The 241,002-nt window shown below is 43.2% G+C and overlaps 4 protein-coding genes and 1 long non-coding RNA gene across 16 annotated transcripts; 2 read left to right on the top strand and 3 right to left on the bottom strand.

Moving 5' to 3' along the window:
• Nucleotides 1–5,639: 5,639 nt before the first annotated feature.
• CCIN (calicin) lies at nucleotides 5,640–19,615 on the bottom strand. 5 transcript variants are annotated; one of them, XR_012904564.1, is made up of 3 exons: nucleotides 19,597–19,615; nucleotides 19,112–19,231; nucleotides 8,854–9,823 (listed from the first exon to the last, which is right to left on the bottom strand). XR_012904564.1 is itself a non-coding variant. In XM_014579542.3 (2 exons), exon 2 carries the CDS (start codon nucleotides 7,484–7,486, stop codon nucleotides 5,711–5,713), a length of 1,776 nt encoding a protein of 591 aa, XP_014435028.1. In that variant the 5' UTR covers nucleotides 7,487–8,844; nucleotides 19,112–19,223; the 3' UTR covers nucleotides 5,640–5,710. The 5 variants fall into 5 exon arrangements, 1 of the variants encoding a protein (XP_014435028.1); XR_012904561.1 differs by lacking the exon at nucleotides 8,854–9,823 and adding an exon at nucleotides 9,877–13,121; XR_012904562.1 differs by lacking the exon at nucleotides 8,854–9,823 and adding an exon at nucleotides 9,877–13,116 and having other exon boundaries at nucleotides 19,597–19,613.
• Nucleotides 19,616–19,831: 216 nt separating this feature from the next.
• Nucleotides 19,832–33,953, top strand: NANS (N-acetylneuraminate synthase). The gene is made up of 6 exons (XM_075931275.1): nucleotides 19,832–20,076; nucleotides 22,724–22,939; nucleotides 28,166–28,265; nucleotides 29,495–29,649; nucleotides 30,681–30,947; nucleotides 32,275–33,953. Exons 1-6 carry the CDS (start codon nucleotides 19,945–19,947, stop codon nucleotides 32,482–32,484), a joined length of 1,080 nt encoding a protein of 359 aa, XP_075787390.1. The 5' UTR covers nucleotides 19,832–19,944; the 3' UTR covers nucleotides 32,485–33,953.
• TRIM14 (tripartite motif containing 14) lies at nucleotides 33,896–50,398 on the bottom strand. 2 transcript variants are annotated; one of them, XM_075931274.1, is made up of 6 exons: nucleotides 50,038–50,398; nucleotides 46,168–46,263; nucleotides 44,980–45,213; nucleotides 41,628–41,790; nucleotides 39,944–40,036; nucleotides 33,896–35,835 (listed from the first exon to the last, which is right to left on the bottom strand). In XM_075931274.1, the coding sequence occupies exons 1-6, from the start codon at nucleotides 50,308–50,310 to the stop codon at nucleotides 35,300–35,302; spliced, it is 1,395 nt and encodes a 464-aa protein (XP_075787389.1). In that variant the 5' UTR covers nucleotides 50,311–50,398; the 3' UTR covers nucleotides 33,896–35,299. The 2 variants fall into 2 exon arrangements, with proteins under 2 accessions (XP_075787389.1, XP_025046561.2); XM_025190776.2 differs by lacking the exon at nucleotides 50,038–50,398 and adding an exon at nucleotides 49,637–49,974.
• Nucleotides 50,112–136,447, top strand: LOC102453365 (uncharacterized). Of its 6 annotated transcripts, none has more exons than XR_012904569.1 (12): nucleotides 50,412–50,596; nucleotides 61,574–61,745; nucleotides 69,030–69,152; nucleotides 86,905–86,945; nucleotides 91,049–91,240; nucleotides 102,806–102,888; nucleotides 106,950–107,069; nucleotides 107,546–110,041; nucleotides 115,400–115,603; nucleotides 126,353–126,451; nucleotides 135,405–135,560; nucleotides 136,155–136,447. It is a non-coding gene; the product is annotated as an uncharacterized LOC102453365 (long non-coding RNA). The 6 variants fall into 6 exon arrangements; XR_012904567.1 differs by having other exon boundaries at nucleotides 106,906–107,069; XR_012904568.1 differs by lacking the exon at nucleotides 107,546–110,041 and having other exon boundaries at nucleotides 50,427–50,596; nucleotides 106,906–107,069.
• Nucleotides 73,583–228,621, bottom strand: RNF38 (ring finger protein 38). 2 transcript variants are annotated; one of them, XM_075931272.1, is made up of 12 exons: nucleotides 227,717–228,619; nucleotides 150,785–150,855; nucleotides 115,381–115,574; nucleotides 111,217–111,430; nucleotides 107,659–107,826; nucleotides 100,279–100,449; nucleotides 95,646–95,807; nucleotides 93,185–93,291; nucleotides 91,146–91,230; nucleotides 89,284–89,405; nucleotides 86,899–86,998; nucleotides 73,583–77,096 (listed from the first exon to the last, which is right to left on the bottom strand). In XM_075931272.1, exons 1-12 carry the CDS (start codon nucleotides 228,192–228,194, stop codon nucleotides 77,034–77,036), a joined length of 1,935 nt encoding a protein of 644 aa, XP_075787387.1. In that variant the 5' UTR covers nucleotides 228,195–228,619; the 3' UTR covers nucleotides 73,583–77,033. The 2 variants fall into 2 exon arrangements, with proteins under 2 accessions (XP_075787387.1, XP_075787388.1); XM_075931273.1 differs by lacking the exons at nucleotides 86,899–86,998; nucleotides 89,284–89,405 and having other exon boundaries at nucleotides 227,717–228,621.
• Between the last annotated feature and the right edge of the window lie 12,381 nt (nucleotides 228,622–241,002).

The raw sequence follows: 241,002 nt of genomic DNA, 5'->3' as shown, positions 1-241,002 counted from the left end.
GCTTTCATTTTAAAAAATAGTGCTGTGAAGACAACAAAGTAAAAATCTGATGAAGTGGGTCTTTTCCCACAAAAGCTTATGCTCCAATAAATCTTTTAGTCTATAAGGTGCCATAGGACTCCTCGTCACTTTTACAGTAAAAATAGTAATTATTTTATTGTAGAGCACTTTTCATCCGTAGAACTCCAAGCACTATGCAAAGGAAGTAGCAAAATTCAGTGGGATGTATTGGTCTTCTAACTGTCCCAACAATGCAGTTCTCACTTCACAAGTCCATTCTTTTAAGTCTCAGAGGGGCAGTCATGTCAGTCTATAACTCATTTGCCATTCTTTTAAGGCCTCTCATCCACCGTTTTGTGGATTCCCAATGCCTTCCTTTAATCAGCTACAGTGACACAAGGCCTGTTCAGGGTTTTTCTCTCTTTCTCCTGCTGTGTTGTGTCTCTGAGAAAAGCTGCTAGCCACTTCAGTATATTTCTTTGGAAATGATTGCATTATCACAATATAATTTCAACTGAGAAGTCAAGATCAGCAAAAGAAATATCTTAAGATTCTGATTCTTGCAAATGTCTCTACAAAGACTAGAGAAGATGGGACTATATAACATAAATAGAATTGTCTCTAAATAAGTTTTGCATAGCTTTCATATTTAGAACACAGGATAATTGCTACATCAGAATGCCTAAAATTCATCCCTGGTTTAAAAATTGATGCACTATGAGGGGGTGATGAAGAATTTCCTCCATGAATGATTTGATGTGGCCCAGGTTTGAAGAATGTAAATGGAAACATCTCCAATTCAGGTACACCTTCAAATATTTTTTGCATCATCCTAACAAACAGCTCTGCTTTTTTCTGCCCTGAAGATATCCCAAAGGTAAGTGTTTTGGGAGGTGCACCCAATCTCCACTGCTGAAAGTTGTTTTTACTGTTTGGGGCCTCTTCTTACATCCAAAGTGCTCCATATATAATTTTACACATAGGTAAAGCTTCGTACAGGGAGGTTAAATGAGTAACTCTTAATGATATAAATAGTAATTGAGCAACAATATTGTTCAGGGAGCTCTGAGAATGTGGGATTTGCAAACATGTGCCCACTATCACTAGAAAGACACTGTATCAATGAAGTCTTTATTTAGTGTTTCTGAAGGCTATTTCAGAAATGATTCATTTAATATAGTGTGTCTTTTTGGACTACTGTAGGGATTTTAAAACCAACCCTTGCAAGCGGTCTAAAATTCTTCAGGTAAATGAGACAGGAATCCTATAAGTGGCATTTATCTAGAAAATGAATGGCAGTAGCAGAACTTTAATGTACAAGAGCTGGAGTGGTACAGAAATCATAAACAGATGGAAGTTAACATTAAGTATCTGTACGTGACTGGGGGTCTGATTCAAAGCCCATTTAAGTCAATGGAAAGATTCACATGGACTTCCATGGATTATAGCTCATACTCCTACTCATCTTTCTTAAGATCTTACAACTAATTTGCATATATTCCTCAGCTTGGATGGAACCATTTGATACATACACTAGAAGAGATGAGACTCTTGTCTATAACAGATTTTTATATACTTTTTACTAAAGCAAAGATACAATGCAATATTAACAGACTACAGCATATAGTCTTTATTACTTACTTGGAATCAGGTTAATATTCAATGGTTCTAAAGGAACTAGATTCTCCGAGTATGCTAAAAAGGGTGACTGCATTTCTAAATAGCTGTCCTTTTTTGGCACTTCTCTTATGTCCTTGCTGTGAAAGCTTCTCCATTACACAGACATTCCACATTTTACGTACCATAATTCCTTTATATCCGTTTCTTTCCACTCAGTTCTGCTCCAGCACAAGTGGACTGGATATGATTCACCTTTTCAGATAGATGTGTCATCTTGACAGTTAACTGAATGTAGATGAGCGAAATGGAGAAAAGTGTGGGTCTTAAAACTCTAGCGTTACTCTTCTCTGTTTCTTGAGTCACGGTGCCCTACAGTATGCTAACCACTTTCCAAAGATAAAAAGCACAGTTCCTACTTAAAAGAACTCACATGGATGGAAGGTAGAAAAAGAAGTCTAACATACAAATAAATAAAGGAACTTTATGATCATAAGCAACGTTTTGATTGTAACTAAGTGATCCAGGGTGGAGGTATAATTCTTTTTGTCATAGATATGTAGACTGGTTCTGAATAATTCTGTACCTTTGTTGTTGCTATAAATTGGTTAAATTTTGGTAGTGGTTAGAATAACAGTAGGCTTTCAACATGTATGTGAATGAGGCGAAGGAAGTGGCTCTATAGACCAGCTCAGAAAGAGCCTTTCATGCATGACAGGAGGGCTATTGACAAAGCACAGAGATAAGCAGTTTAAATGGCACCCTTGGCAACAGGGAGGGAAGGGAAGCGATGTGAAAAAAAAGCCAGAGAGAACAAGTAAAGAGAATTTTGAAAGTCAGGACAACAAGCTTGAAGCAATAGGCTGGACACATGGAAGCCAGACGATGCCTCACAGGGGGAATGACATTATGAAACTATCAGGCAAAGAAACAATCTTAACTTTCAGAGAGGTAGCTCTATTAGCCTTTTTAAAAAAAACAACAACAACGAGTCTGGTGGCACTTCAAAGACTAACAAATTTTTTAGGGCATTAAGGCATAAGCTTCCATGAGATACAATTCACTTCCTCAAATGCTGAAAAGAAAAAAGGAAGGGATACAGAGATGGGAGTGTGACATCGGAGCTAATTAACTGAGAGTGGATGTGGGTCATCTCCAATAGTGGTGAGGTGAGATTACCGGAATAGGAAATTACTTATTGTAATGTGAGAACCACTCCATGTGTCTATTTAAACTATTTTCAGGGTGTGAAATTTGCATATGAATTCCTGCTCAGCAGTTTCTCCTTGCAGTCTGATTTTGAAGGGTTTTTTTTGCCTGAGACTGGTAACTTGCAAGTCAGAAACTGTATGCCCAGTGAGGTTAAAGGACTCCCCAATGGTTTTTGTATGTTGCTGTTCTTAATGTCTGATTTGTGTCCATTTATTCTTTTGCATAGAGACAGTCCAGTTTGTCCATTGTACATGGCAGAGGGGCAATGTTGGCACATGATGGCTTAGATCACATTAGTAGGTGTGCACGTGAATGCGTCTATGATGGATAGCTGATGTGGGTAGGTCCTATGACGGTGTCACTAGGGTAAATATGCAGACAGAGTTGGCAACAGAGTTTTTTGCAAGGATAGGTTCCTGGATTAACATTTCTGTTGTGAGGTGTGAAGTTGATGGTGAATATTTGTCTCGGGCTGTGGAGCTGGACGAGGTCAGTGTGAGTGTTTGGGCATGCAGAGTGAGATTACAATAGTAGATGATGAAGGCCTGGTTGAGAGCTTTGGCTGAAGGCATAGAAGGAAATGGATAGATTTTAGAGATTTGTTTGGTCAAAATAATAACAAGATTTGGTTCCATCTCAGCCATGTGGGGCAATTGCACATGATCAAGATCATTTATTTACAGCAGTGCTTATAATGTACTAGGTGCTGTGCAAACATTCAAGAAGGGGCAGCGCATGCATGGAAGAATTCACAGTCTAAGAACAGCCTATGGAGGAGGTAGAGGATAGGGATAAGGAAACAGTTGTGTTAGGCTCAGCTTGTTTCCTCAGAATATCAAAAATGTCACAAAACTGGCCATTTCCTTGGATTTTCCATTTATTCCCTTCAGGGTATTTGCTTCTCAGCAAGAGTCTTGCAGAATCAAGGAAATGAAAAAAGAAAACTGATTGTCACAGCATTTCCTAAGGCTGTAAAGATATCCACCCCCCAATCACCATTTTGGTGCAATCATTGGGGAGAGTGATCAGAGATGGTTAAGCAGCATGATGATGGATGCTTAAGAGGCCAGCAGGCAGTAATTTCAACTCTGTATAAAATATTATCAGCTTGAAAAAAGTATCTACTAAGACACGAGAGCAAGTTACCTGTTTGCAGCCATACCTGAAGCATTTTTTCCAATAACCTAATGATCTCTTCCTCAGAGGAAAGGCTGCATTATAAAAATACTGCAATATGAAGGGACTTCACTGGGAAATGTAACTAACTTCAAATTCCCATCTTAATATACTTATTTTATCGCCAGGCCAACATCAGAATGCACACACCACTGAATCTAAAAATATACAAGGAAATGGAAATGTTTCCTTAATGATGAGTTAGTGAATTAAATCTGAAGAAGAGAACACAGACACCACATTCAATAAAGTACTAGTATACATGCCTAACTTTACACATGTGAGAAGTCCTACTGACAGCAGTGGCTTGAATCTGAAGTTCTGCAGCTAAAGAGTTGGCTTCTAACTTGCTTCAACTTTGACCTGAGTGGGAGAGTAATTCATTTTCCATAGCATTCAATTATTGGGATCTCGGCTCAGGCTGCTAACATCAGTGCTAGTGGTTTCTGATGTACGCACCCATCTACTCATACAGAACTGATACCTCAATTCATTTATGTAATCTAGTGCACAGCTGGCCAAGAGTAAAGTATAAAACTCCATCTACATTGGGAAACTGGCCCATTCCTGCCAATACTTGTCTGCAATGAAACTCTCTGACCTGATGATGAAAAGGGTTTTACTTCTAGTATAGGTAGGATAAGAGCAATTTCAGCATCACTGCAAATAACTAAGTCTTGCTTTACTTGCATCTCTTTTCAGGTATGCCTTCTGAGCAGCTAGCGGAGTAATTTCCAACTCGAGGAAATGTACCAGATAAAAACAGAAGTGTAGCCATAGCAGTGTAATCATCACAGGGGACTAGTCACCTTGCATACTTAGCGTCTCAGGTGGTCAATAGGAATGTTTTGTCTGAAACATGAGAAGGACAGTACAATGGGAAGTAACAACCACGTCAGGAAACATGTAAGGGGATAAGTTGTCTATCCCAGATTGTTTGTCTCAGTCTGTAAATGTCAGACTATTTAATTTTAACTCTTCATCAACTGAGGGGAGAATGGAAAGTCCTGCCAATCACTGAGCCAATTCACTGTCATGAGCATACATGTTTTAGTGTACCTGTAATCATTGAGCCAGGGCATTTGCATTGTGCTTCAATGGCAATAAAGCTAACCAAGTTCCTTCACTGAAAACTGAGTCTGTGGATTTATTGGGCAGTTCGATCAGAGCCTGCAGAAAGGCCTCATGCATGCAGCCAAACACCTGATGACACCCCCAACCTGATCCTACTTCCATGTAAGTCAATGGCAAAGCAACTCCTGACTTCTATTGGAACAGGAGCAGGCCTTGATTTGTAAATGGATATACGTATCCTTTGTTGCACAGCCTTCCTTTGAACCTGGCCAAACCCAAATATGGAATGCAACATATGATCAAGACCCAAAATGAGGGGCACTCAAAAATGTTATGCATGAAATTTAAAAAACTTTTTCTATAATCTCAGGTCCATGATTCTCCATTGCTGAAGTAAAGAATCTTCAAAGTGAAGGGACATTAGATTTGTTTGGTTTTTTTTGGGGGGGGGGGAGTGACTGTCCCTTGGAAGGAGGGATCACTTATGGGCTGTCCCATGTTAAATAGTAATATCCACTGGAATTGGCTGTGACATAAAGAAACAAAGTGAATTAATAATGTTTCATTTGTTTGTATCCATGATTCAATCATTCTTTATTATTAGGTATTGTATTTGTGGTTTTTTTCCAAATTAATTGATTACAATTTTTCGGAGAATCTTACAAGGCAATTTAGCTATACAGCAAGCTGGGCAATCTAGAGCTTCCGGAGGATCGGACAAAACTTTCCATTCCCCTGTCTTTTGGTCTAACAGGTAAGCATTTGGATTGACAGAATAATCTTCAGGACGCTTGTCACCTGAACAAATGATGCCTCCACACACAAACACCTTGTTGTCACCAATAGAGCAAACTGCATGTGACAAATCCAAAGTATAGTTATTTGGCAAGAGAGGCACAGTGTTCATGGACTTGTTGGCTTTAAGCTTCTGCAGGTTTATGTCAAGACTTTGTTTGTGACTCTTCACACTCAGGATGTTGTCCTGTTGAAAAGACAACAGAGGTTTGTGATTGAAATCAATGGGAAAAGTGAGGTACTGTACCACTTCCCCAGTCTGAGTATTAAAGCAATCCACCATCCCTACTCGGGAGAAACGCCCATTGACCAGACATCTCCCTGTCACAATATAAATAAACTTGTCTTCCTTTGTGATCAATGCAGTTGCATCCATAGGAATGCTCATCTTCCCAGCCAGAGTCCACTTCTCTTTCCTCTCTTCATACTTGTAGATGTTAGAGACGTATTTTCTTGGAGCTGTGCTACCTCCTACAGAGTACACCACTCCCCCACACGTTATCATGGTATGGAAGACCAAACCTATAGGCAGATCAGGCAGTTTAGTCCAGGAGTTGTTATCTAGATCATACCGCCAAGCAGTCTTTAAGCCAGATATCTGCTCTGTTGTTCCCCCAGAGACGTAGATGTACCTCCCAACTGAAGTTGCACTGAGAGCAGCTGCTTTATACGGCATCTCTGTTAGTTTTAGCCACATGTTCTCCTCAATAATGTAAGCAAAAACTCCATCATTGAATCTACCATGCTCTTTCTGGCCTCCTAAAACCACCACAGAGTCCATTAAGGCCCCCTTTCTTTGGAAAAGCAGCAGACTTTGAGGATTTTCTTGCTTTCTGTCACTCAAAATGGTCTCCATCTGGGCCAGGGGGCCAGAGTGACTCTCAAACAGCAGCACTTCACGGCTGGCAGCCAGCAGCGTCTTGGTCGAGACACCAGTTAAATGAATGTAGGGGAAGAACTTTCTGAAATACTTATCCCTTTCTCCCCTTTTGTGCTTCACCCACTGGAGCAGGGCAAGGAAGGCTTGGTCCTCGTTCTGCACGTGAAGGTTCTCGTCCCTGAGCAGCTTGCCAAAGATCTGGTGGGGGCAGCGAAGGAGGTCTGAAATTCCCTCTGGGCCCGACCAGTAGTGGAAGTTGTCACGGATACCAGCATAGGCACTGTTGGCTACCTCTTTCAGCTCATAAGTATTGGCTAGGAACAGGTAGCACAGGCAGTTGTTCTTCTTGAGGGACCTGAGGAGGAAGTCAGAGCAGTGGGCTCTTAGGGACTCTGAGTTGAAGTAGTTAGCTCCCTTCAGCAATTCCTCCACATTCTTCTCAGACACCAACACCTTACCAGTGTAAAAATAGTCCAGCAGCTGCTCCACCAACATAGGGTTCAGGAAGCTAGCATCGATGATGATGAAGAGTTCATCACCAATCTTCATGTCATTGCTTGAGATCAGGTTCTTCACATGGGTAGACACAGCTGCCAAGACATTGAGGTGGGCAGAGAAGACCTGCTGGTCCACGCTGAGTACCACATCACAGAACTCCCTGTTCTTTCTCTGCTTGTTGAGGGCCTGTAGGACAAAGCTGTTGTGGTTCTTTTCTGTGAACTGCATCCTCATGTTTTTTATACAGTTGGGCAAAAAACAGGGAGGAGAGTGCAAGCTGTAGGAGGACTACTTGTCAGTTATTATGAAAGCCTCACTTGATGACAGAGGAGTGATGTCATCAGGCATAGCGGCCAGGTCACAATTCAACACTTGTGACACGTAGAAAAAGAGTCTTTTAACAATCTGGTTAGCTGTGGTATAGAGAGAGTATTAATTGTTGTAGTATCCAGGCATGGAGATAGTAAAATAAGAGAGGCATAAGACAAACCAACCTGGGCTCTGCTCTCACCTACCGGGGGTAAGAGCAATATATAACGTATTGACATACATTTTTGCCCCATCGCTAAGGATAGTTTAGGCTTTTGCACTGAGCTTTCCAGTTGGTGAGTGTGGAATGTGTTCTGGACTCCTGTAGATTATTTCACTGTGTAGGGTCCGGCACCCAATCCAGCTGCCAATATTTTTATTCTAGGAACATCCACGTTCCCGAGAAGCACTGTGGTCTTGTCTGCATAGGTGCTGGAACAATTTGTATAGTGGGGGTGCTGAAAGTCATTAATTAAAACTGTAAAGCCTGTTATAATGGGAACCACTTCAAGCAGGAGGTTCTGCCACACACCAGCATTCCTAGTTCCTGCCCCTATCCATGTATGAGGAGGTGACCCGGAATGCAGCTCATGAAAGGCTCTGAGGTTTAGGGCTGGATCTTGAACTGGGCCCATCCCTAGAAGTGGAGTGTGGAACTCTGATGTGTATTCCTTGCTTCTGCCAGGTGAAGAAGCTGGAGTTTTGGGTTGATCCTCACCCAAAGTAGAGCTGGAGTTTTGGGTTTGTCAGCCAAAGTAGAGGGAGTTACAGTCACCCGATCTAGAGGTGACAAACATTGATGTGAGCGCTGTCTGATTAAAGAGGTGAAATCTCTTGGATATACAGAGGTGGAAGAAGACATTCCTGGTATTGCTGTTACCTGGTTCCCAAGATTCAGAGATGTCTCTTGAAGTATTCCAATGCTTCATATTACCTGGGCAATCTTGACAGGCACCTTTGGTGGAGGTTGGGGTTATGGTCTTTTTAAGATCCTCAGACTGTTTACCTCTTCCTGTCAGCTATCACTTTTCTCTCACCTGGATTGAGTGTCAGTCAGGTGCTTGTCTCTTGTAGGCATTGTGATGTCCGTGTCTCATCTGTGGGCTTATCTCACACAGGCTTTGTGACACCAGCACTAGTGAGAATGAGCTGAAAAGCATGTTGGTGACACCAGCACATCGATGGCACTGGACAATGCCTAATCATTTTCCTTAGGGTTGTTGAAAAGGAGAGGGCAGGACTGATCCTTGCATGTGGGCTGTTACTCATCACTACTCTTTGATCTGTTAGTTAGAGAGAAGCAACTGAATCCAGGTTTGAATAATACAGCTCATCCAAACAGGTGATAAAAGCAAGTCAGTAGGATTGTGCAGCTGAAACTGATGAATAGATCAAGAAGTAGAAGTATAGAGGTTTGGGCTCTACTTACAACAGAGCCATCTATACTGGGTCTGCTCTGAACCCTGATCATGAAGGTTCTTGGATACTGGCAAATGTAAATTCTTTTGGAGCAATATCATAGATAATGTTTGTATGATTTTACTTAGGTAGGGGAGGTGATCATCTGTGAGACTGTTGTTGTCCAAAGCTGGTTTCTAAAAAACAGGCTGGACTAGAACATGCTACAGGCATGGGGACACACGGCCTTCCCTGAAAGAGGTGTTTGATCTAGCTAGTTTATGCTGGATTTCACCAGCCATGATTATTAGGGGTATGATTTTTGGAAGCCTTTCAGAGCTTCTAGTATTACCACAGTCCAGAATGCTTGCTATCCCAGCATAGTTCTATTAACTTCAGCAGGATTACACTCCATAGCACTATGCTTTGAAGTAAGTAGTTGCAGGATTGGGCCCTAATTTTGTCCATGAAATCAATGAATCTACTTACACAAGTAAGGCGAGCAGGACTTGGCCCAGTCAATGTCATAATTTACTGGCTTCAAACCTGCTGGAGACACTCACACCATTCATTGCTGTGTGTCTATAAAATACTCTCTCTTTTTAAAATAAGAGACCCAAAGATTTGTTCAATATGTACATTAGCTTGTGTGCTAACCCCTCTCAGAATAGACAAAGCAGTATTGTTCTTTCTTGATCCTTCAACTAGTCTCCCAGCTTCATGTCTCTGCCCCCTTCTGCTACACCATGAAAACCTCATAATTTTGGGAGATTACAAAATCAGCCCATCGTCACAGTCCACTTCTTCTCTCTTCCCAAACTGCTGCCGCCCCTGTGAGATACTGACATCAGACACAAGCCAGCTCTGTAACACATAGAAACCAGGAATTCAAGTTCTCAAGGCATCTTTCTTTTACCTACTTATCTAACTGGCAGGATAGGGCAGGAAACTTGTCTCAAGCACAGGGTTCTGTAGAGGTGGGGAAAAGTGTTTGTGTGGAAGAACTTGGCATGTCTAATACCATAGGAAAAGAAGTATGGCACCTCTAGCCTGCCTATGCCTTCCTATGGTGCAGTAACACTTATGGAATTGACTGCTAAGGAGCCATGCAATCAAGTCAACTTCCTCGAGGACTCATAGCTTGCCCATCTGTCAAGAGTCAAGACACAATGGAGAAGGACTTCACTGGATGTTAAAACTATGAAGGTAAACACATAATAACTATAGTGAGGACCAGGGGATATTTATTATATGATGGAATCTGAATAAGAGACTAACCATGTCAGACAAGTTCTTTAAGAAGAGTTTGGAGCATCGTTCTGCTCCATCTTTAATAAATGATGTTTAATTAAGGTGCTGTGTTAATCAATTAATTTGTGCTGAGCTCCTCACTATCATGATTTTCATTGTTCCAAGCACACTTTGTATTACGTTTACATTTATAAATTGTCTCTATAGAATTAAATGATTAAACAATGTTTCAATAAATGGTTAATCAACTGTTTTAGAGTAGAACACATCAATGGGTTGCTAATAACCATTCATAATCCTTTCAAATAATGGGTTTATAATAATTTATAATACATACTATTCACATCTGTAACATGCTTAGAACATCTATTAATCTTTTAAGAATGCTTTATAGACTATTTATAAATGTAACCTTAATATACCATATAACCATTCTTCCTATATACAAAAGGGCCAGATTTTCAAGCAGAGGTCAATTTGGCTTCTCTTTCTGCCTTATAATTATGCCTCTTTTGTTCCCACACTTTTTTGTAGGCACAGCTAATAGTAGCTTTGATGTCTAACTACATGACTTATCAGCAAAAACAAGTAGTATGTTGTTAATTACCAAGAAATTGTCATGGGCACAAAACAGCAAGCCCAAATCACTAACAAATTAGATCCAGAAAGTGTGTACTACTATAATAGCTGAATGTGCAGAGGTATTCCTTTATTTATACATCTGCAGGCTTCTTTACTTAGTATGTATTGTTCAGTATTGGAGACAGCACCAAACTTATTTTTTTTTTAATTTCCCTTTGTCTTGTGACTGATTATTCACAGTTTCAAGAGATTATAACGAGGGGGCTTTTCACTATTAACATAACCATTAAAACAATACTGTTGAACATCTAATTTAGAAAACTTATGGAAATAACCATGTATTCTGCATAGCTTATACAAATAAATCAAATAATATTACTACTTAGCATCTGTATCATGTTTTCCATTCTCCATAGATCTTGGTGAATTACAAAGTAAGAAAACCATTATTATCTTTCCCCAGCTTCAGGCCCTCGGGCTTCATGCAGCCCAGGGGGCTTTCTGGTAGAGTGACCATCTATCCTGTTTTGGCCAGGACAGTCCCTTTTTTAAGCCCTGTTCCAGCCATCCTGACTTTTTTGGCAAAATTGAGCATTTGTCCTATTTGCGCTTGCCAGACGATCATCAGCTGGCAAAAGCAAATTGGACAAATGCACAGTTTTGTCAAAAACGTTGGGTGCAACTGTAACCCTCGCAGGGTGTGGAGGACAGACACATGGGGAGAAGTGAGCGGCAACACTGGCCCTTCACGGACAGGTGGATGAGCAGCAACGTTGCCCTTGCATGGGTGGGTGGCAGGGGGACTCCAACCAGCACTGCACATGGAAAAGAGAGAGGGTCTCAGGCTGGCCCCAAATGGGCAAGTGGCAAGGAGGCTCAGGAAAGGCCCTAGCATAGAGGGAGGAGGCGGGGTCTTGGACTAGCACTATGGGATGTCCCGTTCTCCCTCTGGGAAAATATAGACACCCTACTTTGTGGGCTGAACAATCTAATGTGATTTCATGTGTATTTTCACGAGAATAACAAAAATGCAAAATTATACCTTTTTACAGGATTATCATGGAAAAGCCAAACACTAAACTATACTGACTCAATTCATGGAGTGTGAAATTCATTTCCTGTAGGAAACCTAGTTCCTTTTTAAATTAGTATATTGCCACCTACTGGAACAAGGAGAAAAGCAATCAAAACCAGGAAATAAGGTGTAAATTTTTAATAGAGTAATTAACCATTGCAAAGGGATGTATCAGAAAGGGCTAAAAGTAATTCACTTATGTAAGGCTCAATCCAACAAACACTGACATAACTGAAAAGACTCCCACTGATTTCCCTGGAAGTCAGATCAGACCCTTAGGGTAGAAATAAGGACAAGCCATAAAGTAAGTGTCTGTTAAAAACTTTAACCTAGTGATGGGCAAACTAGGCTAGTGAATAGGCTGCGTTAGTGGCCCCTCATTTCAGTGGGCCGCAAGATTTTTGTAACTAAGACCATATTCTGAAATAGGGTAGTTTTTTTAACAGTCTTCATGCTTAATGAGATATCAGAAACCTTCACCATTATTTTCCTGGTTACTTCCTTTAGAACAGGGGTCTCCAAACTTTTCTGCCCGAGGGCCGCATTAACTATCAAACAGCAGTTCGGGGGCCGACTACACACTTGAGGTCCAAATAAAAAACAATCAAAACATGGATGTTGTTTTTAATTATTTATTTAATATTATTTTATTCAGTTATTATTTAATAACACATTGATACACTACACATGAACACCTGTATTAGTGTGAATGGTGAAATTGTTTCCTGGATGCCAAAATAGCAGACATTTCTGGCTTTAGATTTGTTGTCCCTAACATCAACAGTGACCTGAGATTATCATCGGACAAGTTTGTTCTCAAATTTCCGTAATTTTTTTTCCGTAGACAAAAAGGTCTCCACGGGCCGGATGAGAGGGCCTCGCGGGCCGCATCCGGCCCACGGGCCGTAGTTTGGAGACCCCTGCTTTAGAAGAACATAGGGCCCGAATTTATCCGCACCTCTTAACACTTTGCCAACCTTTAATGAGGCTAATTGCTTAAGTGGACAAGCATAATCAATCGTTTTAACAGTGCATACTAGCCAGCTCAGTTTCTTGTCCCTGCTACAGCAATTTCCTCCACCCACACACCTGTCAGCCATACATCACTGAATTGTTCACTTCTTTCTAGTCAGCTTTTTAATTTGTTTTAGTCACTTGCCTGCACTGTTTCATCACCCCCTGCTACACTTCACCAGCCGTTTGTGTCAGGCAGCAGTTCTTGTCTGTGGTTCAGCACCCAGATGTTCTCCTTTACTTAACACAGAGGGGAGTAGATTAACTACCTCATTAAAGACAATTAATAACAGACTTACACATTTTCATTAAAAGGAGAGAGCCGCAGTAACTAACTGTATGCAGTGGGTTCCACTGCATGGAATGTGGCTACTATCATACATCTCCCAGGGGTAACAGTATTGCCAACTTCAAGCCTTTGAAAATTATGAGTTAGGTCTCAAAAAATTATGAGACTTTTAAAAAAAGGCATGTTGTTTCTCAAGTGCCTTTCTGTTTTTTTAATCTATGTGGAAGCCTTGTGTAACCTACACACCTACTGGGTGTGGTTCACTGTCCCACAGAGTGGCAGCGAGACCACTTACAGAGCGAAAGAATGAGTTTGCTCTACAGCACTTGCTGAGCGCCTGCTGGCTTTTAGCTCAAGCGGTAGACACTCTTGCACTAAGCTCTAGAGGTCCCAGGTTCAATTCTGCCTGTCCGCATTACACTTGTACGTGACCATCTCAGGTTCAAAATTCAAGTTTAAATAGCTTCTAAAAATGCAGGTGTCCCTATTGCACCCTCAAAGAGAACTGTTCTTTCTTTCTGTATCTTCTGGGTATGTAGGGTTGCCAAGCCTACAACATTTTCCTGGTGTGTTCAGGAATTAATCTTTAGTTAAAGATAGGAATAGGTCCAACCATTACTGTCAAATTTGGTCTGCCATGCCACATTCCCCTGAAATCCCTTTAGACTGCCTGCCCCGCATTACCACATTCCCCTGCAGCCCTCAGCCTGTCTCCTGCTCCCCAACTTCCCCTGTAGTCCTCAGTCTGCTTCCTGCTCCTCACATTTCTCTGCATTTCCCTGGTCTGAAGGGAATATTGCCTAGTTCCTAACACATTCACCTTCCTGGATACAAATCAGACATCAGAAACATACATAAACTTGTTGGGGAAAAATTTAACCCGCCTGGTCACTAATCATGGATTTAAAAGTAGCCATTCTTCTACAAAGGAATTATACCAGCCAATTACAGAGAACGTGGAAATGGTATTCATCTGCAAATTTGACACTGTTACCCTGGGTTTGAACAAAAGACATTAACTGGATGTTCCACTATAAAGCCACTTTCCCCTATCTTTAACAACCTAATTTTTCATAACAAGACAAGAGTGGAATACTTCCAGCCCACTTAATTACCCTCATTAGCACTGGTCCTACAATTGACAGGTACTTTATTTTGCTGTTATATATCTTTTGGTTTCTGTTATTTTCATGCCAGCTCATCTGATGAAGTGGGTTTTACCCACAAAAGCTCATGATACCATATATTTTTGTCAGCCACAGGAATATTTATTGTTTCACTGAAATAAAATTTTTCACATGAACATTTTGGTTTTCACCAAATTATGTTTCAGGAAAATACCCTGGAATAAAGTGTACAAATGATGGCATTTCAACATTATCAGAGTGGACTGTTTTGATTTTTCATTTTGAAATTGTTTTTCTGTCAAATTTTTAATTAGCTATATTTATATTACTTGGAAATCAGAACTAAATTATTTGATTTTATCAAAATGGAACATATTAATGTATCAGGTTTGGAGCCAAAACAGATTTCAAAGCTCAACATTTTTCATGGAAGGGAAATTCCAGTTCCTCTCCACCTTTATGTGTATGCAGGTAAGAGGGGATGTATGAAACAAGGCAATATGTTTAATGGACAAGGGAGAGATTAGTTTGTTGAAGCTCTATCCATCATACAAACTCACTCAAAAATCCATATTCTGTTGGTACAACCAAAGAATTCAAATATTTTCAGGGAACCCAGAGTAAGGACTGGTTCCTTTTGGCATAATCTTGAGGGTTAAAGGGTACACTGAACAACTGCCTGGTATTATTCAAGCTGAACTACCAGGCATAAAGCTCAAATCTCTGCTATTCTAACTGAGGATATCAAATTGCAAATGCTATGCCAGCATTTCGGCAAGAATTTGTTCCTATTCATATGTAAGATTTGTTGGTAAGAACTACATGCTAGGATGCCTTTCCCTGGTGTACAGAATAAATAAACGAGGACAAAATACAGCGCTTCCAAAATGGACCCTGTCTCAAATGCATCTGTGTACATATCAAAGACTGAGTAAGGATCTTTATTTGCACACGGGGGGGCTTGTCAAAATCAAAAGCTTGTTGAAAATCCGGCCTGTGTTAGAACATCTGGAAAAATCTGTTCACCACCCACTGTCAAAAATGCAACTCCATTGGTTGTAACTGTACAGCAGAGAGCACCACAATGCCGACTGCTCTGCCATTCCCATAGTTGCTGCTAGTGGTGGCAATACAATGGCAGGAATTTCTAACAAAATTCTAGTATTGCAGAGAGAGTATTTTATTTTCTCTATCATGGGAGAGATTAACTTCTTGTCTCCTCAAGGCATTTTCTGAAGCTTATCTGTTCTGAGAAAAGCAGAGAGTGGAGTATGCCCAAGAGTCTAGAGTCTGACACAAAACTCCTGAATTTGTTCATTTACATCATGGATGTTGTAATTTGGCAAATTGTTTTGTGGGAGGCACTTAGCAAACTTCATCTTGGTATGGCACCCAACTCAAGAGATTTGTCTTTCTCCACTCAAAATTAATCTCAGATTAATGGGATTTAGGTATAACACGTTGGTATCAGAAACGTCTGAGTCTCTTTTTCTTCAGTCAAGGCTATTTGAATTTTCATTGTTTTCATACAGTAAATATTCCTGGGAAAATGGGTGTTCCCTTCAAGCCGTCACTTTTACATGAACTTAATGTTTTTCCATCCTATTTTGACCTCATGCTGCAATGTGCCAGGAATCTGACTAGTGTAAATAAACATTTAATTTCACTGCCCAGCTCCTATTTCTTAAACATCTAATTCAATTATATAAATCCAGTATGCAAGCTAACAATCATATTGCCATTATTAAAGTGCAGTTCTGCTCTGAAGAGTGATGCCATGGGGGATTAAAAATAGCCCCAAGAGGTTCCATGTTTGTCATATCTTGATGGTTTTTTTCTAATAGCCAGCTCTGCGAACTCAGCCTGGGCTCTGACAGAGAAACTATATACTTTTCAGCTTGTACATCTTCACCAGTAATACTTTGCAGACAAAATGCTGACTTCAGTGATGCATGTGCAAGTTCATCATCTTCAAATTATGCCCTCAGGTACACCTGTGCAACACAACTGCTTTCAGCAAGATTTCACAGGTGTATCTAGAGCAGTCATTCCCAACTTTTTCCCCATGGAGGAACCCCTAAAATAATTGTTCATATCCCGAGGAACCCCTACCTATGAAAACATTTGATCGGCCCGAAAAAGTTGACAGAGCGCAATTCAATTACTGCTAAACTATTGTCAAGAAAATGTATTTGTAAAGAGCTGTTTTTTATATATATGTCAGCTTACATTGTAAGAATTATTTATTTATTTATTCCACGATTTCTCGCGGAACCCCTGACGATGGTCTGCGGAACCCTAGGGTTCCGCGGAACTCTGGTTGGGAAACACTGAACTAGAGCATAGTTTCAAGACCTTAACTATGGAGTGGTGAAATGAACACAGACGCTGTTAGACTGGCTTAGACCCATGGTTCATCTAGCTCAGTATCGTGTCTCGGCTAGCAGCAGACCGCCTCAGTAGAAGTCGAAACAAATGATTTTGTATGCGGATGTGGGACAATTTCTTATGGAACACTCCCACACCAGCATCAATTTCCTGCATTCTACACTGGGAGCTGCAAGCACCCATAACTGTGGACACAAGGGTAAATAAAGCATCTGGTGGTCCGCCAGGGGCTAACCCTGGTAAACTGCGCACAGCCTATGGGCTGCTTATTGCCCTCCCCTATACTAGAGAATATGTTCCAAGGAGAAAGTCCAGGTTATATATCTTAACACACACACAATTTCCTTCACTAAACAAGGACAATTCACCAGAGAAGTAGATTACACCATGGAATGAGCCACCCAAATACCCCCAAAAAACCCTGCTAAGAAACAAAAATAGCACCTCCTCTGTCCGCCCTCATTGTCATCACCCCATATTGGAACCCCTACAAGGAATCAAACAGCTACAAATCATATCTGATGGAGACCCTCCTCCTAAAAGAAATCTTTCCTGAAGCTCTTCTTTTGGCCCTGAAACAAGCCCCAGCAAACTAGGGATGTGAAAGACTAGTCAACGATCCAATAAGCAATCTGATATCAGATAGAGGCAGCAAAGAGGAGAGAAGAGGGGGGTACTTCAAAGCAGCAGCGCCGCATGGAGCCTGGGGTCAGCTGCTCTGTGTGGTGCTGCCACTCTGAATGCCACGGGGAGCTCGGCATCAGGCTCCTCACCGCATTTCAAAGTGGCAGCGCCATGTGGCGCCTGGGATCAGCTGGGGATTCCCTAGCTGACCCTGGGCTCTGTGTGGCGCTGCGCTGTGAAAAGCTGCGTGGAGCCCATGGTCAGCAGGGGAGTCCCCCGGTTAACACCGGACTTCAGCCAAAGCTGTTGCTACACTTAAAAGGCAGAGGCGCCCTATCAACTAATCAAATAGTCAGTGCAAAAATGTGACCGTTCAATTAGTCAATTCACCAATACTTAACACCCTTACTGCAAACTCTCCAAGCCCATTATCTGAAAACAAGTTCCCATAGCCTTGGTGGATATATCAATTCAAAACAGAATGCCATCCTGCCAAAACAACAGATTCCCAACTTGCAGACAGTTCCACTGCTATAATGATCAACACCCCCCACAACAAACTTTTTGGGATCAATGGTCCTACACATACCTATTGCAACATGTGGTGTACCTCATCCACAGAGCCATCATGGGCCCCATGCTGACCCACGCCCTGGGCAAAGAAGTTGGGGGGGGGATCAATAAAGGGCCACCTTGGCACCTGGGGAGCAGGGCATGAGGAAGGGCATGCAAGGGCTCCAACAGACAACAGGCCCCAATGCCTAGGGATTTAGCCGGTATTTGCATATATTTACTTTAATGTGCATATATTTGCATAACAACATAGCAGGAACAGTCCCCCATAATGCGACAGTCCCCCACAATTAGTTTAGCATGGAGCGCCAAGGCAGCGAGGGGAGAGAGGAGTGACTGGCACGGGGCAGCAGGGGTTGGCTCCAGGAAGCGGAGCCATACCCCTCCATCTCCCAGCCAGGTCACGCCACTTCATCATAGTGGTGGGAAGTGGCGTGACCTGGCTGAGAGATGGTGGTAGAGTGGAGCAGACTGCTTGGTCACTGTGGTTCCCACCACCATTTAAATGCAGTGGCCCAATCCCTGCTGCTGCCCTGTGCCAACCCCCTCCCCGCATAACTCCCCTGGGTGGCAAAGCTTTGGGGAACAGGTACAATGGATGTGGGAGAGGGTGGAGCAGGGACAGGGAAGAAACAGGGTGGTGGTGGTGCAGGGGCAGTTTGAGGGAAAGGGTGGAGTAGGGGTAGGAAGCTAGCGCTGGTGCAGGAGAGGGGGAGGACTTCCCAAGGTCCTGTTCTCCCCTAGATATTTCCCCACTCATCCATGCAATAAATGCATCAATAGCTACCAAGGTGGACCCACCCAATCACTATGCTCTTGAATGTCCACACACAAAATAATGATCACTCTGTCTCTGCTCTACCAGTCCTCATGGTCAAAGGACACCTGCATATTTTCAACAGACAAGCGGGGAGTTTAAATTCATTAATCTGCTGAATGCCCAAAACCACAGCCTGATCATAGAATCCCAGGCTGGAAAAGACCTCAGGAATCATTGAGTCCAATCCCCTGCCCAAAGCAGGGCCAATCCCAACTCAATCACCCCGGCCAGGGCTTTGTCAAGCTGGGACTTAAACACCTCTAGGGATGGAGGGATGTTTCCTAATCTCCCACCCTGATCCCCTCCGGGTGGCTTGTGACTGCACGCCACCTTGAATGGTCCCGTACGATATGCGTGAACGCTACACTGTCTGTCCGTCCCCGCGTTTTGCCCTCGTCTCATCTTATACCTGACTCAGGCAGCCGTGGCTCTGAGGAAGAGACCGCGATCGGGGAGAATAAAATCCGCACCGGTGGGCCGCTCCGCGGTGGCACGTGGCCGAGGCCAGGGTGAGCATCGAGGCTGCACTCTGAGGAGACAGAGTTCTGCGTCAGTGTGTGCGTCCAGGCCCCGGGCCCACTCAGGGGGCCTGGCGCACTCAGCCTGCCCCCCGCCTGGGGGCAAGCGTGGGCCTGCTGGATGCTGGGGTGCCACGTTGCCACGGCTACGCTTCATGGCAGCCCCCAGGCACGTTTGGTGCGTTTCCCAGAGCCCCCCACTCGCCCTTGGCACAGGAGCTGGGGGGGGGTCAATAAAGGGCCCCCGGCGCCTGAGCAGCAGGGCACGCGGGGGCCCCAGCAGACACCAGGCCCCACCGCTGGCTGGCGTGTAGGCCCGGGAATCGGCCTGCGTTTGCATATATGTATCTTCATTTGCATATATTTACATGCTGACCTAGCAGGGGCTGGATCCCTGAGGGACATGCATCTGCACGCTGGCTCGCGGAGCGCCTGCCCCGCTTCCCGCCCCGCGTAACGAGCGGCCAGGGACTGGGCGTCACGCGCCAGGCAGCCAACCCCTCCCGCGCCTCGCGCTGCCCGACCTACGCCCGGCAGAGCCGGACCTTCCTTAGCCCCGCCTGAGGCGCTCTGATTGGGTGGGCTGCGGCGGCGCTCCTCCGCGGCGATTGGCGGAGGCCCGCGGTGACGTGTCCCAGGCTCCCTGCCAGCAGCAGCGCGCTAGGGGCGGTTGGCGGCCGTTGTGTTGGGCCCGGGCCTCGCGCACACTCGCCCGCGCGCCGCGATGCCACTGGAGTTCGAGCTGTGCCCGGGCCGGCGGGTCGGGGGCGCCCAGCCCTGCTTCATCATCGCCGAGATCGGCCAGAACCACCAGGGGGACCTCGCCATCGCCAAGCAGATGATCCGCATGGTCAAGGTGCGCGCTCCGCCGGGGGGAAGGAGAAAGGGGCGGGGTCTCTAGCGGGAGGGGCTGCGCTAGGTGTAGGGGGCGGGGCTGTGCTAGGTGTAGGGGGCGGGATCTGAGGGGGCGGGGCTGCGCTAGGTGTAGGGGTGGGATCTGAGGGGGCGGGGCTGTGCTAGGTGTAGGGGTGGGATCTGAGGGGGCGGGGCTGTGCTAGGTGTAGGGGCGGGATCTGAGGGGGAGGGGCTGTGCTAGGTGTAGGGGGCGGGATCTGAGGGGGAGGGGCTGCGCTAGGTGTAGGGGTGGGATCTGAGGGGGCGGGGCTGTGCTAGGTGTAGGGGTGGGATCTGAGGGGGCGGGGCTGTGCTAGGTGTAGGGGCGGGATCTGAGGGGGAGGGGCTGCGCTAGGTGTAGGGGCGGGATCTGAGGGGGAGGGGCTGCGCTAGGTGTAGGGGTGGGATCTGAGGGGGCGGGGCTGTGCTAGGTGTAGGGGCGGGATCTGAGGGGGCGGGGCTGCGCTAGGTGTAGGGGTGGGATCTGAGGGGGCGGGGCTGCGCTAGGTGTAGGGGTGGGATCTGAGGGGGCGGGGCTGCGCTAGGTGTAGGGGTGGGATCTGAGGGGGCGGGGCTGTGCTAGGTGTAGGGGCGGGATCTGAGGGGGCGGGGCTGTGCTAGGTGTAGGGGTGGGATCTGAGGGGGCGGGGCTGTGCTAGGTGTAGGGGCGGGATCTGAGGGGGAGGGGCTGCGCTAGGTGTAGGGGTGGGATCTGAGGGGGCGGGGCTGTGCTAGGTGTAGGGGCGGGATCTGAGGGGGCGGGGCTGTGCTAGGTGTAGGGGCGGGATCTGAGGGGGCGGGGCTGTGCTAGGTGTAGGGGCGGGATCTGAGGGGGCGGGGCTGTGCTAGGTGTAGGGGTGGGATCTGAGGGGGCGGGGCTGTGCTAGGTGTAGGGGCGGGATCTGAGGGGGCGGGGCTGTGCTAGGTGTAGGGGCGGGATCTGAGGGGGCGGGGCTGTGCTAGGTGTAGGGGCGGGATCTGAGGGGTCGGGGCTGTGCTAGGTGTAGGGGTGGGATCTGAGGGGGCGGGGCTGTGCTAGGTGTAGGGGCGGGATCTGAGGGGAGGGGCTGCGCTAGGTGTAGGGGCGGGATCTGAGAGGGAGGGGCTGTGCTAGGTGTAGGGGCGGGATCTGAGGGGGCGGGGCTGCGCTAGGTATAGGGGGCGGGATCTGAGAGGGAGGGGCTGTTCTAGGTGTAGGGGCGGGATCTGAGGGGGAGGGGCTGTGCTAGGTGTAGGGGCGGGATCTGAGGGGGCGGGGCTGTGCTAGGTGTAGGGGCGGGATCTGAGAGGGAGGGGCTGTGCTAGGTGTAGGGGCGGGATCTGAGGGGGCGGGGCTGTGCTAGGTGTAGGGGCGGGATCTGAGGGGTCGGGGCTGCGCTAGGTGTAGGGGCGGGATCTGAGGGGTCGGGGCTGTGCTAGGTGTAGGGGCGGGATCTGAGGGGGCGGGGCTGTGCTAGGTGTAGGGGCGGGATCTGAGAGGGCGGGGCTGTGCTAGGTGTAGGGGCGGGATCCCAGGGAGTGGGGCTGCGCTAGGTGTAGCGGTGGGATCTGAGGGGAGGGGCTGTGCTAGGTGTAGGGGCGGGATCTGAGGGGGCGGGGCTGTGCTAGGTGTAGAGGCGGGATCTGAGGGGGCGGGGCGGTGCTAGGTGTAGGGGCAGGATCTGAGGGGGCGGGGCTGTGCTAGGTGTAGGGGCGGGATCTGAGGGGGCGGGGCGGTGCTAGGTGTAGGGGTGGGATCTGAGGGGAGGGGCTGCGCTAGGTCTAGGGAGCGGGAATTTCTGTAGGGGGTGGGGCTGTGCTAGGTGTAGGGATGGGATCTGAGGGGGAGGGGCGGTGCTAGCTGTTGGGGCGGGATCCCAGGGGGTGGGGCTGTGCTAGTTGTAGGGGCGGGATCTGAGAGGGAGGGGCTTTGCTAGGTGTAGGGGCGGGATCTCAGGGGGCAGGGCGGTGCTAGGTGTAGGGGTGGGATCTGAGGGGAGGGGCTGCGCTAGGTCTAGGGAGCGGGAATTTCTGTAGGGGGTGGGGCTGTGCTAGGTGTAGGGATGGGATTTGAGGGGGAGGCGCTGTGCTAGGTGTACGGGTGGGATCTGAGGGGGAGGCGCTGTGCTAGGTGTAGGGGTGGGATCTCAAGGGAAGGGGCTGTGCTAGGTGTGGGGGAGGGGTGCAGGAGTTGTAGGGCTGGGGTCTGCAGGTGGTAGGGGCACAGGCCTGTAGAGGTGAGGGATCAGGAGAGACTGTAGGGGCAGGGTGCTGGAGGAGGGTAAACCTGAGGGGAGCAGGGGTTCTGTGTTGAAGGTTCAGCAGGGGCATTGGGGAGAGGGTCTATAGGGAAGCTGGGGGGGTGGAGGCATGGACCATGGGGGAAGACAGACAGGATCTGTGTTGAGCAGGGGTGGTGTATTGAGGAGCCAGAAGTGCTGGGGGAAGAGTTCTGGACTGGAAGCTGGGGCACAGGGAGAGAGAGTGGGGAGGATGGAGGGAGCAGGAACACTGTATTGAGGGTTTTATAGGGGAGCAAGGTTGTTGAGAGTGTTACTTTGGTTTGTGTATTTCTTTTTAGATTCAGTGGCACCTGTCTTGTGCAGATTCTAAGATGATGTGTCTTGCAGGAGTGTGGAGCAGACTGTGCCAAGTTCCAGAAGAGTGAGTTAGAGCACAAATTTAACAAGAAAGCACTGGAGAGGCCCTATACGTCCAAACACTCCTGGGGAAAGACTTATGGAGAGCACAAGCGCCACTTGGAGTTCAGTCATGCCCAGTATCGGGAGCTGCAGAAGTATGCAAAAGAGATAGGCATCTACTTCACAGCCTCTGGCATGGATGAGGTATGTGAGCTGTAATGGTACAGGAAAGCAAATGCAATTCTTGCATTAATGCAGTTATTGTCTAGCAGCATTACCAAAACTTCCACTGCTTACTGGGCACTTAGAAGATATTTGATGTAAATTATATTAAACTAATACCAAGGTTTTGTTTGGGCTCTATATGACAAAATATATGAAAGTGAGAGCCAATATACAACTTTGTCCTCAATCATTCCCATTGTGTGTCAAAAGACAGGACTATGCACCACTTTAAATACCAACAAGATGGTTTATTAGGTGAACACCAGACTACAAAGGGAAACCTCAGAACTGTCATTCATGCTTAAATTTGACACTTTACAAATGGGCCTTAAAGATGCTAACTACCTTACCCATTACAAAGATAGCTTCCCCAATTATCACCCCTAATATCATTATCTCATAGATACTAACCTCCCCCCACTCCCCCCCACACACCCTCTGTTCTAAAATCTGATTTGTCAATTTTATGTGTGTTCACTTTTTTTTTATTGTATCCCTATGGTATATATGGTCATGCCAATTTTCTTCCACAATTTGATCTGAGGAAGTGGGTCTGGCCTACAAAAGCTCATCACTTAATAAACCATCTTGTTAGTCTTTAAAGTGCTGCCTAGTCCTGTATTTTGTTTCAGCAAAACCAGACTAATACAGCTACATCTCTATTACTGTTGTGTGTTAGTTACAGTTGCATATGTTTCCTACCAAATGCCCTCCAAACATGTTTTCTCCTATGCTGAAGTGTTTACAAGTAAAAGAAAAGGTCTCAGCCAGAACTCCAAATAACTTGATCTTTATCAGTTTAAACAACAGTTTGGCAACTCTCTCAAATTGCATGTGACCCTGTCAATAGTCAGCTCCTCCTTTCAGATTCCTTCAGCCTTCACTTTGCACTCTGCATCAGATTCCTTTCTTGTCTCAGCTGAGTCCTTGCTGCTATTTTGTAGTTCTCTATTTGCTACTAGCCATATCCCCTTTCTTTGACCCAAACCATAAAACTAATTCCCCTTTTGTCATCTTCTCCTGCTCTTTGATCAGGAATCATTTCATCCAACTCCCTCCTCCTGAAAGCTTATGCCCAAATAAATCTGTTAGATCTGGTCTACACTAAAGGGGAAGGTCAACTTAAGTAATGCAACTCCAGTTAGGTCAACTCCAGCTATATAATTAACGTATCTTAAATAATCATCCACACAGTGGGAGGTTAATGAGAGCAAATGCTTCCATTGGCTTCCCTTACTCCTCATGAGGAGCAGGAGTACCGGCCCTGATGGAAGTGCCCTCTCAATTCGAATTAGCGGATCTTTGCTAGACCTGCTAAATTGAGCCCCAGAAGATGGACCACAGCAGCATAGACATAGCCTGTGTGTTAAGGTGCCACAGTACTCCTTTGTTTTTGCAGATACAGATTAACATGGCTACCCCCTCCGCGTCTGATCCTGGCTGAAGGTCCCTCACCCCTCTGTCTTCAAGTCCTCTTCTATAAGCACACTTTCTCATGAAGCCTATAATCCATACTGCTTCCATCAAAGGTGTGTGTCTATATAATAAAGAAATAAAAAGCCCTCTCTAATCCTCAGCTGTTGTGCATCACTGATGTCAGTAGCTATATAATCGTGATGTAGATAACCCATTGAACATGAGGCATAGCTGCAGTCTAACTAGAAAATTAATAGGTACAGTTTTATTTTGTTTGTTTCAGCTCAAGTGCCTGATAATCAGTGGCGTGGGCTGAAGCAGTAGACTTGAGTCATGATTAAAAAGTTCAAAGATTACTTTGCTTTTCAATTTTGGCCTAGAAACAAATGAGCAAATATACTGTTGTGGGTCACATCATGTCACCTTTAAGTCAGGAAGGCTTGCTAAGTAATGGACATTGCATTTTTTCACTGATGAAACACAACCATCCCTCCTGTGCTTCAACAGCTGCAATCTTAAAGTGGGATTTCCCGAAGCCTAGGCACTTTTGAAAACCCCACCACCCTTCATTCTTTGGTTTTTGATATACAAAGGTGAAATGCTTATCACAAAGTGCCAAGCCCCTTCAACTCCTAGGCTACGTCTAGACTGGCATGATTTTCTGCAAAAGTTTTTCCGTTAAAAGCATTTGCGGAAAAGAGCGTCTAGATTGGCACAGATGCTTTTGCGGAAAAGCGTCCGTGCCAATCTAGACGCGGTTTTGCGCAAGAAAGCCCCGATCGCCATTTTCACCATTGGGGCTTTTTTGCGCAAAACAGTTTTTAGCTGTCTACACTGGCCCTCTTGCGCAAATACATTTGTGCAAGAGGGCTTTTTCCCGAATGGGAGCAGCATAGTATTTGCGGAAGAACACTGACAATCTTCCATTAGATTGTCAGTGTTCTTGCGGAAATTCAAGCGGCCAGTGTAGACAGCTGGCAAGCTTTTGCCGAAAAACTTGCCAGTCTAGACGCAGCCCTAGTGATTAGCTGAAGTTGCTTAGCACTTAAAAAAAACAAACTTATCCTGTACTTTGGACACTGAGGTCTTGTGACTGAGGCAACCTCCTAATTTAATTGATAATATTGACACCCTCCCCCGCAAAAGCCACAGATGCATAATGCTTTTGTCTAAGAAGCTGCCTGCAACTTTCATCATGATTACCATGTTTTGACTGTAAATGCTTCATACAGCAAAATAATAATTAGTAATATAAACTGAACAGAACTAAATGGAATTTTGTGTTGTAGAAGATGTAGAGTTAGGTTTTTAATGGTATGAGAGATTTTGATTGATATGAAGTAAATATAAAGGAAGTAAGTGACTTAACTTATTTACTCTCTGTTCCAATTTGCATTGAAGACATGAGTCCCAGTGAACCACTCTGTGTGCACTGCCAACAGGATTCAGTATTATTGTCTCTCGTATGACTGGCTAACTAAATGATTATAGATTCCAAGGCCAGAAGAGACCATAGTGATGATAGATTGACCTCCTGAGTAACATGCCATAGAATTTCCCCCAAATAATTCCTAGAGTGTATATTTTTAGACAATGAGCACATGGTTAGCAAATAGCTGTTATGCTTAAGAAGGGTTGGGCTTTGTTTCTGTTTTGTATAATCTTCCTCAAGTCCTTTCAATGGCAATAGAGGGCCAGTAATCCGATTTGTTTATTTAGTTCAAAAAATTACAAAGAGCCACAACAGCAGGAGCACAAGAAATTTGATTTTAGCATCATACAGGCAGGGCAAATTGGAAGAGAGCACAGTTGCTTTTGTTTTGCCTCTTCCTGGCAGAAATTCTAGACTCAGATCCTGAAAGATATTTAGGCATCAAACTCTTAACTTCAATGTGAATTAGGTGCTTAAATACCTTCAGGGATCCGGGCCTTAGCCTCTTGAGTCTAAATAAATACCATGACTGAATGAGTTGCAGAAGTTGTGGTCTTTTCTAGCATTGACGAAGTTGTGTAGCTATTGTCTTCTGAAAACAGAGAAAGTGTGGAGGAGTTTTGTAACAGCTCTGCTGATTAGTGGTTTTCATTCCTCCAGATGACTCTTCTATTTAAAGAGGGCAGTAACTGCATGATCTTTGATATGTGAATTATTTTGTCTGCAGCATATAAGTTTTTTAGAAGAGGATTGATTGAGTGTAACATTTTGAAAAGCTATCGATTTTTCATGTGTTCTGGTGCAGCTTTATCTTATTAGTTGCATTTATAAAAGTAGAAGTAGTCTTCTGGTTTCCTATGTAGGATTGTAACTTTTTTCAAGATGCCAATTAACGGTTCTAAAGCATTTTCCCCATAATATTAATGGTTTTTCTCTTGCCAACCTCTAACTATTGAATATATAGCTCTTAAATATATAATTATTTATAACATCTCAATAGTTTTGAGGCTTGTAACCTTTTCTATTCTGATTTTAATTTTTAAAGACGTGGGTGAAATGCCTTCTTTTATAGAATGTAAACATTCTATAAACAAAAGCATCCATCTGGTAATTTACATCTAAGCCTCCAGAAAACAAAGTCCTAAGAGAGGAGCTGATCACTGGGTCAGAGGGTAGGTGATACCTTTCGCCTCTGAGATCACGGATTCAAATTCATCCCAGGCTGATAACTGATTGACAGTTGTTACCGTCTGATGAGTGAAATGAGTTGGTCTCAGTCCATTCCTAGTGGACATAGACTCACATCACAGAAATCATCAAGACACATCAACTACAAAGAGGCACCAAATCCTCTCCATAAATGCAAAACCTGTAGGTATCGCTCTACTGCTTTGATGATTAATACGCTCCCCCCGCCAGCACACCATTCAATATCCTTGGTCATACCCATGCCTATCACAACATGTGGTGTATTTCATCCAGCAGTAAATGCCCCCATAACAACTATATGGGTAAAACCAGACAATCACTATGCTCTAGAATTAGCTTGATAAGCATTAGGTTTACCAGAATGCTTATTGGTTAACTGAATTGCCAGCCATGTGGAGCCAGTAGGTGGGAATCCAGCCAAGTCAGGGTGGCAGATGGGGCTGCATGGTGGGCTGGTGGGGTCCATGCTCCAGCGGCCCCAGCAGGGGCAGGAAGGATCCCAGCTGTGCCACAGCAACCCTGTTCCTGGCTGAGCCCTCCAGCAGGAGCACCAGTCTTGGATCCTGGACCCAGCCGTGCCAGAGTGCCCCCAGATCCGACCACCCTAATGGGGGCAGGCCACTCCACACTGACCCCGAAATGCCTGCACGCAACCTCAGTAAGACCTCTGTCCTGACGCACCAAAAATGAATGGGTTAAATGATATAATTTAAATTGTTGAACCTGTTAACTGTTTTGATCAATAGTTACATCCCTAGTCTATAGCACTATTTATCCAGCACTTTTCCTGATGAATACATTCAGTCACACTGCAGATGCTATACTTAATCTTGCTAGACTAAACTTCTTGAGCCAAATTCAGTGGTGTTTGGGATTTCACAGGGTATTAGTCTGCAGAATTTGGCCCTGTGCATTCAATATGTAGTCCCTGATTCAGGAGCGGAAAGTGGCATTATTGATACTGTAGGGATAAGTTTTTGTTGGGGTATGCATATACATTGTCTTGAACTTAAAATACCTTTGTTACAATTTCCTAGTCTTTCTTCTGGAGAAGGAGGGCTCATTTATCGACTGTGGGTGATTCTTTGTTGGGTATGAAGGGGGTAATTTTTAGGAATGTTTTTTAAAAACATGTTCTCTTTTTATAGATGGCAGTAGAGTTTCTACATGAACTGGATGTTCCATTTTTTAAAGTAGGATCAGGAGATACCAACAATTTTCCATATTTGGAAAAGACAGCAAAGAAAGGTGAATGGTTCTATTTGACTGTTTTATTAACCATCCCTGAGTTTCAGCAGATTAACTCCCAACCATTTCCCTCGTTTGAGACAACCATCTGAAAGTTTCAGTTGACGTCTCAATTTCACAAATGTCATCTCGTTCTCTGAATGGACACCAGTCTGTTTGTATGAATTTGACTGCTGGATCCCACATACTTTTAAAACCCTCTGGTTCCAGCTCTGGGTCTCTCAGGCACACCCCCAAGTGTAGACTGCATGTCTAACATTTTTTGTGCAGTGGGACCCTGCAGTCAAGCCACCTTAGGCCCCAAAATCAGTGATCTAGCCCTCCCAAGCCCCCAGTTACTTGTATGTGTTCCAGCCAAGCTCCATATCTCCATGAGCATTCTGAGCTTCTTGATTAATCTTTTAAGGACAGCATGGCAGGAAAGCAAGGAACATAGGCATACCAATGGGATTTCTTAATCACAAACAATTTACTCTTAAAGCATAGTAGAGTTATAGATCTTTTAAAAAAGTCTGATGTCACCCATCTTGTGAATCCTGGGTGTGACCAGCATCCATAGGCTACTCAACTTTTCCTGCCTCCTTATCTGGGTGTTCTTGTATGTCTCTGTGATCTGGCCCCTTTTCTAGAGAAGCTCCCTTGTTCTAAAACAGTCTCTGTTCCTCTTTTTCCCATGTCTTGTAGGTAGATGAGTTCTGGGTTCCTGTTGACTCCCTGCTCTCTCCTCTTGGCTTAGAGCCCATGAAACAAAATGGGGTTACCAATTTAACTCAGATGTACTTCCAACCTGTCACAGCATCAGTTTAGCAGTCAGGCACACTTAATGTAATGCATCTTTAAATAGAATGCAATTGCTTGTAGTGTATTTTGGAGTTAAGCAAATAACCGACATGGTGTCTGTGTTGCTGGCATAACATTCTTTCTAGTTTAATTTCAGACAGCAAAATTAAATCCTTGACAAATCCTTAGTGCAGTGGTCAGGTATGACACATGTAAAGGCTTGTCTACGCCCCTTGGTTTGGTGGGTGGGTGGGTGTGTGGGTGGGGGTGTGTAAGTGTTAAACTGGTTTAGTTTAACCAGCTTTGTAACTTGAATTGAATTGTTTCAGCTACATCAAACTAAGCTACTCTTGCACTGAAATACAGGTAGTCAGCGACATTTTGCACCATTTTAACCAATCTGTTTAAATTCATACCTTAGGATAAACCAATGCAACTTTCATATACAGGTCGCCCGATGGTCATTTCCAGTGGGATGCAGTCAATGGACACAATGCACAAAGTTTACCAGCTTGTGAAACCGATCAATCCCAACTTCTGCATTCTCCAGTGCACCAGTGCTTATCCTCTTCAACCTGAGGATGTCAACCTCCGTGTGATAACGGTCAGTGAATCATATGTAACGTGTCATGTATTAGGAAAGTCAGATCACAGATGAAACGCACTTTTACTTAAATTCCTAAATCTTGATGAAGCTGGTATTTGCTGCTGAGGGGGCAGAAAATGACATGTTTTTCTAGTTCCCATGAGGATAAAATTAAAAGCTACTGGAGCCCCGATTGGCAGAATTTGGTATCAAGCAACTTGATTTATTTATTACCAGTTGATATATGCATGCTTTAACAGTGCAGAGTATGAGCTATGAAATGGAATATTTTCTTGTGGATGCAAAAATGTGTACGCAATCAGACACTAGCTAGATATAAGAACCTAGATAGTGGGTCAGGTCAAAACTTTAATTAAAAATATTTCCAGCAAAAAGCAAGTATGTGACTAAAGCACATCTGTACCCTGAAGTAGCATCTTCCTGTTGGTAGGAGCTACCTGGAGACTTGTGATTATTGAGGATACTGCAATAAGAAAACAAATGTCTGTAAAACTGGAAATTATTAAAGCATATGCTTAACTATGGGCACGAGTAGTTTCATTGTTTTCAGAGAGACAACTTACCTGTGCATATATAAACGTTTTTAGGATTGGTCTGAAGTATCCGCTTCTGAAATGTTTCATGTGGTTTGGATTTAGACTAAAAAAAGTTAATCTAAATCCAAACCATTTTCTATACATTTTAAAATTGGTTCAGTCCAGTTGACTCTTGGAGGGAACAGACACACATTGTTAGTATAATCCACTATCTTTGGAGTTAGGTGTTGGCGGATACAATTTAACTAGGAAAAACACCAGAGAAGTTTTAGGGTACAATTAGCCTATTCTCCCTTATTCATGGTGGTTGTCCCAGTGACCCCTTGAAACAAAATCAAGCTAGTAGGTAGTACAGTACACCTTGTTCATGTTAACTGAAAGCAGGATTTACTTGTTTTGTGACACTAGTTGTATGTTTGGTTACAATCAATTTGCTCTCTGTGACTGAAATTGAGATCCTTATAATTCAGATCAACTTTGTTGTCATTCAAGGCATATCAATCAGCTTTTCCAGATATCCCCATTGGTTATTCTGGACATGAGACTGGCATAGCCATTTCAGTGGCAGCAGTTGCTATGGGTGCAAAAATACTGGAACGCCATGTAACTTTGGACAAAACATGGAAAGGAAGTGATCACCAGGCATCTCTGGAGCCAAATGAACTGGCAGAATTAGTGAGAACAATTCGTCTTGTGGAAAAGGCAATGGGGTCTCCAGTCAAACAGCTCTTGCCCTGTGAAATGGCATGTAATGAAAAGGTAACTTTCCTTTGAATCACATGTAGCTAAAGGCCAAAAAGACTAACAACTAATTGTTTTCATTTATTGTGTAGAGGCAACTTGCAAACTGTTCATATTTGCAACATCATCAGTTCCCATTAATCTAGCTCCTTTTGTATCCCTATCCCAAACTTGCTTGCTGCGGAGTCTGTTTCTTAGCACAGACTTAATACCATGTCTAATTCATTCATTAGTTTTGTCAGCAGATAAATATTGTTACTGATGGAGTAATCTTTCCAAGGTGGGCAAATGCCATGTAACTGATTAATCAAAGGTTGGTTACAGTGCCCTCTGGTAAAGTCAGGCTTGGGCTATAGACCTTTTCTCTTCTAGCAACCTGAGCAATGTTGGGAAAGGCAGCAGGTTCTGTTCATTGTAACTAGAAAACAGACATTCACATCCCTGAGTCTAGAAAAGATCTGGCTGATACTTGTGCAGGCAGTCATACTGGCCCCCTTGGAGAGAGGTGTGGGGGCTCCACACACCCAGAAGGAATGTGGCCTCAGGTGGAAGGGGTGGGGTTGAGGGCAGCCTGTCTTCAGCGCCTGCCCAGACCCCTCCCCCCCCGTGCTGCTTGGAGCATGTCTTACAGTGCCCCTGCCTCCAGGCAGCTTTAAGAGCCATCCAGGATGCCTTGGTGCCATCTTAAGGAGCTTGGACTCCGGGTGCTACTGCTGCACTATGCTCTGGGGCAATTATCTCCCTCTCCCCCCCCCCCCCCCCCAAGGTCTGCACTTGTGCCCTCAATATAACACAGCATTCAGCTGTATTTAGTGAAGATTTCCATACTAAGATATCTTTGTTAAACTGATTTGAAGTGTGTATTTGAAGGTAGAGTGAGCAGGGGATAGAAAAATAGAACACTAGAACTGGAGGGACCTTGAGGGGACATCAAATCCAGTCTTCTGTCCTCACGACAGGACCAACCACCATCTAGAATGGATCATTCCTGATAGGCATCTATCCAACCTGCTCTTAAATATCTGCAGTAATGGAGAGTCCACAATCTCCCTAGATAATTTATTCCAGTATTTAACTACCCTGACAGGAAGTTTTCCTGATGTTCAACCTAAATCTCCCTTGCTGCAGTTTAAGTCCATTGCTTCTTCCCCTATCATCAGAGGCCAAGGAGAACAATTTTCTCCCTCCTCCTTGTAACATCCTTTTAGATACTTGAAAGTCTGCGTTTTCTTTATAGCTGATAAGACAAATGATCTAATTTTCAATCTTACACTTAGTCCTTGATACTTTATGAATTAGAATGCACTTAGTTCAAACTAACTCTCCTCTGTTGCTATTTCTGTAGCTGGGAAAGTCTGTGGTGGCAAAAGTGACTATCCCTGAAGGTACGCTGCTGACTCTTGACATGCTCTCAGTGAAGGTGGGAGAACCTAAAGGATATCACCCAGAAGAAATTTTTGATCTGGTTGGCAAAAAGGTCAAAACAAACATTGAAGAAGACGAAACTATCACTGAAGATGCTATAGAAAATCATGTTAAAAAAGTGAAATGCTAAATGTAAGCATTCAGTTTTGTATTGTTCATAACATGCCATTCTGCAGCCATACACTTAATTAATAGCATTGTAGATTAGAAATGAGGGGATTCAGATATGAGAATCTGAACAGAATTTCTATTTCACGTTGGCAAAAAGAGATTTGCAGCAAACTTACATAAATTTATCAATCCAGTTTAATTAGCAGTAGTGTAGTACTGAATTTGGAAAGGATGTAATCTTCAGCATTACCAGAACTCCTGTTTAGAAGTGTCTTGTAAGCTACTCAAGGTCAGGATATCATGGTAATCATTATCTGGGAGAGAAGATGAGCGTGTGGGATTCTTACAGTGAACAGGTGCACAGATTCCTTTTGGTGATGATCTGGATGGAGCTAAGATGTCAATAGATGCTTACCAGGCTCAGTAGCACTATCCTAGCAGAAATTTCTCTCATTAGATAGTTATACAGTATTTCCAGTGGCCTTTTTTTTAAAAAAAAAACACCTTTCAGTCATCTTATCTAAGCGACTGGACTACATGCAGCACTTCTGCTCCTCTGTAAGAACTAATTTGTCTCTCCCTGCTGCTTGGTCTGTTGTCTCCCCCTCTTCTTCACAGTAAGAAATTGCCATAGCCCTTGCTCCTTGCTGACTTAACTGCTGTTGCTTCCTTCCTGCATGAAGAAACTGGGTTATAGGCTAGAAGAAATGGCAGCTAGGAGCTGGCAGTCATACACTCTAAGGGTGCGTCTAGACTGGCAGTTGTCTACACTGGCCGCTTGAATTTGCGCAAGAGCACTGACTTTGTAATGTACAAAATCAGTGCTTCTTGCGCAAATACTTTCATGCTCCCGCTCGGGGAAAAAGCCCTCGTGTGCAAGAATACTTGCGCAAGAGGGCCAGTGTAGACAGGGAAGAACTGTTTTGCGCAAAAAAGCCCCGATGGCTAAAATGGCGATCGGGGCTTTCTTGCGCAAAATCGCGTCTAGTCTGGCCACGGATGCTTTTGCGCAAAAGCATTCATGCCAATCTAGATGCGCTTTTGCAGAAATACTTTTAACGGAAAAACTTTTCCGTTAAAGTATTTCCGCAAAATCATGCCAGTCTAGACGCAGCCAAATTGTAATATCTGGAATAGCTTGTTAGTATTCATTTTAATCAATAACAGACGTCTTTTTATCAGTGATGGCTATTGGAACTTTCTACCTCTTTTAACTTTAGGTATCTTGGACATCCTGATGGTATAAGCAGAGCTGTGGCTTGCTTAATGTTACATTTGGAATGTTTATCTTAAATGTACTACTGCAATGCCAGGAGCCTGTGTGCCTAATACATTTAAGCTGGGAAGAGGTGGTTTCATTCAGCTTGCTTAAACTGTATGACTTGTGATTTTGAGCAGTATGCTTGCCTTAACAGAAGGTGATAGTTAAATGATTGTTGAAACATTTTTATTGAAAATACACAAATAAATCGTTTGTCAAACAAGCTACTATTTTGACATTTCATTTTAACAAGGAGACCTATCCTTGTCTGCACTAGCCTTTTCTTATTACTATTGTATGCACTACAACACTTGTGAGAACATTATTGTAGGTGTGCCTCTGGTACTGAAACCAAGGTGTATTCTAGGCTTTTGCTCTCACAGGGCTAGAGGATACAGTAGTTAAAGCACTATAGGCAGATCTACACTAAAAAAAGGAAATCTGTGGATAAAATCTAAGATTCTTTGAATTGTAAGTAGTATGGATTTGAGAAGAACAAACCATCACTCTTATACACACCTAATTTGAATATCTCCCACTTCCACAAGCTACAATGCTGCTATAATCTGTTGTGGAGATGGGCCTTTTCCATATGCCTCTGACTTGAAAAAGGCAGAGGAGGGGGCTGTACAGCATCATAGGGCTTCCTCTCACACTACCCTCTGGTATATGGGTGAAGGGAGGCAGCCTGCAGACCTGCTGCACTGCATTTTGGAGGAGGAGGAGAGCATCTGCAGGAAGTTTGACTGTAAAACAGTAGGACGGGCTTCTCTCCTGTGCCACTTAAATCAGATCCAGTAAGCTCTAGTTACTGGATCCCAAAAAAGACTAGCTATAACCACCCGAGCCAGTTAGTGTAGACAGACAAGCCTCCCACTTCAGGCGAATCTGAAATGAGTTTTAGGCAACAGTGAAAGCCACCCTTGGATCATTCTTGGAAGTGGATGATGTTTTTTACCATGAGCTATTTCAGTTACTGGATCGGTTCTCCAAAGTCAAATGGAAATAATAAAATTAAACTAAAAGGTTATACCGTACATAAGCCAAGCTCAGAGTAATACCGATGGAAGATGGTAATCTCTCCAGCCAGCTGGAGGTAGGGTAGTAGGTAAATAAAAGGGATTGCTAGCTTCTGTTTCAAATATAAGCCATAACAGCCATTGTGTAATTTAAAATAGGACTGTGTTCTAGTTAAGTCACAATCCACTACAAAATTACAGTCTAAAATTATTTTAGTCAGATGCCATGAGGAGGATCCCCATAATTCTATAACCTGAAGTGCCATTCATAAATGGCAAACGAGCACTTTGAAAATACATGTAAAAATCACCCATCTATAATAGTACCTTCCAAAGTATTGATTTGACAAAGACCTGAGTATTTATCTACATTGGGAACCGAGAATCACATTTTAGTGATCAATACTGAATCAGAAATGTACTTGTACATTTAAATTAAAGCCTCACAGTATAGTTGCTATTCTCTGAGAGAATTCATTTAGAGTAATTTAAAGTAATTTTACATACAAATAACTGAAAAGCAGGGTCAGTTAATTTCTTTGTCTCATCTCTTCCTAAGTCAATTTGCAGATTGTTATTGCACCTTCCCACAGCCTAAGTGCAGGGTAGAGAGGCTCTGTGAACTTGCAGCGGAAAGTATGCAAGTGGGCCATGCCACCCATTACATTATAGAACGAGAGGATGCCAGCCTCATAATCCAGGAAAACACCAATTCGTTCTGGATCATCATCTGTCAGGATCAGGGTCCTCTCCCCCTTGTGAAATGCCCAATATTCAAGGTCAAACCTTTTTATACACCAGGATGCTCTGTTCCACCCTAGCCGACAAGTTTCGGAGTCTCCATGTCTTTTGATGGAAGGGTATGCTGCTCCAATCCACCATCCCTGCCCAGCATGAAGCACGTCCACTTCCCAGTAATGGCTTCCAGAGAAGAAAGCATCTTTGCTCAAGACTTGCCATAACTTATCAAATCTCTGGGGACTATAAGTGTAAAATCTCTTCCTCCAGCTGCAGCTTACTGTAAGACGATCTTCAGACAAACACAACCTGGGATGAAGGCTATCGAATTCCAGAGTTGGAGATCTTGCATCTAGAACCAAAACCATAAGTACACATTACATGTAATTATTTGAAACTTGCTGAGTGACCAGTAGGATTGTTAATTATTATTTAAAAAGTTAACCAGTTAAATGCTAGGTTTAACCAGTTAAACCTTGACCAGCCCCCTGCCTGCAGCACAGCCGGCCCTACCAGGCTGGAGTATTCCACTCCCACCTCCAGCGTGGCAAGCCCAGCCAGGTTGGAGCAGACCATGCCCACAACTTGGCTGGGCCACTGGTTAACCAGTTACCCATAAGCATCACTGATAAGGGTGATGTTTACCTGGTAACTGGTTAACCCTTTACATCCCTACTGACTAGTAGAGAGAGAGAGAGAGAACAGTATCTTCTGCAGGCCCACCAATGGGGGGAGGCAAAGGAGGCAGTTACCACAGGGCCCAACAATTCAAAAGAGCCTGGGGCTTCCAGCTACCAGTACTGCAGGAGTGGCAGTGGCTGGAGCTCCAGGCCCTTTACATCTCCATTGGAGCAGTGTGCTCCAGACAACACTGAAGGCTGGCAAGCCTAGCCCCACCTCTTCTCTCCAAGGCCATGCCCCTTTTGGGAGTGTGGAGCTGGGCTCCTTCCACTTTGCCCAAAGGCCTGCCAAGTCTATTGGCCTCTCCTCTGCCCCCCCCCCCCCCCCCCCCGGATCTGCCCACAATGAATGTTAATTGTTGCAGAATGTTTCTCTAAACAGAAAAAGAAGCTGACCTGTACCATTTATGGTTGTTAAACTTATATTTACATGGCAATGATTTGTAAACTTCTTAAAAACATCTTAATAAATAGAGAGTTATAAAAATACATCTATTGCAATTCCTCTTGGCAGTCTCTACCACCACCCAGTGGTGAAACACTAGTAACAAAAAGAGACTGAACTGGCTTTATTAAGTTACCGAGACCCTAATGTGTGATGAAATTTGTGATTAAGATGCCAGAGGAGAGAGACAAAAAATTACTCCTGCAGTAACAAGCCAGTGGAAGCCTTCACTTGGTTGGTGTAAATAACTCTCTCTAGAACAGGGGTGTCCAAACTTTTTTCAAAGAGGGCCAGATTTGAAGAAGTGAACATGCGTGAGGGCCGACCATTTTGCCTGACATTCTTTGAACCATTAAAATTAAATGCAAATTAACTATTTTATGCAAAGTTTATTGCAAACGGCATACTTTTCATTTCGTCACATGGATGACAAATCTAAACAGGTGTTAAATCACTCTGCCTTTCATATCTGAAGGCCAGATGAAAAAAAAATCCAGGAAGCTGAAATATATGTCAGGAACATTGTAAAGTACATTACATATTATCAACTTTTAAGTTCAAAAAATATGAACAGGAACATAACACCAACTATCCATGTTGTGTCCAAATATATTTATAACTGATTTAGACCAACTGACATTAACTGAGATTTTACAATGTATTCATCTCAATTGAAAAAAAAACTTGCCTACACTAATGTGAAGTGTGAAACTGAGATCTGGACTGCAGCACAGGAGAGCGCAGGGCACGCTGGCCTCACGGCGGCACGGGGGCAGGGCGAACCCGCAGCCAAGCGGGGGAGCGGGGCTGCGGACGTGCCCTACATGGCAGGCTTTAGGACCGCAGCGGCCGCCATAGACGGCGGTGGCGCGGCCGAAAGCGGCGCGCTATGCGCGCCAATTCAGAGGAGCGCCAGGGAGCCAGGAGAGGGGGAGGAAGCGGGGGCTGTCCCCGCACTCTCAGCCCCAAAGCGGAGGGCTCGCGGGGTCGGAGAGCGCAGGGCACGCTGGCCTCACGGCGGCCCGGGGGCAGGGCGAACCCGCAGCCAAGCGGGGGAGCAGGGCTGCGGACGTGCCCTACAGGGCAGGGTCTAGGACTGCGGCGGCAGCGCGGCCCAAAGTGGCGCGCTGTGCGCGCCAGTTGAAAGGAACACCAGGGAGCCGGGAGAAGCAGGGGCCGTATTAAATCTGACCGCGGGCCGCAATTGGCTCGCGGGCCGGACTTTGGACATGCCTGCTCTAGAACCACTGCTCAATGAGTCTAAATTGCTGAAGTCAGTAATTTTTGGCAACAACAATGAAGGGATGCCAAATTTGTATAGTCTGTAGGTAACTGGGAATGAAAGGGATGATGGTCCTCAAAAGGAGGAGCAGTTGAGAAGTCTGGATCTAGTTAGTCTTTGTCTAGTTACAGTTTGTGAAGCTGTAAAAATAATTAAAGGGATATAATGTCAGGTCGAACGTGTGTCAAAATTTTAGATTAAAAAATGTAAAACCTAAGGTAAATATTTCCATGGGGAAAAGTGTGTGTGTGTGTGTGTGTGTGTGTGTGTGTGTGTGTGTGTGTGTGTGTGTGTGTGTGTGTGTGTGTGTGTGTGTGTGTGTGTGTGTGTGTGTGTGTGTGTGTGTGTGTGTGTAAAAGAGAAAACAAACCAACATTACAATGCAGGTTAAGCAAAGGTGCTGAAATTGACTAGAAAAAAACAAAATAAGCTTGACTGTTTTCATTCTCCAAATGGAGAAACTTCATTTGCTTCTGCATTACTGATGAAAAAAAGTGTATTACTACTTATACTGGAAGAATTTTACTAATCCACAATATTATTTGTAACTAGGACTTTACAAATCCCACAGCCTGTGGAGCATGGAAACTTCACTAACAACCCATCACTGTCAGCTATGTGTAGACAGGAAATTGTATTACTAGCCCATATGACTGCAAAAGTAACTTCTCAAATGCAAACCAATGCAGTGTTGTCTTCCTGACTCTGCAAACACATCTCTTGAAATAGAAAGATGCAAAATGCCCATCACCCAAATCATAGGTCCAAATCACTGCTTTACAACACCTAATTTGGCTTATCCTTAATATCAAGTGCTCAGAGCAACACCTCCTAGCAGATTCAATTCCTAAGCAAGATCAGTGTGCAGATGAAAAATAGCTAGATGATCCTGACTCCAGGCAAGACAGAAGTGGTTCAAATGGAAAGAGAATTACCCAAGAAGATATTCTCAATAGAGGGGCTTTGACACTGTTACTGGATCCCAAACAGTAACAGCTGCTGGAAACTCACTCTTCCATCTCTGTCTGGGCAGGCCCAAGTAATTTCTTGGATGCTAGGGTAGCCAGAGAGATCCACAGTGTCATGGCTAACAGGCTAGTGCAGTGCAACAGGAGGATTAGGATGACAGCATCAGTTCCAAGACTGCTCCACTAATTCAGCATATGACAGCCCATCCAGTTGCTAAGCAGCACAGACAGCATGAGCATATCATATCCACACTCCCAGCACTATCCTGACCTCCCCGCCCCCATGTGGATTCAAGGTTCTGCTTCTGGGATTCATGGCCCAAAGTGGGTTGGGTCCAGGCTATTCTGTCCTTCTGCCATCAAGGACAATGGAATTTTCAACAGCCAGGGTGAAACTTGGAATAGCAGCAGACAGCTGTTTCTTAGTGGCTGGTTCATAGCCACAAAACCCACCATCTCTCCTAAGGATCCAAGACTCAGAACTTTCCCACAACAACAGTACTGATGATAATGAATTAGAACAATTTACTTCATAGTCTTCCTACCCATTCTGAGAGAGAGGGAACCAGCAAAAAATCAACACCAAATAAAATCTTGTTTCTGTGGGGAGTTACTCCTGATAGCAGTCCCACATGGAGTTTCTTCTTTGAGAATAACAGTGCCTTTTTCTGAATTAGTTAAATCCATTTTGGATTACTTTTAATTCACATGCTACTTTATTCCAGAATAATTTCATGTGCAGACAAGCCTTAAGACAGGAAATTTTCATGGAGATGCACAGAGTATAAATGTCTAAAGAAGCTACATTAGATACAATTCATATTCTTCCAGGTATACATATAAATGCATGGACATGATTTTCAAGAGTGACAGCAATGTTTGTTCCCTGACATGAGACACCATAGAGAGGTCTGATTTTCTGAAAGTACTAAGCATCCCCCTTCTGAAAATCAGCCCCCTTTGAAGATGTTTCAGGTTAGGTACAAAGAAATGGAGGCAGCCAAACTTGTCTACGCACTTCTGAAAATCTTGGCCTTGGTTATTAGTGCTGGAAACACAGGAAAGTTTGATTTCATGTTACTTACGTTTTAAAAATAGTGATCGATCCACCGTGGATATTGTTTTCAGCAACGTACCAGGCTCCTTCTTTGAAGTGGCATTAAGACTACTGAAAATGTCTAAGGCATAAAAAAAGGTCCATTACCATCTGGGACGCAGGCTTTATTGCAATGCACTGAATAAATAACACCACAAATAACAATGCTAAGAGGAGGAGACGACTGGGAGCCCTTTCAGTTAACTCGGTAATGAGGCCCGGCTAATAAACAGTTTGGCAGAAGACAGAGTTGATCCAAAATGAAAGCTAGTGAGGACTCTCACTGTGTATAGCATATCCAGTCATCTGGAACATGGAATACAGACACGGACAACATTACTTAAGCTATGGCAAGTGAAGTTTTGGAGGATGAGTGTCCCATCTAGCATGTCAATACAGATAGCTCGACATTATATAGAAAAAAACAAAGGGAGGAAAGGGCATGTATTCATCACTCCAATAGTACTTACAAGGTCATAATCTCTATACCTCCGTCCCAGAGAGAATGGCAGTGAAATAAAGAAAGGAGAAATGAGCCTGAGCAATTGCTCTAGAGTAGTAAGGCTAGAGGAGATACATTTCTTAAGGTACTCTTGCTTGCCCAAACACAGCTGCATATAAGGCATTCCTAAACGATACAGGAGACAACATGCAGATACAATTTAGTATATCTGTGATGGCTGCCAATGGGGACTGAATTAGAGACTTTCAAAGCTGAAAAGATGGGTTGCTCCATAGCTGCAGCCTGTAACAACTCATATTCGCTATTGATTGGCACAGAGGGAGACCTGCATACACACTCACCAGGGGTTGCAAAGAAATCCTGGGAATAATCTGAACTAATGGAACATTTTATGGGTTCTACATTACTATTCACACGAGCCACTGAAGGGACTGAGTCAAGAGGAATTAAAGGGAGGCCACACAAATACATGGCCAGGCCTAAGGACAGACAGGAAATAGTAAGGGCCCTACAAGAGCAACAGAACAAAATGGAACAGTGAAATTTGAGCTGTCAAGAAAAACTCCTTGACAGTGAGACTGTAGAACAGTCACCCCAAAGAGACTGTAAATTCCATCACTACTGAAGGACCAGATGTTTTCACAGGTCTTTCCCAGCAGTAAATTCTGTGAGCTGGCCCTCTCATTCTGAAGGGCTAAGTAACTCATCACCCTTTCCTCTCACTGAAGAAACAGGCACTTGTGAGTTCCCTGCCCCATGTGCCTTAAGTGCCTATTTTTAGTAGTGTTTGGCTAGGCAGCGGCCCAGGCTAGAACCATTTATCCTGGTGACTTTTGGGAAATTGAACTTTTATCTAATCCACCTGGATTTAAGTTTGGCTAAATAGAGCAACAGAAAACTCAGGACCAATGAGGTTTTGCAGAACTGCCAGCGATAGACAGACACACACATTGCACGTGTCATGTACAATTAGCAACAGTAATACATGTTCAGGCTGTTCTGACTACATGGCAATGGTGTAGAGGTAAGAGGCAAAGTGGATAAGCTAATCTAAACTCCTTATTTGCCAAATGAGAAGTGGGTAAAACTTCACTTGCATTTACCTTTGGCTATTTTGGTGCCTGTCTGCCTGCGAGCACTACTGAATGCCACCAGTGAACAAAGAGTGTGCCAACAGCATGAGGCTGCAAAACAGCACTGTTACAGGTACCTTCTTTAAGTCGAGCTTCCAATGGTTTCTGCACAATAGACTGAATAGCTCTTACAAAACCCTTGGTATGGTTCAGAACATGTTCAAATGACATAGGCACTGGGTGCCACTGTTGTGCTGGAGCCCTCTGCTCCTGGATTTCTTTTTCTGTGGCTGTGTAGTCCTGCGGACAGAAGACCAAATTCTAGAGTCAGGCAATATCTTTTAGATGTTTCTCCCTTCTCTGGCCCCTCGCCTGTGCTCAAAAGCTGAGCTGGAGCCACAAATCTGCACTTTCTCCAGCAAGCAGGACTAAATAAAAGATAATCAGCAAAACTTACTGTCCATAATAACCAAACCCTTTTATTCTCCCCATGTTTGGGCTGCTTAGTGCAATAGCAATGGCCCCACGGCTGATGCAGCCAACCAGCATCCCGGTATAAGGAGTTCTGTGGTGCTGCAGAGCTACTACTTTAATCTTAGGGGAAATGTTGAATTCTGAAGGGAATCTGGCCTATCGCCTCTTTAGAGTTCAGTGGCCTCCATCTTCCCCCTCACCAGCTCCTACTGGTCTCATTTGGGAGAGGGGGAATGACTCTCTCTTATTCTCAGTGGGAGTTGGTGGGGGCCGACCACTTCTGAAAATCTGACCCACGGCTCTTACTGCAGAGTGCAACAATCTGGGTGTCCTACCATGAATACTGGTTGTGAGGTTTCACGACACACAACATTGTCCTTTGGCACAAGGATGGGGCCACTAGGCTCATTTTACCCATGTTAGGCAGAACAGGGTGAATTCTTGAACCTATTGAGTCAGGCTAAGGAGTATATTGAAAATGTAACAACGTAACACAGACCTTCCCAAGCAACTGACATCAAGTGTCCTCTTGCATTTGTGTCAGAATTATTCAGCTCTTTGTGCTGTTGTGTGAAGAGTACCATGCAAGAAATACAGTTAGCATTTGCCATTAGGTGATTGTTTAGGCCTCGCATTCTAGGAAAAGATGCTTATATCACAGGGGTGGCCAACCCGCAACTCATGAGCTGCATGTGACTCTTCCCCCCCTTAAAGTGTGGCACGCAAAGCCTCCTCCATGGCTCACGACGCCACCCCTGCGCTCCAAGAAAAAGTCCCTGGCCTCCTGTGCTCACCGGGGCAGGGGAACCTGATGTGGCCAAAAGGCCTTGTCTTTTCTTTTAAAGGGGCAGCATCTTTTTTTTTTTTTTTTTGCTTGCTCAACAAACATTGCTCCAAAAAAAAAAAAAAAAAAAAAAAATTCTGGTTGCGGCTCTTTGCATTTTTTTCTAATGCTGTTTCGCCTCTCTTCATTTAATGGGTTGGCCACCCCTGTTATATCACCTGGGGAAGTTCTGTGGTGTAAGTGAAGAGAACACCTCAACACACAGCTCTCTCAGGCTTCTCTAGAGGCAGCAAGGGGGGAAAAGAGAAGGATGTTTCAAAGCAGTAGCGCTGCACGGAGCCTGGGGTATAGAGCCCAGGGTCAGCTGGAGTCCGTAGCTGACCCCAGGCTCCGTGCCATGCTGCCACTTTGAAACACTGCCGCAGCATTTTGAAGGGGCAGCACCGCCCTAAACACATCAACTATTTGATTAGTGAATTACATGATACTTAACATCCTTATGCCGAACCAGAGAATTTGCCAGACCACAGGAAGTCAATATTGCCTAGTAACATTACCAAAACTTCCACTGCTCACTGGGCTCTTAGAAGACATTAGGGGTAAATTAGAGCTAAATAACAGCACAGAACACAGAGCCAGAACTGGGGGCTGTAAACAAACTTTATGGGATCGCAGGAAACTTTGCCACACCCATAATAAGTGGACAGTTGACTAACTAAAATCATGTCGGACCACAGATGTTGCCAGACCAGAGAATGCTGGATTAGAGCGGGTCAATTTGTATAGGGATATAGAAAAAAAAATGAGTTAATTAATCCCCTCTCTTTTATTTAATGGCAACGAAGCAGGTGATCTAAACCATTATTTCTCAAATGCTGCTTTTCTTCCAGCCACAGCATCCTGGGTGGTGACTGCAAGAGGAGGGGGGGAACTACCGCAATGGGGCACAGGCTTCCAGTTTCAGCCCTTGGGGGGGCAGGTGGCAGCCCTTCAGTTACAGGGCTTTGGGGTCCAGCCACAGGCTCCCTTTCCCAGTCCTACCCCTCTTCCCATAACCCCCTACCGCCTGGCCCTAGGCTTTGGCTGCACAGTGGCGGCTCCCTCGCCTCCCACTGCAAAACACCAGGATCGGGCTTTGGGCTCACCCCCTCTTCCCACATCACTATGGGGCCTAGGCTTTGGGCATCAGTACAGGCTCAGCCCCCTTCCCGTTGCCACTGCCCCCCACACCTTCCATTGCCTCTCACCCACCCTTCTATGGGCCCTGCTGCCTCCCCACCCACCTGCCCATTCAGGGCTTAATTTGTCCCCCAGCTTGCCAGGGCTGAGTAAGTCTGCTATAAAAGGTGATATTTATATGTTTGTTAATATCGCTTTTCATTGGCTCCCAGCTAGCTAGTCAGCCTTTAAAAATGGAGGGGGAGAGGAGTTAAAGAAACCAAAGACAAGAACACAAATAAGGTGCTTTGCATGTTTCTATTCAGTTTAGGTCCAGTAAAGAATAAAGACAACTAAACATTCTTTTTACTGTTGAGTTTGCAAAAACACCAAAATACCTACATAAATAAATTGCAATTATTTGGACATGTAGCTGTGCATATGTATTTGTTTTTCTAAAGTTAATTGAGTATTTTAGGAAGAATTGTCAGAGGCCATGTCTATACTTACTTCGGTTTGACACTCCAGAGATCATTCTTCTAGCATTCAATTAGCGGGTCTAGTAAGGACCCACTATATTGAACACTGAGGGCACGCCTATCGACGCTGGTACTACTCCTGTTCCTTGCGAGGAGTAAGGGAAGTCAATGGGAGCATTTCTCTTGGTGACTTCCTGCTGAGTGGATGGCATGAAAGTTCAAATCAAGGTACGTTGACTTCCACTATGCAATTAACATAGCTGGAGTTGCATATCTTGATTCAAACCTATCGCCTAGTGTAAACCTGGGCAGAGTGACCGTCTGCAAAAGTTGATGGCTGAACTTTCAGGTCACTGAAAATTTGTTGCAAGAACCCCCCAATTCTAAACTTAGTCTAAAGATGGAACCATGACTGCACAAGTTACTAACTGGAATGGCAGGAGCTAGACTGTTCACCAAAACAGAGAGGCAATAATAGGCAGAAAAAAGAGTATAAGCCATTTTTTCATAATAATATGTACAGAAGCAAATACCATAAACCTCCAAAGTGGTCCACCCAAAAATGTCAGAGGCAGAAAGTGAGTACAGTGCTACCTGTAATAACTGAATGGAATCACTTTGCTGTTGGATTTGCCTGACTTTGTCTGAGAAGCTCTCTACGATTTGAATTCGTTCTTGACATGACTCCATCTGCTGATCATACACCATGAGGGCCCGTTGAGTCTTTTCATCTATGAATTTTTTTGTCAACCTTTCCTCTTCATCAAGTAGTAACCGGAGTTCAGCGAACTTCCCTGCCAGACATGCTTTACTAGCCGAGGCGTGGGCCTACAAAGAAAACAGAATGGCAGACACATCCAGAACATATACATTTCTCCAATGTTTCACCATCAAACTTTAAAAGTTACAATCCCACGAAGTTTTCCTGATGTGTAGTTTTCCTTTACAAAAGTGGTACAGTCGGTTTGGGGTTTTCTTGCTATTGTCCTGGGTGAAAAGGCTTAAGGACAGATTGTGATATCTTTACTTTCACAGATAGCATTTAACTTCAGTGGACTACTCACGCAGTAAAATACTACTCACAGTGAGAAAGGGCATCACAATTTAGCCCTTAACAGCAACATCTGGAGTGACAGCAGGCAGACTCCATAAGTCTGCTCAGTTAACAAAAAAGGCTGTGCATGTTCCTTCCACATTAAGGGAGGGTGGATTGGGTAATAATCTTACACTGGGCAGGCTTTTGACGAGGGAAAGATGATACAGGTCAGAGGTCCTAGGCTGACGGAACTGGCTGAAGCTTCTCTATTGGTTCATGAATGGCTGGCAAAAGCATTCATGTGACTCGGATGGGCGTGTCCCTGCCCATGAAGTGCAGCTTGTCACAATGTGGAAGGGAGTCCAAGCTGGTAAGACAGAGGGCTCAGCAGTACCTCAGTTCCAGCTTACCCTCTGGGACACCCTCCCAAAGTGACATAAACTAATCCGCATATGGGCATTCTTCTATACGTGTCCACATGGATGGTTATACTGACATAACTACAGTTGTTTATAGTCATACCCTATCTTATAGCCATACAACTTTCCCATGCAGACAAGCCCTTTGCTAGGTAGCAAAATACTGGGAACAGAAAAGTTAACCACATTTACAACAAAAATTTTACAGCAAGTTTATTTTTGCTCTGGAAAACCCTGCTTATGGCTTGAGTAGCTGTCTAGGCTGCAGTGTGGGGGGTGTCTGGTCTGAAGGCTACTTCCTGATTAATAAGCAAGTTTCCACTTTACCTTAAGGTCATTAACAGCTTGTTCTATATGTCTTATATTGCCGAATTCCTGTTTCTTTTTCAATTCTAGCTCCTTCAAGCATGTTGTCATGAATTCCTGTTCATGTAAAATAAAATACATACTTGGTCATAAACAATGGTTACAAACACTGTAATTATAAATTTCTCTCTCTACAGCTGAAGAATGCAGTCAAAAACTGCCCAAATCACATGTTTACATGAGAAGGTATATATTGATACTTGTTAAGTAGGTCTCATATCTGAAATTTAAGCAGCCTATCTGCATTATTTCTTGCATTGCAAAGTTCATAAGACACTTACAAGCTGGTATCACTTTGACAAGACATAGAGAAACGCCTTTTTTCCCACCCTTAAATCTCTATTATTGTTCAGACAATAATAATAATACCAGCTGCACACCTTTAGCAGATAAAGGATCACAGCTGAACATTTCATTTGCAAAATAACCCAGGGAACTATTATATCGCCTGGATTCAAAATGCAATGAACGTGTGTGGGACTTTTGCAATAGATATTTTCTGCTCTAGGACGTAGCATAGAGGCTGTACTATAACAGAATTTTATTTAGAGATTACGCAAATTTATTCTGGCATCTTTTCCTTTATATACCAGCCCTGTTGCTCAGTGGGATTGTTTATGGCAGGCAACTATGAGCATGCTGTAAATAAGATGGTCACCGCTGTTTAGAAAGGATGTAAAGAAACTGGAAAGGAGCCAGAGGCAAGTGACAAAGATGATTAAAGTGCTGGAATGAAAGGCATATGAGCAAAGGCTGAAGGAACTGGGTCTGTTTAGTTTAGAAAAGAAGAGATTAAAGGGGGGACATGATAGGAGTCTTCAAATGCCATATAAGAGATGGAGAAAAATTGTTCTCTCTTGCCATGGGGCATGACAAGAAGCAGTGAGTTCAAAATACAGCATAGCACATTTAGATTAAATCTCAGGAAAAACTTCCTTACTATAAGAACAGTCAGACAATGGAACAGACGGCTTAGTGAAGTCATGGAAGCTCCTTCATGGAAGGTTTTCAAAAAGAGGCTAGATAGCTATTTGTCTTGAATGCTTTAGACACAACAAATCCTGAATCTTGGCAGAAGCAAAATGCAGGACAATGTAGCACTTTAAAGACTAACAAGATGGTTTATTAGATGATGAGCTTTCGTGGGCCAGACCCACTTCCTTAAATCAAAACCTTGGCAGGAGGTTAGACTAAATGTCCCTTGCAGTCCTTTCTAATCTCATGATTAATGTTTTGTTACTTTATCTACATGTTTTGTAACATATTAAGATAAGTCAACAGAAGATCCCCCATTGTAACTCAACCTAAGGTACATTGACTTCAGCTGTTATTTACAGAACTGAAGTTGCATACCTTAGGTCAACTTACTACGGTAGTGTAGACATAGCTTAATATCGCCAAAAACTTCAGAGGGGTAGCCAAGTTACTCTGTAATGGGAAAAACTTAAACAACGAATGGTCTAGCAGCACCTTAAAGACTAATAAAACATATATATGGTATCATGAGCTTTTGTGGGTACAACACACTTTCAAAGTGACTCTGTCTTTTCTGTATGGTATTATGAGAAGCAATCCTATTTAAGGCACATCCAAGCCCTGACCTTGCTTTAAATTACTTGGGTTCTAGTCAGTTTAACTGAGTCAGACTGTAACAAGTTGACCCATACTTATTGCCCTCAGATTAGCCTCTTGACGACCAAGGAAACTGATAATGCTTGTGCGTACTTCCTCTGCCACGGTACACAACAAAGCTTGTTGTGAGATTGGCTGTTAGAACAGTTTCTGATATATTGTCATTCCTGTATTGTATGGATGAGTGTAAATGTCTGAGGGCTACACAGATAACATTCTCTGATGCCAAGAGCAAGTCTTTGTCGGCAATCACTAAACATCAGATATCTATAGCTTCTGAGTCTTGAAATCTCCACCAAGAAACCAGCAGATGTCAGCAGAGGCTAGATATTTAGGGCCAAAAGCTCCAAAAAGCTCAGCACTCACATTCAGGACTCAGAAGTTAGATTTTCATAAGAGCTCAAGCTCCTACTTCCGCATCAAAGTAAGCAGATGGACCTTCAGAAGTGCTGAAAGTACACAAGATTAATTCTCCATTGTCAAAGGCCATGTAAGAGCCATTTACATTGGTGCAAAGTACACATCAAACTCGAATCTCTCAGGTTGTTCAGAGGGCCATGTAGTCTGTTTCAGCAAAAGCAACAGGGACTAAAGACTAACAATTTTATTACGGCATAAGCTTTTCTGAGTTGCAACTTCCTTATCAGATTCACAAAAGGAAAGAAAAAGAAACAGATAATAGGGGAACAGACATGGGAGTGTTACATCAGAGTTAAATTATTCAGGGTGGATGTGGATAAGAAGGTGAGAATACCTAAAGAAGTAATTCCCAATCCCTATTTAGATCCATTCTGATGGTGTCAAATTTGCATATGAATTCCAGCTCGTTGCAGCCTGGTTTTGAAGCTATTTTGCTTGAGGATGGCAACTTTCAAATCTGTAAATATGTATCCAGGGAGGTTTAAATGTTCTCTCAATGGTTTTTGTATGTTACCATTCTTGATGTGTGATTTGTGCCCATATATTGTGTTTTGTACAGACAGTCCACCAAAGAAGTCTTTGAAAAAAAACCCTTCAAAACCCAGGCAAGCTTCTCAGAATCATTAGTAGCATTTGACCTCACTTAGCACCATTTTACTTAGGAGTAAATGACTACACAAAGCAGTGGAGAATGAGGATCTAAGTATTTTAACTAGAGAGTGATGAGTTAGTATTTTGAAACACTATGAATATTATAACTATTCTTTCCTTCACCATTTTCACTTCCTCATCTGTTTCTGAAAAATTCTTCTCTGAATCTGAAACATTCCAACCAGTGATTATAATCCAGTAATTCTGGAAAGTGTAAGGTAAACTGTTTCAGATATTGGGAGATGAAGGGCTTTTTCTGCTTAACAGGTATCTGAAGCACGAAGGAAGTACACTTAAAGCTATAGTTTCCTTTCTCTTAAAGATCATGTGAACTCTTTACAGTAACAGAATCAAAACTCTTAAACAGCCTAGTTAAGAAAGGGATTAATTCTGCTTCCCAAATGCAGCCTGCAGGCAGACCACCAACGGAACCCTCTCTGGTCATTACACAGCACCATGGCGGATTTCCAGGGACAGGACTCCTCAGGGTAACCCTTGGGTATGCTCTCCCACCAGTGAGCACTACAGCCTCATAACAGCAAAAACTACCTTGCTCTCTGTCCTCCATCTAGGATTGGGGCAATAAAGAGGGACGGACTTTTCTGCATAGCTAGATACCAGGAAGGAACCGCTCAGGCTTAAGTGCCGCAATTTATGGTCAAGCACTACAACTGGTCCATACAGAATCCCATGCTCTGTGCAGTTCTATAGAGGTTGGATCCCTTACCAGCAAGGATGCAGTGACCATCCAGGGACAGACGCCAGGCAGGGGCCAGGATCTGATTCCATAGAGGGGCAGACCCCAGTCTGGGATCCAATCCATAGAAAGGAAGACACTAGCAGGGGCCAGGATCGAATCCCATTGGGAGGCAGATGCCAGGCAGAGGCCCAACATGGTCCATAGAAGAGCAGATACCAGGGGCCCTGGTCCATAGACGATGCCAGGCAGGGGCCCACACCCAGGCCATAGAGAGACGGACGCTAGGCAAAAGTCCATGCCCAGGCCATAAAGGAACAGATGCCAGGCAGGAGTCCAGCCCAGTCCATACCCTCCCCCGTTACCTTGGTGCTCTGCACCCCGGTCCTTACCCCCTATTATCGTGGCACCCTGCGCCCCCGCCCCGGTACCTTGGCGCCCTGCGCAGCCGGGGCCAGCAGGCTGACGCGGTGGCCGCGGTGGGCGCCCAGCGCCGGGCACAGGGCGCAGACGCAGCGCTTGCAGTCGGCGCAGAAGAGCTCCAGGGGCCGCTCCTGGTGCTCGAGGCAGCAGCGGCCCCGCTCCCGCCACTCGGCCCCCGCCTCCCCGGCCGGGCCCAGGCGGGGCTCCCCCAGGTAGGGCGGCGCGCGGGCCCCGCAGGTGCGGCCGTTGCTCTCCGCCGGGCACAGCTCCGCTCGCGCCATTGCCGGGCTGCGCCTCCCCCGCAGGCACTCGCCCCCGGGCAACGGCCGCCAGGCGGCTCCCGCGCGCGGAGCGGCGTCCCGCCCAACCGCCGCGTCGCGCGCCCCCGCCAGCCCCGCGTTCCCGCCTCAGGGCCCCGGCTGCCCCTGCCTCCGCCATGGCGGGGCCCCTCAGGCCGGCGGGGTGTGAACCGGCCCGGCGACGCCAGCAAGGGCCGCCCTGGCCCCAGCGGGCGTGAATTGGGCCACGCACTCGGCTGGCTGCAGGCAAAGTGCGGGGATTTGCCAGGTAACTACCCCTCCCTCCCTCCGTCGCACGCCTGCAACACTGGCCCTGGAGAAAGCAGGATCTCGGACTAACCGGCCACGAGTCTGAACCAGCCCCGCAATTCCCCCGTTTCTAGTCGGAATGTCACTGCCCCAGCGATAACCGAGGCCCTTCTCAGTCAAGCCTGCCTTCCAGGCACCCCACTAAGTGGCTGGATCACAGATTTTAATCTTGGAACATGTCAAGTAATGCACATGGGAACAAATAATCCCAACTCTCTGGAGACTGTGTGGAGGCAGGAAAAGGGAAGAAGGGCATTTGTGTGCAGCCATCTTGGGCTTCTTCCACAACGGTAGGATGGGGACTGACTTGCCTACAACTTTAAAAAAGGAAAGAAGGACGATCCAGGGAACTACGGACCAGTCAGTTTTACCTCAGCCCCCGAAAAATTATGGAGGGGATCCGCAAGGAATCCATGGTGAGGCACTTGGAAAAGGGGAAAGTGCTCAATAGCATGGATTCACCACGGGCAAGTGGTGCCTGACCAATCTGATTAGTTTCTGTGATGAGGTAACTGGCTCGGTGGACATGGGAAAGTCAGTGGATGTGATACACCTTGACTTTAGCAAAGCTTTTGATATGGTCTCCCACAATATTCTTGCCAGCAAGTTAAGGGAATATCGACTGGATAAATGGACTGTAGGATGGATAGAAAGCTGTCTAGACTGTCAGGCCCAACGGATAGTGATCAACAGCTCAATGGCAGGTTGGCAGTCGGTTTCTAGCAGAGTGCCCCACAGATCTGTTCTAGGACCGGTTTTGTTCAACATCTTTATTAATGATCTAGATGAGGGGATAGATTGCAACCTCAGCAAGTTCGCAGATGACACTAAGCTAGGGGGAGAGGTAGATACACTGGAGGGCAGGGAGAGGGTCCAGAGTTACCTGGACAGATTAGAGGACTGGGCCAAAAGAAATCTGAGGAGGTTCAACAAGGAGGAGGAGGTTCAACAAGGAGGAGGTCCCTGCACTTGGGACGGAAGAATCCCAAGCATTGTTACAGGCTGGGGACAGAATGGCTAAGTAGCAGTTCTGCAGAAAAAGACCTGGGGATTATTACAGTGGATGAGAAGCTAGATATGAGTCAACAGTGTGCCCTTATAGCCAAGAAGGCTAATGGCATATTAGGTTGCATTAGGAGGAGCATTGCCAGCAGATCTAAAGAAGTGATTATTCCCCTTTATTTGGCTCTGGTGAGGCTGCATCTGAAGTATTGTGTCCAGTTCTGGGACCCCCACTATAGAAAGGATGTGGACACATTGGAGAGGGTCCAGCGGAGGGTAACCAAAATTATTAGGGGTCTGGAACACATGACCCATGAGGCAAGACAGGAATTTGTGTTTGTTGAGTCTTCAAAAGAGAAGAGTGAGGGGGGATTTGATAGCAGCCTTCAACTTCCTGAAGGGAGGTTCCAAAGAAAATGGAGAAAGGCTGTTCACAGTAGTGACAGATGGCAGAATGAGGAGCAATGATCTCAAGTTACAGAGGGAGAGGTCTAGGCTGGATATTAGGAAAAAGTTTTTCACTAGGCGGGTGGTAAAGCACTGGAATGGGTTACCTAGGGAGGGGGTGGAATCTCCATCCTTAGAGGTTTTTAAGTCTCGGCTTGACAAAGCCCTGATTGGGTTGATTTAGTTGGGATTCGTCCTGCCTTGGGCAGGGGGCTGGATTTGTTGACCTCCTGAGGTCTCCTCCAGCTCTGTGATTCTTTGAACTACTCAAGAGAAAGATCTTGGAGTCATTGTGGATAGTTCTCTGAAAACATCCACTCAGTGTGAAGTGGCAGTCAAAAAAGCAAATAGAATGTTAGGAATCATTAAAAAAGGGATAGCGAATAGGACAGAGAATATCTTATTGCCTCTGTATAAATCTGTGGCACACCCACAGCTTGAATGCTGCGTACAGATGTAGTCACCTCATCTCAAAAAAAGATATATTGGCATTGAAAAAGGGTCAGAAAAGGGCAACAAGAATTATTAGGGTCCCATATGAAGAGAGATTAAAAAGACTTGGACTTTTTAGCTCAGAAAGAGGAGACTAAGGGAGGATATAATAGAGGTCTATAAAACATGACTGCTGTCAAAAAAGTGAATAAGGAAAAGTTATTAACTTATTCCCACAATATATGAACTAGGGGTCACCAAATGAAATTAATAGGCAGCAGGTTTAAAACGAACAAAAGGAAGTTTATCTTCACGCAGCGCATAGTCAACCTGTGGAACTCCTTGCCAGAGGATGTGGTGAAGACTAGGACTTCAACAGGGTTCAAAAAAGAGCTAAACAGATTCATGGAGGTTATGTTCATCAATGGTTATTAGCCAGGATGGGTAGGAATGGTATCCCTAGCCTTTGTTTCTCTGGAGGTGAGTGACAGGGGAGGACTCACATGAGGATTACCTGTTGTGATCCCTGCCTCTGGGGCATCAGGTATTGCTCACTGTTGGCAGACAGGATACTGGGCTAGATAGACCATTGGTCTGACCCAGTATGGCCATTCTTATGATCCTCACACACACTCCTTCTGCTAGTCTTTTAAATTGACCTATCCCTGTATCCCAACATAGGAGTTAATGCATGCCCAACACCCTTTTTAGTCATCTCTTTGTTTTCTAGTTAGGGAAAGATGTGCACAAGCATTCACAATTGACATGATTCACAATTATATTAAGGGATTTATGCACAACTGCAGGAGCATAAATGAGCCCAGATGTAAACGAGGTTCTGTGCACTGCCTGAGCTATGGTAAAGGGGCCTAAGATTGAATGAGAATCAGGGCCAATGAATCTTCAAGGGCATGTCTTATCTTTTTCAAAAGAGGTTCTTTCGAAAAAGAGTCTAGACGTGGTTCTTTTGAGGAAAAAAACCCTTTTCGAAAGACTTGTTCTTCCCAAAAAAATGAGGTTTACTTGGTTCTTTTGAAAAAGGGTAAGACTAGACTACTTTTTTTCAAAAGAACCTTTTTCGAAAAAGCCATCAGAAGATATGCAAATTTGTGCCGAATCTGCATATGCTTTCGAAAGTGAAAGCAAGTCGAGATGTGCTGTTAGAGGACTTACACATAAAGAAGTAGTCACTGAAATAACAGGAAACCACAAAATTACCAGAGATTATCACCACAGCTGTCTGTTAAATAACAAACACGAACAGATATGTATCATAGAGTTTATGGAGAACCTAGAACAGGGCTGGGCAGGCTGTCATGCGTGGGCTGGATCCAACCCTCCAATCACTTGGATCTAGCCTGTGGACTGTATCTGGCTGCTTTCTGTTTATAGTCTGCTGCCTGTGCCACTAATTTTCAGGCGGTGGCCCAGGCAGCAGGATCCTATGTAAATGGCTCACTGTTCCCAGTCATGGTGATACCCCAACAGAGGACAGAGCTGTAAGCCCTTTAAATAGCTTCAGCAACCCTGGGTAGCTGCCACGACTGTGAGCTCTTTGCTGCGTTTTTAATTCAAAGCCTCAGACAACTCTGGGAGGAAGCTAGTCCTGAGGCCCTGTCCCTTCCAGGGGTGAAGACAGCTCATGACCATGTACCAAAATTCATTAAGTGGTCCCCCTGTAAAAATTATTACCCACCCCCAACCTAGAAAGTAGAAAGACTAGTAATCCTAAATCTACTTCCTAGTAGAGAACTGAAAAAGAATAATAAGGGAAGTGTGATACTACTACATGAATTCATCAAAATCAGAAGCAGGATGAATTAAGTGCTGCAAGTGCCAAACGTAATTATGTAGTAGAAGGGAGTATTAAAATTCATGAGTGTGAAATAGGTGGAAGAATCTGAAAACACCTGATCATTAAGGAAAAGCAGAAATCAGTTCCGCCAAAGTAGCAAAAGGAAGGAACAAGTTTAGTGCCCAAAAAGACTTCACAACAGATTTTCACAGACACCTGAAAACTAAGGCAAATTAAGGTTTCTTGGGGCTCTGGGCCAGAACAAGTGGAGTTGTCCCTCCTGTCTGTGATCCCACTCCCCTTCCACCTGCAGCCACAGCATTATCCTGCTTTACCCCTTCCCTCTGTAACCCTCCGTCCCCATTCCACCTATGGTCTGCCCTACTGAGGCCCTGCATCCCATTTGCCCCTTTCTATTCTCCACAGCCCCAAGACTGGAGAGATTCTATATTCCCTGCCACAGCTCTGGGGCAGCAGCAAGGGAAGTGGGAGATTCCCACTCTAGTCATAAAGCTAATTGGAGATTAGTAAAGTGCCCCCTTTTCTGGAGGCTACAGATGGCTAATCATAAGCTGCTGAACCTGTGAGTATGATGTTCGATAATGTCTGATCACTGACTTGAGATATTAAATAGTTTGTGAGGAATAAGGTAGGCTTGGAGTTTCTTATGTTTTCAGGATTTCATTCCTCAGGCAGTTTGCCAGCCTGAATTTTGAATTTCCTTTTTGAAATAATGATTGGCTTGGGGATGTTAACTTTAACTCAGACTTCCTGGCATTGTAAAGGGTTTAAGATGTGAGGGAGTGGAATTTGCAACAAAACTACAAAATTCTTGTAAGTTTGTCACCTGGATTCTGAATGTTTTTGTATAATTCCAGGGTTTGTTAGGCTTTTAATGCTCCCAACCACAAATACAGGTTGAACCTCTCTGGACCAGCAGGATATTAGTTAGCCATATGTCCACTTACCATGGTTGTGTCCAAGTTTCCTGAAAGTTTATTTCAGCCACCAGTCCTGGCTCTGTGTTCTGTGCTGTTGTTTTGCTCTAATTTACCCATAAATGTCAGAGAGCTCATTAAGCAGTGGAAGTGTTGGTAATACTGCTAGCCACTATTGATCTCCCTTGGTTCAGCAATTTCTCTGGTTTGGCAGCAGTCTGGTCCCAAAGATGCTGTATTAGAGTGGTTGAACCTGTATGTTCTTTCAACCTTAAAGTCCTTTGTCTGGTAATGTGCATATGTCTTCTTTTTGTTAACCAGCTATGATTGTAAGACCTGTATTGGGAAGCTTCTGATCTGTGAGTTTTCATTCCTGCATAGACTAGCCTACAAAGCCTAGCCTACAAAGCCTTCAACATAGGTGTAAATGTTCCATTGCCAGCCTTGTGGTGACTTGGCACTGGCACAGTGGTAATTTTCACGCACAGGGAACAGTTAGGGGAGAGGACAAGGTCAAAGAAAAAGGGAGGTGAAAGCAGCAATGCAGTTCATGCTGAGGAGTGAAGACAGTGGAGCTGTCCTTGCTTCTCTCCATCTGCATACCTTGAGGGCCTGAAGGACAGGAGGAAGTAAAGGCAGTGTAGCAAGCTGCAGTGAGAATGGGGCTAGGAAGCCACCAGCCAGTCATAGTGCTTCTCTCAGTTCTGAGAGTGACTTGTGTTGCCTAGGGCAAGACACCTGTCTGTATTTTAGTATGTTTTAAAAATGGGAATGATAGTCAATGGCAAAGTGAGGAAAGTGGTTTGCAGAAAAGCAGCATTAATGCCATCACTGTCAAACCCTGAAACTTAACACAGAGGACATGTGAAAGACAGTACAAGATTGATAGGAATAGTGGAATTTGTGCACAACCTAACGGCACAAAAAGGACTCCATGTTAAACATTAATAAGGAAGGCTTCTGTGTAAATGCAGCACTCCTCCCCGCAAGGACAAATTTCATCTGCTTTTATAAATCCTGGGTGCGTTGACCTAGCAGGCCAGCCAGATTGTAGGTCTCTGGTTCCTCGTCTACACTAACAATAGGTACTTCAGAGTTTCCCCATCAGACAGTGTGTGTATACCACTAGTATACACATAGGGGGCAGAAATGACTAAGTAAGCAGTCAGGCATGCTACCTATTTCTGAAGGAACCTGAGTCAGGAGGCCACTTTTTATTTCCAACCACAAAGTAAACATAGTATTAAGTACATAGAACATGGCTTTTCCATTAAGATTAGTGGCTTGCAGGTTTTGTTTGGCTAATAGGATTTTAAGCCTGTCTGTTTCTTTGTGTAGTACATTGATGGTATAGTTCTGGTCCGAGCAAGGTGTAGTTTTTAAAGTTAATTATTTGCAGGTGCAAGGGAGGTACCATTTGAATTTTCTAGGTTAACAGCTATCAAAAAGAGCTGGATCAGTGAGCTGATCTTACTTTAATAAATGTTCCAAGAATTTTAAGGATTTCTAATTAATTAGAATGTATTTTAATATTTAAAAATACATAAAACCTATTTTATTTATAATTGCAGTATTAGCGTCCCTTGCTTTACAGCACACCTGTGATGTGGAGAAGTATCTTGATCCATTTTACAGAATGGAGTTTCCTGATTCAGGAAAGTTGCTGAGCCAGGAACTGAACTAAATATTTCTTGCATTGCAGCTCAGTGCTTTAACGCCAAGCCCATCAGCTTCTCTCTCCTATTTTATTTCCAATTATTTACAGAATAGGGTGTTCCTTCAAAATCATGGGCAGCAAAGTTGAATTTGTTTAATGATTTCAAAGTAGAACTAGGGAGAAAGATTTTCCATCTCACTAAAAAATTCAAGATTTTGAAAAAAATTGCCCTCAAGCATGATAGAAAGTCACCATTTCACACTTTGTCACCAAATCAAATGCCGAAAATCAAAAATCATTTTTGGGTCAGCTGAAATGTTTGGTTTTTTATTTCAACACTTTTTAATATCAAATGCATTTCTAAGATTTTTTTTTTAATAAAAACTTTTCATTCCAAAAACATTGAAATAGGACATTGACATTTTAAAATATTTCCCACCCAATTGTTTAGAAAAATAAGTTTTGTCAAAATTGATGCAGCTATATAGTTTTCTCAAGGCAGCATTTTCCAATAGAAAAATGTTTCAGTGAAAAATTTCCAACCAGTTCTATTTAAAACTAACCTCTTCCCTGTTTTTATTGGTGAGCCACCTGAAGCTTGCTCCTACTATCTTTATGCCTAACTTTTATTTATTTGAATAGTAATAGAGAGGAAGCCATGTTAGTCTGATCTTGGTAAAACAAAAGGAAAAAATATATGTAGCACTTTAAAGACTGAAGTGCTACATATTTTTTCCTTTTGTTTTACTCATTTGAGAAGTCACTGGAGTTACTCACAATAGCAAAAGTCAAGCAAGCACATAAGTGTTTGCAGGATTGAGGAGTTGATTTGCAGCCCGGGCGTGCATCACCAGGATTAATACACTTGAGAGACCAGTGTGAACTCAAAGATTAAAATGTCATGGAAACAAAAGCCTGACTCTTACTGGAGGAATAGTTTATTTTCCAAGGTTAACCACTTTGGGAGTAGCTGGGAAGTGGCAGGTGCAAGAGAGGGGGGCACGAAAGGTAGAAAACAGAATGTTTATTTTAATTACCGCATTTTGATTCTGGATCAGGCTAACCTGTTGAGATCTCTTTTGTGGGTCTGTATATTTTAGGTAATTTAATTTTACAAAAGATTAGAAAGCCTTTAAAGTACCTTCAATAGGTGTTACAAAAAGCTTAATTTTCATGTTCAATTTTTATTTTCTTCAAAACAAAAAAAGCTTTGAAGTTTCAATTTTAACTTACATTGATTACTTTTTATTTGTACTTATTTCCCCTAACTTTTTCATTAGGAAAATAAATCAAAGCAACAATTATATTCCTGGGTTAATTACTTCCATTTTTCTTAATTAAAAATGGGAAGTTTTTGAAGGGCAAAAGAGACATTAAAATCATAGCAAGGAGTATATAAACAAAATTTACTAGTCAACACTTTTTCTACAAGATGTGACATTTTCAATGTTTTGTAATTATTTCTGTATATTTGACTTTTTTAAGCATGTTTCTAAACAAGATAGCTTTTGGTTAGCGAAAGAGAATGAGTTCCAGTCTCTCTCTCTCGAGAAAGGGTCTTTGGATGATTATTTATAAAATGCAAAAAATAGGGTGGTTTAAAATACACTTAAACAGTGTGCAGCTCAGAGGTTTTTTCATTCTTACATAATATATTCAATGCTTTATTAAAATAATGCACTTGTTAAAATGGTGGAGTCCACACAAACACCAACTCAACACACAGAAGACTTGAGCACATAATGGACAAGAACAGAACATGTAGTCCGTGACCTCCAAAAGCATAAAGTTAAAAAAATAAGTTCACCACACCAAGTTGTTTGAAAGCCAGAAGAGAGGGTTCAGGAAAGATTTATTTCAGGAAGATGAGATCCACATAAATTATGGGTGGTACAGGTTGAACCTCTCTAGCCTGGCACACTCTGGTCCAGCAACATCCATGGTTCAACATGGTTTTAGTTAGCTGGATGTTCATGTGCCATGTATATGGCAAAGTTTCCCGCAGTCCATAAAGTTTGTTTACAGCCACCAGTCCTGGCTTTCAGTGTTGTGTTATTTAGCTCTAATTTACCTCTACATGTCTTCTAAGAGCCCAGTAAGCAGTGGAAGTGTTGGTAATGCTGATAGACAATATTGACCTCCCGTGGTTTGGCACTGGTCAGGTCCCAACAATGCTGGACTAGAGAGGTTCAACCTGTAGTTAGTTGTTTGATGACGTTCTGTATAAGTTATGGTTTGAGGTGTAAGGAGGGTTTTTTTCTGTGTTGAAGTAGGTTCTCAGCGTATTTGAGTGGCTCGTTTCTTGATAAAATTAAAAACAGTCTAGTACAGTGGTTCCCAAACTTTTTGGCATCACCCCCCCCCCCTTTTTGATTTTTGAAAAACCCTCACCCCCCCCCCCCCCAAATAGCAGCAAAACTTGAGAAAAAAAAAAAAGAACTGAACAGGGCAGCAAAACTTGATGTGGGGGGAGGGTCGCCTCGCACCCCCCTTGGAATTTCTTCATGCCCCCCAGTTTGGGAACCCATGGTCTAGTAGCACTTCAAAGACTAATAAAACATGTAGATGGTATCATGAACTTTCATGGACAAAACCCACTTCTTCAGATGACCGGAGTATAATGAGTCCAGATGCAATGATAAATAAGGGAAGGAGGGGGGAAGTGAGGCAGAAAAAGAGAGACAGTAAGTAGATAAACCTTAAGAAACAACAATCTAGCAGCACTCTTAGGACAAACAAAACATGTAAGATGGTGGGTAGATAGTTCAAGTAGTTACAGGAATCTGTTATCCAACCAACTAAACAATGGAGGTGCTAATGGTTCATAAGTTATTAAAAAGGTGGAAGATAGTTTGAGAGCCATCCAATATCCTTATGTAAACCACTAGCATAAGAATTAAACGTGTGAATGAAGTTAAGTTCCAATCCTGCTCTGTGTATTTAGCTTGTATCTGACCTATTTCACTGGTGAAGCATCCTTGTTTGGGGATGACCATTTTAAGTGCGTTAAAGGTGTATTTTAGAGATGTTAGATATTGGGTAATTGATTATGTAATCACACAAAGTATTGCTGGTTACACAACTATTCAATAGTCCCCAGGGATGGGATGGCAGCCATTGCATTCTGGCCTCATGAGTCACATGCCACCCCATACTCTATCAGAGGCAGCAGTGCGGGGTAGCAGGCGGGAGCTGGTCCGCGAGTGGAGCTAGTTTAAAAACTAGCTCCCTGTGCAGATCGGCTGCCTGCGTGGGGTCCAAACTCCTTTCCGACAGAGGCTGTTGTCAGGGACCAGCCTCTGTCCACAGTGGGCTCAAGCTCACTGCCAACAGAGGCTACTCCGTGGAAGGCAGAGCAGCCTCTGTCCACGAGGAGTTTGGACGCCCCCAGACAGGGGCTCCTACCATGAAGTAGTCTCTGCCCATAGTGGGCCCAGGCTCACAGCAGCCTCCCTTTGGATAGAGGCACAGCATGGTGGGAGGGGGGAGGAGCGGGAGGCAGGCAGCACCATGGAACCAATGCTGCGGGGAACCAGCTTTTAAGCCAGCTCCCCCCAGCACCGGCTCTTGCTTCCCCTCTGATAGAGAGGCAGCAAGCAGGGAGGAAATGCGAATAGTCAATAAGAGTAAGCCTAGGCTTACTGGTTAATTGCATAGTGAACTACTCATTTACATCCCTAGTGTATCTCCCAGACTGTCTCCCTGAAGCATATTCTTAGGTATCGGAGTACCTGGCTGTAGGTAGTTGATTTCTTGGTGTATTGGGATAAACACTGGCTCTGTGAAAGTTACTGTGGTGATCAGTGAGTTTCTTGTATTAGTTGGCTGTAGGTAGCTGATTTCTTGGTGTATTGGGATAAACACTGGCTCTGTGAAAGTTACTGTGGTGATCAGTGAGTTTCTTGTATTAGTTGGCTGTAGGGTTCCATTGCTGAATATCCAGTAAGTTGATGCTGGTATGGGAGTGTGCCAGAGATAGTTACCAGGATGGGAGATGGTTGTTGAAGTTGTGGTGGAAATCCAGTGAGGGAGTTTAAGTTGTTTGTCCAGAGAATGAAAGTATCATTGATGTATCTCAGGAATATCTTCCTTTTTATGGTGTATTTGTTCAGAAATTCTTCTTCCAAGGTAGCCTATAAAGAGATGGGTACTAGGATGGCTCCCCAAAATACCAATGTTAGTTCATGGTTTGGACAAAGAGTTTGATGTTGAACCTTGAATAATGTCTGAGAACACAAGCAGGTAAGACTCTTCCACAGGATTGTGTGGGGCAACTGGAAATTGCCCCATGTGTCTAAAGTCAGAGATAATTCCCTTAACATCCAGAGAGAATACAATGGAGGTCAAGACTGCTGCCTAAGTTTTAACTAGAGGGATCTCAGTATTGAGGTAGTCAGTACAGCTGCTGGTGACATAAGGAAATATTGCATAGTAGACAGGGACTGTTCTGGGACTCAGGAGACCAGGATTCCATTCCTGGCTCTGCCACTTCTTTGCTGGGTGACCATGGCCAAGTCTCTTCCCTCCCTGTGCCTCTATTTATCCATCTGTAAAATGGAGATAACGATACTGACCTCCTTTGGTGCTGTGTGATCTATAGATGAAGACTGATATACAAGAGATGGGGATTATTATTACTGACACTAATTGCTATTGCCTTTTCAGGACAGTAGTATAGTTCTGATGAGCAAGCTAGCTCTCTTGCTATCCCAGAGGCAAGATTGAAGAAAAGGTTTGAAAGAAGCAAAGTACTACCGTGAGTGGCAGAACTGTCTTCGGGTGAAGAGGTAAACCTGCATGGACCCCAGGCTGCAGAGGGCAAACAGGCAGAACTTTGGTGAGTCTCAACATTAACTAAATCTAAGAATGCTCTGTGTGTTCAACTTAAATTCAGCACTGAGTCTGAATTGGTCTCTTGTGTTCATTAGAACTAGGAGAATTACTTGTTACAAGAATTTTTTTCTCAACCAAATTTGTCTGTCGTTGAGATGGTGAGAATTTGGGCAACGTTTTTTCCCCAGAATTTCAAACTCATTCAGTGAAATCTCTTGAAGGATTTCCTGATGTCTGGATATTTTAGAAGATCTCACCTTTCCATCTTGTTTTTTGGCTGAACTTGGTTGCACTGGCATTTCCTTGCCAAATTTTCAGTGCTCAAAATCATGACATGTCCAGCTCCACACGGATTGCACAAGCTGAACTCAGAAAAATGTTTTGGACTCTCAAATTTTTCCAGGAAATAGAAATGGTGGACACTAAAACCTACTGTGAAGTTCTGGGATGCAGTCCAGACCAATGAGGGGCTGTGTCATCACCTGCCCCTCAACCCTAGATGCCTCACAATGATTTACTGTTGTAGCTCCAAACCTAGGCTACTCACAAACAGCCAAATGTTGCATGGTGACCATCTGGGTATAGCTACAGTCAATCCAAGTCCAGCAGCTCTGGCCCAGCAGGCTGCTCTCAACTCTGCTATCACACTCTGGCTCCAACCAGTATTGATTACTAACTGCAGAGCATCCCTAACACATGCCCGGTTGCACATTTCTCCAAAACATGTGTCCAGTTAATATTTGACATGGTTTCTTCTAAGGGCCACCTCTCAAAGCAACATTTATTCAAACAGTAGAAGGTGTCACAGAACTTGGTAGGGAAGGAGGCTCCATGTTCTTTCTTCTTGCTTGTATTTGCTGAAATACAGATTTGCTGTCTTTGTGCTATTTCAAGAATCTGTTTACTTCAATTTACATAGAAGTAGTAATCACACATTTCTTCCCTAAGAATACTTCTGCCTGGGCAGGACTGTGGGGTTTTTTGGGACACGTGCCTAGAACATAATATAGAGGGTTTCCTGGCTTTATAGTTAACGTGGCTACATACATTTCACCATAATAGTATTGATCCGAATGCTTGTTTTCTATGATACTTCAACAAGGCATAGTCTGTGCAAAGATTATATTAATAGTGTGTAAAGTGTGAATACAGAGGTGCTTTGAGTAACACCTACCTTGTGTGATTTTTCAATTGGTGAAAAATGTGTCGATTTTCATGGAAAGTTTTTCACTATCTTGGCATAGCTCCAGAATGTATTCTTGGGAAATTAAGAGCTGCAGTATGTAATACTTAGGGAATTTGACTTCTCAACAGAATATAAAATGTCCTCAACAACTATGCATGCCATAAATTATTATTCTTTTCAGTGATAGAAATGTAGCCATGTTAGTCTGGTGTAGCTGAAACAAAATACAGGACTATGTAGCACTTTAAAGACTAACAAGATGGTTTATTAGATGATGAGCTTTCGTGGGCCAGACCCACTTCCTCAGATCAAATAGTGGAAGAAAATAGTCACAACCATATATACCAAAGGATACAATTAAAAAAATGAACACATATGAAAAGGACAAATCAAATTTCAGAACAGAAGGAGGATGCGGGGGGGGGGGGAGGTAAATGTCTGTGAGCTAATGGTATTAGAGGTGATAATTGGGGAAGCTATCTTTGTAATGGGATCAATGCCCACAATACAGATATTAGACAGGATCACAAAAAAAACAGTTTCTTGCCATTTCAACCAGAAAGGACATTGTCTCAACGACTTAATTACCTGCATCTTGCTTCAGAAGCCTTTTAAATCTGCACTTGAAAGGGAATCCTCTGAACTGTCATTCATGCTAAAATTCGACACTCTACACGTGGGTCTCAACAAAGTCCCCAGCTATCTTACCCATTACAAAGATAGCTTCCCGAATTGTCACCTCTAATACCATTAGCTCACAGACATTTACCTTTCCCCACCTCTAATACCATTAGCTCACAGACATTTACCTTCCCCCCCCCCCCCCCCGCATCCCCCTTCTGTTCTGAAATTTGATTTGTCCTTTTCATATGTGTTCATTTTTTTAATTGTATCCTTTGGTATTTATGGTTGTGACTATTTTCTTCCATTTTTGATCTGAGGAAGTGGGTCTGGCCCACGAAAGCTCATCATCTAATAAACCATCTTGTTAGTCTTTGAAGTGCTACATAATCCTGTATATTCTTTTCAGTGTGTTTGTGCCTGAGCACTTGAAGCAGAACTACTCATGCCTGTAAAGTTACAAATGCAGGTGAGTTTGGGCTTTTAGCTCAGGTTGTAATCCAGCACCAAACAGAATTAGCCAACTGTACAGTTGACAGGATGTTTATAACATGGATACGTCTTTTTCAACAAGATCAAGTGACAAAATTACGCTAGTATTTAGCCATGTAAAGCATGAAGGTGAAAGTCCTGTTGACACAGCCACAAAACACACAACTGCAAAATAATAAACTTTCAGACATGCCAGGCTATTTCCAGAGCCTGGTTTGAACAGGTACAGCTATGTGTGATAGTGCCAAAGTAACATATCTAGGCTGCATTGTCACAGCTTCTTCAAAAATAGGCAGCCTCAAAAGGTATTTCCCTTGCAAACAAGGTAATTCCTGTATTTTCCAAATGATGAGCATGCTCAGTGTACCACACTAGAAACTATTAACGGGGGACAGTTTCACAATTTATTATTGGCATTACTTGAGCACCACGAGGTAGGGTTGCCAGGTGTCTGGTTTTGAACTGGACAGTCCCAGTATTTGAGCTTTCTGTTCAGGAAACAATTTGAGAAAATATCAATGTCCGGTATTTTCTAAATAGGATGTGATGTAATGTCAAGTATGTCCAGTATTTTTGTTGAAACCATCTACCACGAGGCTGCAATCAGCACCCTATTGTCCTAAGTGCTGTACAGGGGATGGCAAAAAATAATTAGAGGCAGGAATCATAGAACACTACAATTGGAAGGGACCTTGAGAGGTCATTGAGTCGAGTCCCCTACACTTGCGACAGAACCAAGCACTGTAGACCATCCCTGATAGATGGTCTATCTAACCTGCTCTTAAATGTCTCCAGAGATGGAGCGCTCTAGGCAATGTATTCCAGTATTTAACCACCCCGAGAGGACGTTTTTCCTAATGTTCAACCTAAACCTCTCTTGCTGCAGTTTGAGCCCATTGCTGCTTCTATCGTCAGAGGCCAAGGAGAATAATTTTTCTCCCTCCTCCTTGTAATGCTCTTTTAGATACTTGAATAAGTCATCCTGAGGATTTACATGGGATTTGTACACGTCGCTCTGATTACCTCACTACAGCATCTGTAACAGATCCCTCCTCTGCCCTTAGACAGGCCCAAGCTCAATCCCAGTGTAAGCAGCAGTTCAGAGCAGCTGGTTTCCTGTAACCAGGGCTCCACAAGCCTTAGCTGGTAGTGCTGCAGATAGCACCTCATCTTTGTTGGGATCCTATAGGAATAGCACGCACACTCGGGGAACTCTTCTCTCAATTTGTGGGGGACCCTGGGAATTCAGTCATGCAACAATAAAACCAGACAAGCATCAGGCCCACATATATTGATGCAAAAAGCCCAAGTCAGTAAGGTCTTATGGGTATCTCAATCTTCCTGGCATCTGTGCATCTCTGGGGAAAGCACTCAGAGGCAGAGTCCTTCCCAGCTGTTGGCTCCTCCAACCTGTTCCTGCAGAGTTCCCCCTCTCTCCAGTGAGCAGCTCCCAACTCAGGCCTTTCCTTCCTCAGGCTAAACTCGGGGAGCTTCTCACACTCCACAAGATGACACAGTCCTCTCCCCACCCCCAAGATGGCTCCTGTCACTAGTAGGGATGTGAACAACTAGGCAAATGTGTGATAAGCAAATGTTTATCCTATAGTCAACACACTGGTCGACTAGTCACTTCCCCCTGCCTGCTGTCTCTATCAAAGAGGCAGGAAGCTGGGGGGAGGAAGGTGCTTCAAAGCAGCAGCGCTACCTGGAGCCTAGAGTCAGCGGGGGAGTCCCCAGCTAACCCCAGGTTCCATGCAGACCTGCTGTTTTGAAATGCTGTGGGAGCACAGGGCCAGTGGGGGACTGCTTGAGTCTCCCACTGGTCCCTTGCTCCCTGCAGCTCTTTCACCTTTGAAGCGTAGCAACAGCCCTGGGGCTGTTGCTATGCTTCAAAGGTGGAAGCACCCTTATTGACTAATTAACATAACATCCCTAGTCACTAGTTCCACACCAAGGTCAGCTAACGAGGAAGGGTTCTCAGCTGTGCATCAGTCTCTGCTCAGCCTAGTGCTGACACAGGAGGGACAGTCATGACCCTTTTGGGGCCCATCCTCCCCTCCTAAAGGGTAGCTTCCCCGCTCTGTGGAGAGAGAACCCTGTTTGGGTTTTACTGTCAGGGAGGGATGCACCTTAAAGCCACTGATAGTTACTACAGTATGCCGGTAATTTACTTTGGAACAAATGTGTAGCCCCCAGCCTTCCCCTCAACCAGAGCAGGAGAGTGACTGACGAGTGGGATCCAAATGCCCTCTGCTCAGGTTAGTTGAGAGGCAGAGGCTGTATCTCACCACTGCTAGGCCAGAAATTGCTCTATAAAAGAGCCCCATGTTTGAGCCAAACGCCAACACTCCCCTTCGCCCTGCCCAGAAAATAAACAGGACCAAGATGTGAATAGTTTAGTCAGCATAATGTTTACTTAGCTGCCTGCCTCCTCCTAAGCAATGGAGTCACTTCACACCTCCATAGCCCAAGACCTGACCCCTGCCAACATTGCCAGCTCACTATCCTGGCAGTGGTTGTTGCCTTCCTTTCCATCAGCCCAGCACTACCTGCCCTGCTCAATCATTAACCAAGGCAGTTGTCTTCTGGTCTTTGCTGCTCCTGTATTGACCCATTTATGAACCCGCTGTGTCATTTACCATGGGCTACTATATTGATTTGGTTGCTATCCAGTGTATGCAGCCTTTCTGGTTTGCCACCAAGTTCACTTTCCTGGACAACTTCCCTCTGAGCCATCTTCCAGCCCCTCCCTTAGCAGCACTATCTAGCTTGTCCCCACCCCTCCACCCTCAGGAATTATCCACAGCTCAACTACTACCCCCTGTGGCTGTAAAATGTATACAGTGCCTCAGATGCTTGTCTTGCTTGAGCACACCTGTGGTGTTTTAAATGCTGCTTGTAATTATTAGAACTGGGAGCACAGGAAGGAGGGGGGAGGAGATGGGCCAGGCCTGAGTGAGAGCTCAGAGGGGAGCAGCAGTAGCTATTTAACAAAGGTGAAACCTCTTTACAAAAAGGTCTGTTGAAGTTTGTTACTACCTTGCTTGCATGATATTACATTTTGGCGACCAGGATGATCTTCTGCCTCTGAACCCACCTGCACCCTTTCTGCAAAGGCCAGGTGAGCCTCCAATTGCTTTTACTGCCTGGATTCATATGTTTGAGACTTACTGCTTGCATTCAGTGCTACAGAGATTTCTGAAGTAAGAAAGCGTGCACTGCTAATCCACTGCCTTGGAGCAGTGTATATTTTACACTTTTTCCTTTGCAGATGATAAATATGAGACTGCGCTCATTGCATTAAAGAACTTTTTTGTGCCAAAAGTGAATGTAGTAGCTAATCGCTATAGATCTCGCCAGTGTGAGCAGAAACCAGGGAAGACTATAATGCAGTATGTTGCTTCTCTGAGGAGTCTAATTGTAACTTGTGACTTTGGGAATATGGCAGATGAGATGATTAAAGACCAGCTCATTTAGAAAACCATGCTTTGTGTAAGTGAACGCTTGCTTCTAGAACCACAACTTACACTGGAAAAAGCAATAACCATTGCTACCCAGATTGTTAGCTATAGCAGAAGCCAAAATAATGAGCATAGATACAGGAGGCCCAGTCAAGGCTGTGACTCCTTTGCAGAAAAGTCCACTATTGCTGCAGACAAACAATCACAAGGGGAAAACTAATGAAAAACCACAGAATCAGCAAATTCAAAGCACAGCAAAAGCACGCTTTTGCTGTGGATCCCCACAACACCTTGCAAGCTACACAAGATGTCCTACAAAAGAAACTCAGTGCAATCACTGCAAAAAGACTGGGCATTTTGTTAAGGTCTGTCAGACAGACTACCACCTGTCTGGACTAGAGATTATGTAGTATTTACAGTGTTTTCAATGTAATATTTCTGCCAACAGTATAGTGGCTTGTTCCATATTTGTTGCTGTGGTTAGAACAATGTTTATTTTATAATTGGGAGAGCTTCTTGAGAGAGGAGGGAATGTGGTATTTTAGATGCTGCTTGTAATTATTAGAACTGGGAGCACTGGCTGTTGGGAATCTGGAAGCACAGAAAACGGGGAAGGAGATGGGCCAGGCCTGAGTGAGCACTACAGGGGGGAGCAGCAGCAGCTTTGTAAAGAGGTTTCACCTTTGTTAAATAAAGGCCTGTTGAAGCTTGTTACTACCTTGCATGCATGATACACCACCCCCCCATGCCACAAGAGAAGGGGTGGACTTATGGGTAGGACACCCAATTGGGAACTCAGGAGAGTTGGGTTCAGTTGCCAGCTCTGGCATAGACACTGTGTGTAACCTTGAGCCAGTCAATTCATCTCTGTGTCTGTTCCCCCTTTGTAAAGCTGGGATAGGATAATGATATACCCCTCTCTTATCTTTTGTCTGTCTTGACTAGTGAAACAGTTCTCTGGGGCAGGGACTGCCCCTTACTAGATGTATAGCTCCTAGCACAATGAGACCCTGATCTGAGTTGGCCTCACTACCATAACAAGAATGATAAAAATCCATGACCCTGGTTATGGGAATCCCTGTGTCAGCATGTGTTTATGGTAATGTTAATGCTGATAGTTTAACAGGTGCATTTATTTTCCCAATCAGTGCGTTAATTTGTTCTGGAAAAATTAAAGGGATACACATACAGGGAGAGTCATACAAAAACAAATTTAGGAAAAGAAATCAAGATACCAGAACTTGGGACATTTCTGGGGAATCAGCTAAGGTTGTCAGGGTAGCTATAAAAGGCATAATTCTATCAACTGCTTCACCTACTCCAGAACATCCCTATACTATGACTCCTTTAATTTAAAAGTTTAATGGATTAGTTTTGAAAGGAAAAGCTCCTTGTATTAAAGGATCAGCATTATCACAGCTGTAAAAGTTTGGTGGCATTGAGATACCCCGGCACTATGACAGTGCTGAGTAAGTATAGCGTATGGCATATGGTATATGTTGCACTTACCACCTTCTTGCTCCCACAGACACAGCTCTGAAAGAGGCGGACAGCGCAACACAATGGGGCATCCCATTATGCGACATCCTGAGGTTTTCACTGAAAACGCTGCTTCTGGTTCTTGCTTCAGGACAGAAAAGGCAGTAACTGGGTAAGTACCTTTAATAGTGTAAACCTGCCTCACCAAACTGCATATTGAAAGTGCATCCTTCTAAGACTGGTAAGAAATGACACTGTTGCAACGTGACTTCCAACCTGAAAAACAATGATTAACTTTGAACCAAGTTCAGTGTAGTGCAACTTAAGCAGCAAGCAAATATACAGAGGAATGCAAATTAAAAACATCCAACATGTGAATAGTAGCATGCAGCACCATTGTCCATCCCAGTGTTCATGCCTGTATGGAGTTATGCCAGCCCGTGAGGAGCAATGGGGGGAATTCTGTCGAGGAAGAGAGAATTGCTCTGAGTTCCTCCGGTATGTATAATAAGACATCAGAATTTCTAATATTATAGATGACAGCTTCCTAACTCAACTTACATCTAATATGGGGAATTCTGGGTTAGATCTCATGTTGACAGATAAAGAGGAACTGATCATGGAACTAAAAATTAATGTTAACATAGGTACAAGTGATCATGGCTTGATCAGGTGTATAATGTGCAACCAGTATAAAGTCCAGACCAATTATAACTACTTGGTGCTTTTAAAAGGGCCAAGTCCTAACCACATACTCATCTAAAAGTATATTGCAGGTACATTGTATCTTTCAGAAATCTGCAAACTGAACCAAGTTATGCACTGGATTCTGGTCATTAGTGATTGAGGTGGAGATTTAGCAGAGTGAGAAGGAGAAAAGGGAAGATTTGAGGGGGGTCATTAAAGTAGAAGTAGTGACTGGATATCAAGGGAGACAGACAAGCATTAAATATGACATCAATATCATGGGCTGAGGAGATAGGAAAGATGGTGAGAACTGGAGTAAAGCAAGGCCAGAAGGACTCTGGACAGAAGAGATGTGTGCAGCAGACGATCTGAAAAACTGCACAGCTTGAGCATGTTGCTGAGCTGGACGGATCATTTCTGACGTGTCGACAGGCACTGGACACTGCCTTGTTGACCATGATCAGAGTCATTGGCTACAGAATCCAGGGCACCCTATGGCACTGAGGTGCAGGTAGGAACAACAGCCTTATGGGTACCTCTTTGCCTTATAAGTTTGACTTGAGTGCCTTTCTGGCTGTACTAGGAGTGCAGGTCCAACAGAGGCTACTCTGGGACAGGTGAGGTTTTTTTGAGAACTACCAGCAAAACCTCCCTCTCTGGAGTTCGTGAGCTTTGAAAACATCACCTTTAAGGTACCATTAGCCATGATAACGGCACAGCAAATTGCCAAGCATTAGTATAGCAAAAGCCAGTGAAGGACTGTCAAAGCTAGCATTGTAATACAGAAGCTAAAAGCCAACCATCTTCAGCTACCTAGGAAGCACACCAGACACCCCCCAACCCAAAACCACACTGGAGCCTGTACTTCACTTTCAGTACGTGTGATCCCAGTTAATGGGCTACCCTTATGCTTAAACACAGATTTAAATGCATCACCCCGTAGTGTCCCAATTTCCTGTTAATGTATGCACATCCTGAGGTGGCTTATTGCTGGGAGAATATTGCTCATTAAATTTTATATTTAAAAAGATAATAAGAGTAGCTTTGAGATCATTTTTGCAACAAGTCCTTCCTGTTGCTGAGACAGTGCTACAGAAATGCACAAAAATACAACCTAAAAGTATTCAGTGCTTTACAAAGAACACAGAGGTTTCGATGACTTTGTTTAGTTCAGCAGACACTAAGTGCAACAAGGATGAAGGTTGATCACTGAGGATCAGCATAAGAAGTCTTTTCCCTATCCTCATTCCCCTTGATCTTTTGTTCTCTTTCCTCTTCCTTCCTGTTGCTCTTCCCCTCCATAGTCATTCACCCTTCCCACTGAATTCTTCCTTCTTCCCTTTTCTGGGGCATGGCTAGTTGAAGAGTGATACCTAAACCACACTGACTACACCAGCTACACTGCAATTGGATTAACTTTTATTGAGCACTGTATGTGTGTGCATGTGCATGATTAATTGGGGCAGTGTTCAGACACAAGGGTGTTGGGACCTATGCAGCTAGGGCACCCAACCAATAGGGGCATACAGACACTGCACGTGGGAGCTAGCCTCCCAGCCCCACTGGACAGACTTGTGCTAGTTCTGCTTGATATTGCAACTTTAGTGTGCTGGCTGGAGTCTGTCTCCCCTGGCTAGGAGGTTCCCAGGAGACCAGACAGGACAGTAACTGCAAAGGCACTGGTGCAGGCTGAGTCAGAGGGCGGGTAGATTTTCCAAACTACTCAATCTCATCACTCTTAGTTGAGCATCTGAACTAGCTCTTTTGCCAACGTTTTTACCCACTGTGGAAGTACCAGAAAATGACAAGTAGTAGTCCTCTGCTTTGATGCAAATAATATGGCATTGTTGTCGTCATTTTCACCCTGTGGTGGATTTTATGACTCTTTACATGAAACAGAAGGTTAGTGAATTATTTTGTCATTTAAGAGTGCTGCATAATTCAGTGCAGCCCTTCTGTGCAACATTTACTGTAGGCCTAGTATTACACAGTGCAAGGAGAGTTGGTTATATTGCACCTGACAAAATGTGTCTGTCGCTACACATTGAGAAGCTTTCCTTCTAAGGCACCCTGTCATCATCCTCATTGAAGCAGATTTGACTAGCCTATTAGGTTCTATAAGTGCAAATATTATTGGCAATGTTATCCAGTTTTTAAAATAGTCAGTAGCTCTAACTCTTGCAACTCTACATGATGCATAAAGGAGTGTTTCCATTTAGTGGTAAACTTTTCTTTATACAGTAAAACTCCGATGGTCCGGCATCTGATGGTCTGGCACTCCTGATGGTCTGGCACCATCAGGAACCCGGAAGTGCTCCGGACAGCCGGACCATTGGAGCTGCTCTGCTCCCAGCTTCCCCGATTCAGCTGCTGCTAAAATTGACCAGAGGCTGAATCGGGGAAGCCGAGGGCAGAGCAGCTGGAGTGCTGCCAGGTAGGTCCCGGAGCACTGCCCCTTGGGGCTGCGGGACCAACCCGGCAGCACCCCAGCACTCCAGCTGTCCCCGATTCATCCGCTGCTGAAACTGACCAGCAGCTGACTCCAGGAAGCCCAAGGCAGAACAGCTCTGCCTCGGGCTTCCTGGAGTTAGCCGCTGATCAGTATCAGCAGCAGCTGACTTGGGGATGCCTGGGGCAGAGCAGCTGGGGTGCTGCCCGGTTGGTCCAGTAGCGCTGCTCCTCAGCTCTGAGACCAACCCCGCATCCCTCCAGCTGCTCTGCCCCAGGTGTCCTGATTCAGCAGCTGCTGAAACTGACCAGTGGTTGACTCCAGGAAGCCTGGGGCAGAGCAGCTCTGCCTCAGGCTTCCTGGAGTCAGCCGCTGATCAGTATCAGCAGTGGCTGACTTGGGGACACCTGGGGCAGAGAAGCTGGGGCGCTGCGGGGTTGGTCCAGTAGTGCCAAGGAGCAGCACTGCGGGACCAACCCAGCAGCACCCCAGCTGCTCTGCCCCAGGCATCCCCAAGTCAGCCGCTGCTGAAACTGACCAGAAGCGGCTGAATCAGGGACGCCTGGGGCAGAGCCGGACTATCGGAAGGGGGGGGGCTATGAGGAGTCTGGGGGGCATCCCCCACCCCACCCCAGACCTCTCATAGCCCCCCTTTCTGATAATCCGGCACTCCCTGGGTCCTAAAGGTGCCGGATTATCGGAAGTTTACTGTAACTAGTGCTGTATAGCCAAATATTTAGTTAGATCCTTTATTAAAGCAACTTTTAGGGCTCCAAACTACACCTTCTTTAGAACCTAGAGGACATTAACTGCTATTTACTTTGAAACTATTTTAAAAGGTTGCATTTTAAGCTTCACCATACATGATCCCATCACAAAAGCCATAGGATTAAGATCCAGGATTTAGTTTTGATCCTTCCATCAGTTTTTTTTGTGAGCATAAGCAAATCAAACCATCTAAACTTCAGTTTCACTTCTAACATGGAGATGAGGTTAACCTCACCAGCGTGTTGCAAAACATACCTAATTTGTAAAAACACGCCAGAAGAGTGCCCAGTATTTTTCAATCACTCCCCATATATTTTCCGTATGATTCACTTACTGTTGAGATCATTTTTCTGAAAATATTGCTTAAATTGAAGCCGAAATCTCGGTCAATTATACATATTTGCACATTTAATATAAGAGTGCTGCTGAAAAATACTTTTAATATTTTTAAAAGGATATACTGCAGCTCTCTGAACTCATCTTGTTGAGACTTCTAAAAGCAGTCAGGTTACCAAATATTGATTTTTTTTTTTTAATCTGGAAGAAAATTACATGTGAATAGCACTGGGCAGATGCAAAATACCCAACCTCCAGTTGCAAAGTGGTACAGCATTAAACCTGTACAATAAAACATATATGGAGACCAAGAAGAGTAAGAAATGTGTCCTAACAGGAGAACAAGAGGCAGGACAAAACTGTAAGTGTACATCATACATTTATTACTGAACAACTCTCTCAACTCCAAAATTGGGCACAGGGATTAAAAATAAAAATTCATTGCACTACTTAGTAAAGCATTACTAGTAACTCTCATAAAAAATGTACAAATTTTGTTAAAAATTTATCAAGCCTTCAAATGATTTGGTTACAGATATTTATAATACATTTAAAACTACATGTTAACTGATACAATAGAGTATGATTTTAAAGAAAACACTTGACAAAATATGATTCCAACAAAATCTATAAACTTTCATAATCATTAGCAAATCTGAAACACATAGCAAAATGAGGTAACTGAATGTACCAATGGGGAGGGGGCGGGGGCGAACAGCTTTTATTAAGGCCTAAAGATAACTCAGTCAAGAATACATTTTCAGGAAGCTTAAAAAAACCATATTGGTAAATCCCACCATTCCAAGTATTACAAAAAGTGTAAATGTTAACAGCTGAGAAATCACATTCAAGAGACTGTACAAAAACAGTATAACAACAACAAAAAAATTACTTTGCACAGAAAACATTCTGTAAAAGAAAACCCACAAAATGAGACCTTGGAGAAATCTGTAGGCCTTGATATCCATTAAAACAGAGCAAAGTCAAATTAAATTGACAAATCATGCAAAAACAAAAACAAAAAAACACAGCAGTGCCAACATGGTAAAGCCAACAGTTGTTTTTAGAAGGGAGGTGGGAAAGGGGGGAGGCAACCAAAATAAGCCTTTTACTGGATTCTGATAGTGCCAGGCACTACTGCAGGCTGTGGAATTAGACACAAATGTGCGTAACACATGGCAGTAAAGGCTGAGCATGAATCCCCTTCCCCTCCTCTTTTGACATGACAGCCACAACATGAAAGGTTGTTGTAGCCAGTCTGAGCTGGTTCAGAACACATGCATGTGTGCTTTTTATACACACTAACCACAGGAAGCAAGTCTGCACACATCTGCAAGAGTCCCATGCAAACAAAAGAAACATTCCAGAAGAGATCAGCCACAAGAGTGCAACAATTAAATTCAGTATTTTACCAAATTAGACCTTTCTGCTGCCTTAAATCTCCAACTGCCTCACAGAACTTTGCTGGGAAAGAGGGCCATTACACATCAAGATTTCTCCAATTCAGGAAAGAGGACTAGTTTACTTCATATTAGTAAAATGTGCCCTGTTAATTATGCATTTCTATCTAACTTAGAAAAGTGACTTATTTCCATGCTTCAATAAAGTGAATACTGAGAGTAGTAGTGTTTGTTATGGTTAGATCTGTACAGGTAGAAATTTTTTTTGCAGCTATATAAAAGACCCTAAGTATTATAAGATGTGTGGCATACACTTCTTTTTAAACACATGATTTCATTCATTTAAAAAAATAAAGTTTACTATATGAGATTTAATTTGTTTTGGTGACCTATGACAGTTCCATTCCTTAGCACATCCAGGGAAAAAACAAACATGTTTAAAGTGGTTGTACATTGTATATTTTGTAATAAATTTGATTTACGTAGTGTTAGGTACTGACATATGGACAGACAAGCATGTTTTTAGTTCTACTTGTGTAACTAAACAGAGGCAATAGCATCTGAAACATGGGCAAAATTGTGCTTTCATTTTGTTTTACTGAACCACAAGCTGTGATTGGTCTGTAGAGCCTTCAAGGAAGGGCAAGCAGCATGGAGAACATATAACACTGTCTGAAAATATAACTGATACTAAAGCATAGCAGCACACAAAAGCATCAGAAATGACACAAACTTAAAGCTGAGACTGGCAGCAGGTTACAGCAATATTGCTAGTTGTGCCACTTGTGCTATTGGAACCAAAGTAATGACATTACATTTAGGAGAAAGCACAGTGATGCAAAAAAGTGCACCTCGAATTTTAAAACCTTTAACAGTCTGAAACATCAAACAAAGCCAATTTTTTAACAATCCAGCTATAACATTTGCAGGGCAGCTGAATGGAGATTAACTCCTATTTCACAGCATTATTTGTTTCTGATTGTGTATTAATACACTCTTCTTTTAAGGTAAATATTCTGGCTACCAATAGAAAAACCAAGGGAGTTTTTTATTCATGCAAAAAACGCATTACCTATCAGGGAAGGGCAGACGAAGCATCCTATGCCATTTGACTCAAGCAGCGAACAACCACAAAAACTTACTGTGGTACACTGATAAAGTTAGTAAGTTCCTCTGCTCTGAGAAAACGCTTAAAATTATATTTTCTACATATAGTTGCAGAAATAAAAAGAAAGCCTCTCTTCCATTTACACAAACTCCCTTATACATGAAAAAGAACATGAACGAGTTAAATCCGAATTTATAAACTAAATGATTATGTACTTAGCAAGTACAATGGCCAACAATGTGAAGAGCTGTTGCACAAGACTCTCAATGTCCTTTCAGCTTCTGTGTATGGGGAGGGATATGTTACTTCAGCATTTTCAGAACTTACATTTGTTCTGAAATCAACTGAACACAATTAAAACGGACTAGAGGAATTACAAAGGAAAACAGAAAAGCATCAACATTCAAATGATCAATTCGTCAATATTAATATTGCTAACTGATTTTGTGCGATATTGCAACTATTGATAAATTAGCAATTTTAAAATCTGGATTTTATGACATACGCTAAAAATAAGACTAATCATGTATTGCGCAATCAATGCACTCTTTAGTGGTACATTTACAACTGCCAGTGAAGGGAGCATTAACAGTTGTCCGAATAAAAGTTAAAAGGTCTTTTTATACCATTAAGTACATTGGGGAGGAAATATTAAATGCCTATAATTGCTGCACCCTTAGCATTCAGTGTGCAACTGCAAACACAAGGAAAGAAACCAGTGTACAGTACTAGTACTGTTTAAATAACACACAGGATTATACATTGCAGCATAATTAATACTACACACATACGTTCTCAGTACATGCTGGTATATAGGTTCTCAAACATACGCACACAGACACTCGCGAACACATCCCACACAAACTCTCGTGTGTGCATACATACCCACCCACACCATTCATTCCCACTCACAGTATCTGAAGGCTCTATATAAAGGTAGATTGCTATATTGTTTGGAGCTACCACTTTTTATAAAAGCACATGCTAAAAGATCACGTCCACTGTAATCTCGCAGCAACACTCGGAATGATCACACAAAAACCAGGGAATGTTAGTGCACACACAAAATTAAGCTAAAGAAAATAAAATCTTTGGAGTTCCAATCACACGGTTAGTATAACAATCCCATAATTGTGAAGACTAATTATAAGCTTTTATAATTGATTAAATCACACAGTGCAAAAAAAGGTCCATTGACCCTTTTGTGTAAAGGGAAGGCTGGCAGCCACACAGGTAAGTTCAATGGATAGTTCGTCTATACATGTGACTAGGAACACCCAAACTAGAATTGTGCTCTTAGATTGGTCATTCTGAATCACGATGCACTTCTGAAGCATCAGCTCTACAAATTGGGCAGGTACGATTTGCCTATAAAACAAAAGTAAAACAGGGCTTCAGTGAATGGACAAGGATACCTGTTTACATAACCGTGTACGCCACAATATACAACAGTACACACTAATCCAAACTGGAGTCACAACAGGAAAATAAGTTGGCTGTGCGCTTTTTTTTGGCTTCTTTATGATGTGAGAAGATGGCCTGAAGTCTGTCAAATCAAAATATTCTCTTACTCTCACTCTCATAAGAATTTTCTAGAAGAATTATGGAGAATGATGAAATTATGCCATCACAAAAGACTGAAAGCTGAACAGCTGGGAAGAGAGAATTTAGTCCGTTCATAATTGCTTTTTAAACACCTATTGAACAACAGTACACAGAATTATATGCGGCTATCCTTCAATGAAGGTGAGGTACTCACAATATATGTTTACTTAGCACAAAACCAGATCAAAATGCTGTGGGGCAATGAGTCTTAAGAGTCTTGTTCTGCAGTGCTAAAAACAGCGGTGTATACATTGAGGCTCAGGCAAGAGCATGGACTCAAAGCCAGAATATGAGGGTGCACTTCAGAGGTCAAAACCCTACACAGCAGTTTTCAGCCCTGTAGAGAGAGCCTGAGTCTGCAAACGAGGAGTCAAACTCATTGCTACATGGGCTCTCTTTTTTTTTTTTAAGCACTGTGCAGACATACTCTAGGTGCCCATTTCCTGTGACACCCACCCCCAGCAAAAATCAGGATCACATTCCTGATACCGCTAAAGAAATTTTTTAACAATGAAAGGATAATACTTTCAGGCTGACTTTACAAAGAAGCAAGCAATATTACAAAAAATACTCTAATAGTTGACAGTAAAAATCTTTCCTAGAAAAGGAAAATTAAACCCCCAGACACTCCTCAACACTTCATAATTGCAATCTGAATGGTTTAGACAGGTGTACTAAGATTTTAATAAAAACAATAGGGTTGGTAATTAGTGAACTAGTGGCTTTCACTAAGCATGAAAATTGCCAAATGGTGAGTATTTTCACAATTAGTAGATAAGTGTTCTTGTTTCTTCGTGCAACCAAAAATGAATGCATTTTTTTCCCCAAATCACATTCGTAAGTAACCACTGTAGTGCTACAGCTTTTTGCATCAACCTGTCATTGATATTTTAGGGGTAATTGAAAAACTCAGCACTCCAAATTGAGGAGACAAAACCCAAAGTGCACTTTTCTGATCATTAGTGGTTTCATAACCATTTGGGGGAGTTCAGTCACTACACAGTCTATGACCACACAGTCCCTAATATAAATGCAGCCTATATCAGAGGAGTTTTTCCTATCAGTCGGGGAACACCACCTCTCCCTTTTAAGTTTTGTGCCGGCATTTATCTTTATACTAGGGGGTTTGGCTGGCATAGTTTGGAGAGGTGTTTTTTACAACCGTGACTGACACAGCTAAGTCAATATAAGTTGAAGCATAGAAGAGCAATATCTTTTCTACACACCTTTCTAGTCTAGACATGATGTAATTAATCCATCTAATACAGAATAAAACTGTCATCTTTTCCAAGAGTATGCTGTTTGAGAGCTGAACTCAGATTTATGTATCAAATAGTATTTGAGAGTTGACTATTTGTAGTATTAAATGTGACATCTAGTGGTAATATCACTATATTGTAGTTTACTGGAAGCATATTACAGTAAACTAGTCCAAATAGTCAGATCAAATAAAACATTTTAAACATGAACACAAAATCAAATTATTCATGTTACTGTAATATTATATTAACAGTTCTATTAATCAGTGTTTTCCCATGTTTTAAGATTCTCTTTCATAATGAATCAATTAAATGCATTGCATTCTTTGAATTTATTCCCTTTTTTACTTGAACATTACTCAACGGTTTTAAGTGAGAATTGGACGTGCATACTGAAGTGCAGGTCATACAGAAAAGTAATATGTAGTTACTTGAAGTAAATTACTTTTCTTAAACATAAGCATGCACACAGCATTACATGCTGTACTGTAACCTTCCTCAAAATTTTTCTAAAGAAACCTTCTAATGATATCTAAATATTTATTTAAAACTGAAGAGTTCTACCTAATGGCTTTTTGTGACAAGCCTTATAGCAAAAATTGAGGTTTTGAGGTCACCAGAACCAAGATGGATTACAATCCTTTAGTTATGGTTTGGGATGTAACACACAGTACAGGCAGTCCCCAACTTACGCGGATCTGACTTACGTCGCATTTGCACTTATGAACGGGGCTCTCTCGCCCCGGAGCTCACAGGCAGCAGTCAGCCACCTCGACCTCTGGGGCGAGAAAAGCTGCTCCTGGTGCCCCTGGTCTGCTGGAGACCGTCTCCAGCAGACCAGGGGCACCACGAGCAAACCCGTAGCAGCGGTGGGGTCCCGCGCTTCTGAGGATTTGCTCTGGCAAAGCCTCAGAAGCGCGGGAACCCCACCGCTGCTGCGGGTTTGCTCGCGGTGCCCCTGGTCTGCTGGGGACCGTCTCCAGCAAACCAGGGGCACCAGGAGCAAAGCGGTCCCGCGCCAGAGCAAAGCCTCAGAGGCGAGGCAACCCCCGCTGCCGCTTTGCTCCCTGTGTCCCTGGTCTGCTGGGGGGGGGGGGGGGGGGGGCTGCAGCTAGTGTGCCCTCCCCAGCAGACCAGGCTTTTGTTGTGGACCCTGGGGCAGAGCAGCTGGGGCGCTGCCGGTTGGTCCTGCAGTGCCGCTCTGGGCACTACTGGACCAACCCGGCAGCACCCCAGCTGCTCTGCCCCAGGCGTCCCCAGTCAGCCGTTGCTGAAACTGACCAGCGCTGACTACAGGAAGCCCAAGGCACAGTTGCTCTGCCCTGGGCTTCCTGGAATCAGCTGCTGATCAGTTTCAGCAGCAGCTGACTTCGGGTTCTTAAGTTGAATCTGTATGTAAGTCAGAACTGGCGGTCAGTTTCAGCAGCGGCTGAATCTGGACGCCAGTTCCGACTTACATACAGATTCAACTTAAGAACAAACCTACAGTCCCTATCTTGTACGTAACCCGGGGACTGCCTGTATTGCTAAACGTAAGTGTTCAGCAATCAGAAATCGCCTAAGAAACAGTGTTAAAATCATGGGATTTGACGCAAATAATTTGGGTTCTTTTTCAATGTTTTCTGATGTCTGAGCATCCAGGTGTATTCAGGTTGGGGTTTCAAGCTTTTCTTTGCAGTGATGAAGACTAGAAACTTACTTAAAAAAAAAAAAAAGCAAAGCTGAGATTCCAACTTGTCTTGACTTCAAGAGCTGGGCCTTTAAAGATAAGACCACAAATATTGCTAAACTTGGCAGAACTGTACAGCAACAAAATAGTCTGATCTCTTCTTACCACTACCCTCGGCTATTCAGCCCCCACTTTCCCTTATTTACCCTGCAGCTAATAGGTTTGTAAAAGACCCTTTCAACAGAGGTGAGAAAAGACAATGTCCATCCACAGGGTGGCAGAAGGCACTGATAGCAGCTCCATGCACCTGGATGAAGTTGAGAGTTTCTGGGTGTCTGGCGGATGAGTCTTGCCCACATGCTCAGGGTTTAGCTGATCGCCATATTTGGGGTCGGGAAGGAATTTTCCTCCAGGGTAGATTGGCAGAGGCCCTGGAGGTTTTTCACCTTCCTCTGTAGCATGGGGTACAGATCACAGCTGGAGGATTCTCTGCATCTTGGGGTCTTCAAAGTATTTGAAGGCTTCAATATCTGAGATATAGGTGACAGGATTATTCTAGGAGGGGTGGGTGAGATTTTGTGGCCTGCATTGTGCAGGGGGTCAGACTAGATGATCATAATGGTCCCTTCTGACCTTAAAGTCTATGAGAGCAATGCCTGATGCCTTCACTGAGAGGAGATTGTCTAAAGAGGAATCTCCAAATTCTCAGGGGCAAGATTCCTCTGGCTGCACAAACAAGGTGAAATGCTTCCATTTGGCACTATAGGAGGGAACTGGGTTTATTTAGTCTGAAGATAAGAGTGAGGGGGACTGGATAAACAGCCTTCAACTACCTCATGAAGGGTTTCCAAAGAGGAGCTAAGCTATTCTCAGTGATGACTGAACAAGGAGCAATCATCTCAAGCTGCAGTGGGGAAGATCTAGGTTAGATGTTATGAAAAACTATTTCACTTGGAGGGTGGTGAAGCACTGGAATGTGTTGCATAGGAAGGTGGAATATCCATTCTTAGAGGTTCTAAAGGCCAGGCTTGACAGAGCCCTGGGAGGGATGATTCAGCTGGGCTTGGGGCTCTGCTTTGAGAAGCAGGTTGGACAAGATGACCCCCTGAGGTCTCTTCCAACTCTAATCTTCTAGGATTCCAGGATGCTGATGTGCATGAAATTCCTGGGCAGTTCAGATTCCCTGAGTCAAATGTATTCACCCATATGTGCACCCCATCCAATGAGCAACACATTTGTGACAATCGTCATGCATGGAAAGGGCAGAAGGAACGCCAATTTAGATCAGGCCTGAGTCCATCCACCATTTGAGGGAAGAGATATCATGGGGAACCAATAGCAGGAAGTCTACAGTGTGGCACATGGGGGAAGTGAATCTCTGAAACCACAACTGCAAGCAGCCAATGCAGGGAGGAGCAAAGGCAGTCACATGTGCAAGCCACCATGTGGCCAAGATCAGAAAGGCAAGTCCTGGCCTGAGCAGGACTGGAGATCATAGGGGGAATAAGCTCTTGTAGGGTCACAAACCTGTCATCTGGCAGGTAGGTATGCACCAAGATCACATCAATGCAGGCCCCAACAAATTCCAAGAATTGTGTGGGATCCGCAGTTGATTAATCAGTGTTTTTCACTCACCCCCAAGGAAAAGAGATGTGTGAGCAGCATGCAAGTCAAGGCTCCAGCTTCTCTTTTAATCTTGCTACAGCCACCAATAATAGAGATAAGAGAACACAAGAATCTCTTAATTCTGGATGTGGGCTACCACCATTGAAAATACCTTAGGGTGTGTCTAGACTACATGCCTCCTTCGACGGAGGCATGTAGATTAGCCAGATCGGAAGAGGGAAATGAAGCCGCGATTAAAATAATCGCGGCTTCATTTAAATTTAAATGGCTGCCCCGATCTGCCGATCAGCTGTTTGTCGGCAGATCGGGGGAGTCTGGACGCGATGCCCCGACAAAGAAGCCTTTCTTCATCGACACAGGTAAGCCTGGTTTCACGAGGCTTACCTGTGTCGATGAAGAAAGGCTTCTTTGTCGGGGCATCGCGTCCAGACTCCTCCAATCTGCCGACAAACAGCTGATCGGCAGATCGGGGCAGCCATTTAAATTTAAATGAAGCCGCGATTATTTTAATCGCGGCTTCATTTCCCTCTTCCGATCTGGCTAATCTACATGCCTCCGTCGAAGGAGGCATGTAGTCTAGACACACCCTTAGTGAAAAACCTGTGGAACAGTGATGAGTCTGAACAGCAGACTACTGCACTGAAACTGACGAAGGCCATCTGAATCTGAGGAATTGTTTGCGGACAGGATGGGTATCATATAAAAGTGTCTTGCATATCCTTCTTAGGAAGGATGAGGGCTCCTAGGGTGACCAAGTGAAACTTTGGCATGCGTAGTAAGTGGTTGAGACCTAAAGTCCACTTATATCCACACTTCTTGGAGACTAGGAAATAGGTGGAATGGAACTCAGCACCCTGATACGTCATAGATGCTATTACATCTCTGCAGCAGGGAGTCCACTTCCTGGGCAAGGATACCGTTTGAGAGAGTTGTTACTAAGCCAATGCTGGGGTGGAGGACATGGATGTGGTAGTATTGTGAGCCCAATATGTCTGCTATCACTTTCCAATATGGTAAAAAGGGTGCTAGATACCCCCTGAAGAGGGTGAGTCAGGTGCACAATGAGACACAGGCTATCTGGTTGCACTCATAGTGCTTCTGAAAAGATGGAATATGAAACACTGAAAGTTATGAGGATGAACCAGGAGGACAGCTCATTGGGTCTGTTAGCAAGGAGACTCACAAGACTGCTGGTGGAAGAATTGGGGAGCTCTAAATCTCTGTATCAGAGTGGCTTGGGTGCTGGTGTGCAGCTATCCAACCATCACCAAGTGGCCCTGGAGTCCCTGAAGGAAGAAGTTTTCCTTTGAAGAGATGAGACTCAACAAGAGAGATCCTCTGTGGTGCTCTGGACTTTCCTCAGGGAATTGGATGAACGTAGCCACAACTCCCTATAAATGACAATCCCAGGAGCCATCATGCATCACATCCACTGAGCCCTTGACTGCTGTCCTTGCAACCCATTTCCTCTCCTTTAGGATAGCTTGGGAAAGAGCCTCATCCTGGGGGGAAGGGGGAGGGTTGTCAATGAAATCTGCCAACTTGCTATCGTAAAGAATTCATAGTTGATGAACACAACCAAGTAATTGGAAATGTGAAACTGGATGCTGACAGGGACGACCATCTTACAACCCAGAAGGTCCAGTGGCTTGCCCTTCTTGTCTGCTGGGGTAGATATTGCTACCAGGCCTGTTTCATTGCTGCCTGAATAACTATAATTGCCAAAAGCGGAAGCGAAGAAAAACCTCAGACAGTACCGCTTCTCCACCCCTTGGGGGTTGGCATGCAGCTCACTAGAGTGTGCCACTCTGACCATGGCGGCTGAAGTATGTCACCACTGAGGTAGAGCCACTCTGGCCAGTACTCAGGTGTGTAAAGATGTTAAGAAACTGGTGATGCTTTTATATACTTCCTCTAGTGGGATGTGGACAGCATCTGCCACTCTACATTGGTGGTAATTATCTGGGGGCAAAGAGAGAGTTTAAGACACTAGGGTGTCAGTGGATGACAAGGGGAATTGCTCCAATTTCCCTAGCACTGCTGGAGTCAGACTAAGTGGTTCTAAACAGCAAGATTGGAAATTCCACATGAGCAGAGCTGGAAGATTCCAAAAGTAGATCCTACAGCCATGACCCCCAGTATGGTCAACAGGTGGATCAGGTAGTTGGTGTGTTTAGCACTTAGGAGGACCCCGGGAATGGGAAATGGGAGAGTACTGACACTGAGTTGGTAGTCATACTGAGGATACCAGAGGGGTGGACCCTGCTTTCCATATGCGTTCTCTTATGCAGGGAAGTAAGAGCCCTGTTCAAATGATGGTGCCATTGGAACACAGTGAGCTATTGGGGGCAGGTGGGAATATGGCCAGAAAGAGACAAGTCTGTGGGGCGCTTACTCTTTTAGGAGGGGATGGCACTTAAAGACACAGGGACCTCACTTCTCCTAAAGAAAGAGTTTATGAGACTCAGGGGCAGACTCAATTCTCTGTGGTATCAGTGACACACTCCACATTCAGAATTAGAGCCAGAATGAGAGCTGAAAAAGAGAACTGCCTCAGAACCAAAGGCTCGCCTGACTTTGGTGGCGCTGACCATGGAGGATTTTGCAAGCTTGGTGGTTGGATTCAATGATCTGTGTGGATTTTTACTATGCCTCTAGGCTTTGGCACATGCCTGTTCTCCATGGCTAGAACTGGTAGAGCAGTTTCTTTCTTAGAAAGATTTGTCATCCTTATGTGTATGCTTCTCTGCCTCATGGCTAGGACCCAGTGCAAGGTCCACAAACATTGGTACCAGTGGAATTACAACAGTACTCCATGGTAGGAGATACACTCCTAGACTGCTCTGGCCCATGTATGTGTGGGTGAAAGGGAGAGGTGTTCCCTGGCCTGGATCTGACTGCAGCCTCATGACAGCCTCTGTGAGGTGCTGAGCTCAGCCTTCCCAAGTACAACTTGGAAGCAGCAACAGATACTGCACCCATATGCAATGTGGACTTCCCCGAAGCAGTAAAGGCAGCACTGGTGCTCATCACAGGTCAAAAACAAGCAAGGGCAGGAGGCCAAAATTTTGAACTCTGGCATCCTTCAGTCTAATTCAATATCCAGGGATGGAGGAGGGGAGAGAGGAGGTCGACTAGTAAAACAGTGTCCCAATGTCCTTAAAATTTCTAAAAACTACTACTACTACTAACACTAAAAGTTACTACAAAAAGTAAAAAAAAAAAAACCAAAAAGCACTAGCTATATACACAAATAAAACAATTGAAAAGTGTGTCAGTGCATGCACATAACCCTAGGGGAATACAATATGGACTACCACAGGAAGAATATAATGAAATTGACAAAAAGCTGTCAAATGCACAAAAGGAAAAATATTTAATTTTTGTTCTCTTCCAGTTATAATGACCTCTACTCTAGAAAGTTTTGCTGCTTTAACTATAGTGGAGTAGTTAAAAGCAGCAATATCCCTTCACTCTGTGTCAGTGCAGTTGTACTGGCATAGCTTATTCCAGTTTGGGAAAAGTGACTAACTACAATGGTATAGACATCTTTATACCAGTATAACTCCATCCATATTAAGATTTATACCAGAAGAACTACTGGTAAAAAAAAATAAAATAAAAATCCACACCCCTAACCAACACTGATTGGTGACATTTTTTTCTAGTGTAGACCAATCTTGAGATGTTACTCATAACAAAAATAGGTACAAAAGTTTCTACTAAAGTGATTTTTAAATTGTTTAAGGGACACTGTCAAATTCCCTTATGTATAATAAATAAGTCACCTTAGATCATTAAGTGAATGTATGGGAAAAACTGTACTGGTCTAAAGCTTTTAAAAAAACCCCCATGTAAAGTCAAGTTTGGACCTACAATTTAATTTAGGACACCTACTCCAGAATCTCAGAGCATCAGTATCTGACCTAGCAGCCTCTTTTCTTTCATCCGTGCACAATTGTTTAGTATTGAACTCAGTACCCAAGAAATGGTACATTCAAATACACTATTCCTGACTACACACAAAAGATTCCATGATAAAGCAATCATTTTCTTGACTGTAGAAAGTCTACCAATATAGTACTGTCTGTTAGGCTATGTACTAGCTATAACAATGCACCTGTCAGCAAAGCAAGACAATTTAGACATTTATGCCATGTTTAAGAAAATGCATCTTAAAACAGATATGAAGACAAAACACTGGCTATATTATTTTCAGTGTATTTATTTCTGTCTCTCTCATTGGGCTGCTGTAACCAGAACTATATCATGGAAAAGATTAAAATAGAAAATAAATCAATCCAAATAGAACAAAATACTAAAAAAATGAGACAATGGAAAATAATAGCTTGCTGGCAGTAGTTCTGGATATAATGTAGCTTGCAGGGATCTCTCTCTGCATACCATCTTTACCTATCTAATTGCACCTGCACTTTTCATTCTTCTGTATGGTGTGGTACTATTTTTAGATTATTCATATTTTTTTTAAAATGAAAGATTTCTTATTTCATCTGTAAAACCTTACTTTTGTGAGAAATCTGACCACTTATGCATTTTTCCCATGTCCCCAGACTTGACATTCATATAAGGAGCTAGAAACATTTTTGGTAGTTTCACGTTCTTTTAATACCAAATTCCTGCTTATGAAAGAGAGACAAGCAGTATTTAGACAACTCTCAAATTTCACACTCTACTTTGAACTTTTCTGCTTTCCCATTAAATTATATTAATACAGACATGTTATGTCCAACTGAAAATGAACTAAATTTGTCAATCAAGATCATACTCAGTGTCAGTCTTTTAATTACGCTACATTTGATGTAGACTTCACATAATCTCCCTTCATCAATTAGAAAATAACGCTACAACAAAAGGAGGTAGCATTTTCAGTTTGTTAGATTTTGTAGCCTTAATACCAGAAAGTAGTAATAAGAGATGAAATGCAACAGAAAATGACAACTACAAACTAGGCTATTGTAAAATCTTACTGATTTTGTTTTTTGTTTTTTACCTTAAGCCATTTATCGACACACTTGGCATGGAACTCGTGGTTACAAGGTAAGACTCTAAGTAGCTGCCTTGACTCAAAATCACACATGCATACTACGCACCTAAAAAAGATTGCAGAGTTTAACGTTATTTACTATTCAACACCACCACATTGGCATTCTATATACAACTTTCAGGTTGTGTTTGTAATGAGCTTTTTTGTACAGTAATTCCTCATTTAACATGGTAGATAGTACGATCATTTTCTGAAACGTAAGTGAAAACATGTTTTGCAGGGTCAATTTTCCCATTGAAAATAATGGAAAAGGTGGGGGTTGCGTTTCAAGCGCACGTGCACTCGCAGCTCCAGCCCGCACTTGTTAGCAGCTGGGACCGGGACATAAGGTTGGGGGAGAAAGGAGACTGGGTTATAGCAAGGAGGGGAGGTGTTTGGTTCCGGAGAAGGGAAGGGAAGGACAGGGGAGGGGGCTTGCAGCCGTGTTTCCCCAGCTGGCCGGTCACTGGCAGCTGTGCGGGACTTCTCCTGCCTCCTTGCAAAGCAGCAGAGGTTCAGTGCTTGCCGCGCCATTCCTTTGGTGAACCGCTCTGGCTGGATGCCTCATCCCTCTCCTCTGCCCCCGCTGTTTGCAGCCGGAGGCTGGGTTTCCTCCTGCCTCCAGAGGTTCGCCACTCACCATGCCATTCCCCGGCGACTCCCTCTGGGGATGCTTCACTCCCTCTCCTCTGCCCTCTATTTACAGCCGGCAGCTGGGTTTCTCCAGCTGGCTGGTTGCCAGCAGCTGCAGGGCTCTCCCTGCCTCCCTGCAAAGCAGCAGAGGTTCACCGTTCGCTGCGCCATTCCCTGGCGACTTCCTCTGGCCGAATGCCTTGCGTCCAGTGAGGAGGGGTCGCGGCAAGTGGCAAGCCTCTGCTACTTTGTAAGGAGGCAGGGGGAAGTGCTGCACAGCTGCCAGCGACCAGCCAGCTGGGGAAACCCAGCCGCGAGCTGTAAACGAGGGGCAGAGGAGAGGGAGCGAAGCATCCAGAGGGGCTCGCCGGGGAATGGCGTGGAGAGCGACAAACCTCCGGAGGCAGAGGGAAGCCCTGCGCAGCTGCCGGCGCCTGGCTAGCTGGGGAAACCCGGCTGCAAGCATGGGGCGGAGGAGAGGGAGCGAAGCATCCAGCCAGAGGGGGTCGCCGGGGAACTGCGCGGTGAGCGGCGAACCTCTGCCGTTTTGCAGGGAGGCAGGGGAAGCCCCAGGCAGCTGCCGGCCAGTAAGGGAAATCGTGTTATTGCGGGGACGGTTCGTGTTGTTCAAAAAAATGTTCCCTAAAAAAAAAAAAAAAATCGTGCTATCGCGAATACGTGTTTAGCGAGGAATTACTGTACTGGTTTAGCTATCCTGACAGAGTGGCATAGGTACAAACCTCTAGGCTACACAGGCTGTGCTAGTGTAAACCAAGCTGCTCTGATGCTGCTTAACTTGGCTTCACACCTCTCAGCACTAGGAAGGGCTAACATTCCCCCCCACACCAGATCTTCAGCATCACTAGCAAGATTGTGTTATAGTAACTCATAAGAACATCAGAAGTTTGCGTTAAGGGGTTGGCAGGACTGGTCTTCGGCAGCTTAAGCACATTTATTTCTGTTTTAACATTAGGATAGGTGGGGTTTTGGCATAAAAAAATTACATATATATAAAATATAAATAAAGGCTAATTATGACTTGCTACTTTCTCTCAAAAATGTAATCTGATCCAAAGTTTACACTTAAAAAACCCTCTTAATTTACGTTCTTATATTCATATTTCTTAAAACAGATTCATCAGTTGAAACATTGCCAACTTAAGCAAAAAACAAAAACAATCACTTCCATCTGAAAAAAATGTATTCCCTACTTCTCGTTACAAGTAATACCTAAGACTGCTGTAACTAGAAGACAGAAAAAAGGTTTTTTTTCTTAGTTCATTTACATTTCTGACAGCACTTTGTGTATGCTCATTTTAAGTGCCTCCCAGGTATAATCATTTTCTCCTTTTGTTTGTGTAGTCTTCCAAAATAGAATAGATAAATGGATCAATCGCAAAATGTGTAAACCACAAAAATTGACAAGAGCTTCCAAAGGTAGGGTATAATATAGCACACTGACTAAATAACTGAACAACTTCTAAAAACTGTTCCAAGTTTACCTCATCAGCATTTTAAACTTTAAAACATCCAAAGTTTCAAGCAGGAATACGTGAGCTTTTTTAATTACTGTATGGACTGGAAAATTTTAACAGACATACCATTTGATATGCATTTTGAGCACTTGTGTCACAATACAGGCTACTGTAGATTCCAACCTAGAAGTATCAAAATTACCTAGAAGCATTTTAAACTGAGAGGCAAAAACAATGCACTTACAAAGTCTGTTCTGACTGGTGGTTGTTTGGATTGAACCTGTAAGATGGAAGTTGTTCAATGTCTGCTTTTGTCAGTCCTCGCGGTTTGGCTTCTCCCAACCGTTCTGCCAAATTCAGCAATGCCTGCAGAATGAGGAGTTTGTGCCTTTTAAACTCATTGTTCAAAGCTGTTCCAGCTCCCCTACAACTGGTCTTAACATTTTATGACCAAAAGTATCTACCTACCATATAGTTTCATCCAAAGTTCTAGCAACAGGGATTGAGAATCTGCATCTCCCTTTCCCATACAATTACAGGCTCTTGAAAAAAAACATTCCTTACAGGCCAACTCCTCTAGCTCCCCCTTCTTGCCTAGCAGAGTTCAGGTATGGAGATTATGTGCTGAGCTTCCAAGGAATGACCAAGTCACATGAGCAGACTTTTTCAGTGGAATATCTGTATTCATGTATAGGATTTGCTATAGAGCACAGTATCAAAACACCTCTCCCCTGTAAATGATTTACTCTCAATACCCCCTGTCAAGGGTAACTGAGGCACAAAGAAATTAGGTTGCTCAAATTCACAAAAGGAGTATGTGGCAGAAGTGAGAGCTGAGCCTTGATCTTTCCTGGGCCAGCCTAATGTCGTAACTACAAGATCATCTTATCTCTTAACTGGCATGGCAACCAATTCACAGGCGCTCACACATATCACACTAGAAGAAAACACTGTGCCACTGCAAGGAGACAGAACCAAGGAGAAGGATCATGGGAAAGGAGAGGCAAGCTATGGGACGAGCGGGAAAGGAGAGGCAAATGAGAACGAAAACAAGCTACCCTCTCACATCTTCCCCTCAGCATAGCTACCCTTTCAACTCTCACGTTCTGTTGGTGGGGAAAAAGCAGCAAACAAAACACCCTGCTAAAGTAGCAGCCCAGTTGTTTCAAGAAATAGCTGAAAACTTTAAGTAGCTGTCTGGCCACTCTGTTAGTAATAAAGGCAGTGAGTTCCAGAGAAACAGAAAAAGGAAGAAGTGGGTTTCTAAACTCAGGGCAATGGGGAGGTGACAAGAGCGAAGAAGGGAAGAGAAAGGAAAAATTTAACACATCATCACTGTCCCATTTGCCTAGCTGGGATATATAACCCAAGTGCCAGGGCTGATAAAGAAGAATGGTTTTAAAAAGAACAAAGCTGAACTTGAAAAGTAATAAACTACTTCAAGTTGTACATTAGGTAGTTACCAATGCACTTCCTGAACCAATAAATCTAAGTGCCCACCCTATGATTGTTTACTGCTTTATTTGTGTCACATCAGTATTTGTATTAGATAATTTATCAACTGAAATGGTATTTGCATATTTAAATACTCTTCCAGATCACAACTTTTGTACCTTATTTCCTTATTTCTCAAAGCCTAGGATTTTTAACTTGTAATTTTCTTGGGTTTTTTCTTCCCTGATACTTGTAACTTATTATAGTACCCTTAAAATTAAGGCAACAAAGTGCTTGAGGGAATTCTATAAGCAGTGTTTCACATGTGGCTGAATTCATCTTATAATAGAGCATTCGTGTGTAAAGCTAACCAATAAGCAAGTCACATGAAATGCTCTTACATGGCATTTGCACAATATTTACTTCTATTAAAATTAGGGTGATTAGTAATCTGGAAGGGTTCCGAAAAGAAATATTCACAAAAGAAAAGTCAACGTCTTAGTTTTTTAGCATCCAACAGGCAGAATATTGTTTATAGATTGCTATCTAAATAAATGTAATTTCTGTGAAAATAGAAAGACACAAGGATTGAGGAAAAGATGGCAGTCAACAGAAATTCATCATGGAAGTTAACTACTGTTCCCCAAACAGATGTGTACTTCATAAACCAACCTCGTAGTTTTCCACCTCTCCATCTTCCACATCCAACTCGAAGCTGAAAGCTGGTCCAACTGCAGGTGGCACTGGAAGCATTGATCTGCAGGAAGGTCAGTCAGGGGTAGGGTTCACTATTTATAAACAACTGGCCAAAGCAATTCACTTATGTTCTCCACCTGCAATCTTGTTCACTTATTAAAATTAATGCGCTTTAGAAATTGATATTATGTTACAATTGAAGATTACAATTCCAAATTCAACAGTTAAGGTACTCACAACAAAGTTAACTCCCAGACATGATATACAAAAATCTTTCAACTGCTATATAAGGTTGTGTCTGAGATACCTAGGAGTCAATATTCCCACAGAAACCTTACCTCCTAATTAGCATCACTGCATTGATAACTAAAATTCAGAACACAACTTCTGGCTTCAATCTGCTTGGCTTTTAAAATAGAACCAAAAAATGCCCAAAGACAAGTAACCCTAAACTTTACGTGGCTCCACTATACAAAAAGCCTCAGCTCTCTAATGCACAAATACTTGTAATTAAGTGTGCAAGTTGGACCAACTGCACATTTTGAGGGTAGATCCCATGGTACATTAGTATACATGTGTACAGTCCTGCAGTGGTATCCACATACAAAAAGATGATCTGCGAATAGCCGTATCTGTGGCTATCCACAGATACAAAGTGGATAACTGCAGATTTGCAGGGGTCTACGTATACATTATAGGAACTTAGCCCAGGGAGAAATTAGTGGTTTCTGCAACCGGGAAATGAGATCAAGCTTGGGGTGCCCATTTTTCTGTTAATTTTTTTAATTAAAATAAGCACTTTATGTTCCACAAGTTAAGAAAATTCATCTCTATAGTTTAAAATGTACAGTAGCAAGTTTGGTCTCATTAGGCTCGCAGTCTCTCGACTTTGCTAAGTACCAGTGTTGGGGAAGCTGGGAGAGCATCTCGGGAAGTTCTCACAAGAATGTGAGATCTAAAGCTTTGCAAATTCATTGGGTCATTTATTCAAATGTAAATTGGCAGAGTCTGGAACCGCACCGTGCACAAATGCACATAATGACCACCACAACTGGAGGCTTGGGAGTCCAACAAAAGACTTGAGACTCAATGAGCTCTTTTTCAGTGCAGTCTTTCAGATAAGGAGGGACACGAATATTCATCTTCTCTTTACAAGCATTTTCTGTTCAGCTCAAAAATAGGTGCAGCATCCACAGAACAAAGCAAATGGAATTTGACTTTTCATCTACCCAATTCAGCAAAAGGACTCCTTCCCAGTCTCATAGGACCATCATAATCCCCAAATTATGCTGCTTCTTCATTCAAAAGGGGGCTGATTGGGTGAAAGACAAATTCAAGGTCTGCAGTAAGTTAGCAGTTCAGGCAACAAGAAAATTAGCAACATACACCGTTCCATTATTTTTCAATAAAACTTTTAAATAGAGTGAAGCAACTTACCCCTGCATTGCTGGGCTTGAATTGAGTATAACACACTAAGTTTTTATCCCATTGTAAGGACATGCAATAATGTAACTTGTACTTTCATAACCAAAGTAGTACAAAATCCTGCATGCAAGTAAGTGTGTTTTAAATACTGTTACAGGGGCCCAACTCTCAATAGCCTTGCACAGGAGTCACTGGGTTATGTCATTGCCAACTTCACATTTATTTTGTTTGCTTGTTGAAGTAGTCCTAACACTGTTCACAAGAAGATGCAAATACTTCAAAAATTGTAACAGCAAGTGTCTGACTTCTGTTCAGCCTTGAAACTGGCTTAACTGTTTTTGCTTGTGGGCAGAGCCCAAATGTGGACAATTTGGAGATGAAAGTTACAAGCAACTGATCAAAGCCCATTACTATAGAAATGCTGAAGCAAATTAATGACAGGTGTTGCTATGTGCAGTGTCTGACACATAACAGGCTTTATATGGTGTTGCACTGAGGACAGGACAAGGCCTATGTTGAAGGGATCATTTTAAAATAAAAATACATTAAAAGCATTATTTAACAAGCTACAAACCCTGCACAGAACTTACAGCACATATGGTAACAGGCTGGGATGATAAGGGGGTGGTGGAATTGGCTGCTGGGATCGGTATCTACTGCGCCCTGTGAGTCTTCGAGGCATAAAGGGTGGATAAGGCTGGGAGGGAGAAGAAAAGCATCAGTATTTTCTTGTATAGTTTATTAATAAATTTAACTGAAATTCAGACTATTAGAATATCAGACTATGATTGTTAAGTACATTACCAAACTACATTTAAAAGTTCATTCAAGCAGTTCTGTTAAACAAGAGTTGCTAATTATGCAGTTTCTACCATTCTGTGTGAAATGCCTGATATACACAACACACAAAGGAAACCAAATCCATCTAAGGCCTGGTCTAAAACCAGGGTTAGTGCTAGTGTAACTATTTTGGTTAAGAGTTATGATCTTATGACCTATTGATATGGTGACCTTGGCACAAGCCTTAGTGTAGACACAGTTATATCAATATGATAGGGCCATACCACATTCATAACTACAAAAAACATCACAGACAGTGAAATCTGGTCAATTCCATCTTGTCTGTATTTTACCCTCTACTAACAGACTTCATGGGGGAGACCAGTGTTTCCCATACTGAACATCCTCACTCAAAAAGGAGTTGCAGGAGTCACAACATTATTTTAGGTGGGATCACAGTATGGCCACCCTTACTTCAGAGTTAGAAGGCTGGAAAGCAGTGGTTGTTGGCCAGGCGCCCAGCTATGAAGGCAGTGCCTCATCAGCAGTAGCACGGAAGTCAGGGTGGCAATACCATACCACGACATCCTTCCCTTCTGTGTTGCTACTTGCAGCATCTGTCTTCAGAGCTGGGCTCCTGGCCAGCAACTGCTGCTTTCTAGCTGCCCAGCTTTGAAGGCAGCAACACCACCTACAGAAGCGCAGAAATAAGGGTAGCGGTATTGCAATCTGCTCCCCCACAATAATCATATAAAACCCTTCCCCACTTCTTTTTGGGACAGCACCCCTACAATTATACCCCATGAAATTTCAGATTTAAATAACTGAAATAATGCATTCTGCAATTTAAAAATTCTATAACTGTGAATTTGACCAAAGGGGACCATGAAATTGATAGGGCCCTACGTATAAAGGCTCCTTATAGTTGGGGCCCTACCAAACTCAGTTAATTTTGGTCATTTTCAAAGTCATATAATTTTAAAAAATTGTAAATTTCAGGGTTTCACATGTTTACATTTGAAATTTTGTAGTGTCAATCATGGATGGCCCCTACTCAAATGGCAGTTGTTAGGGAATGGGGTGTATGTCTTTTGCTAATGTTGTATGTGGGGGTGGGGTGTTTGTAGTATTCCCACTTTTACTTCTGTGCTGCTGTTGGCAGGGGTACTACCTTCAAAGCAGGGCAGCCTGCTGGATCCCAAGCTCTAAAGCCAGTGCCACTTGCTGTGGGAACATGCCTATATCCAACTGGATTGATGAAGGTACGCTTTCACTGCAGCTGGGAGTGCATTTCCCAGCTCAGGCAGCTGGACACAAGCTAGATGTACTTGAGCTAACATGCTGCAACAGCAGTGTAACGAGGGAGCATAGGCAACAGCTTGGCTTAGCCCATCTGAGTACAGATCTACCTGGTGCACTCAGGCAACAAGCTCAAGCAAATTGCTCGAGCTACCCCAGTTAGACGCATGCTTAAAATAAGTATATCTACCTGAGCAGGGAAGCACACTTCCAACTGCAGCGCAGACATACTCTAAGGCTGTATCTACACTCCTGGCTTCTTGCGCAAGTAATATGCAAATGAGGCTAAGTGTGGAATATCGCTGAGCCTCATTTGCATACCTAATGAGCCACCTTTTTTTTTCAGAAGAGGCTCTTGCACAAGAAGGAGCATCTACACTGCCCCTTCTTGCGCAAGAAAAACCCTCTTGCACAACGCTGTTACACCTATTACTTTTCAGGAAGAACGGCGTTGCGCAAGAGGGTTTTTCTTGCACAAGAAGGGGCAGTGTAGACGCTCCTTGCGCAAGAGCCTCTTCTGAAAAAAATGGTGGCTCATTAGGTGTTCAAATGAGGCTCAGCGATATTCCATGCTTAGCCTCATTTGCATATTACTTGCGCAAGAAGCCGTGAGTGTAGACATAGCCTAAGTGTGATAAAAATCTCAGTACAAAACAAGTGCAGCATTGCAAAATGTAGAATTTCCATGCTAGAAGTAGCAGACTCTGCTAGAACAGAAAATCACTGCAAGCAACTAGCATGTACAGGTAATGTTTATCAGAAGTCATTAAATGTTACTAATAAAACACCTTCAACTTGTTTAGCCATGGAAGTTAAACAAATTTCATTACAGTATGACAGCCTCTAACAAAATTCTTCCTAGTAATTTTTTTTTTTTTTAAATACAATGGTTTTGATGTCCACTGTAACCCATGCATGGTACTGATGAGCTGAGAAGCAGAGGAAGAGGGAAGTGCTGAAAGCAATACTTACTACTCCAAAGGACACCTCCTGGTGTAAGGGGTCGTGCGTTAAGAACTGGAGAGGGGCTGAGGGAGTCAATGTTGGTGGATGGGCCGAGGGAGGGTAGGTAAAACCTCCTACAGGAAGATGTTCTCCAAGCAGTTCTACTTCGTTCTCTATCCTCTGAAGTGGCTAAGAATAAATGGTATTTGCTGTATTTAGGACAGTTAATTCTTCCGCACAGATGAGATAAACTTACAACTTTGTGCTCCCCACATTGTCTTTATCCTTTTATAGAATAAATATAACAGATTGGATTCATGGTTTCTGCCACCAACACCAATGGAAAATCCATCATTTCTCTGTCCCACCCAGTTAAATAAGGATCTAGTACAGAGTTCCCAAACTTTTCTTACGATGTACACCCTATCAGATCTACCAAACGACCATGTACCCCTACGCTTCTCACTCATACTTTGGGTGTTCATGTTAACCTTACTTGTCTTGTCTTTAGCCATCTGCACAGATACCGTGTAACACATACAACTGAAAAAACCTTCTAAGTTCTGAGATCAGTTAGATCAGTACCATTGCTGGGTAACTGTATGGCGATTGGAGGTGAAGACTCTGTAGGTCAGCGTCTTTGTATCTGTGTTCTCACAGACACATCCTGAAGTAAATTAACTACCATATTTTATATAATAAATTCCTAAGGGGTTTTACAGCTTTGTCTGACTAGCCCAATCCAAAAATGCAAATACAAAAATTAAAAAGTGCAACTTACCATTACACAATTTCTCCCGTGTACCTCCTCCCCCAAGATGTCCTACGTAACCCCAGCGGTATGCATACCCTGATCTAGTATCTATAACATTTCCCAGGCAGTCACACTCAGGCCAGGCCATTTGCAAACTTGCAATTACTGTAATTCACTAAGAATATGAGCAGCAGCCTACTCTCCTTGTGCACTCGAGTGAAATGACCTATTAGGAGAGACTGAGGGATTTGGGTTTGTTTAGTCTTCAGAAGAGTGAGGGGAGATTTAATAGCAGCCTTCAACTTCCTAAAGGGAGGTTCCAAAGAGGATGGAGAGAGGCTGTTCTCAGTAGTGACGGATGGCAAAAGAAGGAGCAATGGTCTCAAGTTACAGTGGGAGAGGTCTAGGTTGGATATTAGGAAAAACTATTTCCCTATGAGGGTGGGAAGCACTGGGATGCGTTCCCTAGGGAAGGTGGTGGAATCTCCATCCCTAGCGGTTTTATATCTCAGCTTGGCAAAGTCCTGGCTGGGTTGATTTAGTTGGGATTGGTCCTGCCTTGGGCAGGGGGCTGGACTTGATGACGACCTGAGGTCTCTTCCAGCCCTAGGATTCTATGAAACATCAAATGAAAGATTTTTAGCAAGAGGCTGAGTTCTTCTCTCCTTCTGGCTATAGTCAACATGGCTCAATCAGCACACTGCTGTGGCCTATGTGACAGCCTCCAGGTCATACAAGCAGTATGTAGTGTGAATGCAGCCCACCTAACAGAGTACTACATATGCAACCCACAATGGTAAATAGCTTGAGAACCGCAGGTCTACAGTGGAAGTAACCACCTGAAGTCAGCAACCAGAGATAACCAAAATAGGGATGTAAGCAACTCTTGTACATTTCAAAGGGATAGGCGCAGCAGTTAGGACCCTGAACATGCAGGGACTGCTTTGGTCCCCACTTTCACAGGTTCCCTGCTGCGCCTCTTCCTTTGAAATGTGCAAGAGTCACCCGCGGCTCTTGTTCAAAGGCAAAGACGTAATGGCATAGCGAGCACCCCACTTATCGAGTAATCAAGTAGCTGATGGAAATTCCATTGAGTAATTGATTAGCTGATTAATCAAAACTTAACATCCCTAAACAAAATTGACTAGCAAGTTTAAAATCACAAGGGTGTACAGAAAGACAAAGATCTCAGTCAGTGCAAGTTCCCGAATAAAATATTCCATAGCAGTAAGAGGGCTTAGACAGGATAGCTGGTCAGGATCCTAGCCTGGGACTCAGGAGACCCATATTCAATTCTCTGCTCTAATAAAGTCTGTGTGATCTGGGAGCAAGTCACTTTGTCTTCATTTGCCTGGGCTCCCAGTCTATAAAATGGGAATAACTGCACTTCCCTACCACATAGGGATCTTGTGACAATAAATACTCTGAAGAGTGGGAAGCGCTATGGGAGCTAGGTAAGTATCTAAAACAAACAGATTTTAAATCAGTAGCTACATATGGTGAGCAGTATCTTAACTGCCAACTCCTTTAGTAGCAAGAAGTGTCTAATCCACAGATTATCTCAAAAAAGATTCTAGTTCTCTACTCTTTCCTTACAAGATTTGTTACTTACATATTTCCAGGTCCCACTGCTTCTGCTCTGTGCCTGAGCAAGTTAAAAATGTCTCTTTGGGAAAGCTAATGGTTTGCATGTGAAATAAGAACCGTTCTCCTCCTCCTGTGCCTCCTCCACCAAACCCCGTTCCCCTTGAACACTAAATCACAGGCTATGGACACACTGTACTGAGCTTCTGTGTCCTCTTGGTTGCTTTCATAGCAATGGCAGCCTTGCATCGCATTTACACAAGGCATGTAAAATACCCTCTTTACCTAGTGACGAAGCCATCACTTCTAGCTGCTAAATAGGAGGCTTCTATTCCCCTCTCTTGAAGGGCTCAGGTTATTACGCCCAATGAATGTACACAAGCTCTGCCACATGGTCAGCAGGCCTCACAATGATGAGCTTTGTCTGTGACACCATTTCATTAGAAAGACACTTGTATCGGCCCTGCAATGATACTTCGCTACACTTAACCTCCGAAATCAGTCAATTATTTGCCTGTAGAAGGGAAATCTGCTCAGGTGGGTGTCTCTCTGGCAGAACAGCAAAGTAAAGGACTACAAGTGAAACAGCCAAGTAGGAGGCACCCTGCCCATTCCCACAAACACTCTGGTAATCAATTCAACAGATTTTTAGTTCTGTTTTAAATTATTTCTGGGCAGAGAAGCAGCTTCACAAGTTCCAGCCCAAATGACAATGTTAGTAGAAATTCATGAATAGCATACAACAGCAGTTGTGGCTAGATATGCTAAGCTATAGAGTCCCGCAATTCTGTGGATATCCACTTGATATCCACATATCATTTTTGCAGATACAGATGTGGATATCCATTTTGTATCTGCACAGGGCTCCACTAATCTAAAGCACCGCTTGATTATATCTTACTTCATTGTTAAGAAATTTGGTCTAAAAAATTCTAAACCCCCTGCTGTCTCACCAACTGTCCCTTTACATCTGATTGCATGTAGATAGCTCCACCCATTTCACAAAACACACCTGAATAACTACTGGGTGGAAACAAAGGGAAGGGGAAATTCTGCCTCCTTTTCTGCTGAACAAAACTTTAAACAGTTGGCATTTCTATGGCATTCATCATTTTAACTCTGAGGGCCAGGCATAGTCTGTGTTGACACCCAACATAGAGTCATCTGCTGTTAGCATCAACACCACATCTGACTACTTTAGGTTCAACCATAAGGGCCGTGCACAGGACCGAGTACTTCAACTGAAACTGCTCTTTTGTATATTGGCTCCTGCACCCTACTTTCCAGCCAGACTCCAACCCCTGTCCACCACGCTCCGGCACCCATTTTGTCATCATAGGTGGTTGACTGGTAGTCTGCAGAAAGGCCTACATTCAGCAGGGTGAGCCACATAGGCCAAAACGGTTGAGAACCACTTATCTAGGAGGATACAGATACCTGTCCACAGTTTCAAAGAGTTAATAAATGGGGATCGTGACATCTCACTTTTTGTTAGGAGAAATATGTAAAATCTATTTCTGTATGGACCCCCATCACAAAGCTGATACCCTCTCAACTAAGCTTTCCCTGAGTGGAAGAGCTTCATAATCTTCTCCAAAAAATTAATGTAGGCTCTACTGACAGAAGCAGAGGAGGAACAGAGCATGTGGTCTGGAAAATGCCAATAAGGGTACGTCTAGACTACATGCCTCTGTCGCCAGAGGCATGTAGATTAGGCTACCCGACATAGTAAAATGAAGCGGCGATTTAAATAATCGCCGCTTCATTTAAATTTACATGGCTGCCGCGCTGAGCCGACAAACAGCTGATCAGCTGTTTGTCGGCTCAGCGCGATAGTCTGGACGCGCGGGTGTTGACATCAAAGTTATTTGTCAACCACCCAGGTAAACCTCCTGGGATGAGGTTTACCTGGGTGGTCGACAAATACCTTTGATGTCGACACCCGCGTGTCCAGACTATCGCGCTGAGCCGACAAACAGCTAATCAGCTGTTTGTCGGCTCAGCGCGGCAGCCATGTAAATTTAAATGAAGCGGCGATTATTTAAATCGCCGCTTCATTTTATATGTCGGGTAGCCTAATCTACATGCCTCTGGCGACAGAGGCATGTAGTCTAGACGTACCCTTAGACAAAGGTAAATGTAATTTTTTCCTCTCTCAGATTCTTACAGGCCTTGGACTTTTGCTTGGAAGTTCTATCATAGCAGCAAAAACCTGTAACAGCTAATGAGTGGCAGGTGAACCCACTTTTTTCTACCATAAAGGCAGATGACCGATTATAGCAAATATTCTAGGAAAGGTAAATAGTAAAAAATGATACATACCGACCGTGACTGTTGTGTTTGGAAGGGAACAAACTGGCCTGGTGGTGGCAGGTGTGGAGGATGGTGTGGAGAGAGGTGAGGAGGATGCAAAAGAAATGGATCGCTAGAAATAAGAGGTGGGAATGCTGCATATGGTACTGGTAAGTGTTGGACTGAGCATGCCTGAAGCATCTGTAAAAGAAAAAGAAGAGACCACCATTTACTATTTTACAATTCAGCATCTAACCTGAATATTCCTTTGATTTACATGAATTTTGTTGTTGCCTTGGAATGCAATTAATGATATTTTATTTAACCCACTCAAGAACTGAGATTTATTTCAGGGCTTTGATACCACAGGGCAAACCTGCAAGGTGCTGAGTACCCTTCACTTCCATTAAGGTAAGGGGAGTTGAAAATGCTTTACATCTCTCAGGATCAGGCAGGACTTCTGCCTGAAATACAAGAAGGGGCAGGTGTTACTTACCCCAGTAGCTTCTATTCTTCATACGCATTACCTCCTCAGAACCACATGACTAACTACATCGCTACACGACCATTTTAAGCAGTAATTTGGACAGACAAAATGTGTGGTAATACCTTATTAGACCAACTTCTGTTGGTGGAAGAGAAACTTTTGAGCTTACGGAGAGCTTCTCATCAGCTTATCCCAAGAAAAGCTTGAAAGCTTGTCTATGTTACCAACAGAAGCTGGTCCCATAGAAGGTGTTACTCCACTTGAACATCCAGGGATCAACATAGTTACAATTAAATAGCAACTCATCTCTCAAGTCCTAGGTATAAATGTTCTAACCCCATGCCCTGCTCAGCTCTTCTCGACCTTCAGAACCCAAACTTGCGAAGTGCAGGAGAGGAGAGTGTCATTGTGGCACTGTGGCAGTAACACACCCTAGAGCTCTGTATCAGGGATGTTAAATATGGGTTAATTGAATAGTCAATTAACTACATGAATTTTTATCCGTTAGTCGACTATTCTAAAGTCCCCAGGGACGAGGCTCGCAGCCAGTGTGCTCCATCCCCACTCCCGAGGAGACCCCTGCCATTCTGTGCTGCTGCCTTTCTATCAGAGGCAGCATCATGGGGTGCAAGGCAGGAGCTGGTCCACAAGGGAAATCAATTTAAAAACTAGCTCTTCTCTCAGACCAGCTGCCTGTTGCCCCGCATTGCTGCACATCATGGGGTGGCAGCAACCCCCTCCTCCTGTGGGAGGGGCGGGGCTGAGCTCCCAGACTTCACATGAGCCAGAACTGAGCTGGGCTGACTGCCCACCTGGCTCCTAATACACTTTAAATGCAGAGTCACAGTAGGGATAGGTCCTGGACCTAGTGTGAGCCAGAACTGAGTCAGGCTGCTGGCCAGCCTGCTAAAAAATTTACTGGCGGAGAGGGTGTGCGCGAAAGAAAATGCGTCATCTATAGCATTAACGTACACTTTTGCTTATCGGTTAATCGATTACACTATTTCATGTAATGTTTGTTAACTGACATTTCAAAATTTGAAAAAAGTTTAACCAGCCCTATAGTTAATCTTAAAACAGGGAGGAGGGGTGAAGTACCCAGGTTCTCTTTTTTTACCCTGAATTTTGCAAGCAGGAGGTGGGCTAAGGAGCACTACTAACTGAACAACAATCCCAAGCATCTGCTCTTGACACAAGAGAGAAACTCCCCATTTGTGAAGGTGTGGACTGCATTTCAGAGAGGAATCCCACAAAAAGGTTCTGCTAAGGGCATATTGTGGATATTTGCCACTGAAGCTACCATACTCCCTAGTGCACGAGCCCTGGGAAGTCTGGTACAAGATGAAGGTCTGCTTCTAACAAGAGCACATGCAGTCTTATGCATCCAAGATAATCCTTCTGTTGAGGTGGCCTGATTTGTAGCTTTCCAGAGGCCACAGATTGCTAGGCTTCCTACCAGGGTTAGTCCTGCCCAAGGAGGGACAGCAATTTTGATATCCACGAGAAGCAACTTGACTTCCCTCAGTATGGTTATGAGGCTTTGGAAAAAATACAGGCCTTGAGACAGACATGAAGATTGTATAGGTTAGGAGTTCTAATGACTAGAATCCAGCTCTAAGACTCCCAGCTGAGCCAGACGGCCCTAAGACAAGGGAAAAAGGGAGAGAGAGAGAGAAAGATTCTATGGACTCAGAAAAACCCTTCATAATGTTAGTGGAAGCCAAATTCAAGTCACTGGGATAATCTGTTGAAAATGAGTTAAAGTGCAATGCTATGGTCAAAAGAGGTTTATGTGATATCCTGGATGTGCAAACCGTCTCAAGTAAGAGTAAGGAGGCTATATATTATCCCTGTACTTAGTACTGGTGCAACCGCCACAGAGATATGGTGTTCTGTTTCTAGATATATACCTTTGATTTGGCCATATGAAAAGTCATACTGTTTGCTCTCACACAGCTTACCAAGCAAACCAGATTGCTTCCTATCAGTGACCTGTCCTCTTCATTGTTTACCACTTACATTTCCTGTCACCCACGAACGTTCATCAATGGACTTGATGTTTTCTTCTAGGTCAATGACAAAAGTATTAAACAGCTTAAGGCAATGAACCGACCCCTGCAGAATCTCACTAGCAACACCACGCACTCTCTATGGTGAGTCCCTGTTTGCAATGCATTCCAAGATTTTCAATTAATCAGCATTTAATCCAGTTAATGTGTAGTATGTTAATTGTACGTAATTCTTTTTTAATCAAAATGTCACCTGGTACCAAGTCAAATGCCTTGAAGCTGTCAAGCTTTTATTTTAGACTAAAAATTTTCCAGCTCTTGTCTCTGCCCAAAGCTGATTAAAAAAAAAAAGTTATGCAAACATAGTTCAGCCATTTCTTAGATGAAGGCAATGAAAAGCCAACTTAACATTAATAAAAAAACTTTTGGTGAAGAATTAATATTTACAGGTGACTCTAGAACGCTAACATTTGAGACAGAAAATGAATGTTAACCGTCCAATGAAAAATCAAATTTGATTTGTCACAGATCTATGCACTGACCAAGTGAGATCTTGTGGAAATAGCACACTATCATGTGGTTAAAAACTATTGTAATGTAGCACAAGAGGCCAGGGCTGAAGTTGGGCAAGCAACTATTTCCTCACATTCATTTTTCACTGTGAATGTAACATTCTCTTAATAGTGATTTCACTGAACAATATACATAGTAAAACTGACATATTATCCCCTTGCATGAATAGCTTAAACTGTATTTCTATATGTGTCTTATGACTTTTATTAGCAAATTTCTTATGATTTGAAATTATAAAATAACAACAACTATGTGTCACGGATAAGGCAGCAATCTGTTTAAATGAAGATGTTTCCAAACCTATGTAATTATCTTCTACCAGATGTGTACACTAGGACGAGAGCGCTTCTTCTCCAATCAGATTATACCACTTCAAGCATTACTCAAAGATTTTCTTCTCTGTGCTTCCCATGTCAGTTTGTTAAACACTCTTAAAATTAATCCCTCTGAAGCTTTAATTGTAGCGGTCGCTTCATTGGGAAGGCAGATAGGTGTGTGCACCATCATTCAGTTCTTGGGGTTGCTCTGAATTGATACTCTTCCTGATTTCATTTGTTGCTCCCTAGCAATTTTGGAGTCATGTGACACTGCCTCTTCTGCAGAATTTCAGTTTCATTGTCAGTCACTCACAACTGTGAGCTAGATGTGGCTTCACAGAAGGGTACTGAGCATTACAGATCCACAGCTTTTAAAACTATGCCAATCTATACAGACAGGAGAGTTCTCCTCCGGGCTGCTCCAGCACTCTGACCAAGTAACAGATTACCTGAATTTTAACAGCTTCCATTCCCTGCACAGAATTGATGTGCTGCAGCAAAGAAACACCTATGAAAACTCCACTGGTTCGGCATCCAATGCTCTGGCACTCCTGATGGTCCGGTACCATTGGGAACCCAGAAGTGCTCTGGGTAGCCAGACAATTGGAGCTGCTCTGCACCCAGCTTCCCCGATTCAGCCGCTGCTGAAACAGACCAGCAGCTAAATCGGGGATGCCAGGGGCAGAGCAGAGCAGCTGGGGTGCTGCCGGGTTGGTCCCGTAGAGCTGCCCCCTGGGGCTGCGGGACCAACCCAGCAGCATCCCAGCATCTCTGCCACAGGCGTCCCCGATTCAGCCGCTGCTGAAACTGACCAGCAGCGGCTGCATCGGGGATGCCTAGGGCAGAGCCAGGCTATCAGAAGGGGGAGCTATTAAGAGTCTGGGGTGACATCCACCCCCCCCCCCACCCCAGACCCCTCATAGCCCCTCCTTCCGATAGTTCGGCATATCCGATAATTCCGGCATATCCGATAATCTGGCACCCCTGGGTCCTAAAGGTGCCGGATTATCAGAAGTTTACTATACTAGGCATCTTGCACTGCAGGATGCCAGAAAGCTGAAGAAGATAGTCAACGGGGAGCGAATGGGATTCAGACAAATTGTATTATAACTGCTATTTATCCCTGGCCCCTCAATTTGAATGTATTAGGAGCTTCTGAAATAGATTGCGCTGGCAGTGTAAAGGGTCTTGAAATGGCTCTGAATGTCATTTCCAATGTAGAGTGTCTTTAGTGTGAGAACTGTTACAAATAATCACTGCTCAAACAGGCCCTGAAGTCATCCTTAGGATTTACAGTGCCCTACACAAGGCTATTAAACTGGTGCCCATATGTCCAACAGCAGCCCAGAGTGAAGGGGGAGGGGGAAGTTGATTATTTTTTTAGACTGTGATTTTATAATCTTCACCACACTAAACTAATGAAATATTTTTGAAGCAAATTAAGATGCTGCAGACTAACAATGTAAATTCAGAAACTGACAGCATGTACCTGAGGTTGACAAATGCCTGTTAAATGGCTTCATTACCACTTGAATTAGGGATGTAAAATCCCAGTTAATTTGTTAACCGGTTAAACTTAAGGAGCCAGCAGTCCCAAGTCCCAACCCCGCTGTGGGGCTGGAAGAGCTCTCTGTCCATGTCATGTTTCTCCTGGGTACCAGTAACTAGATCCTCTCAGGAGAAAACAGAGCCACAGAACAGGGATCAGAAAAGGCAGATGGGTGAACTTTAAGACTCAGTGCTGTCCCCAAATTTTCAGTTGCATATTCTGCATATGAGTAAGAACATCTCTGCCTAACATACACAGGAGCTGGAGAGGAAAAGAATATTCTGCTTTTAAAAAATTATGCTGCTCTGAAATGGGGCTCTGAGTGTTGGTATGTTAAAAATGTTGCAAAATGGACTGATGTGCTTCTACATAGAAACTTGATAATATTACACGTAAAAAGGCTTATTTATGCATTGTTAAAAGTCAGGAAAGCACTTTACTCAGGAATTAAGGTCCTTAACACAATGTTAGTTCACCCCCTACCCACAATGTGAAGTCACCCATTTTCATAACTCCTAGAATCATAAATCAAGGCAAAGTTAACTGTGTAGAATCAGTACAGAAGTGTGGGCTATAGAAGTGTTCAGTATTGGGGATGGTACACAAGAATTGGTACCAAGAGAAATACGGTCCTTGTAAGTCCTGATTGAACTAGGGATGTTAAATATCGGTTAACTGAATAGTCAAGTAACCTCATGAATTCTTATCGGTTAGTCAACTATTCTATAGTCTCTGGGGGCGGGGCTTGAAGCCAGTGCGCTCCGGCCTCACTCCCAAGACGACTCCTGCCATTCTGTGCTGCTGCCACTGTATCAGAGACAGCAGCACGGAGTGCCAGGGGGATCCGGTCTGTGAGGGGAGCCAGTTTAAAACCCAGCTCCCCTTGTGGATCTGTGTTGTCACCCTGGGTTGCTGCCTCTGATAAAGAGGCAGTGACACAGGGTGGCAGCAGCCCATGTCTAGGGGTGGTCTGAGCTCCTGGACCTGGTGAAAGCCAGAACTGAGCTGAACTGCTGGCAATTTGGGAGGGAAATGTGTGTAGTCTATAGCATTAACCTATAAGTGTTTGCTTATCAGTTAATCAATTAATCGACTACACTTTTACATCCCTAAATTGAACACAAAGATGTTTTTCCAGTCTACATGTTCTAAATGATACTGGGGTGTAAACTAGGGATGTAAGCAACTAGTTGACTATCCAATAAGCATAAGCTTAGTCAAATAGTGACAACTAGTCACTCTCCTCCCTCTCCCTCCCCTCACCTCTATCAGAGACAGCAATGGGGGTGGGGGAGGGAAAAGGGGAGGAGAGCCACTGTCATACATTTAAAAGGCTGGAGTTCAGCAGGGGGGACCAGCAGCGAACCGGGACAGCTGATTCCCTGCTCACACCTGGTCTTCCCAACCCCACCCCCAGCTGTGCTACAGCCTTTTAAACCCTGGTGGCTCTTCATACATTTAAAAGGCTGAAGCACAGAGGGGTTAGCTCCCAGCTACAGCTCGGCAGTTTTCCCCTTATCAAGTAGTCGATGGAAATTCCATTGGCTAGTCAATTAGTTGATTAAACACAATTTAACATTCCTAGTGTAGACATATGGTTACTTCCATATGAATTATCACCTTATTTTAAAACACATATGAAAAGACAGTTTTCTGAATTTCCAGGGTGTTTGAGAAAACTCCTTGGAGTGGCATCCACTTAATTTGTTACTTGTACAATAGGGAGTGAACTGTCAGCACTTAAGGATAACTGTCTCTTGAACAAGGTGGCATGCACATCACGGAGCTGGATGGTATTCTCCACCTCATACCTGAAGACTATTACTGGATGAACTGTTCATAGCATTTTGGGTCTGAGACAGGAAAGAGCTACCTAAGCAAGTCAGGTATTCTGCTCTCAGCAACTTGGGAGAAACGTGATTGCTAGATAAACAAGGATGTTTTGACAGTTGCTTTCTTAATGTGTTTCCAAACAGTTGAAATAGCTTTTGGCCTGTGTTAGTCTTTTTTTTTTTTTTTTTTAAATCTTGCTAGTATTTACACAAATTATTAATTTAGAGATGTAGATGGAAGGATTTATTTTGTCTAGCCACACAATCTCTTGAGGGGAGGGGTCTTTTATTTTAATGGGTTTCCAACTATTTTATTAACTTTAAAAACCCTTTCGTCCAAATTTCTGAACTTGTTTCATGAACCTATTGATGTATGTTCAGATACTGGAGGCCTAAGTTGTTTTTAATTCAAGTCAGAACTATGTTAGCATAAGAAAATGCTGCACCACAAGAAAAAAATACATAACCCACACAACGCTGCATCAAGCTAGAAGGCCTGCTTATACACCCCATTCTTCTCTTTGGCCCAGTGAAGAGTGGATTTCACAGATGACAACTGCAAAACCACATTAAGGGGAAGCTCCAGGCTGCCCACCCCACCCAATGGAGATGGAAAAGCTCTGTCATTTATAAACCTACTAACCGGAGGAGGCACACTGCAAACGGGAAGGTGCTGTCCACTGAAAACCACAGAACATCCTGGGACCTGCTGCGTGTTACAAGCTGGTATGTGCTGGCCTGTGCAAAGCGGAATCCCATGTGGTGCCACTGTTGTTACTGTGTAGGAGACAGGGACTGTGCCCTGGTGGATCTGCATGGAAAGAAAACAATTTTCAGTAATTTTGTTAATTTACTCAATTTGGAGGGGTCTAAAGAGTTATGATTTGATATTTAAAAATGAAGCAGTACCTCCCACATAAAAGCCTATTAAAATCAGAAGGAGAAATGTAAAAGTAGCTAAACAATCTTCCAATCTCTCATAGGAAGAGTGTCTAAATGATTTTCCACAGAGATATCAAAGGAAAAACTTCAGATTTTCTTTTTTGGCAAGATACCCATCTCTGTGTATTCCCACTCTAAGGCTAAAGCTCCAGGAATGTGTCTAAAATAAATGCAATAGCACAGTGGATAAAAATAAAGGCTAACTTAAAAGCTGGAAAGGTTACACACCTATAACTATGGTTCTTTGATCTAACTCCCAATAAGGATCCACACTGCTGGTCTGAGAATGCCAGATCCAGCATTTTCAAAAGATCCTGAGATTTACAGCCTTCCCTTTTCAAAAGAACCACCTCTAGACTGCGGTTTTACTTTCCAAATTGCGCTTTTTTGAAAGAGCGCCATGACGCGATTATGCAAATGAAACGCGGGAAATTCAAATCCCGGCTTCATTTGCAATTTCGAAGTGCCTAATTTACATCCCTCTATCGAAAGAGGGATGTAGTCTAGACGTGCCCAGACAGCCCCAGCTACTGCTTGGTTTCTTACACTATACTAGAAATATCCAGTACAGACTCCAAGGAACTAGAGACAAGGAACATGGCTCCATAAAAGGCAATTATTTTGTAAAACCCTTCTTCCTTCATGAATTGCTTCCTTCTTGAAGAATTAATGAGGGGGAGCAATCCAGTACACAGATGGAAACAAACATAAATTAGGGCCATCAAACAATTAAAAAGAATCACAGTTTTAATCACACTGTTAAACAATAACAGAATTGTATTTAAATATTTTAGGATGTTTTCTACATTTTCAAATACATAGATTTCAATTACGAGTAAGAAGTGCATAGTGATTCCTTTATATTATTTTATTACAAATATTTGAACTGGAAAAAAATTCAGTTCAACTTCATACAAGTACGATAATGTAATCTCTATAGTGAAAGTGCAATTTATAAATGTAGATTTTTAACATAACTGAACTTAAAACTGAAACAGTGTAAAACTTTAGAGCCTACAAGTGCACTCAGTCCTACTTCTTGTTCAGCCAAATGCTAAGACAAACAAATTATTTAGAATTATTGCCTGTAAATGTGTCTACTATTTCTTTACCATGTTACCTGAAAGTGCAAACAGGTGTTCTCATGGCATTGTTGTAGTCGGCACTGCAAGTTATTTACATACCAGACATACTAAACATTTATATGAACTTTACTGCTTCCTTAGAATAATTAAAAATCAATATAATGACAACTAATGTTTAATTGAGTTAATTTGTTTTGCGTTAACTCCAATTGACAGTCCTGATATAAAGACAACTGCTCTCCTGATCCTCTACAGCAGGGGTCTCCAAACTTTTCAGCCCGAGGGCCGCATTAACTATCAAACAGCAGTTCGGGGGCCGACTACACACTTGAGGTCCAAGTAAAAAACAATCAAAACATGGATGTTGTTTTTAATTATTTATTTAATATTATTTTATTCAGTTATTATTTAATAACACATTGATACACTACACATGAACACCTGTATTAGTGTGAATGGTGAAATTGTTTCCTGGATGCCAAAATAGCAGACATTTCTGGCTTTAGATTTGTTGTCCCTAACATCAACAGTGACCTGAGATTATCATCGGACAAGTTTGTTCTCAAATTGTTCTTCACGTATTTCATTCTTGAAAATGTTTGTTCACACAGGTATGTTGTTCCAAAGGTTGAAAGGTACCTTGATGCAAAAGTTTTGACATTAGGAAAGTCTTCCTTGGGCAAAAACTGGTAAAAACCCACCAGTCCTCTTTTAATTCGGTAAAAACATAACGTCCACGTAAGCGGCGGCTGATCTTGGCAGGATACACGTAAATTTCCGTAATTTTTTTTCCGTAGACAAAAAGGTCTCCACGGGCCGGATGAGAGGGCCTCGCGGGCCGCATCCGGCCCGCGGGCCGTAGTTTGGAGACCCCTGCTCTACAGCATCATGAGTATCACTACACAGATGACTGACTAGAACTCCAAGCCTCAGTCTTGCATACCTCTGTCGTGAAAATATTCTGGAGAGACAGTCTAAGAGACCTCTGACTTAGCTTGGGTAAGGTAACACTGCAGACTTTTTGTCCAGGGTTAGCAGGTTTCTAGGCAATGACTGCAAGAGAGGACTACTGCTCATAGAGCAGACCAGCCCATGGTGTACAGGAGGAAGTGATCCTTTCTCTGCAGCAGAGTCCATGTCAAGCACCGGCATGAAGGACCCACAAGTCTCCAAAGCAACACCAACATACTGTTCCAGAGGATGCCAAGAAACAACACTTGCTTTCCCAATACATTTCCTAATATAACCTCACCAGCCAGCTTTAGGGGACAAATTTGGAGTTTATTTTGGGGTGCTCCAGCAAACTAATCACTTATCAGACATGAAGGAAAATTCTGAGAAGGCCAGAAGTACTGTTGGCAAGTGCACAATGTGGATGTCTGCTTATTGAGAACAGCACCCCACAGAGTACATAAACAAGTGATCTACTATCTGCATGGGGCTCATTAGTTTACAGGCCGAATTTTACATTGTTACAGCCAACAAACGCACTTGATCTATAAATCTTTGAATGCGAAGGGTGAGGCTATGCTAGGGGACATTTTCGCCAAAGGTCTTTGATTCTGGAATCTGCTCCACTGTTAGTCTCTCAGTCCAAAGCTTAACTTTTGGGACATACTTCAAAGCGTAACTGTTCCGGGCATTTGGAGACTGAGCAACTCATGGGTTAGAGTAACAGATTTGGGGCTGAAAATGAGTCTATCCTATCCATATGTAGGCCGTCAATTAAATGCACCGTGAATTCTATTTTTATATCATCTATTTTAATCCTGTAAAAGCACCTAGCTAAAGCTAGGACTTCATAAACACTGAGATAAAGTACATACTTCCTTGCTACCACAGCTCCTCTCAAATGGAATTCACCTCAGAAGCAGAACTATTTTTCTCAAGGTCTGATTTGAAGGTTTTTGTAACCATGCTGTTGGCTGCCATGGCCAAATGGTAACTTTCACTGCTGACAGGCTCTCTGATTTATTTATTTTTACAACCAATATTTTCTATTTCATCTGCTGTATGTTACTAGCACACCATTATGACTTTTAGAAGAAACTGCCATGACAGATGCCAGCAGTAGTTACCACAGTGTTCTGTCTTCTGTGCCAGCTACTTGGCGTTTCTGAAAGTCTTAAGAGAAATGCAGTGTCCTTAGCATATTCAGCCCAACACTTTCATACCTGTTCATGAATATCAACCATCACTGCATTCTGCTGTGGCGGATGAGCAGCTGGGTGCAACATACGGGGGGATACATTCGGTGGGTGGAAGGCTCGGGGCTCTTCTATTGCTTGTTGCTGTCCGTAGGAGAGATGGTGATAGTTTTCATCTTGACTAATGGAATTATGTCGAGACAGACGATCCCTTCTCACTCTCTGGCGTCTAACAGGAGGACTGGGAACACATTAGAAGAAGAAAACGTGTCACCCAAATAGCTACAGGCTTCTTTCTGAAACAAAATTGTACATAATCCAACACTGAGGACAAGTCTATACTAGACAGTTCTGTCAACATTATGTCATGTCAGCTAGGGATGTGTTGTTTTTTTTTTTATAAACCGACAGTAGTACACCAATAAAAGCCTTAGCCTAGATGCAATTATTTCAGTATACTGTAATTGTAGCTAACACACCAATCAGGAGAACCAGCATGAGCTATATTAATGTAAGCACTTTTATACAGATACCGTATGGATGCAATACATTAAAAGAACATGAAGTTTGTCAAATCACTCACTCAAAAGTTAGAAAATGCCAGTATTAAGATTGCTTGTGCAACCTTGTACATATTCATGACAACAGATATGATTACATACTGTTTTTCCAAAAGACACCTGACTCACTCAGCATGCAGATCGGATGGTGCTCACCAACTAATCGGCTAGTCAGTATTTTGTTTTCTCCTCCTTATTCAATGTGTGGCCTCAGGCCTTATTTACTGCACAGTACACTATTCAAACCCTGGTCTGAAAACAGAATGTACAACTTCTTCACGGGCTTCTTCTATGGCACTTAATGTAGTAGATGAATGTTTCAAAAACATTCATTTATTTTCACACCACTAGTGAGCAAAAGTGGTGGTATTAATCTCTAAAATGAGGAACCAAGACATTTTTATGTTAATAATCTATCCACTCATTTTGAGTTACCTATGACCTGAATATGGATCACAACATAGCTCTTCTGGTTTGCAAAGTACAGCTCGTATTGACTTTATTTGCAACTGTCAGTGCTCAGGCCTTCAGCAAATCAGTTGCCAAAGAGTGAAGTCAGCACCCAGAAAATGATGAATTAAAGATACCTGGAGCATGCCCGTTGTAAAGGAAATGGTTGGGAAATTTAGCTGCACTCTAGCAAGTTCTACAAAACATGTGCAAACTGCATTTTTCCCCCAAGTTTTATATTTGGGGCAGATTTTCAAAGAACAGGGAAAGGCACATTTGACATAGGTCACCCTTTGAGCCACATAGAAAACCTCTAGCATGGGGCACTTTTTCTTTGAAGTGAAAGTCACCAGAATGTGACATATGTCACCAGAATGTTTTCTATATCACAGTCAGTTAGAATATAAATTAACTTGTCCAAGATATTCAGGTATTCCTTACGTTAGTGACTGCTTTTAAATGATTAAAAATGGCATTACTTCTAATACACAAAACACACTTGTTCCAAGGTTTTACACCGTTAGATAAGAGAGACCTATATAATTGTTATTACTTTATTACCAAATATATTTTATTTAGTAATGCAGGCAGCAGATTTCAGTTTTAATGAATTCAGATTACACCTTTAAACTTGGTATCGGCTACTGTTAATCTGATTTATACAGCTATTCTTCCGCTAATCTCAGTGTAAAAGCTGTAATGTCATATAAAGGAAGGCCTTGAGTTTGGGGAAGTTCTCAGGAGTGGTTAAAGTCACCAATGGGAGTTTCAACATTTTGAAAAAATTTAGCAAGCAGAGATGCCCTAGTTTCCCCTGCCATTTATCTTCAGACAGTAGCTTGTTTGACTTCAGTTCTGACTTTACCTTTCCACAAGTAGTCCCAGTTGTCAAGCTTTACTTCTGTTAATTACCCAGAAGGGGGGAGGGGGGGAACATAGCTACAGCAAAAACTGTCAACACTTTTTGGGCACTTTTCTATTTACTGGTTTATAGGCAGCATAGAACATAGAAATCTGAAAAAACCAGACCTTGATACAAACAGACTTGTTTTAGGTGGTCATATACACAGCAGAATTGAAAGAAATGTCACATTCCTTAGGTGAAACTCTGAAATAGCCTCCAGATGTGTAGTTCCAGCAGATGACTAATTTGGAATTACTAGGAATGCCTCATGCAAAGCAAACCTGCACTTATCTTTTACTTAACATTCTGGGTTCTCACTTTTAAAAAATACTTTATGCTGGAAGTACTGATTCATTTGCTAGCCATTTGGTAACAACTTCAAAAATTTCCAGTCAGCGTATGCACAGGTTTTGTTCGATAAGTAACACTTTTGAATGGACACACTTAGTGACAGAAACTAAACCCGATAAAAACTGAAGCAAATTCATCATGGGAAGAAAGCCAATTAACTTTGCTTTTAAACGGAATTATGTAAAATCCCACCGAGCTTATTTTACTAATATAGTAATCCATTTTTTATTTGTATTACAATGACGATAGTGTCTAGAAATCCCAAGCAATTTCTAGGCCCACTGTGCAGAGAGTTCCAGTCCTGAGAAGGTTACAGTCTCAACGGACAAGATAGAGGACGAGGTGAAACAGATTCATGATGGCAGGAGCTGAGAATAAAAGATAGGTCTCCTGAGTCACAACCCAATTGCCTATCCACTGGATCACATTGCCTCTACGTAATAATCCAAGAAATCAACTCTCTGGCTTGCATTATTAGTTTTGACTACTAGTTATACGAAAACAAATATAATTTGGCAAGCTATGACCTGAAGTTTCCAGGATGTGTGATTCCTGAAGACAGCTTTAACAATATACTACAGCTTCAATAAACTAACAACAAAGCGACAGTTGACAATCTTTAACTTTGGGAATCAAGAGGGTCTGTTTCTGGCCTAGAAAGTCTGTCTTTTGCATTAATAGAAAGGTGCCAGTTTTCCAACTTTAAAAGAAGCCAAAATATCACTTTCTTCTGAAGTGAACATAGGAAAATGTGTTTTGGAACTGTTTGTGTCACCTAACACAAGCTTAAAACACACTGTAAGGGAGCAAACACTTGTGTTTTGGATATTTAACTAGAATAGAGAAGAGGTCTTTATTTTTAAGATTTACAATCCACTGGTGCAGGCACCAGTTCAACACAGCCATCCAAAATTCTACTCTTCCATGACTAATTGAGTTTATTCTAAAATCTCTGCTTCGAAAAGGCTTATGAACAACAGCCCAAAACAAACAAAAATGTAAATGCACCACACAGCTAAGCAATCGCATGGTATTACTTGCACCAATCTTGTCAATTTTATTCATTCTCATTTGAAATTAGATTGTACAGTTAGTAGGAAAGGTAAAATTGTAAATTTTGTCAGTGCCATATACGTTTATTGCACTATACAAAAAAAAAAAAAAAAAAAAAGACAGACAGACAGACAACTATTGCTACTACACCACATACTGAACCTCTCTTGTCCAGTACCCTGGGACCTGACCGGTGCCAAACCAGAGAATTTGCCCGACACAGGATGTCAATATTGTCTAGCAGCATTACCAACATTTCCATTGCTTACTGGGCTCTTAGAAGACATTTAGGAGTAAATTATAGTTAAATAGCAGCACAGAAAACTTAGAGCCAGGACTGGTGGCTGCAAACAAACTTTGGGACTGCAGGAAACATGGCCACATCCATGATAAGCGGACACTGAGCTAACTAAAATCATGCCAGACCATGATTGTCGTCAAGCCAAAGAGTGCTGGACTAAAGAGGTTCAACCTATAGTAGTAGTCTGTGCAGAAATAGGAATCTTTAGCTTTTGTTTTTTTCTGACACATTATCTGCATGCACAAGCACTAATGTAGTGCACAGTATTAAAGCAATAAACTGATTTCTAACAGAGTGCTAAGATTTAGCCACCCATGTCCATTCAAATTACAGTAAGACAATACACAGACTTCATGAATTACTTCCAATGCCAGTTTCCAGCTGTAATACCACCAAATGTTTATCAACAAACCTAGCAACATTTATCACCTTGTACTGTATAACCAGGAGTCTTCTACTAGGTTTACTTTCCTGCTAATGCTAATGAATTACTGCTGCCTTGAAAAAGACTTCACCTGAATCAGCAGAAAGGCTAGCAAGAAACCACTCCACACCCTGACTAACCCATTTACCTCCTCCTGTTGCGTGCAGGTGTGTTGCATCGTTCCCCTGAGAAGTGATGTTGGTTGGGTCGAGCTGAAGGAGGCTGCCTATTTGATGTCATCTCCCATGGTCGCATTGGCGGCGATGGGGCTGGTGATGCTGCTGTGTAGTCAAAGACTGAATGAGAAAGGCGTTGTCTCTTCGGACTTGGACTGTCTTCACTCTGCAAATTCAAAAAATAAACCCACTTGAGTGAGTCACACCCTGCACACACTGTTCTGTACTATTAGTGCAGGTTACATCTCTGGGGGAAAATCCTGAAGTAGACTGTCTACATTCAAAACTAAACAGTGCATAAAGGCAATGGAAACCTCTTTATGGTTTCCCAACAACTACATTTGTATTAAAGAATTTAGTGCAATATTTTTAAAATTCTAATATTGTGCTAAAAACAAAATGATCAAAGATACAAAGGTAAAAAAAAGTTTGCTTTGAAAGAATGAGGATGGGAGGGTCTAATGTATAGGCTCTTCAAAAAAGTGTTGCTGGCTAAGTACAAATATCATGCCAATGGGATCCATATTTGTCAGTCATTAAATATGTAGCCATATGGAGTTTTAGGTCAACACATGCACCCAATATCCACCAAGAGGATGATCATTATCCATCTTACACGTCGGATTTGTACCGCGGTCAATTTTAATTTTATGAACTCAGCTCAGATGTGTCTCCTGCCTTTAACTTGTTACCACAAGACTGACAATTAACAAGCTTACAGAGAATTGGACAAAAGCGTCAGCTAAGTTAATGTAAATTTACTTGAAAAACTTACCTGGCTGCCTACCTTTTTCCTGATCCAAGCACTTATTTTGCTGACAAAGAATTCTAACAGACTATGGGGTGCCAAATTGCTCCAACACCACCTCAATTTTATTATCTGACATAATAGGTATTGGGCAATAATCTCCCAACATCTTCTGGTACAAAGACAACTGATGCAGAGAAAATTCAGCTTCTCTGCTATGGCCTTGTCTACCTCAATTTCTCTTTTTACTCATATAGGTTGAACCTCTCTAGTCTGGCACTGTTGGGACCTAACTGGTGCCAAATGAGAGAATTTGCTGAACTATGGGAAGTCAATATTATAGTGAGTGGGTGTGTCTCTTTTTCTTTCACTAAGGCAAATAAATGGAATAGCGCTTGCAATGCTGCTTAATATAGGACTATATCGGCACAAGGAAATAAGTAGATAAAGGATAAAAACATGCTTACACTTAGCAGCTTTACCAGAACTTCCACTGCTTACTGGGCTCTTACCACACATTTAGGGTTAACGGAGCTAAACAACAGCACTCAAGACAGGGACTATAAAACAAACTTCACAGGACTTCAGGAAACTTGACCATACCCACAAGAAGCGCACAACCGACCAACTAAAATCATTCTGGGCACCAGATGTTGCCAGACCAGTGTGTGCCAGACTAGAGGTTCAACCTATAGTCCCCCATGACCTACTCATTCTTTTGCAAGCTGCTTTGCTTCAGAAATACTTCAAGAACTTGTGTCTCTGTGGCAATCTATTCTTCAAAAATCCCTCAAGTCCTCATAAAACCGTAGAGGGGGAGGGATAGCTCAGCAGTTTGAGTATTGGCCTGCTAAACCCAGGGTTGTGAGTTCAAGCCTTGAGGAGGCCCTTTAGGGATCTAGGACAAAATCTGTCAGGGATGGTACTTGGTCCTGCTGTGAAGACAGGGGACTGGACTCAATGAGCTTTCAAGCAAGGTCCCTTCCAGTTCTAGGAGATAGGCATCTCCATTCATTTAACATACAAGTGCATATATACTTTATTTTACCTGCCATGGTTTACATGATATGTATCGGTTTCACTAATGCTGCATTTCCATTTTTAGAAGAATACATATGTGGTGTGAATATTTCTCTTCATCTTGGACAATTAACCACCTCTCTAATCTTCCTGTTTTCCTTTTCAGTTTAGGAATACACACTCTTTTTGTATCTATTACAAACTAAGGATTTTACTTTCATACATTTTTGCTCTAAGGCACCCTTCTTTTCCCTTTCTAATGCTAAGTGTACAGTGACAGGTTTATTTTTTATATGATATTCTGCCTTAAGGATGTAGTACTTAAATTATAAATCACTAGTAGCTGTTAGGCTAGGATTACTTTTTTGACCAACTTCTGTATCTCAGAAGTAAGTGAAGAAAAACCTTTCCTCATGTGTGCTTTAGGATGAGGTATTCCAAGAAGCACTCCATACATCAAGCAACCTATTTCTCTAAATCTTGCTCCACTGTGATATTTGAAAAGTTTAGATGCTGGTACCTGAAGTTTCCCATTATCATTCCATTGATTTAGCTGCTTCTTTGATCTCCCTCAAAACTACATTCAAAATCCTCTTCCCAATTGTTCCACCAACTGCTTAACTTTACTAGTGGTAAGGAAGGAGAAAAGGGTACAGCATGAAAGCTTAGTAAGCAGTACCTTTGGTATGCTTCAAGTTCCTACTTTGATTTTTAAAAATTATATTTAAAAGTCACAAGGACAGGGTTTCAAGGTTCATAGCCAAAATGAGAATTTCCAAAGACAGTCTTGGAAAAGGGAATTGTATGCTTAAGGTGAGATCCAGAAATATGTGCATATAGGGAAACGGCAAAAAGGCCAGACACTCTGGGAGACTACAGAGAACCACATGAAAACAGTTACAGCTGGGAGGATGAGACCAAAGTGTACAATGAGCTGGCAGAGGGGGTAAAGCCTAGGAAATGGTACACCGTCAACTGTACTCCTGACACACATTGTACCAACCACTGTTGGTGAGAATGCTTTAAAGCTACGGTTTTGCTAACCACCTTTGCATTGGTAATGTCATGTATCTGCACCCTTTGGCACTCAATGTTTAAATATCCCTCACTCCTGCCCCCAGCGCCTCCAAATGTCCAAAAAGCATATTTAGCCTGCAACAGTGGCTCCTAGGTTATTTTCTCTTTGAGGAGATGTAATCCAAACCCAGAACACAGCTCATGAGTTTAGAGATGGCAGAGACATGCCAAACTAACAAGCTGCTAGGCAGTTACCCCTTCACCGTTCCAAATGACTTTAGCACAGCGCTACTCAAAACTCCATAACATGTGCTAATTGCCTTCTATGTTAAACAGTATTTCCATCCCAACTTGCCTTCCATTAGAAAGAAAATAACCATGAAATCATTTCCTGAACTACATTATAAGCATGCTTTTAAAAAAGCAAATTGTTTTTCTTAACTGAAAAAATAACCTAATGCTAAACCCTAACTTCTTCATAAATTAGTGTCATTAAGAAAAAATATTGGTACTTTTTCTTGACTAATTAAGAAATCAATTTTCATGAGATGATTGTAACAGGGTTACAAGAGCATACCGTAAAAAGTAACAGGGAATTAGTGGCAGAAACAAATCCCATACAAATTAAGATCTGTTTACATTTCAGTTTCACTGACACCATGGCAGAGTTGGCCACAAACTATAAATCTGCAGTCTATAATACCCTAAAGTTGGCAAATGTGATGCTATATTTGTACACTATGTCATTTGTAGCAACATTTACATCTATCTCCTCAAACCCTAAACACAAAAAAGGTGAGCTGACCATGCCAGTGTTCAACAGGCCAGCTCAGAGTACCTGGACTCTCTATTTTGCTGATATGTTCTTGTGTTGTCTGTTTTTAATCGCTGTCAAACAAGCAGCAAGAACAGAATAACATTGCCTGATAGCTATAGAAGATCCAGTTTATTTTTATTAATTACATAAATTGATGTGAGAAAAGCCAGGAACTAAAAGATTATACTGATTCAAACATGAATTTCTAGAAGAGCAAGCAACATCTGCACAAAACAGAACATTTCATACATCAAAGCAGCAATGCCAGAAAGACTTCATGATACACGTCCCATGTTACTACTAAAAGATGATGAAGCTTATGCCAAGGCAGAATTAGGGCTGAAATTAAATCCATAAAAGTCAGGAAATTCACAAGTAATGCTCTCAAAGTGTATCTATACTCTTTCCCTTGCACCTGCGCACTCTGACATTATCAAACGGAGATACCAATATGGAGCCATGCCACTATTAAGCAAAGAATTAAACCCATTTGTAAAATAGGTCCTCCTCTTGTACTATTTAGCATGAAATGGAGTGAAATCCAGACAAATTGTTGATGTAACCATTCATTATGCTTTTGAATACTTTTTACAGCCATTCAGTATGATTTATATTAATGCTGCTCATCTTTGTGCTCTTATGAGAAAGCCTGAACAAGCAGCTTATCCTTTTTTAGAAAAGCAAAGTTTTTACCAAAATGGTCTCCTTTCCTCCTAAAGTTCTAAGAATTACATGGAGCTTTTTACATCTCAGCAGTTGTATGTGCCAGGTGACATCGCTTGAAAACATTTCCAAACTTAGACAAGTTCTAAGACCAGCTCTACAAGGGAACAAAGTCAAACTAAGGTACTTAACTCCAGCTATGTGAAAAGCATAGCTAAAGTCAACGTATCTTAGTTTGAATTTCTGCAGCACCCCTGCTACAGGGGAGAAGGGGTTTCAATGGGAGAAAACTCCCCCATTGACTTCCCTTACTCCTTGCAACCTGGTGGTCTCTACTAGACCTGCTAAATCAAGCCACAGGAAATCCATCTCCATAGTGTTGATCTTCCAGTAAGCGGAGATAAGGCCTAAGATGCCTTGCAGTCCCATACCCCCCAGTACCACAACCCTCAGGCCTGGTTTCTGGGTTGCATGCTGCAGCCATCCTCCACAAAATCTTTGATTTCAATTTTAGTGTCAAAGAAATGAAGCTTCAAAGTTATTTGCTAGAAGAGAGAATGGGGATGGTGGTGAAAGTCAGTTTCCCTTCTTTGCAACCCCCACATCTGCACTGCTACTGAGTCAATGAAACCTTCATAATTTAGTCACCCCAGGATGCACATATGCAGCAGATCTCTTAGCTCTATACCTCAATAAAGGAACTGGCAGCTTGAAGAGTCAACAAATGAACCAGTGAAATAAGTGCTCTGCATGCCAGAGCAGGTGAATATCAGAGCTGCAGCTGAGCCTGCCTAAGCCGGTTCTTAAAGCAGTGGTCCCCAGCTGCTGCAAGGAGGCAGAAGGGAGCCACTTCCAAAGGCTCACAGAATAAGATAGCTAAGGGAACCCATTGTACACAGTGAAGCAACATCGGCTCTACTCCATGCCACTTGGCAGATGACAAATTGGGGAGGAGAACAATATCCAACAGAACAGACTAATTACTGCTTATTTAGTTTTAGATTTAAGGATATGATCCTTGATTAGGTTGCGAGACATCATGGGGTAAAAGCTCACCATGTCCTCGGAGTGTACTTCTTTTTAGGTCTGCACTGGCATGCAGACAGACTATTCCGAAACATTCCCTCCATCCCTAGTTTATACAATTCTGCACATAAATACAGAGTCTCATGAGAGTTTTTTAAAGAAATTGATGACATGCAGCAGAATATCAATTCACCTCATAATTAGATTCGGAGTTCAAGATAGCGTACTTTTTCATGTCATGTTTCGGCTCAAGAGAAATCTGTAGCTCTAATGGTCTTTATATTTTAGGGCTGGATGTATCTGTCACATATTTGAATCCTTTTATTTGAAATAGCTTTCTTTAGGAAGAGGCATCACATTTTTAATGTATAAATATTCTTATTTATTTGGATTTGCTACAGTGCTGAAAAACTAAGGTAAATTGGACGTTGTCCTTATAGAAGACTATGTACAGCAATTCGGAGAGGATTTCCTGAACCTTGGATCTTCAATGGGCCAATGTCACCAAAATGAGGAATGCAACCTTCCAAGAAAGCAGGAGGAGAGAAAATGAATCTATGGGCTTGGGGCAGGGGAGAGGGGGACGGAGAATGCATAAGCTGCAACAGCACCAAGTTCAAGTCCCATGGTGGGATGGGATCCTTGATGTATGAGAAGAAATGCTCTAGGCTCTTCAGGAATCTGGCTGTGATATTATAAGAAAAAATCGACCTACCTGCAAACAGCGTATAGAAGGCCAAGATGGCTGCTAATGGACTTTGACTGATAAGGACAATCTCTGGAGCTTGAAGTGCAGGAGGTTATCAAGAATAAGCTACAGAGGAGCCTGTTCTGTACAGACACCCTTCTCTGCAAACCAGAAGTTGAACTTTTTCCCCTTCGCCAGATAAATAGCCATGGCAGAGGGATTCCATGGCAGAGGGATTCCAACTCCCCAGGAGAAAACACTGTACCTCATCCGAATACTGCTGCTCCAGTCCATTCAGTCACAGAGTCACCAGGCCATTAGATCTAGTGCTGCCAGGTTGGACTGCTGCAGGTCTGGGACAACAGGTCAGGCTTGAGGAGACAGGGTTTCTCTGTCCATGCCCACAAATCAAGCGGAAGATCTGGCATTTCCTGTTCTGCCTGGATGCTAACAGGTCCACCTGAGGAGTCCCCTACCTGCCGAAGAGGGAACTGACCACCATTGAATGGAGGGACCACTGATGCAAGACAAGAATGTCCTGCTCAAATGATCCGCCAAAGCACTCTTGATTCTTGGAAGATGAGCAGCTACTAGACGCATGTTGTACTATAGAAAAAAGCCCCAGGCCCAAAGAGACTCCCAGCAGACAACTTGGCTCTGCACTGTCGACTGGACCACCATGTTCTGAATCTAAGGCAGAAAGGCTCAGCAGGCCAGACGAACCATCCTGAGCTCCGCAACACTGATACGTAGGGCACGATCATGACTGGACCAGCAAACTTGAGTACCGAGAGTGCCCAGATGTGCTCCCGATACCAGGCCTCACTGTCAAGGCTGGGGCCGTGAAGGGAACTCCTTCCTTCACCGCTGCAGGACCTTCCACCAGCTATGGGATGAGACGATTCTGTTCAGAATCCTAACCGTATACTGAGTCAGCTGGGCATGTAGGGAGAAACTAGCCACATCTGGAAGATCTGAGGCAGAGATGTGGGTGTTGGACCATGCGAGTACACGCTGCCATGAAGCCCAACGGTCCCAGAAATTATGGGCAGTGGAGAGCAGGTGGGCCCACAGGCTTGAGATGAGATCTGCCATGGCCCAGAACTGTGCTTTGAGGAGAGACTCTGGCTTGGGAGGAGTCAAGGGCTATTGCAATTAATTCTATATACTGTACTGGGGTTAGGGTTGACTTGTTCATCATCATCATCCCTAGGTCACGACAGTTAGAACATACCAGGTTTAGATGCCTCTGCACCTGACTGGGGACCAGCCTTGACCAGCTATTGTGGAGGTATGGGTATAGCTGGATTCCTCGATGTTTCAGGTAAGCGACCTCTGGTGCTATGAACTTTATAAACACTCTCAGGGCCCAACACTGAAGGACATCACCGTAAACTGGAAATGGTACCCACCCAACATGACATGAAGGAATAACCGGTGCTCTGGAAAAACAAACAGAGATATGAAAGTAGGTGTCCTTCAAATCAAGGGCAGTGTACCAGTGTCCTGGATCCAGAGCAGGGATGATGAAGGTCAGAGAGACCGTGCAAAATATAAGTCTCTTGTTGAGGCAACAGTCTAGGATGTGCCTTAGTCCCTCTTTTGCAGTTAGAATTAGGAAGGAGTGGAAGTAGAATCTCCTGCCTTCCATGTGCTGAGGAACCTTTTCCTCTGACCTCTGGTGGAAGAGGTTTTTGACTTTCTGAATGAAGAGTTGCTTGTGACAGGGGTCCCTGCAAAGAGATAGGGAAGAAGGGTGGGATGGGTGGTCAACTGAAAACTTCATGGTGTAGCTGGAAAAAATAGTGTCTAAAACTCAGCAATCTGAAGGGACACGGGTCCAGGGCTGACTGGAAATGGCAATTGAGGAAACGGAGGGCTGGATCCAGCTGTCCTTGAGCACACCCTTCAAATAACTGCTGGTATAAGCTGTTTCAATGATAGAAGTGTTTTCTGGTACAGTCCTGTTAGCCAACCCTTTTAGTGTGGGCAAGAGAAGCCCTTTCCCATGTAATCTACCCTGCCAAAAGGAGAGAGAGTTCCTAACAAGCAGGAGACTTGAGCATATGTGATTTCTTATTAAGGTCAGAAATGTTCTCAATAGGAGATACCCTCCAGAAGCAGTACAGCTGATTTTTTCATCATATACTGTTCTCTAACTCCTGCTCTTTCTGAGGACACCAATATGGCTCACCAAGACAGTGACTGGGCAGTTTTGTGCTTTTTATTCCTAACCAGGAGGAAACTAGTGGGGTATGCTGGCTGAAGGAGATAAAAACCTGAAACTCAAGTGGGTGAGCAGGAGGAAGTGTGACAAAGCTGATATGGTACTACGGCACTTAGGCATACTCAAGACTTAAGGTTTATCTAGTGTTTCCCAACCACTATTAAAGGAACTAACATTTCTCAGCATCTCCCTGAGAAATATTTCTTCATGAAGCAATAAAAAGAAAAAAGTTAAAAGGAAGCTTTCCTTCTCTACTCCACAAACAATTTTGCCATGGCTCAGACTGCTAAGGACTTATCTTTGATCTAATGCAATGAAAGAAACCTCAGGCAAAGTTATTTCTTTTCCTACCAAAACATTGATGGAATAATTGCTTCTATCAGGTCTTTAAATGCTTTTAATTTTTTGCACAACTCTGAGGATCCTGCTTTCCTCATCTTGCATCCTACTCTATCCCCCAGATCCTGACTGGTGCATTCTGATATTACCTCCTCAGATTTTGTATGACTTGGTTCTCATACCTAGGACTCTAATAGACCAAGATGTGAGGAGAGACAGTCAAGTACTTTAGGACAAATTCCCCACTCTGTTCAGAAGGTTCTTCTGTAAATTATTCTTTTCATAAGAGTTTTCTATAAGACCAGCCATACTAGGTCAGACCAATAGTCCATTCAGCTCAGTAATTCCATCTGACAGCGGACAATGCCAGATACCTCAAAGGGAATGAGCAGAAAGGGCAACTTCAAGGCTAGAATTTTCATTTTCTAAAGTAAAATTAGTTACTTTATTTTTACTTCCCCTCCCCCCGTACATTCCTTAGATGGTCCACTTCCTGGCAACAGAACCATGAGATGCAGGCCTGATCCTGCTGTCTGGGAAGCAAAAAAAGAGTAACAAGCTAACTGCTAGCCAAACAGGTAAATAAATAATAAAATTAATCAGTAAAAGAACTAGATTGATTTTAAAGAGCAGAACTACAAAATTAGTGGAAGAAGGGACTGAAACAGATGTCCTACATTTGTATTTTAATACAGCATTTAACAGGGTCTCAAAACCTTAATTAAAATATAAATTGACACTGGTTGGTATCACTTGCGTAGATTGAAAACAGATTACAAGACACAAAATGGTAAAGGCCAGAATCTAGTATCTATTCCAGTACTTGTACGCTCACATCACTTCAGTAACTGAGCCCCTCAATCCTCCTTTCATTTGATCAGAAGTGTGAAAAAAGCCAGGATGCTAGGTAAGGATGTTAAATTGCGATTATCTGGCTAATCGTGTAGTCAATAAAGCTTGTATCGACTACATGATTAGTTGACAAGGGGCTGCCCTGCAGAGCTTCATTGGGGGTAGCTCCTATAGCCAGGACTAAGCAGTCCCAGCTCAGGCTGGCTCTGGGAGCCACCCATGCCACAGCTCTGCGTTTTAAGACAGACCTACAGGGGGACCCTCACAGACAGGGGCTGCGCTGCCCCAACAGCCTAACCTACCCTGCCCCCACTACCTCGGATACAGAAGTGTGTGTTGGGGGGGGAGGGGGAGAGCGCGAATAATTGAGTACTCTACTTCACTAACATCCCTAGTGCTAGGGAGTTCAGTGGGGCACAACAGGGATTGATGTTAGGAGAAAAAGAGTAAACATACCATAAAATTTGCTGATGTTGCTCAATTAAAAAGTTGTGACCTGCATCACAATGGAAATACAAGGGGACAAACCAAAAATGTGGGTGTAAAATAAAATGAGATTTAGTTTGGAAAAAAGAAAAGATCTGTATGAACATAACCCTAAATACAGAGAGATGGGAATAAACCTGGAAAACAGTGCTCATGATCCCGTCTACATGTTTTGTTAGTCTTTTAAGTGCTACCCGACTATTGGTTGGTTTTTAAGTTTAAGTAGATAGATGACATTTTGTGTGGGCGCAAAAGTTTTCATTAGAACCCTAAACATCTTCCCCAGTGCTTATCCCTGTAGAATCAGCCTCGGCAATAAAAAGCTGCATACCATAACGCACAAATTGTAAACACAAGAGAACTCCGAACACTATGAGCAAAGCATTTGCTTTATATTCTATCCTTCAGCCCCCACGCCTGACTGAGGCACCTAATTAGCCTGTTGTTCTTACCTACCTACAATCATATTTCAACCCTGCATTTCTACTAAATGCATGAACAGCAGCCAGGTGTAATTTGATAGCAAACTACAGTACAATGCAGGTCACAAAGGTTGAAGGTGTAATTGCACTACCCTTCCTACCTGCTGCCAAACACGAAGACATGCTAGATTTCTTCAGAGATAAATTAATCTTAGCCCTCATTTTCCCCAGGCCGTCAAGCTGTATCTGCAATTCATTTACAAAAGGCAGTTGTCTAGCCTGCCCATCAAATGCGGGGCAATGCAAATTTCAATGCACTCCCACAGAACTTCACAGATGTGTCATTCCCAGAGCTAGGCTCCTGATACAAGCCCATGAGTTTAAACCTAACAGCCTTTCCCCTCTGCACTTTTAAAGAACATTGGCTTCCCTTGCTGGGACTCAAACGCTTCCTTTCCCACTGGCCAGGAATCCTCCCCCTATTATCTTTATAAAAGGTACGAAATCTAATTTTATCTCCTCTAATTTAACAGCTTATAGGAAGGTATGTGAACTGAGAACAAACGGAAATGGTTACTTTTATTACACTCCTTGGACAGTGCTACAGTTAACACTCACCCTCTCTATTTTGCACTGCAGTGACCAGTACTGCCCCAAGGTATTCCTGGAGCAGGGAAGAGGGCAGGGGATCTTGGACACAAGATGCCAGTATTGGACCACTGGCCAGACAAGGAAAAGGTGAGGGGGAAAAAAAGACAAGAAGGTTTCCTGGACATCTATGGGGGATGACAGAATGCAACCGGTCGGTCAAGGAAGCCAAGACCAGAACTATGTATGTTATGTAAACAGGACAGGTTCAGACAGTGAGATAACATGTGCTGGACTACTTCATACAGAAGAGGGAAACCAGCCTTTAACACTGGATTTCAGAGAGAAATATTTAATGATGTAAAGGCTGAAGAAAGTATGATCGCACCTGTCTCTGCACCTGTTCTTCCACTTGACTAACGCATACCAACTCAGACCACCTCCACATCTTGCACTGCCCCCACTCTGCAGCTCATGCCCATTCCAAAGATATTCCAACCCCATCACTAGATCAAGGTCAAAGAACACTGCAATCTCTAATCCATGCATTATGTCATACTATACAACCTCCGCTGCCTCCTTGGCCAAATCTGCGATCCTAACTGGATACTGAAGCTGGCGTGCATGTTTATTATACAAAATGCAGTATGATTTATGTTCTCTTTATAGGGATGTGATTTATTGCACTGACCTTAAACGTCTTCAACATAATTAATACAAGCTAATAAATCATGAAAAATTAGCACTTAAACAACTGAAGTTCACCACAAAAGCACAGATACTTCATAGCTACAATTACTAATTATTGCCCCATCAATATATGCAGTCACTACACCATACAAATTAGGTCAATGGGATAATTGATAAAACTTACATTTAAGATGACAGAGAAAGCAGCTACAAGGTAACAAGAAATGCCTTCACAAAAACACAGCTAGTAATGATTAGTTTGTAGATCTACATCAGTGATGAGCAACCTGAGGCCAATGGGCCATATGCGACCCATCAGGATTCTACATGTGGCCATGAGACATTGTTTACTGTTGCTCACAAGCAGGGTTGCCAAATTCTGCTCGTGTCCGTGTGTAGTTTTTTCCTGCTGGTGTTACTAAAGTGACATGCACCTAAAGCCAGAGCAGGTGAAGTGAGTTGTGTGCTGATTGCACGTAACACTGACCGTGAGAGCCATGCCCTCCCACTGCATCCAATCAAAGTGCTGCTACAGTTAAATAGGTAATATACCCTGCAAACTGTAGGTACACAAGCAGAGTTAGCAAAACTACCCTGTCCTGGGAGACCATCTTGAATATGACAATCTTGCAGCCCACGGAGATGAAGGCAGGCCACTCGTGCGGCCTACTCACTAGCTTGGGTTGCCCATTGATGATCTACATCAGTGTTTCTCAACCTTTTTTTAAATAAAGTACCCCTTTAAAAAATACACACACACACACACCCCTACCCACCCCCAGGACCTACAGTTTTCAGACAAAAAATTTTTCTACTGTTGTAACACATTTGTTTAAACAACTTAATCATAGCCGGGCCAGCGATTAAATTTTTGGGTGTAAAAAGTACAAAAATAATAAAGCTCTGTAAAACTTAACAAAAATTTAAGTTTTCTCCAAATTTCAGTTGTGTTGACGTACCCTTCCCCCCCTCTCCAACTTCCCTCGAGTACCCCTAAGGGTACTCGAACCACTGGCTGAGAAACTCTGATCTATATGATCCAACCTCGATTTGCCTCTATCAGTTTTAAGTTATGTGCCCAGCATTTTTAATTTATACAGCATATGAACAGAAGCAACAGCCCACATGCAACAGTTTGGCCTACTGTACTTAAGTGGTGACAAGTACTGCTGCCTCTAATACCACTGTGGAACACCATTTTTGCTACGATATATATTATGCAAAAGCTCAACTGGCAAATATTTCAATCACTGCACGTTCACCACTGAACTGCTATCACAAGTCAGGACGTCTCCACAAAGAAAGAAAGGTTCTGCCACAAAAAGATTATTCCAGGAACCTGAAGGGTGTCTGTTTTCTTGCTACCGATTTGAGAGAGGAAAAAAGGGGAGCCATAGTGCATACTGAGCCAAATCAGGAGTGCCCCCTATTTGATTTTAGTACTGCTTCCACTTCAGCACTGAGTACTTCATGGAACCTTGCTTTCCCCCCAAAAAAACGCCTTCACAAAAAGTAGCCTTTTCCCTACTGGTACTGAGGCCAGGCCAAAGGCAGAAAAAAAGTCCCCTCCTTCAGGTGAGCGAAGGAAACTCACAAATGGAACCCTTAACTTCTCCATCCACACAGAAGCAGAGAATGAGAATCTGCCTGTGCACCTCTCTGTGTGCCAGTGGTGAGAGCAGGAAGAAGGGCCTTTGTGACATAGGGGTAAGAGAAAATATCCATGTAATAATCCCTCTGTGTCAAGAATCAAACTGCAGCACCACCCTCACCTGCAGAATGTACGGGTGAACAGACTCCACCTGTGTATTTGGCTTCAGGAGCCACAGCAGAAGTGGTCATGTGGAGTCACCCAAAACCATAGTGGGGAACAAAGTTCTCTTGACACCCAGATATTTTTGAAAATTGCACCTTCATTGCTTGTCATGGTCATTTTATACGAACATCCAGGAACCTGCCAAGATAGCCCAGGGAGGCCTGTGATAGCACTAGATAAATCCACCTTATTTGCCAACACACGCCTGAGTCTGAAGATGGAGGAAGTGGGCAAAGGTGAAGTATAACATGGGTTCAAGCAAGAAACCAAACTGTTTAAATCCCTTTATCACTGCACACTGGCTTCCATGACCACTGCTCAAAAGAGTATTCAGACCCTTCCCAATCAGGACAATTCAGGTGAAGACGACATCTGTGATGCACGCCTGAGTGCATTTTCACCTCTTCACAAGAGTCCTGCTTCAGCAGCTGACTAGTACTGGTCACTGGGCATAATTCTGTAACAATATGAGCCACACTCACATGGCTTAGGGAAAACTAGTCTATGAGCAAAACAAGTTGATATTAATGACCTTGTGATCTCACTATTAGAAAAGAGGGCGAACAGGAGAAGACAGACTGAAAAGGCAGTTCTCTCCCCCAAGAGATAAAATAGACACTCCAGTGAGGCAGTTTTGATACAAACTCACCTTGGAAAACAGTGTGCTAGCAAAACATTTCAAAATTGCACAGAGCTTATTCAGGTCTTGGAAAGATACTCAGTGTCACACTGAAATACAAGCTAAAGAAAGCAGTTAATATCACTGCAACCAACTGCTTGAAAACTTGTCTCACCCCAACAGAATAGTCCAATAAAAGATATTACCTGTCTTGTGTCTCTAATAACCTGACACCAGCACAGAAACAACACCACGGCAAACAGCACCATATTTGTGAAGATGAGCCATTCACTAACAATCAGTAACCATTAATCGATAATGAATAATGTCCTCAGGGATCACACCAGTCCAGAGGTCTATTCTGTGCCTGACAGTGACTAGAAGTTTTCTTTATGAGGAGTTTGTATCTTCAAGCATGAAGGTCGATAGTCCCAATTTATTTATGTGTGTCCTGCATAATGTAACTTTCAATGTTCTTATTTTTCATGTTTTTCTTGAATGATTCCCCATTACTAGATAAGCTTTCAGTCACCTTGGACCCACCACAAAAACAAAGTTGAAGCATTTTCTCTCAATCACACCTCTAACGCAATGGCAGAATATATTGCCAGTGTCTTTATATATACTTTTTCTCCAAACCAAACTAGACAAAGCATTTTTTTTGAATTTTAGAACAACGTACATATTAATATTACTTCTAATTTTTTTCTGTATTGTGGATGTGAAAGGAAAAAAGGGCAATAATATTACATCCCTAATGCTAAGATGTAACAGTGTAGTCGATTAACTGATAAGCAAAAGCTTATCAGTTAATACTACTGACTGGCATTTCCACACCACCAGTAATTTTTTTTAGTCCTAGCTTGCACCAGGTCCGGGACCTACACTTGCTGCGGCTCTGCATTTGAAGTGTATTAGGAGCCAGGTGGACAGGCCACCCAGCTCAGTTCTGGCTCGCATTAGATCCAGGAGCGTGGGTTGACAGGCAGCCGGTCCACAAGGGGAGCTGGTTTTAAAAATGGCTCTCCTACCAAACCAGCTCCTACCTGGCAACCCCACACTGCTGCCACTGATACAGAGCAGCAGCACGGAGCGGCAGAAGAATCCTCAGGAGTGGGGCAAGAACACACTGGCTGCCGGCCCCACCCTGGGGACTATAGAATAGTCATGTAACCAGTAAGAATTTATGAGGTTAATCGGCTATTCAATTAACCGATATTTAACATCCCTACTCAGCATAACAGGTGAAAAGCTCCTGGGATCTATAAATAAATCCAGACATTTCTTTAATATGTCTTCAAAATTCTAGCCCTAAATAGGCCTTAAAAAGAGCTACTAAGACAAATATATGCAATACTCCTAAATGTAAAGCAAGGCTCTTGTAGTAGCGAATAAAATTATAACTTTACGAGTCTGAATAAAGTGTCTATTTCTAGATTTACAACTATTATGCCGTGTGCTTCCTTCAGGACGTTAGTTCAACTAGATTTACGGCTGCTAAGTGAAGCTGAAACACTGCATGCACAACCTACCGTACTGTACTAACAAATTCAGCCACCTCCATCCAAACTGGCAACATGCATACTCACTCCACCACCACACCCTACTGAATCCCAGGAGTAAGACACTTGGAACAAAACATCCAGTCCCCAATAAAAGGGAAGTGGGAAATGACTCCCATTTTCTGAGTGCTGACAATGTCAAATTGCTCAGTTTCCTAAAGAGACCTTGAAGGGAGAAAGTTGAGAGATTTGGGGGAGGATGGGGGCACACTGAAGAAAACAAATTCTTACGTACGCCTCCAAAGCCACCAAGAGAATGCAAATACAAAAAGTAATCCTGTTTCAGCTGAAAGGGACAGGAACTTCTCCCCCAAATCCCGGCAGGACTCTGATTGATGGGGGAATAGCAGCAATATTAGATTCTGATCTACAACAGGAGCTTTGCTGGAATGTTGCCTGGTTGGGCTTATTTCTCATAAAGGATTGTCTGACAAAGGAACAGGCAGAGGACTTGAGTTTGCTCTACTGGAGAGGATGGTGCATGGTGCAGAAACATGCTCTTTTCTCAGAGCCAACACAAACTGCTCAGGGTGCTGATAAGGAAGAAAAAATAGGGAGCTGATCATATTTCTACTCCAACACAGACTGTCAGAATAGACTCATGGAAAGGCCTCTGGAAAGTTGCCCTTGACCTGGTGGGGGACACAGAGCAAATGTTTGTCCCAATTACATCTTTGGAATCACAAAAACAATGGCTTAAAATGCAGAATTTTTTCTGTTTGTTGCATGCACTAACATCACATTTAAAAATTTGAAAAAACCACTGATCACATTTTGACCCGTTATATTATGAAAGCACAACAGTATATACTTATGTGTCTCATTAACAGATATCTTTTTTAGTATATATGTGAGATATACATGTGAGATTTACTGACACTTTGGGTCCTAAGCATAAGGACAGATGTCCTCTGCTGGCTGGTCTTACGACTGCATATTCAAATGTCCATAAAAAAAGACAATTTAGCATTTTAATTTTCTGGAGCAGTTCTTCTTTCAATAATGTTCAACAAAATAAGACACTCAGCACCAAAACTCATTCTCCCACAGCAAATAAACACTCCAAAAAAGGTAAGAGGTGAGTCCCCTCATCTCATCCACTGTCAGAACACATTGGAACCTTGAATACAAATTGTACCACTTATTAAATCTTAAATATGGTCTGGCTTTCTGTTGGTATTGCTGTTGCTTTAATAATGCCAATTCTTTTCATAAATTGCAAGTCATACTGAACTTCATGTTCAGGTTCAACTGAATGCAAAGCCAAATAAACTTTTAAAATACTGGAAAAATTTAAAAAAATAACTAGCCTTTATTGCTTTGGTCTCAGACATTTGTTACTACTGTACAAATCTGAAACTGTTTTCTATAGTTGTCAATTATTTTACATTAAAAACTAGAGTATTTAGTTGCTGCATGTGAAGAAAGAGACAATATAGACACTTAATTTTTTAATCTAAAAATGAAATGTCCATTTCAGCATACTATAATGCATAAATATCCTCAACAAAAAAGAATCAGCAAATTGTAATCACCGAGGTTATGCATATAATAATTTTCCATGTATATACTTATGCAAACAAAAAGGGCCCTACATATGAAGTTGCAACACATGCATTACATCTGAAGCAACTATTTTTGTAATGATAAAGCAACTTATCAGAATTAAAGAAAAGCACAGCAATCTCATCAAAGTTCTCCAAATTGAATTTCAATGGTATTTGCATGTCAAAGACAGAACACTGAATGGATTCCTTTTAAATACAAATTGCTGCATGCAAACAGCAATTCAAATCTTTTGAAATATAAAAACATTTTGCAGTTCTTATTTTTTCAAATAAATGAATCAAACCAATTTCAATACTGCTAGAAAAAACAAAAGGTAAAATGTGTTTATTTTAATGTTACATCAAGGTGGATTTTTCCAGTTAGAGACTGTTACCTAGTATTTTCCATAAATTATTTTTTACCACTATGATTTGGATAATTAACCATACTGCCCTAAAAACATTTGTTAAAAACACTGCTTTTTAATAAAAACAAAGAAGATTAACCTTTTTGTATGAAGACTGGCTAAATTTGCTACTTTAAATCTCAATTTACTGTTTCACTCGAGACATTTAATTCAAATTTTTTCAAATATTATTTAATGAATTCCAACAATTTGTGTGACGTGGATGGTACAAGAATTGCCGCTTCCATGCTATGCTAGAAAGCAAAAGCTTATCGGTTTATGCTGTAGACTACATGCATTCTCCAACAGTACATTTTTTAGCAAGCTAACCAGCAGCCCAGCTCAGTGCCTGGCTTACGCTGGGTCTGGGACCTACCCCTGCTATGGCTCTGCATTTAAAGTGTATTAGGAGCTAGGTGGGCAGGCAGCCAGGCTCAGTTCCAGCTAACACCAGGTTTGGGAGCTCAGACTTCCTCCCCCCACAGACATGGGCTGCTGCCACCCCACGTGGGTGCCTCTATAAGAGGCAAGCAGCGTGGAGTGGCAGGGAGTTCCTTGGGAGGAAGGCTGAAACACACTGGCTGCTGGCCCCACCCCCAGAATAATCAAGTAACCGATAAGAATTCATGCGGTTAATCGACTATTCAATTAACTGATATTTAACATTCCTACCTAGCAATTACTTGCATTCTGAGGCCTGGTCTACACACAAGCTCTGTAATCATTTAAGTATTTCAGTTAGCTTTTTAAATCTAAGTAAGTATATTGGTACAACTCCTTGGCTGGACAAGTTACACCAACATAAAGGTGCTTAGAATCAATATAGTTTATTCTCTTTCCCATGTGGAAGAGAGGTATACTGCTACCATCACAGTTATTTTGGTAGGCAACATTCGCACCTGGACTCACAAAGCAGGCCAGGGAGTGGACCAGCATAGGAGGTCAACATCAGGAGCCAGGTTAGGGGTGTCTCCCTCTTGTTCTTTCCCCTCCTTTCTCTCCCAACCTCCATCACACTCTAGCTTTAAAAATAAACTGCTTTTATGTAAACAAAACTATTGCTCGTGAATCAACAGGCGAACATGATGCTGACACCTCTGCAGTCTGTGTAGATGAACACAAGTAAGCCTCAGAGTGTCTGGAAGGCATGGTTAGACTTTATACTGTGCTGAACATGACTTGTTCTTTCCTACACCAACTGCACACTCACAATCAGCATCATGTTACCCCACTGTACTGTTTAAAGAGGCTGTCTCTCCATGAGGAAACATTAGCATATCTGGAAAGCAGCTCTTCAGGCCAGTACTATAGCACCTATATTAAATGGTTTTACTCCTTTGGGAGATCCTTAGCTGCAGGTAACAGCCTAAATATGAAAGACTTCATAGGACAGCCTGAATATTTTTTTCATCTGTCTTGTTGTTCTGTCAAGATTGCTTTTTGGACACACCCTTTGCCTTCATTAGCTCCTTCCTGGGTTTTCTTCTGTGAATTAGTGATACCATAATAAATATGCTAATTGGGCTGATTTTACTGCTCCCTGCACAACCTGTGCTGAGGGGCAACAACAGTACAGCTTCAACCTAAGCAATGTGATAACTTTAACCAAGACACTACAGCAATGCTTAAGTAAAAAGTGTGACAGGAAGTTGTGAAAAATATCAGAGTCACTTTTGAAAATTAAAGTAAAAAACTGGATCACCAGCCAGTCCTTGGTTTCGGGGGGGGGGGGGGGGGGGACTGATCAGCCTTTTGTGTGTTGGGGGGGCCTCAAACACACGCTGATGAGTATGATCCATTCTCAGGCTAAGGGAAGTCAAATAATGTTAAACGTAAGCTATTTGAGAAGATTAGAAACCTAACAAATGTACATAGTGACATGAATAGATAAAGTCTCTCCCCTCTCTAGCATTAGTGGAAGATGGGGGAAGAAGAGAGTGCAAAACTAGACAGTCTTAGAATCAGCCTCACTCTCCTGAATCCTCTTGACTCCCATTCTTCTGCGGAGACATGTCCTTTTCCCAAAACTGGAAAATGTGTAAAAATGCCAAGTGCACAGGAGATCCCAGTTGAGATCTGTCCTGCTACAGTTAGACTCAACCTGGAGTGGTGGGAAACCAGGGAAAGTTATTCATCTCCAGTAGACAAGAACCCTTTGGTGAAAGCTTCCCATAACTTGACTCTAGACCTCAAGGTCTCAAGTTCTTAGTCTTCCCAACAGGAGAAACAGAAAGACAAAACACACTAGATGGAAAAGGGGACTGGAACCAACTAGGGAGAAACCTTTCAGCAGACCATGACTTCCCAGAAAAGCTAAAGTCCTCTGCTAGGCAGACATCTTGTCTGGGCTCTTATGCTTACACACACTTCTCAAGGGATGAGCATTGGTGGAAGCACTTTGCTATCTTCATGACGTGCATGGTCCTAACTGCTCTTTTATCATTCTCACTTCCCTTGCACAGACAAGGTACATCCATTAGAAGTCTCTGAAACTCCAAAGCAGAAACAGTGAAGTCTGGCCTTGTCCTGCAGAACTCAACAAAAGCCTGCCACCACAGAACAGCCCAGATTTGCTTAGCACCATAAGGCAAACCATTACAATGTTGTTTACGTAAGAGGTAAGGAACCTTTTTGGGTGTTGCTGACCTACAGAAAAATCAGTCAGGAGAATCAAAAAAGAAAAACCAAACCCCCACTGATGTGGCCTCTGACTAAGAAGGAGAAAGACTTCTACTCCCCATATTCCTTTCACACCGGAGCTGGGAAGGAGAGGGGGCAGGTTAGTAGATTGTGTGCTCCAGCCCCCATGGTGGGATGGCAGGGGGAGCGGTGTCTGGAGCACCTGCGTGGCGGAAGCGGGGTGTCCTGAGCCGCAGGAGCTAGATCCAGGCAAGCCAGGGGCTCGGCCTTAGCAAGAAACAAACTGGTTTTGAATAGGGATGTGAGACCGTCTGTTACCCAGAAAACATCATCCTTAGAGCTCACGCCCCCCCCCCCCCCCCCCCACTGCCGCTTCTGGCCCTGTGAGAGTCTGCTGACTCCCAGCCCATGCCCACACCCACAGCACAGGGGAAGCTCCAGTCCACCCCCATTTAAAGTTACCTGGTTAAACTTAATGTTTAATTAGTTAACTAAACAAATGAGATTTTACATCTCTACTTTAGAGTGCAACAGCCAGCTTCATAAGTATCTCTCACTTTCTGCATCAACAGGAGAACTGGAAATAAGATCAGAGAGGTTATTTTACCTCTGTTTGGCACCAGTGCAGTCACTAAGACTATTGTCTCCAGTTCAGGTGTCCATCATTCAAGAAGGAAGTTGATAAATTGGAGAGGAGTCAGAGAAGAGCCAAGAGTGTTATTGCAGGACTAGAAAAATTACTTTATGGTGAGAGACTCAAGACACTTCAACCTATTTAGTTTGACAAACAGGGTTAAGTAATGCCTATAACCTATGTAGCTACACAGAGAGATATTTAATAATGGGCTCTTCAACCTAGTGGAGAAAGGAACAACATGATGCAGTGGCTAGAAGCTGAAGCAGGACACTCAGATCAGAGAGAATGTATAATTGTTAATAAGAGTAATTAACCATTAAAACAATTTCTGAAGGGTCATGGTGTGTTCTTCACTGATACATTTTTAAATCAAAGCTGGGTGTTTCTCTAAAGGAATTATTTTGGGGTAGTGCCCTAACCTGTATTATGCAGCAGGTCAAAACTGCTAACAATGGGTCCCCTCTGGCCTTAGAATCTGTAAGTTCTGCTCAACTGGGAGTCACATAAGCATTAGTGCTGACAACTTTCAGATGGTAGTTGGACACAAAGCCTAAACTATCTCAGTCTACCTAGCTGAAACCATCTCCCTATTTCTGCACCTCCCCACCCCAATGAAGGTCAGAAGAGATTTTTCAAGCTGAAGCTCCATTAGGAAGGAGTTGGTGACAAGGTTTTCTCCATGAGGGCCCCTGGCTTTTTCATTTACTTCCCACAAGCTTGTCCATAAAACTTAAAATCTTGTGGACCTTGACAAAAAACTTCAAAGCCAAACTTTTCCCCCAGGCATTTGAACTTCTGGAGATGGAATTATGAACCCAGTAACCATCTGGGGATCAGTTTTTGTTGTACTTTTAAATAATGAAGACATCTTGTTCTTGTTTTAACATATTGTATGAAATTCAAATACAGATAAGTAAACATGAATTTCTCCCCTAAATATAGTGCTCAAAATCATGTTGTCTTACCTGCTGGAAATTGTTATGTTTGTACACCAGTAAAAATTTCTGAAACGGCCCTCCTGTAGCGGTAGTCCCAAAGAATATTTGTATTTGTGCTTCAAAATGTTTATTTTTAGTGAACACAGTATGGGCTTAATGCATGTTGGTATGCTTGCTGCAAAAAAATCCAATTATACCATTGGTTTCAGGAGTCCTTTGTAGCAGAAATATCCCAAAAGGAGGAATTTCCAAAATCCTAATCTACGTACTCCCTTCCATACCAAACTCCTTTTTGACAAGGCGAGTACAAGTAAAGCTATAAACTGTAGTAAACATAGATTAAGTTATAACTGTGCTTTAGAAACAAGAAATTGCAATCAAACATCAGAAAATTACAAATGTATTAAATCTGACTCTCAAAATAGGGTCAAAATTTGCAAACAACTTCAAGCAGTATCTAGTATTTCAGTAAAGGTTACTAAAATACCAGACTTGTCCTACATGCATTCAAAATAAATAGCAGGCTTCTGTACAACAATAGACATTTTTAAGAAACTGATCAATTCCTCACAGAAGCGTGTTTTCCTTTTTACAAAGTAGTAAATGAGACCAAGATAATAATCTAAACTAAACTGAGCAGAGCTCTCTGGAATTTCTTACAAACTTTATATTCACCTTCATACCACTACAAACTTTACTTCAACTGTTAAACTTCAGTTTTGCATGCTGTGATGAGGTGGACTAGGCCCAGGCCTTGAGGTCCTGCCACACCCCATCCCAGAAAGGGGCAGTAGAGAGGTCCTAGGAGCTGCTTAGAGCAGCTGTGTGAAAAGCAGCCAATCAGGAGCCAGCAGATCAATATAAGAAAGGCTGCAGGAATAGATTGGTGCAGCTGGTGATGGGGCTCCAGGCTGGCTGCTGAGACTCTACCAGGCCAAGGCCCTGAGGTAAGGCTGAAGAATGTGCGGGAGCCATGGGGAAGTGGCCCAGGGAATTACGGCAGCAATGCAGTTATTTAAAGGGACATTGCAGATAGCTGGACTGAGATACAGAGTAGAGTGCAAGCTTGGGTACCCCAAATCCCCATTAGCCCCTGGGGGAAGAGGCTCAGACTTTGTGGCAACCCAGATTGGGGATCTGAACTGTAGCAGACCAGCTGGAGAGCTGTCGCCAGAAAGGCCTTAAAGAGAGTAGAAACACTACCTCCAGTGAAAGACCCCTTAGGCACGGCTCTATTACAGAGCAGGGATAAACAGAGAGAGGATTTAAAGAGGGTGCTGAGAGAAGCCTCTGTTGGACTTGCATCCTGGAAGGGGTTTGCTTTATCTCATACAGACTAGACTGTGTGTGTCTTAGCCAGAGGGCTGAGTCACCAAAAAGTCAATGTGCAGGCACTTGGGGTGCACTCATCCCTCTTGAGCACATGCTGGCCATTATACACATAAATGTATCACCTCAACAGCAGCCTTTCAACAAATGAGATGAGATCAAAAAGACCTAAAATTGGGGGACATCTGCCCAATAGTGTAAAAGGAAACTACAAAATTAGGTGTAGCAATTCCAAACAATGCCCAGAAAACCCAACAAAACAAATACGGAGAATAGCTCTCTCACTTCACAAGAGAATAGCCATATTGGACCAGACTAAATGTTGTCTTCTGACAGTGGCCAATGCCAGGTGCCACAGATGAAATAGACTGAACAGGGAATCAATCATCAAGCAATCCATCCTCTGTTGCCCATTCTCAGCTTCTGGCAAAACTTGAGTAAACTACCAAATGAAAACTATGTCTTACAAAACTAAGCACTGCGATAGCCATAGCACCAAAACTTCCCATTTCAGTAGGTACAAATACATCCTATTACAGAAGGAAACCGGAAGTAAACTAGAACAGAGCCATTAAAATACCTAGAAATAGTAGGACCCTAACCCTGCAGATAATCTCTACCTGGAAGCCAGACCAAGAAAGTCTGGACCATAGCTTAGTAGCACCCATTTCAAATGCTCTGAAAATAATTGTGTGTGTTACATTGGTCTCCTTTTTTACAAGGAAAATATGACTTTTAGACCCAAAACTATGCGGCTGCAACAGATAAGAGTTAGTGGTAGGATGCTGGCCTTGTCTTCAGCCACAAGCAGCCTGTAATTATATATGCAAGTTATATAACTTGTAAGCCCCCAGAACAGCATCCAAGATAGATGAAAAACAAATACCAGAAGGAAAATTTTTGAACCAAAAAACCCATTAAAGCAAAATGTAGTATTTGCAGTTACTACTGACACACGAGGAAGTGGAATGATATGCTGTACTTGTGTGAGAGACTGTCAATTATGAGAAACCGCAACTTCTTCCCTAATCTAAATTCACAACATAGGTCCATCCAGAAAGCAAAGATTACTTTAAAAGGTGGCTCCTTCTCCTGCATCTGGAAACAGAAAAATGTTCGCAGGAGGCCAGAAATGGCATATCCTCCATCAATCCCACATATACACAAAGATCATAGATTCATTAGCCCCTTAGCCCTCATTGGATAACTATACTAATCTCCTTCATAAAGCCCTTTGAGATCTACTGATGAAAAGCATTATAGAAAAACTAAACTTTAATATTACTATTTTAATGCGAGCAAGACACTTAAAAGTAGTATTGTCATGTACTGGAGATTATTCTGCATGAGATTCAACTTTAATCCTCCACAGAGATCTGTGGATACAAATGACATAAGAGCCAGGTGTTATTTCCCAACTTGTGTGCCTTGCAACTTTTGCACTGCATTAGCATACTTTTTCCCCCCATAATCCATAGATTTAGATTATCCATAGATAATCTACCACAGGCCATCTCCCTTTCCAACCACAATCCTTGTTGACGATCACGCTATTTCCACATGGCTACTAAAACTGATCATATTATTTTCCAGCTACTACTTTTCCATTTATGTATTCCATTCTTAACAATTAAACGCAGTAGAGATTTTTTCCTTAGTGAAAGATATTCATCTCATTGCTTTTGCTGTACATCTCACTTCCCTTCCAGACATTCTAGTTTTCTCTCCCCATCACACATGTTCTGCAGACTCTTTCCTCTGTCCCTTGCACCTGTTGCCTGATTCTCATTATCTTGGATATACCCCTCCCCCCCCCCCGAAAACCAGAGCCCTAAAAGTAGCTGTTTATTCTCCTATGGCGCAGTGCTCTGTAATGGTAGCAACAATTCTCCCTTTAATGATGAAAGGCTTTACTAATTTGCACTTGTTAGTCCTGCAGAGCAATTAGAACAGAAAACAAAGACTATCTTGCCTTCCATATGAGCAAAAATGTTAATTAAGTTCTAACTGAATAGTCATTCTTGCCTCAGTTTCACCTATGCAAACTAAAGAAGAGAATAAGATATAACTGGAAAAAAGAATCCAGCCCACAGAATCTTTATTATTGCAGGTACAGGAGCCTGAAAAACAAAAGCATGACTTTTGGCTCTCAGGCTGAGTTTGCTGGGCTGGAAGACAGTAAGACTGCATTAGTGTATTTAAAAACAGACTGTATTTAGGCTTGGAAAGATTAGATTTATCAATAAATGTTGATAATTTTCCACTTCAACAGACACACAAACTGAAATTTTTTTAATCAATGATAGCTGAAATTTACAAAGAAACAAGAAGAGTCCTTTACTTTGTATATTTTGACCTAAATTTGTAATTTTTACTTAAATGGAAAAACAGGTTTAACTTTTTAAAATTTCAGTATCTCCTGTTCTCACCCCCCCCCCCCATTAAATGCAATTGTGTTAAAAGCTGGACTGATAAAAACAAACTCAAATGTACATCTTTTTAAAAAAATTGATTAGTGCCATTCTGACATAGTTGACCTAGTCATTTCGGAAACCTATGGCTTATGTCAATGTCCTTTTTAGAGTAATTTGTCAGTCTGGAACCGCACTTGAAAGCACATCTCGGCAGGAAATAGCAAAGATTATCCCAAAAGTTGGCTTGCTGTGAAGACCGACCCCACCTGTTGTAACTGTGTCCCTCGAGTAGGGAAGCAATTTTAAAAGTCGTGTCCCGGCTGCCTCTCCCTGTCCCGCTCCCGTAGCACAGCGCCGCGCTGCCGGGCACACGCGGGGGGCACGGGGCGGCCACACAAAGGCAGAGGCGCCTCCACGCGAGCGCGGGGACTCGTGTCACTGAGCAACGCTCCGAGCGGCACCGCCCAACGCCGCGCGCCCCGATCCCGCGCCCCGCCGCTGACAGCTCACGGGGGGGGGGGCCTGCTCCCCCCTCACCAGCCGCGGCCCGCGAGCCCCGCCCGCCGCGCTGAGGGCCCCATCCCCCGCCGCGCAGGAGCCGCTACCTGCGGCCGCGCCACGGCCCCCGCCAACGCGCCGCCTGGGCCGCGCCGCCTGCCCCCGCCGCGCGATCGCTTCCGGGAGTGTCAGCCCGTCGCCTTCCTGCCCTCGCCGCGCGCCCCCCGCCCCAGCGTCACCCACCTGCCTGCCCCGCCCGCCAATCACGGCGCGGGGAGGGGCCGCGCGGACCGGCCCCGCCCTCCCCTTCCGCCCCAGCGCCGTCGAGCGCCCTTTGTGTTCGCTCCGGGCGCGCGCGCGAGGCGGGGCCGCGGCGACGGGCGAGCACCGATGGCGTCACCGCGTTCCACAGCCCCAGCCCGCTGCCTGCCTCTTTAAGAGGGGGCGGGGCGCGCAGTGACACGTGTTGCCCCGCCCCCTTTGTGTGTGGTTGCCCCGCCCCCATGGGGAGGCGTGTCACACTGCACAGCCCCGCCCACTCCGGGGAGCCAGCCCGAGCCGGGGGCCCGGTCCCGACCCCGCCCACTCCCCCGGCAGCCGCGCAAAGCAACGCTCCTGCCCCGCGCAAGGGCAACCCCCCCACACTGAGCCCCCCCAGAGCGTGGCCCAAGTCATCCTCCCGGGTGCTCCTGCCCCCCCCCCAGCACAGCCCAGGGGGCTTCCTGCAGCCACAGGACAGACACGGCCAGATCCTGAATAAGAAGCAGAAAAGAGCCCAGCTGAAAACTGCACCACGAGGCCAGTTAGCCTGCAACCCGCCACCACCAGCTGCTCCCCCAGCTCACCGAAAACCACCCCCCCTAGTGGAAACGCAGACCATGGGCATGTCAGAAAGGACACAGGCTGAACAACAGAACATTCCTGACCACTGACAACACATGACTCTGAAATATGCTGCTCGACTCTCAGGATCCCTGGCTGGGGCCAGAAATGCCTATTAGCAGTGTCTTTTAAATGAAACATTCAACATGGAAGTAAGTGAAAAACGCAGAACTTAACTTTTAAAAAATGTTATTTTAAAAGGTATCAAAAGGGCCCATGGTTTTGTCAAATTACAGCATTCAGTGCAGGTAGACAACTAGTAGAAAAGCAGATACACAAGTGGATTTCACAGACAGCTTTTTCTGCTATTGTGTTTCCTCTCCCCCCCTTAATACTTCGGCTGGAGTAGCACTTTAGGAAACCTCACGTTTTTCCAATCTTCCTTAAAAACTTTTTAAAAAAGTATTCTTATCTGCAAAGAAAAAAAGACATCACTATTGGGTACCTGCATTTTTACCGAAAGGAATGTCAACTTCATATATTCAATGTGATTAAAAAATGATACCCAGAGTTTATTAGCAGTCTCTCATGCAAGACACAAGGCTGGCAAACTCTCTATGAGAAAAGAACAAGACCTTGGTTTGAGCTGATTTCTGCTGCTTTTTTCAGAGAAGAAAAGCCTTAAATCTGCATAATGATGAAGGAAAGTCTACCAGATGCAATGCTTCCTACCCATCAAAAGCAATAAACAGCATTTTCTTTTACAAGCTGCTCTTTAGTGCACTGCACTGGTGCAACAGCAGATGCAGGTGCACAAGATAACTGGAGTGGGCAGTCATGATTCACAGATAACCATGACAATAAGAATACAGTAAAGACACACAGAATGTACTCATGGGTAACCTGTCTTCCTTTCAAACAGAAATAGGCAATACAACAACGAACCACTTACATCCCCTCGCCCCCACACTTCAGTGTGAATAAAGTAAAGAACGGAGAAGAAGGTTAATATAAGTTGTCTTTGAATAAAAAAAATTGAGTGACCTCCAGAAATATCAGACTTAATTACTCTGGCTTTCCATAAGGCAGAAAGAGCAAATGTAACAGAACAAAAACCAGGATATCCTTCATGCACACTGGACATTTAAGTCAATCCAGATTCGTTTTTTCCAAACATTTTCTAGAGGTAGATCCCTCATCATCCACCTGCACTTCAGAGCCAAAACATTAAGCAAATTAAAGCTTTTTTCCTTGGTATCACATTTTTCCCCTCTTCTATTTTATACTGAACAAGTGATGAGATATTACCATGCTATGGTACAAAATGGTCAGTTCCTTACTATTCCTACAAAAATGAAAAAAAAATAGCTTGGAGGCTGTGGAAAATGAATATTTTTGTACTGAATCAGGCCCAGTGAGTGGGACCTCCTTTGTTCTAACAACGATATGGGTGGCATACATGTCAGCCCAGTTGACCTAAGAAAGGGAAAGTGTGGTTTTGGAAAGAAACTGACAAAATGTTTAAGACCATTACTTCTTTGACATGAAAAAGGACACTTCAGCAAGGCTTCAACCTAGGAACTCACTGTGCACCAAGAGAGCATCACTGCTTATTACTTGGTGGTTTTTCCCCCAAGCCACTGCCAAGATACCAGATGTTACCTATAGTTAGGGACTTCTCAAGTCTTGAGCAAAGCAAATAGTGTCTATATCAGTCACTGAAGATCAACAGTAGAACTTTAAAATCAGCCTGCTATCACCGTGATTGTGATTTTTTAAACTTGCCGCTGCATTCTTTCTCCCCAGCTAAATGTTGTTGGACTTCATGATTCACTCATCCTGCATGCCCAGTGCTTCCATGCAGCCTGGCACCTAACCTGAGGCAGTCTTCTCCCTCAACTCCTTTCTGGTGACTAGAGGTGGAGAACCTCACAGGGAGCTCTCGCTGCAAGACCTGCCTCCCCTGGCAGCTGCCCATGAGCATCTTACCACCATCTAGTACTGTTGCCAGTCTCAAAGGGAACCAGTGGCACCTATGCTAGGTGAAGGATATTAAATAACAATTAATTTATGAGTCAAGTAGTCGATGGAATTTCCATTGGCTACTCGACTAGTTGATAGGCACTTCTGCATTCCTCATTTGAAATGTACAAGAGTCCCCTCAGGGCGCTTGTGCATTCAAAATTGGAACTCCATATGCAGCCCAGGCTCTTGTGCATTTCAAAGCGGAAGCACGCTTGTGAAGCCAGGAGTCAGCGGGTGCCAGCTCTGAAATGTACAAGAGTCACCAGTGGGGGCTCTTGTGCATTTCAAAGCAGAAGCACCTGCACAGAGCCTCAGGTCAGCAGGGGACTCATGCTGACCCCAGGCTCCATGTGGTGCTGCTGCTTTGAAATGCCACATGGAGCCAGGAGACTCCCCAGCTGACCCTGGGCTCTGTGCGCTTTGAAATGCCATGCTGGAGCCCTGGGTCAGCTGGGGAATCCCCAGCTGATCCCAGGTTCCGTGGAAACACCGAGCCGGTGTTTCAAAGGGGCAGTGCCGCACCAAGGTCATGATCAACTGTGTGGTGCTGCCACTTTGAAGTACCCCATGTTCCCCTCTGCTTCCTCTATCTGATAGGGAGATGGGGAAACTGACTAGTCGACCAACCCTTAACATCCTTATGCTAGACAAGGAGAAAGCAAGCTGTACTATGCAGTGGGCACCAGGGAAGGCAAGTAGCTGATCTGACATTACATAGGAACTGCATGTCCTCTAATAAGATTGCCCACAGCCTACTGGATTTACTGAGATTTTTCATTTTTCAACTTCTATAATAATCTGACATTTACAAACCACAGCAATCTTGCATATAGGCCTCCTTTCTGACGGAAGTGAGGGGAAAGAGGGGGCTAAGGTGTACTCATTACAGGCATTCACCTTCCACCCCCTCTACCCCCCGCATATCCTTCTGTTCTGAAATTTGATTTGTCCTTTTCATATGTGTTCATTTTTTTTAAATTGTATCCTTTGGTATATATGGTTGTGACTATTTTCTTCCACTGTTTGATCTGAGGAAGTGGGTCTGGCCCAAGAAAGCTTATCATCTAATAAACCATCTTGTTAGTCTTTAAAGTGCTACATAGTCCTGTATTTTGTTTCAGCTACACCACACTAACACGGCTCCATTTCTATCCTCATTACAGTTCTAGCTTCTTAATTAAAATTCTTGTCCCGTCCGTCCGTCCCCCCCACTTCCAAAATAACAAAATTAAAACCCCTATATAATTAGATCTCAAAATGCTGCCTGCAAAGAGGGGAGATAACAAAATTAGAGGGAAGCTTAGTTATTTTGTGTATGTGCACCAATGCGTGTGTGGATGTGCACCACCAATAGAAACACGTGTTGGCAGCTGTGGGCACTCTACCAGACTACTGGGTGGCACTTGAATCTGTCTTGGGCAGCTGCCCAAACACTCAGTTTACAGGGAACACTGAAGGAAAATGACATTACTTTGTAAAGAGGTAACCTGCTGACAACTAGCATGGTTTTGAAGTGACTCAACGGGCACCAGTGTATCTAAAGTACATTTCACTGTGCTCTATTGTATGAATAGTGACGTGAAATTAAGTCAGTGTAGACTGCCAACTTCCTACAGCATCAAACATACCCATTTCCTGCTCCCCTTTCTCACAATGCAGCAAAACGACTGTTTCTTGGGACATCCCCTCCAGTCCATTGGCATCACACCATTTCGATTCCCACCATAGTCACTATCAAGTCAAACACTGCATGAAGAACACTGCAATGAGCTTTAAAAATTGGGATCATTTAAGTCAGTGTTCCTAAAGTGTGTGGCTTGACGGACTAGCTGGGTGAATGAAGATGATATATCAATTAGGATGTGAGGAATGAGAGTGGTTTAGTTTTCTTGAAAGGTGGCTTAGCTTTCAAAAGTTTGGGAAGCATTTTCTTAATATATCGCTTTCCCTTTGTTCCTATACAGGAAAGCACTGTACAAAAATACAACATGTGTATCTCCCTCAATAAACCAAGATATACACATTGTCTCTCACACAGAACACATAACTCGTGTAATGTGCTTCAGTCTAATGTATACAATCCTTGTAATTTTTGTTAGCTATATAAAGTATTTCCCAATCCTCCCACTTCAAGGAACCATTACTAAACAATATTTTAAATTTGTCTTCACCTTTCAAAGCACAAGGCAACGAAACCTGGCTATTTGAATCAGGTCAGTCATTTAATTTAGAAAGAAGTACAAAACTACCTTTTAATTTACAGACCCAAGTCATTTTACGGGACAGTAACAGTTGAGCTCTACAATGAACTGAAATGTCAGAACACTTAATAAGTCAAGTGAAGACATAAGGTGCCAGAAGCTACTGTTATAGACACAATCTCATTTTCCCAGTCTTCCATCATTTCTTTCGAGACACTCAAATGTTTTTTCTTCCCTCAAGGTTTCTTTTCACATCAGTAAATGTTACTCTTAGATTGCCATGCATTTCTATGAAAAATCAGGATAGATGCGGTGGAGAGGAAGATATCTTGCATCGTTAGTGGGGGATAATGTATTTTAAAAGGTATTTCTAGATCTCTCTTGGTCTGTTCATCAGCAAATCCATTTTCTTTATTTAAAAAAGTCTGCCTATGACATGCATCCACTGATCTGGGATGTTCAAAATCCACAGAATTGGGGTTCAACAGCACTCTCAGTTATTGCCCTTCTTTCTTTTAATTAAAAAAACCCTCTCTTTATATTATAAGTAAATTGAAGTGAGTTTCTGAAACTAATTTGTCAACTAAAAGAACCTTCAAACAGCTGTATCCATGCAACACTATGTACACAGTTGTACTCCAAAGAGAATGGCACAACTAACTCCCTCCATGTCTTTTGTGAGAAACATAACACTACATCATGATATTTGTATCATCAACATTAAAAATGCTATCATGGCAGTCAGGTAATTCTGTTAACCTTTCACCCAACCTTAACTGTGCCCCATGGTGTATTATAACATCGTAGGAGTTGGCTGTATTAAAAAAGAAACACTCAAAATACACGTCAAGCCTTCTTTCTATTGGCAACTCTCAAAGTTCCTCTCAGCTTGCACCCTAGTTATCTCTCTCTCTTGAGTGACTCCCAACTCCCTTATATTCAGACAGGTTACGGGGCACTTGTAACAGTGGGTCAATGAAACACATAACCATTTGCCAGCAGACTCACCATCTGATAACAGAGAGGCTCCCAGGCAAACACTGCCCGCCAGCAAGCACGTACTGCAGACCATTATGTTCCCATCTGCTGAGGGTTCAAAGCTAGCATTCAGCAACTGAGACAGCCAACCCAGCTCACAGATAAGAGATACTCCTCAGGTTTTACATCGATGTGTGTAAACTCCATTCTAATAACATTTCCAAAACCCCACCAGAAAAAACAAAAAAAACCCTGGAGGATATCCGCAATTAAAATGACAACAGTAGTAAATAGTTCACCTCTGTATGCAAGAGAATCAAATCAATAAAATGAAGAGCAAAGTACTGTCTGCCAAACCTGCATAGGAAATGGAAAAGAAGGAGGAAGCCCAGCAAGAAGAGAGAGTTAATTAAGACTTGCAGGAAAGAGATGATTATTTAAAAAGTGGGGGGGAGGGATGACTTGAGTAGAACAGGAAGAGCTTTTACAACAAGAAGTCAGGTAAAGGGAAATACTAGACAGAAATAAGAATAATACTGATAATTTATATATTGCTTTCCATGAGTAGATCATAGTGCACCTCACAGGAAGTATCATTCCTATTTTGCAAATAAGTAAGTAGGCCCATTAATACATTAGAATTCTGTAATGGATTAAATGAACTGCTTTTTAAGCCTGAATATGCGCAGCTCTGGTAGCTTAACCCCTGCTCCATCCAGGTAGAATGTGAAGGATATTCTTGAGATTAGAAATTTAGAGCTTTCTCTGGTGAAATCTCCAGATCCATACTTTTTAAAAAAATGCACGATGAGGAAGATATGACCCCTAGAATTCTGCATCTGTTCTGCGTCCCCTAGTATCAGAAGGATAGTTAAACTGAAGCAAATGCAGTGAAGAGCAGCATGGTTCTTTAAGGTCTGGAGAACTCATTTGAAGAGGGAGTGAAAGATTAGGTATCAATTGGGAGACATAAAATCTTAGCTATTTGAAGGATGTAGGCACCAGGGAGGGAGCGAAATTCATTAGGTGGTATGAGAGGCCATGAACTATTATTACCTCATGTTAGTATTTAGAATACTCTCAATCAGGGGTCAGATTTGAGGTTGGGTGTTTCTAACAAAATAAACTGGACAGATACAGACAGGTGCGCACACACCCCTGCGTAAGCTTGAAAGGCTGTTTCTTCCACTCCCAGAAGCTGGTCCAATGCAAGAAATTACCTCATCCATCTTGTCACTCTCATATTCCAGGACCAAAACACAGCTACAACTAGGGATGTAAAAGGTTAACCAGCCACCTGGTATGCATTATCCTTACCGGCATGCTTACCTAGTAGCCAGTTAACTGGAGGGTCAGGCACGGCAGGAACAGCCCTCCTTAGTTAACTGGTTAAATGATTCAAATTATCTCTCTCTATATATAAAAAAGTTTTTCCTGCTGGAAAACATCACGTCATCAGTGTCAACAGACTCTCCCAGTGAAGCCAAAGTGGCCGGGGGGGAGTATAGGCGAGCATAGCGAGCAGAGGGCGCAGACCCCTAGTATTGTTTAACCAGTTAACTTTAATGGGTTTTCACATCCCTAGCTACAACACTGCAATCACACTCCTTCTCCTATTGCCAACAAAAACAGATAGACCAGCAGCAGCATGAAGGATCGAACCACCGGATATAACAAAGAGGAGACATTCTCATTCACTCTCTCATATTAATATTTATATATTTTAGAGCATGTCTGCCTGCAAGTCCGTTTGTTCAAGAACTTCTCCTAAACAGTAAGAACTAGGGCTACCAGATTTGGTAGGCAGCCTCCTCTTCTCATAACTTAAATCAAGGTCAGGGTCTGGTTGTGCCAGGACAACTGGAAACCCCAGGGAAAGGACTGTTTTCCATGGCATGGAAAGGGAGGGGCTGCTTTCGGAGGGGCATGATATGAGAGTGGCCATTGGGAGCAGCAAGCCAGCAGGGGAGAGCTATCCTGCAGAGTGCCCACTGGGGGCAGATGCATCACCAAGGGAGTGATCAGCAGGGCTGGGGCTCCGCCATCTTGTCTGCCAGCACACTAATAAATAGTCCTCCTACCCAAAACCCTTCCCCCCGATCCTGGCCATTGGCCACAGCACTGGGGGAGGGGACAACATGTCCCTGGTCCCCAGACTCCTGAACCCCTACTCCACACACATTCCCAAGGCCCTGCCCTGAAGGAGCCAGGCAACGCTGGGTAAGTCTGCTAGCATCAATATAATTTGAAGCTGTTAGAGTAAAATGTCTAAGTTTTAAAGGCAACTCACACACTTGAAAATGAAGTCAGGGAAAATAATTGTCCTAACTTGACTTCAATGCACAAGTGCAGACCCAAACGGAATCTTGAGCCAATCCTGGCATATTCTGCTGAGTATTTTTGTCCAACATTTGCATAATTCTAAAGAGGCTTGCCTATGCCACACCCCTGAAGACTGGCCCCAGTGCAAACAGGTCTCTGTCTAGATTTGGAATGCTCCTCCCAAATTCTGTATTTAATTAAAGGCTGAATTTAGAACATATGGCTCCCATCCCACTCTTATCCAAAAAGGAGCTTATATACAGTATTCACAGCTATGACAATGTAGTACTTATACACTATGTAGTGGTCCATAATTATTGTACTCGGACTGGGACATGAACATTTTTAAAGGCAAACCCACCTGCCCCCCCTAGTCTGACTTGACAATGATCCAATCCACACTTCATCTTTTTGTATTCTAGGCATGTATCATTTATACAGCTGATCCAACCCCTCCCGCCAAAATATTTTTAACAAAAATACCAATGAACATCTTTATTAAACTAAAGCCAGTGCACGACATGATCTCCCACCAAAAGGTCAGGAAAACACGTGCAAACTGCCAGGTAGAAAGTGATATGCTGAAGCTATAGTGTGGAAAAAATAAATTCCCATCTCCAAAACATGAGATGGGTTGGGAAAACCTAGAGCACAGATGGAATGTTCTTCTCAGCATGCTACACCAGCTCAAACTTCACAAGTCACAAAGTGACAGTAATGAGACATTATTGCTGTATATAACAAAGCCAATAGGGGAATCACCACCCATTATTACCTGTGGGTGTCAGTATGGCAAGCCAGAAAAATTGAGAACAATAAGGGAATGGAAGTAGGGGAAAAAAAGATTACAAGATGAGTCTCCTTAATCAACTAAAAGATCATCTCAAGTGAAATATACATGTACTTAAAAAGACCAGAGATATTTCATTTAAAGTTAGCTTTTGGCTCTGGAAAACAACCACTAGTCTATAAAAGAAATGCAATCTGCAAAAGAATGACATGCACCTTCCCTCAAGGGGAAATTTACACAGATCTCACCTTGTCACTGTCATCATTACAAATGTGGTCTTGATGGATTGACTGGCATTGGAAGGAAGCACCAGTACCACCTAGAAGAGAAAAGAGAATGAAGGGAAAAAAATAATTAGAATTGGAAACCCGAGCTGAAGGAATACTAAAAATAAATACAGACAAGTGTAGGAGCCAGAAATTCTTTCACACAGCAGAGAGATTTAGTTGCCAACATCTATGTCAGACAGCTCTCATATTTAATTCTGATGATGGGCTAAGCAGCAGAGACATTTATTCCTATGTGCCAGAGATATCGTCTCCCAGACTTTCTTTAAAACATTGTAAAAGAACAAAATTAGCAGTTGTTCATTAATCCAAAACAAAACATATGCCACAATGCTGCAAAATACACGCACCCAAACATAAGTCAAGAAGATCTACACTCTCTACTCTAACAGCCCCCTCTACTCTGCAACCCAGTTATTAACACAATGGATAGGTGACCCTTTGGGGAAGAGACACTATTTCCACGTATTAAGACAACTTACAATAGCTAAGATCAAGAAGCAGAGAATCATCATTTTATTGATAATATTCTTGTTCAGGCTGGAATTCTCCCCTCCCCCAAACAGCTTCATGCAAGTCTTTTCTATCTATATTCTTATATGTGACAGGCTACTGAGTAATGCATCAACCCTGCAAGGGCTTGATACTGAAAGACCACAAGACTCGTGAATGAGAGGGAAGGGGCTACTCGAGTTCATCCTAATATGGCTTTTTGTGAATAGCAAAATCTGACCTCCTTGTACAGTACAAGCAAAGTTTTGTGAAGTCTTTATTTCATGCATTTGTTTCCTCCATGAAAGGAACATGGTAACATTCCCAGCAATGTAATCTGGCTTAGCAAAAAGAGTAAAAGACTCTGCTGATGTCCCCTTTTTATTTTTTGGAATTTAATAAAGCCAAATTAAAATATATAACAGTGACTGACAACATGCAAACACAATTTTATTTTAAAAATTGCTCTAACTCATAAGCCCACAAGCACATATTAAGTTTGCAAATACAAATGAAGGTTGTCAAGTTACTCTTTTAGTAAGCCAAGGGTAATCATTCCTTTCCATTCCCTTCTATGCTATCCTTAGAGTGACATTATTCTAGTATGCCTTACCCAGACATTTAAGTATTTTATTCTACTATAATGTAAAACATTAGTGCCAAATTATTTTTCTTTTTGATCACTGACCTAGGATAAAGGTTTGGAGTGACAAAATAATTTGTTCTGATCCACTTAAGTATTTTCTCTCTCCTATAGCTCATAACATCAGACTATTCTCAACTTCAATGCCAACATGATTTTAGCAGAAGTTTCCTGGGACTGCTAGAGTTGAGATACACACTTTATACCTTTGGAAAACTGGGGGTTCTCAGCTATATTGAGATAGCACAAATGATCAGATTTTATTTTTTAGCAGTTTCAGTCTGAAGAACTGCTGAGTCATGCTGGAAATGAAGTGGGCAAAAACTGAAGATGGTAACCAGAATTATCAGAAGTCTGAAACAGTTATCAACATGCAAATGAATACATATACTAAGCCTGTATGTGATAACAGTGGACAAAAATTGCTTTTCCCAATATGGAGCAAGAAACTTAATAAAGAAAGGAAAGAGTTCCAATCAAGAGTAAGGTTCGAAATAATGAGGTCAATTCAGTCAGGAAAGAGGAGACCCACTTCTAGCAGCTGATGTGGATGTGTGAACACCAAGAGAGCTGGTGGCCAAGCTCTGTGACTTTATCCTCACACACAACTATTTCAGATTTGGGGACAATTTATACCTCCAAACCAGTGGCACCGCTATGGGCATTCACATGGCCCCACGATATGCCAACATTTTTATGGCTGACCTGGAACAATGCTTCCTCAGCTCTCGTCCACTATCGCCCCTCCTCTACTTACTCTACGTTGATGACATCTTCATCATCTGGACCCATGGGAAGGAGGCTCTAGAAGAATTTCACCATGATTTCAACAGTTTCCACAACACCACCAACCTCAGCCTGGACCAGTCTACACAAGAGATCCACTTCCTGGACACTACAGTGCAAATAAGTGATGTTCACATAAACACCACCCTATACCGAAAACCTACGGACCGCTATGCCTACCTACATGCCTCCAGCTTCCATCCCGGACACACCACACGATCTGTTGTCTACAGTCAAGCATTAAGGTACAACCGCATTTGCTACAAGCCCTCAGACAGAGACAAACACCCACAAGATCTTCACCAAGCATTCTTGAAACTAGAATACCCACCCGAGGAAGTGAGGAAACAGAGTGACAGGGCCAGACGTGTACCCAGAATCCTCCTGCTACATGACAGACCCAACAAAGAAAATAACAGAACACCACTGGCCATCACCTACAGTCCCCAGCTAAAACCTCTCCAACGCATCATCAGTGATCTACAAGCCATCCTGGACAACGATCCCTCACTCTCACAGACCTTGGGAGGCAGACCAGTCCTCGCCCACAGACAACCCGCCAACCCAAAGCAAATTCTCACCAGCAACTATACACCGTACCACAGTAACTCTAACTCAGGAACCAATCCCTGCAACAAACCTCGGTGCCAACTCTGCCCACATATCTATACCAGCGACACCATCACAGGACCTAACCACATCAGCCACACCATCACGGGCTCATTCACCTGCACATCTACCAATGTAACATACGCCATCATGAGCCAGCAATGCCCCTCTGCTATATACATCGGCCAAACTGGACAGTTCCTACATAAAAGAATAAACGGACACAAATCAGATATCAGGAATGGTAACATACAAAAATCTGTAGGAGAACACTTCAATCTCTCTGGACACACAGTAGCAAATTTAAAAGTAGCCAGCCTACAACTAAAAAAAAAAAAAAAAAAAAAAAACCTTTAAAAACAGACTTCAAAGAGAAACTGCTGAGTTACAGTTCATCTGCAAATTTGACACTATTAGTTTAGGATTAAACAAAGACGGTGAATGGCTAGCTAACTACAAAAGCAGCTTCTCCTCTCTTGGTGTTCATGCCTCCACATCAGATGCTAGAAGTGGGCCTCGTTCACCCTGACTGAATTGACCTTGTTATCTCTAACCTTACTCTTGATTGGAAGCCTTTTTTTTATGCCCAGAGCTCCACAAATAATACAATCTACTCGCCTATGGCGAGTAGATTGCAACCCGGAAGAGCTGGGTTCGGGTGATCTGCGCATGCGCAGATCGCCGGACAGCGCGGCTGGCGAGCAGGGCTCACCGCGGGTTCGGTGAGCCCTGCTTATGCCTGTATATTTATACCTGCCTCTGGAATTTCCACTACATGCATTTGACGAAGTGGTCTTTACCCATGAAAGCTTATGCACTAATAAATCTGTTAGTCTATAAGGTGCCACAGGACTTCTCGTTTTTGCAGATTCAGACTAACGCGGCTACCCCTCTGATACTTAATAAAGGTAAAGAAAAGTCTAATCTGGAAGCTATGTCGTCACTCTGCTTCATGCCCAGAACTTCTCTTAGCCCCTTTCCTCCTGCTATAGTTTTGAAGGATGGTGCACAGATTCCTGCTTTGAACGACTACTCCAAGTCATTTCACAACCACCCTTCTTAATAGAGCTCTGAAAGCCACAATCTGCTCCAGCCATAAGACGATCCCTCAGAAAGCTTGTAAGCCTGCTTAAAAAAACCACAGGAAGATAGCCAGAAGTAACTGCTACTATAGGATCTCTCTAGACATCTTTCCTGTTATCAAGACTTTCAGAAAAGTCACATTTCCTTGTGTATCATTCTTCTCTACAGTGACTATTTTACCTCCTTTTACTTAAGCATATGCAGTGTTTAATTGCATTCACATTACACTAAGAAAAACAAGGAATTTCCAGAAGAGGAAAAAGCAGACTACAAAAGATTCGGTCCCCTCTCCCATTCTTTCACCCACACTCTTAACGCAGAATATGTTCTTGTCGCTTATGCAGCCGTGCACCCAGAATATATAATGGTCTGTATTTTCACAGCAATTGCTTCTGCTATTATGCCACAGGAATTTTAATGACTTGGGGTTTTTTAGGTTTCCCTTCTTTTACCATTTTTACATATTCTTCTTTTCTTATGATCTAGCAAAGCGTATGGAAAAAGCAGTATGCTATTGTACAGTCTCCACCCAAACAGTCAGTGAAAACAGTTGAGCCCTACCCAATACTTGGCCTCTGGATGTTGTTCATTGATGGAACAAGGCCAATTCACATCGTTTTAGAATTGAATCACATCACTTACAGACTATCTAACTTTACCACAGCTACTGGGAAACAGTTCATGTCATGGTTACATATAAATACTGTTTTGGGGATTTCCAAGTTTCATAAAATTTCCAGTTTTGCTGGCCAGAATATTAACGTTTCACATGCTGGCTGAACACAATTAAACTGGAGAAAAAAAAACCACCACTTTAAAGCACATTTCCTCATCACCTAAACTCGCTTTTCATCTAAACAAAAGCATTCTTTCTCCACCACAAAACAAAACCACACACACTAACATTCTTGCAAGAAACTTAACTACATCTACAAGAAAATTCTGCTAAGATGCCCATCTCCCCTTATTTACTGGAACAAAGTAGGCTGCCCACTGTGTTCTGAAAGGTACTGTTAAACATTTGTCCAAAAACATCATATGCTTATAATTTCTCTTCTCCATGTTTGTGTTCTCCTTTAAATCTGACATATTTGTTAAGTTAGCTTTTGATGCATAGTGTCAGAAGAGCAGAACTACTTTTAATGCGTTAACTACGCAAATACGCTTTAAACGGTGCTGTAAAGCAAGCAAACTCCGGGTATGTACTCTGTTCAGAAGGCAATTTACTTAGGTTCATTTTTTATACTCATGACATATCTGGCTACTTGATCCAAGCGGGTTGCCCCTTATGCCACTGCAAATCCTGTTGCAGGATCAGAGCCTGAGTTTATTGGTGTGAAATTTTACTTTACTAATGAATATTATTTTTGATGTCTTGAGCATCTGAATGAGTTGCAAAGATCTCTTAATTTTCAAATAAAAGAAAAGCATTTAAGATGACCTCTTGAACATCACACACACGCCCTCTCATCCCCTTCCCCGAATGCAACAAGTTTGAAAGTTTACATGGTCCAGGGAATATTTTCCTTTAAAATTGACTGACACACTCTCTCTCTCCCCGCCCTCCCCCCAGGATGGGGCAAACTGTTGACAGGTAGAATACTAGTCAAGTTAAAAATAACTTGAAGAAGGTCCCAGAGAAGAGCAACAAAAATTAACAACGGTCTAGAAGATATGACCTATGAGGGAAGACTGAAAGTACTGTGTTTGTTTAGTTTGAAAAAGAGAAGACAGAAAGGACATGATAGCAACTTTCAAGAACTTAAAAGGTTGTTGTGAGGAGGAGAGAGAAAAATTATTCTCCTTAAACTCTGAGAAGACAAGACACAATGGGCTTAATTTGCAGCAAGGGAGGTTTAGGTTGGGCATTAGGAAAAACTTCCAGTCAGAGTGGTTAAGCACTGGAATAAATTGCCTAGGGAAGTTATGGAATCTCCATCACTGGAGATATTTAAGAGCAGGTTAGACAAACACTTATCAGGGAAAGTCTAGATGATGCTTGGTCCTGTCATGAGGGCAGGGGACTGGACTTGATGATGACAAGATTTCTTCTAGTTCTAGCGTTCCATGATTCTGTAATTTTTTTTTAATAATCCTAAATTTTAATCCCCAAAATTTGCAGGAAAAAGGGCAAAAAATATGATGGATCTTCTTTATTCTGCCAAATATATATTATATACACAGACTGAATGGCATATGAACGTAACCATTAAACCCAGATAAAAAGGGGTCAAAGCAGTATTTTGGTTTTTGGCTTGAGCTTACAAAATTGGCATCAGTTACCTTTTGGAGACTAGGCAGGGGAAAGGGGGAGCCGATTTTTAGTTTTGTATATTGAGAACATGACGACCCAGCTGCAAGAGACTTTTTAAGACTAATAGCATCTGTACTCACAACAAGGCTCTGAAGTGACCCTAAATTCACACACCTGGTTGATAATATTCTGGCCTGTCTGGGGAATATGGATGAAATAAGAGCACAGCCTTACTTAAGATGGCAAGAAACTGACCTCCCTATACTGAAGTGTCAGATATTCTGAACATGACACAAAGTAACGTTTGTTGGCTTTAGTGCTTATTTACAGGGAAACTGGAGGGCCAGGGAACGGACAATGGCATGAGGAGCTTTCCAGCTTTAGGCTCACAGTTCTTGTTGTGCCTAGGCTGGCAGCCAATCGGAGGGCCATTTGATGGCTGGTGTAAAGTGAGTTGGTGGTTTCAGTCTAGGATGTGCGTTCCAGGATGAGGGCTGTGTGGACTGAGCGGGTCAGGGTAAATGCTTATCACGTGGCAATGGCAGTGAAGCCGGACTACTGCTGCCCACGTTACTCCAGTTCTATGGCCAGGAGTCTGCCAGTTCTGAAACATGCCATCTAGCTTAATGAGCAGATTTATGTTTACTCTTAAATAACTACACAAGCTGCTATTTTCAGAGACAGATGTTTTTACCTGGCCAGGTCAAAGACAAGGAATACCCTTTTCCAGGAGATTTTTAAATATTGAAATGACTTTTTGTTGTATGTATGATTAGTTTTATGTGTTTACTTATTTAGAATGTTTTATATGCATGTGTATATACCAGGGATGCCAGAGTTTAACCGCTCAAATGGATAACCAATAGGAATTAGCTTATCCGTTAGCCTTAGCAGTTATACTCCCAGCCACCGCTGGCAGCCTGTGAGTCTAGCAGCCTGCAAAATGTTTCACTGGGTAGCAGATTGAAAAAAAAAATGAGTTACATGGTTAGGTTTTTTTTTTTTAATTTGTACATCCTAAATATATACCAAGTACACTGTATCAATTGGCATGCAAATTCCTAGCCAATTTCTCACATTTTCATAAGTTGATAGACCAATACCATCACAGAGTCAGCTCAAACATATACATGCCACACTGCCCGGTATGGAATCATGTAACAAAAGACCCTCATAAGAATGGCCAGGCTGGGTCAGACCAAAGGTCCATCTAGTCCAGTATCCTGTCTGCTGACAGTGGCCAATGCCAGGGGCTTTAGGAGGAGTGAACAGAACAGACAACCATCAAGTGATCCACCCACTGTGGCCTATTCCCAGCTTCTGACAAACAGAGGTTCAGGATACCATCACTGCCCATCTTTGAGAAGTCATTGATGGACCTATCCTCCATGAATTTATGTAGTTCATTTCTGAACCCTGTTATAGTCTTGGACTGCTCAAAATCCTCTGACAAGGAGTTCCACAAGTTGACTATGTGTTGAGTGAAGAAATACCTTGTTTTGTTTGTTTAAAACCTTCTGCCTACTAATTTCATTTGGTGACCCCTCATTCTTGTGTTGAGAAAAAGAAAAATACTTACTTTCTTCACACCAGTCATAATTTTATAGAACTATATCATATCCCCTCTTCGTCATCTCTTTCCAAGATGAAAAGTCCCAGTCTTATTAATGTCTTCTCATACACAAGCCATTCCACATCCCTAATCTTTTTTGTTGCCCTTATCTGAACCTTCTCCAATTCCAATATCTTTTTTGAGATGGAGTGACCACATCTGCACGCAGTATTAAAGATGTGACTGTACCATGGATTTACACAGAGACAATATGACATTTGCTGTCTTATTCTCTATCCCTTTCTTAATGATTCCCAACATTGTTACTTTTTGACCGCTGATGCTCACTGAGGGGATGGTTTTAAAGAATTAGCCACAATGACTGTAAGACCTCTTTCTTGAGTAGTAAGAACTAGTTTAGATTGCATTATTTTATATGGATAGTTGGAATGTTTTCTAATGTGCATTACTTTATATTTATTAACATTAATTTAATCTGCCATTTTGTTGCCCAGTTTTGTGAGATCGCTTTGTAACTCTTCACAGTCTGCTTTGAACTTAACTATCTTGAATAGTCTTGCAAATTACTAGTAGTCTGCAAATTTTGCCACCTCACTATTTACTCCTTTTTCTTTGATAGACATGTGGAAATAAACAGAGCTAAGAGTGCTGTGAGAAACTCTCTTGATATTCCATTTACATACCTTTTTTTGCACTACCATGTATTATGGATGGATAAAATTTGTGATGGAACAAGTCAAAAGAATTAAATTTAAAAGAAGGTGAATTGATTCTGTTAAGAACTGGGCCTACCTGTGTTTTTCTTTTAAGAGCAGTTCAGCACAGGTACAGCTCCAGGGTATAGTACTGTGATACTACTGGAACAATTCAGAAATGTCACATGCAAGATCAACATCAAAATGCACTGGCCAGAGGCAGGCAGCAGAGATGTCATAAATTCTTGTTTGCTTGCTGCACATGCATGATAGGAATCTAGAGACTGAGAAATTCATCCAAATGCACTTGAAGGATTAATACATTCTGAAATCAGGGAGCACTAGGGTAGTCACAGAAGTATGAAAGCCAAAGCAAGCTCCCTAGAATTCTACTGAAGACATCTAATTATCACTGATGCAGAGGGCCCACATTTTTCTATTTTCCTCTTGCTAGTGCCTCAGAAACTAGCTATGATGAATCTCAGAACATATATAGAATTTTATGTTAGTTACAGATTAGATCCAATTAATTTGGAAAAGTCCTCTAAGCCACCCCACTCTGATGCACTGAAAACTACTTTCTACAGTAGTATCCTTAATATCACTAAGAAAGACCAAGAGAAGCTTTTATAGCTTGGAGCACAAAGAGGTAGAGATGTAGGGTAAAAACAGAGGAGAAAAGTAGGGAAAAATACAATGAAGTCATCATAAGCCTCCAATGTACATCTGTTTCTAACCAAGAGGCAAACCACCAACACCATTCCCAAGCTACAGAAAAGTATGGTTTGTTTTTGCCCCCGTAACATTATATTTGTAACTTCTGTGTCCTACAAACACATCTTCTGGCTGTGGATTGTTCAGCAAACATGAGAAATGTGCACGCACACAATGGGAATGGTTTTTGCTAATAATATATTGAATTTACCATGCAGTTTATTTTATCACTGCTGATAAAAACCTGGGAGGATGCGAGAGAGAATTTAAGTCATAATTCATAGTCGCCCTTACTTATCTTAATCTTTCCTCATGGAGGGTATAGCGAGCATACCCCAGAGAAGCGAGAAAAAACTGCACATTAAATGCAGTCCTAGAACAGAAGGAAATGTAACAGGGCAAAAAGCAGATTTTCTAGTTTCTGGAGTAGTTTCTCTCATGAAAAAAAACCAACAACTCATCTTTCACTAGAGCAGTGACTCCCAACCTTTTCCAGCATACAGGCCCCTTTTCAATCCATTACAGCTTTCCAGAACACCACTCCCTGCCCCAACAATATAGCTGTGCCTGCAGCCTGCACATTCCTCAGCCCGCACTGCTTCCTGGGCCACGTCCCTCAGCCCACTGGGGAAGCAGCGTGGGCTGAGGGACTTGCTGGCTGCTGTCATGGAGCTTCTTAGCTCCCAACTTTCCGGATCCCCTACAGTATTGATGTAGACCACTAGGGGTCCACGGCGCACAGGTTGGGAACCACTGCACTAGAAGAACAAGTTACTAGTTGAGAAACAGCTTGAAAGCTCTGATACACTAGTAAATCCAACAACCTGATCATTTCTTAGTAGGTGCCATTCCACACGTGCATAATTTATTAGCAAAACAGTAATTCTTCACCGGACAGGGAGCAGAGTCTGATATTTATTGTCTTCACACACAATTATGAATAAAAGCTACTTTATGTTGGTACTCACACAGGTGAAAGTCATATCCATGTAATTACGTGATAAATGATAAATTCCTGATGCAGTTTATTTCCAACCAACTCATCTTCCCAGGACTACGAAGCCGCATGTTCCAAACCTCTGGCTACATCTGCAAAGGAACATGGACCCTTCTGCATGAGCTCTTGTTAAGCTAGCATGCCAAAACCAACAAACAGTGGAACACTGACGGTAGTGAGCGGTACCCCTGGCTAGCTTACCCCCAAGCACTGACCCACAGGCAGATTTCTATTTGGGGCAGCTATTCCATACCACCATGGCCACACTACTCTTTTTAGGGCACTAAGTACATCAACTTGAGCTGGAACTCAAACCCCAGCTCCACGGTAGACGCAGCCTCTGAGCAGCTGCAAACAGCTGCCACGCAGAATGTAAAGTAATAGCCTGCCCGAGGAAATGTCCTGTTTTCTCCCTCATATGAATTCCTCCTCCAGCTTAGACTGTCCAAGGACTACCACAGGGTCAGTGACAGGTCTGCAATCCGATATCTGGTGATCCATCAGGGCTAAAAATGGCTGAGATACCATAAGACGGGAAGATTCAGGAATTTCCCATGGGACACATGGAACTTGTGTGTAGCCCTGATAGATCCTGAGATACTAAACCTTACGAATATGCCTACACTGCAGCTGGGAGTAAGCAGTCCAACCTGGACAGACTCACTCATGCTAGCAGGGCTCGAGTTAGTGCACTTCAATCACCAGTGTGGACGTGGCGGCTATGTAGGAGTCTGAGGGGGCTTGAGAGCCCAAGTGGCCACCCCCACATGGTTATTTTTAGCACACTAGCTTGAGTGGAGTTAACATGAGCCCACCTATTCGTACAGGGAGGCTCACCCTTATCTGCAGTGTGAACACAACCAAGCAGTCCAGAGATCCCAACTGTAATGGTTTTACTGTCTCATCTTGTGAAACTGGGTGCTTTTCTTAAAGATCCAACTTCTGGAGTGCTTTAATTACCTCAGAATCACAGCTTAACTCATATCTCCGGTCATCTGAAGAAGTCGGCTATGCCCACAAAAGCTCATGATACCATCTACATGTTTTGTTAGTCTTTAAAGTGCTACCAGACCAGTTTTTGTTTAAGTTTATCCTGTACAGACTAATTCAACTACCCCCTGCAGCGCATTAAAAAAATGTATATTTCTGGCCCTTATGCTTGAAGAGAAAAGCTTGAAAACAGGAGGTTGGTGTATACCATAGGTTCCAAAACAAGGCAAAGGAAAGAAATCAACATGTATTATTTTTTTTTTAAATCATGCTATTTTAAACCAGTTTCATGATCTTCAGGAGGCCTATCTCCATTTTTCAGCATTCTGGGTTGGCAGTACCGAAAGTCATAACATAATTAAAAGGCACTTTAGGTCATTTGGGGAGGGGGGGGGGGTCTATATTTTATTAGTTATAACTGTCCCCCTATACAATCAGACTCAAAAGCCAAGGCTTGCTCCCTGATCTTTAAAGGAATTAGAAAATGAAAAATAGCAGCAAAAATGTTTCTGCGCTCTAACACTTCTAAAATGTGCTGGTTAAAATGGGGGCCAAACAAAGAACATACAGGTGTGGTATAGGTATAAAGGTTTTTTTGGCACTCACTTGGGAGTAATCTGCATTGCTCACTTCCAGCAAAACCGCAGGTATGTTATAGGGCCATCCTAAATTCATGCAGTTAAAACTATCACATTATAAAGAATGCCTTTATTTACTTCTCCTGTCATCTGGTTCTTAGTTCTGTGGCTATTATACCTTGGACAACAACAGTATTAAATTAAAGGCAAAAACACCAACTTCCCCTTGGGGCAATGCAAAAAACAAACAAACATGGCTCTCAGTGTGATCTTATAAATATGGATAAAGCTTATTAGCTTTAGTATTCACAGACACAAATTTGTTCAAGTCAACAAAGCTGTGTCTGCTCATACCAGGGCTAAAATTTGACCTAACTGGCATATATAAGTACATTAAAAGCTGAAAATCCAGTTGCAACAGGAGACCTTTTTGACATCTGTACATTGGAGAATCTTAGCAAAGCTGTTTTAAAATTGTTTTGGAGATTTGTTATTGAGGAAAGGTGGCTAGTACAGTTCTTCAAAAATTCATAGTTACAACAGACAAGAAACCCCCCAATCGTAGTACATTCCTCTAGGTTCGCTAACATCATTATTCTGTGACAGCAAAAAGTTACTCTCAAAGCCAGTTGCTGGAGAAAAAAGAAAAAAAAATCAATACTTGTGACAGGCTGGCTGTGAAAGTCTGTTGCTGGATGTTCTCAATGGGAAACCTGACATTTAACAGACAATCCTGCTTATTGGAAAGGGATTAAAATTCAGTATGAAGAAAGTTATATCCATTTCTTCCTGCTTGCTATATGAAGAAACCTTTGCTGTTACTTTCAAATTTACAAATATGTGTTTTCTCGCTGATGGAATATATGCAGCATGTAATGTGTAAAAATTAAAATTGGGAAGAAAAACACCCAAACATTTACAAATAATTCTCTCCTTGTTTTATAGTTCTGGAGACAGACATTTACATGAAAGCATAATCTTAGCTTCTTAAAAGTAAATCTGCTCCTGCAGTTTCTCTTCCATCTTGAAGTCATAATCCACTGTTTAATTATGACATCATAGCTAGTTACTAGGAAGGTAACATGAAATCAGTTAAGGAACAGATAACAGGAGCAGATGGCCTACTGAAAAGCAAGATACTATTGTCACACAAGTGAGCTTACTAACAATAAAGGAACTACAGAAAATCTGACTTGCAAGCAGAATTCTTTCCAAAGCTGCACAAATTTGCATGCTGTTTGACCGTATTGATCAAGTCTCTGCCCAGATGAGCTTACAGTCTCAGTAAAATTGAGAGTAGGAGAAGCCAACCCCACAGGAAGGGGAATAGGGCTATGACAATATAACATTGCAGTTACTTGCAAGACTAACACATGTAACTTGATGATTATATTGTTTATAAGGCACATTGAAGAACTGGGTTTTGTAAACTGGCATAAAGGTGGCCTAACAAGCTTGTGAAAAAAAAAATCAGATGTGTCTATTGCTACATCCCTTGTCCTATTCTCACTGGTTGTCATTTTATAGACATTTGGTCTCTTGTCTACACTGTTTAGCCTGAATCTGGGGCCATTGCAGAAGTGGCCAGGTGAGAGAAATTCTGCACATGAAACTTGATTGAAAGGAGGAAAAATATTTGTATTTAGTGTTTTATAAAAATGTTTGCTGCTGGTTAAGGCACAATTAACTATCTGAGAAATACCTGGCAGCAAAAATGTCTGTTAAACAATCCAACACTCCTTCCATGATGGGAGGAGAAAGTTCATGTTCCACATCTGAGGCCTCTAACAAGCCCTCCAGTAAATCAAAAACAAACCTCCCCGCTTCCCAAAACACCCCCACACTGACACCCATGATAACTAAAGTTAAGATTCTGTTACAGGTATGTTTAGTACAAATCAGGGACAGGTTGCTGGCAATATACAAACATTCATGGAAGCCCGCAACCAGTCCCTCATTTTTACTAAAAATACCTGCGGAGGGGGAGGGATGGGGACAAATAGAGCCCGCCGGGAGCCTGCAGCTGCTCTAGCCCTGTGACTCTAGTGACCCCAGGACTGGCTGTTGTCCAGCTGTTCAGGCAACCCCAAGGGGAACCACTCCTGCTCCAGACACACCAGGGCTGACTGCAGACAGCTGTCATGGGCTAACCATCACTGTTCCAGCCCTACAGGTGCTGGGCCCAACCTCAGCTGTTGCATTAGCCCCACTACAGAAATAGTCTCGAAGGTCCTAGAAAGTCACAGAATTCAGGACCTCTGTGACAGAATCGTATCCTTAATGAGAACTATAAAGAAACAAACAATGAGAACTACCCCGTTTCTGTTTAAGTCCCCCCTCCCCTCCCACCCACCCACCCACTCCGGTGCTTTCAAGAAGCAAAAACAGGCACACAGGTTTTTTCCCTATCAAGTCATCTTTAAATCTGCATATTCCAATCACATTTCCCACGGAGGAAGTGTAAATGGGGAAGTGATAGGCCACTGAGGAGTCACCCTTAGGGGTAACAACTGGGATACTGAGGGGTCCTTTATGACTATAATAGAACCCACCAGATCCAAGATATTCAGTATTAAGGTGAACATGAACTCACACTTCTTAACTCACTGTGAAAAGGAGGGTGGGGGAGAAGAAAGGACAATTTCATTGTTAGCTTTAGATTGAAGCATCAGTTCTAATCCTTCATTTCCTGTCTGCTACTGGCAAGTAACAGCTGAAAAACAATTTTGTCCTTAAATTATATAACTAGCAGTTTTCCAGTCCCCTGGGTAAACATATATTTAGGCTCATGTAAACATCTATTGAGACTTAAAAGCATAATTTGCTACTCAGTTAACTATTTTACTTCAGTAAAGAAAGGATTTATGATTTGTCACCAAAATGCTTATTTTGACAAGACTGTATCTGTTTGAAAGGTGCATGTTTTCCTCAATCCAACTGTATTTTGAAAGATGAATTTTCCTTTGACTCATCCCATTGAAATGGAAGCATAAAGAATCAGCAGGGCTATCCTTATTAGCTCATCAGGTCATTCTTCCATGAGTCACATCTGTCTGACTGTGGTGCACACACCTGGGTCTCAGTGCTTAGTCCTGCAAATATTTTTTTTTTTTTTTTTTTAAGAAAACGTTGCATGGTCAAAGTTTCAAAAGGAAATACTTTCACTTTAAAAAGACATTTTGGATCCATTGTTCCCATTCATTCAGTTAGGCGCCAAAACCTTTACGTTTAATATACATTACTCTATACATGCAATGTAAGAACATTTTGGACTTTGTATTAATCTCAGTGGCACTTTTAGTAGGCCCAATAAAAACCCAGGGAACACGGGGTTTAGAGAGAAAGTGCTGAAATGAAGAACTAAGTTATCAAGCTTTTTAACTCCTTGCCCCAGAGCTGCAGGCTGTTTGGCCATCACACCCGGGACAGAATTAACTCAAGAGGCCTTTCTACAAAAAACAGAGAACAAGAAGCGAGGAGAAAGTCCAGTTAAATAATTTTTAAATGTATACTGGTGCTTTCAGTTTCTAGGTGTCTGGTCACTGAGGAGAAGGGTTTTGGTTTGTGGGTGGTGGGTGCATGTTGCCCATCTAAAACCCTTATGCACCACTCGGATGAGGAATGCATAGATGTGCTGTACATCAGAATGGAAGGTTGCACAGAGCAGCACCTCTACAACAGCATTTTTCAAGAACGCGATCTAGAGGCCACAGCAGAATGAAAGAGTGAAATCAGATGTAGGATGCAAAGCAATTTTCAAAATGTTGCCCAAAAAAACCAGTTCTTTGGAAATCTCCGGGGTTGGAGTGAGACAAAGTAATGTCAGTCCATTTAAAATACATGCATGATCACACTGTAAGGGAACTGCCAAAAGCAGAGCATATGGCAAACCTCAAACCCTTTTCCAGGCATTTGTACTCTTTCCCCATTGTGTATTAAGGTTCGACAGCAAAAAGGAAAAAAACAGCAACAAAATAGGACTCTAAAGTGCAAAATCAAAAGTGGTCACATGTCCTGACTGAGGGAATGGCTACCCTGCAAGTTCACCTCTTTCAGCCAGGGCCACACTGAAAGCATGGCCCATGCCTGCAAACACAATGCACTGAAAACATACCCCTCAGAAAGAGGCGAGAGAAAGAAATGGAGATCACTGGCCAAAGCGAAGTGGGCTCTAGGAGTCCCGGGCTGGGCTGCTTGGAGTCTAAGTAGTCCAAATTGAGCTTTTTCTGCAGAGATGCTTTTCCAGTGAGATCTTTATAAAAACACGTCTACCAATTTTTATTCCCTTACTTTTCTGAAATGGCTGATTTGCAAGGATGCGCATCACGAGGAAGATGAGGAGGCCAGTCCGACAGTAGCTCAGTGGAGGTTTCTCTCTCCTGGGAATGAGTCCAAGGGGAGGGAAGGAGTCCAAGGAGGACCTGAGCAGATTCTCACTTCCCACACCACCAGATAGTTCCACTGCCACATCACCATCCAAAACTTAGTGGCAGCTTGGTGAGAACTGGGGGCTCAATCCTTGGGTCTGGACTGAGAGAAAAAGGAGGAAATTTGGTCTAAACCCACATTTACTGCTGCCATTCCAAAGCCATGTGGTCTTGGCAAGTGCCAGGGACTCGCCCCTGCTTGCCCCTGCAGTACAGCCGGGCAAGTTACGACCGTTCGCACTTACGACCAAAGCTCCCATGGAGCAGTCATAAAAGCTGTCCCCGAGTTACAAACACAACCCAAGCGTACGAATAGCGTGGTTGCGTGTAACTCAACGGGGTCCGAGTAACGAACAGATCGAGTTACGGCCAAGTGTTTGGTCCGTAACTCATTTGTAACTCGGAGACAGGCTGTACAAGTGATGGGCGTGAAGAGGCATGGCAAGGGCAGGAGGAAGGAGAGGACTAAGTAGCTGGGGAGATCCGGCCAGAGAACAGCCCCGTGCATTTACTGGCAAGGTAAACTGGAGACATCCCCACACACCTGCACCCCCTGCCCAGAGAGTTGCATCAGCACAGCGGCTCAAGAAAAAAGGAAAGGATATTTAGGATTTTAAAAGTAACCACGTAATGAAAATATATAAGAAATAGAGTTTGAAAAAGGAGCAGTTATCTGAGAAAGCGGGTTGACTACTGAGCCTTCCTGGAGCTTGTCCACCAATGAGCCAGAACCAAAATAATGTAACTGGTTTTCATTCACACTTAGTTATTCAGTGTAAATCCAAGTAGGGACATTTATTGCAGAGTAAGAGCATAAATTGTCAACTGAAAATATTTACCAGTTTTAGCTGACAAAACAGGCCACTCTTAATCCAAAATAAGTATATCCACACACAGACTTGCACCGAAAACAGCTAAAGGTATGAATTTAAACCGGTTCAGTTATTTCTGTTTACATTTACATATAGACAAGCACAATCTTGTTTGACAGGTATGGGAGACAACTACTCTTCCCAGATAGATGGAGCTGGTTTCCACTGCAGTTTTCTTACTATGACAGTTGGTATGAATAGAGTTTTATCAGGTCAATTTTTAACCCATTAGTTCTTGTGCATTGTTTCATTCTTTTAATAGTAGTTTTCTTTATTTTCTATGGAAAATACCTCTAAGATTGTAATTACATCGGCCCCCAAGCCTGCAAACACTTACTCTACATTTAACTTTAAGCATGCATGCAATCTTTTCAATGTTTCTCATGCGTATAAGTGTTTGCAGGATTGGGTCCTATTTTGTTAGACTGCTTTCCAATATATTAGCATGTAATACATTATCCTGAAAAGCTTAAGACGACCTTAGTGGTGCTCCGTTTCAGACATCTACTTAATTTCCTCTTATTAAATCCATTTAGCAAGGCTCTGGTCCTGAGACCAAATAATCCTCGTTCTTTCAAACCTCTCCCCCACCTCTTTTTAAAAAAAAATACAGTCTGGGGATTTATACAAAATTAAATCTTTATTATGCTATTAAAGTTAAGTGTCTAGTATTACATCAAAAGACAATTTTCTCTCCCAACTGAGACTACATGGTTTCTGGATAAGCAGAGACTTTTAATGAGCATAAAATAACAAAATTTTTATAACTACTTCCATTTAAGATTTATATGAATAAATTGTACCAACCAGCCTGCCTGGAGCAGCCAGCTAAAGTAAAGGTTTAAAATGAACATACAAAAGCATCCATTTAAAGAACTGTTAAAGTCAGAGTTCATATTTAATTTTTGAAAACCCAACTGTGTACAGTAAAAATCCCCATGAAAATCAAGTTACTGGACATGCTAAATAGTGATTCAAACCATGTCATTAAAAAAAAAAAATCAATGTCCACAAAAACACAGTTCATAGTTTCAGCTTTGTGCATGCCAAACATTTTTCAAATATTATCTAAGATTTTATATGCAAAACTAGTACCTTAAAGTTTATATTTTCATCTATTTCTAGTATACACATAAAACCCTAATTACTCTGGTACCAGCAGTTTGAGAGGGCTATTGACAGCTGAATGTTCTGTTCTAGATATAAGTTTTTTCCAGGTTCTTCAAGGACCAATTAGGAGCATCCCCAGGCAAGATTTTACAGTGGTCATAAAACTTCTTGAAAAACAGAGGTCAACACACAAAATGTTATTACACCCATAACAACAAAGTGCCATTATATCAATTATGACCTTAGTTCTCAAAACCACTGAGAAATCCAACACAAATGACGGCACTCACCGCAGACTGCCAACTAAGTATACCAGAGGGTTGTTACTCTGGTTTTCAGTGGTGACCCACTGTATTGCCGTCAGAGCAAAACCAATGTCATGGCAATAAACTGTAATGCAACAACCAGTTCAGTCCCTGTTCAGTCCTCTTTCTCGTGGGTTCCCCTCTGCGCCTCTTCCTCTTTCAAGCCAGCTCCAGCTCCTGCTCCCCCTCCTTGGTGCCTCTGACACAGAGGCAACAAGGGAGCGGGGGAAGTGACTAGTCGAGTAGCGACTCGACTACCCAATAAGCCCAGGCTAGTCACTTACACGCCTAATCGCAACTCTCCTTAAGTTCCTTCCATTTCTGATCTCCTGGATTCACAGTCTGGAAGATTCATTCTGTTGCCAGAATGCAGCAACTTTCAACTGCCTGGTAAGTGATGGACTAAAAATTGAAGAAATTATCGTCTTCATCTTCAAAATATTAGAAGAGTTTAAGCAAAGAAGCTCAGCAAGTTAAGAGCATTTTGAACCTTGGACTGCCACAGTCTCTGGATTGACTAAAATGACTAGGTATGCAAAAGCGAAAACTGCCTTGAACTCTATTTTCAATTTTAAACGTTCGTAAGTGGAAACTACTGAATTGATTTTTCTTTACCCTCACCTTGTTTTGTAGCTCTCACCTACACTTGAACTTTGAAGACAGACTTGTATGGTACTGCAACTTATTTTATACAAAGTTGTACAAGAAGCTAGGGATGTAAAGGGTTAACAGGTTAATCGGTAAGCCTCAGGTTAACCATTGGGGGCTGGAGCAGTTCCCTGCCTGCCGCAGGAAGGGGGCTGCTCTAGCATCCGGAACAGCCTCTGTCCATGGAGGGCCAGGCTGGAGCAGCCCCCGCCTGCGGTGGGGGTAGGACCCACTCCAGCCCAGCTGGGCTGACATAGCCGCACTGCCATTTAATCGGTTAACCAACTGGTTAATCAATTAAAAAGGATTTTTAATTCTTTAAAGGATTTCGCATCCCTACAAGAAACTGCAGAATGGACTGGCAATCTATTTACAATGAAGAGATAATATATTAATTGATACGCACAAGGGCAGAGTTATCCTTGAGCTTCCAACTTTAACTCACCACCTTCCTATTTAGTGCTATCTTTATCGCTGCACTAACATTCAAACATTGTTTGTTTGCATGTTGGCTATATGCACATTTACCTACTTAAAAAATGAAAGCTACAAAAAAGCTCCTACACAAACCCGTGGGAGAGGAAGAAAATGTCTCAAAACAAACCTCAGCAGGCTCATAACTTTTAAACCTGTTAAGTACACAACTATCTTGTTTGTATGTGCATTTGTGACCTCTCTCCCTCCCCCAATTTTCTATTTTTATAATAAAATGTTGGCAAACTCTCAAGACAAAAATTAAGAATAAATGTATCTTTGTCACTTCAGGATTAGTTTGAAAATTTTGTCATGTCACTGCTGAAGCAGTTGTGCCTACTTCGAAACTAGCCCTGCAAAGACTTACAAATAGGGAACTCGGGCTACTCACAAGCACATTGCATGAGCAGATCTTTAATAAGGCCATCTTTAGGAAACTCTACACCTCTCTCTCAAGATGGCTAGCCCTCTACAATGGAAACGAAATGAATGCCACATCCCTACAGAACACTAAAACTGGTCTCACTCCAAAAGGACCAACAGTTAAGTAGCATTTCGTTACCATGTAGAAAACGCGCCCCCCCCCCCCCCACCACCATTCTCCCAACAGCAGATGAAGTGCTTACTACTGAAACTCACCTGAATAATCAGTTGGACTGACTTGCTGGGAAAAAATGAGAAAGTTATTTCATGGCCCGTCAAACATAAATTAACTTTCTCTCTTCCAGTCTTCCTTGGTCTCGCTCCAATTAGTGAGCATCTGTCCCAGCCTTGTTTCCAAGAAGGGCATGTTCATACTCAGCATTTTATTTCTGCCCTTCCCTTTCTGTTACACCCACAAGTGAAGGCCATCAGTAATGAGACACTATAGTTCTAATAAAATAACCATCAAACTGGTAGAAATATTTGAATTCACTGAACAAGCAAAATCAGATATTGTGACAATTATATCCAACATATTGGGAAGGGAAGGTAAAAACATTGCCTGTGCCACCTTAATTCATCCCTATCGGGCATATGCATTATGAGACTGCCTTTATAGGACAGTATTTCTCCACGCTCCCCACTCCACAAGAATCATAGAACACTAGAACTGGAAGGGACCTCATGGCAGTACCAAGCACAATCTAAATCGGGGTGGGAAACCTTTTTGGGTCAAGGGCCGGTGACCCACCAAAAATCAGTAGGGGCCACCCTCAAGCGAGAAGCAAACAAACAAAAAAGCCATGGTGGGCCCAGGCTAACAGATTTCGTATGCTCCAGCCCCATGGGGCCAGGGGGGCTAAAGCACCAGCACAGGCTCCCCAATGCTGGGGTGGAGCCCCGAGCCTCAGGGGCCAGATCCAGGCAAGCCAGGGGCTGCAACGGGCTCCAGGTTCCCCAGGGATCTAGATCATCCCTGATAGATGTCTATCCAACCTGCTCTTAATCATCTCTCGTGATGGAGATTTCACAACCTCCCCAGGCAATTTATTCCAATGCTTAACCACCCTGACAGGTAGGACATTTTTCCTAGTGTCAACCACAAGATACCACCTCATTTGGTGCACAGATTAGCCTCATTCCCAGAAATGGATGAATAGTTATACATTAAATCTTCCCACAAGGTTGAGATAGACACCTGACATAGAAAACATCAGCCCAAACAGCTGAAATTTGGCAAAGTTATAAGCAACTGAAAACAGGGTCTTACTTAAGTTTTCCCAAGCTACACAAAAATAACTTTTAAAGAGACACTGCCTGATTCTTTTTCTAGTAGCCTCTGTCATTTCATTTTTTAAATTAAATTATGTTAAGAACTTTATCCAGACCAAACAACGCAGTTGAGTTTCCATCTCTCCTACTGGAGAGAGCAGCTTGTCAACATTCATGGTTATTGTGCACTTCGAAATTTAATCTTACTTAGTCCTTCATTACTTCTGTCCAGCCACTTCATCCTCTATGGTTTAGACTTTTATAGGAGAGAGTTTACCCTGACATTAGAAGGCATAAAATGATTTGCAACTACATGCTCTAAAAATGCCCACAAGCATAAATATGCTAGGGAAGACGGGAGAAGAGATGCGGCTTACGCGGACTTATTTTCCTGTGCCAGAGCAAGTTCTGCTCTGTATTACCAAATACTAATAAGGCAACTTTCCAGCACGTTTAAGTCATTTTCTATTTCTTCATCCTGCTGCCTATTAGATTTTAAAATGCGGTAATTCTTTCACATGCCTTTCCTGCTTCCACTCATTACCAAGCCTTATCAATTGAAAAATAAATTCACGTTATTAAATAACCCAACATTTCCTGAAAGACGCTAGGGTCACTGATAACAGGATGCAATACAAGGATTTCCAGAGCATACAGAATAGAAACAGGTCAGTACATGAAAGACGGGATAATTCTTTAAACTGGACTACTAAAACCAAATTAGAAGCTAATAAATATAGTGCTTAAAAACACTTTTTATTGTATTTAGAGGTCAATAATTAGTGGTAGCACTGCAGTTGGACTGCTAATAACTACACACTGCTTTCTATACAAAAATCTTCCTTGCCCACACTGACTCTGGATGCAGTGGGATCATAACTTTCTGAAGCTTTCAGAATTCAGGATGACATTTTCTAAGAGATTATTTTCTACTCAAGAGAAGACTTTTTTGGAAAGGGCAAGTGAAAACAAGATTCAGACATTTTTGAACAAAGAGAAAATACATTTTCCCCTTTACAAAAAAAAAATTGCTTGTTTTAAGCAGTCAAAACATGAGACTCAAAAGTTGAAATGCCACAGAACTTGTTCTCACCAGGCAGCAGCACCTGGTCTTGATCAGTTAGATACAATATTCCTCTGGAGTTCCAGGAGAGCAGAGTATGCGAAACCCCTATACTGAGCATTTACAGCAGACAGGTTTTTGGTTTTGCAAAGAGAATAACTCATACAGGCTGGGTGTACTGCTAACTCATATTCTCTCTCTCACGCACGCACACACACACACCTAATTGATAGATATTTTAATATGATAAACTTTCTCTTTAAGGTACGTACATTAATAATTCAGTAAGCAACATTAGAAACCTTTGTTTCAGCCAAAAGAATGGCCTTCTGCAGACATAATTTCACAATAAAGCTGTTAGCGATAAACTTACTTGCCAATATACAAAAGATAATTTCTCACCATTATTCAAGGTTGTTGCTCTTAATCTGAAGCCTGTCATGTAAGAAAAGTTTACTGGGTAATTTTAGGAGAAACGCCATTATGAGCTGACACACATGGAGAATATGATAGTATGACAAGAGTCTAGACATGCCTATAAAAACTGTATATTGTATTGGAGAAGGACTATGATCCTGTACTTAAAGTACGTACTGTAATACATAAGCATAAACAGGAAGACCAAGCTGCGAGGGGAAGATTAATCTTGACTTGAGTATTTAACCATAACACCTTAATGTTCATTCTTTCTTCTTTTTAAATGCAGGCAATATATAATTCAGTTTTATTCTCAGGTAGCTTTTTAGTCTCACATCCTTTGCCTTGGCAATGCAGTTTAGCTCATCATAATCCTCTCTACAGTAATATTTCTCAAGAGTAAAAGATGTGAGATCAGATACAAAAATACAATGGGTAAACAGAAAAACGTCAACCCACATTAAAAATAAATGACATTGATGAGGTAAAGTGTGAACTGCTAAATTTAGGTTGTGTCTACGAGGAAAAGAAAATTGCTGATAGAACAGAACATACATCAGCCCCCTAGCAGAGTCCAACAGTACAATTATAACTAACAACAAAAACATAATCACTGTGGTGTTAAGTGGTAATACAGAACGAGCTTTACAAACTGGTCCTATCTAACAGACTTACTAACTTTAAACTATTTAGCATTTAAACTAGGAGCTGTTAAACAATCCAAACATTTCACTTACTCATACCACAAAAGCTTGAGAAGCCTTCAAATTACTACTACCTCCTTTCAAACTCATAAGCAACACAGCCAAGAGGCAGTTAGAAGGGAAGGGTGAGACTATGCATGTGCCAGAGAGGTATGATAACAGCCTACATCCTCAGATCCTCAGCCAGACATGTGCCACCTTCCCCAGCTACCAGAGCCAGGTAACTGCTTTGCTGACTACAGAGACAGGGACAGACAGCAGGGCATTCCAGCCCACTCAGGAGATACGGAAGCGGTGCTATTCAGCCAAGACAGCACCACAAACCAACGAAAGCTCAGCATACGCAACATTTCCACAATGAAAGTCCTCGCTCATTTGCGACAGGAAGCAGTACGGGTCTTGTTAAGGTACCAAACTTGGTCTTGCCAATGTATACTTTTTCATGAAGTCACTCACTGTTGTGTTGGGTGAGGAAGCCTGTGCTAACAATGTGTGTGGGGGGGGGGGGGGGCCAGAACAAGGGGTTTAGACAGCAGCAGCAAAAATGACTGTGGTACTCAGAGCCAGTTAATTAGCATGCCCACCAGTGGGATATTGTAAGAAACATGCCAGTGTTTAAGACAAGGCCTAGGTAACCTGAATCCTACTCCCAAATCTAATACTAGCCTGTTGTGGTCTTAAGAAAGACACTTCACCTCCCTATGCTTCATTTACTCATGTCCAGTATAGAGATGATAATGCTTACCCGCCTTCAAAGTGCTTATGAAAACACAATACACATGCTAAATATTTGCAGTTATCATTTAATCTCCGCCATATACAAACAACTTAATTTTGGCAGGAGCTTGGATTGCCAAGGTATAAAACCAGTCCCGCAAAGCAGTGAGCAGTCTGAACTACCACACAAGACAATAAGGAGTTGAAGATGTTCAGCAAGTTGCTGGAGGGTTCCTATCTGATCAGCATGGACCAGCTGTTGAAGGTTCTGGGCACAGAGGTATTGAAGGAGGATCAAGCAAAAGGGAATCGAAGCTGACCAGGCCTAACTCGTTATCACTTCATGTCTGGTTTACTTAACAAAGACATTCTAGCTTTTGCTTTCATCCTGACACTAAAAAATGTGTTTCCAGGCAATTGCAGCTATAAAATTTGAGGAAGCGCATTTCTCTCTCGTTCACTTCCTGTCAGATATCTTCACAGACCACAAGATGGCACCACACGACAATGGTCTTGTCCGCAATTCACACCACTGTGCTACGTGGGTCTGACCCCACGAGATGCTGAGTGTTCAATTCCCCCTGAATTAAGCAGGGTCCCTCAGGGTCTCTGCCCCACACCCGCATTGTAAAATGAGGAACAGTGCTGCTACTGATGGGGCTTAATTCAGACTCACCCAGATGTAATGAAAGGAACTCCCTGTTGCTCCTCTTGTTTCCCCCTCCCCCACCACAACACACACACAATCCTCCTTCAGTGGCCTCTCCCTGGATGTTAACGCACGCTGTTCTAGTATCCAGCCCTGCAACATCCCCGTCCCTCCTCCACTCCAATCTAAATGGCTCTCTCTCTATCCCATGCTGTCCTCAGCTGGAGTCGCACTCGCGTTCTCACCCACTCCTGGAACCTTGACCCTTATTTCTCTCTCTCCAGCTTGTATTCTCATTCTGGGTGTGCCTCTCCTGCCCTCTGTGCTGAGCACAAGCCCCTCTTCCCCAGATCAACTCTCTAGCCAGCAGCCAAAGACATCCATGACTCAACGTTTCCCCCTTCCACACTGCTTCTTGTGATCCAAAGAGTGACACGGAAGAGCTGGCTGAGGATTGCTGTGGGCGTATCCTACCTAATCAAGATCAATAATAAATGGAAGCCCCCTTGCAAACCTCTCAATCAAGCCTATGTTAAGATCGCAAACTCCCTAGCGTAGGATGGAGTGAGCTGGGGGGGCCTTTTCATCATGCCTCTCTGCCAAGTGCCTCTTGGCACCATAAAAAGTAATTTAACAACAAGTAATCTCAACATTATTGTTTGTTAAGCACCAACAGGATAGTTGGCACAGAAAAAAACATGAACCTCAGCCTGAGGAGTTTCCGCGTCTAGGTGAATTTATAATCTAGATAAATCCACCATGTTAATAAACTTACCTCCCAAGTTCATTATTCATCTACAATGTAGCTCGCCTAATTCCGTTACTTCAGCATCTCCTATAATTACTTGATAAATCATCCCTTTACAAATTTTCAGAGTGATTTAGCCCTTGCGAAAGGTGCCAGTTTGGCAGCTCGAGACTGAAATCCTATTTATCCACAGAACACACACAACATGGTTCTGCCAGGATACATTTCCCAGCACTACACCTAAGAACCAAGGGCCTGTTCACACTGGTGCTTGCTGTGGTATAACTGGAGTCACTCTGGGGTGTGAAAAAGCCACCCCCACATGACAGAAGTGTAAACAGCTTTGTGCAACTCCAGAAAGCTCCCCCGGCAGCAGAGAGTGTCTGCACAGCTCTGTTACTCCAGTGATTGTAGTGCAAGCTAGCCCTATGTGCATTAGTGAGCAAGTGGGTATGCTCCAGGTGTGCTGGGAGGCATTAAGTCAAAGGCACAAGACCTTCACTTCTTGGGTAGTTGAACCAGCATCCCAATTAAGGAATACTGCCATTTCTGGGCCACATTCTCTTCAATTTAGTCTGCGTGTAACCGCGCAGATGCAATATCCGTTCAGCTGCTATTCCTAGAACCCCTATGTCCATGCAATGCATAATTCTCTCTGTATAGTAACAGTCATAATCTAAGGGTTCATCAGCCCAACAAAAACTCAGTTGGCCTGTGCTGACTGACTGGAGCGCACAGGTTTGGGCTGCACACTTCATTGCTGTGCAGGCTTCCAGGGCTGAGCTGGAGTTCGGGCTCTGGGACTCTGCAGGACGGGAAGGCCCCACAGTCCAGACTCCCACCTGAGCGCAGGAGTCTACACTGCGATTCAACAGCCCCCCGGCCTCAGCCCCATGAGTCAGTCAGTACCAGTTACACATGGGTTTTTTTGCTGTGTAGATATACCCTAGCCTCCATCCAGTACCTCTTTCTTGACTCCTTCCCTGATACCACCCTCTTTATCCACATAGTCACAAACTTTTAGACAGAAGAATCCCAAGCACTGCTAGATGCTGGGGACCAACTGGCTAAGCGACAGTTCAGCAGAACAGGACCTGGGGATTACAGTGGATGAGAAGCTGGATAGGAGTCCACAGTGTGCCCTGGTAGCCAAGGCGGCGAATGGCATATTGGGCTGTATTAGGAGGAGCATTGCCAGCAGATCGAGGGAAGTGATTATTCCCTTCTATTTGGCTCTGGTGAGGCCGCATCTGGGGTACTCTGTCCAGTTCTGGGGTCCCCACTACAGAAAGAGTAGGGACAAATTGGAAAGAGGTCAGTGGAGGGCAACAAAAATGATTAGGGAACTGGAGCACAGCTGATCAGTTGCCTGATGCTGTAAAATGTTTCTCACACAAACAGTTCCACTGATTTCACAGTTGAGCCCTGAATTTTCACATCTCAATCTATTTCAGTTATGCAGGCAAATAAGTCCTCCAAACTCGTGCTGATCAGCCAGCCCAAGAGAATGTTTAAATTCTATAATAAAGTATCGAAGAGTTCCCCAAAAGTTTTACTTGGTATAAAAATAAAAAAAATATTAAAGTAAAATTTGACCACGTTAGCGGGCAGGGATAGGGTGCAGAGTGACCTAGACCATGGGTTCCCAAACTGGGGGGGCGTGAAGAAATTCAGGGGGGAGGGGGTGCGCGAGGTGACCCCCCCCATTTAGCCCCCCCTTAAGTTTTGTTGTTATTTTTGTTTTTTAGTCGGTCCCTTTTTTTTTCCCCTCAACAAGTTTTGCTGCTATGGGAGAGAGGGCATGAGGGTTTCTCAAAAATCAAAAGGGGGGCATGATGCCAAAATGTTTGGAAGCCGCTGACCTAGACAGATCGGAGGATTGGGCCAAAAGAAATCTGAGGAGGTTTAACAAGGACAAGTGTAGAGTCCTGCACTTGAGACGGAAGAATCCCAAGCATTGTTACAGGCTGGGGACCTACTGGCTAAGTAGCAGTTCTGCAGAAAAGGACCTGGGGATTACAGAGGATGGCAAGCTAGATATAAGTCAACAGGGTGCCCTTGTAGCCAAGAAGGCTAATGGCATATTAAGGCGCATTAGGAGGAGCATTGCCAGCAGGTCTAGATAAGTGATTATTCCCCTTTATTTGGCTCTGGTGAGGCCACATCTGGAGTATTGTGTCCAGTTCTAGACACCCCCCCCCACTATAGAAAGGATGTGGACGCATTGGAGAGGGTCCTGCGGAGGGCGACCAAAATGATTCAGGGCTGGAGTGCATGACCTATGAGGAGAGGCTGAGGGATTTGGCTTTGTTTAGTCTTCAGAAGAGAAGAGTGAGGGGAGATTTGAGAGCAGCCTTCAACTTCCTGAAGGGAGGTTCCAAAGAGGATGGAGAGAAGCTGTTCTCAATAGTGACGGATGGCAGAACAAGGAACAATGGTCTCAAGTTGCAGTGGGGGAGGTCTAGGTTGAATAGTAGGAAAAATTATTTCCCTAGGAGGGTGGGGAAGCACTGGGATGGGTTCCCTAGGGACAGGGTGGAATCTCCATCCCTAGAAGTTTTCAAGCCCTGGCTTGACAAAGCCCTGGCTGGGTTGATTGAGTTGTGGTTGTTCCTGCTTTGGGCAGGGGGCTGGATTCGATGACCTCCTGAGTCTCTTCCAACCCTAGGATTCTATGATAAGGTAACAATGAAGCTTTGACTACTTTCTTAACCAACAAAACCACAAGAAATACCGTTTCATTTACCAATAACTCTCCTCCCCTTTTCATGGTGCCCAAGAATCTCTGTAAAGGGTTCACATGGAAAATATTTTTTATTTTTATAAAGTAACACTCCACTTGAAATCTTGTCAGTTTCTGAAGAGTACCTGAAACTCCGTAGTTATGCACCTAAGCCCATCCCTGAAAAAAAATTGGTTTTGAAATCTTTCCTCCCCTCCCAATTTACATAGGAAAATGTTTCTCTCTCTCTACTGTTGCTGGGTGAAGGATCCCCAGGAAACTGACAGATAACAGAGGGTGGGGAGAAATTAACAAGACCATATACAAAGTGCTCTCAAAATGCACAAAGGAAATAAAACATTAAAAAAAAAACCCAGACTTTGCCCACCTCCCACAGCTTCTTTCAAGGCATATAAATTGTATGCATTACTCATAACAGTAAGTGAAAAAGTTGAGACAGAAGTGTAATTTTTTTTCTTTTTAGAGCTAACAAACATTCCTCTAAATCTAAAGTTTTCTAATAAAAATGCTAATTTACAATATTTAATGGATACACTCCTAAAAACTAATCTGATTGCTAGCATTGGAAAAAATCCCAGAAATGAAATAATTAAACATTGTGTGAATTATTTTTTATTTGGAAAGCCGTGACTTCAGGAAGGTTTGATGTCATCTCCTAAATTTGAGAGCCTGAAGAGTTAAACACTACATTTCCTGAGAGACTGTCAGTTATCTAACTTACATTATTTGTCTAAATTGGTTTTCCTTGTGTCTGGCAAGGAACAGAAAATACTTCCATTGATCCAAAAGCTACTAAAAGACTTACAGGTCTCCCCCTACACATACACTGTTAAAATATTATTGTTAAAGGTGACATGCAACAGAGAAGTTAGTTTGTGCCCTTTTTTGTTTCTTTATGACATACAAAAAAGCTGAAACGTTGGAGGAGATCTGATGTAGTAAAGAAAATGACAATATAAGAACAAAAGAAATGGTAACAGCACAAGAATCAAGAGAATGAAAACTGAGCATTTGACAAGGGAATTTTAGAGTCAAACTGTAGGAGAAAGTATCTGCTTGTATGCAAAACCTCCATTTTCTCACTTTAAAGTACAAAAGCACAAAACAGATGTGCTCTGAGACATGCATGAAAACCAGTGAACACCAGACTTTATATCCTGATATAAGGATTAAAAAAAAGATGCACGACTTCAACCACCATCAGCCATCCACACCCTGATGGTGCCCATGCCTGTTAACAGAATGTTTGGTTAAAGGAAACACACAAGACTTTTTTGTTTTGAGTATCTTCTGAAAAGCACCTCCAAAGCAATAGGCCCCAAGTTATGTCCCTCTAACTCTCTTCTCCAAAATACCAAACTTGGCAAGTAGCCTTACATCTAAGGTCCATGCTCCCAACATATCTGTCTGCAAAATGAGAGCTAACTACAATCATCTTAAAATTAGCATCTAGAAATTAAGATGATGCAACATAGAACCTACTCAGGGATCTGAATTTGGAATGCATTGGATGAGTCTTCCCAAGCTCTGTTCAGGTAAAGCTGATGGAGTCTAAGCATGGCATCCTATATCTTTTGCAGACTTCTACAAATCCATACAATCTCTGTGAATTACAGGAAGAGGGGAAAATGACAGCTAAAGAACAAGATGTGAGGAATACATTAGTTTCATCTAGCTTCTGAAAACTTCCTTATAAAAGTTTCTTTCGGAGAATTCACCATATCTAGAAAATGAGTGGGTTAAGTCATCAGTAAGTGAAGTGCAATTTCCAACAAAATAGATCACTAATAGATTAAGTTAAAACAATATTTCACTTCAACATACAGAATCAACCTGACACAACTATAAAGGCAAGAGAAGAATTAACATCACACCAGTGATGTACCTAACCTCGGGAATCTTTAAGAGGTCCCAACTGTTTCCTCTGTGGTTCAGAATTACCCACTTCTCGGTCATGCTCCCTCATTGCCCAACATCTATTTATTTTTAAAAGGGGCAAGAGAGGCAGTTATTGTTGTGGGGGATCCTAACAAAACCAAAATATCTGATTAAAGAGCATTCTTATATCCAAGCCATGCCAGGGTCTGAATGCCCTCAGCTCCCATGATGCCCTCAGTATGGCTGGGAAGTAAGAAAAACTGTAGCTGGAAAGAACTTAAATACTGTATTGAGAGGTGCTATTTGTATACCTTAAATAGATCAAATTCTAAGTCCATACCTCCAGAATAGAGACATTTATTTAAGCCTGCGTGACTCTAGCTAAATGTGGAATCTAGATGGATATACCATCATCTACTTTTCTCAGAACAGGTGGCTTTAGTCCTGTTCTTTTTCCTTTCAGAGGGTTTGTCTGTTTGTTTGTTTTCAAGAACACTGACAAGATATGAAAAATACATTTCTCCATCCCAGCTGAAGTTGAAGCCTTTCCGTTTCTAAGAGGCTTAGAGAGTAGCAAAATACAAATTAGGAATAAAATTAGTTTGCAAAGCCATGCTTAAGAATATCAGTTCTTCCAGGGACACATTCCCCTGCCGCTGTTTTTCACTCTGTAAATTACTACATTTAACAATCTTTCAGAACCTGTATTTGATAGTTCCCCCAAAGGTATATATTATTTTTTAATCAATGCACCAAGATAATGCTTTTGCACTACCTAGGTCTGCTTGGAAAGTCTGAAATCTGCCCTTATAGACTTTGCTGTCTGCATCTGGTTAATTCTCTTTGCTTGCAAGTTTATGTGTCTCAGGAGAATCTGAGTGAGTCAATCTTCACTTCCATTGTTTGCTCCTAGAGAATATGCGTAACACAGCAGAAGTTGGTTTACTGGCACTCTGGGAGGATCTATCACTTTTCATTCAGAAATATTACAGTGTACTACCCTCACAAGAGCTCGCTTGGTAGCCCTGTGGGCAGGATGAGGACACGACAGCATTGACGGGAGAGCATCCCTTGTGCAAAAGAAATTGCTTTGATGAGCCAGTATTTCATCTCCAATGGCACAATTTCAGAACACCACCACGATTTTACAGAATAGTGTAGAATCACTGCTTTCATGGGTATGTCACTCCTAGGACATTTGGAAAACAAAGATTTTGATAAAACCCTTCACATTCAGTCCCTATAGATAATATTTTAAAGTTTTTACCTTCCTCAGAATAACTTCAATAGAAATTTAAGAGTGATTCTCTAATTAGCAAAAACAACACACAACCCTTCATCACTTCAGGGCTTAAAATAACCAATTAACTCACAAAGAGGTTTACAGACACCAGGAGAGAGCGCAAGAAGATAATAAAAATCACAAATCTAAGATTCAAATGGTGACTAAAGATATCAGCAAACTTATCGAGTAGTACATAAATAGTGAAAATAGCCAGAGTTTAAATGGATGGAAACATCAGCTTTGATGTAAAAGAGAACATTGATAGTAATTAGAAGGACTTGAAGAGTAGGGAAAAAAAACAAAACAACCCTCAAAAGACCAGCCTTTCAGGCTAGAAAGTTCCTTCTGGAGTCACAATGGTGAAGGATATAGGCTAGTTTTACATTCATGGATTTGAAACCAGAGCACATGCTGTGCTCAGAGATGCTGGTAGCTCAAGGCCCAAATTTCCAGTTACAGAAAGCACCTGAGATAACTTGTGGAAGAAACTTGAAGCCTTATGAGAAAGAGAGACTGTACTCAAACTATCCGCATCAATACACAAGCCCTTCAAGACATCTTCTTTGGTATCTCAGCCTTCTCTCAGCAATAGATGTGGTTTTAAAAGTTAGTAAGGACTGAAACTTACTGAACTTGGAAGCCAGCCTTTATCACATACTCCTGTTTCATGCAGTGCAGGAGACAGTGAAGATGTCTGTGAGCTTTCAAAGCTCAGGGTAAGGAACTACTTAGAAATTCAACTGAAAACCAAGTCAGTGAACATTGCTGGTGCAGTACAGCTTTTAGCAGTTCTACGGCCCGCTGCTGATGTTGAAGACTGGCTTCTTTGAAATTCTAGCCCTGAATGCTCACAGTGGAATGCTTATTTATAGCTTCTCCTATTCATCCACACAGTTGTACCCCTTGTCCAGGCTCCCATCGTCCTGCATCTCAATTACCGCAGTATCTTTCTCTCTGGTCCTGACAAATGCTGGGACTCCCACACAAAACTTGGCACCAGTTAGGCTGCTGGTGAACAGAGACCATTGCCCATTAGGATGACCACCTTTGATCTCACAGTGTCCTTCTCCCCATCTCTTGTTCTTGTATTACTCTTAGATCATGAACCCATGGGGCAGGGACTGTCTGGTCTGTGTTTGTACAGTGCCTAGCACAATGGGGTCCTGGCCCAGGACTGGCGCTCCTAGGTGCTATGAGAAGTTTATGAGTAATTATTATCTTTCTCGATAATGCAGAAATGTGCATCTGCCTGTGCGTCCGTTTGCTCAAGAACGCCTCCTAAATGGTAAGAGCTAGAGCCACCAAATTTCCTATCAGAACATAAAGCAAGGTCAGTCCTTGCTTGCGCTAGGATAACAGAATGTGTCTGGAATGCAATTGTTTTGTATCACACAGGAAGGGAGCCGTGTGATCAGTGACCGTTATACTCGTGCATGACCACAGGAGGGCAGCAAGCACCCCAGTCAGCAGTCTCTGGCCAGCAGCACAGTCCCCACCACCTTAGACTCCCCCAAGGAGCAGCTGCTGGCTGCCACTTGGTCCCCACTGTCCTGACAGTGCCGGCAAGTGGCCTGCACGACCCTGCACTCTACCCCCAGGGAGAAGCCAGTGGGCAGGGTGTGCATCCCTCCACTTTGCACCCCTCCCTCACCCTGGGTCGGACTCAGGCAATGCTGCATAAGTTAATAAAAATAGAAATGTTTGAGAAACCTGAGGCATTGTATTGCAGTCTGCATTGATCATGCCAAAGAAATGCCAAGAATGAAGAGCAGCCTGCTCACATAAATCCAAGACACCACACCTAATCTCTCATGGCTTATCAAACTTCTCCCAACATATTGCTGTTAGAACATGCCAAGTCCTTCACAAAGCTGTTTGAAGTAGTGAACTTCGCTGATAGCCACACAATGGATACGGTATGTTGTGCATTGCTCTGGACGGACATGGGCTTCCTTCTGCAGCAGCTCCTTGTTCACAAAGAATGGCGTTGGCACTCACAAGGTAAAATGCTAACTAACCACTCTGGGCGAAGAGCAAACAGATAAGTTTTCCTCAATGAGCAGCAGTCTCCCCTTGCTGATCCATCTTTTCTCTCTTCTTGGGTAGCCCACCTTCCTAATATCTCTGGGCATCTCAATGTGCTGAACTTCTTCCAGGGGGAGAATGTGAAAGTTCACTCCAAGGGTTCATCAGAAAACCCAGAGATTAGTCGTCCTAATAACAAAGAGGAAACCAAGTAATTTCCCTGTTCAGAACTAAGAAGCCCAGTTAGGAACTGCTCAGGAATTCATAAAATTGCACCCTAGGAAAACTTCAGACTGAACTGATCTTTTCTTTCTCTGATCTTCAGCTGAACAAGTCCTCTCTCAACCTCGTGGGGGCAGAAGGTGGATCACTGCGCCCTCAGCCAAGATGCTGCTGAATCAGCACCATCAATTGGGCTATTGCCAAGACAAATTGGGAGATGCCTCCTGCGGTAAGACCCTACAACCACCTCTTCCCAGACCTAGAGACTCAACAGATGATGGCTGTCCCTGAACAAGAAGTCCACAAGCTTTGATGGCAGAAAATCCTGTGTGCATCCTTATATCTCTATGGAGCAGGCTTCTCTTAGAATACGATGAGAAAGAGGGTAACTGTCTATTGACTGAAAACGAATTATGAATAAATGCATCCCCAATTCAAGTTCATGTGGAACACATCAGTAAGATAGGCCCATCCATCACACTGAGCTATGAGAGAATTTTAAACTATTCTACTGCCATTATCATGAGAATGTAATCGCTACCCAATTCACTATTTCTTTAACAGAGCTGGTCAGAAAAGAGAATTCAAACATTGTGTTTTTCTTTCTGAACTGGCATGAAAAGATGAACATTTCCTGCAAAACAAAAATTCCAAATTCAGGACCACTAAAACATTTAGATTTGATAGGGTAAGAATCAATGTAAAATATACTAATATCTGTATTACTGGAGCACCTCAGCACTCTCGTGCTAAAACACCACCTCGCCATGCTAGGCACTGTACAATTTAAATTTATATAAAACACTTAAAGTCTCAATGATTTGCTTAGACTTTTAGCCAATTAAGTTTGTCAAAATCGACACGTGCCAACTGTGTTGATTTTCATGAAACTGCATTTTTGACAGGCAGCTACTTTGTTGATTTTTTTTTTTATTATTAGCACGGCACAGTAGTAACCAAGTTCCACCTGATCATGGTTAGAAGCAGCAGTCCTCTTTGTCTGGTAGAGGGTCACCAGTTCCAGAAAGGAACTCCAAAAAGGGAGCATAGAGATTAGTCTTCACGTGTGAACTTTCAGTCACAGACTCAGGAGTTTCAATTCCACCTCTCCAGAACGTACACACGTGTTTGTATTTAGACCAACTCCCGGAATTCCAAACAACAACACATCTTTTAAATGCCTTAGAGAGACTAACCAGCTCTGGATACAAGGAGGAAGTGCACGTCTTGTTAGAGCTAAAAGGTTTGCCTCCACAGGAGTGAGAAGCTGCCAGTGTTTTGAGTAGGAAATAATTGATCTGCTATGTCTGCCGATTCCTGGAGAGACAGGAAGTCCTTGCTGTAAAAGAGAGAATACTGCCATAGCCAGACTCATTTGAGCTATAGGTGATACAATCCCATCTTCTTCTTTTAGATGTTCCAGCCATTTCCAGTCCAAAAGTACACAACCCGTGAATGGCCATGGAATTGGGAGCGGGGGAATGGGGGGGGCGGAGGAGGGAAGGACAGATGGCAGCAGCAGGTGAGGAGTGCTGAAAGAAACAAGGCCAACTGGACTGAGAGGGGACAGTAACAACTAATGACCAAACGGTGTCATGTGCCTATTTGGAAAACAGGGAAGAAGAGCAGAGGGAAGAAACTGCCCTCATTGTACCTATTCACAACAACTATCAATATATAACTATATATCCTGAAGAGCATACATAAAAGCTTTAATCAGAAGGATCAAGAAAATGGGTGGGGATATATGGAAGGTCAAATGCACAACCAAAACATTCCTTCTATTACATTTATTCGGCAATTAGCAAATGGAGGAGGGGAATTATTATTCCTATGGAGTTGAATGTTAACAGACATAGCTGTAAGCTCATACATAACTGGTAAGTCCTGACTTCAAGGAAGCACCACTTGAGAGAAACATGCTGACCTTGCTGAGCTGTGGTAGAATTGTGGGTTTAGAAGTCTTAAGTATGCAGAATCTATTATTTCTGGCTGCTCTGCAGCCGAAGTGGAAACCTTGTAAACACTTTAAAAGCTCTCTTTTAGATTTGTTTTGGGATGGGGATGGGAGGCTTGCTTGGGCAGAGTAAAACAAACATTAATTTTGAAACAAAACCACCACATTATTTGGCTCTTCTTTTTAATGGCTTGTAAGTGATCACAAAAGAAGTTAAGGTGTACAACCACAGATCAAGTCAATGTGAATAGTATACATATACAATTTTCCTACTATAGAGTCATACCAGCAAATCGTGCCTCGTTTTAAGGAATTTGATCACTGCCCAATAATTATCTGGCATTCTGCCTTCAAAGGGCAAAAACTTCAAAGTACAGAATCCATATAATTAGATGTGGTGTTCTGAATTCAAAGCTAAAAATACCAGAAATTAATATTTAAGGTCGGTCAACTGTTTTCTTGAAGTACAGCTCTATCTGAAGAGTACCTATATCACAATGGCACAGTCTCACTCAACAGATCTCCCTTTGTATGTGCTGAGTAAATCCTGTTTACTTCAGTGACAAAAAGAAGGTTCTACTCATGTTAGCAACATGGAGCCAACCTAGCACAGGGAAAGGGGAGAAGCTGGAGGGATTCTCCTCTTTTTTGTGCATCCTCAACAGATTTGTTTACTAAATTTCAGTTTGTTATATTTGGGCTGCAAACCCCACTGGAAGACAACAGGGCTGCATGTGTCTAATCAAGGGCACAATCTGGCCTGCAGGGCCTTTCTTATGTAAAATGAGGAAAGAACCCAGCTTGGATGTCAGACATAAGGGTACTTTTAAGGGTCAGCAGCCAGGAAAATCTCTGTCCTTGAACTGAGTGCATTTGACATGGAAATCACTGACACGCAGAACCCAACAATGCCACTTCCCCAGAATCACTCTTCACAGCAGGTTTTCTAAATTCCTCCTCACGTCAGAAAAACCCTGTACAATTAAAGGAGGCAAAATTTACCAAGGCAAACAAATGTTGGGTTTTTTAATACATCATCTGCACTGCAAGGGCACAAAAAGGCTGTTCAGCTGGAATTTGAATATATGGTGTTTACCGTGTAGGACTCCTCGAACAAGATCATCCTACACAAAGCCTCCCAGGGATCACATACCTCACTGCGTTCACTAGAAGGTATGAAGACTGCACCTATAATAGGATCTCATGAGCAAAACTCCAACAATAAGCAAGGGTGGAGTGTTATGCTATGGGAGCAATATATCTGCAAGACTCCAGTTACAGAGGAATAAGCTTCTTTTCTCTATGAACTGCCTTCATGGAATCTCAGTCAGAGACTATGCTAGCTTCAGTGTACTAGTCAGGGAAATTGAGCGACATAAGCATTTGACACAGACTGAGAGTCTGAATAATAATGGTGACCAAAACTCCTCCCTGGCTGGCTACTTGAGAGAGATCAGATAGAGAAACTCATAGTGCAACATATGTTGTTAGCTGCCACAAAGGTGAAGAAGTGAGCACAAAACTGTCTGAGAAAGAAATGTATCCTCCCTGCATTACACAACATATGTTACTACTGAGTAGGAGGTTGCCCTAAGATAAGCATCTCTTTGACCTGCCCTGGAAGTTAACAAGAAACCAAAAATAACTAAATTCTGGTCAGGAAAAACTTTGGCACCTTCTTCGCATCTAACCTACGTACGATGGCTGTTGTAGGAAAGGAATGTGAAGACACAACTCGCGCTCTGGAATAAGTTATCCTGGGGTCTACTCCCACCAACACCAGCAATTTGTGTCTCCTTTGGCAAGTCACCTAACCTGCCCTTGTTTCATGACAAGTGGAAAGGTAACAAATATCAAGCAAAGATAGAACGTGAAACTATATCCAGGGCATTTAAAAATAAATCTAGGGTAAATAAAACCCTGTAGGGAAGTCTCCTGCCATATGAACATCTTTTTTAATTGCTGGAAATCTGTCTTTAGCTGGGATTTCCCCTTCATAATTCTTTATGCCAATTAAAAAAAACTGATATTTCATACTGAAGAAAAAAAGGAGGACATGGAAGTGAAAAAAAAAAAGGTCTCATGGTTAAGATTGGACTAGGATCTTGAGATCCATTTCTAGCCCCGACAGTTATACTGAGCAACTGGGCAAGTCAAAACACACTGCATGTCTCAATTCCCAGCATTATAAAACAAGGATAAAAATGCATCCTCTCTCCCGTTTTATATGCATCTGGTTGAAGGCAAATGCCATCTCTTAGTATGCTGAGCACTGTGCAAATGCATAAAATTGCCCTATTTTGGTTGAGGTTTCTAAGGTATGCTGTAATTCAAACAAAGTTTTTATTTCCCCCCCTTTTATTTACCTCTGCTGTGAAAAAGCCTGAAAATAAAATCAATTTAGATATTTTGTTTCTTTAATCATGTGTTAGTTTATTATGGCACAGATAATAATGTATGTTTTCACCTATGCCAATTTAAAAAATATAGCATTGAACTAATTTATTTTGGAAGCATGAAGAACATCTAGGACTTTGTTAAGAGAGAAAAGCTAACTCCATTGTGAGCTGACTAGGGCCCTACTGGCATACACACAATGTATTTTTGCACAGAGCAGGAGGGCACTGTGCCTTGCACTAACAATTATGGTTTTGGCCTGGAAGTGGTTGCAGTTGCACAGCCTACAAACCACTGCACATCATGCATGCAATATGTAGTCTTTAAGAACCAAGGGAAACCGTTTAACAGCTCTCTCAGTTTTTTCACATTTGCTAACCTAACAGCAGATCACCTGCAAAGCAAGATTAAGTCTTAATGACAGACTGGAATCCCATTTATTCCTCCATATTACAGAGAAAAAGGCATGTGTGAGAATATATTACATACATAACAATTAAAAAAAAACCAGCCAGTAGATTTTCTAGAAAGAATCGTTACAGCTGATTTTCTCAGTTTATGCAATAGAAATCTGTTCAAGGGAATGCAAACTCAAAAGTATGACTTCCTTCAGTAACGGGAAGAGACTTCTTGAGAAGAAGCTGTTAGTACAGGTTGAATGTCTCCAGTATGGCACTCTCTAGTCTGGCAACAATCATGGTCCTGCATGATTTGAGTTAGCCGGATGTCCACTTATCATGGGTGTGGCCACATTTCCCGCAGTCCCATAAAGTTTGTTTACAGCCAATAGTCCTGGCTCTCAGTGTTCTGTGCAGTTATTTATCTCTATTTTACACCTAAATATTTTCTAAGAGCCCAGTAAGCAGTGGAAGTGCTGGTAACGCAGCTAAACGTAAGCATGGTTTTTATACTTTATCTACTTATTTCCTTGAGCCAATACAGTAAAATTGTGTAACAACATTAACACACGTTTTTTTAGAGAGCTGAGAAGCTTTGGCTAGGTGTAGGCTTATATAGGGTGCATCAGTACAGTCAAACATTAACAAGCATTGTTCCATTTATTTGGTTTGCGAAAATAAAAATAGAGCCTCACTTGCTCTAATATTGCCCCCTCCCCCGTGGTTTGGCAAATTCTCTGGTTTGGTACTCATCAGGTCCTGGGGGTGGCAGACTAGAAAGGTTCAATTGATTGTGATCTGTGGGCAGGGACCATTTCTTTGCTATGCATTTGTGCAAATGTGTAGCACAAGGGGGTAGTGTTACCTACCAGCCCTGTGCTCTTGGGGAGCCAGGGAGTGACACTCATGGAAAACCATCCCTCTCCCCCAGGCCTCTGCTAGAATCAAAGACAAAGCAATGAAAAGGTGGGGAAGACAGACCTAACCTGCTTCAGACAAGGGTGATAGAATTAAGGAAACACCCCAGCCTCATCTGCATAGAAGATAGCTCAGAGAAACATCTCCATTAATATACAGAATGGAGACCAGTTTTTCCAAAACAGGAACCACACTGAATTATGGGATACCGAAAGCAGAGAAGCATTGCCTGATGGGAAATCTCTGCTCCAGTAATGATCCTATTGACATCTAAAATACTGAAACTGCCTAGTTGCATTGTGAGCTGTTCAAGGAACATCACCCATAAGCAGGTGTGATCAGTCTCTATTGTCTCGCCTCTGTTTACCCATAAACAAATCCAGTGTTCTCTCTGAATTATTCTCCTAGCTCTATAAAAACTCCTACCCTTACCCAAGAAAAACTATTCTGAGACCTGGATTTAAAACTGCATCAGTTCCATTGAGACCTTTTCATCTCCTGTCTGATCGTGCTGGGGGCTCTGCTCTGCTTGTCTCCTGCCCTCTGGACCCCCGGCTATCATCACCGCCTGGGAACCCCGATCAGTGCAAGCTCCACACAGTGGTGAGATCTCTCTCTCTCTTTCCCTTCTGCCCCTGCCCCAAGCGTAGCATCCTGACTCTGCCCTATGTAAACTGTTATATGGTTAGCTAGCCCTAACATCTGTAATCAGGTTCAATTTAGATTTAATATTGTAACTGTTATGTGTGTTTGGCTTCCTATCACTACCCAGAAATAAAAAACTTTCATTGTTAAGCTGGTTGCTTCTCTCTTTCTCTTTCACTCACTCTTCCTCAAGGGGTGTTGTTGTTGTGTTGGCTTCCCCATTCGCTCTGCAACAACGCTTCTTGTACCCAAGCTAAAGATCCCTGTAGTGCCCAAAATCCTGCAGGGTTTGCTCATTGTGTGGTTACCAGTGAATGACTGTGCTGTGAAAGTGAGGATAGGGGGTGCTGAACCTGGGGGCTTATGAGGATGACACCTTAAAGTGCTGTTTAATCCATTCCACTGAGTCCAAAGGCTCATGAGTGTGCAGTGTGGCATTGCTGTTAAACCCAGCCTGCTGAATCCAGACACATATGAGGGGTCAGCTTGCGAGTGCTGCTTACCCAGTCCTTTCAGGCAAGGTCTGTTAATGACTGTGAGTGTGAGTGTGTGTTGCTAAGATGGGAAGAACCGGGTAACAGGTCGTGAGGAACCTAGTTCCTGCAGGAGAGCTCCAGTGGGAGGGGGAATTGGCAGCAGGGAGAATTCAACTCCATATGAGAGCACAAGTAAGCACAAGAAGCACACTGATAGAATTGTTAACCTTCTCCCAGTCCCATCAGAGTAACCCTAATAAATGAGCATACCACAGAGTACTGGGCAAATCTGGTAACAAAATGGGGGCTATGCTCGGATACAATCTAAATAACGGGTCCAGTAAAACGTGGAAGAATTTAAATCCAAACACAGTCAAGTAGACAAACTATGCATGTATATGTCTCACAAGTGCAAAGAGTTTTCTTGCTTCATAAAATCATGAACAGTCACTACAGAGGTGAGGCATGAGATGTATTCGTGTGGTGAGGAAAAAAGGCAATTTTAAGTTTCATCACCCTCAGCACTGTCCCTTTAAAAATTGTATTTAAATATGAGCTCATTTTTTTCAGCGATACCCCTATGCACCCTATTTCAGCTTGTTTATGTACATGGGTATGAACACAGACAGCAAATAGAAGTGCTTAAAAAAACCACCGGGGTTTCTCCCCTCTCTCTACAGTTTCAACTACTGTAGTTCTAATAAGCTTCCTTATACTGTACATGGCTTCACCAGTAGCATTTTCCCATTACGTAACAAAAACACTAGAACAATGCTAAGTGAAGCACTCAAGAGTTCAGAAGGGTGGGAATTAAGGTTGCTAGTGTTGAAATGGAAATGAAACGTTTTTAATTTTCATTTAGGAATTTCCCCTTAACTTAAGAACATTTAAAAAAAACAAAACATGTTTGTAGTGTTGACAAACAAAATCATTTTGCCAGAATACATGAAACATTCGTTTTGGGTTAACCCCAAAAAATTTACTCTCCTACTCCAACTGAACAGTCAGACAGCTCTAAAACAGAATTCTCTTGTAAACTTAAAATAAAGTCTTCCGAACTAAGATTAAAAATGCTAAATTTCAACCACACAATAGCTTTAGTGATAAAGTTAGAGGGAACAAATTAAAACAAATTTGAGCTGTTTTACACAAATGATTTTTCAAAGCTAGATTTACCATATAAAATGTATCAAATTCAGTTATCATAGAATCATAGAATAATAGGACTGGAAGGGACCTCGAGAGGTCATCGAGTCCAGCCCCCCGCCCTCAAGGCAGGACCAAGCTCCATCTACACCATCCCTGACAGATGTCTATCTAACCTGTTCTTAAATATCTCCAGAGAGGGAGATTCCACCACCTCCCTTGGCAATTTATTCCAATGTTTGACCACCCTGACAGTTAGGAATTTTTTCCTAATGTCCAATCTAAACCTCCCTTGCTGCACTTTAAGCCCATTACTCCTTGTCCTGTCCTCAGAAACCAAGAGGAACAAATTTTCTCCTTCCTCCTTGTGACACCCTTTTAGATATTTGAAAACCGCTATCATGTCCCCCCTTAATCTTCTTTTTTCCAAACTAAACAAGCCCAGTTCATGAAGCCTGGCTTCATAGGTCATGTTCTCTAGACCTTTAATTATTCTTGTAGCTCTTCTCTGTACCCTTTCCAATTTCTCCACATCTTTCTTGAAATGTGGCGCCCAGAACTAGACACAGTACTCCATCTGAGGCCTAACTAGTGCAGAGTAGAGCGGCAGAATGACTTCACGAGTTTTGCTTACAACACACCTGTTATGTAGTTACTGCTACATCTTCTATAAATCTTGGGAGAAATAAAACAAAAAAAAAATGAATTTTTTAAAAATAGACAATCATACCAAGTTTTAGTTTGCCTAAATCATCAAACAATTATAAAATAATGGAAGTAGCATTGAGCCCTGTTAAAAAGCTTATGTCTGTAATAGTTAACAAAATGTTCTTGAAATCTTTAACAGATGTTGTATGTGTTAGGATATCTTTAAGCTTTTAAAACATAGTTAAGAAGCTTTCACCTGCTGTACTCTGTGCTTTCATTGACATAATTTTACAAGTTCCAGGAAAAAGAAAATTGGTTTGAGAAATGGCTATTTCCAATAGGGTTCATTTGGGTTTTCAAAATTCATAATTCTGTTCCAGGAAATTTAGACATCTGTTGTGCTGCTGTTCATTTCAGTCTCCTTCAGTGGTGACCTTAGCATGGCAGATAAAACACCACGAAGTGGGGAATGCACAGGAGACAGCAGGGAAAGTGTAGGCAAGACCACCTCTTCATGGGCACAAGTCGTAAGAGCATAGAAATATGATGATACATTTTTCGGAAGGAGTATCAACTTAAAAAAAGTTATCACACTTCTGCCTGACATTTTTTAAAATCTCCATTACCTGTAACACTGAAGAGGCCTACAACTGAAAAAAAATTGGAGAAAGTGTTTCTCCATCTTTCCAGTCTATTGTGGGCAGATGTCAGGGCTACAACCACAGCCAGCTTCCTCTGTTTTCCGAGTCTTCCGCACAGCACGAGGAGAAGCAAAACGTCTATTTTTAAAAGTTAGTAAAGTGGGATTGCAAAAATTACACCTTTTGTCAGGAGACATAATTGAAACTACTTTGTACATTCTCTCTTTTTATTGATTAAATTTCAAGTGACAGAATTCTCCTTAACAATCCCCTTTGAAATTACTTTTGCTTTTACAGTCTTTTTCTGGCTCCTCCATCCACATGGTGATTCCATATAACCCAATAAAATAGTGGTTATACTCAGCAATCATGAAGTGTGTGAACTCCTCTGTCATGATTATGAGGGTTAGCCAGCAGCCTGGGGATTAAGGGGTTAACTACACCTAGCCAGGTGGAGTGACCAGTAGGAATATAGGTGGGACTTTTAAACTGGGACAAAGGAATTTGGGTTTTTTCCTTTCTCTTTTTTGTCTCTCTGGGTGTGTTCTCTGCAGCTACAGAGAGGGACAAGCATGTATTTCTCTCTCCAAGACACCATTCTTCATTTTCTGTAAGTAGGGTAAAGTTTAGGTAGTTTCGTTAGGCTTTATTGTTTTAAGGGTTGGGTATGGGATCTGAGATCTGGCACTGTTTAAAAGATGTTTTGGCTTTTCTTTGTAACTAAGTTCTAGGCCCATGGAGTTTCTCCATGAGTATATATTGTTACCTTCCTAGCTATTCCTGTTGCAAGCATAATGACTATTGTTGTAATAATAAAAGTTCTTTCTTTTCTTTTTATTAACCTGGCAGTGATTAATTGTGTGCCCTGATTTTTATTTTAGGGGTGAGATTTCCCAAATGATCTTTCCCCTGATTTCTTTATCAACATTTGGGTGGTGGCAGCGGAAGTTTTATTCCCAAGATCTAGGTTTTTAAGAGTTTGGGGGAAGTTTTATACCAAAGCCTGGTAGATAAGGCTTTGGGGTACACTTGCTGGCCCCCACTTCTGCATTTATCATGCCAGAGTGGGGAAGGAGCCATGACACCTCTCCCATGAACTTTCCTAGTAGTCATTCTGAAAAACAATAGCTTTATCAGGACAGCATGCTTTGCAGACTTGTGTCCTATCCAACTGCAACTTCTGACCTGTTCGCACTATTCGAAATTATGACTTGGACTTTGAGAACAGAGTTCAAAGCACAAGCACTCTAAGCATTTGTGCATGTCCCTGTACTCTGACTGAGGAAAGACATTCTTATGAACATCCTGATTCAAGTATTAACACCCCCCAAAAATACAAAAAAGTGTCCTACAATTTACAGATGATGGACATCATGCCTGGCACTGTCCAGAGAAGAGAAAAACCTTGCTTCAAGATGCTTACAAGTCACAAAGGACAAGCCACATTAGTCTGTATTTGCAAAAACAACGAGTAATCCTGTGGCACCTTAAAGTAACAGATTTATTTGGGCACAAACTTTCAGGGATAAAACCTGCTTCATCAGATGCATGAAAAGGACAAGATGTCCACTGCATTTTGAGTTAACCATGGAGGAATTAAAAAAAACGTTCTATGGGAGGCGGAGGGTAAAACCAACCTTGTGAAGCAGCAGAAAAGTGAACAAAAAACAGTTAAAGCTAAACAAAAGGTCTGAACATATTTTATATACCTGGAGCTATTTCCACTCTTGCAATACAAAGTGTCAGCTGTACCGGCACTATCAGATTACTTACTACAGATAGCATACAACTTCCATCTTCGACGCTTCACTAACCTAATATGACAATGTACTAACAGTCAATATAATTCAGGCTGAAATCATGGTACAGTCAGTGCAGTCACAAGTCTGTGTGCATTTATTGGTACATACTTATATAAACAGTATAGTACTGATGTCTCTTTCTTATATGAATCACAGTATAACTCTACTTAAAAAAAAACTAAGCTAATTTAATATAACTGCATCACTACTATCCCCTGGGTCTTTATATGCTGTCAGGGCTGTTTACGTTCGGTACAAGGTAACCCTGCAAGCAAATCACTAGAACATAACTTGTGGCAGTCTAAAATCCTGGTGCAACTTGCTTCCTAGAAAAGGCTGCCTCTTTCCAAAGTGCCTGCATCGAAACTGAAAACAAGCTGCAATTAAAACTTTTTATATTATGCTCCATAGTATTTTAATAGCTTTTATGTAAAAATACAAAAATGGTGCAAATAATCCAGAACCATACAAAAAAATTATAATCTACAGTAGAATCTCAGAGTAGGAAACACTTGGGGAACAGAGGTTGTTCATAACTGAACAAAACATCATGGTTCTTTCAAAAGTGTACAAGTGAACACTGACTTAATAAGCTTTAAAACTTTACTATTCAGAAAAAATGCTGCTATCCCTTCTTTTTTTTAAGTGGTTTATATTTAACAGTGCTGTACTGCATTTGGTTTTCCCTCACTCCTGCTGCCTGACTGTGTACTTGAGGTGTGGGGCTGACTGCTCAGTTCGTAACTCTGGGATTCGTAACTTTGAGGTTCTACTGTACACAGGGATGTTAAATTTAGATTAATTAATCCAATAGTTGATGGGATTTCCATCAACTATTCTATAAGGGCTCCTCCACCTTTGAACTGTAGCAAGAGCCCTGCAAAACCCCATTAGGACTCTTGTTCATTTAAAAAGCAGAAGCCCCACAAGGAGTGCAGGGCCAGCGGGGACTCACCCACTGGCCCTGCATTCCCTGTGGCACCTGAGTCCTTGAAATGTACAAGAGCCCTGGCAGGGTTCTTTTACATTTGAAAAGGAAGCCCCACAGGGAGCGTGGGGCCTCATGGTTAAAGCTCTGGGTACAATTCCTGCCTTCTTACTAGCAAGCTCCCAAGACTTTGGGAAAGTCCCTTGCTCTCACTGTGCCTCAGTCCCACATCTGTAAAATGGGAAAAGTAGTTCGTTCCTTCTCCCATTTAGATTGCAAGTTCTTCACCGCAAAGGGAGAGTGGGTGTGCATACAGTGCCTGCTGCAACAGAGTGCTCAGTGCGGGACACACAAGTCATCAGCTGACTCCTGGTCTGGGGGAGGGGCAGATGTTATTCTATTTTACAAACCTATGCAGCCTGATTTTCCTGGGATGGGGCCAAGTGGCTGGTCTTGATCTCTCAGGGGAGGGAGGTGACATTTCTTTGGGTTGCTCATTCCTGGAGCGTGGCAGTTACATGCCATGATCCTCGCTTAATACAGGCAGTCCCCGACTTACGCGGATCCGACTTATGTCGGATCCGCACTTACGAACGGGGCTTTCTCGCCCCGGAGGTCGAGGTGGCGGATTGCTACCTGCGAGCTCCGAGGCGAGAAAGCCCCATTCGTAAGCTGCTCTGGTGCCCCTGGTCTGCTGGAGACCGTCTCCAGCAGACCAGGGGCACAGGGCAGGTTCCCGCACTTCTGAGGCTTTGCCAGAGCAAAGCCTCAGAAGCGCGGGCACCCGCCGCTGCTGCCGCTTCAGTCCGGGTGCCTGTGGTCTGCTGGGGACTGTCCCCAGCAGACCACAGGCACCGGGACTGGAGCCGCAGCCGCGGGGGGGGGGTCCCGCGCCTCTGAGACTTTGCCAGAGCAAAGCCTCAGAAGCGCGGCACCCCGCTGCTGCTGCGGCTCTGCTCCCCGTGTCCCTGGTCTGCTGGGGGGGGGGGGGGGAGGGCGCGGCTAGTGTGCCCTTCCCCCAGCAGACCAGGCTTTTGTTTTGGATCCTGGAGCAGAGCAGCTGGGGTGCTGCCAATTGGTCCTGCAGCGCCGCTCTGGGCACTACTGGACCAACCCGGCAGCACCCCAGCTGCTCTGCCCCAGGTCCTGATTCAGCCGCTGCTGGTCAGTTTCAGCAGTGGCTGAATCAGGACGCCTGGGGCAGAGCAGCTAGGGTGCTGCTGGGTTGGTCCAGTAGCGCTGAGGAGCGGTGCTACTGGAGCAACCCAGCAGCACCCCAGCTGCTCTGCCCCAGGCGTCCCCAAGTCAGCCGCTGCTGAAACTGACCAGCGCTGACTACAGGAAGCCCGAGGCAGAGCTGCTCTGCCCCAGGCTTCCTGGAATCAGCGCTGATCAGTTTCAGCAGCAGCTGACTTGGGGAAGCTTGGGGTTCTTAAGCTGAATCTGTATGTCAGTCAGAACTGGCGGTCAGTTTCAGCAGCGGCTCAATCTGGACGCCAGTTCTGACTTACATACAGATTCAACTTAAGAACAAACCTACAGTCCCTATCTTGTACGTAACCCGGGGAATGCCTGTAATTCAGGCACTTGGAGAGCCCAAGTCAGTAAAATGGCAAAACTGATCCAATCTGGGCCTGAGTACAGTAGGGCTGGAGGGTTTTTTCAGGGGCAGGAAGGAACCCAGTGTCCAAGCTAAGGGGCTGAGTTTGTTTTCCATTTTGGGGTCCTCGGGGAGACCCTCTGGGGCTCCGGTCTCTTGCTCTCTGGTTATTACACCCATATTTTAAGGAGCACAAGGAGTGAAAGAAAAAAAAAAAAAGCAGAAGTCGCTTGCAAATTCCTTTTTATCCTTTTGCTGTTCTCTCTGGCTGAAGTACTTGCAGGGAAAGGAGCAGGCATGAGGGGCGGAATGCAAGGGGACATAATGTAGGATGAAAAATGAAGGGTCTGAGTTACTTGTGGAGCAGCGTGGCAAGATTGAGAGGGAGGGATGGAGCTGAAGCAAGTTCCTCAAATGCGAGCCTGACCTTAAAGAGGCACTAGCTTTAAATGTCCCCCAGCCACCACCATGAAATGAGCTAGCCATAGCACCACAAGCGCAACTGCTCCTATCTCAGAGCTGAGAGGAAAAAGAAGTATGTGTACGCCAGGCAGGAAGTCTCTCCGAGGCCCCCAGAAACAGCGATGGCTCTACCTCACTTTCTGAGTTGTCCTGGGTCTCACTTATCCCCACTCTTGAAATCCACCTTTTGAGGAGAAGCAGCAGAACTTGGCCTTTACCAAGCAGCACTGCCAGGAACCTGACTCAAACAGCATTTCACAGCTTGCCCCTCTCCCTCTCAAGTCAAATGACTAAACTGTACTCTGGATTTGTCCATCCAGATCCTCACTTGTCTATTTGCCAATGTTTTATCATATTTTATTTTCATAACAGAAGCAACTCTCTCATGATGGGAAATTCTCCCAGTTATAACAGGAAATTGTGTTCTCTGTTGGCAACTCTGCTGCCGAGCTTGTCAGAGTGTGTATGAAGCTGAAAACAATTGTGATGGTGGAATGATGTTAACCAACAGTTCAGCCAAAAATGTTTCCCAAACAGACGTTTAGCTTAGACCAGAGCCTGTATTGATGATGTTTATTTGTCAAGTACCTACTACTCATTTGGGGGATGTCATGATCATGAGGCTTAGCCAGCATCCTGGGGACTAAGGGGTTAACTATGTCCCTTACCTAAACCAGTTGGCTGGCAGCCAATAGAAATGTAGGTAGGAATTTCAAACGGGCACAAAGGAATTTTGGGGGTTTTCTTCCCTCCTTTGTGTCTACGGTAGTTTCTCTCCAGCTACTGAAGGGGACAGGATGTCTCCCTCTAAGAAAATACTCTTCACAGTCTGTAAGTAGGGTAAAGTTTAGATAAATTCATTAGGTTTTATTGTTTTATGGTTTGGGAAGTAGGATCTGGCCTGTGCATTTAAAAATGGGGTTTGTTCTCTTTTGTAACTAAGTTCCTGGCCCATGGTAAATTTCTCCTCCATGAGTATATTATTTTGTTACTGTTCCGTCTAGTCATTATGCTTGCAACAGGAATATTGTGGTGATAAGAGTTCTTTCTCTTTTCTATTAACCTGGTATTGGTTAATTTGTGTGTCCTGGTTTGTACTTTAGGAGTGAGCTTTCCGAAGTAGTCTCTCCCTGGTTGCTTTATTAATATTTGGGTGGTGGCAGCGGTGTTTTATTCCCAAAATCTAGGTTGTTAAAATGTTGGGGGTAAGTTTTATACCAAAGCCTGGTAGATGGTTTTGGGGTACTTTTGCTGGCCCCCATTTCTGCATTTATCATGCCAGAGGGGGGAAGGAGCCATGACAGGGGCTCCCGCAACAATAATATTCAATTTTCTGCATGGTGTTTCAATCTTACTGAATACCATCTAAAATTCATATCACATTTTCCTTACATGCAATTTCCACTGCTTGATAACTGCATGTGAGAACAGAAGCATAGAAAATATCAGCATGTCTATGAGGGGCTGTTGAAAGTGTTGACAAATCATAGAGCAGATCACTACAACAATCACATATATCAACTGTGGCCAGGCAGACAACCAGTCTCAAGTCTGTGGTTTTGGTAGCAATGATGAAAAAAAGTGATTTTTTTTTTTTAAACAAGTTACTTCAGTGGCATTGTTCTCCATAGCTCCAGTGTCCTGAACAGGAAGCATTCCATGAAAACATCCAGCAGAAAGCAGGACTTAAGTACATGCAGAAGTCAACAGCAATCCAAGTACTACCACAGTTTTATGTTGTTTTTAATTGGTAGACTGAGGAAATGCCATCCATACCTTCAGCCCAATTCACTTGTGAAGTCATTCATACCCGTATAGAATCTCACTTCCTACATGTGTAAATGAGGTGCAGGCCAACAGGAAATCAGACCCTTTTCCCCCCTCCCATCTTACAAAATCAGCCATAACCAAAACCTGTGCTCATACTTTTGCTCCTAGGACTGAGGTCTGCTACGTGAGAGTGACGGGGGTCTAAAATGGCGCAGAAATAACAGGAGAGAGAGATTGAATGGTTTGTGGGCTCTTTAGAAGGAAAGCTTGTTTTCTCTGACCAAAAATAGTGATGCCATTGCCAAAATTCATATCAGTCAAAATCTCCCCAAAGAGGACACAGGAAAACACAGGGCCTTGCATCACGTTCTGAGGGTCCAAATTCTCACTTCCTCCCTTGGCGAGCTGGAGCAAGTGTCAAAGCTGTAACTAACACTAAACTGGAAGAAAGAATAGTGATCTCTGAGGATATACTGCAATCAATGATGCTGATGTCTTTTCTTTCACCCCTGAACAGACCTCTCTCAAACATCAGAACAGAATGGGTCTTCAGAGCCCAGCTATGCTGTGAAACCAACCATGCACCAAGTCTATGGACCTGGTCACAACAGAAGTTACCCACACGATTAAAACACAATAGTGCCAAGTGGTCTTAATCATATTTCAAAATATCTTTCCAATTGTGTTAAAGTCTTAGGCTGGACGCTTTTCCGGAAAAACTTGCCAGCTGTCTACACTGGCCGCTTGAATTTCCGCAAAAGCACTGACGATCTCATGTAAGATTGTCAAGTGTTCTTGCAGAAATACTATGCTGCTCCCGTTCGGGCAAAAGTCCTTTTGCGCAAAACTTTTGTGCAAAAGGGCCAGTGTAGACAGCTCGGATTTGTTTTCCACAAAAAAGCCCCGATTGCGAAAATGGCGATCGGGGCTTTTTTGCGGAAAAGCGTTTGTGCCAATCTAGACGCGCTTTTCCGCAAAAAGTGCTTTTGCGGAAAAGCGTCCATGCCAATCTAGACGCTCTGTTCCGAAAATGCTTTTAACGGAAAACTTTACCGTTAAAAGCATTTCTGGAAAATCATGCCAGTCTAGACACAGCCTTAGAGAAACCAAAGCATTGCCATGACACAGGAACAGAGTCATGGTCCAGTCTAGAATACAAAAACAGAACAGCGTTTTAACCATGCTGTAACAGTACCCCCAAAATGGCACTTAAAAAAAACTACAATAAAGATGAACCTTACATAGAATCATAATTCATTAAATTCTGTGGATTAGTTACTACACTGGGGGCAAATGGCATTTGCTCAGTTTCTAGCAGAGAGATCAGTTTGGAGGTTGTAGGTGACGGATATTATCTTTTACTCAACTGACAGAGCCAGTTATAACCTGAGTGACCTGCCCTGACATTAAAACACCTCGCAGTGCTCCTCCTGTCCTCACATGATGGAATTCTTGCTAATATGCACATGACAGCTTTGGGAAAGTCACTCTTGTAGATGTGGCAACCATTGATATTTAATCATCAAGGCAGGAAGTGCCCAAATCAATTCCTTTTAAAGAATTCCACTGTAAATACCCCCCAAAAAATAATAAATTAATTTAAAAAAATGCTGTACTTAGAAAAACTTTAATAGGTAAAATGTAGCATTTTCCTCAAGAAGCAGAACAGATAGTTGTGATTTTCATGACAATCTGCATGCAAGTGGATTTTGTTACAAACCTGCATACTCTCTCTCTCTGATCACTGTACTTTTTTTAAAAGTCTATAAACAGGGTGTCTGCGGATAAGATTTTGTTGTTCTCAAAGAATAATATGGGTGCTTTCTGGGGACAAATTATAACCCTGAAGCCCCAGATATATAACCCAAAAGCCATCCCTTTGGAGGATCTCTAAAATGTAGCTTCTCCCATTTTCTGTTAAATGTTTCATATTTCCACTCACTCTGAAATTGATTTTTTTTTTTTTGTTCAACACAGGATTTTCTGTATGATCATATGGAATATTGACCATTGGTACAATTGATATTTTCTTGAACTGAACAAAATTCTGTAGGATCTAAAACCTGGCTTTAGCAAATTCTGCATGTACACCGTAATTCTAGCTCTAGCTGGGAGATACTAGCCATCTGAAATACAGCTGCTGCACAGAGCATTTTCAATTTGGGATGCTGGATATAAAACCTAGCGTCCAGAAAGCCTGCGCTGGAGCCTAACAACCATGTTCCTGTTTTCTTGAATTCTATAGGCAGGCTACAGAGAATTGTCACAAGCAGTACAACCTAACAAGAGGGCCAAGCTATCACAAATTAGGACATGGCATGTTAACCATTTACAACTATGGCTGCTGTCACAGATACCTTTGTGTGACTAAACTAGGTTGTTATTTTGCTTTTGTTGCTCACATGGAGTATTCTGGATTACATAATACATACAATAGGCATATAGATCTGTAATTCTAACAGCTATGCCTTCACTTTCACTTCGCTCTCCTGCAACAAACATGCCTAATTCCCCACCTTCCAAGGCTCCATCCCGTCCTGTGTAAACATGAATGCAAGTCACGGCTCTACTGCCTGTTTTTATGTATTATTTAATTGCAGCAAAGACCTAGAGTACCCTGCAAAGACAGTCTTTAGAATTGAAATGGAACCAGCTTCAGCTGCCAGCCCTAACAGCAACAGTCATCAGCAAGTAGCCTTACATAGCCTAGACTAGGGATGTAACTGTATAGGCAATTAACTGATAAGCAAAAGTTTATAGGTTAATACTATAGATTACATGCATTTCCTCCCCCGCCCTCTTTACCAGTAAATTTTTTAGCAAGCTGGCCAGCAGCCTGACTCAGTCCTGGCTCACGCCAGGTCCGGGACCTACTCCCGCTGCGGCTCTGCATTTAAAGTGTATTAGAAGCCAAGGAGCCCAGCTCAGTTCCGGCTTGCATGGGGTTTGGGAGCTCAGCCCTACCTCACCCCCCAGACAGGGGCTACTGCCACCCCCACGCTGTGCAGCAGTGTGGGGTGACAGGCAGCAGGTCCACAAGAGGGGCTGCTTTTTAAAGTGGCTCCCCTCATGGACCAGCTCCCGCCTGGCACCCCATGCTTCTGCCTGTGATAAAGAGGCAGCAGTGCAGAGTGGCAGAGGGCTCCTCGGGAGTGGGGATGGAGTGCACTGGCTGCCAGCCTCGTCTCTGGGGTCTTCAGAATAGTCGACAGTGATAAAAATTCAAGAGGCTAATCAACTATTCAATTAACCAATCTTTAACATTCCTAGTCTAGACAGGTCCACAAAGAACTTATGAAGTTTACAATGCACTTAACAGAAACAGAAATCCAGAATGCCACAGATCCAATTCCTCCTCACGGGTACCTCTTTTCATCACTTGTCTCTTAAATAATGCACTGGGATGATTATAAAGCAAGGAAAATTGCTGCTGCCAAAACAGAAGATCTCTCCAAAAAGTTTGGGAGGACTGCATCTGTGGATAGACTCTGCGTGTGCATGCCTACAAATGTTTCCATATGTATGGGGTGTTTGTTTCTAGCATCAAGAGAACAACTGAAAACAGATGCATGGAAAGAGAGATGTAGACCACTAAGAAGCTGGATTTTATCATCAATTGTGCATGTTCTGAACTCTTAACCCTTCTTTGAGAGACTCAGTATGCTAACAGCACACTAAATAATGGCGGGGGAAATGCTCATTGAATATTCAACAGAAATGTAAATGCATATTTAAAGCAGGCTTTGAATGAACAATGGCCTTGTGACCTGTGGCTATCAATCTTTCATTCAGAACACTACCCTTTGATTTTCCCCCCCTCTGGTACCTTCTGCTTATTGAACCATAGGGTCACCTCCCAAGGCCAAAGGGAAACCAGGGTAAACGCGCTCTGCAGTTGGGCTCTTGGAGGCCTACATGAACAGACACTCCTTTCCCTCACAACAGATCTTCCCTATCACAAGCACATAAACAAACAACTAATGACATCAGCAAACTGAGATCAATAGCTCTCTGGCTCTTTATTCTCATTGTATCTGAACCACAATGTAGAATCATGAAAGGGACAGTTTGGGCATACATATTTGATACCAGCCTTGTTCTCCTCCTACCCCCAAACATCTGACTGTGTCGGCTCCTTTTTCACAATACTTCCTGGGAAAGCATGTGTGGGCTAGCTGCTACACAAATTCTAAGTGAATACATTAAGGATTTAATTTCTCAAAACTTAAAGCTCTTGCAATATATAGTACATACAACGTCTGGCAGAAAACTGCTGGACTTCAGACACACATTAAACCCAAAATGAATGTATTAAATTAATGCAACCCCTTTCCCTTTTCTTTTTCAAGAATCACTTAGACATTACTTGTCAATCCCATAGGCTACCTAAGCTTGTGCAATTCTCCTGGTAACCAGTCTGCCATGCTTGCCTGCACCTAGGCCGGGTCAGGTTTTTGAGACTGCTCTCTGTAACAGTGATTAAAGAAAAAGTTTCCAAATGCCATCAAGCAGGGCCAAAGTTACATCTCTTGGAGCCCAGCCCAACTAGTGTACTTTTTACACCAAGAGTTGGGGGTAATGCTATGCTTGATCATGGACTTGGATAACCCTTCTCTCCCAAAAATGCTCTCAGCTGGTGAAATGAATTGCAGTTGGTCAAATAAAAACAAACATCTTGGGTATATATTATATGTTGGATTCCGTACTAGGGGAAAGAGTAAAATGTTGTGTCCCGTCAGAGTCAAATATTTTAACTGTATTAAAAAATTCTCTAGACATGAAAGGTAACCAAGACTCCACCAAAACCCTTCATTTAAAAAGAACTAAGGCAGACTGCAAACTAACACTTCTAACTAAGGATACTTCACAACAAGCAGGGACCCTCTTGAGAATAGGGTTTAATACCCAGTTCCTAAGCCACCAAAAGAGCTAGCAAATGGGGGTATTTCAAGGGAGGGCATGAGGCAGATACACTTAAAACTTAGGCTAATAAGTCCCTGAACAAATAAACAAACTCACAAACACATACCACGAATGAGCAAAAAAGCCTGCAAGAATAAAAACACAGCAGACAGAAATCCAGTAGCAGACTGGGGGCTATTCAATTTATTGCAGTGAATTCAGCATGTATGATTACCTGCCTTACGGACAGGTAGAGAATTCAGGGCAAGGAATTCATGGCCCTCAGGGACAGAGTAGGGGCTCTTGAGACAACTGTGGCTTAACCAGAGGAGCTAAAGAAGTTTTCAGAAGAGACTTACAGGGACACAGAGTGGCCCCACCTCGATCCCGACACATGCTGTGCTGTGGAGGACAATGACAGTCTCAACAGTATCCAGGAAGGAAAACAAGCTGAAGTGCAGGAAAATAATCCTCTTTAGAACCCTCCTTCCAGATGAGGACATGACAGTTTCCTCTCAAACTGAGAACACCCCTGAAGGGGAGTGGAGCTCAGGCCAGGTAATAGAAAAAGACTAGTAATGGAGGATTCAAATATTAGATGCATATCTAGATGGGTTTGTGATGATCAGGAAAAACATACATGGTGAAGTGCCTGCTGGATGCAAAGGTTAAGTGCCCTACACATCTAGATAGATGTGGGTGCAGTGCTGGGGAGTAACCAGCAATCATGGTACCTACAACATAGGAAAAGGTAGGAGAGAGAGTTCCTTGAATTCAAATTTAGGCTGCTAAGGAAACCATACAGGTCCAGGATCTCCATGGTAACGTTCTCTGAAATTCTCCCAGTTCCATACACAGGGCCAGGAAGAGAGGCAGAACTGCGGGGTGTCAATGCATGGAGGAAACAAAAAAGTATATGGAGGAGGGTCCATTAGAAACTGAGGAAGCTTTTAGGAAAGAAGGAGCCTATACAGACAGGAAGGGCTCTACCTAAACCAAAACAGAACAAGACAGCTGGAATATTAACTTACAGAGGCCATAAAGGAGTTTTTAAAACTAAGGGCTGGAAAAAAAAACAAATGCAGAAAAGCCATATTCTTATGCTAGTAAAGAGGAGAGCATAGGAGCTGATAAAGTACAGGGAGGAACTGAAGAGAAATAATGAAAGGAAAGAGTCCTATTTGCCTATCACATGAAGGCAAACAACTGAATGTCAGCATATGTGTAGAAATACAGAAGTCTAAACACTAAGATAGATGATCAGAGTGCCTGGCATTTAATAGGGATATTGATATAATAAGGCACCACAGAAACATGGTGGAAGGATGAGAAACAATGGTATTACAAAGGTACACACACACACACACACACACACACACACACACACACACACACACACACACACACACACACACACACACACACACACACACACACACACACACACACACACGACAGAGAAGATCATGCTGGTGGAGGAGTGGTATGGTAAGTGGAAAAGAGCACAAAGTCAAATACAGTAAAAATCCTAAATGAATTAAAATGTATCATCCTAATATACTTAGAGGGAAAATTCTCTCTTGATCCACAAGAAAGCAAACCATGTGAGAAGCAAGAATCAATTAAGCATCCTGGTCTACACTAGAAAGGATGAATTGGTGTAACTGTCAGCTGGGGGGGTGATTTTTTTACTGATACAGTTAACAGCATAGATCCTACTGCAGATGCAATTATATTGGTATATAAAGTACTTTATACCATTAGAACTTATTCCACCTCCCGGAACTCACAGTATAGTTGAAACAGAAAGCCCTTCTAGTGCAGGCAAACCCCAAATCACAAGTTGTAACCCAAGACACTGACAATACCAAACAATCTTTACAACCCTCCACAACAACCACTGGGTCTGCCATTAAGCTATTAAAATTTAACAGGTAAGAAGTTGTATTTCTTCTTGTTGTTGCCTACATAGATGGTCAAATCCTTACTCAATTATTTTAGTCCCCATTATAAAAGCAATAAACTACACATACCTCTGCCCCAATTGCATAGGTTTAAGCTCTTCAGAACATTGTAGTTAAACATTCTAAACTGCCCATTACGATCTCTTCTCTAGACAATTCTTCTTAAATTGCATGTCCGGATGGAAGTAAAATGCCCCAACACTGGATGCAGCCCTTAAGGTGAAGCTACACCCTCGCCATGTATAATGATTTCCCAGGTCTTGTTTATAATATTCCTTTTGATGCTGCCCAGGATCCTATTAGCCGCCTTTGCTACAAATGGATAAAAGAGTCTCCTCTAGATGTTACATTAAACTTGAACCCCCAAGTTTCTTACATTGTTAGGAAGACTGAAGAAAGCAAGAAGAGAAGGAAAACAGCAGGAGAGGTAAAGTCAGGAAGAAAAGGAAAATGCCCTTGTAAATGCTCCTTTTGTTAGTACCAGACAGGAAGTGCTACATCAAAAAACAAATCAAAACCCAAACACACAATTTATAGGAAAGCCCCCGAGATCATTTCCCTTACTGTAGAGGAACAAGCATGTTAAGAAATGGGAAGAGTGGCAAATGTCTTGGCCTCAAAATATTTTAAGATTACATTTGCCCCACATTAATCTGGGATTCAAATTCTCCAGAAAATTCATCTGCTTTGCTTGTTTTCTCTTCTTACTCCTCCAACACAGCCAAAAATGTTTTCCAGCTTCCACGCATCTAGCTATATATAGCACATTGCACAATTCACGCTACACATGTCCCTTTTCTTTTGCAAGTCATCCTTTATGCCACACAAAGGCTTTTTTCTGCAAGGGGGAAAAAAAAGATGCATGTGCCTTTTTTGTTTATAAACAAAATGCCCACTTTTGTTGTTAGGCTCATCTTTTACTGTACAAATTCAGGTCTTGTCTACCCTGTTTTACTTGGAAAATTCTATTGATGATTGGAGAACTAGTAGATTTATCATGTCATAGATATCGCTCAAGTGAGAACTGACTGATTAAATTGCTTCCTCTCAGTTTTTTCTTTTTTGCATGCATTTAACACAAATGATTGACAAATTTTGAAGGCTGCTGTTAGGCTCAATATCCCTGTCACTTTGGTTAAAGGGTAACAGCGCTCCCTATTCCAAAGGAATCCTCCAGCAAAAGAGGGAACAGGAGACTTGACAATCTACGGTGAAAAGAAGATACCCCACCCCATACAGACAATCCGGTACATGTGCATGAGAGAATGAGAAAGAAAACAAGCACTTTCAAAATCTCAATCTACTATGTGTTTGAGAGAGTTTGTCTGTCTGTTCAAGAACTCCTTCTAAACGGCAAAAGCCAGGACCACCAATTTCAGTATACAGCTTTTTCTTATCTTAAGGTAAAGCAAGGTCAGGGTTTGTCTGTACCAGGACAACAGAATGTGCCCAGAATGGGATTGCTTCTCATAAAACCATACAGAAAAGAGAATCACCAGGCAGGTAGCATCCTCCCTTCTCGGATTGCTCCAACCCCAAGCTGTCCTTTTAGGGAAAACTGAAGCTTCCCTCCTCCTCCAATTCACACCGGAACATAGCTGGCTATTCTCCTTCATCAGGGCGTGAGGGGAAAGCGCACAGTTTGCTGCATTCCTCACTCTGGCTGGGGAGCGCAAGGGGCAGATGAACCTGGGCCTGCCCCAGCCAGTGGACGTGAGTCCCTCCTCTAGTTGCGCCAAGTGGAGCTGCAGTGGCCATGGAGAGGTGCTTCTCACCTGGCCCCGGAGAGGTGCTTCTCACCTGGCCCCATGCTGCTGCAGTGAGAGGGGGCTGGGTTAGTCTTCTCTTTCCTGGGCAGCCTGCATACTGAACCCCTCATCCTCAGCCCCTACCCCAGAGCAATGATTTAAATGGAGCATGGACATTCTTATTTTATTTTCCAAAAAAAAGTAGATTGAGTTAATGACCCGAGCAATGTCAGGTAAATCTTCTAGTACATCATCAAACAGAAATGAAAAGGAAACGGGAGGAGGGTAGCACCAGTTCCCTCCCCCACCCCACCTTCAACATACATCTATGCGCAGTGTTGAAAAGACAGATGCGTACATTTCTTGGCCTTTCTTCAAAGTCATTCATTTTAATACCAACGGAAACCCCCACTTTCAAGTAAAATTGCACTTGGCAGGTTTCTGAGCAAGGACGAGCTTCCACCACTTTCAATTGCTGGAGTATTTCAGTTATATAGCCCAAACTGGGGGGCGTGAAGAAATTCCAGGGAGGAAGTGAAGCATCCTGGGCAGACTTCAAAATGGCCACCTTGAAAGCGCAATGCCTGCTCTGCTCTTAAAAGGGCAACCCTTTTTTTGCTCAACAAGTTTTGCTGCTATTTTGGGGGGGGGGGGGAGAGGGTTCTCAAAAAATCAAGAATGGGGCGTGATGCCAAAAAGTTTGGGAACCACTGCTCTAGCTCATCAGCACTTACGTTTGGTCAACGCACGGATCCCTGATGCTGAAAGTAATAGGTAGACCCTACCAAATTCATGGTCCATTTTGGTCAATATCACAGTCATACAATTTTAAAAATTGTAAGTTCCATGATATCAGCTAGTCACATCTGAAAGTTCATGGTGTTGTAATTGTAGGGACCCTGACCCAAAAAGTAGTTGCGAGGTGGTTGCCAGGTTATTGTAGGGTAAGTTGCAATACTGCTACCCTTACTTCTGTGCAACTGCTGGCGGTGGCTCTGCCTTCAGAGCTGGGCAGCTGGAGAGCAGTGGCTGTGAGCCCAGCTCTGAAGGCAGAGTTACCACCAGCCACTGCGCAGAAGGAAGGATGGCACGGCATGGTATTGTCCTCAGAGCTGGGCCCTTAGCAGCTGCCACTGTGCTGCTTAGAGCTGGGCAGCTGGAGAGAAGTAAGGGTGACAGGATAGAGTATTGCTACCCTTATTTCTGCCCTGCAGCTGGCAGGGCACGGCCTTCAGTAGTGGGTGCAACATTCTTAAAGTAATCTTGCAACCCCCTGCACTCCGTGTGTGTCAGGGACCCCAATGGAAGAAGTGCTGATCTCCTCCATGAAATCCGGGTAGTACAAGGTAAAAGCACACACAAGACCAGATTTCACAGTCTATGTAACAGGCTCCATTCTACTGCTATTTTAGCATTTACCTACATTTCTTTTCTAATCCCTTGAGTTCTCTCTGACAGTCACTGGTCAGCAATATGAGCATCTAAGCATCCACTACCATGGCTGCCTTATGTAGATTTGTTCTGAATCTCCTCATTCACAGGAACAGCCAACACACAGGACAATCGATGTGGTAAGTTTTGCTTGACATACAAACCCATCACTATTCTTGTTGTGGACCACAACACAAAAATGGCAGTGGCAGCAATCATTGACAACATCTCAAAATCAGGAGTACTGTTGTACTTTTGTCAACTCCTGATCAGCCAGCATACTATAAAGTTACAAATGAAATGAAAGCAGTACACAAGAGCAGTAATTTAAAGTCATAGAATTCAGTGGACTGGCAGTTCTCTCTCCTCCCCAGAACAAGCTAAATTTAGAAAAAAAAAAAAACACAAACAGATTAACTGTTTGCCTTTCACCACACATCTTCCATTTGAAGCCAGGAAGTATTTTTGCAAATTGCAGCACTAGTAGTATTGTCTAATACCTGCTTTTGTACGCAGTCTGAGTTCTATGCTATGTGCTTTCTTCCATTCCTGCCCCCAAACGCTCCATCGTAATTTAATTTCCAGCCACAGACATCAGTACAAAATATCCTATCAGGAATACAGGTAGGAAGCCACAGAAAAGAAATTTACTTACTTATTTGAACGCTCCCCAGGATATCACATCCTTGTTACAGGTAGGGTTCAAAAATCAAGTTAATGTAGAACAATGGCTACCCATATAGATGGTTAATTTATTTTTCTCTCTCACAAGCAAAAAATAATTCACCCTCAGCAGTATTTCAGTAAAATGGGTGATATGATTTTCAAATATGGGAATTCTCATTAGCTAAGCTCTGTTTTGCAAGAACTGAAAAAAAAAATGAATGAAAGAAATTCAATATACAAACATCCAAGTCAGTCTAGCACTCAGAGGTTTAGCCCATCTAAAGAAAATAATATTGGAATATTCACTATACCTTTATGATTTAAAGCCTCACCACTAAAAACAAACCAAACCAACCAACCACCACCTCCCGATCCAGCCAGCCAATTTAAAAAACACCTAGACAGATAATTAAACAATTTTATTGTGGAATGTATTTATCTGGTGGTCCAGTTACCACAGAAAAAGAGAATATTTAATGTAGGTTACTAAATTAAGTTCACTATCCTCTTAGAGTGCAAAAGAGCTACTCACTTGTACTAGTTTCAATCCTATTCTGACCTCACTATTATGGAAGTGTCCTAGCCACAAAGAATGGGACCTAGCTCACCCCTACCATGCCACAAAAAATAAGTCCTTTAAGAAAAGGACACACAAAGGTATTAAAACAATTGTAACAGTCATTTATGCAAATAACTAACAACCAGGGTGGATAAAATGCAATGATTTTTTTAAATAAAAGGTTTTTTTTATTCAAATCAGATTTATTTAAAAAAATCAATTACTAAATTTCTCATTTAAAAGTTACAGCTGCAATTAAATCTTGTCACAAACGTAACACATACACTTGCAGTCTCATAACAATGAATTATTGGCTCTAATCTGCCCAGCCTAACAACCAGCTCTTGAAAGTTGTGGGCTTTCCATTTCTGTCAGTCTGCTAAGAAACATGTGCAAAGACAGACACAAGCTAGTTAGGATTGTTTTTGTTTTGTGTGGTGAACCTGGGCCAAGCATGGCAGAGGAGTTTGTTAAAACACTGTACTTTCCTATAATATTGTCCTTGTCTTTAGACAGGCAGCACAGATGGAGTGGACTGGGAACTAAAAGGGAAAACATTTTTCAGCACACACACAGAGCTTCCTACATCCTCTGCACTTCTGCCACAGAAAAACGGTCAGGGTTTCTTTCATACCCAGAAGCCATATCTGGGAATATTCCTTTGCCTGGGTAAAAAAGGGGAAACATGTCAAATGTAAGCAGTGCAAGATGACGTAGGGCCACGCTGCAAGAAAGAAACATCATAAGGAAAACTGCTTATTGGGAGAAAATGTGGTTGGAGAGATGTGGATATGGCTGAAGAGCACTGTCGACCAACTTTGCAATGCATCATTCTTCTTGACTCTCTCTGTGCTTTTAGTATAAGTGGATTTTAAAAGTAAATTCCCAAACTGTTGGCTGTGTTGGACGTTGCTAAAAAAAAGTTTAGCTTAGCTAATTTTGATGGCTTGTTTAAGTAGTTAACTAGGTTTAAAATTTTATCACCCAAGCGTACAGTACAGAAAGCTGCAGTAAGAGAAATCTAGAGTTGCCAGTAGTCACTAGGTGACATTTTCTTATTTTATATTACGTAACACATGCCCCTGAGTTTGGAACATCATGGTCACAGACCGTAATAAGGATGCTGTCAATCTATTCCCTATTTCACTTCAGCATAACTCAGCTTTCCCAAAGTAACACCATCCTATACTTGTTTTCAGTGGGGCTTGCTCCAAAATTAAGTGCTCTCTAAACACAAGCATTCTTTGCTTTGTGGTAACTTGAAATCAGATCTGCATCAAAATGACAGTGGAGGTGGGGAACAGGAGAGCTAGTTACAGAAGTTTTAAGGGCATTGTACATTTAGTGTGCTGAGGACTTGTCTGTTAGAGTTTTAAAAAACAAAATCAAGTTAATTTTCAAATTCAAAAGGACAGCTGTCAGCCGGCAACTCAGGAGACTGCTTCAATTACAAGTGTGAAATATTTATGTAACATTTAAGATTTAGTTTAATAAAATATAAGCGCTACTGTGTCTGTGTGTATGATTTAGTTCTTATCACTCCGAATGTACTGCTACTGCCTCTGCAGCTTGACACCGGTAATGAACATTATCTATTATTTCCTAATAAACAGGAAATTATTTTAAAATATTACACAAAGCATACGCTCTTTTAAATTCTTTACTGAGCTGTAAATTAACATGTTTTAGTGACCAGATTTGCACCATTGTTTAGAGAACGTTGTGAAGTAGTATCAGTAGGAAACCTTATTTAAATCAATTTTGGTCATTTAAATCAGTGATATAAATCAATCCACCCAGCTAACAATTCAATAGAAAAAACACATAGCAAGTATCAGATTATACTCAAGTCCTGTTTTATCTCTGCAACTGGAAAAAACAGAAGGGAGGAGCAGGGGAACCTATGAACTTTTTTTGATCTACTGGAATTCTACAAAAAAGGAATTTCCAGTTTACAAATTGTTACTTCGCTGGTATTCGCACTTACTGAAGCAACCTTTACTCACACAGGATTTCTCTTTGCTGTTTGGAATGATGTGCCGTCAAAGGACTAGGGCTCTTGTGTCAGGAGCTCAGATTTGCTACTGAATGGACAATAAGAGTGTACTTTGCTGGCAGCAAATTCCTAAATATGGTTAATATTCAAAGCATAGTATTTATCAGGTTCACAGACTCTACCCTAACCCTGGCAAATAAGGAGTTAATAGCCACCTGGGTTCATACTAGGGATGTTAAATATTGCGTAGGTGAATAATCATGCAACTGCAGGTTACATGACTATACTGTAGTCCCCAAGGGTGGGCAAGCAGCCAGTGCACTCCAGGCCCCACTATATCAGAGGCAGCAGCACAGGGTAGCAGGCAGAAGCCAGTCCGCAAGGGGAGCCAGTTTAAAAACCAGCTCCTCGCACAGACCGCCTGCCTGCGACCCCACGCTATCAGTGCGGGGTGGCAGCAGCCCCTGTCCATGAGGTTCCAAGCTCCCCGCAGCCAGAAGCTGCTCCTGCATTCCACAGAGCAGCCTCTGTCTGCAGCTTCGCAGCAGCATCTCCCCCTCTCCCCCCCCCCCCCACATGCTGCTGTCTGATATAGAGGAAGCGGGGGAGGGGGACCAGCACAAATAGTCCACAGAATAAACCGGTAAGTCCAAGCTTATCGGTTAATCATGTGGCCAACTACACGATGACATCCCTAGTTCATACAGGGGCTGCACAGAAGCAGCGGCTCCAGGAACAAAGGGATTGCCTGACAGACGGCTGTCCTTTGACCCCAGGACTGGGTAGAAAAGACCTGAGCCAAGAAGGCAACACACAAATGTTTTTATGTTGGTCTCAGGAAAACTGATAAAGAGATAAAACTCTCCCTAGGAAAGGGGATCTAACTGGCTGACCGTGCACTTTTGTGCTTTATTGCTTCATCAGCTGACACACCAAGCTGCATGAGCATTGCGAATTAAGACCCACAAGAGCATTAGGGCTCAAACTCAGAAGAATTTATTAATTTGTAAGATAACAATACAAAGAATATTAAACATACATCATGAAGTCTTAAAAAAGCTTGGAAAAAAAACACTTTTCTCCCGCCTAGAAATGAACACCAATGGGACATCTTCCTGATTATATCCAAGTATAATAATATAGTTTAGAAGTTTGTATAAGCACTACATGGTGAGTGGTGAAAGCATGCACAACACAAGACAAAAAAAGGCTGAACATTTTCAAAAAACATTTAAGTTTCAGTAGAAGAGGAAAGAATTTTCCCCATTTTTGTTAATGGACATCAATTTAGAGCATGCATTTCCTTCTTTATTTGTAAACTAGAAGATTTACCCTCAGGGGAGGGGGCTGCGCATGAGGGGAAGGGCTGGAGGCAGGGAAGAGACAGGAAATGGAAAGGGCACTTATGGTGGCGAGGGTGGTGCTGCTCAGAGGTTTTAGGGCAGGGGGACCACTTACCTGGCCTAGTGGCTGACAATATGGAGAGCCCTGGCCCCAGCTGGCCACTCTTACTGGCACATCCCATTTTCCAGACACAACTAAACCCTTATCTGCTTTAAAGGTAGGATAAGAGAAAGCTGCCTACCAAATTTGGTGGTCCTACCTCTTACCATTTAGAAGTTCCTGAACAAACAGACTCACAGACAGATGCACAAACTCTCTAAACTTATAGATTGATACTTCAGCTTACACCATATTGATCAGAAAACTTCTTCACAAGTATGAATGTTACGGTCACACAGTTTGATCATTTTAACACACTGTTCTCTTAATTGGTTAAGAGCTTTTCCTCTCCCCTAAAAAAGAATAGGGCATTGAGAATTTCTGAAAGTTCTGAAATGCTTCAATCCAGAGGCATAATTTTAAAAGAACTTCATAGTATCTGCCATATTTCCTATCAATTTTGTAAACATTTTTAAGTATAATATCAAAACCTTGCTTAAAATATATTCACGTATTAAACATACACATGCACACAGTTTCTGCACCATGAGGAATCCATATGCTCCCATAGCTTGAGAGCCAAAAAGTGCAACATCTTACTACAAAACCTGCCTCGAAGTTCCATGCAGAAGGCGGCTGTTCTGGCTTGGCTTTCTGCTATACCAATTTATGAAGAGAAAAAAAGTGGTCCCAAACAAGAGACCCGCAGAACATCTCCAACTCCAAAAGGCGACAGAGTCGGATTATGTAAGGAAGAGGCTAAAAGCACACCACCCCATGCTAAAAGAAAGTAGAGCTCTCACTGCAAATGTCTGCAGGAGGATTCTTAGCTAAATCAGAGGGATCACTTTCATGCATTAAGTACATTAATGAAGTCTCTATGGGCTGAACGATTACAGAAAGAAGACTACGTTGATGTTCTGAACAGCAGTAACTTGCTGTAGGCAACACACACATGCATGCCCTTCACTGATGCGCATGTACATAGAGCAAACTATAAGCAATGGTGAGGGAGCAGTATTTCACCTAGAACTTCCAGAGCCTTGGAACAGTTTGACTACAAGTCATGGTCACTTACTACAGGTTGTACCTCTGAAAACCAGCACACTCTGGTCTGGCAACATCCATCCTCCGGTAGGATCATGGATGTCCTGGGCCAGAGAACCTAGGAGCCTAAGGGCAGGAGGGCCAGCCGGAGCAGGGCAACAGGGCCAGCAGATCACCTGCTAGCAGCACCCTGGATGCACAGGGCCAGAGACCGTGGCAGCCCTCCAAATGCATGGGGCCCAGAGCCTGGCAGCAGAAGCCGGAGCCTGTGCTGCCTAGGGAGCCAGCAGCAGTTGGGCAAGGCAGTGTGTCTGCAGGGACAGCCTAACAGCAGCAGGCGATGGGCTTGGGGACCGGTGGCAGAAGACTTCCCCTGGTCCGGCAAATTCTCCCGATGCTGCCAAACGAGGGAGGTCCAACCTGTAGTAATTAAGTGCTCCTTATCTTTCCCAGCACAGAAACTGCAATGTTATCTTTTCAATTAGTGTTACTGGCCACAACCTCTACCAGTTACATAGGGGCAGTGTCTACACTGGGCCACTTATTCCGGAAAAGCTGCTGATTTTCCGGAATAAGCTGCGAGCTGTCTACACTGGCCCTTGAATTTCCGGAAAAGCAACGATGCTCTACTGTACAAAATCAGCCGCTATTCCGGAAAAACTATTCTGTTTCCGCTCAGGCATAAGTCCTTATTCTGGAACACTGTTCCGGAAAAGGGCCAGTGTAGACAGCCCATTAGTCTTTTCCGGAAAAAAGCCCCGATTGCAAAAATGGCGATCGGGGCTCTTTTCCAGAAAAGCGCGTCTACACTGGCCACAGACGCTTTTCCGGAAAAGCAGCCTGCCAATGTAGACGCTCCTTTTCCGGAAAAACTGAAAACTGAATAGTATTCCGTTTTAAGCATTTCCGGAAATTCATGCCAGTGTAGACACAGCCAAGCAGTCTCCCCACCCCTCCATGGTACATTACACAATCTATAGGCTATTCCTTTAAAAAAAAAATTAAGAAACCTATGAAGGGGTTATTTAGACCATGGGCTAGTCTTCTAATTTAATGAGTCATGAAATTCAGAGTTCATTTCTGTTAGGTACAGACTGAACTTCTCTAGTCCAGCAGCATCTGTGGTCCAGCATGATTTTAGTTAGCCAGATGTCTACTTATGGGTGTGGCCAAGTGTCCCGCAGTACCAAAAAGTTTCTTTACAGCCACCAGGCCCGGCACTCAGTGTTCTGTGCTGTTATTTAGCTCTAATTTACCCCTAATGTCTTCTAAGAGCCCAGTAAGCAGTGGAAGTGTTGGTAAAGTTGCTAGACAATACTAACCACCCATGGTTCAGCAATTCTCTGGTTCGGCACCAGGCAGGCCCTGAGGTTGTTGGACTAGGGAGGGTCAACCTGTATTGTGCACTCATGCAAGAGAAAACCCTATTGCAAGGGTAGTCTATGTTTTGTCAAGATCCAAATATCTTGGTTAAGATACAAAGTTCTAACGCCAGAGAAAATAATTAAAAAGCAAGTAGTAAAAATGTGGCGTCATTCAAAAGTGTTTGGTGGTCCCAATTGTCCCACTGTTTGCCTATTCATTACCCCTGCTCTATTGTAATTATGTGTATATATATATATATATATATACACACACACACACACACACACACACACACACACACACACACACACACAAAGAGGAGGAATAGAGATTAAGTGTCAAGCTTAAATAAGAGTGCCTGACGTTTGTGCAATTAGCCCAAGCCACACAGCATTAAAAGCTCCTTTTAGCTTGTTTGGGTTAGTTTATGAGCACCGAAAGTTTACAAACTTTAGTAGAATAACTGCGAAGGTGATTATTAAGCAAGAATTAAATCAAACATTATGATTAATCAAGAGCTGAAACATAAAACCCTCTACATACAAACCTATCCATCTAGGAAAGAGATATTCCCAAGAAGACTGTTACAGAAACTCAACAGCCGGGTGAACACGGGTTATCTTCACATAGATACAGAAGCAAGCAAGATGTTTTGTAGTGTCATGCCACTGGTATGCTGACGACATACATCCCTTTTCACTGGACCCAAACAGAACATTGGATGAGAGCTAGCAGACTGAACCTCAACCTCAATAAGGCAGGCATGTAGGTAGCAGCAACTATAGATCTTGCATCTGTCATTTCCAATTCCTTCAATTGGGGAGGTTGGGGCAGAGTTTATTTTAAGAAAGTGAACAACTGGAACATGTGTGTGTCTCAGAAGCGGAAAAAACAAAACATTCAGTATGCTCAAAACTCAAAATATCTTTTTGCTATTTCAAAACCATTTCCCACTCCAAATGGGACAGTCAGCATGAATTTGACATGTCATGAAGAATGAAAAAAAATAAATGCTCAACGAAAGTTGTATGGTTACATTACGAGAGCACTAAAGGACCAACCAATATTTCACACCAGTTGAAAAATGTTTTCCACATTCAGGTAGCTCAAAGCAGCCAAAGAGATATATATTATGCTTTGTGCATGTGCACACACAAGACAGAAAGCATACTTCAGCACAAACATGCCATTTCAACCAGAAGATATCAATAGAGCAAATAAAAAGCAACTGAAAAATATGCACAGAATCACATTTCCATCTCATCTCTAACTGCAATCACAATAGTAAGCCACCAGCATGATGGGAAGAGAGTATAATTTGTAACTAAATGTTAAATATCACAAACCTTTTAAGACTAGCTCTTTAATATCTTGTATCCTCTCCTGTTATATACAGTCACTTCCTCCATCTGCACTACACCCCTTTTTTAGGTTGGGAAAAGTTCTTATTTAACTGATATTTTAATAATCAAAACTCTCTCCTTCTAGATTTCTTATTAATATTAGAAACCAAACAAGAAGCTATCTATAATTCTCATGCTTCAGATATTTTAAGAAAGAAGCGGAGATAGCAATGGTATCAGTTGAAACAAGATGTAATATGCCATCTTTCACATCAAACCATGAATTAAAAAGATTTTGCATGCACGAGGGCCTCATTTTGCCTAGACCTAGATAATCTTGTGGTTAACAAGTGGCAAGATTAAATATATAAAAAGGTAAGCAAATCTTTCTAAAAATTGAACCTGTTGGTTTTTTTTTTTTTAAACTGGGAGTTATATAATGTTCACAGACGTGCTTATTAGTAGTCATGTGAAAGCATTTCTTCCTGCTCCCTTTGGGTGACAAAACTATTTTTCACTTTAAGTGCAAGCAGAAAGTCAAGTGCAATATTTCTGCCTCTCCGCCTGCCCTAAAGCATAATATACATATAAACAAGAAAAACACAAAGGCTTCTGCTTATTTTCTATATGTAATGTAATGTTAACTGGAATAAATTAGTTGCAGTTCAAGCAGCAGATGCATTCTTCAGACAAACTATGCCCCAGTAATAAAACAGATATGAACACCAGAGTTTCAAATGTATTAAACTGCATACAGAGGAGAAAGTTTTACCATAGACACTCAAGAATGTAACCATAACTATCCATCCATAAGAAGGGTAACTGAATAGCTATCTGAACTCAGTCATTCAGAAACTGAGACTTTTTCAGTGTTGCTATGAGAGGGGACGAACCTGTGCCTCTTTTGGCTAGCTTTGTTTAAATGAAATACAGCGCAGCCTCAGTTAATGACTTGTAACCAATAATTTTGTTTTTCCCAACTTCTTTGAAGAAACTAATTTTCTAAACTAAAAAAAGGACAGAGGCTATTAAAAACTGCTACCTATGACACTAGGCTTGACACTCCTTTCACTTACACAGAAGTAAAGCAAGCATAAGTTCCACTAAAGTCTATGTTGACACACCATTGTAAAATGAGAATAGTCACACCCACTACCTTCACAATGCATTGCAATAGTTCCCTTGTTGACTGAAGCACGTAACAGTCTTTCATCAAGTGTAGCCAAGATCTGGGGGTAGGGGTGTACACCGTACAAAAACTGAGCAATACAAATATATTTATATATTCTGTAGCTTACCAGAGTTCATGTTTTAGCTAAAATAGCTAGTAATATTTAAGAGAGAATTTTTATACCATCCAAAATGGGCTGCCAGCACACACCACAACACTGTTCTGTACCCAGGGAGACTGCCTCTAATGTTTTAAAGGCTGATAGTTGAGTGACCTTGTAGTCTTACTGAAATCAATGGGAAGTGAGGTCACTCAGCATCTTGCTGAATTAGGCCTTCAGATAACTTGTTAAGCAATCTAAATTGATACTGCACAACAAAGATATATTTTTAAATTACGTACTTTCTCTCTCCCCCTTTCCAATATTAAATAGTAATACGTCCTACAGGAATAGAAAACACAGATTCTTCTTAAGTATGAAAGATTTCCCCTACTCTACCCCAGCAAATATTGCTTTCAGAGCATTGCTATTCCAATAATTGCACAAATAGTGTGGTTTGTGTCAATGTTTATCTACAGCTATTTGTCTTGCCATTTTAAAAAGAATGTTCTCTAAAATAGAGCCATCATGTTATCGGACTAAAGACATGATGAGCATAAGTCTGAAAGACATAAGTTTGTTAGCAGTTTCTGTTTTCTATAGAAAAGTAACAACCAAGGTTGCCAGGTGTCCGGTTTTTGCCCGGACAATTCGGTATTTTGGCCTTCCATCCGGTTAAAAAAAAAAAAACACAGAGAATACCGGACATGTAAAATGTCTGGTATTTTCTGTTTTCTTCGGACAGAAGGCCACCGTCGTCTGCGAGGGCGGGGGCAGCGAGGAGCTTGGTAATTTAAAGACCCCAGTGACCTTTTTTTCCCTTCAAAAGATGGCTGGCAGTGTCTGTGAGGAGGTTGGTAATTTAAAGACCCAGTGACCTTTTTTTCCCTTCAAAAGATGGCTGGCAGTGTCTGTGAGGAGCGTGGTAATTTAAAGGCACAGTGACCCCCCCCCCTTTTTTTTTTTGGCTCAACCAATTTTTCCCTGTCTGTTCGGGATTTTTTGTGAAGGTATCTGGCAACCCTAGCAGCAACAGCTAGTCCAAGCAACTGCCATCACCTGTCTTCCATACACCCTATAACCAATGTAACATGTTCCAACAAAACACAACATCTCTCTGACATGGTATACCATCTCTTCACAGTACCTTTTCCTGATTATCTGAACATATTTATATTCACCATGTATTAATAAATATTTAATTTGCTCAAGAAACTAAGCTAAGTCAAGATGATCCACAGGCGAATATTACCTGAAAACAATCAGCATAAAAACAAATGTACATATGAATGTGTACATTTTCCACAGTAATCCCATAAATCTTTCCCCCTAGGACCTAGGTTAAGGGCATTAACTTTCTTAAAAGTATACTAACTGCTTAAATCCTTGAAATGGGTAATTTCATAGAATGTGCTTAAATAAGAACCTGAAGCAGAAATTAAAGATTTAAGAAAAACAACCTACTTCCCAAGGTTTTTACTAAATAATACAGGGAACTCAAATTATAATTTATTATCCATACTAGAAAATTTCTACCCAAAGACTAGGCTGTACCACATGCCCTTGGTTTACAATTCTGAATAAATTCTCATCAAACTACATTCACCCCACCTAAAATACACTAGCCTTGAATATGAAAAGGTGTAAGATCAGATATTTATCTACCAAATCAAAGTACTGAATGTGCTTCATTTATTACTAAGGAGATATCCTTGCATCTTGCTCTACTTAAGAGAGTCATAAAGCTGTGAAGGGACCAATGTAACGTAAGTAAGAATCACATCTCTGAGCATGCAAGATTTAAGTATGACACTCCCCATAAAACCACTGTAACTGCTTTTCAATTCAAAAATAGAACCATACATACTGCATACAGATAACTGCTAAGGGCATTAAAAAAAAAATCACACACGACAATCTGAAATTTATTGGGAGTTTTCTGTATTTAAATTACAACTGTTTAGCATATACTGCATCAGGCAAAATGGCTATGAATTGCCAGAGCTTTCCACCGCATTTTAATACAAATGGTGACAGCACCCTTACAAGCAAGTCCATCCCATTGCACCCCTGCTGTTCTGCATATGTTTGAAAACAGGCACTGATCCTTTGATCAGCAGTTTCAATTCCTCCAGATTAAAACTTTTAGCAGCTGCTTACTTATCTGCCCCCCAAATAAGTATCTCCCACCACCTCTTATAATAATATTCTATGGTAAGGCTTTGACAGATCTGAGTCTTTAACATTATTAATTTGTAGTTTTAGAATTATTCCATCTAAAACTGAAATATAACATGGCTGAAAATTGCAAGCAGTGTTAATTGATTTTAGTGCAACTACCAGAAGTCATCCAAAAAGGTAGCTTTCCTAAGTAGAAACATTTCAAAGAAAAGTCACCTTTCAAATGCTTGGTATACCACTCACTGAAAGTCCATTATTCTTATATGTTATTGTTTTTCAGGTTCCCTCTTCTCCAGATACCACAATAACAAAAATAATTTTACAGATCAGATCTTACAAGAATTGAAGGTGAAAAGGATTTACATTTCCCTTTAAAACCACACCTCCTTACCAACTGACAACCATGTCTCTAGCTGTTCTCATCTTTTTCACTTACAAGATATGCCTACAGTGACAGGAGGTAAAGCACTTTCCTCTACTTCTGCCTGAAAGTGCCTCTTAAGATCAGGATCAATTTCCTGGATGAAAAGAAGAGTCAGCAGTTCAGCTCTATGTTTTCTGTTCCACTACCCGTTTATTAATTTGACAATCTTGAATAAAGCCCTTTGCATCTGTTGACATGTACATTTAATGGAAAAACACAGATGAGAAACCAAAAAATCCAATACTCCACTAAACATTTTAAGAGGGCAGTAATTGTCAGTGACAGATTCTGACTTGGTCTGTACTACGATTTCTTAATATTGAAATCTAAATATAAGTTCATAATACTGTTATTTCAATTCTTTGAGAACAGAAACTCTATTAAAGAGAAAACTAACTGATAATCACATTATTGAAAATAATAGTTAACAGAAAACCTTTATCAACTGTAAAACAAAACACAATTTTGACCCATATACTGTAAATGCTTCAGCATATGGTAGCAAAGCTAAGCACATGCATAAATGTTTGCAGAATTGTGGTCTTAAAGTGTATTTTTTTAAGACTAATGATAGAGGCTTTGATGGAAAACTGATTAAACAGACACATTTTTCAGAAGACCCAGTTTTAAATGGCCACATTTTTAAGTGTGTTAATACCCAGCAACTCCCTAAATAGGAGCTAATCTCTTTTGAAGAATCTGGCCTTAAGAGAGGTTATAAATACTATTTTTATACACAGGCCCTGCAAGCGTTCCTCAGTCCAACAATGAGGAACTGTAGTTTAAGTGAGTTTTTAAGCAAAAGGTTTGGGTTAATAAATAAATCCAGCCCCTCCTCTTCTCAGAGAAGGCTGAAGAAAAGGCATTCAGTCTAATTCAGTACTGGCACCAGGCTTTAAAGTTACTGTTACAAAGATTATGATGAACACTTCACCTATAAAGATTACATTTCTTCTCTGTAACCGTGACATATTTCAAATTGCAGAAAATATACAATTTCAAATTTTTCATTGTTAGCTTTACCATGCCAGTTGTTGAAAGTGTCAGGAAGTTAGGTGCACCTTTAAGAAAGCAAAATTTTTGGTTTACGTCAACAAGTATAATAGATTTAAAAAAAATAGAAATAGTTTCAAGTAAAACAGCTGCTCCCCAAACTTGCCAATTTTTGTACTTTACAAATATGTTTTTCCTATTAAATATAATTTCTATGCTTGTGTGGGCCTTTCATAGAGCAACAACAGGGAAACTGACGATATACAAGTAAAACAAAAACATATTTTTCAGTAATCTTAGGTTTTACCATTAGAAATAATAGGTAAAACAAACAAATAGAAGTACGATTTTAAGTTGATGTCTCTTCAGTACAAATTCCAATAATAAACTCCAACATAAATATATTCAGCTATTTATAAAATACTTATATAGCTCATTTTAAAGTAAAACTTGTACCAGTTCTGCAAATCACCTCCCCACTCTCTAAGGAAACAAACCACAAAACATCAGCATACATTAAAAAATGTATGTCCTAGGAGAGGACATACAGCTTTTAACCCCACTTTAAAAGATTTCTCATTCTTTGCTCTCATCCTATGCCTGTGACAGTTAGTGACTTAATAAAGATACAGTAAAATTCCTAGTGCTATACACAACTCTGAAGAGAGAAAACATCACAGACTCCAATCCTGTAACCATACACCTGCTTTAAACACCGAAGGGTCCCTCCTGAAGTCAAGGAAACCACTCACCTGCTTTAATGTTAAGTACATGCATTTGAATATTTGCAGGTTTGAGGTTGGGAATGTTGAGTTGCTGTTATTTGACTAATCGTGTAGTCGATACTGATGAATCAAGTAATCGATTTGTAAGGACCGCTCTCCAGGAGCCAGCTTGAGCTGGGACTGAGCAGTATTCTATGCTGGTTCCGGGAGCCATCTGTGCTGTGGCTCTGCATTTTAAATGTAGTAAGAGCCCAGCAGCTCTTACTACACTTAAAATGCAGAGGTGCAGCGTCCCAGACCAGAGTGAGCTGGGACTCCTCGGTCCCGGCTCACACTGAGTCTAACAGCCCCTGCTCACAGTGGCCATCCCTGGCCACGGGCTTCACTTCCTGCCCCTGTTTGCGATCTAAAGCAGCCCCTAGAGCAGCCCCTGTAGCCCAGGCTACTACGAATAGGGCGAGCCTCAACCCACCACAGGCAGAGGCTGCTTCGCAGGAGCCTCCCGTATCCATCCAGGCTGCCTCCGACAGAGGTAGCGGGAGGGGGGCCGGTGACACCACTGAGTTGGTGCTGGAGAGAATCAGCTTTTAAGCCGGCTCCTCCTAGCACTGGCTCCTGTTTATCGCCCCCCTTGCTACTTCTCACAGAGACCTGGGGAGGGGGAGAGAAGCGAGTAGGTGATACATCAGTCAGCTATTGGGTAGTCAACTACTCACTAACATCCCTATTTGATGCCTTAACATTTCAGCACCAAAATAAAGTTTAATGAAGCTGGCAAAAACTGTTCTTCACTGGGATAATGCCGTTCAGTCATTTGTAACAGAAAACAGACCTGGCTAAAAATAAATAATAAATAAATAAATAAATGAATGAATGAATAATGAGTCAGGCCCAATATAAAATGAAAATTAAGACGACATAATATTTCCAAAAGAAAAAGGGAATTTTCCAATTCCAACATAACAAAGATATACAAGAATGCACACATTTTTAGTTGGTATATTTATCAGAAATTAAGGAAAGATGAGTTAGCCTCTGTTTTGGATTAGACATGGCAATTCCTCTCCTATATATTTTCAAAACTAAACATCACTGCTTACTGACTGTCATTTTCTTCCCAAACTAAATACTGTACAAAAATCAGAATGGTATGATTTTCTGATGCCAAGACAAAAAGCTGTTGGGCAGCAAAAATTAAAGCAGTCACAAATTCTCATTAGTATTAAATAAGAGTATTTAACATGTACAGTTGCTCACAAAAGATACTAAGTCAGTTTTAATACTAATAGTCTTAATACTAAGAGTCAGTTTTGTGTCTTTCCCACAGTAGTCAGTGCTAGCCATGAACAACCATGTTTAATGGATACCCTATACTATAGCGTATTATTAACAAAGTTGTTCTGTCAAAGGATTCCGGGTCTGTATTTAACAAAATATTGTATGAAGGCATGGCCAATGTACAGATAAAGTACGGTCAAATAAGTTAAGAGACCTACTATAGGAAAAATGAAGAGAAAGCTCATCATATTAGTTACAAATGTGCACTCTCCACTTCAACTATAGTTACTGTACTATAGTGTATCTACCACAATAGTATAATTTATAATCATGCATCTGACACCAACAAAAAAAACCTGAAACCTCTCAAAGGAATAATTTTAAATGCTTGTATACTAACTTTTAGAATAGTCTATACAGCGTAGATTACTCCAACTGACTACATGCAACAAGAGAATTACACAGCATCATTTGGCAAACCATTCATTCATTCCAGCATCACAAATACTGGGAGTAAATATGCAAAGGAAAGACCTCAGTGGCAGTCTTGTAGATTTCACAGATCCACAATGAACTTGGCCAGTCTATTTCTCACTTTGATCAGCATAAATGTTTCAGCTGTTCTGAAAGCTACTTTAGTCAAAACTTGAATAAAATCACAACCAGCTTATTTACTTTGCTGTATTCATTCAAGATACTTCCTTTAAAGTCATTTCCCTAAGGCCCTGACCATCTCTTCTGTGCTGTTCCCACGTCATCCTGGGGACTTGTCACACAGACTAAAGCAATGAGGTGATGACACTGTGAGTGTCCATAAAAATCGGAGGGGGGGGGGGAAGAGACAGAAATGGGGCAGATTAGAAACAGGGAAACCCCCAATTTGCGGTGAGTAGGGGGCAGAAAAACACCTCCACGCATGTGTGTCTCCATCTCTCCACATGGAACTTCCCACGAGTAAGCAGAAAGCACGTTTAATGTCTGATATTATATATACACCCACCCACCACCACACAGAAAAGAGACATGTCATGTCCCGTATGGGGACAGATACACACAGAGTGAGTGCTTGGAAGAAGTAAGGCTGTACAACTCTACAGAAGTGTTACAGATTGTGTCAACTTTGGAAAAACAAAGAGGGCTGCTATCTCTATAATCTTTTATGGCCCACCCTGCACCACCAAACTCTTCAGTCTCCCTCATACCACCACCACCACCACCTCAAGTCCCAGCAACCTCTCCCTGTCCCTCAAGCATACTCCCATTTTTACCATCCCCCCGCACATCCCAAGCAAGGCCTCCCCCAATCTCTTTAGTCCCCTTGTGCCCTATCCAGCACCCACTCCCTCTACACCCCTTATCATTCCCCTCACATTCACTGTTACTCCTGCACACCCACTCCCCAGACCTCCCTCCCTTCTACCTCCTCAGCACACCCACTCCATCCTCCATGCATCCCACTCCTCATATACTCCCACCTACTCCCCATCACATCCCTGCTGCCACACATTCCCCCAGAACCTCAACTCCGCATCAGGAAACCCTCCCTCTACCTACACTGCCCACCCTCCCTTCCCCCAACAGCACCCACTCTCCCTCCCCTCAGGACACCCTCCCTTTCTCCCCCCCCAGCGCCCACTCCCCCCCTCAGGACACCCTCCCTTCCCCCTCAGGACACCCTCCATTTCCCCCCCCACGGCACCAACTCCCCCCCTCAGGACACCCTCCCTTCCCCCTCCCCCTCAGGACACCCTCCCTTCCCCCCCCCCCCCACGGCACCAACTCCCCCCCTCAGGACACCCTCCCTTCCCCCTCCCCCTCAGGACACCCTCCCTTTCCCCCCCCCCCACGGCACCAACTCCCCCCCTCAGGACACCCTCCCTTCCCCCTCAGGACACCCTCCCTTTCTCCCCCCACTCCCCCCCAAGACACCCTCCCTTTCTCCCCCCCCCACCGCCCACTCCCCCTCAGGACACCCTCCCTTTCTCCCCCCCCCACCGCCCACTCCCCCTCAGGACACCCTCCCTTTCTCCCCCCCCCACCGCCCACTCCCCCTCAGGACACCCTCCCTTTCTCCCCCCCCCCACCGCCCACTCCCCCTCAGGACACCCTCCCTTCCCCCCCCCCCCACCGCCCACTCCCCCTCAGGACACCCTCCCTTCCCCCCCCCCCACCGCCCACTCCCCCTCAGGACACCCTCCCTTCCCCCCCCCCCACCGCCCACTCCCCCTCAGGACACCCTCCCTTCCCCCCCCCCCACCGCCCACTCCCCCTCAGGACACCCTCCCTTCCCCCCCCCCCACCGCCCACTCCCCCTCAGGACACCCTCCCTTCCCCCTCCCCTCCCCTTCCCCTCCGGCCGCCCGTCCCCGTTACCTGGCGCGGGGGCGGCCCGGGGGTGCCCGAGGCCGGCGGGGCTGCCTCTGCCCTGGCTGCGGGCGCCCTGCTCCGGCAGGCCGGGCCCGTGGAGGGGCGGCGGCGGGAAGTGCGCGGCGGCGCCGCTCATGGCGAGGGCGAGGAAGCCGGAGCGGGAGCGGGCGCGGGTGCGGGGCGGCTCCAGCAGCAGGAAGGGGGCCGGCGGGGAGGCGGCGGCGGGGGCCGGCGGCAGCGCGGAGGGGAAGGCGGGCGGCGGGGCCGGCAGGAAGGGGGCGGCGGGCGGGGCCGCCGCTCTGCCGCTCAGCCCGGCTGCCGGGGCCGCCTCGCCGGCCTGGCCGGGGGGGTCCAGGCGCCCGGCGGCCCGCGGCTCCTCGGCGCCCCCCTGCTTGGCGGGGTCCCGCTCCCGCAGGCGGGCCGGGGGGAAGAGGCGGGCGTCGGGCGGCGCCGCGCGGGGCTGCGAGCTGGCGGCGATCGGCATCGGCGGGGCCGGGTGTCCCCGGGGGCGGGGGGCCGCCGGGGAAACTTACTTTGGGGGGGGGGGCTCGGCGCAAGGGCGCAGACAAAGGCGCCGCGGGGCCCGCTCCCTGCCCGCCGCCCTCCTGGCAGCGCCTCGCCCGGCTCCCAGCCGCCTTTGTGCGCGCCTCGGCCCGCCTCCCCGGCCTGGCTGGGGCGCCGCGCCCGGGCACGGCAAGAAGTTGCCGCCGCTTCAGCCGCCGCCCAGGGAAAGAAACTCTGCGCTGGCTCCGTCCCCCGGCGCTGCCCTGCCCCCGCCGCCCCGCATAAATTAGCCCGCGGAGCGCCCCGCTCGCTCGCAGCCAGCCCTGCGCCTTCCCACTTCCGTGCCCAGCCCGCCCGGAGCCTGCCAGCGAGGGGCAGAGCTTCCCCGGCCGGGCCAGGGGCTCCCCGCCGGCCCGCCCCGGCAAACCCGCAAACTTTTCTCCCCCCCCCTTGCTCGGCCTCCCCCGCCCTGGCAGCTCGGGACCCAGCCCGGCTCTGCTCCTTGCTGCGGCGGAGAGCCCTTTGCAGCGCCGTGCCCAGGCTTGCTGGCGCTCCCCCCACCCGCCCTGCTCCCGGGGGGCTCTGCCCCCAACCCAGAGCTCGCCGGGGCGCCCCGCCGCGCGGCTCTGGACACGCGGGGGCTCGGCGAGCGACAGTGGAGCAGGCGCGTGTGTGTGCTTGTTCCAGCCCCCCTCCTGCCACGAGCTGCTCTTTTATTAGGGGCTGTGGAGGGGCTGCGACCTGTCTGCACAGACCCTCCATGGATCTGCCTTTGGCGCCCCAGGGCGGACGGGCTCCCGGGACCCACGCTGCCCGCGGAGAGGGGGGATCCGTGCAGCGAGCCCCAGCCCTGGAAAGCCCCGCGCAGACCCAACGCGCAGAGCCCGGAATCATCCTCGCCCCCTTCACTTTTCCCCCTTTGTTCCCAGCCGCGCAGGGGAGCCCGGAGCGATGGTGCTTTCCCCCAGCTCCCGCTTCTCCCATGCGTGCCTGCTGCAAAGAAAGGGCTCCCTTCCCAGCCGCAGGCAGCATCCCGGGGGAGGGGGGGGAGCAGGGTGGCTTGAAGCACCGCTAAAGGGACCCGCGTGTGCAATCCCTGGCCCGGGAGGCGTGGAGAGCACGAAAGCTGCATTGCCCACGGGGAAGAGGGTTGCTTCACCATTGTGCCTCTCCCGGTGCAGCTGGCACGCTCGGCAGGGGGCTGCGATCGATTGGGCGGCTGGGCGATTGCACAGGGCTGTTAGCTCGGCTCCGGGGCCGACTCGCCATCCATCACGCGCGACCAGGGGGGAGAGGCAGGCTGCAGGGCTGGGCGAGCAGCCGCCGGGCAGAGGTGGGGCTGCAGGCGGTGGGGGAGGGCAAGGAAGCAATGATTTACAAATGCCAAGCAGGGGCTGGGGAAAGAACTGCCCGTGGTCAGGGCTGGGACTGGCTGCTGCTGAACTGCCCCCAATTTAGTCATCCAGAACCCGCCCCACTGCTGGCTGCTCCTAGACCCCGGGAGCCCTGCAGCAGGGGGTGGGTGCATGGCTCTGAGCAATGCTGCGGTGAGAGCCTGCCCACGTCCGCCCTTGTGCCGCTCACCGACCTGCCCCGGGAGCAAAGCCAGCCTTCCGAAGTGCACCGGCTGACCACCCCCCCCCCCCAGTGTTGCAAAAAATGAACGCATGTAGATTTAATGTGGGAGGCTGGTGAGCGTAGGAGAATTTGCACCTTGCTGAGTATGCAGAGTATAAGGAAGGGGTGCGTGTGTTTTCAGGATTAAAGAGTAATCTTGGAAACTGCCCCCCTTTTTAATTTTCCTTATGAGTGAGAAGTGTGTGCTTAATCGGTTAGTGGCTTCAGACCCTCTTGCCTTTCTGTCAGGTCAATTAGCTGCCTTCAGAGAAAGGGCTCTCTCATCCGCCGAGAGTGCAGTAGGACTTCAAATTCTCATGGGGGTTACATTCAACCAATGCAGGCTCCTCCTGCAGGAAGATTAATTTTCGTTTAATAATCCCAGATGTTTAATTAGCATAGTGATGCCCAGTTCTGCTGTCAAAATCAATCAGGAAAGGTGTCCTGAAAGACAAACAGTTAATTTTGTTTAAGAACAAGAAATTGAAATGTTTGGCTAGACTAAGACAAGACCTTTAAATTACCTTGATTTGCTTCCAAAAATGCAGTTTTTGTTTTGGAAGGAGTAAATTTCTTCAAACCTGCAATTCACTGTCTCTTGGTGCTACAAATTAAATTGACATTCCCATTCTAAATAGAGATTCAATAAATAAACTTTAATTAGTTACAATATGTGAGTGTTCTGCAATATACAGCATATTGTGTTGGTAACATACTAGTGACAAATATCTTTACCTTATACATGAAAAGATACCAAGTGGGTAGCAATTACTTTTTTCCTTACAATGAAAATCCTTACCGTAGTTGTGCATGTTAGAGGAAATGCACACATTTGCAATGTTACTCATTTTTTAAAAAGCATAAAATTTACAGGGATAGTAAAGAAAATGATGTGAAAAAGTGATATATTTTACTGAAAAAAAGAAAATATTGGGAACCAACAATGGGATTTACTACCTGGAAGGAAATATCCATTGTATTGTATATTAATAAGGACATTTACTTTGGCTCTTTATCTAAACGTAGCAAAATCTTATTCATTGCATGCTGCATTGTGACAATGCCGTCTTTACATAACACATTGGACAAACTAGAGAAGGAAGAGCTTCTGCTACTTTTTCTTTTTAAAGTATTGTAACAGTTAAAACCCATCACTAGATAGGCCCCATCAAGAGCAACCTTTCCTCTGTAGACCAGTGAATGTGAACATGTACTCCCACACCATTTTTTTTTTTTACTCTATATGAAGAAACATCATCTTGTCAACACTTGCCTGGCAGGACTACAGGTTGAACCTCTCTAGTCCAGCATTCTGGGGACCTGACTAGAGCGGAACCAGAGAATTTGCTGAATCACGAGAGGTCAATATTGCCTAGCAGGGTTACCAACACTTCCACTGCTTCCTGGGCTCAAAGAAGACATTGAGGGGTACATTAGATCTAAATAACAGCACAGAACACTGAGGGCCAGAACTGGTGGCTGCAAACAAACTTGAAGGGATCTCAGGAAACTCGGCCACACCCTAGCTAACTAAAACCATGCTGGACCATGGATGTACCTGGACCAAAGAATGACAGTCTGCAGAGGTTCAACCTGTACTTCTTCCTGCAGGCTAATGCAGAGAATTAGTGCACATGTCCACCAGTTAACGACTGAGGCCTCTTTGCATTAATTTGCTAGCTCCCCACACCTCAGTGCCTTGAAAATGTTAGCAAGAACCCCACACACACACACGGAAAACAAATGCAAACGAGCCTTCTTCTCTCCCCACTCCTCAACTTAGTGGACCATCCAGGCCCCTTCACAATCCACACAACCACATGAAGATTATGGAGGCAGGCAATGAAAGGAAGAAGAGGATTTGGAGGGCAACTATTGGTGACATCTTCCAGTCCATTCCTTTGGGAAAGCTGCTTTAAATTGTTCTAGTGCTTTTAATACCACATATTACTGAGTCATAGCACAGATTCATCCCTTCACAAGCCCTCAAAAAATGTAGAGTCAACACATAGGGGGATTTCTTTTCTAAAGAACAAGTTTCCAAAGGGGCTCACTCTATTAATTTGCCTCCATAAATAGGCAAAGAAAAGATAGCTCTGCATTATGAAGCTACTTTAGCCATTCATCTTATCTGCACTCAAAGTCGTGTCTTTCCAGTAGAAACGAGAAGACTGCAGATCACCTGGAAGGTCAACACAAGCTGTACTTTTAATATGTGGATCTAGGTTACATAACTGTAAAACTCACAGTTTCTGGTGCACTATGGTTTATTTACTACTGGACTTATATTGTATTTCCTTAGTAAGTTAGTTTAAATGTAAACCAAGTCTCTTTTTTGGTAATATGACCGTTGGGTTAGACCTGGTTTTTTTCAGTGCAGGGTTACATAAAAGACATCATTTTCCTACTATCTGAGATGATACCATGCATCATTTCATTGAACAAAACGGTACTAACAGGATTCTCTTATCAATAGTTTTCAGCAACCTGTTCTAAGGGTTGTCAATATGTGACCAAAGGTGCAGAATGCACCCTGTGCGCTACTGTAATAATCTTTGTACAAAATATGCCTTGTGGGGTATCGTTTGCAAACTAACGCAATAACATCCTGGCGAAATATGTGCAACACCATTGTGTGTCAAGTTATGAATCTGAGTGAAATCATGACTGCAACATGTTGATCAGTCAAGTCTAGAGAGGGGAGAAGCCTGTTTCTGAGACAAAGAACAAGCTGATGCCTCACAGCAGCTGTTGTCAAAGTTGATGGGTACTCACTGGTCAAGTGGCCATTCTTGGGAGAGGGGGCGGAGAGATTGATCTGCATTTTAACAACAACCTGGAAACTCTCACCACTGGAGTCATATGTCCCTCCTCACAGCAGGCTGTAACTTAGCTACATTTCAAAGGATGCCTGGACTACAATGGGGAAAAACACCCCAGCTTTCTCTCTTTCTTCCTCTCCATATCTCTCCCTTTCATTTAAGATGACAAAGGAACCAGCCCTTTGACTTTGGGAGGAAAACTGACATGAAAACTTGGTTAGCAGTGTTGCTGGAAACATATGGCAGGGATTTTACCTAGGACCAAGCCTAGTTTGTTAAATTTAAGAAACATTTTATTTCTTTGGTAAGCTTTTTGGACTTTAATGCCTACTACTTGAACTCACCTAATCTTTATGTATGCCATTGAATAAACTTGTTTATTATCCAAATTAACCCAGCAGCGTGTTTACATTGTTTGGTAACTCCAACTAAAGTAGCTAACTACTGGATGTTGTCCTCTGGGTCATTAATGTCTGAACCGTCAAGGAGAGAGATGGACAGCACAACATGTATGGGGGAAACTCAGGGACTGGGAGTGTGTTGGGGTCATCCTCCAGGTAGTAACCAAGGCTGCTGGCAGCCAGAAAAGGAGGCTGGTATGTTGTTCACAGGCTGTTGGGATCAGAGCTGTTGGCCTGGGCTGTAGCGAAACCTGGACTCAGGGTGTAACATGCACACTCTTAGGCTGTTTGTGAGCACCCCAGGTTGGGATCTGTAGCAGCAAAGCATTGAGAAATACCCCACATTGCAGGGGTGGTGCTAACCCTTCACTATTCTAGATTGCACCCCAGAATATGATAGCATGTCTGTCTTATTCTGTGTAATCATCCTTTTCAAGCTGAATACTGATTAGAAATCCATTAACATCTCAATAGTGAACATTTCATTTAGTTTCGTGTCAGTCAAAGTTCACCACTTTGTGAAAGAATGAAAGTTTTATGTTAAAACTGTTGCTATAGATTTGGAGTAATGATTGGGTGTTATTTTTTCCACAGCAACCATTTAACAAACTGTTATGTTTTGTTTTTAAAAGAAAAATAAAGTATTTGTCCTATAAATCAATAGAATTCTCCAATCTTCTACCAGAATCTTACCTGTAATGTGCTTTTCACTGTTCTCAGTGTAATCCACTATTGGACATGGTTATATTAGATATTGTTTCATTGAGAATTAAAGTCACCCCATACAAGAGCCTGTCCTAGATATCACTTAAGGCCCATGCCTAAGACTGAAGTGGTGCTTACAGCCTTTCGTAAGCCCTCTGCACTGGGTGATTTTCTCCCTCAAGGCTTTAAATATCTCTGTCTCCTCTGACCTGGCTACTGCTGTTGAATGCCTTTGCTGGTTCCTGGCTAAGAGGGGGACATGGATGAAGGCTACCTTGTTAAGGGCTCACTCCTGCCCTGCTCTGACACTGGTAGGTTGGGGAAAGCAGCCAGAAGATGGGGTGAATGTGTTCATGAGCCACCACATCTTAATAGAGATTTTTCTACTCCATAGCAGGCAGATAAAGAAGCCTGCCTGTGTCCCCAGGGGAAATGCACAACCAGAGTTGTAAATTGGGGATTGTGATGGTGGTGGGATGACAATTCAAACAGCTGAAGAAATGAGAAATTAACAATTGACAAGTGTTACAGAGATGGGCTCCGGTTTGTCATAATGTGCAGGGCAGAACAGTCCTTTCAGGTATCTAGTATAGGCAATGGAGCTAAACACTCTAGCCTAATTGTACCTCACTACAAAGTGTTATGTTGTATCTTTTCTGTTCCCATAGACACCTTGTGCTCTCCGTAGATGCAGCATCGTTAGTCATTGTCCAGAGAGGCCAGTCTTGCCAATTGCGTAACACTCTCAACTCTAGGTTGAAAGGAAAGGGAAGCACTCAGCACTCACCAGGAGCTGTGCTGCTGAGTTCCAAAGGGGGAATCACATGTTTGCCTCAGTTGGAAGAAGGCTACTTACAGGGCAGCATTAGAAATATGGAGAGGAGAAAACGGAGTTCTCAGTCACTTGAGGAAACAGATTCCCCAGGAACAAACACAGGTTGGACCTCCTGGTACAGTTGGGACCTGACCAGTCCCAAAGGAGGGAGTTTGCCAGACCAGGGGAGGTCGGCCTCTCTGCTAGGCTCCCCTGTCCCCGGGCTCCCAGCTCCTTGGCTAGCACCAGGGCTGCTGGGGCTCCACTGCCCCAAGGCTGCCAGACTCAGCTGCTCTGGAGTCGCCAGGCCTCTGCTGTCAAAGGGTTCCACTTCCCTGGGCCGCTGGAGCTCCGTGGCCAGCCAGAGGGCTGCCGGCACTCCACAGCCTCGCGGCTGCCCCGGGGCACCAAGACTCTCCTGCCCCGAGCCAGGGCTCTCACTATCCTGCTGGACCACGGATGTTGCAGAGACTCCTAGACCAGAGAGGTTCAATCTGCATTGACCTCTAGGACACATGTAACTGTATGTAAGTCCTTAGCTCTCCAAAGAGATGACATGTTCCTAATACCAATTAACTTTGAACCACATGACAGAAGTCTTGGAACATCCACCACAGTAGCCTCCTGTACTGTCACAGTTCCCGTCTCTTGGTTCACAAACTGGGGCGGAGTTTAAATTATGTTCAATTGAATGTAGCTATACTCAGCTGTAACAAAAAAATTTCAAAGCTCTGAAATATATTTCACTGAGTGGCAACATCTCATGCTATGCAAAGCTCAGTAAGGAGATGAAAAAGAAAAGCGGAGCTGAGCAAACATCACAGTTGAAGAGCATGTACAATTACTTGCTTATTAGTAAACAAACAAAGGCAAGGAACATAGGTGAAGTGAGAAATGTTTTGCCTGTAAATGTGAAAAACGAGTTTATGGGTGGCAGCTCATGACAGAATTTACTCTTTAGATTCCATCTGTTGCCATCTGTAGGGCCCGAAGAACCTTCTCTCATTATGCAGTTGAAGAATATCATTCATTTGGACGGTTCCCCTTCTGATCCAAACAGGCAGCCAAAAATTCAGAGCTTTATAAACTGCTCCAATGAGGAGGAGAAATTGGTGAAAGTGAGTTATTTTTTGATGCAATTGTATTCAAAAGGAAGCACAGATCAGTGGTTCTCAGCCAGGGGTGTATGTAGCTGTGAGGGTACACAGAGGTCTTTCAGGGGGCACAGCACCTCAGCTAGCTACTTGCCTTGTTTTACAAAGAACCACATAAGAAGCACTAGCAGTCAGTACAAACTAACATTTCATAAACAATAGTTAGTTTATGTTGCTCTATATACACTGTACACAGAAGTGTAAGTCCAGTATTTTTATTCCAATGAGGGTTGCTGTCATTGGAGATTTTTAAGAACGAGCATTAGACAAATACCTGTCAGAGAGTCTAGTTATGGTACTGCTATGGTGCTGGGCTAGATGACTTTTCAAGGTGTCTTACAGCCCCACATTTCTGTGATCTAGGGAAGTGGCTCTCAACTTTTCCAGACTACTGTACTCCATTCGGGAGGCTGATTTACCTTGTGTCCAAGTTTCACCTCACTTAACATTTCTTGCTTACAAAATCAGACATGAAAGTACAATGTGTCACAGCAGGCTATTCCTGAAAAATTGCTGACACGCTCATTTTTAACCCTACAATTATAAAATACATCATTTGGAATTAAGGTTGCCAACCCTCTAGGATAGCCCTGAAGTCTCCAGGAATTAAAAATTAATCTTTCATTAAAGATTATGTCATGCGATGAAACTTCCAGGAATACGTCTACCTAAAATTGGCAACCCTAACTGGAATATAAATATTGTACTTACATTTCAGTGTATAGTATATCAAGCAGTCTAAACAAGTCATCGCCTGTATGAAGTTTTAGTTTGTACTGACTTCAGTAGTGCTTCTTATGTGGCCTGTTGTAAAAGCAGGCAGATATCTAGCTGAACTGATGTACCCCTGGAAGAGCTCCGGGTACCCCTTCAGGGTCTAGAACCTCAGTTTTTCAGAACCCAACTGACATCAGGGTCCCATCGTGCAAGGTGCTGTGCAAACAGTCCTTACTCTGAAGGATCTAGTCTCTAACTAGACAAGCAAGGGCAGGCGGAAGGGAAACAAAGGCACAGGAAGGTAAAGGGACTAGCCTCAGCCGGACCATGCTGTCTCCAGGGGTGCTCCCAGCCCAAATCCATGGTTTCAAACAGATGCTACACATAGATTCTGCAGGTCCATGACACTCCCTCTGCTTTCTTATTATGCTGATCAGCAGTGAGTAGTTAAGGTAATTAAGTTCCTCATCAGCGGGGATCTGAGTTTGCCCCATTTCAATCAACAGGGCCATTCACAGCTCTCCGAGCTATTGCTTCAGGCTTTTTGCAGATGCAGGCAGACTTCTCATAGGCTTGGGTCAGACACTGAACGTTTTCTCTGCAACCAGAAGGGCTGCTAGAGACATGTGTCTCCCCCCCACGCCCACACACACACACACACTCCTACACACACACCCTTCAATGAAAATTTAGCCTCTGCAAAACAAGCTGCCAGCATCAGATTGCTAACTCAGCACAACCCAGCCCAGCCCAAGCCCACGTGATCCGTGCATTGCCTGCTGTTTGCAATCACCACTCATTGTGGCATGGACCATGGTTAGAGTGAGGATGGGCGCTCTTTGCCTTTTGGCTTGTCCTGTAGAGAAACTAGCATGCTGAGGGACACTAACGTTTTAATGGCTGCAATAGGAAGGGCGGAGGAAGCTCTGAAATATCCCATTAAGGACTGGTTTCAGGATGTAGTGCCCTGGCCACAGGTGCAAATTTCACCACTAGCGTGTAGAGGGAAGGAAGGGCTCAGTCTATGCTGCACGCAGGGGCTCAGCCAAAGCCCACCAGAGTCCATGGCAAGAATCCATTGGAGTCAAGACTGACTCGGCTTTGGATCGGGGTCACAGTGCTAGTGCAGCAGAAGCAGCAAAATAGGACAGACAAAAGAGATACCCGTCTATCATATGTGACCTTCACCACACATGACAGGCAGAAGGGAAGCATAAGGCAACAGGTGCAAACTCCTCCTCCCAGGCTTTCCTGGAGTGCTCAGAAGATGTGTACTGCTAGCTGGCACACCTCAGTAGTTGTTACGCAGGTGCAAAGCCTTCAGAAAAAGTCTGCCTTCCTCCAAATGGCTAGGCTGCCCTTGACTTTAATATCCATATTAACATCAAGAAAGGAAAAATAAATTAAGAACTTAAAAAAAAAATTGGATCAGCACCCCCTTCCCTCTGAGGGGTCAGGTGTTTGGCAGACTTCACTCAGGTGACTGGCACCTGGCTGAGCCTGGACCTGGCGTGGGTAGCCACCCTACAAAGCCCTGGCCACATTTCTGTGTCCTCACTAGTGTGCACTTGTCTGCATCTCACAAGCCCTGCTGGGGTCTCAATCCATGTCAGCTGAGCTACATTATGTTGCTTTCCCAAAAAACTGAGGTATAGGAGCACTTGTCTGTCCTACTGAGCTCCTAGAGGATTGTGGGAAGTTGGAGGACTGTTGGCACTGGACTGGTTTAGCCCAATAATTTAGGAATTATTAAGAAAGGGATAGAAAATAAGACCCAAAATATCTTACTGCCCCTGTATAAAACTACGGTACGCCCACATCTTGAATACTGTGTGCAGATGTGGTCTCCTCACCTCAAAAAAGATATTTTGGCCTTGGAAAGGGTTCAGAAAAGGGCAACTACAATGATTAGGGGTTTGGAACGGGTCCCATATGAGGAGAGGTTAAAGCGACTGGGACTTTTCAGTTTAGAAAAGAGGAGACTGAGGGGGGATATGATAGAGGTCTATAAAATCATGAGTGGTGTGGAGAGGTGTGGATAAAGAAAAGTTATTTATTAGTTCCCATAATAGAAGAACTAGAGGACACCAAATGAAATTAATGGGTAGCAGGTTTAAAACTAATAAAAGAAAGTTCTTCTTCACACAGCGCGTAGTCAACCTGTGGAACTCCTTGCCAGAGGAGGCTGTGAAGGCTAGGACTATAACAGAGTTTAAAGAGAAGCTAGATAATTTCATGGAGGTTAGGTCCATAAAAGGGCTATTAGCCAGGGGATAAAATGGTGTCCCTGGTCTCTGTTTGTCAGAGGCTGGAGAGGGATGGCAGGAGACAAATCGCTTGATCATTGTCTTCGGTCTACCCTCTCTGGGGCACCTGGCACTGGCCACTGTCAGCAGACAGGATACTGGGCTAGATGGACCTTTGGTCTGACCCAGTACGGCCGTTCTTATCCCCTCCCTTCCCTCCAATGCAGGTTACCAGCCCCAGTGGAAGCAGCAGCCTAATGCCCTGAAGGGCCGGCTAGCATGCATGCAAAGCACTGCCACACTCAGGTGGGAGGGGTTTATGTCTGGAGAGAAGGGGGCTTGGGGCAACGCCTGAGTGAACGCCGCAGTGAAGACAGGCCCTCATTGGCTTTTGGCTCTCGTGATGTCACCATGCCACTCTCTCCCTCACCACTGTGGACTCCATCGACAGGAACCCATTTTCCTTGCATCCAGGGGCACCTGTACTAGTTTAAGCTGCTGCGTAGGTGGGATGCACGTCACTGATACTGTGTTAGCCAGTTCTCATCAGGAGCGAGGCCAGCTGACTAGTAAAATCCTACATGACAGCTTACAACATCACTAATGCTCTTGCAGCTGCAGCCAGGCCACATCCAGCTAAATACCATTACAGACTCTGCAAGTATAAACAAGACCAGCGCGTCTTCCAGGTTAGCACAGACCTGAATCTTTCGCATAGAAAATGAGCAGAAAGATCTTTCCGAAGAGGCAGAAAAGTCTTGCAAGTCTTTACACCCCAAAAAGCTCAGAAGACTACATTTTCTCCTTTGCAGATCACCTGTAAGCTGCACCATTATATCCCGCAACACTGTATATTGTTTAACTAGGCGTGATATCACATTTTATGCCCATTTCTTTTTTTAAAGGAAATTTTCTATTTGCTATACTCCAGCAAAATGCCCTGCAAAATACACAGATGTGCTATTCTGTTTGAAGGCCAGAGAGATTAAATATAGACGATCAAACAAACAAATACACCGAGGAGGAGAGGGATGAGTGCTGACTGATGGAAGAAACCTTTCGCATCTAAGCCCCAACCCGTGAACATTTACACATGAGTACGTCTGTGCACAGACAGTCCCGGGGATTCCAAGGGAACAACTTACTCACATTTAGTAAAAATGTTTGGAGCGCTGAGTGGTGGTCTCTTGGCTCTTCGCTGGCATGTGACTTTTGGAGATAGTACCCCACATCCCAAAGACTTGTGTTAACAAGCCAGGGGCACTGTTGGATCCCCACTTCCTGTGAAGTGCTCTTACTCTGTGGTTACTATTTGCTTCTAGCCAGGAGGCTGCAACCTGCTCTCTGGGATGTAGACCTAGTGACTGTCATCCATGTCTTCCTCGCTGTGAGACAGTCTACGTTAGTGCCATGCATCCCGGACAGACTCTCTTGGAAAACACAGCAGTTCACGTGCAGTTGCTCATTGTGAATACGCGCAACCTGTGCTCCAGGATCTGCAGTGGCTTCTGGAGATCGATAAGCTGTTGGTTTTGACCTGGAAAGCACTCAATGGCCGGCGAGGTGCCTATCTGAGATCAGCAAAGGTGCTGGAGAAGCAGCCCCTTGGATTCAAAAGAAGGGAGGGAGGGAAAGCAGGGAATTCTCTGCGGAAGACTCCCCCCCTCTCTGAAATTCCTACCGCCCCCCCCCAATCTTGGGGTGAAATAGATCACGTGGCGATGAGTGCAGGAGGCTCGGATACGGCTTGCGCGCTCCTGCAAGACGTACCCTGGGTTGATTCAATGCATCACAAGACATCCCAAAGGAGCTGTTCACACATGTAGGTGTTGGGCAGCTCCAGGCTGTGAGCTGGCCCTTTTCCGGGCTGGGGCCGATGGGAAGCCTGGTGCTCGGAAACGTAGACATCCTTGTTCCGGGATCGGCATGACGTCATGCTGTGTGTCATCATTACAATCTGAAACAGGAGGTTGTTCTAACGCCAGGGCTGGGGCGGGGTGGGGCCAGGCCCAGGTGGAGCTGGAGTAAGGCTGGACCCTGCCATGCCCCCTGCACACTCCTCTGTACCCTCCTGAGGGGTGTCTCACAGGTTGGAGACCACTCCCCTAAGCTGTGGTAGGAGCTACCCAGGAGCCTGGGCAGCTGTGCAGAGCCCTGTTCCCTGCACCTCTCTTGGAATGCCCGAGAGCAGCCCCAGCCCTTGTCCCTGCTCCCTGGACAGGTGGAGAGCCCAGGGCTCCTTGGGCAGCTATATCAAGGCCTGGCTTCTGGGTGGGCTGGGAGGCAGGGCCTAGGGGGAAAGGGAGACATTG

The sequence above is a fragment of the Pelodiscus sinensis genome, chromosome 6 (assembly GCF_049634645.1).
Source record: "Pelodiscus sinensis isolate JC-2024 chromosome 6, ASM4963464v1, whole genome shotgun sequence".
NCBI lineage: Eukaryota > Metazoa > Chordata > Testudines > Trionychidae > Pelodiscus > Pelodiscus sinensis.
The sequence above is the reverse complement of the archived record's forward strand: the minus strand, read 5'-3'. Positions and strand labels throughout refer to the sequence as shown.

Bases quoted from the DNA above. Each gene is read 5' to 3' on its own strand.
- NANS (XM_075931275.1), top strand. From the start codon at position 19,945: ATGCCACTGGAGTTCGAGCTGTGCCCGGGCCGGCGGGTCGGGGGCGCC. The intron at 22,940-28,165 runs GTATGTGAGCTG...CTCTTTTTATAG, and splicing joins CAGCCTCTGGCATGGATGAG to ATGGCAGTAGAGTTTCTACA. The intron at 29,650-30,680 runs GTCAGTGAATCA...TTGTCATTCAAG, and splicing joins TCAACCTCCGTGTGATAACG to GCATATCAATCAGCTTTTCC.
- RNF38 (XM_075931272.1), bottom strand. From the start codon at position 228,194: ATGCCGATCGCCGCCAGCTCGCAGCCCCGCGCGGCGCCGCCCGACGCC. The intron at 150,856-227,716 runs GTAACGGGGACG...TTTCTCTTCTAG, and splicing joins CCGGGCCGCCCCCGCGCCAG to GTGGTACTGGTGCTTCCTTC. The intron at 91,231-93,184 runs GTAAGTTCTGTG...ACCTTCCTGCAG, and splicing joins AGCCTGTTACCATATGTGCT to ATCAATGCTTCCAGTGCCAC.
- CCIN (XM_014579542.3), bottom strand. From the start codon at position 7,486: ATGAGGATGCAGTTCACAGAAAAGAACCACAACAGCTTTGTCCTACAG.
- TRIM14 (XM_075931274.1), bottom strand. From the start codon at position 50,310: ATGGCGCGAGCGGAGCTGTGCCCGGCGGAGAGCAACGGCCGCACCTGC. The intron at 45,214-46,167 runs GTAAAGTGGAAA...TTTTCTTTGTAG, and splicing joins AAGCTGTTAATGACCTTAAG to GCCCACGCCTCGGCTAGTAA. The intron at 35,836-39,943 runs GTAAGTAACATG...TTTTGGTTCTAG, and splicing joins TCGATCACTATTTTTAAAAC to ATGCAAGATCTCCAACTCTG.